This window comes from Acanthochromis polyacanthus, chromosome 5 (assembly GCF_021347895.1).
Source record: "Acanthochromis polyacanthus isolate Apoly-LR-REF ecotype Palm Island chromosome 5, KAUST_Apoly_ChrSc, whole genome shotgun sequence".
NCBI classification, from domain to species: domain Eukaryota; kingdom Metazoa; phylum Chordata; class Actinopteri; family Pomacentridae; genus Acanthochromis; species Acanthochromis polyacanthus.
The window spans coordinates 17,911,297-18,172,933 of NC_067117.1; the positions used below are offsets into that span (position 1 = coordinate 17,911,297).

At 40.5% G+C, this 261,637-nt stretch overlaps 11 protein-coding genes, 3 long non-coding RNA genes and 2 other non-coding genes across 28 annotated transcripts; 5 read left to right on the forward strand and 11 right to left on the reverse strand.

The window, feature by feature from the left end:
- Positions 1–19,016: 19,016 nt before the first annotated feature.
- Positions 19,017–49,644, reverse strand: tfeb (transcription factor EB). Of its 4 annotated transcripts, none has more exons than XM_022204723.2 (11): positions 49,366–49,644; positions 33,099–33,203; positions 31,908–32,096; positions 29,060–29,158; positions 28,679–28,867; positions 27,541–27,630; positions 23,545–23,662; positions 23,227–23,283; positions 22,617–22,692; positions 22,359–22,506; positions 19,017–22,276 (listed from the first exon to the last, which is right to left on the reverse strand). In XM_022204723.2, exons 2-11 carry the CDS (start codon positions 33,126–33,128, stop codon positions 21,701–21,703), a joined length of 1,572 nt encoding a protein of 523 aa, XP_022060415.1. In that variant the 5' UTR covers positions 33,129–33,203; positions 49,366–49,644; the 3' UTR covers positions 19,017–21,700. The 4 variants fall into 4 exon arrangements, with proteins under 4 accessions (XP_022060415.1, XP_051804405.1, XP_022060416.1 ...); XM_051948445.1 differs by lacking the exon at positions 49,366–49,644 and adding an exon at positions 42,121–42,222; XM_022204724.2 differs by lacking the exon at positions 49,366–49,644 and adding an exon at positions 40,164–40,531 and having other exon boundaries at positions 23,227–23,277.
- Positions 49,645–51,004: 1,360 nt separating this feature from the next.
- On the reverse strand, positions 51,005–55,505 carry tmem183a (transmembrane protein 183A). 2 transcript variants are annotated; one of them, XM_022204722.2, is made up of 8 exons: positions 55,293–55,505; positions 54,885–54,974; positions 54,603–54,770; positions 54,335–54,494; positions 53,606–53,777; positions 53,132–53,212; positions 52,840–52,992; positions 51,005–52,210 (listed from the first exon to the last, which is right to left on the reverse strand). In XM_022204722.2, the coding sequence occupies exons 1-8, from the start codon at positions 55,354–55,356 to the stop codon at positions 52,025–52,027; spliced, it is 1,074 nt and encodes a 357-aa protein (XP_022060414.1). In that variant the 5' UTR covers positions 55,357–55,505; the 3' UTR covers positions 51,005–52,024. The 2 variants fall into 2 exon arrangements, with proteins under 2 accessions (XP_022060414.1, XP_022060413.1); XM_022204721.2 differs by having other exon boundaries at positions 52,840–52,995.
- Positions 55,506–58,876: 3,371 nt separating this feature from the next.
- ppfia4 (PTPRF interacting protein alpha 4) lies at positions 58,877–135,077 on the forward strand. Of its 4 annotated transcripts, none has more exons than XM_022204715.2 (31): positions 58,877–59,250; positions 59,449–59,742; positions 112,788–112,889; positions 113,157–113,321; positions 113,886–113,960; positions 114,526–114,597; positions 115,812–116,033; positions 116,840–116,974; positions 117,729–117,863; positions 118,034–118,117; positions 118,858–118,989; positions 119,138–119,200; positions 121,648–121,739; positions 121,835–121,964; positions 122,443–122,639; positions 124,091–124,319; positions 124,409–124,444; positions 124,527–124,648; positions 124,814–124,926; positions 125,017–125,098; positions 125,198–125,279; positions 125,489–125,689; positions 126,322–126,384; positions 126,759–126,785; positions 127,976–128,151; positions 128,318–128,415; positions 129,120–129,295; positions 129,929–129,997; positions 130,090–130,276; positions 130,369–130,462; positions 133,500–135,077. In XM_022204715.2, the coding sequence occupies exons 2-30, from the start codon at positions 59,485–59,487 to the stop codon at positions 130,425–130,427; spliced, it is 3,582 nt and encodes a 1,193-aa protein (XP_022060407.1). In that variant the 5' UTR covers positions 58,877–59,250; positions 59,449–59,484; the 3' UTR covers positions 130,428–130,462; positions 133,500–135,077. The 4 variants fall into 4 exon arrangements, with proteins under 4 accessions (XP_022060407.1, XP_022060408.1, XP_022060409.1 ...); XM_022204716.2 differs by having other exon boundaries at positions 58,878–59,250; positions 122,464–122,639; XM_022204717.2 differs by lacking the exons at positions 58,877–59,250; positions 59,449–59,742 and adding an exon at positions 102,678–102,965.
- LOC127534012 (uncharacterized) lies at positions 70,122–71,417 on the reverse strand. Its single transcript, XR_007941926.1, has 2 exons — positions 71,165–71,417; positions 70,122–71,030 (listed from the first exon to the last, which is right to left on the reverse strand). It is a non-coding gene; the product is annotated as an uncharacterized LOC127534012 (long non-coding RNA).
- Positions 135,078–135,862: 785 nt separating the features above from the next.
- Positions 135,863–138,118, reverse strand: myog (myogenin). The gene is made up of 3 exons (XM_022204720.2): positions 136,844–138,118; positions 136,107–136,206; positions 135,863–136,012 (listed from the first exon to the last, which is right to left on the reverse strand). The coding sequence occupies exons 1-3, from the start codon at positions 137,375–137,377 to the stop codon at positions 135,894–135,896; spliced, it is 753 nt and encodes a 250-aa protein (XP_022060412.1). The 5' UTR covers positions 137,378–138,118; the 3' UTR covers positions 135,863–135,893.
- A 7,384-nt stretch (positions 138,119–145,502) lies between these two features.
- mdm4 (MDM4 regulator of p53) lies at positions 145,503–152,361 on the reverse strand. Of its 4 annotated transcripts, none has more exons than XM_051948221.1 (12): positions 152,171–152,361; positions 151,500–151,587; positions 151,339–151,413; positions 151,069–151,202; positions 150,930–150,979; positions 150,384–150,448; positions 149,030–149,126; positions 148,782–148,942; positions 148,416–148,613; positions 148,149–148,217; positions 146,917–148,061; positions 145,503–146,823 (listed from the first exon to the last, which is right to left on the reverse strand). In XM_051948221.1, exons 2-11 carry the CDS (start codon positions 151,569–151,571, stop codon positions 147,492–147,494), a joined length of 1,491 nt encoding a protein of 496 aa, XP_051804181.1. In that variant the 5' UTR covers positions 151,572–151,587; positions 152,171–152,361; the 3' UTR covers positions 145,503–146,823; positions 146,917–147,491. The 4 variants fall into 4 exon arrangements, with proteins under 4 accessions (XP_051804181.1, XP_051804183.1, XP_051804182.1 ...); XM_051948223.1 differs by having other exon boundaries at positions 148,416–148,598; positions 152,171–152,360; XM_051948222.1 differs by lacking the exon at positions 152,171–152,361 and adding an exon at positions 152,015–152,033.
- Positions 152,362–153,793: 1,432 nt separating this feature from the next.
- On the reverse strand, positions 153,794–178,666 carry LOC110958259 (sortilin-like). Its single transcript, XM_022204712.2, has 20 exons — positions 178,335–178,666; positions 171,253–171,315; positions 168,762–168,835; positions 168,552–168,654; positions 167,598–167,759; positions 167,338–167,411; positions 165,280–165,329; positions 165,067–165,194; positions 164,328–164,472; positions 162,813–162,968; positions 162,014–162,126; positions 161,744–161,846; positions 161,491–161,659; positions 161,208–161,392; positions 160,937–161,126; positions 160,292–160,408; positions 158,812–158,920; positions 157,185–157,297; positions 156,959–157,085; positions 153,794–156,875 (listed from the first exon to the last, which is right to left on the reverse strand). Exons 1-20 carry the CDS (start codon positions 178,566–178,568, stop codon positions 156,861–156,863), a joined length of 2,430 nt encoding a protein of 809 aa, XP_022060404.2. The 5' UTR covers positions 178,569–178,666; the 3' UTR covers positions 153,794–156,860.
- Positions 178,667–179,747: 1,081 nt separating this feature from the next.
- On the reverse strand, positions 179,748–184,435 carry psma5 (proteasome 20S subunit alpha 5). Its single transcript, XM_022204711.2, has 10 exons — positions 184,338–184,435; positions 183,974–184,024; positions 183,525–183,591; positions 183,280–183,406; positions 181,935–182,002; positions 181,743–181,850; positions 181,558–181,616; positions 181,359–181,461; positions 180,349–180,435; positions 179,748–180,132 (listed from the first exon to the last, which is right to left on the reverse strand). Exons 2-10 carry the CDS (start codon positions 184,000–184,002, stop codon positions 180,055–180,057), a joined length of 726 nt encoding a protein of 241 aa, XP_022060403.1. The 5' UTR covers positions 184,003–184,024; positions 184,338–184,435; the 3' UTR covers positions 179,748–180,054.
- Positions 184,436–185,390: 955 nt separating this feature from the next.
- Positions 185,391–185,462, forward strand: trnae-uuc (transfer RNA glutamic acid (anticodon UUC)). The gene has a single exon. It is a non-coding gene; the product is annotated as a tRNA-Glu (tRNA).
- An 834-nt stretch (positions 185,463–186,296) lies between these two features.
- On the forward strand, positions 186,297–198,846 carry LOC110958257 (matrix remodeling-associated protein 8-like). The gene is made up of 12 exons (XM_022204710.2): positions 186,297–186,541; positions 187,223–187,249; positions 187,343–187,648; positions 188,808–188,909; positions 189,017–189,150; positions 189,242–189,421; positions 192,205–192,346; positions 195,096–195,254; positions 195,343–195,367; positions 196,893–196,978; positions 197,057–197,128; positions 197,217–198,846. The coding sequence occupies exons 1-12, from the start codon at positions 186,490–186,492 to the stop codon at positions 197,237–197,239; spliced, it is 1,308 nt and encodes a 435-aa protein (XP_022060402.1). The 5' UTR covers positions 186,297–186,489; the 3' UTR covers positions 197,240–198,846.
- Positions 198,847–199,061: 215 nt separating this feature from the next.
- per3 (period circadian clock 3) lies at positions 199,062–221,405 on the reverse strand. 3 transcript variants are annotated; one of them, XM_051948178.1, is made up of 22 exons: positions 221,232–221,405; positions 216,407–216,826; positions 214,125–214,282; positions 211,113–211,231; positions 210,565–210,763; positions 209,922–209,973; positions 209,364–209,512; positions 209,134–209,212; positions 208,929–209,035; positions 208,599–208,755; positions 207,642–207,750; positions 205,770–205,898; positions 205,550–205,658; positions 205,343–205,454; positions 205,081–205,220; positions 204,802–204,966; positions 204,287–204,538; positions 203,316–204,184; positions 202,988–203,180; positions 202,052–202,238; positions 201,195–201,345; positions 199,062–200,517 (listed from the first exon to the last, which is right to left on the reverse strand). In XM_051948178.1, exons 2-22 carry the CDS (start codon positions 216,685–216,687, stop codon positions 200,407–200,409), a joined length of 3,828 nt encoding a protein of 1,275 aa, XP_051804138.1. In that variant the 5' UTR covers positions 216,688–216,826; positions 221,232–221,405; the 3' UTR covers positions 199,062–200,406. The 3 variants fall into 3 exon arrangements, with proteins under 3 accessions (XP_051804138.1, XP_051804136.1, XP_051804137.1); XM_051948176.1 differs by having other exon boundaries at positions 214,125–214,285; XM_051948177.1 differs by lacking the exon at positions 221,232–221,405 and adding an exon at positions 220,619–220,721 and having other exon boundaries at positions 214,125–214,285.
- A 1,433-nt stretch (positions 221,406–222,838) lies between these two features.
- Positions 222,839–232,605, reverse strand: vamp3 (vesicle-associated membrane protein 3 (cellubrevin)). The gene is made up of 5 exons (XM_022204707.2): positions 232,499–232,605; positions 227,360–227,438; positions 225,810–225,968; positions 225,456–225,507; positions 222,839–224,821 (listed from the first exon to the last, which is right to left on the reverse strand). Coding segments are annotated over exons 1-5 (309 nt in total). The 5' UTR covers positions 232,501–232,605; the 3' UTR covers positions 222,839–224,804.
- On the forward strand, positions 228,381–234,673 carry LOC110958255 (uncharacterized). The gene is made up of 2 exons (XR_002596168.2): positions 228,381–232,213; positions 234,433–234,673. It is a non-coding gene; the product is annotated as an uncharacterized LOC110958255 (long non-coding RNA).
- LOC127534118 (uncharacterized) lies at positions 233,962–236,129 on the reverse strand. Its single transcript, XR_007942084.1, has 4 exons — positions 235,974–236,129; positions 235,731–235,867; positions 234,685–234,741; positions 233,962–234,584 (listed from the first exon to the last, which is right to left on the reverse strand). It is a non-coding gene; the product is annotated as an uncharacterized LOC127534118 (long non-coding RNA).
- Positions 236,130–239,122: 2,993 nt separating this feature from the next.
- trnar-acg (transfer RNA arginine (anticodon ACG)) lies at positions 239,123–239,195 on the reverse strand. Its single transcript has one exon. It is a non-coding gene; the product is annotated as a tRNA-Arg (tRNA).
- An 864-nt stretch (positions 239,196–240,059) lies between these two features.
- ccdc3b (coiled-coil domain containing 3b) lies at positions 240,060–253,444 on the forward strand. Its single transcript, XM_022204727.2, has 3 exons — positions 240,060–240,863; positions 247,055–247,229; positions 251,617–253,444. The coding sequence occupies exons 1-3, from the start codon at positions 240,505–240,507 to the stop codon at positions 251,908–251,910; spliced, it is 828 nt and encodes a 275-aa protein (XP_022060419.1). The 5' UTR covers positions 240,060–240,504; the 3' UTR covers positions 251,911–253,444.
- Positions 253,445–261,637: the final 8,193 nt, after the last annotated feature.

Consider the following 261,637-nt stretch of genomic DNA (forward strand, 5'->3'; position numbering starts at 1 on the left):
CTATTCAAATTACTCTATTACACTTTCTTTCCAATAGATACATCTTTTTTTTATTTTCTGTTGCATAGAATATAGTTGTCTCCCTCATTGTCCTGATGGTCCTTGGTGTTTTTAATAAATGTTGGGGGGGTGAAGTCACTGAGTTACGGGAGGCTTACTGAAATGCCTCTTCTCTGTGTGCACCCGCTTTGAAAAAAAAATCTATGTTTGTAAAATATTCACAGGAATATTTGAATAGAAATCTGCACTGATTTTTTTTATATGAAAAGATTGCTTTTTTTTCTTTTAATGGTCAGCTTATAATTTACTTTTGAGATGACTTTAATTCTCAAGTGTATTTAGTTGTTTGTTCAGTAACTCTGATTCAATTTGAACATTTTTTTTTTACGTTTCTCTGGATTTGGGAACTTTTTGGGCAGATTTCTTTCCATTCGTTTAGCACATTTGTGGCAATATTTCCTACAAATGTTGCATAATTACTTAAAAGAGGCAATTTCAGTTTCTTTATTTCCAATAAATCAATGAAGCCTATATATTTAAATCACATCATAAGCTTAAATACAATGGAAATAACGCCACACTTTTACCTTTTGCAGTAAATCAAGTAAATACATCTTAAAGAAACAGAAAACCACAGTTCGCTTTTTCTCTGTCAACCGGTTGGCATTGCAAGCCACTGGGTCATAGCTCATTTATCACATATAAATCACATAAATAAATCACCCTGGAGGAAAATCTACATTCTCTGTATGGTAAGTCAGAGGAGCTCACAAAGGGCAGAGAGCTCTGCATGAAAGGATGAGGACAAGATCACACTGGAGCGGTGCTGACAACAAAAACCAATTAAGACTAAGACGCACAGACACACAGACACACACACACACACACACACACACACACACACACACACACACACACACACACACACACACACACACACACACACACACACACACACACACACACACACACACACAATCCTCCTGTTGGAGCTGAACAGCAGGGTTAAATCCAGAGTGAAAATACTCAGCTCTTGACGCTTTTCCTCTAATTACAGGGTTTTTTGAATAAAAAAAGTAAACTTTAGTGGCCACTTGTAGGTCATCGTCATCACACCTACACACACATTAGTTTGTGTATGTTATGTAATGCTTGTTTACTGGAGGGGCCAGAGGTAAGCAGCCGTGACAGCGTAAAGGCCAGACTGGCAGTTTGCTGATGGGAGGTGAGAGAAGGGGAGGGTGAGAGGAGAAGAGGCCACCGTGTTAAAGCTGACTGGGACAACAGGAGAGGCTTCTCCTGGCTTTAATTGGCTCTTTACATGGAGGAGAGGTTCACGGTGTGTCAGTCGTCCACACCCATCCTCTCCTCTCCTCACCTCCCCTCTTCCCTTCCTTATCCTCGCTCTCTATTTTTCAGAAGAAAGCGGTGATGGGTCACCGATCAGGATTAATGGCTATGTCTTTTGATTCTTCCTCTCATTCTTTTATAACATCTCCCTTCACCTCGTTCGCACCAGAGAAGGAACTGAAAGAGAACCACGTGGCTAGCTGCAAAGACTGATCATTTTAATCATTTTTATTTGAGCACGCTATATAAAAACGAAATAAACACCTCTTTTAAGTTCCCTCTTCTCCACCCCGCACCCAACCTCTCTCACTTAAAAAAAAAGGGTTTCTGAAAGCAAGCCAAGGTGTACAGTTGACAGCAGGCTCTAGTGATTAAGTCTTTTCATTGGTTAATTAGCCCCTACAGCAGTCGCACACAGGCGAGGCAAACAAGGACTGACTCACTGAACGATCAAAGACACAGGCTGTCAGGAGGCTCAAACACTCTCTGTACCTGTGGGACAGTCACACCGAGACACACTCACACGGTCGTACCGGTGGGACGGTCTCTCTTTCGCTGTCTCACGCACACACACAGACACACACACTCGCTCATCAAGTATAGTACCTGTGGGAGACTCCCCAGTGTCTCTTATTCCTGAGCTGCAGCGCCGCACATACACACAGGGACGCATTTTAAAAGAACACACACTCTGAGACACTCTGAGATATTGGCACGTATGGGTGCACACATACACACACACACACACACACACAAAATTCACTTTCTCTAAACACTTAATCAGCACTGAAAAGGGGGCATGAGGAACAGAGTAAGCATTTTGTTATCCGACAGTGTCTCCTCAAGAGAATATAGATTTTTTTAAAGATAGGTTACACTGTTGTGGGTGAGTTATCTCAAATTGGGTTATAAAGGCAGATCTACAGCTTGATATAAGAAAAAATCTGTTCTGCCTTAATCAAAAGAGGCATCCTGGATGAGGGCAGCAGCCATCCAAGAAAGAAAGAAAGAAAATCTCATGTACACGTGCATTAAAGTACAGCAAGGCAAGAGAGTAAAGCGAAAAGTTTCAAACATTTCACGTAGTAAGACAGAACACTTGCTTCTGAGTTGTTTTACTTCCGTTTAAATAACTGGGAGTAAAGGATAACGATTAAACTAAAACTGTGTACATGTAGACTGATACAGTAATATTTTATTTGGAATTTTGGTAATAAGCAAATATCTTGATATGCTGAGATTTTTTGCCTTTTTGTCCGACAGCTTGTTAGTGTGTAAAAAAATGTTTTAACATCTACAGAAATATGATCGTTCACTTGCTAAGAGTCACATGAGAAGAATGATGTATTTTTCACAGCAAACAAACACTGACCACACGAATGCACAACAGCAAAAATAGTATAGAACTTCTCACTTCCTTTTCAACTTCCAAGGGTCTCTACATACAGGTGAAGACCAAAACCAGACGGATCTGTCAGCAAAACATGTAACGTCTCTCTAAAGTGCAGAAATACATGCACTCCTTATTGTGTCAAATCCACTGCATATCAGATAAAACGGTTGTGATTGGCTCAGTAGAGGCAACGCCGGATGGAAATCTGTTTGAAATGAAGTAGAGCCAGAAACATTTTGCAGAGAAAATGAAACATGAACTCTCAGCAGTCATTTAGCTCAACACTGAAACTGAAAACACATCATTGGTTGTTTAGCAGGTGGTTGTGTGAGGGACAATGCCTTGCTTTAAAAAATTGAATGTGTTACCTGATGAGCTTTAATAGTAGTGTTTGGTCAAGTTTTTTCCTATTGGATAAAGCCAGACAAGCTACTTTAAGTACAAAGTTCAAGAGAGGACTAAACATTTTATCAGTACAAGCCTAAAGCATGATACTCTTTTTTTTGTTCCTCCTATTTGGGGTGCGACTTGTCTGAAGTTCTGCATATAAACAGTATATGTATATATACGTATGAAAGAATATAGATGAATGGATATCTTCTTCTAACGTGTTGAATGTGTTCCTTCCAACCCCATTTTAACTTCAAAGTCAAACCCCACAAAGGATCAGTGTTTTTACACTAACCTTTCCTTCCTTAAAGCAACACAATGTTAAAAAAAGAAAGAAAACATATCAAGCAACTCAAAACACCACACAATTTTCAAATACAGCAAGAAACGATCAAGTCTGTTAAATTAATCACAGTTCTTGGGAAAACAACAAAAAAGTCCTGTTCAGCTTTTCTTAACCCGCACGTTGTCCTAATTTATGGGCACCAAAAAATATTGTTTCCTTGTCTGAAAAAAATCCAAAAAATCAGCAAAAAACCTTCAGGAATAAACCCCCAATAATTCCTTAAAAGTTTCCCTTAAAAGTTTTGCTTTTTAAAAAAAAAAATCCCCCACATCCCCCAAGAAAGTTTTTGTAAATATTTTCCAAAAATGAGTAAAAATCTTCCCAAAAAAATCCTAAAAATATCTGTAGTGATTACATATATATCAGTAAAACTTCTAATATTTTCTTTAAGAACATTCACAAAAAACAGCAAATTTCACTGGATTTTGGTAGATTTTTTTGTAAATGTTCTTTAGAAACATTTTTAACACTTCTTTTCGTCCATCAAAAACATTTTCAAAAATTTCCCAAAAATGTTGAAAATGTGGACATCAGAAGTTTATAAATAGATTCCCCCCACCCCCCACATTTTCAAACTTTAAACCGGCTCAATTTTGACCCGCAGGATGACGTGAGGGTTAAATAGTTCTTTGCAGTTGTCTCTCATGATCCACTCCGGATTTCCCCAATGATCCCACAACTCAACAAGCAAGTTACCTCATTCAAATGAAAGACGATAACTCACGTTTTTCCTCGGAAATAGACGGATTCTGTGATTCCTGTGATCCTCCAGCCGGCTGCTGGCACCGATGTGGAACGAACGAGCAAGAAAAACTTTTCCGAGACACCTGTCAGGACGCCGCACAGGAGATCCTCACACTCATAGACAGATACCACAATACATGTGTCTATGCTCACGCTGCTTTGTTGACTTCCGGGCCATGCTCACCTGGAGGATTCCGACATCCGGAAGTAGAGGAGGCGATGTTGTGCAATGAAGTGATGATGCCAAGAAGTAATTGCCATCTGTTGGAGCAGATATAATTTCGTCACTGCTTTTTTCTTCTTTTTTTCTTTTGCATCCTTCATTATAACCAATCGGTTGTTTTTACCTGCTGAAATAACTTTAAAGGGCCTAGTCAGCTCATAGAATGCAGCTTTACAGCCCCAGCATTGGAACTGGAATGATTGATTTCATCCCTGAAGGTACATTTTGGAGACAAAAGTTTGTAGGATAACTGGAAAAGAAAGAATTTTTTCATTTTAGATGTAAAAGGCAGCCGGAAATCATATTATTTACAGTCTAAAAATGACATTACGCACCATAGCCTCAACATTAAAAAAGCTACCATAGCATTACCTATAATACACCTTAAATGCCAGGTTTGATTACACGATAAACTGTGAAAATACTAAAGTTTTACAAAAGACACACTTTTCCTATGACAGCAGAAATAAAATTCTGCGTATTTGAATATTATGACTGCTTAATTCAGATAAAAGCAGCTGTGTATTTACATAGAACTGCTCACAACAGCTTTAACATGAAGCACAATCAGTTTTTGGCAGATGATAAATTTTTGGCACAACCCTTATGATGTGCCAACAAGTGATCATCTGTCAGAAACTGATTTTAGTCCACAAATGCAATTTTCTGCATAATTTTACCTCCTCTGTGTTTTGCATGAATCAATTCAGTAATTTTTTTACTCGCTGAAATACCTTTAAAGGACCAGTTCAACTCATTTAATGCAGTTTTCCACTTTCAAACAGTGATTGCAGCACCTATATTGTGTCTGAAATGCTGGAAATGTATCAAATGTATTTCTTTATTTTCATTGTGGATTGGCCTGTTGATTATTTTCTGGATCAATTTATTAGTCCTTTGATTTGTAAAATGTCAGAAAATGGTGAAAGATGTCAGTCAGTGTTTCTAAAAGCTCACTATATGATATTCAAATTAAATGAGAGAATTTTCACCTTTTTCTTCAAAAATTAGTCAAGACAATTAATCAATAATCAAAAGTTGGTGATAAATATATTCTTTGCATCTTTAGTATGATCCTAAACATTAGGCCTGATTATATTTGTAAACATTTCTTTGGTCACCATTATTCAGCTACAATAAACCTTAAAGTTTCACAGAAACCAACCTTTGCTGTCATCACTAGTACAGTTATGTGTATTTCCATGTTGTGACTGTTTGAGCCAGGCGTGAACTAACAGTGACGTCACACGTTGGTTTCAACGCTGAGAAAATGAAGCCCGGATTTTGCTACTTCCTGGTCGTCATTTTGGATTTTTTGGAGCCAGTGACATAAAAAGCGTCATCAAACAGGCTGGACCGGAGAGCAACTCGGGACAGGATCAGTCTATGGGCGGGCCAGACTGAGAGCTGAAGACTCTCTTATCCCGCCCACATTTTCCCGCAGAGGCTTCTGTTGCCCTAAAGGATCTGTCAATCATTCCAGACAAGACTGTCTATCAAGTATAGCCACGCCCCCTGGCTCCGCCAACTTTAACGATTTATTTAAAATTCAGTATTGATTTATTTTAAGATCGGCCACCTGATCTCTCATTTTGACCATGAAAACTAATGGGAAAAAAATCCTGAGCTGTAGAAAATCAGTCTATCAAATTTTATTTTTTCCGGTGATGAATTGGGGTTTATGGAGCAAAAGCTTTTTGGAGCCAACCCTAGCGGACGGCGTGATATTGCAAGTTTTTGACACTTCCGGGTGGGCTTCATTTTTGGAGCCAGATGCTACGTCCATCTTTATATACAGTCTATGGTTTGAGCCACACAAGCAGGTATAGATGTATAGAAACTGAGAGGTAATCAGTTTTTGGCAGAGGATTTCTTTTTGGCACAACACCGGCCTTGCGAGCGCTGGGAAAAACTGGGCGACGTACCAGGTTGAAAATGCAGGCGTAGCGTGGAGGTAAGGAAACAAAAAACTATTTCATTTTCTTATTATTTAGTACAATCTATTTTGGCGATCACTGCATGATACACAAATAAACCAAACTAACTTTGGTGATGTCTGTCCTTAACAAAGCCTCAGCATACTTGGTCTGGATGAATGTGTGTAATGTATGTTAAATGTATACAGCATAGAAAACATTTTATTTGTACTATAAATAAAGTGTGTTTATAGCAATCTTTAAATAAACAATTATTTCACAATGCTTTTTGTCATTATATGGTGGTGAGAAGACCTGATAAGCAGCTAATCCTGAACACATAAGAGCAAAACGCCTCTGCACCCCAACTGTGTGTCCTACTGAAGCACCTCTTTCACCTCGTCTGGAGGTCTCTATGTTCTGAAGACCGTCTGTCTGTCTTCTGTACTGACAAAGGCTCATCGTAGTGCAGCCAGTGACCACAGACCAGTAGCTGTGACCTCACATGTGAAAACGTTCGGTCCCGGATTCTCTTCAGTCATTTCATTGACCCCCTCCAGTTCCCCAACCAGTCGGACATAGAAAGTGACAACATCTGTCTCCTGTACCTCTCAGAATCTGGATTCTCTGCAATTGTGCCTCATTGCAATTATTGACTGGATAGTTTCTAATTTCCCACAACTGAACACAGATTAGACCAAAGTCCTGGTTATTCATCCCAGGCATATTTCTGATAGCACCATCGCTCTTCCACCTTCGACCAAGATTCCAATTTTATCCTGCCATCTTCAAATTAGATATATAGCCATAGTCAAATTAAAGGGTACCAAAAACATGGATCAAAAAGCTTTTAAAAACTAACTTGTACAGACAGGCATTGGTGTAATTTTTTAGGTCTTTACTTGTGGTTTTTATTTTTTGCATATTTTGGACATGTTAATGTTTTTAAAAGCACTTTGTGAATAGTATTACAGAAATAAAATTTGCCTTACCAGTTTTCCGCAGTACATGAACCTTCCAAACTGGGTGTTGGGCTAAAAGTAGTGGAGCACCACAAGGTTTACCTACACACTCAGGTCTTCAGTTACAACACAGAGACCTGCCACCACACTGCAATTATTGAATGCATTGGGAGGAAGATGTGATAGAATACTAGAGGGAGCTGGACAGCTTTGTGGACTGAAACATCTGCAGCTCAACATCAGCACAATAAAGGAGCTAATGGTGAACTTGTGGAAGGGCCAGAGTTGACTGTTTTCCTGCAAAGGCTCTGGTTCTTTAATGTAGTGTGGTGCCATGCTTCTAATGTTTTACATTGTGATCTTCAGGGGCAAAAGCCTGATGGCGGACAACATCAAAAGACTGAAATAACTCAGTGATAGGGCCACTGTAGTGGCTCAGTCAAGTGGGAAGAGCTGGACAAGCTCCATAGGTGTGGAGACTACGATGTTGTCGAACCTCCTCTGTCTTATAGACAATGTCTGCCATCGTGTTCAGGTTCACCACGGGAGTTAGGACAGATGACTACATGCTGAATGTCACCAGAAGTCCTCTCTTTCCTCTACTTTCTGCCAAATTTTGTTTTATCTCTTTTGGAAATTTAATCAAATTTAATTTTTTTATTTAATTTTACAACTTCCATTATCACTAGCAATTTTTAGAAAACTGCTTCCCTGCAGGGATTAATACAGTTTTTCTGATTTCTCACCAGGCCACAATGACATTTGTTCCTTAAGTGCATTCTGTTTTTGAAATAATTTTGGGCAGTTAACCCACTTCGTGTAAGCGACTGCAGACCAGAAGCTTATAATCTCGTAGCAGGCCCACAGCTCTAAAGAACAGTAATGGTTGTAATTCCAATAAAGAGAAAATCCAAGGTCACACTGTGAACTTCCTCCCCATCAGAGGACCACAAAGACTGGCTGGGAGAGTGCATAATATCCTCACAGCTATTTTTACCCTCAAATTAAAATCTATGACATGTTGAAATGACTGCAGTGTGCAAGAGGGGTATTCAAAGCAGACACTAATGACGCTTATTAATGGCGTGAATGAAGTCTTGACAGGTCGTGTGTCATTCTGCAGGCAATGCTCCACTGGCATAATGGCTAATGTAAGTGGGGATAATTATATATATTATACCCTGTCTTATGGTATTTTGGCAGGAGTATGAGGAGCCAGGCAGTTAGAGAGGAGAGTGAAAGCGCTTGCTCTTTCTGAGACAAGAGATGTGCACGCGTGTTTGTGTGTGCACACACGCAAGTGTGTGTTCACCCCCATCTTCAGCAGTGGTGGGCCAGGGAATGAATAATAGTAAGACAACAGCACCAAACAGTGGCTGAACGAGACGCCTGCATAAAGAGGCAGGCATCAGATAAGCAACGTTCACAACAAGATCTGCGGTTAAACGTTTTGTTCCGGGCAAACAATGTGATGTTCACAGTCGCTGCACACTGTGTGTTTGAGAGTGTAGAATGAATTAAATAGAAACACACAGAGAGATAAATGGCTTTCTTTGACAGAACAAATGTACTGCACATTGAGAATGTGATTAAGTATGTACATGTGTATGATATATTGTGGTTTGCTTGCCTTGTCGAAGGCAGGGAGACCATTAAATCCATGTTTGAGGCCTCAAGCTGTGAGGAAGAGCCTCATAGATCAGAGGAGAGAATTAGGCAAGAGGAAAAAACGAGGCCATTGGTAAGAATGGCAACACTGGAGTGTAAAAGCAAATAAAACAGAGCATAAAAATAGGGATTAGTTGTTTCATTTTTATAGCTATGATTGAAACAAAAGAAAATATAACAACCTTATTAGTAAGTGAGGAATTGAGCACAATTATGGATCAGGGGAGAAAGTAGAAGAAGAAGGAAAAGGGCAAACAATTAAAATTAGCTTCAATCATTTGTAGGCTGGCTTCATGAGAGGATAAAGCTGAACATCTATATGTGAACTCGTGGGTGCACCTGCTGATTCGCAGTCAGTCGTGGTTGCTGTGGAGGGCTCGGAGCAGTGGATGTCTGTGAGTGTCAGGGACAGCTGTGAGGGGCTGGCGGGGAGCTGCTGAGAGGGGGGCTGGCTGAGTGGATCTTAGTGGATCTCTCCTCTCTGTGATGTTGGCAGGAAGAGAGTTGGCTAATTGGAGGCCTGGCGGTAAAAGCTGTTCATTAATGCCACTGCCTCTTGGTCCCCCTGCTCAAACACCTTGCCTCATTTATCTCTGTATTTACCCACTCCCCCTCCAATCCCAACACAGGACCTCAGAACACAGCGGAAGGTTCAACTCGGAACAAGGGGAAAAGGGAAGGGAGGAAGAGGGGAAAAAGAGGCGGGGAGGTGGAGAAAAAGAGGGAATGAGAGGGAGAGAAAGGGTAACTTATGCTCAGTGGGAATTAACAAAGCACTTAGTAATTAAATCTAAATTGACATTCTGGTAATTAGCCTCTTGATTAGGAGCAATAACACAATTAGCCAACCAGTCTTTGCTAATTGTTAATTAGTATAAGCAAAGTTATTGTGTGTGTGGCAGAGGGAGGCATGTAAAAGAACAAATGTTAATCTGTCTCTCTTTCAACAGCCGCGTCCCCTTTCTTTTTACTCGCTGCCTCTCTATTGAGCTAGCAGGCAGGTTCATTGCCTTTCTCTTCAGCGAGGCTACATTCAGAGGCAGCAGTCAGTAATTAGCTAAAAGTCTTATCGAGGATATCATCAGAAAACGGGCTGAGCCGGCTGTGCTGGCACATCTCCATGTCTCTCTACCTTCACTGAGACATCCCTCTTCTCCGCCGGCGCTCCGCAAGGTGTCATGCGGGGGTATTTGTTCTGAATAAAGATGTGATGTGGATTAAATACAATCATAAAAGGGGAAAAGAAGCCACGGTGCTGGAGATGAATCTTAAGAAGATGTAATTCATCTAAAAGGTTTTAGTTTATGAGGCAGAGGAATAGAACACCTCATTAAAGCCGGGGAGAGGAGAGAGGACACAGGAAAATAGATGAATGGACAATAAAGATGTTCCAGGAATTGGAATTTACATTGGCCACAGGTGAAACATGGGTTATTTTCAATTAACATGAACGTACCAGCACAATATATTTCATTCACTTTTGCACAAACCCAAAGTAAACGAGGGCTACCCCGGACATTTCTGAAAGACGGACACAAACTAAGAATTTCTTCTTTTCCGTGAGTTCCACCGCTTCACTCATCCGTTCACCTGTAAACACAGCAGTTACACTCCAGCAGTAAACACGGATGCATCGCTAATCTTCTGTAACTCGGCCAAATGGTCGATACACTGAAGATACACACTGGTATCAGCAGCTCCACACTCATTCACATACGCAAACGCTGTGTGTATGTGTGTGGGTGAACATGTGGATAGGAACATGGACCCAGCTCCAGATTAGCCGGTCTCCCAACACAAATATTTGGCAGCAGGATGAGCTGTCTCAGGACGCACCGGAACATGAAATTAACCAGGAAAGGTGGAGGTGCCAGCAGAGCTAAAAAGCACCCTACTGGGAGGAGAGGTGTACTGGGAGAAAGAGGTGGAGGGGAAGCTGCTGGTCGCAACTGGGCTGAAGGCCAAGAGAGAAATAGAACAGCGAAGGCAGAGAGATGCTCGAAAAAGTTAGCTCTGCTTGCAGTAAATTTATACATTTAAATTTCTTGTAATGAAATTTGGAGATAAAAAAAATGCAAGAAGGGAGCGTGTTAGTGGCTTCACAAGTGTGTGTGAGTGTGTGTGTAGGTGTTGCAGGGTCTGTCTTGCCAGGGTTCCTGCTGTGTCCCACCCACTGTGGCTCTAATTGGATCCTTATTACCAGGCCAGCCTCCATCCCAGGAATGATGGATTCATACCACGCAGAATTCCATTAATCATTCCTTATTCACAGTCCACTCCGAGAAGAGGGCAAATTCATTTCTTGGCGTGCCGAGCGGCCACTATAATGAATATTCATGAAAGGAAATTTGGGGTCAGGCCTAATAAGGGAGGTAATTTGTAATTTGCGCTGTTCCCACTCGGGTCTTGTTCGGCAGGTTAACCTATAGAACGTAGAGAACAGACAGCAGCAGCACCGACACACTGGAACCCACACTTAAACACGCTGTATTTTTACTCCGAACCTGCCAGAAGGAGTCGTGTAGATATTCAGTCTCAGTTTTTTAGCCTAATATTTACAATATTATGAGGAGTTTATGCTGATGACAAGCCAACAATGCATTAGCAGCGGTGTGCCTTCTGTGGCTTTGCACCGAAGCTTTATTTGTTCCTCCGAAAAAACGTCACAAACATGAGCTAAAATTGCTGACGTGTCCAAAAAAAGGTTTGGTCTGACCTGGTGAGGATGCAAGGCCATGCTAACCAAACAGAAGATTTTCAATCCAGCAATAAAAAAAATTCATAAACTATTCAGCCAAGATTACTACTAGTGCTGCTGGAGCCCTACAGCTGGAGTAAAACAAAGAGTGAAAAATGGCCTTAATTTTTGCAAAATGGCGGGTCCTCTCTGCCCAACCAAATAAGCCCCGTAGACTGTTGAACACTTTGAGAGAAAATCCCTTTTAAATAAAACAGCTGCTTTAAGAGGAAAAATAACAAGCTCCTTCGCTCTGCTTTCACATCCCAGCACTCCACCCCCAAAAGCATTTTTTACTACTCCTTCTGAAATTATGCCCACCTGGCATCACTTAAAGTCACTTAATTAATAATTTATCAATACATTTGAAGTGATTAAAATTCATGACCAGAAAGTGTTTTTAAAATAGTGCCCTTGTACCCTCAGGGTGTCCAATCAGTGCACTGCATTCGTTAGATCAGGAAGGAATAATTAATTGTACCTGAATGTTTAGTGGGGTCAGGCAGTGGGGGCAGGATGCCTACGGTCGTGTGTGTGTGTGTGTCTGTGTGTGTGTGTGTGTTTGTGCATTGAAATGGGGGGGGGGGGGGGGGGGGTGTTGGTCGCAAGCAGTCGCTGACTTTGGACCACAACACCTTTGCATGGAGATGGATTCAGTTTGCAGACATCCAGAGTCACTTTATTCCACATGCATTTGTTCTGTTTACACTACACACACACACACACACACACACACTCCTCCTTGCAGCATCCCATCATTTTCTCTGCCACCCTGTCATCACCTTCTTGTCGTCACTGCCCTTCCTCTTTGTCTCCATCATCAACCTCTGATAGAACGGTGAACAACCATTAAGTAACCATGATTTAGACTTGATGTCAAAGACCTGTCACTCATACTGACACACACACACACACACACACACACACACACACACACACACACACACACACACACACACACACACACACACACACACGCAGACAGGCCTGATGTGATTAACAGCCAGGATGCTTTCTACTGGATCAGCCCAGAGGTTAGCACATTCACAGGGAGACACATACCACTGTACAAGTGCACATGTGCATAAAAAAAAGCATATTTACACTGCACACACACACTTACACAGATCTGAACAGCAGATTTATTACTTTAAAATCTGGAGACACTGATGCTTTATTTGAGTAGTTAAATTTGTGCAGTTTTATGCACATTTTCATTTCAGAGGCAAATATTACTGTACTTTGCACTTCACCACATTTACCTTAACGACGCATTTAATTAGCAACTTTTACACGCAGAATATATCAACATCTTAAAATATAAGATGCCATTACAGTAAATCAGTCAAGCAACCCTAATTTGCATTGCTCTTTTCATAACGTTTTAGTCTACTTAAAGTGGTAATAATTGAGCAAAATGGTACAACAACGCAGCACTAAACACCGAAATAAAAATACCGATGAAAGGGTTTTGAAAAATATATACCCAGTAGTGTGTATTTCATCTTATAGCACCACCTTCTTGACCTGTAAGTTTAAAATGCTGCTTACAGGTTAATGCATCAATAATTTAGCACTCAGGAGGGCATCACTCTGCATAATGAATACGTTCACTTCTGATAGTTGAATATATTGTGCCGCTGATATTTCCAAGATCTTACCTGTCATTGTGTATTTTTACATTTGCTTTTTCTTAAGACAAGGATGTGCACAATTTCAGGACCACTAACCTGCTTTCGGAGACGTTTCAACTTAAGCCACGTTGAGCTGAACATTGGGGCGACCAGACGAGGGCAGAGGGGCGACAGAAAAGCGCCTCTGCAAAAAAAGAAAAGACAAGCGCTACTGAAGATCTAAATAAGGCGCACGGTGTGTCTTGCTGTGGAGGTGAGCAGACCGGTCTGTGTTTCTCCGTCCTCTCATGTATAATACATCTCTCTCTGTTTCACCCCAAGGTTCAGAAGCCCAGGGCCCCAGAGACCAACACAGTCTTTTAAAGATATGTGCTCACTTAATCACTGAAGAAAAGGGCCCCTAGAGCTAGCCTAATATTATAATTAATTAATTCAACCAAAAAGGGGTATTAAATTTCCTCCCTCTCAGGATATCAGCTGAATACATTGACCTTTGTGGAAATCGCCCTCTAATTCGAATCAGGTTTTCAAGCCGTTTACAGACTAAACTTGTTTCTTTTTCTTCTTTTCCCATCTTTTGCTTCTCTTTGTCTGTAGGAGTTTGCGCAAGAAGCTTCATGTGCTGGAGTGAAGCTCGTGTGAGTGTAACTTTGTCCATATTGTGCCTCCATTTTGTGTCTTCCCAGATTCGCGTTGTGCGTGTGTGTATGTGTGTGTGTGTGGCTGTGTGAGTAAAAAGAAGTGCATGTGAGTGTGAGTGATCCCTAGTTTTATCTCCCTGCTGTAACACAGAAAAGAACAGAAACTTTTCTTATTACCGGAGAGAGTGGTAGAATAGCAGGCAGCTAAGTCTCTGTCTATCTCCGTCTCTCTCTCAGCGGTGTAGCTGACTCCCCAGTGTACTCCGGGTCTTCAGTAACTCTGACTGAAGTTCAGAAGGGTTAGGTAGTATACTCAGGAGGAAGGGGGGAGACAAGAGGAGGAAGAGGAGGGGGGGTTAAGTAGGATTGGAACAGTGGCAGTTTTAAAACAGAACTTTAAATCTCCACCTACGGAAGAGAGAGGGAGGACAATGGCGTCATGTGGCGTGCCGTTATCTTCAGGTCTCTGAAAGGCAGGAGACGGGAGGATGAGAATAAAAAGAAGCTTGAAGAAGGGCATACATGTGATAAAAGCTGTAGGCTGTATAATCTGCGCTGCTTTTCAGGGAGGTATGGAAAAAAAAAAGTCAAATCTTTGCAACCTTCAGATTGTAAGTTCACGGAAACAGCCTCACAACAACGCCAAAGGGAAGAGGATTTGCGAGATGGATGGATGAATGGATGAGTGGATGGGTTGGCAGATAGAGAAACAAACACAGCAAAAAGAACAAATAGATCTTAGGAGCTTAGGATAGAATGAATCCTGCGTGTCAGACCATTAGCTACGTCGTCATGAGTGTTTTTTTGGTCGTCAAGGGCAATATTGTTGTCCATCATTTGAGATCCCGCTCAAGACAAATTAGGAGTCTGAAAAGCTGCGATGAAGATATGTTGGAGGAGTTATCACTTTCATGGTCGCTCCATCAACTGCTGGGGAAAAGGATGGAGTGGTTAACCTTCAAAATGTGTCAAATTCTGTGTCAGACACATTATTTATCTTAATAATGATAAGCTTAATTTAGCAGCTCTTCAATCAACCCACAAAACTGAAAGATGTTAAAATATTTGTGTTCCGCCTTTGATCATTCAAACAGGCGAACAACAGTTTGCCTATTATGTTCCCGAGCAGCCTTCTGCTGGAATTTAGAGATGACACCATGTCTTAATTTTACAAAGGTTGCACCAGATGTTCTTTCTGTCAGTGGATGACATTCACTGCAATTCCAAACAACATATTCATTTTCAGCGCCGAGGAGTGTCAGTCAGGCCCTGTTTGCTTTCTGCTTTGCCTGAACTGAGCTGTGGACCACTCACTCCCCCTACTGGTCATGGAAGAGAGGAAAAAAAAAACACTCTTTTATATCATCTAGGGAGAAATTACTGTAAGAACCCACGATACATGGACTTCATTTTGGTAAAAAATTGAATTTCATCAATAAAGAAGCAATGCTGAGCTGAATTCTAATTCATTTTTTATGATGTTCTGAGGAGAAAAAAGTTTTCATGGTTTCACAAAATGTCCTTTTGTTTCCAAAAGACCCAAAAGTCAGACTCACCTGCTTCTTCGTGGATTGGTTTTTATACTTTAAGCTGAACTTGCTACAACGGATTCACATGCAGTCAATGACTCTCGGCTCACATGTATGCACACACACGAACCGCCATTACCACAGCCATATACTCATACTCTGCAGGGTGCATAAAGCAAATCTTCATACTAGTTACTCTTCATCCGCTGCAGTCTGAGCAAAAAGTTTGAAAGAATGACAAAGAACCTCAGCCCACCTCCCCCCCCAACCACCCAGTCCTCACCTCTCCTGCAGCTTCACCTCCACACACATGAAAAGACTGATCCGTCCATGCCACTGTTAATAGCGGGGACATTATTCATCTCTCCAGCCAATTTGAGCTCCTTTTCTTTCAGGAATAGAGGCACGAGGGGTTGAGAGGAGTCAGCGAAGAGTATTAAATATGTAGAGGAAGATGGACAAAGGAGTGGCAGAATAAAGAAGGGCAGGAGAAGTGGGAATGAAGAAGGACGGGAGGTGCGTGGCGACAGTTAGTTAGGGAGCGAGGGTGTGTGGAGAAGAGAGGGGATGGATGGTGGCTTTGTCTGTTTGATGGTGGCTTGTAAGCTCTCAGTTTTCACCGTTCAGACGGAGGCCGCCAGGAATCCATGAAAAGACACATTTTCTGTGTGCGACCAAAAATGGAGAAATAAGTAGACATCAGAGTTTCAGAGGTGCCCCACAAAGTTTAGGACAAACTGCAGTGGGATTGAATTATGGACCTCGAATCAATGTTGTGTCATCGTGCCATCTTCATTAGAGGCGTTTTGATAGTGGGCCATCACGTCCTACAGTGGTGTCTATGCCTACAAAAGCGATAAAAAGTGTCTCCAATCTCCATCCACGTGTTAAAAGCCAGTATTTTTGGTGTGAGCTGCAGTCTGCCTGTCAGGTCGAGAATGTACGGTGAGTGGCCCGGGCAGGGGAGATCATAAAGAAGACTGTGATTGAGGGTATCTTAATGGAGGAGGACGGATCAATAAGTAATATCAGCAGGTTTTAATTCCAGGCAACACACATAAACCTTTACCAACTTCACAATGTCACTCAGTGTTCATAAAAGTTTTCTCCACACCGCCTTGGACAAAAAGACATAAATCCATCAAAAAGTCGTCTCAGTTTTATAGCCCTCCCTCCCTCCTGTCTTCCTTCCCTCCTCTCACACCCCCCGCCTCCCTCTCATCTCCATTTTGATGTCTGTCTATTAGCAGAGGGTGAGGCCTTTCCTGCTCTCCCATCCAGGGGCTAAATTAGCTCAATCAGCCCCCTTTCACCTCTCTTCCGCGGGCTTCAAGCTGAGTGACACACTGCTCCCCTGGGATGTAGGGTGGACTTGTACGCACACACCGAGCCCGGCAGCCAGAAGAAAACTATGGAGAAAGGAAGGGAAGGAGGGGAGTGAGAAGTTGGGGTGAGGAGAAGAAAAGATGAAAAGGAGGACTGAATGAAGCTTCATTTTGCCCCAGTCCAATAGACTCAAACTCTGAATGGAGCTTCTTGTTCATCGCTTGTTGAACATGTTAAAGCAAAAAAAAAAATCTCAGCGATTATTTCACTTTTCCCCCTCTTCCTCATCTCTCTGTGGGGTAGGGTGATGCTCAAGGTGCTCTGCCAAACCCACTTCAGCGAAGGCCCGTCCATCGGAAAGAAAGAGGTGATGAGTATTTCTCATTGCGTCTCGCCCCCAGCACACTATGCCAGGGCTAAACTCTGCATTCCCGTGCCAACATCTCTTAAATTGCACCTTCATGTTTGATTTGTCTCGACCCTTCGCCCCTCTCCCTCTCACTAAACAGCAAGTATCTGTGGAAGTGCAAGGCAGGCATTTCTGCTGTGGTAATAGCAGTGGGTGTATGTGTGCTGGGGGAGGAGGGGTAGATGGGCGAAAAGGTGGTGATCGGAGTGAGCCATAAGATCTACTCTTTGCAGCTCTACAGGGATTTATTAGACCGGGAAGTACATTAGCATCATAAAGACCCAGGAGAATGGGCCTGTGGATGGGCTGCAGACACCATCACCACACTTTAACATGCTCTGCGGCATCACTGAGGGTGTGTGCGCGTGTGTATGTGTGTGTATAAGGAATAAGATTACCCCGATTTAACTTAAGAAAGGCTGTTAAACGGTTTATGGATCATCCTGTAGCAGCCCCGGACAAATCCATCACGAGATGATGGAAAGAGATGCAAAAGAGGAGAAAAGAGGCCAACAAAAGGAGGAGGAAAGTGAAATATGAAGGCCGCCACCTCAGAGAGCAGATTTCATTTGTCGAAACCTTTCATATTTAGGATGTGTTCTGCTTTACCTGAATGATTTTTTTTTCTTTTTTATGCTTTAGAAGGACAAAACAATGCAATCAATATTACCAATAGTTGCTGTGCTAAAATCGTGCTGCGCAACACTAAAATCTGCTTGCCTTTTGTGAACAAGCAAAAAGTAGATCGGCTACTTAAGTAGTATCTTAAAAAGGTTAAATGCACAGCAGCTCTGGCCTGTCTGTGATGGCTATGCCAGTAATATCACAGAAGAGAGTTGAAGGAGATGCTGGGATACATTTCTGTAATGTAGATCTCTGGTGCTCCCTGGTGGACACACAGTGTCATTTAGTGAGATTCTCTGAACTGTGCTCCATCTATTGCCACAAAAATAATGAACGCTGACATTTATGCATGGAAGATATCATTCACTATATTGTTATATACAAAGAAATGCTTTAAAAAGTTTGTCACTTACTCTATAACTAAAATAGCCACATTCATTTGGCTAATCATTCCAGTTTTATTTGTACTTGGCTGAGCTACTCACCATAATGTAGCAAGCTTTTCTACCATTTAGGAGGCATGAAGTTGCAAACATTTAAAATTATGACTTGAACTAAATTTTAAATATATATGTAATGGTAAAAGACAGACACATTTTTGCAAGACATATGAATAGTGGTTTGACTAATAATTCGTGCCTTATATGGTTGTAGAAATTAATTTGAAATGATCCAAATCAATTAATAACCCAATGAGCTTTATTTTTTTTTTTAAAAACTGAAATTACACCTACTCTTTCATTAAGAATAAACAATCTGTAAATATACAATTATTAGTCAAAAGTATAACTAATAAACACAAGATGACTTTTGCTTTATAGAAGTTTTCACATCTTACTGATGTAAGTTGCAAATTGAACCGTGATTGGATGATTAAAAATCTCCGCGATGTCAGATGTCAAGTAAGCCTACAATAGACAAAACATGTTTTAAAGTAGATGGGTACTTTGATCTTGTGGAGACCAATTTTTGTCCTTAAATGGAAAATGAGAGCCCATAATGTGGTTGTATAAATGTTTTTGAAACGTACACACAATCATCTGCCACTCACAGATTTCTCAGTTCATATCAGTTTACAAAAGCAACACCAACAAAACACAAAGAAAACACTAAAAGCCAATAAATGGATTCTGGTAAAACATTTTATATCCTCAGTAAAATCAGAACCACTTTTCCCTGTGTGGTTTGCTCTGCAGAGCGCCCTCTAGTGGAAGAACAGAGGAGGCCTGAGAAGCTCTTTGGAGTGTTGGCTGGGTGACAGTAAAAACTGTGGCTGACAGAGAAAAAGGCACAACTCTTGACAACGACAAGTGCAAAGTCAGTGGTACAACACCTGGACAATCACAAATCCCTGGCTCAGAGTTTATGTGAAGTCAGTCGTCTTCCAGTCTCCATGGAAACCAAAGTCAGGGAAGAAAGGAGGCAGGCAGGGTTTAAAAAAAAAAAAAAAAAAAAAGATACTTCAGTCTGACCAGAGCCACTGGTTAAACCTTACATTCATTAAATGACAAATTTGATTTCAGTCAAATCATAGAATCGATGTTTGGCTCCAACAGAGTTACAACAGAAAGAAAAATAAAATCCCAATCATATAAAAATGACATCATAAATGTACAGAATCTTTTAATCTCTCTAAAATCAGCTGAAATCTGGAAGTTCAGAAGTGGTTTCCTGCTCCTTCTCCGGTGAAACAACAATGGCTTATAAATGCCTTCATAGTGTACTTCCTGAAAATGGCTCTGAAAAGAAAGGGTAGTTTTGGAATATAATTGAAACAGAACTAAAACAACAAATACAAACAGAAACATTTAAGTGGCTTTGTGGCATAAAACATCGGAAACAAATCTTATTCCTTAATTCTTCCATGTACAAAGTCAAAACAATAATATAGTTTCCAGTGCTTTTGGAGATAAAATAAACAACAAACCAAATAATGAAGAAAACAAACACTTCTTTTTAATCAAAAAAATCACCATCTTCTACCTTCATCAGCTCTGATCATAGGCTATATCAAATCAAAGCCAAGTCTCAGGTCTACCAGAGCGGAGATACAGCGCAGGTCCAACACAACCTGCTCCAACCGTCACTGTGACGAAAGGAGTGAAGAATTAAATTCAGGTGACGGCTGGAACACCAGACCGGAGCTTTACCTCTGCGCCTGGTAGCTTCACTCGACTTATGAGCAAAGAGGCTGAAGCTGTTAACGTGCTGATTTGAAAACAGCCTCAAGACAAACTGCACTTTATGTACATGTGTGAGGGCTACAATGTGTAATGAGTGTTCAGTGCGTGTCTGTTTATGAACGGAGTGTGAATGCATGCAAGTGTTTTCTAATGCTGTGCTCTTACCGTGAAAGCTACGGCTGCTGTTAGCCAGAGCATCGTGTGTCTTTCTTTCGTCCAGTATCAAACCCTGTCATCCTTTCTTTCCTTCACCTCTAGTACAAACCCTTTAATGTCACTTAGTGTGAGAACAAATTAACTGTCTATTTCCCGGACTAACAAAGGTATGGTTGATAGAGAAGCAAACTCTAAAGCATTTACAGGCGTAACTGAACGTAATATTGAATCTAGACCCATGACCTCCAACCTATAAAGACATGCCTTTGAAGAGGAGCAGAGCTGCAAAACTCAAAAGGCACACACAGATAGGGGCTACAGCCCTGACAGAGTTCAGGTTAACATCTGCTTCTATTTAAAAACGATCCTGCTTGTGTATTCTGTTACAGTACCTGAGTATTTTGACACCTCACAGAATTGGATGGCACGCTGATTTTTGAAGAACATCCAAGGGTTTTTTTTCCTTCCTGCCCTCTCTTCAAAGTCAACAGAATTTACAGTGAAGATTGTGACGGTGTCAGATTTTCAAAGTGTAGATAATGATGGACGACACTGTGTGTGCATGCGAATGTGCATTTAGTCCATTTCAGCTAGAAGTAAATGCAATACTATAAATGCAAAGGGCTTTTTTTTGGATTATCTGGCTCCTACAATAAATAGGCCACGCTCTGAGCTTTTAAATGTCTCCTAAGATGTGGACGTCAAAAGAATACACTTTAGCTTAGCAGACTGACACGGGTCTTTGTGAAACAGATATTGCTTTAGGAAAAAGCAAACTGTGGATAACAGGCTGAGGAAGAGAACAATGTGACTGGACTGCATCCCTTCGAGATAAATTATGCATGCAGACCCATAAAGCTATTTCCATTTTATTCACTATCATTCATTCAATCATTTATGGTTACTAAAAGAGGTTGATGTAAGGGGCAAATAACTTGTCCTCTATCGAGTGAGACAATGCGCTCGGTTGTCCTTGTATCTGATAACGTCAATCTAATTAACTGCTGGTTTTGTCCCTTGTTCAATTATGATTCCAGACCACCTTTATGGAAACAAGGCCACGTGTGCTATATAAGCCCTGACCTGGCAGTGTCGGTATACACCTTGGACTGTCTGCAGGGAAAGTTTCAAGCCGCTCAGTTTAACTCTCATGCAACTGTGTGCACAAATGTTTACAGCAAGTTCTGTGTGAGTGCTGGGGACCTTCTTCTGTTTGTGCCATTAAGGGAAGGTAATTGTACCACAAATGAGCGTCTCTTTGTGCTGTTTCTCAAAACCATGTGTATTCTGTGTATGTCGAACGCTCGGTGAGTGACGCCATGTCTGGTGGATGATTCCTCTCCATGTATGTGCTGTACATATATTGTGTCCTACCAGTGTACGGTCGCATTTTTATGCTGTTTTGCATTCAGTGTTGCATTATTACTGCAACCTCATGCATTTGAGGGAGTGTATGTGTGTGCACGTGTCTACAATATGTCTCCGTCCTCTATGCTGAAGCTGGATCTGCGACTGGAGTCAACAGAGGCTTCGGGGGACATTGCAGAGAGCAGTGGGTCTCCTCCTCCCATAGGGGACAAAGCCTCATCCATCAAGAAGCTCAGCTCGCTTCTCCTCCCCTGAACATCCAGTCCGCCCAGGTCACCCAGCCCCGACATGTTGTCTGAGAATCCGGGTATCCCATCGCACAAGTCCAGCGACTGGGTAAAGTCAAAGGGCTGGGAGCTGCCCACTGCTGGGTATTGGATGGGCTGCTGGGGCTGGAGGTGTTGTGGAGCCATTGGGAGCTGCCGGGGTTGTAGCTGGGCCTGGCCCTGAGGGTGGAGGTGGGTTGGGGGGAGATAGTGGTGGTGCTGCTGGGCCTGGGGCTGAGCCTGGTTATGGTGTAGGTGCTGGGGCTGGTGGTGGACCTGTGCCTGGGGGTGAGAAAGGTTATCTTCTGGGCTGGTCTCTTGCTTTATGTAAGAAGCCATCATGTCAGTCGGGTTCAGTCCAGAGGGAGAGGTGCTGGGCAGACCGTGCAGACGAGCCTGCATCTCCAACTCCTGTATGCAGTCGGCAGAGAATAACGACATCAGTATCATTCTTCTTGTTCTGTTTCTGCACGTGTTTGTGAGCATGTGTTACCTGAATGCGTAGCAACAACTGTTTGTTGGCCATCTCCATCCTTTTGAAGTTGGTCTCTACCTCTCTGGTCCTCTGTACATCCTTCTGCATGCGTTTTATGTAGTCTACAGACGCCCGCAATATGGTGCCTTTGTTCCAGCGCACATCACTACAAACATATTAAAGTACACACAGGTAATTCAAATACATATTAGCTAGCTAGCATAGCTAGTGTCATACATTTACATGAACAACACGGTGACAGTAAAATCAGCTCACAGGTCATTGGTTTTGGGGATCATGGTGCCCAGCTCTTTGATACGATCATTAATGTTGAACCTCCTCCTCCTTTCAACTAGTGCAGAGGAAAGAAGAGACAAAGAGAATACAGAAAAATGAAAACAATAATACTGTACAAAGGAATCAAAGACATAAAGAAAATAAAAAGAATTTGTGCAAGACACATTGTGGTTGTTGGAAATACAACAGTTATTTTTCAAAATGTATAACATTGGCACAAACAGTGAAATTCTACAGCTGATGAGTTGGCAGTCCAGTGAACAAAGCAAAAGTAAAAATCAGCACATATTGTAAGCATACAATAAAGAGGAAAAAGGGACAAACATTTAAGCACAGACACACACTCACACTCACACACTGTCACAGGCAATTACACTTTGGTGCCTGCACAGCAGAAATTACCAGGTTAACCATCCACCCACTAGTGCACCACGTCAGCTAAATGAGCACAAGGGTGTATAAAACTATTTTTGCACAGGGCAGATTATGGTGTTGGTGTGCATGTGTGTGCCCTGCGTGCAAATCTTCCTAAAGACATTTACACTATTGGAGTGAGAACATAAAAAGAGCTGGCACAAAAAGGACTTACTCAGATTGTGGTTGTCTTTCTTCTGTCTCTCTTTGGCCAGCGCACGGGCTTCTGCGTCTTTGCAATAACAAAAAGTGATTAACTAATGGCTGAGAAAGTGCCTTGTTACATGAGACACAGCTTGTCAGAAGTGTCAAGAAACGCTTTCACATAAATCACAGGGCTGCAGAATAAGCAAATATTTTACAATTACTAGGTGACAAACTCTATGTCTCTTGGTAACATCTTAAAGGTTTGACTGAGTTCAGATGTGTGATAGATAGATACATGTGCCACTTGTTCTCAAAATGTGGCCACAAATGTTCAAAACGTTCGCACCTGACAGTTCTCGCTTGATGGTCAAGTTGGCAGGACAGGAGTTGCTGGTCATAGCAATGGCTGGGCCCTTCATCCCAGGTCCTGTATAAACGTCAAGGTGACTGCTTGACAGGGGGAGCTGGGGAGGAAGCACACATAAAGTCAGATACAAACAACAAATATACACATTTAAAAAACAACAATTTACAGATTAAAGTTACTGTAATCCACTGGGGGGGGGGGGGGGGGGGAATCACCATATTACATCAGTTCAAGATAACTGTGGCTCATAGAGATGCTTTACTTATAAAAGGTAAAACTTAATCCAGTGTATAAACACAATCAGCATTAAAAGTAACGGTGAGTCAAACTCAGGTCAAACTGGTGCAGAAGTACAGCATTTTCCTCTGCTTCCAACACAATCCCTTTACAGCTTAAAACACCTTGGAAAGTGCCTTTATGAAGTCACTGTTCATGTTTAGAGGGTTGTAAAGAGCAGATAGCAGGAGATAATGCAATAATATCACACCTGAGAATGGCTTGCCAAGCACACAGCAATGATTGACTATCATCCTATCCATCTTATCTCCCTTTATGGCTCGATTCTCCAGCTTCTGAACTTATATTCATGAAGTGGTCTCCAAACTTTTGCACTTTAGACGTTGCATAATGACAGCGATTCAGTTTTGCAGGAACTCCTAAAAAGATGTGATTTCCTTTTAAATGTGTAGTGTAGTGATGGACTTTTTATGCAACCGTGTCATGCTCCCTGCAGCAAGGGCAAATATGACGCTGTTAATGAGGCCTGACAGATAAAAGACTCAAAGGAAAAGATATCTTAATCTTCTCGCTACTGTGCGAGCAGTGAGATCAAACACGTTCGCACACATTAATATATACACAGAAGTGTGCAGGTTAAATGTCTGCATGCAAGTCACATGAGCTGGCAAAATTCAAGAAATTCAAATTTCAATTCCAAAGCATAAGCACATTTTCAGTGGGGAGGAAATTATATTAGGAGTAGTGTCGTTTGGAAAAATTTCACACTAATCAGTTCTTCCAATTTGATACACAATGTTGTCAGTGATGCATGTGAACTGTGTGTTCAGTTGTTGAAGTGCGGAATTTTAAATCGGCTTGTGAAGATACAGTAAATCACACTGAACTTTACGGTTACAAGAACATTGTTTTTCAGACACTATTCACAACTCAGCTTTCATTTGTAGTTTGTTTTGTTTGTTTCTAGTATTAAAACAAGTCTGTGCATTACTGTGTAAATCCGCGGAATTAAAACTGATAGAAATGTCTCACATTGTCATTAATATGGGAACACTGATATAAAGCTCACACTTTCTAATAAGCTCAGATTCCCAGTTTGCTCCATGCTTCTGTACTGACCACATCCTGACTGTGACACCCACCTCTGTGCCCAATTCCAATAAGAATCTATTTAATTCAATTTAACAACCAAGCGTGACTGGGACTCAGTGTGGCTCAGTGTAACCGTCCATGTAAGCACACACGCAAAAACACACACATTTAAGAGTCGAACTGTTCACTTGTGCCTGGTATTCAGTGGTGTTCACGTCTCTTACTAAACTTTGGGATTCCAGGAATTCCACGGAGTTTGCTGCTTTAATCCCCATCAGGATTAGCAGATGAGTTTCACTCACTGTTCTGACATTTGGAAGTAAAGCTGGAATTTTTGCAGCACTGTCTGTCACCATATTGATGTGTGCTTTGAGTTTCTCTCCCAGTTCATTCTGAGGCTGATCAATGTGTGCCACTTAATCAATCTGTGTGATAGAAACACAAGCATGTACACATACTTGGGAGTGATTAACCAATCAACAACACAGAGCAGTATCAGATAAAGCTAGAGGGGGCTTTGTGGGGGCTTCCAACAAACACACAGCAGTGGACTAAGGTAGAAAACCACGCATTGTGTCTGAGGCTGCAGTAGCTAAGATCCACCAATATTTATACCCCACTTGCATGAAAAAGCCCGAAAAGATGATGAACTTCAACGTGCAAGACTCTGGATTCTCATCCAACAGTAACACTCATCACATGCTAACACAAAAAACAGCCCTAAAAGTGAAAATGTCCGTCCCCTGCCCCTCCACCGCTCCTGCTATGGCTCTTCCTATAATTAGGGACCCGAGGTTGAGAGTTAGAGCTGCAGCTCCATCTGTCTGAGCTGTGGATCAATTCACTAATGTAAAGTCTGAGAACGAAGAGCGACAGAGAAATCTTCCAACTCCGAACCAAAGCTCACATTAAATTCTGATAAACGACAGCACTTCATTGTCTTACCAGTTGAATTTGTTCTCCTTCAATGACTTCCACTATGGCATACGTCTTATTCATCTCCTTCATCCTCTACTCCTTCCCTGACAAGGCCGGGGTGCTTTCTTCTTCTGTCTTGGGCACAAGCAGTACATGCAGCTCACTCTGGCACTGCCGCCCCTGTCCTGGGAGAATGACCTCGGCAGCACCGCTCCTGTCTTTCTTCTACCTTCGCTCGCCACCAAACAGGAGTGAACTTTCCCCTAACTGGACTTTCAGCCTGTTTTCCCCTTGCATAAATTGCCCTCATCCCCCTTTCCCTCCTCCCTTCCTTTACTCCCCCCTCTCCTTCTCCACCTCCCTCTCTCCAAATGTCTTGTAAACAAGTTGAACTCTAACTGCTGGTAGTTTAATTGTTAATTTTCTGAGTTTGTTCCCTGAAACACAAAGCTCTGTACAGTCTTCAACTGACATGTCGTTGGCACGGCTTATAATGAAGTACATCATGGTTTGGGGGTGGAATGTGTAGTGTCTAAGTCAATTATATGTAGTTAAATGTGTGTGTGTGTGTTTGTATCAGGCTACACAAAGACATAACCATGTGTTGGAACATGCAGGAACAAAAAGCAAAGAATAGCTGCACAAACCCCATGACAATACAAAATAACAGTTGCAAAAACTGAGAACACTGAAAATAATTAAGAAGAGAGGCAGAAAGATGAAAACCGTACACAGATTATAAAGTGTGACTATAGGAACTACTAAAAAGCCAAAGTCTGAGTGCTGATGACTTGACATATCCAATCCTATGACTCATTTCTGGTAGACTGGTCCTAAAATAAGCCCTGAAGTGGATACAGGTTTCAGACAACTACAGCCAACAGATAGGTCTAGTGTGGTACTCTAAAGGCGACGTATTCAAGGTGTGCGATCATGTATGATCATAGCTTGCTGCTTTTCAATTCGAGTAGAATTTAAGAATTTATTCTGTGAAAAAAATCTATCATCATACAAACAGTACGAAGAAAAAAGTCTGTTTAAGCATGCATTTGTTGTATTACTGAGTGCTTGAAATATGATCAAAAATGAAATAAATTACACCAAAAGTAATATTTCACTCAAACAGACACAAAAATCATCTCATGCTACCTTTTTTTAGTTGTGCGGATTTTGCCTTAAAGAAAAGATAAGCTACCACAGTGCATGAATGTTTGCTCGGGCCAACTGTATTTTTATAGCCCCAAATCACCACTGAAGAATTTGCCTTGACAAGCCTAACGATCCACTGTAACGGTTTATGGTTTTGTTTTTTACAGAGTTATCATTTATCCTGTGTTTGAAGTTGTTTGGATGAAAAAAAAAATCATTTGTCTTGTCTATTTCTTTGGAGTGGAAAACAGAGATCAATAAAGTTGATAGGTTTTGATTTTGAGTGTATGACTGATTAATGACTAGTAAAGATTTTCCTGACTGTCTGGGATGGTGAACAAATAAAAGAGGACAAATTCACATTCTAAGTAGATATAGTTTTGCTACACTGTGATCCTGAGGTAAAATTAGAAAAAAATAAACTCTTTTCAACATTTTCTTGCACCACCTTTGGTAATAATCTAACCTTCAATGCAACTGAAAAAAAGTGAATTGGATGCAAACTGCATTAGTTTAAAAAAAAAAGACCTTGAAAGTGAAGGATTGCTTATTCGGTTATTGGTGGGTTGCTATGCTTACTGTGTTTGGCATCTGGATAGGGTCAATATATGCTTGAATATCATCATAATTGGACTGCATACTGATGATGTCATCAATAACCTCATCCATCTGAAAAGAAAAACAGCATTACTGAAACAAAACAGCAGTTACTTGAATAACTGTAACAAACTTAAAAACGTATTTTGTCTAACCTTAAGGCAGGGACAGCACATAAATTACATTTGAATGTTTAGCAGATACCACACTGAAAACGCTGTCACTCCTTATACATTTATGAAAGGAACAGCGTGTAAGATTTAGTTGTGAGGTTGCAGATCATGACCAACTCAATTCTTATCCATTTCCAAGCATGTAAGAGGCCCCACAGTACCTGCTACTTCAACATGAAATGCTCTATGTGGAGCCACTGTCTGGCTATTGTAGACACATGGTGGTGCACCATGATGGGCTTCAAGGAAGAGGACCCATTCCCTGATGTGACAGGTGATTTGATGTACACTACTGAAAGCATAATTATAGATACTTTATCCAGTTTCCACTAATATATCCGCCTAAGAAATACACATTCGTCCTGTAAAGCACCAGGAACCTGATGGCCTTTAGGCCTCCATGTAAAATACCCTTCATGGTTTACTCAGGAAAAGACTATAAAAAGGATTTTGTCTCATGAAGGCAAACTTGAAGGTTTACTGTCTCTTAAAGAGACAGAGAGAAGAGTTGGTCAAAGTCTTCAAGGTTCAATGGCCCTTACATTCTGCTGCTACTCTGTCATTTGTTAAGCTGTAATTACTGTTACAAGGTCATTACGAAGCATTTAAATTCCACTGATTGCCCACTTCAGTGATTGTCAGTTAGTCAACACATCCATCCACACACTAACTCGACACAACACATTAACACTAGTGGATTCACAAATGCTGCTGCAGCCTACCGAAGACTAATTAAATCATTATGATGCTTTCATAAAATGTGGAGATAATGTCACTTTGACGGTAATATTTAACCCCCATAATTTTATACAGGGTGTAATTAAGTCGTATTTTGTGGATATTTGTTCAATGTGGTTCTTTTAAGGTGTACTATATAACATGAGCAGAAATCAATGATTATGGGTTTATGTTTATGAAGTTGTCTGCCCACACTTGCTGGCACCTACCTCGTTCTCGTGGCTGGAGCCAATGTTGAGCATGGCCATGGGGCTGTTGGGGGCACTGTTGCCGGACATTAGCTGCTCAGTGCGCATGTGAGGGGAGTGGAGGGGTGGGGGTGCAGATGCTGAACCCCCTGTAGGTCCCATGTTTGTGGGAGGAGAAGGCGGCACCGGCCCTGCTACTGCATGGACCGTCTGGGGAAAGAGATGATGGCAACGAGGGTTAATGAATGATAGAGTGCTGATAGTGTAGATAAATTATTTCTAAACTATGTAGATTGTTTTGGAAACCGGATGAAAACAGAAATACAGGTCACATATACTTGCAGGTGGTCCAATATGTGACAGACAGGCGTAAACAGATAAACAGTACAATTAGAGTTATACCTGTTTGGTGGCATAAGTGGTTGACAGGTATTCTTTCACTTGTTGCCGCCGAGACTGACGGATGTGGTAATCTGTAGGATTCTCAAGGTGCGTTTGTACCTGTATTAGGGACAGAGAGAAAAAGAATGTGATCAGTTCTAACTCCATAAGTAATCTACTCCTTGGGTCAAGCTGTTTTTGATTCTATTCAGAAATTATTGGTCTTGCTGTGTAAAGGCAAAATCTGTAAACCAAATATAAATAAAGCCAGCACAAGTTGCTTTTTGTAACTAACCAACAAATCTTTAAATATATATCACATTCTAATCAGTCAATTTTGAGGCTAGATTTTGCGCTAGTAAAAGACACTCTTGAAGTAATTTAAAGAGATGCAGTTGTAAATGTAAGCAATCAAAAACAGCACATTTTTATGTGAACATATCTGTATTTAGCTGCAAATATTAGATTCTGAAAGTGTAGTCCACTCACAAGATACACACTAACAGATTTAAGTGCTTTGTTCTACATTTGCAAACTACAAGGTGCATTCTACGGAAATCTCTCATGTAGGAAAACAGTCAAAACATTTGAAGGTCTGTCATACAAAGGAATAGAACACTTTTCAAAGCTTATTAGGATCAAGGCAGAGAGAGAGCAGGACCGTTGAGCAATTCATTTGCCAGTGACTCAGTTGCTTTTTGTTTTGTTTTGTTTCTTCCTTGTTGGTGTCCATTTTATTGCATGTGGCCTCTTATCTCCTGTAAATCACTTCATCTTTTTGAACATTTGTGTAAAATTCTGTCATAGCTAGCATATGAATTCTTGAGTCTAAATGTGTCTTGTGAGGTCACGGTGAGCTCCGACAACACAAATCAAATCAGTTCATCCTTGAGTCCAAGTAAGCAGCTCCTGAGATACTGCACTCAGGAGAATGGGATGGATGGACAGACAAACACGTGGACAACCCAAAAACATAATGGCTCTGGCCATGTCTGTCTCCAACACTGAGGCATAAAAAACCCCAAGAATTTAAATGTAATGACAATTATTCCAATCACTGTCATTTAACATATAGAGCTATCGCCAGAATGAATCCATGAAAATTCATATTTTTGGTTTATCAGCTGATTAGCTCAGTAAGGTTTCATATTTAAACACAACACAATGAGTATGTACTACAGATCCCATTATCTCCATGATGGTACCAGGATATAGTAACATTAAGTCAGTAGTAATGCCGAGAGGAGTAAAGTCTCACTAAATCCTCTGGCATGGCTACATAGAGCATTGGGCTGGCCTCATTCCTTCACATCAAAGCTCAGCAGAGAGCAGGCTTGCTCCCCATTACTACAGAGAAAGACTCCACTCCTCCGCCCCTCAGACCCCCCTCTGCTTTATTACCAACAGCAGGATTATGTCAAATGAACTAGAAACTTTTCTGTAAATAGATGTTTCTACTCCTTCCTGCTACTTTGTACATGTGTATGGCTTTTACAACAACTTGATGCTCAAACACAAACTTAAAATATGTCTGATTCTCATAGGCAAGAACAGCAGCTATTCAGCCCTAACCCAAACCATCTGGCCGAGCGCTGTCAGCACAGATGAAGTCCAAAGAAACACACCGCAGGCGGTAAAGGCAGCTCAGTAGGCGTGATAGACAGCTCACCTAATCTACACTAAGAAAGACACTGACAACTCTAAACACACTTCATAAACACCATTCCTCTCACCCACACATATGTGCAAGCACACAGAGTAAACTGTCAGTGCAAGAAGCTGGCCAATACATTAAAAAGCTTAAACACATTGTGCGGATTTACAGTTCAAAATATCACAAAGCAACACACTCACACATATAATGGAGCACTGCACACAACCATACACACAGAACACACACCACCAAAGATAAGGACAAACACAAGCATCTCTGGAATCGGGCAAAATGTCACTTTAGCTTTATCTGTCCCTGTCTGACTCATACTATCTACATCACTTCTGTCTGCGCTATCGCAAAACATGTCAAACCTCTCTTATCTCCCCCCTTCTGTCTCCCTACCTGCTTGCTGCTCCACTGCATTTTTCTCTCTCTGCCTTTTTCCAGCCTGTCTCTGATTTTCCCTGTGTGGCAGTGCTGCTGTGTGAGAGGCCACAGAGCCCACTGAAGTCCTCACCACCTCCACTGCACCCTCCTGTCCTGTCTCCTTCTCAGCAACATGTGATTGGATTAATGAAACTGCTGCAGCCCCCTGTCCTTATTCTTCGTCTTTAACCAACATCTTTTTCTTTCTGCTGCAGATCTCATTAATGGTATCTGTTGCTTGGTGCATTTGCATTTAGACTGGAGGTGACTGAGATTTTAACCCAACTCATGATTTTATTTCCACAGACTGAGCAGTGGCTCAGTCAAAGCCGAGAAAAAGGGGGTTTGTGGAAGGATGCAGGGTTGGGGAATCTGTTCAGTGAATGGATCAAATCACAAATCATTTCCCTGCCAAAAGACTTCTAAAGATTTCCCTCTCAATAAGTCACTTCCAGCTTTGAGATTATGTATCAGTCATGTCAGAAAGCAGAATTACATTAACTTACTTACCTAAAGGAATAATTTAAATAAGTGCTCAGCACATTAACAAAAAAATAAATCACTTTGAAGCAATTTTTCCCAAAACATAAAAAAGCCAAACACTTTCTAGTGTGAGCTTCTCAAGATTAAGAATTAGATGCTTTTCTGTTTTTCTAAAAAATGCAAATGGAATATCTTCAAACAATGAAATAAAGACGGAAACCTAGTATTTTTCACAATTTTCTTGAGACAGCGAAAATAGCACATGGATCAACAATGAAAACCACTGGTGTCGACCTCACTGACCTTAAGAACCTCCACAGGGACCTGCATACTTTGGTAATGCTGTGGGGTGCTAATGGCTGGGGTTGGTGCAGGCGGCCCCGGCATGCGATGCTGCATGTACTGCAGCGTTGCATTCTGCCGCTGTTGTTGCTGCTGCTGTTGCTGCTGCCGCTCACGCTGCTCCTCCTGCTGCAGCTGGTCTCGCATCAGCTGGACACACACATCACAGGAATGCTCATTAACCCTGGCAACAGTTGCTCAAATTTATAGAAGGTCATAACGTGTGGCACATTCAAGAAAGATGCCACCTACTGCTGCTACGATTAGAACAAGTGTAGTGTAGGTCTGAAGGACTTGGCGACAATATCCAATTGTGATTTTTCTGACCAACAGTGGAACTTAAGCTTCAGTTCAATACTATCATATGAAATACAATCAAAAGAGTGCTCGGCATGAATTTGCAAATTCATAGACAGACATGTTGCATGGCATATATTCTAAACTGCAGTCTCTCTGATTTGCTACTTGCACTGTTTCAAAACGTGATTTCAATTTAAAACTGAAGACTTGTTGAGTCCTAGCATAGCATTTAATGTGCTTAATTCCTGTTACATCAAATGTGGTAACGTTGCAGGCTACAGTTTTACAATTACTCAGTTGCGTCATTGTCTTGTGACTTGTCATACGGCTTATATTTATAGTTTCGTTTAGGTGGAAGTAAGAATGTCAATTTTTGTAGAGTTTTTCAAATCTCTTAAGGTTTTTCCAATCACTTTTAGTTTGTCAGTTTTCACTGACTTTACTGAATCTGGGGATGCTTTTTTCTGTTGGACACTTCCAAAATTAGCCCAGGACTCTGATGGGTTACTTTAGGCTTTTCTCTGCCCTTCTGCTTGTTAGCAGAGAGCAACAGATGACTCACAAATCTATTATATCCCCCTGCATGAAAACTATGGGCAGTTAATATATCAAAATGTTGAAGGGCCAAGTAGCAAGGCCAGATTTATCACTGGAAATACTAGCTGCTGAATATAGATGCCCTTCAAATAAATGGCATACCCAAAATGCTGTGACACTGATCGGATCCCTTGCCAATTTCCATTTGATCACACAACACTACAAACATAATGTGCTACCCATAGCTGAGGAAAGTCTTGCATGTACTTTTTTATTGAGAAGAAGAGTGAAGAGTGGAAGGTAGCTGCAATGTACCTGCATGCGCATACTGATGCGGGTGGCCATTGCTGAGGGGCGAGGGGGCAGGGGAGGGCGAGCCGACGTTAATGCACCACAGTCCAGCCCGAGAGGCAGAAGAAGCTGTGGAGGAGAGAATAAGGAGTGAGCATGGCAAAAGAGAGAGATAACAAAAGAGGACGATATAGGCAAAAACGCTAAGAGTAACACTAACAGTAGAAATGCTCTGACTGCTGCGTAAGGTAATCGGCGCCATCTGGGATCAGTGGTAATTTGTGAAGAAGTAGAGTGTCTTTTGAGAATTAATAAAGTGTAAATACTTCCACCTAATCTCTCATTACCTTAATTAAACATTCAAAGTCTAATTGAATGTTTAATTGTTGATGGGCACATTTGTTTTAAGAAGAGGTATGAGAGGAGAGTGAAGTGTGCAATGTTTTGATACACGTTTTGAATATGTTTGCAGAGCTGTGGCTTCATGGTTTGGAGCTAATGTTAGAATAGATTGTGTAAGCTTCGTTTGTGTTTATTTAACATTCAAACTGATTCTCTGCAGCGGTTTGTGGACATTCACTATATATTTGAAGATAACAAGCAGAAAAGGATAAGCTCAGGTCGTGGTAATCACAGATCTTAATTACAAGACTGGACAAGCGTCCTGAAACCAGCAACACATAAACGAGCTACTGAAAGAAAATATTACAAGTAAGGATGCAAGATGATATACATGAACACTGACAGCCAGAAAATGTCTGCCTCGCAAAAAGTTTTCAGTTTTGTTCGCTAAAAATCAGTTTTAGTAGTAGGTCAGTTAACATAGTTTTCGCATTTTGCTCAGTAAATAAGTATACTTGAAAAACACTGATGATGTCATCATCACAGTAAGAGCTGGCATAATAACATGTTAATACCATGACAAGAGTGACTTGATGGTCTCTGCAGCTGGGTGGAAAAAATGTGTGTATAGAATATTATAGGTAATCAGTCAAATGAGTTTTTACAACAGTGCTGTCCCTCCATAATTACAGCATGTCCACATAGGTCAAGCTATGAAATATACACCAGTTTATTATTAGCCCACCAGTGAAGTATGGGGAGGCAAGAACAAACAAATATCTATTTCATTATTTTTGATGGGTTATGGCAGTTACTAGCAGCCCCAGCTGCAGCAAATGTCCTCCTGAATCAATGGCACTTAGTCAATTTTCACAAATTGTGAGGTTGTCTGATTACTACACTGTCTCTGTCTATCAAGGATTAAAGCAACTGTCTCTAAAATCAGGTAGCACCAGTGCATATATTTTTTGATATGTCAACAAAGTAGGCAAAGTCTTACTAATCTAGACATTTATTCATCCATTTATTATCTCTCTCTCTATTATGCTATCGAGTCAATATTAGCTGGATCTAACATTCCATCCTAAAAATCATACATCATGTGACTATTTTCATGTTTAATTTACCATTTGCAGACCTAGGCTTGTTAAAAATACAACATAAATTTCACAGCAACAGCTAACCTGCCATTTCAGTGAATTACTTTAAAATCAAGTGAGGGACAAAAAAGAACCAATGTGTAGACAAATACAGCATCTAAAGCAAAAACGAGCAAGCAAGCAATTTTACACCTTGTGTCAATCTGACGTAATCCATTAAGTTGTGTTACATCTATTTATAAGGTTGAAATAAGGCAGTAATCATCTTTTGTCCCCAATTTATGGTAAACTGAGGAGAACTTCCTCTCTAATAGTGAACAGGTCATGTGGGAGTCATGTGGTCTTGTTGTTCTTGTGTGACCATGTGAGCAGAGACAAGGGGAACACCCATCACCCCTTTACAACATCTCCTCTTCTTTTCTCTCACACATGCAAACATTCAGTGGGGAGTCCCTGCACAGACAGTTCCCCTTCTGCAATGACTTGTGTTCATGTCCTGCAATGACTAAGCTTGACTGAGCTAATTAAGGTGTGAGGAAACCACAGCCAGGTTTCTACTCTATTCAAATGTCTCTGCTCATGGCGATGTGTGGTGGGATGAGACGCAGCACAGCATCAGTCAGAGTCTGATTCCTCCACTCTCTCATCAGAAACACTGTCTGTATATGGTCATAAAGAGAGAAAGACAAAGAGAGAAAGACAGAGAGACAGAGAAAAGCTCATTGTGCATGAGGTACAATAAGAAGGGCAGCTCCTATTGAGAAGGACTGAAGCCGCCTGTTGTCCAAAGTGTACATTTCAGCGCCCGAGGGGGCACACACTGCCCGCTTTGTGCCCATTAGATGGCCCGCATGAAAAACACACACCCATGCAGAGATACACATTGAAACACATTCCAACACAAACTTGTACCAGAACTTGGACTTTGAGGAAGGCTAACTTCACACTGGCAGCTTTGATTTGTAAGCTGAATTAAATACTGCTATAATCTAATACAACTACTGACACTGGTGGAGCAACTGTTGGGAAAAAAAACAAAAACGCTGTCACTATCAAGGTGCTTTCCTACACAGCCAACCAAACAAGTGCCTGCAGACACAGTAGCGGAATGTTGCACGGTGTATTTATAGGGCAATTACATATTAGAGCTCAATCAGCAAGGTAGGAATGCCAGCCAGAGAGGGACGTGCTCTTTGATTTGAGTGTCCATTTGAGGACAGGCCCATATGTTGTAAAGACTGCAAAGCCCTTTGATTCAATGCATTTTGTCTATACAGATTAAAAAACTGTACAGGTTCAAGCAATCAATTCCGGTTGCTTTGAATGTTAAAAGCAACTTTCCTAAATTGCTGAATTATACCTTAAAATGCACACAGACACAAGTTTTAACATTTTTCTATCTTATTTGTCCATACCGCAACATCAATTGGAAAAGGAGTGATAGTCAAAAATCTGAGCATAAAAATGCTCCAGTGTCACTACATTAGCTGTTAAAGAAACACTGATATGTTGCACTTACAATGGCTCAGAAACACAGGTTTAAATCCTTGATGTGTATAAAAAGAGGGTCCAATTTTAGCAGTTTTGCTAGCAAAACAGCTTGTGGTGGCAGATGCAGAAGCTACAGTGTTTACATTTCACTGTCTAACTTTCCAACGCATGTGAACCGTGTATCATACAGTCTTAAACTGTGAGTAATACTATGAGACATAATATATATGTCCTGCAATCCATCCACACACACACACACATATACGCGCGGACAAGATATCACTTCCTGATATCGTATGGTGACACACTGCTACCAGGCAGCATGATCTCCCACACGGGCCTTCCCATTGCCTGACATCCACCGGGGGCATTTGTGACGCAGTAAGAGCACACAGCGACCATTGTGTGTCCAACGCTGTAATGTCACTGCCCCTTCACTTCAAACACTGACAGCCAGTAGGAGGATGCAGAGCGGAGGAAGCCCAGGTCAGAGGCCAACTCTGGACTGTGCCACATATTAGTCACAAACATACATGCCAACAATAAGTAGAGAATACACAGAGAAGATTAGCGCATGTGATATTAAACATGCTGTGTGATGACAGCTTTCCTTCCGTGCAAAGTGTAACATACATTTATACACACAAAGAAGTACAAACATGCGGAGGCAGTGTGGGGCCATGGCACCTGTGCTCTGAGACATGGTGTTAATTTGTGGTGTGGGTATTTTTAGAAGTGGCTGTGCAATGCCAAGGAAGGCTTTTTTGACAGCCAGCAGTTCTATGTGGGATGTGTACATACACAAACACACACACACACACTTAGGTGCCCTCTAACAAAACTGTACGGGTGCATTCACAAGTATGTGGCCACAGCTGCATAATAACATTCAAAGGCCTTTTATAGCCATTTATAAACAAGTGTGGGACTTATATGAAGCAGCTCAGCACAGGTAATGTGTTGGAGAGAAATCCCTCAAGGTCACACAAGTGCTACAACGTCACTAGTCAACACAAACAGAGTTTAGCCTCACCAACACAAACAAACACGTTGGAAATATGGTTCGGTAACTGTTCAGCCGAGCTCATGACCGGATAAAGACATGCAAATCAAAGTCATTCTTGACAGGAAAAATATAATGCAGCTTTTTCTGATGTTTTGACCTTTCTGACACTGCACACTTCATCTGCCTTTCCATCACTGCACAAGAAAATGTCACCACACACAAACACACACCCTTTCTGCATTAAGCTATCTGTCTGCCTGCTCTAATGACTAAAATAACCCTCTGCTCTCTGTTCTCCTTTTCAGGAACACTCTGTTCCCCTGAGCCATGGTGTGTTTTTTTGTTTTGTTTATGTGCATGTGTGTATGTGTCCACATGTATCTTACAGATGTAAAGATAAAAGATAAATGTGCATGTGCATTACTGATCTACAGTGTCAGTCTACTTTTGAATATACTGTCAAAACATGTAAACAGACATGCATCATCAATATTCCTAAACTACTGGCACCACACACACACTAAGTGATGGTACAGTTATGTAACCAAGTTAGCAGTAGAAGCATGGGATCTTTACCCCTTCCCCTCAGGTCTCTCTCACACCAGTCTCTTCTCCGTGGACTTACACACAGACAAACTGGCTGATCATGTTCAACGCTCAGGATTAGTATCCTCTTGGGTCTATTGCTGCTTTAAATATAAAAACCTTCTTGTTGCCATCTCACATCTATATAAAGTCCAACAGATTAGTTACAGCATACAGGGGTTGTGCACACAGACTAGAGTGGCTGAGGTCACTTCAGGATTCTCAAATTAATGACTCTCATCTCTAAGTCATTTAAGTTAAGAGTGTTTGCTGTGTTTATGCAAATTAGCCCAACGGAACAGATGGATTTCTACGGTAGTATTTTCATACACATAAATGCACGCAGACAGACAAATAAGCACATGTGCAATTACCTGTTTAAGAGGAAAAGAGTTCACAAAGAAGTGTATACTCTGCTTATGATGCTGACTACATGTCTGGATGCTGGAGAAAGTCGATGGTCGGGGAAAGTCATGGAGCAAAGAGAGGAAGATGAAGAAATGCGATGAATGAGTGTGGAAACAGAAAGACAAACAAAAACAATAAAAATAAATGAATTAGTGAAAAAAATAAATGATTGGTTTAAACATGTCAAACTGCAAATAAATGGACAGACAGAAGAAATAGGTGCAAAATAAAACACAAAAAAAATGTTGTGGAGACTGCAAAGCTCTTCGATTTTGGTAGTTGAGAAGAAGCAGCAGAGGAGGCAGTGAAGTATTCAAAAGAGGGAAGCTGCAGGTGTGCAACACACACTTAAGAATTCAAAAAAGAAGAATTTCCACAGCGGAAGCAAGGGAAGCAACAGACCATGGTTAGACCTGAGTATGAACACATGTGACAAGACTTTACTTCTGAGAACTCATTCTGCAGGTCTGTTAATGGAAAAATGTTGCATCTCTTTGACAGCTGATCCTAGGCCATCATGGTGTTTACAAGTTTACTAGACGACTTATGGCACTTTATCAACTATATCTGGTTTCTAGCTGTTTTATCACATCCATTTTTCACTTGAGTCGATGTTCAAACAAGTTTACCTAAAGGGTTTCATGAGAACTCCAAAAGGACAGTCAGTAGCTGTGGATGTTAGACATGTAGATGACTCCTTTGTATCATTTACAAGCAGAAAGTGCTTACTGTCTCTCCACTGAGCATTTCTGCTCAGTAACCAACTTTCAGAAGGTCATCTGAATGAATCACTGTAACTCATCAACAGTATGTGTGAATCACAATGCCTGTCACCTTTTAAATAGTCCATTTATAGATGATCAAGAGAGACCCTTCTCAGAGTATTTCTGCCAACTCAGACCTACTTTCCTCAGTTCACCCTGTTTCACAGATTATAGCAAAAGGAGTCACGTGATAGTAAGGAGAGGACAACAATAGATTATCAGCATTAACGCACTTTTAGCAATATGAGCTTAAAGTAAAACACAATGAGACACAGGAAAGAAAATAGACCAGCATCATCAATAAGAACCAGAATGCATCACTTCCCCTTTCCTTCCATCAGTTTTCACAACTCCCAGTGTGGTCAGTGATGAAGCAACTTCCTTAGCAGGGAACCCAGGGAACAACCAAAACCTGTTTGTCACACCACAATTGCAAGAACTGAGGAATGCTTTAGACCAAAATCTTTGGTTGTGACATTTTGATACAATTCTCATACGGTACATTACTTGAATCATTAAAAGAGAAACTACAATGTTGTCTCAGCTGAAATCAGCAAAGCTATTCTCTGTCTAAGTAAACTGTTAAGACACATGCAACACACAGATCACATACAGAATATGTAGTAATCCAACACATGTATATATGCTGTAGGTATTACCATTCAGATCAGTCTGTATTTCATCAATCTGTGGTAGTGCAGATGTAGTGCTATTTAACTTGTCAACTAGGATACCAACACTCCAAACAAAAAAGACCTCTCATCAGTGTGACCTCAGTTTATTTATTTTTTATTCTGACACAATTTGGCAAATAAGTCAACATTATAAATCTGTTGGCTTTCAGGCAGTAACTTCCTTCCCACCAGACTGTCTCACAATCACTACCATTTCACATCAGCATTCCCTTAGTTGCAAAAAAACAATCATTATGTTGCCTAATAACACAGTGATGAATTTGGACCATATTCAATTTTTTTAAGGTCATAGGAAATGTGTTAAGTCAGTAAAATTAATTTAAATAGCACCTTTCACAGACACAAAATCACAAAGTGCTTTACAACAATAAAAAAACAAGAATAAAAACAAAAACAACAATGACAAAGATAATAAACTGGTAAAACAGGGGAGCTACAGCTGAAGTACGGTGTATCAAAAATAATAAAGACTTTTGTTAAAGAGTTAATTTGAGCCAATTTGAGTGGATTCACTGTTTAAAGCAGTTTACCCAAAGTATCTTCTGTCATTGCTATAGCATCTATTCAAGATTGAAAATAACTGCCTGCTATTTAAAACACTTTCAGACTAGTTTCTGTTCGAACAGCGCTCATAAGGACAGTCAACAACCAGGCAATGAGAAATACTCATACAGTATCCATGAACTTAATTTACTTACAAGCAAGTGTCCAACTATCCCAAAGACAACATAGTGTATCCAGGTGAAAGCTGCTGCTCCATGTGTTAATACACGCACTGACTGATAGGGACTGTCAGTTGTTTGCTTGGTCTGCCAACTACTGCATACATATGCCGGTTCACTGGCCGTGACGCCACTCCTCCCTCCAAGTCCAACTTACAGTAGGCAAAGCAGCAGTCACTATTAGTCACCTTCCTCCTCTCTCGAACCACTAGCTCAGCTTCCCACTCATTCTCCTCCTCCTACTGCTGCTGCTCTCGTCCTTTTCCCCTAAATTAGGCTGAATGCTGTAGTCTGGGGCAACAACAAGGAGAGCGCTGTGTCCAGGACAACTCATCTAGCTCTTTCTCTCTCTGTAATGTGGAACTCCTCCTTCAGTCCTGCCTCTTTCTCAAAGCAGTGCACAGTATTTGCATACAGTAACGCCTACAACATGTGCGTGCAGAAACACACATAAACCTGGAAGCAAATCCCTTTTTTGACTACCAGGTCTGTGCAGAGGTGTTTTTGCTGAACTATAGGCAATGAATCAGCATATTTACTTCTTTAATTGCCCGCCCACACACTGTAACACTGGCCTATACAAAAAAGGCACACACAAGCCTGCGTGCTAAGATGGCAATAACACTTGATGGGGAAATAACACACTACACTGTCATATATAATGTGTGTCTCTTTATTGTTAGTTATCCTACACTGCTGCTGCCACAATATAATACCATGACACGTTTCATAGCAATAACTTCTCAAGGGTATTTAAATCATTGACCAAAAGTTCTGTGAACTGCGTTATTAGGTGATCATTTAATGGCCGAAGTAGAAAGAAAGAAAAAAAATGGCCGAAGGGAGTCACAGGATGCATTTTTCAGAACCAACCACAGAGCAAATAGCCAAAAGCCAATGACTGATGCAATGGGACTTAAATGAAAATCTCTAAGACATAACTGATTTGTTGTGACTTTGTACACAAGAAATCACCTGCAAAAAGCTACTTCTTTAGGCTAAAAAACTTTTGGATCAATTAAGGTGGTGAAGTGCAAAGCAGCACAGGTTTTTCTCAATGTAAATATTGAATATAATTGCATTCATGTGAGCACATAACTAAATGAAATATTAAGAATTCAGGACTGGCACCACACAAAGGCATACATCTATACACAGTCTCTGGTCTAGAATGTGTTTCTGTATGCTTTGAATGTTTATTGTCATTTGATTATTTTTCATCTTAGAAGAAACTATACAGCTGCATGTTTACTTCCCTGTGACTGACTGTTTTCTATAAGCCGGTATAGTACAAATCATCTTGATGCTCAAGTAAATACACACACAAGTCCATTCCTCCATGACAGCCACAGAGACAACAAATGAAAGAAACAGCAAAACACAAATATGAGCACTACTCGCTGAGAGGATCTTTCAAGGAGACTCCTAGAGGTGAGTCCATGCATAATAACAAAACATTAGGAAATGTCCAAAGTAAGGAAGACATTTGTGTTCTCGGTCAAATACAAAACTTCCCCCAAAAAGTAAGCAATTGGCTCTGTTTTCCTATTGTTTGTTGTATTTCATAAAGACTCAAGGACTCAAACTACCAGTTTGTATGGCCACAACTTGAATCTATCAATAAACGGCATTCAGTTTCCCCTTGTTAGACCTTAAGTCAAGTCTTTATACTATAATACAGCAGATCAATACATATTTGCCTGTGAATAAGCAACGCCACATGTAGAATGTTAAGTGTCACATAGATTCCAATTTTTCGATGGATTTTCTGTGCGTGATGTGTTTTAGCTTTACCTACAGAATTATAATTAATAACACTGTCCAAGGGTCTTTCTCTTTTCTATGACTACGTCTAGCCCAGCTATTTGTATCCGTCCATCCATACTTTCTCCTACCCAATAACCCTTAATGAAGAAATACAAAACACACAAACCACTAATGATAGTCGTCCCAGTCACAACAGACGAGAACAGTGGCCGGCATGGTTCAGCAGGACCCTCCTGACAAGAATCCCTTGTTTGTACACAAAGCATTCAGCAGTGGGCCAGCTCCAGTTCTCATACTGCCCACAGTGTATTTACTGGGTTATTTTGGTCCAGGGGCAGGACCCCTGAAGGCCTTCAGCTTATTGGCTGGGGAAGCTGCGTTACTGTCAAGTCTGGCCAATCACAGGCCATAAGTGTAGGAGGGAGCATCACTGTGCAAGACAGCCTTGTACTCTTTGACAATGGCCTATCAAGGGGGCCAGACCAAAACATGCACACGAACACACACACAGGTACACACACACACACACACACACACACACACACACACACACACACACACACACACACACACACACACACACACACACACACACACACACACACACACACACACACACACACACACACACACACACACACACACACACACACACACAAATCAAGACGCTCTCCACTTGTCAGACATGCAGGTTTCCCCATCATGTAGTCCCTCAGTTGATATAGTTGCCAAGAGGTTGCAAACAAACACTAGGTAAACACCATTACTGTAGCTCTACTGGAAGTGTTAAACCATTTTGTTGATACGTCTGACTAAAGTCTGACCCATCTATGCTAACCTAAGGTAATCTGCTGGTAAGTAGGACAAACAGGGCTGTCAATGCGCACAAGTTATGGCCGGGGCAACAGGCACTGAGTTTACTTTTTAACTATATAAATGTGGGTTTGAGCCCATCAATGATGGCTGAAATATTCAAACCAAGATAACATTTTTATGACTTCACATCAAACAGATGCATTGCAGACATACTGAGCACTACATTATTCTAATTATGCTTTTATAACAGTATTGCAAATTTAACATTTTCAATATCTCTGTGAATCCCATAAAGTTAACAGCTGAAACAATCTTAGGCAACTCAACAGCTGATTTTATTAATATAAATCCATCAGACAGGCTGGTAGAAGCTAATACATACTCAAGACTTGATGTTTACATTCACATTATTTATGCTTTCTCATGCTATATGGGTTGCGTCATATAACCTGAGGTGACCTTGAGTTGTGTGCAAGTATCAAGCTTACTCTTGTGGTTCATGATACATCACTATTATCTTTGATGAAATTCAGAAAACATGGAATATTGCACATCTATAATTTGAAAAAAATATTTTTGCATAAATACATGGCAGTGGATTTACTAACAGAGAAAATACAGGTGCCAATGTTTGGATGTTACAATAATATTGCAGTAAGTCACTAGTTGCGTATTTTTAGAGCAACCTATTTGTATTTGGAGCTTATAAATTATCCGCTATTGACACTGAGTAAACAAAAGTGGGGATCTGTGACTGTGTTTGTAAGAGATAGAGATAGACGGAGTTGTGCAGTAACCAACCAACCAGCCACACAACATTTCTTTTTGCATGAGTTACAGTCACCATGTATGGGGATGATGGAATGGAAGGAATTTGGGAGATGAGTTTGGAGATAAGATACACACACACTCACTCACACACAAAATTAATTCCACTTTAGCCGTCACACATCAAAACCTGATCCTTCACAAAACTTTCCACTCCCTTTCACTGTCATTCTCCACATTTCTCTCCCTCTCTGTTTCTTTCTCCTACTTTCAACCTTAATGGGACAATGTGCAGCCTTTGACCCTGGCAGACTTTGAGAAGAAGAGAAAATGCAAGAGAGAATTAGTGAAGAAGATAAAAGGAAAACAACAGTGTAGTTCAGAGAGGAGGACAACCAGTAAGATAACCCCATAAAAGAATTTCCTTTAGGTGTTTGTGTGTTGATTTCCTGCTGTTTGTATGATCATATTTTGGGCCTAAAAAGTAAGTTTGTAAAACTTTTTCTCTAAATCTTTCTTCTCTAAGACCAGTGTAAGATATGAGGTTAGGCAAGTAGTTGCTATGGTTACAGTAAGTCTCTATGAAGTGAATGTCAGCCAATGCAACGTCCTCTAAAGTAATGAAAACTCAACTGAGTGTGTGTATCAAATTAGCATCCATGTCTAGCCCTCTGACCAAATAAGGGGACAGTTTTTGATTAAACAGTGCAGACAAAGGAATGTTGTGTCTCTATACACAGGCACACACACATACACACTCAGCCTTATACAGTATATTAGTGGATCACAGTATATCAGATGATTCTGCCACAGACTATGACAAATCTTAACACAGGGGAGGAGGAAGGATTTATCTAATGAAAAAATGGTGCAAAAAAGTTGAGCTCTTCAAATAGGAGAACCTGAAAGAAGTTTGTAAACAGGCGATAAAAGTGTTCGACAATAGTCTAGTGTTTGTCAGCTGCTATTAAATATGCAGACGAATGACAAAATAGGGGGAAAAAAGCGTTAATACAATGCCGGGCCCCTTCATACCAAATCTCTACATCCTACTGGTGGGATGAAACATCATTCTTCCGAAAGATAAACCACTATTATGCGTTTAAGAATAAAGGTGGACAGCAGTGTCGGACATAATGGTCCAAAAATCAATGTTCAGCTGGGTTGAGATCTGGTGACTGTGAAGACCACAACATACCATTCACATCATTATTATTTGCTCCCTATGGATGGAAGATTGTCATCCTGTAGGAGACCACTCTCATCAGGATAAAAAAAGCCAGAACTCAGAACAACTTTGTAGTGACTTGCAGTGACCCTTCCCTCTAAGAGGACAAGTGGGCCCAAACCAAAATGCTCGCCTTAGCATAACAGAGCCATTAAATCCCTTCAGTGAATCCCTACAGTCAGGGGACCTGATTTTTCCTTTAATTTCTCATCCATTTCTGCTGAAATTGTGTACAATTAGAAAAATAGAATAAAAGTGATTCGGTTCATAAATGCTACTTGGTAGCAAAGACTGCTTGGGCTGCTGCAGTTAGATCCTCAAAAACATCCTATTGAGCTTAGTCATCTTCAGCAGAAACACTGAAACTGTAACACTTAGTGAGTGTCCAGAGTCTAAGCTCTACAACAATGGTTTACCTTTAGGACGGTAATAATCAGCAGCCAGACAGTGTCAGAGGTCATCAGTGGGTCATTTAGCATTCTCATAAAAACTACTTTTGTCCCACGCAAGACCTTGACAACAGGCTGAAATTGATTTTAAAAACAGTTTAGATAATCTGAGAAAGAACAGTCTTTCTGTTACTAATGTCACTGATCTCAAACTACTGTCAACAGCAAAAATACTTGAAATTACATTGTGAAAACCTGTTTGAGGAAGCTCACAGGGTAATAAATCAAGGGAGTGGTCTACAGACTATGTGAAAGTATGTTTTGAGGAAAGGCCTGTTTAGTTGCAGCAGACAAAAAATAAAAATAAAAACATTGTGTGCACAAGGTAAACATGAGCAGGCAAAACATTCAGCTTACAAACCCTATGATGTAGTTTTCTTTGCAGTGAAACATTTGTATTTCTTGTTTACATATTTTGCCTCAGGAAAAGTAGCTTTTAGGGCAATAACAACAGATTTCATGTCATTCTACGGGGACATTTGTTAGGATAATGCAAGATCTGAACATTTAATGTGGTAGTCTTACAATTTTCTGTCAAAACATTTCTCAGAAAACACAGCTATGACAACCAATAAACATCTTTATAGGGAGATAAAAAGAAGACTGAAATTTGTTGCGTGCCTCTGAAAGTGATAAGATTCCACGGAGCAACATCTGCAAACTACGACTGATCCCTGCAGTTCATACTAACAAGCAAATTGTCCAAACATAAACAACTGGACAGCTGCATAGTGGGCTTCATAGATGCAGCTGAAACGCCATTTTTCTTACAGACAAAAGAGGGACTGAGCAAGACTGTCACTACTGTCTGTCAGTCAAAAGAGGATATGAAACAGTGGAATGGAGATACGATGAGGAAGTGGAGTCACACATTTAGCACATGTCCTAAAACGTCCCACCCACACTCAAATCTGATAAATCATGGGTCATGTTGTCATATAGCACATGCCAAGCTGTCATTCCTGTGGTTTTCTTGAAAAAGTCCAAGAAATTTATACTGTAGTTTTGTTGGTCGTTATGTGTGGCTTAATAATGTTATGGGAAATCCAGTAAACCACAAGACAGTTTCTCGTACACCTTTTCCTGGTGTTGTCACAAAGCAGCAAAGTAGCTGTCCAAGTCACAGGAGATCTGTCCATATGGCAAACGGATGAAGCTGTGTTTACACACACCCAGTGCTCTTTCACACTAGAGTACATCCATTGAATCAAGCCTGTGTGCTCTCGTGTCTTAGTGTGTGTGGATGTGCGCATGTGCCTCTGTGTGTATGGCTGCCAGTCTCTGTTTACCTGAAGAAAATGAATCCCATCACCAACACTTTCAAGCGGACATGAGCCCAATGAGGCTGAAAATATGACTCACACACACTTTTCCATACACACAGGAGGCAACGCTTGTGCTCATTTGTGCCCTTTGGGGACAAAGTGCTCAGGTGTGTCAGACCATCAAATACAGACATAAAAACACAGGCAGAGCCACAGAAATGCTTGAATATAGCCAGTAGCTTGGTAAATCAGATCTTTATTAAAACAGTTACTGTGGTCACCTCTCCTATGACGTTTTCATACTCAACTCTGTTCTCATCTGCTGGCAAGTTAGAGCTGTGCTATTGGAGAGAGAGAGAGAGTGTGCAATCCGTCTATCAGGCATCACTGCTGCTCTACATACTAGCCAGTGACCTCTGACCTTGTTGACAGCAACCTCACAGCTCAGTGTGTTTACTGACCCCAGCCCCCTTATACTGTGTGCACTCCACAACCCCACTGCTTTCTCTATGAGCATCTGTCTCAGTCTCAACTTCTAACCCTGTGCACTCGGTTGTTTTGATAGCAAAGCAGGTAAATTTGCAGGTATCTTCACAAACACAATGGACTTGCATGTGTTCCTTCTTGCACAACTGGTCATTACGAACAAATTTAATCTTATCAAAGATTACCAGGACACCGTGTAATGTCAGGCTACAGATACCTTTCCACTAATCTTCTACGATCTCTATGACAAGGTTTTAGCTTGGCAGCATTCTTATGAACATTATGTAAACACACCAAGAGAGACATGATAAAATTACAGGACAATAATTCAATTAACTGGTTTATTGACACAAGGCAGCTCTGCATTAGATAGAGCTATACTGTGTGACAATGCTGCTGCGCAGCAGATCTATCTTTTTTATCTTGTTACATAACAGAAATGTTTTCATTCATGGATTCACAGTTAAGAGGGACAGACAGATGCATGCAGTGAAAAAGAGAATCGGAAACAAACCAGAGACCGTATGAGACAAGTTTCAAAAGACACAATGGCTTCAAAATACACATTATTTTATTTATTTCCTCAGAGAAACAGCTGGAGCTGGTCTTATTCATGTGCATGTTCATCTGTGAGTGTCTGTGTGTCTCAGTAACAGTAACAGTACACAAACTGTATATGGGAGTTCTCATATCTTCTAGTATCACGTTTCTGGCTGACTTTTATATTGAAACCAACAAAGATAAATTCATGTGTCACCAAGAAACCCACTGTCAAGCACAATAAAATGACCTCAGTGCAGTCCTGTGCAACTTCCTCACAATGCTCATTTTACTGGAAGTGATTCAAGACAAAGCACAATTCATCCTCAGTCTTCAGTCAAGACTTCAGTCATTAGAAACATTACTAACTGTGGATGGCATCGTGTGTCCATATTAAGGATATCTAGGTTTCCATTTCTGTTGTTCCCTGAAACCCACCCAACACCATCTGTTATACATATTCATGCATTATTTGTATTTATTGATATAGCAGGTTTGTTCTATGTGGCAAGTGACACCATAAACTGTCATCATAGTGTTGTTTAACACAGTTTGATTTAATTCTATTGGTGATGTCTAAGGGGAGACTTCTTGGAAATGAGCTGTGAATGAAAGCAGACAAGTCATGAACGTAAACAGAAAAGGGAACAGGGTCTCACGTAAAGCACGTTGCTGCTGTGACGTAAGGTGGCAGACATACTCCTAGAAGACATTTAGATCAGGCTACAGACAAACTATTTGAGACTGAAAAGCTTAACTGAAATAGGGGTTAATAAGACAGTCTACTCTGTACTGTTCTCCGAGCTTCAGAAAGCTGGAAAGCTGGAAATTAATAGTGATGGCAATAGTGCACCTAAAATAATCATTACTGGGTGAATTACTATACCATTCACACTTTTGCACAACTTTTGGTGTGACACTTTGAGCTTACTCAATAGTAACCCAAAATAAAATCCATATTTCATTCCTAAATGGCAGCTAAATCTCAGGTATATGTCTTATGCCAAAACTTGGATCATATACATTCACCTTGCATTACTGGACAGCAATAGGCACACAAATTGCACTGTTCACCCACCATGTAGATACACAAAGCCCACTGTGCAGAGAGGGGACAGAGGGGGCATATATGGGTAGGAGTGCATTCATTATTTTCGTGCTGGCACTATGTAGGACATAGTGCACATTTTACAGTCACAGCTTATACATAGCAGCATACGCCAGGGCTGAGGCGTTGTTACTGATACCGGCCTGGCTGTTGCTTATAAATGGCAAAGGGGAAGCTCTCAGTGGGCTGACAGTAAAAGGGAAATGTAGTGCATTATAATCCAACCAGTGGTACCAAGGCACTCATTAGAAAGCAAACAACAGAGCTCGTATTCTTCTTTACTCTAAAATTGTTTGAAATTTTGGTGAAAATCCACGTTTTTCTGATTGAAAAAAATATAGCTACTTAAAAATGCATCTGAAATGAGTTGGATGTGTATTTTGCTTTCTAAATGCGTGCTCATGAGCATTCTGCTCAGATTGATAATACAACCACATACTAGGAATACAAAGTGAGCAAATGTCCTCAGCAGTGCTCTAAGGTTTGTCATGCTGCTGTACGCATGCACTGCGCAAATGCTGAAGTGGGTATTTCTGCAGAAATTTAGCAAAACTCCCAAACGAGGTTGCGTCTTTCTATTCTTGAGGACAAATAAGTAGCTTACCTATTTTTAATGTGTTCATTTTGAAGTCAATAAATCAGAAAACTCTTCGTGTAAAGCGAAGAATGCGCAGTTAAAATGTACACTCGTGGGCTTCCCAGTGTGTGAGCAGTGACTAACTTTCAGTGGCGGTGCTGAAATATAACTTACCCGCTCTGAAGGTCAGACAGAACGAAGTAAAGAGGCAGGTTCAGGAAAAGTGCGGTGCCCACTTTCTCTGCGATCTGACACCAAACCAGCCGCGCACTACCAAGACGGGGGGAAGTCGCGTTTAAACGGACTTAAAGTGCTAGAGAGTTTAAAGTGTCTGTATTTCCACACACTGACACGGCGAGCGCAATCGCTGTCACCTCGGAGGCTAATTTGTTTTCGTTTTGACGGTCGAGATGTTGTCACAACTCCGAGCGTCTGCGGTCACCTGTACCACCACCAACGGCAGAGAGCACGGGGGGATTGTGGGAAATGTAGTTTTCCCATATCCTCGACAGCCCGATGGTATTTTGAGGCGATGACGTGAGGCCCTTGACTTCAAAGCGAGCTTTAGGAAGTAGTCTAACTTTAGACAAAGTACTTCCAAGAACTAGGTGAAGACGGAGCCCCCTGTCACTTTTATATTCGACTTATTTTACTTGTTTACTGCAGTGCAGGGACAGAGCACACAAGAGGCCTCCAAGTATTTCAAATGCAATGCAATTTCATGAATGTACGAGCCTCCTCATCTCCTCTGGCCACAATGTCATCATACTTCCATTCCCAAAATAACATTTCTTCATTTTTACATGTATATATGAATATATTTACAATGCATTGCAGGCATTGCTGTGCTTTTGAGTAACGTGTTTGCAGCAGAGGAGGCGTCATTTCCAGGACCTTTGTTTTTTATTACCTCTATTTTGAGGCGAGGATAACATGACAACTCCTCATGTATTCCTCATGCGAGCTAACTTTTCTAGCCTACAGACACTGGCAAATATATATGTTCACAGTGTCGGTTTCGGGTCGGTCTTGAAAAGTACTTATTGGTAAGTACTATTTCAATGGAATAAAAACTTTAAAACTATAAATGCTTGGATATAAAACAGTATTTTGGAAAGAGCAAATCTTTTAAAAAATACTGTTGAGTGGTATTTTGGGCGGAATAAACTCATAAATCCATATCTTGTTTTTTTTAAAAGTACTATTTGAGTGGAATAAAACTTTAAAACTATAAATACTTTGACGTAAAACAGTATTTTGGATGGAACAAACCTTTTTTAAAATACTGAGTGGTATTTTGGATGGAATAAACCTATAAATCCATAATTTTTTCTTAAAGTACTATAAGTGTTAAAAAAAAAACTTTAAATACTTGGACATAAAGCAGTATTTTGGATGGAACAAACTTAAAAAAATACTCTGAACCTCTAAAACCTTTCAGTCCATGAGTTATGCATTTAAGCAATCTGCCAGTTCATCAGATGGTACTGTCCAAAGTGGGGTCCTACAAGTGCACTCTTAAAATTGCTGCCTCCTCTGCTGCAGGCATAACATTGGTGCTTTCAAAAACCACCTAATGTATAGAAACATATCATGCATATTAAAAAATTGTGGAGGGCCATCCAGTGTCCCTTGCAGCAAAGAAATCCAGAAACTAACACTCGGTATGGCGCGTATTGCTCACTTGTGTGTTCCAGTGAGGTAATACTCAGTGCGACCATAAGAGGGAGACAAAAATCAAATATATATTGTCCACTTCTTTCACCTACAGTTATGATTGGCCATTAGCATTTCACAGAGAAGACCAGAGACCTTTGAATGGGCAGTTTCAATTTTTATTTCAGAACGGCAAGCTTATTTATTAATGGAACTCTCATTTGAAAAACTAGACCACCTTCTAAAATGATCAGCTGTCCTCTGCTATGGAGTACTGCCATCAAACTAGAATTTACTGACTACAAGTGCATGTTGTTAATCTAATGACTTTTTCCCTCATGTGAATATCAGTCTAGGTTAAATGACTGTGACTACGTTGAAGAGATGAAGAAATGCAGCATGTGATTGGTATAATTCTACTCACATTCAATACACACCAAGATAGACCACTTTAAACACTTGGAGCCATTCAAAGTTGAGACTGACAGAGCTCACATTATCAGTACGTAGACAATTAAGATGCTTTGTTGTTTTTTTTAGCCAGAAATCACTTCAAAAAATAAAATAAAAACAACACTGCCCAGTTGAGCAGATTGTGTCTGAGGTAAATCATCTCTTTGGCCCCTTCAGTGCAGAGCAGAGTCATCAATATTCAAATAATACGAAGCGAGTCTTCTTTAAATTAAACACACTAAAATGCTTTTAAAAGAATAATACAACCCTGTTGTTGCAACAATGTCAAAATTTAAGCTAATGCAAAATCATGGTATTACAGGGAAACGTTTCAAGTGAGCATGAAACAAACTACAAGAGGGACAAACAAAATTTACTCCCCGTTAATCCATCCCTCCTTGAACTCTCCAATAACATGGGTCGTACATGTAGTTTCAACATGCAACAATGATGTGTGTGTAAAATACTGGTGGACTGCAGTGGGTCGCACAAAATGTTCCTCTGCCATCTGTGCATGGCTGGCCATGAAATGGGATGTGCCTCTGATTTCAGGTCAGTATTGGCTTTTTTAAAATGACAATCATCATAGGTGTGTGCAAAAAATTAGTCACTCAACATCATCTAGGCATAATCCAATGTTATTAATTGTTTTGTGAGCGTTATGAGACAATGGCAGGATTCCTGATGCGACAGTCTACTGTTGCAGGAACTGAGGTGGCAGGACTTATTTGTAGGGTAAGGAGGGATACTGTGGATGCCACCAGTCCATGAGTTTCACACTGTGTACGGGATCCAACACCACCTGAGTCCCACTTTGATCCCCTTTCTTCTTTCCCCGCTGCAGTGGCGAGTCCTGAAACACCAGACGAACGCGGTGGTGGCGCATGTCTGTGCTTACATTGATTGTGAACTGTGGAAAAAAAGGCAGAAAGGCCCGTTGCAGATTAGGAGAAGAGCTAAGGAGGTACGATTTGGTACATAAGCTCATGTTCTAATTAGTCTGTCAACAAAACAGATTATTTAAATATTTGAAGCACAACACATTCACATCTCAGTCTGAATATTTACAATCACAATTCTCAGAAAAGCTGACAGAGGTCCTGCCATCAGTGGCAATTTTATCAAAGCTTGTTTTGGAGGAAGGCATTTGTGAACAACTAACAGAAAAGAGGTCTTTGAAGTGTTCTACTCTGGTTCCATGATGGTCGATTTAACCACAGCAAAAGAACACAAGGGATTTTGTAACAGTCACTTCTCTTAGGAAATTGGGCTTATGTCTACCTATGTGCTCGGTTCTATCTATTCTTTAGAATCACTCAACTGACAGAAAAGTTCAAGACTGCACAAGTAAATGACAACAAGAACCCACTGTCTGGTATGCCTCTGCAGTTACTTTCACACACTAAAACTGCTTTCATTTTTAAAAACATTAATAGACAACATTAGCTCTTATACATTTCCTTTTAGATGACAATCAGCACAGGTCAGCTATAAGCAAAACAACAGCTTAGATGCTAAAAAAAAACAAAAACTACTTGCCAGCGTCAGCGTCATGCCCATGACTACAGGAGTGAAGATGAAGTTGAGAGTGGTGACCTGAAGCATATAGCAGTCAGAGTCTGGATTCATGTGAACATCTTCATATTGTCGAGGCATACACAAGGACTTGGCACATCCATTCTTACTGTGTCCCTGCTGGCATGGAGAGGACCAGAGACACAATCAAAATCTAAACAGCAGCAGGAGCCACAAAAGCTAAGAGCAGCTTTTTATTAAACTATTAAAATGACAAAGAAATGCAGGTAGCTTATTTTTCTTTGAAGTCTGTTACCTGCTTGATAAATTTGAAGTTGAACTCCCACAATGTCTCTGGCCGAGTTCCTGACAGCTTTTTGACCCAGAAGAGTAAACACTACAACAGGAAAAAGTAAGCATATAAAATGGACACTGCTAGGAGGCCTGCTGGAAGGCATGTTTTCATGCATCCTATTGTTTCTTGCTGTTCCCTTTCTTGTTAGCAAAATTTAAAAATCAAACTGAGACATAACCAAACACAGTATGAAAGGTTTCTCCCATGAAAGAAAGATCAACTTAGTCTGGCTCTCGTACAATTTCCTCCAGTCTATGATTGCCCTGGACAACTTGTATAAAGCTGGTTATAAATAGGCTCGATTAAGCCTGAGTTTAACCAGTAGGGCTTGCACGACAGGTGGAGATTGTACACAAATGCCAGTCAAATGCAAGCAGATCGGCTCTAAATCAGCATAGCACCACACTAACTATAGTAACATATAGGCTAATTTACCTTGGAGTTGATCAAGGTAGTGGGTGTGGATTCTGGCAGTGCAGGAATTTTTGACACACGCAAGCTGAATGGCTCATACAAATGGAAGAGAGAACGAATCACACAAGCCCGAAGGTAGCGCATGGAGTCAGGCTGGAGACGAAACGGCAGATCAGCATCAATCCTGTAGTGTCTTTAATCATAGACAGAGGAAGAGAGGGTAATACACAATAATAATTACACAATCTATTAGTTTCTTCCATTGATTTATGAACTGGGGACATTCAAGACATCTTAACCTGCCACAATGTTGATGATGGATATGGCCTTCAAATGAACAAGAAATCATGAATAGCCCAGATGCTGTTATACATTACAAGACTTTTGTATTATTTACGCAATAATTAAAGTGAAATCACGGATGTGGCACAGACACAACTAGAGCCTCCGTCTCCAATGTTAGTACTTCCATTACCACTATCTCTTAATTCAGCCATTAAGTTATCCCTATATTCCCGCAAACACTGCAATAAGACTAGATCAATCAAATAAACTCCAGTAAAAATACGTCATTATCATTTCCTGTATTCTCTTATTTCACATTGCACTTAGCAGTGAGGATAGCCACCATCAAAAACATCTGTTGAACACCTTGGTACTTTCAAGAAGTACTTCTTCAAAACCATACTTACTTTCATCTATTGTTGCAAACAAATAACCAAAAAAATAAAACAAACAAAAACATCTCACCTTCTGTAGAGTCTGGTCCAGAAAGCTGCTGTGCAAGTGACTGTCCAGGCATTCCTACAGATTAGAGCGAATCTGCACACATCTTCAGGACGAATGTAAGAGGAAAGAACTAACCAAATGTCCACTGGATAATCCTCACCATCACTGCTTTCACTGCTCTCTGTGAAGATCAAACATCATGACAAATACAAAGTGAAGATTATCGAACCCCAAAACATTAATTCCCCCTTGCTACACTGATTTTCAAGAGAAAACTTCAAAATTATACCCTTTCTCCTTTTGTTTTTCTTTTTACGGGCCACCTTTGGTTCATTTTCTTCTTCTTCAGGGTCAAGCTCATCACTGCTGCCCAAAGCGTCTGCTTTAACACTTTTTGCAGACGACAGGACCTCTTCTACAGCACCCTGAGATGCTTCCAGGCCACAGAGTAATTTTACTGAAATAGACAGTTTTTAATTTAAGCACTTGGAACTCGTTCACACAAAAAAGAAGGCGCATTGATCTAAGTTAGTTTGCATGTGGAAGTGAGGGCATACTATCACAGGTGTACCTTCTTTTTCAACTGCATTTACAAGAGCCTTTTTCACCCTTCCCGATTTCACAACGGCTGGGTCGGCATCGGCATAATCAGCAACAGTGACTAGGAGAAAAAAGACAGGCAGATTTCCTAGTAATTAGAAATGCTGACCTTATAAGGCGTCTCATCATTACACTGCATTTTTACATATCATTGAACTCTACTGTCACGTGACTTCAAATTTATTTGCCCTTTTACACTTCATAATCCCAGATTTCGAACATGTAGCCATAGCCAGTGCAGACAGTTAAATACTCGCAGCATTATTTTTAATGAACAGCTAAATTTGCGCAGGAAACTTGGAAAAACACGATATTAACTTCAGTAGCCTGTGCAATGACAGTGGTGGGTGGGCTAGCTTGTTGGCTAAACGTAGCTTACCTGATTCCGAACAAACGTCCCCGGCCTTAAATTTCAGCCGTTTTCGGTTCCCTTTCTTGGGCATGTCGACACCAATGATCTGTGGACGCTTAACGGGGCTGTGAGTCCTGCCATGTCGCTATGGCAAGCTGGGATAAAGAGAAAGAAAGAAAAATGACAGAGAAATTGAAAAATGTTCCGCCAGGATCTTCAGCCATCATGGAATGACGTAACAGCTGCAAGTAACGCGAGATTATCGTTGTCAGTTTTTCTCCCACTAAAGTATCGTCTACATTGCTGCCATCTGCAGGCGACTGAGGATTTTGATGATTTCTGGGGGATAAGGTGATTATTTTATTAAAAATATAATTAAACGTCTGCCAGTTAAGACTTTAACTAAATATTTTTTTTAATTCAACATTTTGGGAGAACAATAGCACAAGAAACAACTACTACTTTCCTATAAGTTCTGTTTAAGTAAAGATCAGATTTATTTCTTTTCTCCTAGTTTGACAATTTATTTCCGAAATTATGTTCACCAAATACCTGCTGTATTAACTGACAATGTGGGATTGATGATGCTGCACAGTTACAGAAAGTATATATTTTGTCAGAAAAACACAGATCGATGAATCAAGTATTCACCTCACAAAAAGACATTGGCTCTACAAAGCAGAGAATATTGCCTCTACAGAGTATTTCTCCAGACCATGCTGGCAGATTAACTTCACCGGTATGCTATGAGATTATTTCTGCATCATTTGTTCCATTAACTCATCTGCTGCTCATGTCAGAATCATGCCTGGAAAGGACAGGTAGGGTGCTTTGTCACTCTGTCACTCATAAGTTTCCAAATGCCTTGCATCAAAACTGTCCAGACATCAGTGAGCCTTATAGAATTGGATAACAACAATCAGTAAGAGAAGGAAGAGATGCCCAAAGAGTCTGTAACTATGAAGATCCATGTCACTGTGTTCAGTGAAGTATGTGCATTACTCTCCAACAGTACTGGAACAGTGAGGCCAACTCCTTTATTTTTGCTGTAGACCCAAAACATTTTGGTTTGATGTTAAACAATGAATATGAGACAAGAGATCAACATTTCAGCTTTTATTTCCAGGTAGCCTATTTATATCTGGATCTGATATACACAACTTAGAAGATAGCATTATTTGTAACAGATCACCAAATTTTTCGGTGAGCAAAAGTATTTGAAACAGATAGGCTTAAAATAGATTAAAGTGAATAAGACTTAATATTTAGTTGCAAGTCCTTTGCTAGCAATAACTGCATCAAGCCTGTGACCCACTGACATCACCAAACATTTGCATTCTTCTTTTGTGATGCTTTTCCAGGCTTTCACCTCATTCTGAATCTTAATTATATATCAAAAATGAAACATGTATTTTTTGCAACATTACAATAAAGGCTTTTTCGCAAAATAGTAGCCATCTCCACTGTTGCTGAATAAAATACTACAGAAGGAACAAGCAGAAAAGGATTACTCTATGAGGAAAAACGTATTTTTTTCTGCACAATAAATGTAATAACAGACGTATTGTATGTAATTCCATTGGACTAAAAAAAATCTCTGTCTTTGCTTTTTGTTCAAACATTGCTGTCAGAGAGTAATAAATACAGAGCTCAAGTTTTATTTGGGTACACCAAGAGTGCTTGTAGCAAAAACAATACATCAAGTAAAGGTCAGAGTTGTAAATATTGAAGTTGATTTGGAACAGTTTTAGAGAATGTATTAATCTATTCTACCACTAGGGGGCGAAAAATATCCATCAATGCTTTTAGTCAACTGTAGCCCTCAAGCACTGAAGCATTCTTGACATTAAGTGTAAAATATGAGTAAGTGAAGGTTTCAAGGTTTCTCATATATATATAAATATATATATATATATATATATATATATATGGAGAGAGAGAGAGAGAGAGAGAGAGAGAGAGAGAGAGAGAGAGAGAGAGAACCCTCTGGGTTCATTTCATCTGCCCCAAGTAAATAGTTTCCTTCATCTTTCTGTAAAAATTCATAAATTCTCATATCCGTTATCTCCGTGACATCCAATTTCACTCTTAAATCAGCCCAGACCCTCAATCTGTACATTTGAATACAAATCTGATCATGGCATAATCAGTCATAAGTGTGTTCTCTGTGGTCATCACTTTTACATGTGGGCTGTTCATCACTTTCTCTACACACTGAAATGAGGCCATGTTTCAGTGCTGACTTCATTATACAGCTAAAGCAGATTAAAGCTGACTTTCAATATATAAATGGTGACCCAGGAGAAAATGTAATGATTTGGGAGAGCTATGGAGTGTTGTGGCGAAACAAGGAATACTGTGTCTTTAACGGTATGATTTTTTTATCTTAAAGCAAGAATTAAGAAATTACAAAGCCCTACACTGTGCTTATGAATAAAATAGTATACTTAGGCCTCATGGTTATGTGTTAAATCTTGGTAATTGTTAAATCTTTTCTTTAAACTTAAAACAGGTATATTGATCAAACTTTCAGTGTTATGAATCAAATCAGCACTGCCACTTGCGTGTGATTGAAAGATTAGTTTTTCATGTGAGAAAGGCACCTGTTTATGTGTTTAGACAGACATCTTTTCATATTCTAATGGGTAATGTGTCAAAGCACGGTGACTCATAAGAAGTCACCAGAAATAAACATAAAAAGCCCTTAAAATATAAAAGGTCATGCAAATGGGAGAGCTCCCCAGACTCCTCCATCTAACAGAGTGCAATCCCCCTTCATTACCGTGCCAAGCAGCTCCAGAAATGGCTTTCTCCTGTCATCCACAGTTAGCAGAAATGTAGTGCGGAAACACAAATTTCCATAAATGAAGGAAGGAACAGGACAGTAGATTTTTTTTTGGTGGAAGTCACCATAGCTTAGGGTAATGAGTGCTCACTGGAGTCTGCACTGTGTCCTGCTGTTGCTTTGATAGAGCAAGAGGGCTGCACCTAACTGTGAGAGGTTAATGCTGTCACATTATTTCACAATCAGAGGAAGACAAGGCATTGGACATGCAACAAATAATATGACCAACAGTGTTGGTTTGGTACACTTCAGGTACATGGTGCTGTGGAATGTGCAGTTCAGTGTGTGGGTGAGGCTCGAATGGAGTGCCACCACACGAGGTGACGCCTGTTTCACATCCCCTTCTTTCCAAATGATCCTCAGGTTCATTTCAGCTCCTGCAGGGTGCGCTGTTCACTGTGATTGCACCGAGCGTCCTTCTTCGGCTTGGTTAAACTGATGGCACCGGACCGGGCATCATGTCCCAGGAGCGGTCAGGTCAGGGACGCGCTCAAGTGGTGCTGATGTGAAGAGTTAACTACATATGAGCAAATTAAGGCTCAAGCCTGTGCTGGATGCTTGAAACCTAACTGCAGAATCATGATTATTGTCATGAATGACTGTCAGGCTGAATCCACTCCTCTTGTTTTGCATGCGCATATGGTGCAGACGCTTATAGGCTGATCGTGGGGAGTTGGTCCCTTATTTCCAGCCTGGTAGTGACAACTGCAGATTCCCTCGCGTGTGTGTGTGTGTGTGTATGTGTGTGGTGTTGTGAGTGAGCGTGTGTGTGTGTGTGTGTGGGAGGAGGAGGAGTGAGCTCAGTGGCGGTGTGGAGAGATGGAAGCGGAGAAGGCGGATGCAGATAAGACTCGCTCTCACTATCCACAGGAGTAAAAAAAAAAAAAAGGGACGCGGATCTCCATTTTTTCTCCTTTTTAAAATTTATTTTCCTGCCAATGTGCTATGATCTCCGTCGTGCTCGCGGGCAACACCCCTCCAAACGTCTATCTCTGAGCTGTCAATCATATCACGCCGGGATTTCTACATGTGAGTGCATGGCGCGCCGGGCAGGGCGGATCTGCTCACGGGGTGAAGAAACGCCGGTTAATATGGATGAAAGGTCAACCATCATCTCATCATTTCGGGCACTCTGATTAGGTATGGCGATGTAAAAGCTGAGGAATTCACGTTTGATGCATGGGGACATGTAATGTAGCGGGGAACGGGGTGCGCATCCACGGTTGCTTTGGCAGCGCGTTGCTACGGGGCGTTAATAGGCCCTCTTAACAGTTATTCTAAGTCTCTTTTATCAGCCGTGTAACCCGCACATCTCCACATCTTCCCCAATCCCGACAGCGACACTGTCCTACAGCAGACCACAGAGCAGGGAAGATGATGTGCGAGGTGATGCCGACCATCAGCGAAGGAGATTCAGCCGGTCCTCCCAGAGGCACCGGCGGCGTCCCGAACGGCTCGGACCAGGAGGCCAACTTCGAGCAGCTCATGGTCAACATGCTGGACGAGAGGGACAAGCTGCTGGAGTCCCTCAGGGAGACTCAGGAGACCCTCATTCAGTCTCAGACTAAGCTGCAGGGGGCGCTGCACGAGAGGGACGTGCTCCAGCGGCAGATCAACGCTGCGCTGCCTCAGGTGAGGAGCAGCCAGCCGGCCTTGGAAAGAGGAAGGAGGAGGGTCTGGATGTGGGGTGGAGGGGGTTGATAGGTGGATATGGTTTCGTCCCAGGGAGATGCATCCTCTGTGCTCACAGCTTGTCATTTGCTATCTGCTGTATGGTATTGAATTGGACATCTGTCTGCACTGCGGGGTATGTGAGGAGGCTATAGGTCAGCAGTGGTCTTGCATTCAAGGAGCAGAGTGAACTCCATGGCCCCAAAATCTCCACAGTACATCAAGTGAGTTGTGTTTATTAGAAGGGTTTCAGCACAGAAGCACAAACTCATCGCACGGGTAGCTCTATTGTAAGGATTCATTCTGAAATGGTCACTGTGTTGAAAATCTAAATTTATACTTGTAGCCTAAGGTTGTTTGCGTCATATACCTCTGCCGGGGAACCCCTCCAACACTCCTTCATGTCCCGGGACATCACCATGAGAATAACTGTGAAGATGATGGGAATTTAGGCTACAGGCACTTCAAAAGCTCATAAGTGGCAGCATGCCAGAAAGGAGGATCTAAATGTCTTGTGGGCAGAAAGGTAATGTAGTAGGTTGAAAGGTGGGTAGGAAGTAGACGGATGGTTTTTATTCACTGGAATATCAGTCTGTACGGGGTTGATGTTGGAGTAGTGTCCTGCTGGTAGGGGTACCTATAATTATCCAAGCGGAAACAACCTCACCTCTGTGTGTGGCGACCTGCCTGTCACTGGTAATGGGAGTGAGAGGAGTTGATTCCTAAATTGGGTTGTCTTTGACATTTAAAGATGCAAGTGTGTGTTTGAGAGAAAGAGGGGCCGCTGCAGTCACCGAGCATGGCGACAATGAAGCATCAGCACATAAAGCTGTGTTAGCCTCTGACCCTCTGGTCTAAATGCGTGGCATGATGTCACTGCACGGTGTGCGAGAGAGCGGAGAGAGCAAGGGAGGGAACCATGCTGACGATGACAGGCTCGCTGCAGCCTCTTGTGAAAGAAACATGGCTGCTTGCTAGTGTACATGGCCCTGGGCTGCTTGCTTCCACACATGCATGCATGTCTGTGTGTGAATGTGTGTGTCAGTGAGGCAGAGATGAGGGAGTGGGAAGAGGCTGTCATGCTTGTTTCCTAATCCTGCTTGGTTCAGCGTAATGTTTTATTCCAGCAATAAAACAAGTATTAGTTATACAGTCATTGACCTCAGGGATATTATGCAGACATTATGACTGGCGTGCACATGCATAAGCTGTCTCTCGCTCCCTCTTGCAAAAAAACACAACCCACTCTCGCACACGCACACATGGCAAAAACGCGCCAGTGGTCCTTTTCCACACCAGCTACAGAGTGGAGAGCTGATGCAATGGACAGTGGGTGAAGCAATACGGAGAAATGAGAAAATCTCAGTTGCAATTGATTTCTGCTCAGTTTTGCTCTGCTCAGCTGAGGAATGTGGACTGTCTGGCCCCAGTGCACTATTGGAAATTGCAGTGTGTGTTTAGTAATAATGAGGGGGAAGTGTGGAAAAAATAACATACTGAATCTGATGTCTCAAGTTTGGGGTGTGATGAATATATCAGAGCAATGTTGTAGCAGTTGGCAATGCTCCTGACCCCACTATCCTATATGTGTCAGGGATAATTAGGTTGAGTCGTGGCTGCGCTCAACGTGACCATAAGTGGAGTGTTTATGCCCTCGATATAAAACACAATGTAACAGTTTTGTGTTTCCGCTTGCCGCCTCTGCTGTACAGCCCTCCAGTCATCAGTGTCTACCTGTATGTTGTATGTGAATTTTTTTTGTTTTTTTCAGTCCTCTCTGCTCTGAAGGTGCTAACTGATATGAGCGTTGGCGTGGCACTGCAGCCTTCGTTTCCCCAAATTTAAGCCCTCCTCTCTCTTTTTGCTTTACAGACATTTGTCATCTTCACCTATGAGGCGTGTGCATGTGTGTATGTGTTTTGTGATCCCTTCTGTAGGTTCCCTGACTCCATGGGGCTGGTCTGACCCAGAACTGTCAGATCTATGTCTCTCCTCCAAAGACGTGCACTCAAACATACACACATGGAGCAAACAAAGTGTGCAAGCAATTCAAAACTCAATGATCTTCCATGTTGTCATGTTAAAAATACATAAATCCCAATCACCTTGGCATCAATGTTCAAATTTGTGTTTGCCTCAGCAGCATCACACAAATGGGACAACATTGCCATTTTACCACACACACACACACACACACACAGTCACACACACCATCACACACACAGACTAGGATGGATATGTTCATTAGCTACAGAGAATAGAGTTTCAGATTAACATGTCAGCCCATTACAGGGCATAATGCTTCTAATACAGCCCTCAGAGATGGGCTTGCCCATAGACAAATTAGGTTTTAAACACACACACACACACACACACACACACACACACACACACACACACACACACACACACACGCACTTGGATGTTTATATTACACTCATACTCACACACACACACACACACACACACACACACACACACTCACACACACATTGTTCCTTTTCTGTGTGAAGAAAACAGTTCTGACGCTGTCAAAGGAAATGTGTTATAAGGCAGGGGTGTGTGCATATGTGTGTGTAATGCAGAGAGAGCAGATGAACACCATGTGCCCAAATAAAGCAGGTCACTGTTCATCACCCATAAAGTATCATTCTATGATTTTACCGTTAGGGATGATGTCGCATTTTCCTTCTCTTGACACACAAGATGCAGCTTTTAAAGTAATGGTCAAAATTAAGTTATTTGGCATTTTGATAAATAATGAAATTCTTCATTTTTCTGCAATTGTCCCTTTCTTGAGTAGAGCAGCACTGCATATATGTATGGTTAAGGGCTACATATAGTACAGTTCTACAGTTTCATGTATCAGATGCTTTTATCCAAAGCGACGCACATCTGAGAGTAGATACAACACAACCACGGATCTAGTCAGGAGAAAACAACCTGGGTAAGTGCCATAAAACAAGTTCAAGTGTGATAATAGGGCTGTGGTGTGAATACAGTCATGGAAAAATTGTTATACCACCCTTGTTTTCTTCAATTTCTTGTTCATTTCAATGCCTGGTACCACTAAAGGTACCAGGCATTGAAGAATTACCTGAAGAATACAATGAACACAACAAAAAATGCTGTTGATTACATAATACTTGATGTCCTATTTGACATGCTTAAGCTTAATTGGATTCCCAGGGTGTATAAGAGGCCATTTCATGTCATAAGCAGCACTGCACATGTAAAGGCCAGGAGTGGTTTCCTGCTTACATTCAAGCCATAGCACAACTCAGAAGTTGTCTGCTCTCACATAATGTATAAAACAAAAGAATTATCTGAAGCCACAAAGGCAGCCATCTTGGCACTGCTGGAAATTGGCATGAGTGAGACAGGTAGTGAAAAAAATGAAGATCTCCAAGACACCCTTTCATTACACAAAGAAAAAACAATCCAAACATGATACTACCAAATTGTTAGCTGGTCATGGCAGGAAACGTCTTTCTACCCCACGAGATGACCGTCACTCATCCGTTCCTGTGTCAGGAATCGTCATCAGACCTCCAAGGACCTTAAAAATGAGTGGGCACTGTGGAGAAATGTGATTTGTTTGGCAAGGACAGTTTGAAACTGACTTCTTGAAGCTGGTCTGAAGTCACACAGGGCACAGAAGAAGCCCTTCATCAATGAAAGGCAGAGGAAATCCTGGTTACTCTTTGCTGGGGGTCACAAGGATTGGACTTGATGATTGGGCTACAGTTCTCTTCAGTGGTGAATCCAATTTTCAGTTGATGCCCATTCCAGCCAACTTACCGGTTAGGAGGAAGCCTGGAGAAACCTGCAAACCAGACTGTCTTGCCCCTGCAGTAAAACATGGGGGTGGATCAGTAACGATCTGGGGTTGTTGCAGTATGGGTGTAACAGGGCAAATACAATTGTGTGAAGGGTGAATGAACCAGGTCATGTACAGGACTTTTGAAAACAGTCTTCTTCCGTCAGCTAGAAAACTCTTTCCTGCCTTGAATGAATGGATTTTCCAACAAGACAATGCCTCTTGTCACATGACAAGGTCAGTTAAAGCCTGGATGGAGAAGCAGAACATTGGAACCATGCCTTGGTCTGCTCAATCACCAGATCTAAATCCAGTTGATAACCTGTGGAAAATCAAACACAAAATGGAGAACCACAAACCCAAAAACAAAGCAAATTTTTTTTAATTTGTGCAGCAGGAATGGGCTGCTGTTACAGCAGAACGATGTCAGAAGCTGGTGGAGAGCATGCCGAGACGCATGGCGGCAGTCATCAAAAACAATGGTTATGAATCAACACTAACTCCTGTGTGTATCATGGGACTAAACCTGACATAAAGAAAACATGGCAGTACAATGCCATAGCTATTGATGGAAGAACTTAAATGATTTTGGTGATTATCTAGAAAACCGTGGAAAATGTCTAGATATCAGCTCTAAAATTAATGAATTATTTTTGTTGTTATCATTATAGTTGTCCAAACAAATGTACTTTTAGTTGTACCAGGCATTAAAATGAACAAGAAATTGAAGAAAACAAGGGTGGGCTGATATTTTTTTCCACGACTGTATGTATGGTTAAGGATTACATATAGCAGGGGTCACCAACTATATTTGCCAGAGGGCCAGAATTTTACCGGACAGTCACTTTGGGGGCCGGACCCTCAAACAAAAATTAAATAAAAATCGAATTTTGGCATAACATTATTATTTGATGTTTATTTTTTATATTTTTTCCATTTCATTACAAAACTGAAGGCATTTTTAGCCTTTATGAGTCAGTGCTCCTATCACCTGTACCACAGTCAACCACTAGGAGTGATAGAGATATTTTGCCTCATCTCAAGTCAACTTTATTCACAGAGCACTTGAAAAAGAAACACCGCAGAAGTGACAGGAAAAGGCCTCTTAACATGGGTAAAATGGCACTCTCTAAGGCCACGAAACGAAAAGTTGATGTGGAAAACAGATCCTTTAATAATGACTGGACTGACTGCTTTAATAGTGTGGACCACATGATATTTTCTCTTTGATCCTCACAATTTTGGAATCCAGTCGCGGGGCCGGATTGGACGGTTCGGTGGGCCGAATTCGGCCCGCGGGCCGCCAGTTGATGATCACTGACATATAGTATAATTTTACAATTTAAGTTAGCAGATGCTTTTATCCAAAGCGACGCACATCTGAGAGTAGATGCAACACAAGCCAGGATCTAGCCAGGAGAAAACAACCTAGATAAGTGCCATAAAACAAGTTGAAGTCTGATAACAGGACGAAGATAATAGGAAGACAATAGGAAGCAGAGTTACATAAAAAAAAAGTGTGTTCCTTTATGGTGGGATGTGAGTTTGATGATATGTGTGTGTGTGTGTGTGTGTGTGTGTGTGTGTGTGTGTGTGTGTGTGTGTGTGTGTGTGTGTTGTGATGTTTGGACACCTGTTCCAGTCAGACACAACACTGGCTATTTTTGCCAGTATACAAATACACAGAGATAAAGGCGCACACACACCTCGCTGCCCTTCCAAAACAACTGTCTCCGTTTCAGAATTCTACCCTTTGTCCCCCTACACAGCATACAGCGACGAACGTCGTGTTGTTTATTCGACCTCACACATAGCACTGACCCGGCCTTTGACTTCTTGTAGCTGTGATTGCTGCGTATCCTTGTGCAGACACATAAACACACATAGCTTTGTGCCTCCATGAAAAAGCATGTGCCTCTGAGTTTATGTGCATGTCTTCATCCTTGTCCTGTCTCAAGGTTTGTGCATTTTCTCTGAAATCTATGTGACAATAGCTCTCCTCACTGCTTTTTTTTTTTATCTGTATCATTACAGCTTTAATTCTCTTTTACCCCTCACTTCTCTCTGCTTTCAGTTGCTTTTCTTATCTCTAAAGTCTTTCTGTCTACTGCTGTTTGTCTCTTTCACACTATCTGAGTGTATCTAACTCATCAGTAATCCAGTAGTCCATTAACTGGTCCCACAGACAGTTCTTGTCCCCTCTTACTCCTGCAGCTGGCCTTTGTCTGCAGCACAACACAGTCTTGTGTGTGATGGAAGATGACACAGCCTTCACTGTTTAAAGATTTTCAAAGCACCCTGTGTTTGTATGACAGCAGTCGCTTCAGAAAGTATCCAGACTCTGTCAAGTTTTTTATACTTCATGGAGTTGTAAATGTAGTTTTACATGACAAAACAACATTTTCTCCCATTAATTTACCCTCATTAACTCATAAAAGTCAAACTATGTTTTTAGCTTTTTTTTTTTTTTTTTAAATCTTATTTATCATTAGACCCCTGAATGAAACAGTTTGTAGAAATGCCTTAGGTAGCAACTACAGCTTTAAGTCTCATTAGTCCACACACCTTAATTTGGGGAATTTATACCATGTTTTCCCCATCAGATTTCATGGAAAATGTCTTTGAACTGCCATCCACAGGTCTCTTCATAGTGTCCAATGGGGCTGGGGTCACTTCTGCATTGTTTTGGTTGTTGTGTTGATAGGTGAACCACCATCCTAGTCACTCTGGACCATGTTTTATTCACAGTCTTCACTGTATTTGGTTGCTTGCATTCTGTCATTTGTTCTTCAGGTGGGAGCAATCTCCCTGTTCCTGAAATGTACCCAAATCATAATGCTGCCACCACCATGCTTCATTGTAGGTTTTTTGTTGGACAGGTGATAAGCAGTGCATGGTGTTTGCCAGATACAGTAGTTTAAGTTCTGCTTCATGAGTTAAAGTTTTGTCTCATCAGTTTAGAGAATGTCTTTCCCTCTGTTCCGAGAGTCCTTTAAATTTGGCAAACTTAGGTTGTTATGTGCCTTCTACTCATGAGGGGCTTCTGTCTCCTCACTCTATCATAAATGCCTGATTGATGGAATGCTGCTCAGATGGCTATCCTTCTGGCAGGTTCTTCCATCTCTGCAGACAACCTCTGAAGTTGTGTGAGAGATGCCAGTGAGTTCTTGGTCATCTTCCTACTTACTCAGTTTGGCTGGATAGGCAACTCTATGATGACTCCTGGTGTTTCTAAACTTTTTCCATTTCAGTTATTGAGGCCACTGTGCTCCTGGAAACACAAAGCTTTACATACAGGTTTACACTGGGTTTTAGACTCTTGATCTATGTTCACCACAATTTGGTCACATTAGCCTACAGAGAGTACCTTGCTTTGTCTTTGTCCAACATGCAGAGGGAACTGTGGGACCTTTACATACACAGTTGTCTTCCTGCCTACACCATGTCCAACCAAATCAACGTACCATAAGTGGACTTAAGTCAAGCTCTAGATACATCTAAGAAGAGGATAAATCTCACCATGTTTTTTAACCATTTACTATTAAACACAATACAGTGTGCTAAAGCAAAAAGGTTCTTATGCTTTATGAAGTGACTGTACATGTTGGATTATTTCCTCATTTGGTCAAAGCAGAGGTTTTGTTTAATTTGCTTTATAACATGATATCACTGTGTGAGATATTACAATGAAAATGTGGTATTATCACAGAATAAGACACTAGGGTTGACAGTGAAGTTCCACTGTACTGAGGAGAAATAATGACAAATGCAATGTCAAGTAACCTGTATTTTGAACATGTTAAGTCAAATAATCACCAATGTGAGTCAAATATAGTTCCAGAGAGTCTGGTTCTGATGCAAATTTCCTATATATATATATACTCATAACTAGGGCAGAGAGTAACCCAATACTCAGCACCAATTAAAACTTTAGTAACAGAAGCTGGCTTTGGACACTTGCTCAAATTCATATTTTTCTTTAATTAATCTTTGATCAGAAAGATTTAGACTGCATTACGATCTATATTTTATATATGATAGGTCTTGTAGGAATGCTTTCTTTTTGAAAGTTTGACATCTGGTGGTATCTTGGCACTTCTCACTTTTCTGTAGTGGTGTACAGTCTACAAAAGGATGTTTCCGTACATATCTGGCAACACCAAACGTGATGCTGGGTGTGGACAGGTTTTCAATGTTAGGGTTAGAGCTAGCCTGGTGTTCATGTACTACCTTATTTGAGAAGTTGGGCTTCTTTGGTTGAAGGTTTTGTACTGTATAAAGATATTGTAAAAGATACCCACCCCTTCTGCTCTCCTTATGATTTCATTTTAAAATGACCTACTGTGAGGAGGATAGTTTATTTACTTCATGAAGACTGCAGTCAGCCTTAAAAGGGAATGCTGCCAAGGTGTAAATGTGTCATTGCAGGTCTTATAAAGGACAAAGGAGTTGTTCGCAGACCTTAATCAATTCCTGTATTGCAGTAAATAAATACATAGACTTGATATCACCATTCCTCTGGTAACGATTGGTTGGCTAATACAGAGTAGAGGATTTTACACTGCTTGAACCAAAGCCAGCACAAATGAGCTTTGCAGGCTTGGTACTGAGCCTAATAGTTGCTGTACTAGAGGTGTGTTTTGCTTACAGGTACAGTGTGAGAGGGAATGAGTGTCACAGCTAATATGCGCTAGACTGCAGAGAAAAGAAAAAGAGTTGTGCGGTATTTGAAGGTCGCCTGGCTGTTAGCACGTCCACACTTTAGCAAGCACAGACCCTCCTACTCATATTTACACAGCAATTAATTGATGAGTCAATCAAAAGGAAAGGAATCAAGTGTTTTGATAATTAATTGCTTTAAAGGTAATTTTTCATGAAGAAATGGCAAAACTTTTGAGAGATAACTGCACGTCTTTGTCTCATATAATAATAAATTGAATATTTTAAAATTTTGGACTGCCAAATAAAGGTATTTAAATATGTATCCTTGGGAACAGTGAATGGCCTTTTACAAATGTTTTACAAACCAATCGATTCATTGAGAAAATGATCAGCAGATGAATTTGTATTGAAAATAGTGATTAGTTGCAGCATCATACATTTGCACCCACCCAGAAACAATCACACACACATCCTGCACGTATTTTCTTAAATGTCAGCATGCACTGTCTGCATGTCGTCTTGAGTGTCTGTGTTTGTAAGTGTGTGAGAAAGTATGCCTGCGGCTAGTGTTGCTTATGCATGGACGACTGAGGCAGCTTTGTGTGCCACGATAGGCGAACATTGAGAAGGGTGGGCAAAGTCAGATGAAAAATTACCACATCTCAGTGGTCTGCTACTGAAGCCCAAATCTTGTGCTATGTGTTACGCAAGCACCAAATATTAGAATTTGGGCTGATGCGGAGGAAAGTGGAGCATGAAGTGAGCAGCTGAATGCCACCAAGAAACCCTGAGAGAGAGCAGACAGAGGGAGGGTAAAAGACTGAAGGAAATAGAGGGCAACGTTTTTTCAGACTTAGCCAGGGGTGGTGTTCCATCCACATTTCTTCTCAACACAAATTTTTCCTTTCCCTAAATATTGATAGTCTTTCTTTTAAGTATTTTTGGGGTATTTTAAGCCCTCACAAGAGTGAAGCAATGATGGACCCCTGATAAGATTTGCACCTGAGGCACTTTGATTCATGTTCAGTATCTAAACCCTAAAGCCAAGAGGTCAACTTGGATACTTGACAAAATCAGAACAATTTTCTGCAAAAAAATTCTATCTCAAGGTCATTAAGGTTCAGCGGCCCGAATACGGGCCGCTTTGAGATGCGCTAAAGTATTTCGCTTAATTGACCGACGCTGCAAACTCGATGATAGAAACATTATACACCGATGGAAAGCTTAGATTCTCATGAATCCGCCGGTATAAACCACTTTCAGATGTGATTACCACAGCGGGTAATATAAACACATTTGTCCGACAAACAACGAATATCCATCCATCCGTTCTCTATACACGGCTTTAACGTACACTGCGCGACTCACATTTGCGGGTTCATTATTACACACAGATGAAAATATTCCACAAAAAACGGCCATAATCCAACCTTGGACATCCAGACGAAACAAGCCAGTAAAATATTTTGTCCAAAACATGTCTTGAAGTCGGTCTATAATCCACGAATCGGTCGTTTTCAAGGAAATGCACCTTGTGATGCGCGTCCAATATTCCCTGTATTTCTCGTCATATTTTTATTTACAAATAAAATATTAGTGATTTTTGTACTGAAAATGGCTGGAATTGACTGTACCTTATAGGGCTACTACCCCATCATTGTCATTTTTAAACATCTTGGTGTTTCATTACTCAGGTCTTAATTCATAGCTTTACCCCTTATTTCATTTTATTTTAATAACACTGCACTCAACTAGTTAGTTAATGAGATTCAAGAATGCAGCATTGATTAAAACAAGTCAGAGGGGGAGAAGTATGAGCAGTCTGGTTAGCAAAACAGGTTGGAAACAAGCTCAATGCTTTTCCACAATATTCAAACCACTTTATTAGTACTGTAAGTAAAACTACAACTTGATATCTGTACATGCAAGATAGGCAGATGAGTGACATGGTATACAAACTGTGATAGCTCTACAACATACAGCTTCAGTATTCATCCTTTGCTTTTGTTTTCCTTTTCAGTGTAGCTAATCTAGGGGCTTGTTTAAAACCTTTATGAACACCAGATTGCTAGTCTTGCCTTGTTAGACTTTTTTTTGCATTTTTGATGCATTCCCAGATCTCACTAATAAACTTGGCAAGTACACAGTTGTATTACTGATTAAAAACATGGGCTGAAATACAAATATGAGGTCCAACTTTAAAAAAAGGTTTAATTGCATGCTTTTGCTCGACTGTTTTGGGAGAATCATCAGAGTTTCTGCTCATTACTCTGATCAGATCCATAATTTTGGAAGAGAGAAAGAGAAACGAATCAGAAGTGAGAGGTCCAACAACATATCTACCTCCCAGCAGCTGCCTGACATCACACCTCTCTATCGCTGTCTCTTTCTTGTCTTCTCCTGCTCTCCTGCTGCGTCTTGACATAATCTGTCAGTCTCTTCCCCCCAACTCCTCAGCAGTTCACTGCATAATCCTCCCTCCTGCATGTTGTCCAGTCTTGATTCAAGCCCCTCTTCACCAAAGCTCTGAGCGGGTCAGACTGGCCCCTGGCAAGGCCCTTTGCACAGCTTTCAGGCCCCTGAGCACTAATAGATTATTAGTGTGCAAAGCTAGCTCCCCCACGCTGTTGTGCCGTGCCACGGCTTAAACACTCCATCTCTCAGTTGCATCCATCCTTCGCTCCCTCCATCCCTCTGCCAGTACCATCTGGCTCTCAGCACCAGGCACATTTAGCTCAGCCGGGCGCCAATTTGTCCCCCTGGCTGCCTGGGAGAGAGCGGGAAAGTGAGGGAAGGAACAGGAAAGGTGAGAAAGAGAGACAGATACACAAAGACAGAGTAAGATTTCGCAGAGAGAGACAGAAATAAAGTAAGTCGGGGAAAAAGCTGAATCAAGCATACCCGACGGTCCCCAGCAGCGAGGGACATGCTCTGGTAATGGGAAGAACGAAAAGCCTCTGTGTATGTGTGCGTGAGGGCGAGTTCCTTCTCCCTGGTAATAAGAACAGAGTGATTGGAGTTGCAGGACCACCAGAGGGGAAGGGAAGAGTAATGAAGGAGGGGAGGCAGGAAAGGACAGAATGAGAAAATGGGGGAGGAGGAGGGGGATGTGAGATGAAGTTTTCCAGCCAGCAGTTAGGCCCACAGCAGCCCTGCCATGTCGTACAACTACACTATTGGAACTCTGTCAGTTCACTTTCTCTCCTGCAACTGCCTCAGAATAGGAGATAAGGCATCGGAAGGGTGTGAACATTGGACTGGGGTCGGGGTGAGAGGAGGGGGAGTGTGCGAGTCTCGAAACTCAAGGTTTTGAACGCCAAGGTTATACGCTCTAAAATTGCATTTGCAAAAATACATGCGACAATACGTGCATATAGCAATTCTCCCAAAGACACTCAATAATAAATGTGCACATACATGCGCAGTGGGTGGGTGGCATCTTTTAAACCCCAGTTTTTCCCCAGCAAGATTTAAGCAGCAGCAGCAGAGGCGGTGGCGTCAGAAGCTAAGTCCCCGGCTGGACCCTTAAAAGGATTTAAAGAACTTCAAAATGCTTCTTCTGCTCCATGAAATAGAGCTTGTCAGTGTCTCACAACATAGCACACACCCCCCGCTGCTGACTGTCAATAACACATACACCCCCCGACACACACACACACAGATCTGAGAGAGCATGGCGGTGCAAGTGAAATGCAGGATTTGGAAGAAGGACACAGTGGCAGGACAAATATTGATGTATATAGCTAGTGGCTCCTGTGAAATATTTTTCTATGTATGTTATTATCGAGGTCATAGTGGGCTGTGGTGGTGGTATACTGAACTGCAAGCCAGTAGATAAGAATAGGGCTGGTAAAGCGTGGGCATGTGAGACAGTGTTGTAAACAGCATTAAATTTGAAAGTGTTTGTCATATTTTGTCCATCCTGCTAATATGCCAGAACGCGGCAATGTTAGGTTTATATCGTACCTTAACATGCGTATTTGCTTCATGTTTTTTGATGTATCTGGATTATAGCTAAGCATCCGTGAGTGACATTTACCCATGCTAGTAAATTATTAATAATATTGATATTTTTAATAGTAATAGACTCTATGAGCTGTTGTAATTAAGCAGCAACCAAACTGCGATTGATGTGGAAACTATTTGCCAGGAGAAAAGAAGCAAACTATATGACAAGTTAATAATTCCAATGAAATTCCAACAACTACTTCATACAATGAAACCAAAATAAAGGCTATATGAGAACAAATCAGAGACAAGAGACTTGTTTACAAATTTGTCTATAATTTGAATTCTGGCCATTATTTCCATTTGATACAAAAGCGGATAAGTTGTAGACACCAGGGCCAGGGACATGTGAAGACATTTCTAGCACAGCCAAATGAGAAGTTCTGTATAAACAATGCAATGAAGCTAAATAAATATTCTGCAGAATTAACAGCCCAAACAGTAGAGTTACAGACAATCAAACCAAAACAACCAGCTAAAAAAAATGCTAAAGTGTTATGTAGGATTCAAAGGGCCTGCAGAATTGCATCAAAAAAACTCTACATCAGAAGTGAGTTCACCCCTGTGCAGTGTCTAATGGTTCAAAATTGTGTGAAATGTCAAAGATCACAACATTTCTTAGATTACAAGTGAAGCATTTTCCTTATGAACAATCAAAAACAAAAACTTTATAAAGACTGTATTGAAAACATGGACCCCTAAGTCGAAACTCGACACAACAGAAATTAATACATGTGATCATTGAAACAAAATTCAGTGCATGTGACAATTTTGATTAGTTTAAGTGCATGGACATGGCTATAAATAACCTGTGAACACCATAATTTTCTCAGTTTTGTACTTTTGAGTTGTGTCCATCTGTGTGCCTGCATCATGACTCCACATGGAAAAGAATTGTTAGAGAAACTTAAAATCTAATTCTGTGACTTCAGACAGATGGAAAAGGATACAGGAAAATCAGTGAACAAACTAAAAATCTATCAAAACGCAGCTGCAGCAGTAATGAGAAGATATAGAATAACCCATACCACCACTAATCAGAGCCACAGAGGCCGTCCTCCTAAAAAGATGCTGCAGTCAGTGCACTTCTTGTGTAATCTATGTCTGAAAAACAGACTATTAAGTGCTTCAGATTTGGCACAGCTGTGCTCTATGGAAATCAGAGCTTCTGCAACAGGTAACACAGTAGTAATGGACTTTGCATGACTTATCCACTGTGGATGGTGTCTAGGACAAAAAGTTGTTTATTTCTATTTGTTTAAAAAAATCCCAAAGATTTCACTGTGCTAAAGAACATGAAATGAGGCCTGATACATATAGTGAGCAAATTTTTCTGTCAGATGACAGCAAGAAAAAATAGTTTGGCTCAGATGAGGTCCAGCGTGTTTGGGTTGAACCTGGATAGGACCATCACAGTGAAAATATAGTCCTGACAGTGAAGCACTGATGTAGCAGTGTAAAAAATGGTGTTCATTCATGTAATGGCATTTACAGATGACTGTGGATGCCTGTGGATATATCAAAAATAATGTCTGATAAGATGACTTCCAGTCTGTACAATCTTGGCAGAAGAGAAACATTCCAAAACACTACCATAACCATACAAGGGTCTCTTAAGAAGTCAAAAGTCAAACTTATGGCCTGGCCAAGGACACTGCCTGATATGCATCCAATATAACACCTTTGGGGTATTTTAAAGAGAAAGACAGAGCAACAAAACCCTTCCAGCACAGAGCAGCTGGGAAAAAAAATCTCTGTCAAACAGATACACCTCCATGCTGAGGAGGATTTATTCTGTCATCAATAATAAAGGTGAACATACAAAGTCATGAAAAAATTAAAGACTTCAATCTGAGTAATGAAAGGTAAGCAAATACCTTCCTCTGACCCCACAAATAATACAATAACTGTATGGTGAACTAATCTCAAATCATTTGACATTTAAGTGATATTAAACAGTTGTGTACTCACATATACTGTATATCTATGGTTCCCAGACTTCATTACACATGGCTTATTTGACAGAATGTTAGTATGGACAATATGTAAAATACATAAATATATAAATATACACTGACAATCATTAAAAACTTTGAGACCATATTTTTTATGGCGTCATAATTGGGTCAAAAGTCGCGCGCGCGTAACACTCTCGCGCGCGCGAAACACGTACCCCGTGCGAGCGGAAAAAAGTCTGCACGGGCGCAAAAACACTCTGAGCGCGCGTGATTCCGGTCAGTCCACCTGGGTAACTGCCGTTAGCAATGGAGCTAACTAACGTCTAATCGCTGTACTAAAGGCTGACAGCCCCGCAATGGAGCACTGGGACCTCCCGTTTAGAGCCAGAAATACGTGGAGACACTCACCCACCGGCAGTTGGAGATCCAGGCTCGGTTCTGTGTGTGTTCGGCGGAGCTGCAGTCCATGGGCACAGCAGAACAGCGGCAGCAGCATAGACATATATACGCTGTCGAGAGACGTGCTTACAGCGCCGCCATCTTGGAACGGGGCTAGCGGAGGCAGCGGTGCATAGACATCTACGGAGGCAAGAGGTACTGCTGAATCTCAAAGTGGAATTATGCGCTGAATTTTGAACCGATTGCCAAACTGTTTGATTCTTAGAAACGTCACACATGTAGCTACTATACAAGATGCTCGGATTTTTTTTTACAATGCTGTTTTTGCCACTCAACACTGAAGCTACACACTATCTCCCTCTGACTCCAGCATAGTTATTTAAAGACGCCGGACTTCTGTTCAGCCTATGGATGCTCTAATCAGGGATGGGAATTTTCCGCGGATCCGCGGATTTCCGCGGATTTCATTTCAAGGATCCGCGGATTTCCGCGGATGCTTCCACGTATTTGTAAGGAATAATATATTGTTAGCACACATGTTTAAGCTTTCCCAAAGAACGTGATTTAGACACGTGATATAATAGTAATAACAGTAATAATAATAACAATAAAAATAATAGTAATAATAGCAGTAATAATAGTAATAATAATAATAATTTATATAATATTAATAGTAGTGATAATAATAATAATAATAATAATGATAATTATTCACAGTAGAAATAATAGCAGTATCTATCTATCTATCTATCTATCTATCTATCTATCTATCTATCTATCTATCTATCTAGCATATCTGGCATTTGTTACAAGCAAACCCCGTCAAAATTGCTTGAGAATTGAGCGATTTATGACAACTTTAATTGTATAAGCACATCATTCCTCTATGGAAGTAATGCATTGCAGGAGCGAGTGATCCCGTTCCAAGATGGCTGCGCTGCAAGCACATCGCTCGAGTGGGCAGCTGCAGTCAATGAGGCGTCTACGTATATATGTCTATGGGCAGCAGCATCAAAGGGGCTCCAGTGGACTGTGTCATTTCCTCTCTTGTATACAGTGGAATCCCACGTGGGGGATGAGTTCTTGCTGTCGCAGACAGCCAATCATTGGGACGTTGTGGCGAGCACTGGTATCTGCCCACAAAGGGTCAAAAGTCTTCTCCCGGCGTGCGTAGATCAGAGCTCCACGGATAATTATGGCACCATACACAGACGCATAGCAATGTCTCCATGCGCGTAGGAGGCTCCTCGTGCGTGGAGACATTGCCAAGCGCAGTGTTTTTTGCGCCCGTGGAGACTTTTTTCCGCTCGCGCGGGGAGCATGTTTCGCGCGCGAGAGAGTGCACGCGACTTTTGACCCAATTATGATGGCATAATTTTTCAACATAATTTTTATTTTGAAGCCCGAAACTGGATTTTCTTCATATGAATCATTTGTGTAGCATATTGGCATACAGAAACAAAAATCTTAAGTTTCAAGAATGATTTCAAAATAAAGAATTTCAAAAAAGAAAAGGGCACCTGCCAAACACAAAGTCACAACAGTCAATACCGAGTATGGCCTCCATTTGCTTCGATGCAGGCAGCAGTCCATCGGTGTATGCTTTGGACCAGGCTTCTGATTGTGGGTTGGGAACAACCCATACGCCTGGCTACATCACTGTAGCTCAAACCGGCCTCCACCATACCCAGTGCCCGGAGACGTTGTTCATGTGATAGACGCGGCATGATGCTGTTCACTGGACTAACAATGGCCTTTTTTGGGCCTTTATATAGGCCTTTAAAACCCATTCTCAAATTGTGCAGATACTGAGTATTGCTTGGTGTGTATTTGGTTCACTTTTGCAAAGTGACCAACCCATGTGCAATGAATCATGACAAAATGACAACTCATCATTATCTCAACTACCAGGGCACTAGATCATCAGTAAATCCACAATGAATAATTACAACCCCCCTACAAGTAGAATTCTGCGTACATTTCTACCTCAAAGTTTCTATTGACTGTCAGTATATATACATTATAGCCTCTCTCTCTCTCCATATATATGTATATATATATATATATATATGTGTGTGTGTGTGTGTGTGTGTGTGTGTGTGTGTGTGTCATGCCATTCATGCATATATATATATAGGCTGCAAAGCATAGAATTCGTTCATTGCCTTGCACAGAACTCAGTAAACGGATGCTATAGGTTTGAAATCCATAAGAAAATGGTTCCAGTGATGAATTGCCTACACCGAGTCAGCATTTCCCAGTATTGTAAGTGTCCAACTGGGCTGATCCATCACACTCATGTACAGCCACACATGCATGAGTGCATAAACACACACAGTACACCCAGACTCGGATGTGTCTCACAGAAAGATGTATGTGTTGATGTAAAGGAGATGTTATCCAGCTCAGAGCATTATCACGTGTGGCCACACACCAAGCTACACATGATGACAACATACACTGACGTTAGCTGTACAGAACAGACACCATCCAAGGCTGATTTTAAACAGCAAGAGTTCACAAAGTACATACTGGAGGAACTAATGAGATATTTTTGGTGCATGTAGAGCCGTGGAAAGCTCTTAGATCTTCTTGTCACTGTATTAAATCAAGACCCATTTATTCAGCACCACCTACAACATGCCTCAGTTCTCAGCTGCAGTCTGTTATTCATTTACTTCCAGCTCCATTCACAGACACGTGGGTTGGTGCAGACACTCAAAGGCTTGTGCAGAGTTTCATCTACACACAGATGCGAGCTCCATTCCTGCTTCTTTGTTGTGAACTTGTTCTGCCGTGCCTCCAATCAACTTTGGTTTAATTGTTTCGGTGTCTCCTTATTTTCCAGAAAGCACCAGAACCTCCATCATGTCTGTTTATATCAGCTATCTACAAACACACTTGAGTTTACTCAGTGAAGATTCAATATCCATATTAACATTACCAAAAGACTGAGCTATTCTCTCTTCAAAGGATCACTCCTCTTCTTTTTTTATTGTTCACAGTCTCATTGTCTCTCCGTCTCTCGTGCTCCCTCACTCTCTGTCTTATCAGCAGTGATGGCTTTAAGCGCGTGTGCTGAGAGGTCTATTAGTTAGCCATCGTTCTGTCAGATAATGCTTCATATCTCTCAGCTACCTCACTGTACTTACAGCTTTGCTCTGACTGCACGAGATGGAAGAACTGCTGCTCGGTTGTTGTACTGGGGTGCAAACCTCCACAGTCCTCACACAGCATTTCTGGATATAGCGTGTGATTTTATCATCTGATGGAGCATCGCTGGATGAATTTCAACTTATTGTTTTACAGTGGGGGTTTAATAACACACCATATCAAGTGGAAGTGTATGTGTGCTTATGTCCATTAGCAATGGCATGTGTGCACTGAATTGACCTAAATCTGCTCATTAAACTAGGAAGTCAGACGAGACTGCACATCTTTATAGTGGCCTGAAAACATTACATTGTATTTATCTGAGTGTGTGCTGACATGTGCATGTACGCTTGCTCAGCTACATGCATTAGTACTGCACCAAATGGCATTATTTGTTTGCTAAATGCATTGTAAAGTCTGTGTCGTGCATTTAATTACAATGCTAATAGCCTGACCTGCCCTCCCATATTGTAATTGTCTGATTAACTGATACACACACACACACACGTGTGTGTGTGTGTGTGTGTGTGCCCATGTTTTTGCTATATTGTGGGGACCAAATGTCCCCACAATTGTAGGAAAACCGAAAACTATGTCACTTGTGGGAACCTCATTTCGGTCCCCACAAGTTTAAACAGTGTTTTCTTGACCATGTTGTTGTTACTGAAAAAAGTAAAAGTGCAAAAACATTTCTTTAGGGTTAGGCATTGTTTTGGTTAGGGTTAGGTTTTGGTTAGAGTTAGGGTAAGGATTAGGGGTTAGATATGAATGGGAGTCAATGGTATGTCCCCACAATGATAGCAAGACACACACACACAGACAGACACACACACACACACACACACACACACTATCATTTCTCCAGCCAGCCCTGCCTGTCGATGATGAAGGTCAGTAAGCATTGTGGTGACCCATTAGAATAATGGGGGCTGTGACGTGGTCTGCCCCGGTGCAAGAAGAACATCATTCACACTTAGCTGCTTTCCTCTCTCTCCACCGCCGTATGCCCCGCAACGTCTCTTCTTGCCCTCAATTCCACACTTCAATAGCCCTTTCATTTACTCATGCCGACTCTCACTCAGTCTGTCTCTCTCTCTCTCTCACACACACACACACACAACCAGACTAAATCAAATATAAACTCGCAGTGACAGTGTCCTCAGAAGTCGCTGAAACTCAGGCAACTTAAATTTTACACAGTAAACATGTCACAAGTATGGAAAGAATTTGAGTGCACTGAAAAATGCCTGTGACTGTGAATTTAATTGGAAAAAGACCTAAATCTGTTTGTTGTTAGATACCTGTCTAACTACTCAGTGCCTTCTTCTCTGTGCCTCACATGGGCACTGCTGAATTTCATTTTTTTCACCATCATCTCAAGTTTTTATATTACCTCATAAGGTGTAAATTTGCTTTGCCTAACAATTTCATCTTTACCTTATGGATAAGTTTTCTGTATACAAGCAGCCCATCCTTCTACAATTAATTAAAAATTTCTGCCCACCTGTACACCATCTCAATTTTAAAACAAATGTGTATCGATAATAGGATGTCAGATAATGGTTGTAACCCTAGACTTCTTCTGGGCTACTACAATTATTAGTTTTCTTAGCAATGGAAATACTTTATAGTTTTGTTCATTAACTAATAGACTTCACTTTCAACCGCAAAAGCTCCAATATGTGAGTGCAACCATATTACTACTTTATTCTCCATAAATCATTTGTCAAAAAGTGGGAAACATCTTCAGTGGAGGCAAAATAGACTGATCCAAAGACCAGTCTCATAAAATACACTAGTCTATCACTTAGATAATCTGATTAGTAATTAAATTAATAATGACAACCAAATTACCATATCAATAGCTAGGTTGTGAGATTTTGGAGTTCTACATAGTCGAGGTTGGCAGCTTTCACACATATTCAACATGAATTAGGCCAACAGATATACACAAAATATTTATTAAAGAAAACAAAGGCAAAACACAGATTCTTTACAGAATATTCTAACTGCATGTCCTTCTTAGAGGAATAAAAGTGTGTGGGTACATGTGTGGATATGGAGAAAAACAATGTGTGGATCTTTTAGTTCTGACTTCACCATGTGCTCAGGTGAACCCACGTGTTAAACCAGAACAGACTGAATTTCCTCTCCACACATGTTTGTGTCAAGATCTCAGATCTCAGATCATGTCTGTGATTCTCCAGCTGGAAAAGAGGATGCTAAGTGTGAAAACATAAACATCAACTTTGCTATGTGAAGCCAAAAAAAATCTGATGACTTATTTTTACAGCAGATTAAAACATGCAGCTTGTATATGCACATTAACACTGAGATAAGCTTAGCTGCGGTTGATGTTAAGCTAGCTAGCTGTGTGTGTGGGTGCCCAGTTACCACAGCCCATAGACATAATAAAGAGTAGACGCCGCTCGGGGTGCTGCGCAGCTAGAAATACGGCTGCCATCTTGGTCCGGTCACCCGCTCCACTCTGCGCTGTTTGACAGAGCATTTAATCCATCTTAACTCTGAATATTAAACTGATTTTCACGCGTTTTTTATTTTTATTTTTTGCTGCAAACGTCATACATGTAGCTATGATACAGGACAAATGGTTCGGCGTATTTTAATATTCATAGCGGGAATAATAGATGATAATAATAATAATAGGTAATAGAATATTCTGATATTAAGCTCGACTGTAGACAGGTATTTTGCAAACACTGTAAACACACACACACTAATATATGTTAGAGAAGCAGATAATGGCAGTAAAGTCAATTATTTTAATAATTTGAAGAGACAATATATTACACTATATATACATATATAAACAAAATACTGACTAATGAACACATTAGTCAGTTTTCTGATATATTGATTACATTGATACTCCATACATGATTTATATATGTAGTATGATTTTCTCTGATATATAACTTTTTATCTATTATAGCCTATATATATATGTATATATATATATATATATATATATATATATATATATATATATATATGTGAATGATGTTGATACTCTATCTATGATTTATATATATATTCATTTTCTCTGATATATAACTTCTATCTATTGTTTTATATAGAAATATGTGTTCATTAGTCAGTATTTTGTTTATATATGTACATATAGTGTAATCATATATTGTCTCTTCAAATTATTAAAATAATTGACTTTACTGCCATTATCTGCTTCTCTAACATATATTAGTGTGTGTGTTTACAGTGTTTGCAAAATACCTGTCTACAGTCGAGCTTAATATCAGAATATTATATTACCTATTATTATTATTATCTATTATTCCCGCTATGAATATTAAAATACGCCGAACCATTTGCCCTGTATCATAGCTACATTTATGACGTTTGCAGCAAAAAAATAAAAATAAAAAACGCGTGAAAATCAGTTTAATATTCAGAGTTAAGATGCATTAAATGCGCTGTCAAACAGCGCAGAGTGGAGCGGGTGACAGGACCAAGATGGCGGCCCCACCGCTTGTCAGCCCCAATAGGCAGTAGCGGTCGATGCGGCGTCTACTTTATTATGTCTATGCCACAGCCTATTAAAGGAAAAGCTTTAGTCTGTGTCCTTATTAGCCAGTGGTTGGTTCTGATGTGCAGGTTCGGAGGAGTTGAAGGAGGAAACCGTTTGTTTCCTTGCTCTCAGCAGTAAGCTTGTCGGCACTAACATGTAAAACCATTGCTCCTCTTGCTACTGCACTTAGTGGACAGACAAGCCTCATAACTATGGAGTAAGATTACTGTCAAAAGTATTCATCCACGATTCTAACCATTCGTATTCGTAATGCTAAACATTTGTATGTTAATAAAAAATGTGTACACAAAATTCTGCTGTCATATGCATGAGTTTGATAAATTAAGGGTTAGGATTGTTTTTACGAGTATGAACCTAAAAGTTGTGAGTGCAACTCTAATTTCTACGACTACGAAGTCTTCCCTGTGAGGACGAATTCAAGTTTATGGGTACGAGTAGAAAAATACTGGAATGACGTCACATAGGTCACAGGGGAAGGTAATCGAACACCGATTGCTTCAAACGCGCATGCGCCATTTATAAAGAGTAGATGCCGGGTGGACCCGGTGGACCTACCGGGGCAGGTGACGCCTCACAGGTCAAGTAAATAACACATCCAACTTCTTGTAATTTATTTATTTCATGAAACTGTACTGTTTTAATTGATATACAGTTTATGGACGAAAGACGGTACTGCTTAGCTTGCACGCTAACGAGCTGGGCCGGTGACACATTAGCCTTCTAATGCAAGGAGGCTAAGGAGGAGGCTAAGGAGGCTTAATAACAAAACAAACATAATTTGAGATTATGAATCGTGGCAATTGGCGTATGAATCAGCCCATTGTACAGCCTAAATTGCTGTAAATTAAGTCCAGTTTTAGTTCTTTGCAAACTCAGACACGTGCATTAGTTTAGTTTACAATGAATCTGGCGGAGTTCGGTAAAGTTGGAAAGATATTCACAGACTTCCGGCATCAATAACTCATGAGATATATGTTGTCAAAACATGAACGATGCCTCTTTCAAATCGTTGTAAGGTAGACAATGTGCTACAAGGCCAATTTTATCAAAAGTCGCTGCATTTCAAGCTACAGAAATAACATTGGCGTCTATGAGCAGCCGGCGGTGCAACGAGTGAACAGGGACCGTCTGCAAATAGCAAAACCGCTGCAACAGCGAAAAGAGACACTACACATATATTCAATAACTTCACTGTAGAGCCACCAAAATCACTGGAGCCATGAATGGGCTCTTGCTGGTCAAACTACAACTCTTGCTTTGGCGCTAAATTAAAAATCTGAATTTTAAGGAATTTTTATGTTTTGTATGATTGTTTTATGAGTATTAAAATGGCACTTTTCTTCATGTATGTGGTATATTTTATATAACACACAGGAAAAATGGCATAAGGGCATAGTGTACTTGCTGTGACCTGTGCTGGTGAGACCGTCAGGTTTATTACCTCCAAGTATTGTCTGTACAGTCCTTAACTAGAAAAATATTACTCTCAATTTAACATTATGGTATAAATGAATCAATTGACACTGAAACTTTGCAATAAAGTGTCTTATCGTCTTTCTTCTCAATCATCAGTACTTGAGGTGACAGTCTAAACAGTTTGTTTGGTATATTGGTGTTATCTGATACTCTCTTTGGTAAGGATTGTAAATTCCATTACTATACAGAATTATGTGTTTGGACAAACAAGTACATTATGCCCTTATGCCATTTTTCCTGTGTGTTATATAAAATATACCACATACACACGTGGACAAAATTGTTGGTACCCCTCAGTTAAAGAAGGAAAAACCCACAATTCTCACTGAAATCACTTGAAACTCACAAAAGTAACAATAAATAAAAATTTATTGAAAATTAAATAATCAAAAACAGCCATTACTTTTGAATTGTTGATTAACATAATTATTTAAAAAAACAAACTAATGAAATAGGGCTGGACAAAAATGATGGTACCCATAACTTAATATTTTGTTGCACAACCTTTTGAGGCAATCACTGCAATTAAACGATTTCTGTATTTGTCAATGAGCGTTCTGCAGCTGTCAACAGGTATTTTGGCCCACTCCTCATGAGCAAACAGCTCCAGTTGTCTCAGGTTTGATGGGTGTCTTCTCCAAATGGCATGTTTCAGCTCCTTCCACATATGTTCAATGGGATTCAGATCTGGGCTCATAGAAGGCCACTTTAGAATAGTCCAACGCTTTTCTCTCAGCCATTCTTGGCTGTTTTTGGCTGTGTGTTTTGGATCGTTGTCCTGTTGGAAGACCCATGACCTGCGACTGAGACCAAGCTTTCTGACACTAGGCAGCACATTTCTCTCCAGAATGCCTTGATAGTCTTCAGATTTCATCGTACCTTGCACACTTTCAAGACACCCTGTGCCAGATGCAGCAAAGCAGCCCCAAAACATTACTGAGCCTCCTCCATGTTTCACCGTAGGGACAGTGTTCTTTTCTTCGTACGCTTGGTTTTTGAGTCTATGAACATAGAGTTGATGTGCCTTACCAAAAAGCTCCAGTTTGGTCTCATCTGTCCAAAGGACATTCTCCCAGAAGCTTTGTGGCTTGTCAACATGCATTTTGGCAAATTCCAGTCTCGCTTTTTTATGAGTTTTTTTCAGCAGTGGTGTCCTCCTTGGTCGTCTCCCATGAAGTCCACTTTGGCTCAAACGACGACGAATGGTGCGATCTGACACTGATGTACCTTGGCCTTGGAGTTCACCTTTAATTTCTTTGGAGGTTGCTCTGGGCTCTTTGGATACAATTCCAACGATCCGTCTCTTCAATTTGTCATCAATTTTCCTCTTGCGGCCACGTCCAGGGAGGTTGGCTACTGTCCCGTGGGTCTTGAACTTCTGAATAATATGAGCCACTGTTGTCACAGGAACTTCAAGCTGTTTAGAGATGGTCTTATAGCCTTTACCTTTAAGATGTTTGTCTATCATTTTTTTTCGGATGTCCTGGGACAATTCTCTCCTTCGCTTTCTGTTGTCCATGTTCAGTGTGGTACACACCTTTTCACCAAACAGCAGGGTGACTACTTGTCTCCCTTTAAATAGGCAGACTGACTGATTATGAGTTTGGAAACACCTGTGATGTCAATTAAATGACACACCTGAGTTAATCATGTCACTCTGGTCAAATAGTTTTCAATCTTTTATAGAGGTACCATCATTTTTGTCCAGGCCTGTTTCATTAGTTTGTTTTTTTAAATAATTATGTTAATCAACAATTCAAAAGTAATGGCTGTTTTTGATTATTTAATTTTCAATAAATTTTTATTTATTGTTACTTTTGTGAGTTTCAAGTGATTTCAGTGAGAATTGTGGGTTTTTCCTTCTTTAACTGAGGGGTACCAACAATTTTGTCCACGTGTGTACATGAAGAAAAGTGCCATTTTAATACTCATAAAATAATCATACAAAACATAAAAATTCCTTAAAATTCAGATTTTTCATTTAGCGCCAAAGCAAGAGTTGTAGTATGACCAGCAGGAGACAATTGGTGGCTCCAGTGATTTTGGTGACTGTACAGTGTGTAAGAGTGAAGTTACTGAATTTTAATACTCATAAAATAATCATAAAAAATCCTTAAAATTCAATTTTTCACTTAGCACCAAACAAAGAGTTGTAGTATGACCAGCCGCAGCCGATTCATGGCTCCAGTGATTTTAGTGGCTCTACAGGGTACAAGAGTAAAGTTACTGAATAAATGTGCACTGTCTCTTTTCGCTGTTGCAGCGGTTTTGCTATTTGCAGACGGTCCCTGTTCACTCGTTGCACCGCCGGCTGCTCATAGACGCCAATGTTATTTCTGTAGCTTGAAATACAGCGACTTTTGATAAAATTGGCCTTGTAGCACATTGTCTACCTTACAATGATTTGAAAGAGGCATCGTTCATGTTTTGACAACATATATCTCATGAGTTATTGATGCCGGAAGTCTGTGAATATCTTTCCAACTTTACCGAACTCCGCCAGATTCATTGTAAACTAAACTAATGCACGTGTCTGAGTTTGCAAAGAACTAAAACTGGACTTAATTTACAGCAATTTAGGCTGTACAATGGGCTGATTCATACGCCAATTGCCACGATTCATAATCTCAAATTATGTTTGTTTTGTTATTAAGCCTCCTTAGCCTCCTCCTTAGCCTCCTTGCATTAGAAGGCTAATGTGTCACCGGCCCGGCTCGTTAGCGTGCAAGCTAAGCAGTACCGTCTTTCGTCCATAAACTGTATATCAATTAAAACAGAACAGTTTCATGAAATAAATTACAAGAAGTTGGATGTGTTATTTACTTGACCTGTGAGGCGTCACCTGCCCCGGTAGGTCCACCGGGTCCACCCGGCATCTACTCTTTATAAATGGCGCATGCGCGTTTGAAGCAATCGGTGTTCGATTACCTTCCCCTGTGACCTATGTGACGTCATTCCAGTATTTTTCTACTCGTACCCATAAACTTGAATTCGTCCTCACAGGGAAGACTTCGTAGTCGTAGAAATTAGAGTTGCACTCACAATTTTTAGGTTCATACTCGTAAAAACAATCCTAACCCTTAATTTATCAAACTCATGCATATGACAGCAGAATTTTGTGTACACATTTTTTATTAACATACAAATGTTTAGCATTACGAATACGAATGGTTAGAATCGTGGATGAATACTTTTGACAGTAATCTTATTCCATACATAACTGCTAACGGCTAACTACATCAGTTACATTCAGTTAGTGGTTTAACGAAAAGAAAAGAAAAACGGGCGAGAAAGAGCCGGTGTACCATGAGCAAACACAGCAGGTGCGATTTTGTTTCCAATGTGTTGGTGGTCCAGGTCTCAGGTTACCCATGGTGACGGAAGTAGCTGTGTGACTATTTACTTTTCAAAGTAAAAGCTCCGTTTAAAGAAAGTCACTTGTGACGCACCTGTGATACCTAGAAATAGAAAGCAACTTCACTTCTGTTTTTGTTCTTGAATATGTTTCACCTCTCATCAGAGAAGTCCACTAGCCCACTGCTGATTTAGGATTACTTCGATCTGGATGAATGAAAGTCTGCAGCATGTATTTTGATGCACATTGACACATAAGATAAGATAAGATAAACTTTATTAATCCCTCACTGGGGAAATTTACATGTGACAGCAGCTGGGTACAGATAAGGCATGAAAAAAGCGGGACAAGAACAATAAGGAAAAAAAATAGAAATATGATTAAAAAAAGGTCTCATAGAGACAATATACCAGGCATGATGAATTTACATATGGATATATAAATATATATGACACAGTGAATTTACATATGTATATGTCCAGATATGACATGATGAGTAAACATACGGATATGAGCATATATAATATGATGAATTTACATATTTACAGGTATGGCATGGAGGATGCCTGTATCCACATTTCTACTATTGCAGTCAAAAATGTTATAGGGGAAAAGACCAGTTTTAAATTGAGAACTGTGTTATATTTTGTTGATTGATCTGGAAGACCTGTAAAGAGAGAACACAGTTTTACATTTTGTTATTTTGTTGTATGGGGGCAAACCTTTAATTGTTTCCAAAGAGCTATAGAGAGAAAAACTGTATTAAGGGATGATGTGGCATGTTAGAGCTACGACTGACCAGTTTCTATATTGTCCAATTCAAAACGTACTACGATGAAAATGAACATGGCACCATTTTCTCAAAAGTAAATATAGGTACAAGGCTTACAGGAAGCTTTCACATCATAATGATTGGTCTTGGTGCTTTGTTAAATTGAGGTGCACATAAAATGGTAAGCAACCAAATGTAAGCATATAAAATATTATGCTCATATCAATTTCAAGACAAATGTACATAGTGTGTTTTCAACTTCATGTGCCTTTTGTCTAATTTCCAATGGTGGTATGAGGTGGGTGGAGTTTAAAGTTTTCTCTTATTGTTCTCATCAATCAATGCTCATCAAGGCAGAATAAGAGTCCCTGAATAATTCAGGAACACAATCAGAAATTAGGTGTGGATGTATATTTTGTTTGTTTCTATAAGATCTAGTCTGTTTTTAGTCAATTATTGCTTTTGGATGGCTCTGAATGCTATAATACCCCTAAGCCTCAGTTGCTGTTTTTCAAGGATAAGAAGCCAGTTAAAGCTTTATCAAATTCAGAATGCTTTGTTTTTTTTATAGTATGGGGAAAAGAAAAACATTTCATCATAGTTCCCAAAATTATGCAAAATTGAACCAGAATTTGCAAGTAAACAGTTTTACTGTCCAAGGTTTTCAGGTCTCTACAAAGGGAGATCTTCAGCTTCCGCTCATCATAATTTGCAATTCTGTGATTCTTACCAAATCATCCATGGGAATCATAGTTAACATCTGTGTGTAGTTTTCACCTCCTGTGAAAACTATATACAATGTCTCAATTCACAAATCTGTTGATAGCTCTGACAACATAACAGTAAAACAATTCCATTTCTTTGTTTATTGTTACTGTTTTTATCACTTTACAGTGTTCACTTTATCTAACAGTGGACAGGATGTGTCAGGGACAACTGTGTCTTATTAATGATTATTATTAATTATTTAAAATAAAACTAAATCAGTGGTAAATAGTAGTAAATATTGCAAACAGTATTACATTTTCTCTGTAGGGCTCCTCTGATTATTTCCATGATAAATATGAGACCAGAGTGGCATATTATTCTTGAATTAGGTGGGCAAGTAACTCATTACCAAACAGCAGTGAATGCATAACCTTGACAAAATAATTAATTATTGAACTTGCTATTTCCAGGCGTAACAGCTGTGCGCTAATACCCTTTTAAATATTACTGGAGCAACGTAAAAAATTACATTTCAAATCGTAATAGCAAGCACTACGTACAGTGATGTGTTGGTGAGTGGAGGAATGGACTTGCTAACTCAGCTTCAGTTTAGTGAAAATCCTCACATGGAGACCTGCAAATTTAGCTTCAGTTAAGCTTGTAAATAAGAGAAAGTCAGAGAGAGAAAAGGTGCGACTGAGAGATGGAGAAAGACTGAGACAGAAAGGAAATGCCTGTAGTTGAGTTGCATGAAGGTCATGTAAAGCTCTGCAGCTTGCATCAGACAACGCTGCCCCCCTTCCACCTCTGCTGCCATCCTCATGTTTTCCTCTCCAACCTCTACCTCTCCAGTTTCAGTCACATCCTTTTGTCATTGTGATCTATGCATTTTTGCCTTCTCCTATCTGATCCTCCGTTTCCTCTCCTAACGTCTCAGCCAGCATCTTGTGTCAGCAACTGAATGGCACCAAGTCTTCTCTTCTCTTCTCTTCTCTTCTCTTCTCTTCTCTTCTCTTCTCTTCTCTTCTCTTCTCTTCTCTTCTCTTCTCTTCTCTTCTCTTCTCTTCTCTTCTCGATGCCATCTTGCGTGATTTGAATTATGGGGGGGGCACCCTGGAGGAAGCGCACACTCAACCACACACACTCTCTGACACCCACAGATCTGTGCTTTAATTGGTCCAGATTGGTCATAGACTTTCTGCCAGAGCGGCGGTGGGTGCATTGTAGCATGTGCTGCACATACTCATACATACAAAGTGCTCTTCTTTACGCTGAATAGCTGCTTTTCAATATTTCTTTCCTATTGTCTATTATGTAAATACATATAGAAGTCTGTCTTACTTTACTGTTTCTATTGGATGCCAAAAAATAATAGCAGACCCCCTCACTCATATACGACTTATTGAAGAGTCGGGTAATGCAAATACAGTACATATAACAGCAGTTTTATGAAGCTGCAATATAAATACAATCACATGACTTTGTTTACTGTATTTCATGGAGATGCTGTACTGCTTAGTTTAATATTCCTGCTGTTTTAACAAGCCATCCATCTTTACAGTCAATTCCAGATTAGCCATTAATGAAACACAACTGTGCCTGCTCTTGAGTGGCAAATGTCCACACACAGCTGCTTAAGTCCTTCCGGTCTGTCTGATTTAGAGCCGATGAACTGACACACCCTGGGGAATTCCTTCAAAGCTCCGCAAGCAAGAGTTTCTACTTTATTTTCATTCATTAAAATAACTAAGCATATTTATCCAGCGATTTGCGAATAATAAAGATGGACAAAAAAAATAATTCAAGACCTGATTGCTTCCCGTGTGACATAATGGACATTTATTATCACAGCGAGATCGTCTAAATGCGTGTGAGCGTGTGAGCGCCAGGTCAGCACATCTAATTCATCTCTGTCAGGTTATTTTTATGACTGTCTTTTAGCAAAAATCACTTCTCCTTCCCTCCTCGATACAAATGGCATTTCATCCCTGCGGTACATTATTGTTATCACACACACATATCACACATTCACACGTCCACACACTCACACGTACATATATATAGATTCCACACAACTGCCCAGCGGGAATACACCACAGATCGAGTTGGCTCTTGTTTAATGCTGACCCAACGGAATATACGTCCATCCCTCCAGTGTTCCCCTCACTCTGACGGCACGGCGCCAGTCTGTCCCACAGTCACCCACATACAGCATCCTGCAGTCCTGCTATGTGTCCTTGTACCCTCCAAACATGTCTGATTGTCAGTCTGTCAGTTAATGGGACTCCATCTATGCTTTGTGTGTGTGTGTGTGTGCTTGTACGTGTTTTCACGTGCAGACTCAGGGTTTTCTCTCTCCTCCTCACCTCTCAATGCCTGCAAATTCAGTATCCATGGCAACAGGGGGAGGGTTAGTGAGGGCATGATGTTTACTTCCTGACACCTTCTGTCCCATACGACACCAGCTACCAGCGGCTCAGTGTGTGTGCATGTGCTCTTTGATCTGCCCTGTAAGAGCTTAAAAATCCTGAAAGGTATTGTTTCTGCTTTTTAACGTGTGCACGGTTGTGTGTTTCCGTGTGCGTGCGTGTGTCTCTCTCTGTGTTTGGTTTTTGGGTGAGTATTCTTTGGCAAGTGTAGCCTCAACCTTGATTGCTGCAGATGATCGACTGCCAAAGCTGAGCGGCTCAGTGTGTTAGTGGGTCTGGCTGAAGCACTGTGTGGGGGAATCCCCTGTTCATTGGGACAGGCGAGTGGAAGCAGCGATGGATCAGAAGAGAACAAACAGGGAGAAGCTTGTTTGGATACTGTATTACATGCACTACATGTTTCCCCTTTTATCTACTTTTGCTTATCATCTTCTACCAACAGTTACATTACGAATCTCTCCCTGACCTATTTTTAAGCCATGTTTGTATGGCAGGTGAGCAAATTCTTTCAGACCGACTGTAATTTGCAGAGCACTTCTGTGTTGCACCCAAAAGTACATCAACAGATCACTTCTAACTCAAAGTACAAACAACAATTTACTGTAAGTCAGTGATTCGTGGCATCCTTTGTGTGTGAGATCATTCCAAAAGAAGTACAGAAAACTGGCTAGACAACAAGTAGCTGAGTAATCATTGGTAAATTGGCAATATTTTTATCAGCAAATCATTAAAGTCATCTCATCGGGCAACTGTGCCAGAAAAATCCACAGTTCTGCCACTACAGATGATATTTAATGGTTTTCTTTAACAGTAAACTGCTTGTCTTCGGTTTTTGACCTTGTTAGGATGAAACAGGCCATTTAAATGGTGGCATGATATATTGTGATGGGCATTTTTCACAGTTTCTGACACCTCTTTGACAAAACATTTAATAAGGTGCAACTAACCACTATTTGCATCATTCATCGGCTCGATAATTAGATAATATAAGATAATAACGTCATGGCAGGAGTCCGCTACAGAAGACAGGACCCAAGGTGCCCCTGAGACATGCCAGCACATAGTGGAACGTATAAGATGCAAGCTTGGACAGTGTACACTGAGAGGCATGACCACGTAGATAGGACAGTATACTGGTACATCTGTGCTGAGTAGGGGTTGGAAGTCCCAGATTCCCAATGGGACACAGCAGTCAAAGTGGTGGAAAGCTAAGATCCTGTGGGACTTGAAGTTTGAGACTGACAGGCAGCTGCTGGCTAACCAACCAGGCATAGTGGTGGTCATCAAGGAGCAGAAGAAGACAGCTGTGTTTGATGTGGCAGCTGACAGTCACATCAGGAGGTAGGAGCACGAGAACATCGAGAAGAACCACCAGGAGCTGAAGGAACAACTGCACCAGATATGGAAGGTGAAGTCCACTGTTGTCTCAGTGCAGCATTCAGGGCTGTGACCCCTTATGCTCCAGCAGATTCCAGATACAACATCTTAGGTTTCTGTGCAGAAGAGTGCTGTAATCGGAACAGCCAAGACACTGCACAGAACCCTCAAACTCCCAGGCCTCTGGAAGAAGACACACACCAACAGACAGAGTCGCTGTCACTCTAAATGACTATCACAATAGAAAGGAATTACCTCCTGTAATGTAATGGTCCTTACTGCTGCAGAGCTGAAGGAGCCTCCTTCAGAGCACTCTTGGTTGTCTGCCTGCTACATTTTGTATGGGGTGTGCAGTGTCGTGTTGCTGTTATGTTCCTGATTAATTGTTTAGTTTACAAAATGTCATGAAATTGTGAAAAAAATGGCTGTCCTAGTTCCACATGGTCCAAGGTGACATTTCAGATGTCTCTAATATGAAACAACCCCATTATTGATGTAAATAAATTCTATTTACAGCAAACATTCATATTCAGAAGTTGAGATAGTGAATTACTCAATTATCATGTTTAATTTTTGACTGGGTAATTGACCAACAGTTTCACTTCTGTCGGTAATCAGGATGTGGACAAAGCAAATTAAATTTAACAGACATTAAATAGAAACCAATTTCAACCCCACAAAACAAGGAGGTGAGCAGTACAGCAGAGAAAGAGGAAACAGAAGTTTCAAATTTTAGCTGTTGCATTGATTAAACAGTCATGGATTCTGCACCTCTACGTGCCACACCCCAACGTTACCATGGATAGTAGGCCTTGGCAGCTGTGTGTGTGTTGGCTAGAGGTGTGCCAGGATGACATCATACAGTAGCTTGCTCAGAAGGTCTACTGCAGGCACATGGCATCTACAATATTTATAGACCCCCAGAACAGATGAGCTCACTCAGTCACTCAGTGCGACTGACTTCACTTCACACACACACAAAGAAAAGAGGTAGCCGAGAAGTTACTCACGCAATCCATGCCACACCCACTCATATGAACATCACCTCCTCTCTCCTCCATGTTTTCACCTGCTGGCCTTCAAATATATTACATACAACAAGACATCGCACACATAATCAAATACGTGTTCAACTAAACTTAGAGCAGTCTTGACGCAGTTCAGGATTATTCTTAGTTTGATAATAAGTGAACACACGTACACTGTGTGACTATAAAGCGTCCATATTCTCTGTGAAAATAAGCAGTCACTGTGTGAATCATAGGGAAAAGGGAATGGTACTTTGTGAGGGATTAAACCAGTGGGGAAATAAGGAACTGCTATAGCAGCTACACACATAAACACAATATAGGCACAAATGCAGGCCCACACACACTAAAGGACGCTGTTCTCCTACAAATATGTGAACAACACAAACACGCACACACACACCTACACACACACACACACACACAGGATTTAAATCCTCATATCCCAAAATAAACAAAATAATTTCTTGGTAGAGCAAATACTGTACATCAGTGTAACAGTAAAGTATGATTGAGAGTGACCAGTATGTGTGTGTGTGTCTGTGTGTGTGTGGGTGTGTTTGTGTGTGTCTGTGTGCGTGCGTGTGCATACGTGTGCGTATGTGAGCAAGTAACTGAGTGAATGAGCGTGTGAGCTTGAGTTACAAGGCTGAAGAGCTCCAGAAAGAAAAATCACATTTCATAAATAAATCATCCACAGCTCTGTGATGGATGTGCATGCACACACACACACAGACACACACAGACACACACACACACACACACAGACACACACACACACACAGCGCTGTAATGCTTCAAACCATGGCCATCATAGTACAGACCAGATTAAAGGCGAATCATTTTAAAGAGCCATGTGCTGTTGCTGCTTCTTCTGTGTGTGTGTGTGTGTGTGTGTGTGTGTGTGTGTGTGTGTGTGTGTGTGTGTGTGTGTGTGCATGTGTATATGTGTGTGTGTGCATGCATGTGTGTGTGCCTGTGCATGTGTGTGTGTTCAGGCTCCTAATCTGATGGCAGAGCCTTATATGCCCTGCTATCCAGAGCTCGTAGAACCGGTTCAAACATCCACTGAGTAATTCAGTCTTGAACACACAATTTGGCTTTGGCACAGCATTTTTACACCCGTACCAGTCTCACAAACCAGTTTATCCCTCACATTCTTTGTGAACATCATTGTATTGTGGAGCAAATTGATCACAATATTGTGTACTGCATGCAAACAGTTACCACGAACAAACTTATGACGAATGAAATTACCAAATGTGATATATTTCAGTCATGTCTCTGTGTCCTTACTTGCTAGTAGTCAACCCCACTACCCTCTAACAGTCCAGTCCCAACAAATGTCTATCTTCCATTTTCAGCTCTTACTACTCCTACTACTATTCATTTGGGTTTACATTAAGATTATACAATTGCAAAAAAAACAAACAACAAAAACAGAACAGGGATGGACAGATAGTTTCATCAGGGCTAATAGTCACCAATTTTTAGCAATCAAGATCACAGATAACCAGTATTTGCAACTGATATACATTTGCAGTTAAAGGAAAAATCTTGAAATAGAATAATGCAAATAACAACTTCAAACTAAGTTGAAATACGTGAAAAATATGTTTAATTGAAAGAGAAGTTTTCATTTAACTTTCAGTGTTGAAAAGCTTTTATTTGTAACGTGTGATCAGTCAGATGGTGCCGTTGGAGGGATGTTGAAGAAAGATCAAGACGATGTTTCATTAAATTAGGAATTGGGGGAAACATATAATTGGAATGCTGAATACACGATGCAGTCAATCTGTCGTACAACAGAGAATATACTCACATAAGAATTTACATGCTCTAATCTTCACATTTTTTAAAAATTTACATACACAAATTTTTGATCATAGACTATCTTTAGTCATATCATGTAGAAGAATATTTGTTCATTTGTCCAATCCTATGTTGTCTACAAAGAACAGGGGACAAAGGGTGCTATGTATGTGGCTAAAAAAAAACACATTTTATAAATTAATTGCTTATGTCATCAATGGTGATTCTATGAAAAATCAATTTTTATACCGGTTGTTATTGTGTATTTGACACGGTAAAGCTTTTAACCCGTAAGTGCTGCACAGACAGAATGTAATGCTGTTCTGGATTCACTTGGAAAACTGTACAATTAAACACAAAATGATATGAAAATATTGTGACCTTACAGTGACACATTGCCCCGCTCAGTGCTGATGGAGTCCAACAATGCTATGCTTCCATCCATGTGTCAGTAGGAAGGACAGAGGCTGTGGCACAAGGACAGGACAGCAGTGTGGTCCTTCACTTTCAGGCACCATGAGAGGAGCTTGTTGTGTGTCTGTCATTACAGTTACAGTTATCGTAAACTTGCTGTAGATGCACGCGCGCGCACACACACGCATTCTCTGCGGTGTACAGTTACATCCTGCCACTGCAGTTTGCGCCCTGTGAAGGGCAAGAGCAGCGTTCCTGACCTCCACAAACATGCACAAACACCTAGGCTGCTCATTACTCACAGCCATTTTTAGCTACATGAAGGATCGGGGAAGAGAGGGGGATTATTGAAAATTATGCTGGACGTACCCTTGGAGCAGTTTATTTACTCTGAGTGTGAAGATTAATATTAATACTACTGTGTTTGATGCATCTCCTGCTTTCCTCTGGAACCGCGCTACACTTTCATATGCAAAAACAGAGCAGCTGGGACGGCCCGCGTGTGTGTTTGTGCGGTCTCTGGAGTATATGCGTGTTAAGATTGTGTATTTTTTTTTCACAAAATGAGTCAATGTGTATATGTGTAGTAAAAATAATCACTTAGACTTTGTTTATCACTGATTGGTTAGGAATTTCCTTCAGTATGCCTCACCTTTGGTTTTAAACAAACAGAAAATGGCTTGTTTTTGTATACAAAAATGTGAGATTAAATGCGTTTACATGGGCTGAAAGAGGAGGATATTTTCCTATTTCTGGGACAGATTAGTTGGAGATGCATGTAGAGTTCAGATGTGACAGTAGATACAAACTGTGTCTGTTGTTTGCAGTGATTGTGTACATTGTGGTGGTAATAGGCTTCCCTCTGGGTTGGCCAGGAGCTCGAGAGGTGCAGGCGAGTTAGAGCGAGCTAAGCCGTACACTCTGACTGAATGATGAGGACAGCAGGGGAGAGAGGCAGAGCTGACACAGGTGCTTTAGACTGAGGCAGAAGGGAGGAGGTGACAGAAGAGACAGGAAAAAAAAAAAACAAATGAGGGGAGCAGGAGGAGGAAGAGATGGAGGTGATGAGGAAGGCAGTGATGAAGAATGGCGGTCACAGCTTCACCGTGTAATGATTGTGTCTGACAGCTGTATAACGCAGGAAAACAGCAATAAATACGAGGTCTTAATTTCCGCTCGAGATGGGATAGATATATTCCCATGACTTTCGCACTTGTCCTGGGTTTTACCTCTGAGGCCACACACTGCCCTCCCAATCCAACCTGGGAAATTATGTTCATCTAGCACTCAGTTGTTTTCCCACTCTGGAGCCAATATGAGGGGAATAGTGGCTGAATGAAGGCTGTTCACATCCGGGCTTCTCTCTGTGGTTGGGTTTAGGCAACAAGGGGACTTTGGTTTGGTAAAGTTTCAAGTCACTGGCCTTGTCCCTTACCAAACCAGATCACTGCATCCACAGTTCCATAATGTGCTTTTAATATGTATTATATATGCATTTACAAAAATGAAAGGTTTCCTCAGTTTAACAAAAAAATGTTTTTACATTTCCTTGAGGTAGTTTCTGACATTTTCAAAAAAGAAAAGTTAATGTGCATGAAGACAGTTTCAAAACCCATCTCGAAATAAGCTCAGATGTAGGAAACATTTGCCTCACATGACCGGTCATTGGTTTCGCCTCCAGATAAAATGAAACAAGCTTAATCCAAGCTGACATGAAAAAAAGAATTACAATCTGAAAATTTCTGTCCAAGATGGCCAAAGATTGTTTTTTTTGTTGTTGTTTTTTGGGTTGTTTCTTTTTCTTCAGGCTTATATAGCAATGAGCAAATAGCTTGTTTTGTTTCTGACTTCCTCTAGTTGATAATTATATTAGAAATCTAATTATAGTAATCTTTCCTTATCCAAGTTCTGTCAGTGCTTGAATATGTCCACAAACAGGGTAATAATACTGAAGCTATCTTGAAGTAATCGATCTCAAGTGTCCTGGAGATATTTCAATGGGAAACAGACACTTTCTGGGTGTTTTTTCACATATCCAGTGCAAGATTAGCCTAGCCGCGCTAGACCCAGCTCTTAAGACACAAGGGTCTAGGAACGCTCGACAGGGAGGCAGGCGGGCTAAAAGGTTGTCTTTCAAATCACTCTGCAGCAATTGGGTAGGTATACAACCAATCAGCGCAACGAATAGGCTGACGTAGTTCATAGAGCGCCAGATTGTGGCTAAGTCCCATTAGCTTCCCAACCAGCGGAGCCAACTGGTATATTAAGGATTTGCCATATCCCGTCGGCATAAGTCCAAATACGTCTTTCTTCTCAATGAAACACTTCAGTGCCGTTCTTTGTTTATCTTTCAAGTTGAATTTTAGCTTCAAATCTTTAAGGGTTGTGGCCAAAGCCGAGTCGAAAGATAACTGTTTATTGTGCGCCGGTTGTTTCTGTCAGAATCGTCACGCCTCTGTCGTCACTTAGTTACGCCCGCCTTCTGACTCTACACTTCATGGTGATTGGTCCGGCCAGTTTTAGGAGAATCCAACCTCGACCCTTATGGAGGGTACCTACACACGTGGACAAAATTGTTGGTACCCCTCAGTTAAAGAAGGAAAAACCCACAATTCTCACTGAAATCACTTGAAACTCACAAAAGTAACAATAAATAAAAATTTATTGAAAATTAAATAATCAAAATCAGCCATCACTTTTGAATTGTTGATTAACATCATTATTTAAAAAAACAAACTAATGAAATAGGGCTGGACAAAAATGATGGTACCCATAACTTAATATTTTGTTGCACAACCTTTTGAGGCAATCACTGCAATTAAACGATTTCTGTATTTGTCAATGAGCGTTCTGCAGCTGTCAACAGGTATTTTGGCCCACTCCTCATGAGCAAACAGCTCCAGTTGTCTCAGGTTTGATGGATGTCTTCTCCAAATGGCATGTTTCAGCTCCTTCCACATATGTTCAATGGGATTCAGATCTGGGCTCATAGAAGGCCACTTTAGAATAGTCCAACGCTTTTCTCTCAGCCATTCTTGGGTGTTTTTGGCTGTGTGTTTTGGATCGTTGTCCTGTTGGAAGACCCATGACCTGCGACTGAGACCAAGCTTTCTGACACTAGGCAGCACATTTCTCTCCAGAATGCCTTGATAGTCTTCAGATTTCATCGTACCTTGCACACTTTCAAGACACCCTGTGCCAGATGCAGCAAAGCAGCCCCAAAACATTACTGAGCCTCCTCCATGTTTCACCGTAGGGACAGTGTTCTTTTCTTCGTATGCTTGGTTTTGAGTCTACGAACATAGAGTTGATGTGCCTTACCAAAAAGCTCCAGTTTGGTCTCATCTGTCCAAAGGACATTCTCCCAGAAGCTTTGTGGCTTGTCAACATGCATTTTTGCAAATTCCAGTCTCGCTTTTTTATGAGTTTTTTTCAGCAGTGGTGTCCTCCTTGGTCGTCTCCCATGAAGTCCACTTTGGCTCAAACAACGACGAATGGTGCGATCTGACACTGATGTACCTTGGCCTTGGAGTTCACCTTTAATTTCTTTGGAGGTTGCTCTGGGCTCTTTGGATACAATTCCAACGATCCGTCTCTTCAATTTGTCATCAATTTTCCTCTTGCGGCCACGTCCAGGGAGGTTGGCTACTGTCCCGTGGGTCTTGAACTTCTGAATAATATGAGCCACTGTTGTCACAGGAACTTCAAGCTGTTTAGAGATGGTCTTATAGCCTTTACCTTTAAGATGTTTGTCTATCATTTTTTTTCGGATGTCCTGGGACAATTCTCTCCTTCGCTTTCTGTTGTCCATGTTCAGTGTGGTACACACCTTTTCACCAAACAGCAGGGTGACTACTTGTCTCCCTTTAAATAGGCAGACTGACTGATTATGAGTTTGGAAACACCTGTGATGTCAATTAAATGACACACCTGAGTTAATCATGTCACTCTGGTCAAATAGTTTTCAATCTTTTATAGAGGTACCATCATTTTTGTCCAGGCCTGTTTCATTAGTTTGTTTTTTTAAATAATTATGTTAATCAACAATTCAAAAGTAATGGCTGTTTTTGATTATTTAATTTTCAATATATTTTTATTTATTGTTACTTTTGTGAGTTTCAAGTGATTTCAGTGAGAATTGTGGGTTTTTCCTTCTTTAACTGAGGGGTACCAACAATTTTGTCCACGTGTGTAGACCCACCCTGGCAGAGAATTAAATTCGTTGCCGTGGGTTGTCTAGCGTGGCTAGGCTAGTGCAAGATGAGATTGTTGTGTCTTTGTTGCGCCTTGAAGCCAGCAGTGGAGGTAGTCAGTAAATTGACAAATACATGAAGAGAGAGCCACACTAGACATCAACGCCATTGTGTTACGCCTCAGATTTTAGAACATGCTACATGAAAACACTACTGTGCTGGCATTATACCATTTTGTTTGGTCGAGTATGAACAAGAAATACAAGCCAGTATTCATATATGCATAATGAGGGGCTCATCCTAGTGGAATTATAGCACATTGTTTGTCTAAAGGGGTAAAAAGTTATGTTCATTGTCAAAATTTTGTGCCAAACTCTGCATACATTTTCTCATTATGTTAACAGAAAGCGTAATCTAGTCCAAATTCTGCTTCCTTAAATGTCTTTGCTTTTTCAAATTAATTGTAAATAAAAATAATTTCTTGGAGATAAGGTTGATTGTCTGATTGCAGGAGCTTGGACACTGCATTTCTTTATTACATTATACATGACAGTATTCAATTTTTAGTGGAGAGTTACCAAATGCTGAGTGGCCAGATTTGCTTATAAAGACTTTGATATAAGTTTATCTCAGTCTCATTTCCCTACCAGTGCCATTAAAAATATTTTTAAATGGGATTGCAATATTGTGGCTACTGCTAACTTTCCAATTCTTTTGTTAGACATATGGAAAAAAACTGACAATTTTCATGATATGTTTGTTTAGCTTCAGATTCAGTGGGAAGGCATTTATCTCTCCTACAACCAAACTTTTTGTATTTATATCTGTGTCCGAGTGGTTGTATCTGTGTCGGTGCATTGTGTGCGTTTAAAGATGTGGTGAGATGTGAGTTTGCCCTCTGCTCCATGTTACAGTATTCTACGGTGTAAAATGGCTGCTCTTTGTCAAGGGAAGGTTCAGCTGAGATTAGCTGTGCTTGAAAAAAAAACAGGGAAGGGAGGAAGGAGGAGAGACACAGAAGAAGAGCAAAAGAAGAAAAAAGGTTGAGAGAGCAAGCATGGAGGAGCTGGAGTGGATAGAGTGTGAAAGAAGCAATCAAGTGCAGTTAGGCAGCAGCAGCAAGAGGAGGCTGAGGTAGAAGAAGAGAAAAGAGAAAACTGGGAGAGGCTGTCAGATAAAAAAAAAAAAGAAAGTCTCCTACTTGTGTGAATTCTGCTGCAGAAAATACTCTTTCAAATATGTCAAGTTTCTTGTGTTTTTTGCAGGAGTGCTGATGTGCATGTGAGCCCTGTTGTGTGTTTGTGTTTGTGAGCGGAGTTTTCTATATTTCTGTCTCCAACAATAAATCCCAGGTTCTGCCAAGTCTGTCTGCCACTGATGTCAAGAAGTTATCACCAGATATGAATTATTACCAGCTTTTGTTGACACTCTTGTTTTCCTGCTTCACCTTTAAAGTTATAAAGCTAAAGAACTGCATGTACAATTATTCACTTTCTTTGCCTGTTTGGCCTGTTTCTCCAAAACTTCTGACATTACTTGGTTTGCTACTAGTTTGTGTGAGTACCTTGAGCTTCCAGTAGGGGTCTCTGTGTCTCTACTCACTCAGGCATCAGTGACCAGTGTGTTTGGCCAATCAAAAATGCTGAGGCCTGGGCCTGCAGTGGACTGCTGTCAGTTAGTGGTGGAAGTCGCCACGATCATTAAAGGATGTTTTGATGTGTGGAGACCTGTCTCTCTCTCTGACTCATCCTCTGCTCTCCCTTCCTCCTGTGAACCTCTGTTTCCTTGACAACCAGGTGAGAGCATGTAGACATGTAGACAGGAACCATTTTCTAGTGTTGTTCTACATTTATGGAACCCATACTCCCGGTGCTTATGATGTTAAACGAGCATTTTCATTTATTTTTTACTGACTGAACATGTAGTCTAGAGTCAGTGAGTAGGTGAGTGATGTGGGTGATGAAGCACAAGATAATAGTGGGATAGGAGAAGTTGTGACTAATTAGTCACTGTATATGTCTTAATCGTACAGCCTCTCTGCTAGTGCTGGACTACTTTAAAATGAATGTATATTTGTAGAATTGGAATTAGAATCAGCATTATTTTTGTCCAGCTCTTTCGACCAAATATGTAACTGCACAGATTTTGAATCCAGTTCTCAAAAGCGTTCAACATGTACATATACAATATAAATTTATATGGTAAAATAGATGCCGATGTACAAATAAAGATATCAACAATTTGTCTGTGTGTGTCTAAACTCAATTTACAGAGGTGGGTTAGTGTGCATAATGTTTAAACACAGTATATATGCAGTGTACTAGATAGCATCTGTGTAGTTTGCTCCAGTTATAGGACTGCTCTGTTTTGTTCAAGATGTAGTAAAAATCAGTAACATGCAAAGTTGTTGCACATGTGGTAACTGATATGTATTCTTCGAATTTTTGGGACATTTTTTTTTGCATCTGCTTTCAACTTTGTGACAAAAATCTGAACTGTGGTTGGAGTTTTATTGGAAATACATATCAGAAGCCCATAAAAACTTTCTACCTGCATCAGTATCATGGTGAATGAGGGTATGTAAGAAAAAATGTCAGTATCATAAAAAATACCCCCCCCCCCCAACAACAGTGAATTTAGGGCACCTAAAAAGTGAAAGATGTGAAGATTTCCAGATTTAATTTTTTTTGTTCTTAGTGTGGATCAAGTACTACAAAAATCTTAAAATATTTTCCACAACTCAAATTTATTGCACCCTTAAACTTAGCAATGCAAATTTGTAAGATTTTGTCCTACAATTTTCTAGTTTTCAAACTCTCAGTCCCAAATCATTCACTGATCTCTTTTCATAGACACAACAATGTCAATGCAAAGTCACAGAAAACATTAATCAGTTTTTCATGTATGCCCAGAGAAAGTTAGACAATTTTACTACCTTGTCGTTAAATCAGTGGCACGCCTCTAAAAATTGTCCAGTGTGACATAGATGGCAAAAACGCTGTTGCAATACGAATATATTATGATAGAATGGTCACTGAAATATGAATCACTGGTGTGGATTCAAAAAACATTTCAGTCATGAAGTGATCAATGATAAAAAATCACAATCATGAATCAAATGGCATCCATAGTTTGCAGAAAAAACAAACCAACACTGCAAGGATAAAGAATACTTAAGATTTTTTTTTACTGTATAAAAGCACCAGAAGGGGTTTCAGAGTCTAGTCAAGTGCATGCACTGTGAAATCTACCGAGATGGGTAGGGACGAAGCAGGCTACCATTTATAAATAGAAAGAATCAGCACGCACAATGTCATGCTGGAGGAAAATGGGTCTCTTGAATTTGTGTTGAGTAAGCAGTGGCTGGAGTTTTTATTAGGGGGAAATAGAGCGTTTAATTTCATGCTAATTCTTGGCATTAGAACCAAATGTGACTTAAAAACTCTCTGTGAACTGCAACTTTTGTGTGTCTGTGTGTCTGTGTAAGCGGTAAAGAGCAGGTGGCCAGAACCCCCGAGTCCTGGTCCAAACCCAGTCCTCCATCAGCTGATCACTACAAGCTGCTCCTCCCTCCGTCCTCATCCTCTCCGTCTCTTTCGGTCTTTCTCGCTGATCAAAATCACACGTTTACCTCAACTGCCCCCCCCCCCCCCCTTCCCTGCATGTCCCTGTTTATCTGTCTCCTTACCCCTCTCTTTCATCTCTCTCTCTCTCCCTCACCCTTCCTCCCTTGCCATCCCCCGTTCTGTAGTTGGAGCAGGCTGACTAGCGGAGTGCTGTTGTCCCGGCGAAGGGCAGAGGGAGCAGTACAGGAGTCTCATCAAGCCCTGCTGCACTCACTATCGACTGGGACTCTGAGGAATTAGCCCCTCTTTTCCACCATCCTCACCCGCTTCACCCACCACTCCTCACCCTCTGCCTACCTGTCTGTCTCCCCTCTTTTTTTATGGGGTGTCCATTTGAAGGATCTGATATGTTTAGCGTTCACCATGAACCCTACAGTCAAGATCCACCTTCAGAATGGGACCCACTTTAACACCTACATGTACCAGGTAGGGACTCAGCACCTGTACAGTGTGTGGATGTTACCAGTAAAGGATTGCCTCCAGCTCAGATAGCTCTCTCTGCCGTCTCCACGTGTCCTTGCCTGAGTATTGATTTCAGCACTGATGACTCTTTTCTAGGACTGAGATATGGCCTCCTCTCCACCTCTTCCTCCCTCCTTCCCTTTCACCACCGTGCCTCAATCAAGCTGCAACGAATGATTAATACCTTGCTGTGATGCTAATTGCATATCGGTTTAGAAATGTGCGTACACCCCATCCAGTAACACTCTCCACTGGTCGACGTGGCTAGCTGCATGTTTTTGACTTCCATTGTTCGAGAACATAATGGAGACAAATATCTGTCATGCACTGATTGGGAATTCTCTCTTTTCTTGTGACTGCTGTGCATGCTTGACTTACCATATGCTTATTACAGCACGCGTGTGAGAGACAGACTCTACTGATGCGCAACAAAAACTCTTTGTGCTTCTCCTTTCATGCGAACAGAAGGAGTATTCCCCTCTCATCCTTCCTCTCTTTCTCTATCCCTTTTTTTTCTGGAGCAGGTTTTGTTTTGCTTTGATGAAGACAACTAGGATACATGAATGGGTGCTATTCTGGGTTCAGGCCTTCAATGGGCTCAGACGAGGAGAGAAAGTTGGAAAACTTGCGGGGATTTGACACCTACTTGCATGCTGAACCATAAGAAAAGGAGATTCTGAAAAAACAGAGGGAGCCAGCTAGATCTGATGTGTCAGCTTTGCGCTCATATTCCTGCAAGATACTTCTACCGTGTCATATTTGTGTCCAATAATCAGGCTATTAAATGACTTTTTACAGCAGTGGGTAGTGGGTTACTGCCAGGTTTCATTTTTAAAGCCCTTCAAAAGTGGTTTGAACTCTTCAAATACACTCATGCTTTGGATTTAACTATGAAATCCCCCTTCTTTTCAATCTGTACAAAGTGGGATTTACGGAGTTGTATTTACACTGAGTGTATTTGCTGTTGTGTTATCAGAAGAGTCCATGGATGGCATAGCTCCTCGGCATTACCCATGACATGCTTCACTTCAGATGATTTGCCAATGCCTCAATATACTACATCTATCCCAGCCATCAAGAATCATCAAAAAAAAAACGAACATGTTGTCTTTTGTTATTTGCTTTCTACGTTGTGAATTCTGTACGGAAGTCTTTTGGAAAAGTTTTCAGTATTAGTCGTTCCTCCAGATCATCAGTCAGAGTGGAGATCTGTCAAGTGCTGCAGTCAGCTGCTTCTCTCCACCGTCTCGAGGGCTGTCACGCAGAAGGGAAATCTCTCAGCGGCTTTGCACACGCGTGTGTTTTAATGTACAAATGTGCGAGTGCATCTGCGTTCGCCTGATGAAACGTTAATGCAAAGTTTGTCTGCTGCTCAAACACTTTGCTAATGAGCTGTTGCCATGGCGTCTGCAGCAGTGCGAGGGGTGGCGTCATGGCAACAGATTAGTCACTGCCTACTTAGGGCCAACACCCAGGCAAAGGTGTGATGGCGGTTGCGTGTCACAGCCCTTACACGCATGTAAGTGTGTGTCGATCGAGATTTCTTGGACGAAGGTCAAGTCCACCTCTCTGCTGTTTGCAACATGCGCTGCTCTCTGCAGTGGTGAAGAGTTACAGAGCTGTGATATCTGAATCTCTCCAGGGACTCACTCATTCTCCAGTCCCTGACCCTGCATTCATCATTGCGTGGCAGTCCTTGGTGAATTACAAAGATTTACATCAGAGTTAACTTTGTCTGCTTTGGTCTGCACAACCAAAAGGATTTCAGTCATTACACACAATCTCTGATGTTTGTATTGCTTGTTCTTCTCTGATTCTTTGTGAAAAATGCCTGTGGTTTTATACAAAAAAAATATTACACTTGACAAAATATGAGATCATCATCTTTCATTCGTACTGTATAAAATGTGCCACATTTGTACAGAATGAATGCTTTCCACCTTGGCTTCTAGGTGTATTTACAACAGAGTTTATTCAGTTGGACCTTGTTGAGAGATGTGAGTGAACTCGATATTAAACGGAACTGACTTCTGCATCATCGTTCCTGCACGACAGATGGAAAAAGGAAAACTGATTAAGTGAGTCTAGTGACTCTAAGTGTGGGAGTGCAAAATTCCTCCACTCACTTTTTACAGGGAGAGTTTCTTATGTTCAATATGATATATTCAACCACAAGAAAAGGCCTCATTGAGCTATGGATGCTGTCCGAATAGACAGACCCCTCTAACATGCTGCATTTAATGTCTTTAGGATGTGTTTATGTTTTAAGAGCTGCAGAACACAATCCAACTGCCGCTGTGCACTCGGGCAGTAAGCGTCCTCTGATTAGCATAAATAATATCACATAACATAACCCTATCTGGTGAATCATATGATGCATGAATGAGTTAATAGCCATGTTTACACTTTCAGCCTCCCTCCTTTCTTGCTTAGTCACACATTTTCCTCCTTTCTTTTCCCTCCCACTAGCTGACGCTCACAGAGGCACAGCTTGACCTCACCGATCTCAGGCTCTGGCAGACATTGATTTATATTTGTTTTGGCCTCAGTCTCCTGTCTTGTTAATCTAGTCACACATATCAGCAGTACTGTGGCTCAGTTCATAAATTGTTTCAAAGATTCAGGACTGATTTGGCAATGAAGTGTGGTAATGTACTAGTATTCCCTCCCTTCTACTTTTGTTAGTGAGTTCCAGTATCTCCAACAAGCTGCAAAGACGTGATGTGAACGTGCTGAGAGTTATACTGTTTGTGTGGGCACAGCGAACAGTTGTCAAAGTAACTGTCTGGCAGGAGGGAGGGTTTTTTTTTTTTTAAAGGAGAGGAATAAATATTCGAAATGCAGCAGATTGTCTGTGGCATTGCAGTACAGTCAACAACATTTACAGAAAAATGTGCTGCAAAACAACTGAATGAGCTCAAAAATATAAGATGCAGGGCGAATAGTTCTTTTTCTTAACAGTATCTAAATGTTACTGTCTAGTTCTTTACATGGTAAAGCACATCATCAGCATCCTGGTTCCTTTATCTGTGAGACTTTAGTGCCTTTGTGCTATTATGCAACACTTCACTTGCAATTGTAGCACTAATGTGGTCAGAAGATAATTAAAGTTATCATATATAATAAGTACACTTGTTACAGCACTTAGGTAGATATGCCTTTTTGTACATTACACACACACACACACACACACACACACACACACACACACACACACACACACACATATATATATATATATATATATATATATATATATATATATATATATATATATATAGCGTCCTGGATGAAGGATTGATGTCCACTATAAAAGGCAAAGTTGAAATTATTGGGCAATAACACTGTCATAGCACAACTAGCAGCATATTCTAGTCATTCTATTTTTCTTTATAGGTCCACCTCTGAGAGGCCTTTCTTATAAAACAGACTGTGATCACTATTTTTAACAGCCTTTAAATTTTATTGACGTATTCATTTATAAATAATCACAGTCAGTGGAGGTGCAGCACTGGGCCTTTTACAGTGATCACATCAATAAATCTGAAAAGTCATTAAAAGACTCATTATTTGGGCTGTCTTCAAGAAAAGTAATTAATGCATTTCAATAAATGTAATAGTTTTACTTGAGCAGCTATTAGTCATAACCAATTACAACACTTTAAATGAGACTTGAATGCAGGGGAAGAAATAAAAACAGAGATGGAAGAGACAAAAATACTAAATTACAACATAGGATTCATCAAGTGGGATGGATGGATGGATGGATGGATGGATGGATGGATGGATGGATGGATGGATGGATGGATGGATGGATGGATGTCTTTCCACTCCTACATGTGACTCTGGAGTAAAAAGCAGTGTGCTCTGCTGTTGGTGACGTGCTAAGAAGTGAAGGGCAGAAATCTGTCATGATCACGTCCTCAGAACTCACAGTGACTTTTCTCAACCACAGTCTCACTGCTGAATAACAAACAGGAATTAACCGGCAAACTGAAAAATAATCACGTCACTTCTGATGACTGCTCTGGCACCTGCCTCCCATGTACTCTCACATCAACACCACACACACAGAAGCTCTCACACATATTTTCAGTGTAGGAACAAAGCTACACTCTTGTATTTAAGCGTTCGTAGTCTGAGTGGAAGATCCACACAATACTGTATGTTTATTAGAAATTCCCACAAGAGAAAGAAAAATGTTCACTATTAAAATACACTAAGAACTTTTAAGAGAAAATCCCACAATGCAGTGCTTTGCCTTTCCTCCTGAGATGATAGATATCCAGAAGCTCAATTTGCGGCTTACTATGGCACTGACTTTATCGTTCATATGTTTTATCATGCGGGGAATAGTGAATGAGTAAAAGAGGGGGCGATTTCAGATGCAGTTCAAGTGTGTTGTGTAAGTTAACTCTCCATCGTACTGACCTCTGTGCACACTGCAAACACACAGGCAAACACACACACAGTACAGAGGGATAACCACAGTCACTATTTATCTTTTGGATTGTGTCTGTGTGTGTTAGAGACCGAATGTACATTTTTTCAGTTCTTTTTTTTTTTTTTTTTTATCTGACTGCGCTCCAATCTCTCTCCTCTCTCTCTGCACATAGACAGCATTTTTTTTTCATCCTTTAATCCCAAACTGCTTAAGGAAGGGAAGGGGAGAAATCCCTTTACAATGTCTGGGCTCAGCACTGTTTGGTAACCACTTGCTATCTCACACTGTGGTTGGAGGCAGCGGTGTTCCTGCAGACTTCCAGAACCTTCGATATGATACACTCTCTGACAGACGCTGAGGTTGTTGTCAGTGAGCTGCGTCTGGATCTGACTGTTGTGTGAAGTTGAAGAAAACATCCTGGGATTTTTTCAAAGCTAACATGATTTTGGGGGTTAGGATTGCTTAGGGTGCATTGTGATGGTGGGTGTGTGTTGAAAAGAGAACAAAAGCAAACCCAGTAGAAGCTGTCAGAGGGAAGGGGTTGGACAGGCCTTCATGAGAAATTTAATAGAGGTTTTTTTTTTTTTTTGTCTAGACAGTGATGAGTTATATTTTATAAATAACACTTGTCTATTCCATTACATATTAATCCGAATTGCATATTCATAGCTTTATCTATTCTTATTTATTTGTCAGTGCATGCTTCTCCCGTTTGCCTTTTTGTTTGCTGTTTTTAATGAAGCTGGGGAGATGCAGAGGGCTCTTAAAAGGCACAGGAATGAAAGGATGAAGGGATGAACTGGAGAACGTGAGAGGTGGCCTGTTGAGCCTCTTTGCCTTGATTGAAAGAGACAGTGAGCTCTAACATCTGTTGGTGGATTTGGGCTGAGCTCCTGTCTATTGGTGCACCCCTGTGGAATAAGGGAAGCTAAAATGAACAAGCTGACCCATTTTCCCCCCTTTCCTTCAGTCACTCCTTCCCTCTCTCGTCCCTATTCGGTTCCTCCTTCAGCTCCACACCCTTGTTTTATTGCTTGCAGTGATAGACAGGGTCAATAGAAATGCCGAAATCGACCAATTTGTGTGTGTTTTGTTTCTGTATACGGTTGATTTGCTCAAATATAAATGCTATCATTTTGGCAATCATTTTCAGCAACTCAGCTTAGGTGATGTATGCCAGTGTATGCCCATCCTGCTTGATGTCATGTAGAAAAACAGAACAGTTTCACCAGGAAGAGCCCCAAGCAAATTTAGAGATGCGCATTTTTCTGATGACATTCAGTTTGCTGATCGGATTGCAGGCGGGCTCACTTGTCTGGTTGATAAATATCACGAAAGTCTAGCACAGTGCATCTGCAGACAGAAAGAGTAGAGACAGTACATGCAAAGATCAAGACAAGACTGTAAAGGTTGGGCCAATAAAATGTAATGAAAGCTGTGCAGGTCAACCCCCAAATAGGAAGCTACTGATGACCCTCTTCAAAGATTACAGTGACACAACTTCAAAATATTAACATCTAATATCAGCCTGCGATGTTATTATCTTCCAGGCACGTTATTGTGCAGGAAAGCTGCAGGAAATGTGTTAGCAACATAATATTTCAAAATATTAATATAAAAATGTTGATATTCTTCTATTCTAACTATATTTCTTGTGCAATCCTGACAATGCAACTCAAGCAGTTTCTGGGCTTTTCTCGCCCCTGTCACATTTTTCCTCACTGTGGGCTCATTTTTTGTTACAATGTAAAGTACTGCACCTCTATGGAAACAGCACATCCATGGGTATCCAAGGTATAGAAAACAAAAAAAAAATGTGTTCTTTTCGGTGTGACGCAGTTATACAGCCATAAATCATAACAAAGACTAAGTTAAATTTCTTTGTTTGTTTATTTTACAGAATCAATATGTACAAGTGTGACCAGGTCAGTTACATAGCATATGTTGATTACTACTTAAACTTTCATTTTTTTACCCTGTGGTTTATGAGAAATGTCCTCTAATCTTTGGTTTGTGTCTGTTGGTAGCAGTCATGGTTTCCCTGTTGTGCAGACGAGCGCAGAATTTTTATTTTGAGTGAATGAAATATCAGGATTTTAAGATCTGTTTTTTTTTTTTTTTTTTTTTTGATGGACCAGCATGTTGCGGATGAGCAGTTCAGTGATTTTTCAGGAAGTTGTAAATTTGACGATTTTTCTTGTTTTTACAGATTCTGGCACTGACAAATGGTCTAATTTTTGTGATTTTTAAAAAGGAAACTATGGTTTTCAAGTCCACCAATGGTTCAGAGGTTAATCAAACTTTGTCTTATTGTTTTGTTTTATTCATGTGGCAACTTGAGTGTATACTATAACTAATACAATCATCTTTAGCATTATATGTAATCAATAATACATAATAAATTTAAGAACTTTAGCAGACTTAAAAGTTTGGTTTGTCATATCACATATAAACACATATTCAGAGGCAGCAGACCCTGAGTATTGAGAAAAATCAGTGTGATATTACAGAGACTGTCAGTCTGTGCGTCCTCACCAGTATTCATCATCCACACACATCAAGATAACCACAGCGCAAATGGGACATAATAATGTTGAGACCACAACATTATCTGTCTCACCGCCACCCTGAAGCTGGAGTCCAGAGAGCATCTTACTTAAGGCAGAAGTACATTTTACTCTGACTTTCTCCAAACCTGCTTTGTCCAGTACCACCTGTCAGGTGGAGTGGGGTATAGTTATCTCAGCCTCTCACATAATTCTCCAGTGTTTGGGTCATTAGTGACAATGTGAGACCACGACTGCAGTGTCATAGTCACAGGGAGCTCCAGGACTTTAAAATGTGTGTGTGTGTGTGTGTGTGTGTGTGTGTGTGTGTGTGTGTGTGTGTGTGTGTGTGTGTGTGTGTGTGTGTAGGGAGAGCATAAGCCCTCTGGGTATTGGTTTGGACTAAAGCCAAGCTTACAGAAATGCCAACAAAGCACCAAGAGATGTTCAAACAACATGCACACACAATCAGATCTACTCTCTCAAACAGTACAACACACAAACACACACATGTGTGCACACAGATGCACAAACCGCAAACCCAATCTTTGCTCCAATGTGACCAAACGGGGGAAAAATATTAGAAATAAACACTCAGCAGAAGCTGTGTACGTCACTCGGTGGCTCTCTGTTGAATAGTAAGCTTCACATCTTGTGAAAATCTAATCGAAGGAAGACAGAATAGCAGAAAATCATACAGGGAAATGGATTAGATATGTGGCTGGTGACCAGGGAACACTCTCTGACAAGTGGCTGCTTAGATGGCATCAAACAGTAATAATAGAGGGACAAAATAAGGAATATTTTGCCTTTTCTTCCAATGATCTGAAGAGATTTGTGTGAAGACCAGATTACATTTCTATGATTTATCTGAAAAGGACAGTTTGTGTAGACCTTGTATTCCCAGATCAGAGCAAGTGAAAAGGTCCCACATAATCAGGATTTGCAAATGTTTTAAATATTGTCTTGAGGACTATGTCATAATCTCTGCAAGGCCTTTTTACTGCTGTCATTTAAAGTGTAAAATTGGCAGGTGAAACATCATAAAAGTTTATTTACTGTAAAAGTGAAACACACAGCAGAAAAACAGTGCACCTCCATTACAAGCCCTCTCCCAAACTATTAAAGTTAACGGAGCCTTCTATTAACAGCTCAAAAGGAGAATAAAATCATGTCCATCAGATTTCAAATTCATGGTTGTTTATAGAGGTTTAAAAAAAGAGGGTACTGCTGTCTTAAGTAAAATACTACACACACTGCTGTCGGAAAAGGAGAAGTACTTTAGTGGAATGACAAGAAATTTGTCACACATGTAAAGCACTGCAACAGTCAGACAATATGACATGAATGTATTTTGTTTGGCTTAAAAGAGTAGTATGACATTTAGGAAAATATACAAATTTACTTCCTTGCCAAGATTTAGATGAGAAGATTGACACCACTTTCATGTCAGTACATTAAACATGAAGCTACAGCCAGAAGCTAATTAGCTTAGCTTAGAATAAAACTTCAAAATAGTGGAAAACTATTTATTTATTTTTATTTTTCTACTTCTAGTCATGGTTGTACTGTTTCCATAGAGGTTCAGGACAATATTACAGTGAAAATGAGCCCAAAAATGTGACGGGAGCAAAAAGCACCCAGAAATTTCTTCAAGTTCAGAGGGTTAAGTTGTGTTTCAACTGACAAGAGAAACAGAACAGAGAAATCTCAAAGTCTATTTCATGTATTCATAGTTCGTACACAACCTAATTTTATTATTTTGCCACATCAAAACTAACAAGTCCAAGTCTAAGATTACCAAAGTTGGTATTTTTCCACAAATGCATCTGTGTGCTGTGCCATATGGTGCATGAATAAATTTACAGAGGGGCTGATTGCAAAAATTCTGACAGAGTGGATCCCAACCAAGCAGAAACCATTGTGGGCCAACTTCCAGCAACTCATCGGTCAAGTTTTCCAAATGTCTTGAAAAGACATCTGGAGTGCTGTATGAGCGTTAAAGCTTCAGTGGAGTGCATCTGTCAAAATTGAGGAGTGTGAAGAATAAACATCATGAAACTAATCAGTGCACAAAGCGACACTTTTCAAAAAGACAAGAATTATTTTTGACTAATTTGTTGTTACGGTAATAATTAAAAGTCCTTGTGTCATCACAGATGCCTGCATGTAGTGAGCGTGTTTGTCAAACTGAATTAGATGGCACGTATTGTTCTCACTTCTGGATTTGTGTACTTTTTTTTCACAATATAAAGAAACTTTGATCATGATGTTTTCTGTAGCAGCACTGATTTGACCTCAATAAATATGGAGAGATATTTTAGAGTCAAAATATTCCCCCTACGGAGGCACTGAGGTAGGCGCAGTGGCACGGCTCAGATAGTGTTTATGCAGATCAGATACCATTTGGTAGCTAGTTTGTCATGGAATTTCTCCCCTCTCAGGCCACCTCTTATCGCAGGTGCACAGGAAACATTTGCCAGACAGCATCTCTCACACAAGGAGCAGTTTTTTGTTTGGAGGAGCCAGCCCAGACTGCCCATTATTTAAGTCTGCCCTAACTTCACCTGCTGATAAAGTATTCTTCACACAGGTACAGAACATCCCGTACCGCTCTGACCCAGGAGTGTGTTTGAGCCTCCGGCCACCAAATTGGTTGGTCCCACCCACATGAGCTGCCACCACAACACTGCAGCTGTATTCATGCTCAGCCTCAACAAAAGTGTTGTCCATTATGTTGATCAGAGATACAGTATTAAGTTGTGTGTGGGTGTTTTGTGTGTGTTTGCTGTGTAGGAGTTTGCCACCCTGACAAAGGAGCTGAACATATGCAGGGAGCAGCTGCTGGAGAAAGAAGAGGAAATATCTGAGCTGAAAGCTGAAAGGAACAACACCAGGGTATGTACGTGTGTGTGTGTGTGTGTGTGTGTGTGTGTGTGTGTGTGTGTGTGTGTGTGTGTGTGTGTGTGTGTGTGTGTGCATAATAAGTAGAAGGGTGTGGTGATGCTGATGAAAACAAACAATGTTTCTGAGCTTGAAATTAGTATTCTCTTTGTTCGTGCATGCACTCGTGTGTGTGTGTGTGTGTGTGTGTGTGTGTGTGTGTGTGTGTGTGTGTGTGTGTGTGTGTGTGTGTGTGTGTGTGTGTGTGTGTTTGTGCTGTAGCTGCTGTTGGAGCACCTGGAGTGTCTGGTGTCTCGTCACGAACGCAGTCTGAGGATGACGGTGGTAAAGAGACAGGCACCCCCACCATCTGGAGTCTCCAGCGAGGTGGAGGTCCTCAAAGCTCTGAAGTCCCTGTTTGAACACCACAAGGCCCTGGATGAAAAGGTGGACTCACACAGACAGACACACACACACACACACACACACACACACACACACACACACACACACACACACACACACACACACACACACACACACACACACACACACACACACACACACACACACACACGAACACAAAGGATTGTGGTCAGTTCTTACCAATAAAGGGGAAACATCTGGCTCATTTGGTAACTTCAGTGTTGCTGCATTGTGTTGAATTGCTGTCTTTCCTCGCTAATTACTTCTGATCTATTCAGTTTTGTTATTTGTTTTCTCATTTTTAATGAGCTTCAGCGCTCCCTCAGTTTCAATTTTACTATATAGTAAAATTTGTACATGCAGATTGTTGTTGAACAGTCATGAGATGCACTAACAGAAGCAGAAGCACATTTAGACAACAATAATCTATTATAGCGCTTTATTTGTTGTAGAAATAAAAATCTATATAAAACAAAAATTTGAGCCATTTTTTGAGAATGCTTAGGGCAAAACATTGTATTTTATAATGTCAAGGATTAAAAAGGCGTAATTAGATTAAACGTGTGGGTTCTTGGTGTGTTTTAGGTGCGTGAGAGGCTTCGGGTGGCTCTGGAGAGGGTGGCCACCTTAGAGGGACAGCTAGCGTCCACCACACAAGAGGTGAGGTGTGCGAATGTGTGCGCACATGTGAAAATATGTGTGTGTGTGTTCCTATAAGTTAAACATATGCTCAATCCCTCGCAGACATCTGTTAAAGCCTCCAGTCTGATCTGATGCACACTTCAAGTGTCACGCTGAGTGAGAGGCTCCCTCCTCTCAGCCCACTGCTCATACCCATTACACATTCACACTTAAAAAAGGCATCAAAGAAAGAAATCTAAAGATATATTTGCGTTAAATATTCACAGCAGGCTCGGTTAAAGTAGGATCCCAGCAGGCAGGTAATGTAAGATGTGCAGTCAAAGCTTGTTAAGTTTCACAGATCACAGGGTTTTATACGAGGAGCGAGGAGACCCTCACTGAAGCGAACCCTCCATGCCTCCTGTTTTCTGAGTAGATTTGCAGATTTGTAAAATACGATAAGACTTGTTGTCTTAAGCACTTTGAGAGCTGCGTTTCCCTTTTGGATGCCGAGTTTTGTTCTCGAATCGACTAAGGAAAAAGAAAAGGAAGCAAATGTGTGAGTTTGTTCAGTGTTTTTTTTTCTTTTTAATCTACTTTGCAGTTGAACATGGTGAGACAGAGGAAGGACGGTGACTCAGTGGAGCGAGGAGATGGATCCAAACCTACATGGAAGGTCTTCCTGGCTGTGTGATTGTTTTTCTGATATGCGTTTTATTTTAAGCCCCATAGTAGTTTGTGAACTGGTCACTTTAGCATCTTCTTTCTGTCTTCCTCTGATACATTAAAATATCTGCTCACACACATACATATGTCACTGGAACTAGATCTGTCTGGAGCAACAAACATCCCTGTGATTGAAAAGCAGAATCTGCTTGTAACTGGATGGAAACTGCCTTCCTTTCTGAACCGGCTGTACAGCAGACAAGAAACATTTTATGATCCTCTTATTGTTGCCCTTATTTCTGTGGCTTTAGTGATAGAGAGAGACCAGAAATATCTTTAGTATGTGAAAAATAATTAAATTTCAAAAATCAATAACTTACCATTAAGAAAGGATGAAAGCAATGAGGACGTTGTATTAAACGATGACCACAGAGAGTGAGGGAGAAAAGATGAAGAGAGAATTAGCTTGAGTGTGGCCATTAGGAAAAGGATTGTAGTTTAGATGTCACAGCATGTGAGGGGTGCAAACACACTCTGTTAGGACATTTTTTCATGACACCCACTGCCCTGCTGACAGTATGATGTTGCACCCTTTAGAGGATACTGCTGTACAAAACACAGAGTGCAGAAACCCTCACAAAGACTGTTCTAGAGCCTTGTCCGAGCCAATGATTGCTACACAACATCAGTTAGTGCACAGTGTTCTTCCCACAGTCACAGAGAGTAAATCTAAAGAGTTTGTGTGGCTGAACTGAAATCACGCACAACTGCACAGCTCACCAGGTGTGTTTTATCACAGTCTCATACCATTTAACCCTATTCTGCGTAGTATATGTGCCTATATTTCTGTAAGGTGCAGGTGAAGTAGGAACATGAGGGAGCAGAGGGGGTCCTTCTAACTATAACTGCCCACCATGTTGCCTGTGTGAATATGTGTCCCTGAAGGTTTGTGTAATTAAGGCCCTGGAATTAACGGCACTTTGAGTTGCAAAGAAGAAGAGAAACAACATCAAAACAACAACATGGCAGCCTAACCTCACATAACCCATCTCCGTATGCATAAAACTCACCACTTTTTAATCTAGGTCACCCAGCAAACTTTATCAGTTCTACAGCTCTCAATTTCCCCTCTGCTCATCACATGTACATTTGCATCTATGCAACTCAGCACTGAGATGCGTTTCATGTGTGAATATGTGTTAATTTTGTGTGTCCACCTTGCAGAGACTACCCAACGGCTCCATAGACGCCCACGATGACGGCAGCCGAGTGTCTGAGCTTCAGGAGCTGCTAGATCGGACCAATAAGGAGCTGGCTCAGAGCCGCGAGCACTCTGCCACTCTTAACGCCCGGGTTGCCGAGCTGGAGGCCGAGCTGGCGAATGCACGCCGAGAACTGAGCCGCAGCGAGGAGCTGTCAATCAAACAACAAAGGGAACAGAGAGAGGTGACAGTAAAAGATGGAGTCAGAATTGTGCGTTGGCTCTGGAAGCCAGAAAGAGAGAGCCGGGGAAGCAAAAATGTAACGCTTTGAAAAGTGAAAAGATCAAATTTCATTTTCCACTAATTTCTTGAATAGGTCATGGACCTTGGTTAAGAAATGCAATCTGATTGTCTACATAACACAGATTTTCTCTCATGCCATGGAAAGTGAAATGATGCATGACAGCAGATAGCTATGGTGAGCTGAACATCCACATAATATTGTATTTGTAGCGGAAAAAATCAAAACAGCACACTTTTGAAAAATGAATTCAGTTTTAAGAACATATACTTATTTTATCATATTTGGCGTTTATGGCACAGTGTTTGAAAACAAAGCAAAACTACTGAACTATCTCGTTCAATTCTATTCTTTAAGTGCTATTCAACACATTTGTAATACTCGAGGCCTCGTTATCAGCTTGCTCTATCTTTTGTCGCTATAGTAACATTTTATCATCATACATTTAAAATTTACAAGTTACTTAAGTATATTTTTGGTGACAACTTGATGAAGGTGGACAATATCATCATATAAAAGCTTTGCAAAAAAAGTTCTCCTCTCCATATATTAATGTTAATCATATATTTTATTCTCTGTCAGCAAAAACAAAGAACAAATAATTTTGGGGCATATTTCCTCAACAACAATAACAAGATATTATGAAGATTTAAATATATAAAGGCACAGTAAGGTGTTTGAGATTTTAATAAATCTGTCAACAATGTATGGCTCCTGATTTCTTTAATGTTGTGTTTCTGTGCCTACAGAGAGAAGATATGGAGGAGAGGATAACAACATTAGAGAAGCGCTACCTGGCTGCTCAGCGGGAGACCACACACATCCACGACCTCAACGATAAACTAGAGAATGAACTGGCCACCAAGGACTCCCTGCATCGACAGGTAACACACAGCACACATCTACACCAGCTATACACAGTGAAAAGAGGATAGTTTGCATAATGAACCTTGTTACTGGCTGAGAGCACAATTATCATTCAAAAATAATAAAGCCACAGTCATCGAAAAACAGTCATTTCTAAGTAATTGCTAAAAAGAAAAGCTAAGTGGAAAGAGATGATGGCTGTCCCAATGCAGAATTTGGGCACAGAATCCGAAACAAAACAACTAAACGGACAACATAATGAACATCTCTGTCACAAACCAGGCTCTAAATAGATATTTATGAATGTGTTGTTTCACTACTCTGCTATGTTCAAGCTGCCTTGAATGCACTATAATGCTAATGTGTTGTTAAGTGACACCAAAAATGGCGCATTTGTCTTGATGCACGGTGATGAATGAGTTGAAGATTCAGGCTAATGCGAGCTATCTCATTCTTTTTCTCGTCTGCAATGATTTAATATTTCATGCCTCAACCATTTGCAGCAATGTATGTAAGGTATCGAAGAGCATCACAGCCGGTGAGTGAGCAATAGCAACATCCAGCTCAACAGTTCATGTGTAGTTCAGGGTGAATCTGAGTTCAGGTTCCACCAGGGAAACACCAAACAGCATCCTCCGAGCGGACCCGTGTGTCGTGTCCTTGCTACTCACTGGCTGCACTACACTGATTACACCTCTCTTGTGATTGCAATAATGTCCCTCCTCTATATTTGAATATGTGCGTGTCTCTGTGTGCATGTGTGTGTGTCAGAGCGAGGAGAAGGTGCGCCAGCTGCAGGAGATGCTGGAGATGGCAGAGCAGAGGCTGGCTCAGACCATGAGGAAGGCTGAGACACTGCCAGAGGTGGAGGCTGAACTGGCACAGAGAGTGGCGGCGCTCTCCAAGGTAACACACACAACACAGAACAACACTCAGACGTAGAAGCAAAAGCAAAAAAAAAAAAAAAAAAGCAAACAAAGTAGAGTCGCTGAGTTACAGATAGAAAACACAGAACCAGGTAAGCCCACAGCATGGCTCTTCTTGAGGCACTTATATGTACGTGTCTCCCCCTGCAGGCCGAGGAGCGCCATGGCAACGTGGAGGAGCGCCTCAGACAGCTGGAGTCACAACTGGAGGAGAAGAACCAAGAGCTAGGAAGGGTGTGTGTGTGTGTGTGTGTGTGTGTGTGTGTGTGTGCGTGTAGCCCTGCAGGCTCCCTCTGACCTCTCTCTATGATGTGTGTATGTGTGGGCTGATGCTTCACATTAGTTGGACGCCTTCACTCTTGGCTCTGTGCTCCTTCATGCATACAAGTGGATACGCAGACGCACAGGAAACACACATTCAAGAGGAGTTTTTTTTTTTCCATTTTCCCGGTGCATTGTTGCATGAATTCAAACCAAATTCACATATCTCGGTGCAACACACACACACACAACCCCCTCCCCCCTATAAGACTGATTGGCTGCTATCTTTAGACTCTGAATAATTCACGCAAGGCTAATTTCTCTCTCTCCCTCTGCGATCGCATGACTATATTTAGTAGGAAGAGCTCTCTGAGGATGCGAATCTGTGTTTGTGTGTGTTAATTTGCTTTAACAAAATTACTGCAGAACACATATTAAGCACAGCGATTCCCATTTAGGAGAAGCCGTTTAACCCTTTTTCATCATCACCTAAATGACTGTAATTAAATCATTCTCACTGAGAGATCCATTGTTGGCCAAGAAGACCTGTATCTGGCAGCTGGTGATCTAGGGCTAAATACACACTTCATCCTTTAATCCATGTAGAGATGCTTGATTAGCTGCGTAAATACACCCACACGTGGAGCGTGTATCAAAGAGAAAAACTTGATGATGTCATACCAAGCGTCTCGTTCCTCCTCTCTGCTCATCAGGCCCGTCAAAGGGAGAAAATGAATGAGGAGCACAACAAGCGTTTATCTGACACTGTGGATCGTCTGCTCACCGAGTCCAATGAAAGACTGCAGCTCCATCTGAAGGAACGCATGGCTGCCCTGGAGGACAAGGCAAGGCCCGGACACACACATTCATCTGAGCAGCTCATGTTGCTGTTGTTTTTGGCTCACAGACCAAATAAATACACACTACTACTCATAATCTTCCTGGAATGCAAAGTTGTTGTGACGCAGGTTCTTGATTTTTTTTTTTGTCTAGAACTCCCTCATTCAGGACCTCGAGAACTGCCAGAAACAGCTTGAAGAATTCCACCACACCAGGGTCCGTAAGAGATCAGTGGATCAGCGGAGCACTGAAATCCACTGCTGTCTCCTCACTTACACTTCACATGCTCCATGATCAACAGTGAAATGTGGCTAAGTACATTTACACAAATGCTGTACAGTACTTTGGGTTTTTCCACTTTATGCTGTTCTATGATACTCTACATTTCAGAGGACAGTATTCATTTATAAGGTCCTGTAAGCTCTTCAAGCTTCACAAAAGCATAGACGGAGATCACTTGAAATTAGTTCAACTTGAATGGTTAAACCAGCTACACACCTTCAAGGCAGAGTTTTAGAAAAAATGCTTCTTGCTGAATGTTAGATGAGAAGATTGATACCTGTCCCATAGATAGAAATTTATTAGGATTTATTTAGCTTATCTTAAAGTACCAAGATGGTAAATATCCATTTTCATTGTGATTGGTGGTTATTTAAACTTGGAGACCTAAAATAAATGTTGTTTATGTCTGCCTTCCTCAAGTCCCCACATGACTAAATAGCCTTCCAACTCTAAAGACCAATGAGAGATTTACTCAGTTGCTACATTTCACATTAGGAAACAATAGTTGTCTAAGTCACACTTTGCTTAATCCTGCCCATTTACTAGCTGTTGCTTCCAGGTGAACACTTCAGAAAGCTGCCTCATGGTCCACCAGTTTTATTTATTTTCTAGAGCTACTTCCTCTAACTCTAGAATGTCTTAGTCATGAGCAAAACTCACCAAATGTTCTGCTGTTGGTTGCAAGAGTGACCAGAAGAGTCTTCATGCACCACCTCCAGCATCTGAGGAGCTGAAAACCCAGAGGATTACTTTCACTATTGATGTTAATGTCTGTAGGAACGTCTTCAGTATATGGTGTTGTGCAGCTAATATGGCTAACATTATCTCATTTACATATTTTTAGGTGTCTGTTGTCAGACAATGGCACAAATGCAATGGAAATAATGAAACGCTGCTCTTTAATACTACATGTTGACCCTCACTCAATTGCAGTTTCTTAAGTTGCTGCTGCGCACCATTAAACTACTGATTTTACTATCAGAGTGTTGTCCTTCATACTCACCAAGCACGAGTTAAAAACAACAGCTGCGCACTCAGTAATTTAAATGTAAAATGATCACTCAAAAAGAAAACTAGAAAAAATGGGAAGTCTTTTTACATCTCTGTCAGCTGCCATGCTCAGCTAAAGAGTCTTCCTGAAGTGGGCTGGACAGCAGCAGCTCACCTGCATTTAAAGCTACAGGCAGTAAAACAGTTCAAAACTGTGTGTGAAAATCAGAGATTATGCATTCGTGGTAAAATGAACCGTCTTTGTAGTATTTTTGAATTGAAAAACTAGAAGACACATTCTGGGAGAATGTTGGATTTTCATTATTTGCTCACACAATATGGTAGCCTAGCCGGGCTAGACAACCCACGGCAACAAATTTAATTCTCTGCCAGGGTCGGTCTAGTTACCCTCGGTAAGCCTCGAGGTTGGATGCTCCTAAAACTGGCCGACGAATCACCATGAAGTGTAGAGTGAGAAGGCGGGCGTAACTAAGTGACGACAGAGGCGTGACGATTCTGACAGAAACAACTGGAAACAACCATAGAAACAAGGATAGACAAGAAGATGGCTGCGCACAATAAACAGTTATCTTTTGACTCGGCTTTGGCCACAGCCCTTAAAGGTTTCTGTTAACATGTCTGTAATATACTTGAGCTTCACCCATTGACTGTATAAATAAGGCTTCACCGAAATCCCGCATCCTCTGACTTCCGGCGCTCTAGGAACTACGTCAGCCTATCCGTTGCGTTGATTGGTTGTATACCTACCCAATTGCTGCAGAGTGATTTGAAAGACAACCTTTTAGCCTGCCTCCCTCCCTGTACCTAGACCCTTGCGTCGTCAGACCTGGGTCTAGCGCGGCTAGGCTAACAATATGGCACTTTTACCATAAGTGAATGGCAATGAGACACAACATATCAAAGACTCACTTTTTAACACATTATATTTCAGTATATCTTATGTGGCAATCTGTACAAACCTAAGTGTAATGATAAGTTGCAGTTTTACATGGGGTTTTGTGCCAGACTAATTCTTGGCCTGACACAGTGAGTAAGAACATTTTGTTACCTTTGGACAGAATTAGCTCTTTTCTGTCCTTCTCATCTCACAACAGATTTAAAAGTGGCATCAATCCTCTTATGTAACTCTTAGCAAGAAGTCAAGAAAATGTATTCCTTAAAATGTTTGATTAATTCTGTAATGTATCTGCGCTAATAAACTGATATGATATTGACAATACACTTTACTGATTACACTTTGCACATGCATTTGAATATCAGACTTTTACTTACTTTTTTCTTGTAGTGTTGTACTTGCTTGTATTTTTTACTTGAGTAGAGCATCTGAATATTACTTCCAGAACTGCTCTGATTGTGCCTCTCTCCCTCAGGAGCGGCTGATTGGAGAGATTGATAAGCTGAGAAATGAAATCGACCATTTGAAGCGCCGCAGTGGGGCTTTTGGAGATGGAACTCACCCTCGGTACACACAGACATTCCTCTTTCATACTGACGTTTATACTTGCACTGCAACATATACATTATTGATGGTATTCTGTGCTATGTATATTATCACAGGTCTCACTTGGGTAGCTCCAGCGACCTTCGCTTCTCCATGGTAGAGGGCCAGGATGGCCACTACAGCACAACTGTGATCAGGCGAGCACAGAAGGGTAGACTGTCAGCGCTACGAGATGATCCAAACAAGGTGCTAATGATGTTCTTCATAGGGACAAATAAACTGCACAATTCCTCACATACACACACACAAACAAAGCAGGAAGGCAAACTAACAGATCCATGTTCAGGATCACATTTCCAGCTACTCTTCTAACCACATGTGGCTCCTTATAGTCCAGGTTCATGTCTGCTTTGCTAGTAAGTGTCAGTGCTTCATGCCTAACTTCCCATTCTTTACTAACCTCTCTGTCTTTCTGTCTCTCTCACCTGCTGCCATGGACATGCTGTGTGATGTAAGTTTACTGTTCATCCATTTCTCTCATGACTGTCTAAATACTTCCATTTAATTCCATATGATAGTTCATATTATGTTTTTGTTTGTGTTTTTAATCAGGATTCATCTATGTTGTACATTTTTTAGATGTGTAATTTTTTAAAAAAAGGATGAAATGCATGTTGTATTAAACATGTGACTGTTTGAGCTCATGTGCATTTGTTGTGTTCAGGTGTGTGCGGTGTTCGAACAGGACTATCCATCTCTGCGTGGGAGCGTCAGCCACCTTCTCGGCAGCGACATCGAGGCCGAGTCAGACCTGGATGATGACGTTAGCTCAGCCCTGCTTTCCCCCAGCGGCCAATCAGATGCTCAGACTCTTGCGCTCATGCTGCAAGAGCAACTTGATGCTATCAATGAGGAGATAAGGTGGCGTATTACAGGCACATTGCTTTACAGAACATGACAGTTTCATGATTCCCCCCGTGGGGAATGTGGGTCAGTGCAGCAACAAGGAACAGGAAGCAGAGAGAAGGAGAGCACAATATTAAACATAATGCGATTACGAGAAAAGTACCATTTTGAAGATGCTACAACCAATAAAGGTGCCAATGCTTCATTTTCTTAAAGAAATGGCCAAAGGTCTTTGGGTATATAGATGCATCAGGACTGATACAGATATTAGATAGTGAGATGATGCTGTGGTCCTTGATTAAAAAAGCTGTAAAAAAAAATTCCTTTGTGGCACTAAATGACACAATTTCCAATATGATAAATTTACACAAAATGTTATGTAACACTGAGAAATTTTGCCTCAGTGCCTTTTTGGAATTCAATTAAGTTTTAGTGTTTTACCTGCTGAACAAAAAGAAAATTTAACAGAGGCACAGAGGAAGGTTTTGACATATTGGAACACGTTTTGTTTCATGTAAATTTCCTCAGTGAGGCATCACTGAAGTTTATCTTATATTATTGTATTGAAAAAAATTCCTTAATAAAGACATGTAACAGTAAAGGTTTATGTTAATGTACCTATCTCTGAAATATTTAAACTTTAAAGAGGTTCTACATGAGTGTTATCCCATCATCTATGTATTTATTTACCTTGAGAATCAAACCTTTGGCTTAGAAATTAAGACAGACTGAGGAAGTGAATGATGTAAGTCTAGAAAAAGAAAAAAAATATGAGCTCTGTGTTTTTATTTTGATCACTGTTTCAACTAATCAAAAAATCTATTGAATTTTAAAGTTTAAGAATGAGAAAACTTACGGTAATAAATGCAACTTATTATAGGCTCTTATAGCATAAGAGAGGACTTGACCTGACACAGATTTGGATCTCATGGTTAATCTATCCTGGCTAGTAAAATATTATACTGGAAACCCCATAGTGGATAGCATAAAATACATACAGACACATATCTAAAAAAATAACGACTAAAACAGATACAGAGATGATAATATGTTGATAAGGCCCTTTGCTCTTCAGTTTTATTTCCTGCTGGAAGAACATGCTGTTTATCGCAGTTTACAGTAAACAAGGTCCCTCTTTTGGCACCTCGCAATATGCTTCAGCAAAAATAAAATGCAAAATAGCTGCTGATTATGCTGCAGAGGGGAAAGCTCTCTCATAGCAATATAATCTTTGTTACTTAAATGAAATTTTTATGTCAAATCTCTTAAAGATTGTTACTTTTTCTTCAAGTTGTAACCTGTTTGTTTTGTTATCATTAATAAATACTTCCCAGAAATATGAAATCAAAGTAACTATAAGGACATTTTTTATGGCTAAGGAAATATTTTGACAGTTACCCCAAATATACAGAGTGTATATGATAACTAAGGGGTTGGCTGATTGTATGATTTGTTTGTGTGTACAGGATGATCCAAGTTGAAAGAGAATCAGCAGACCTGCGCTCTGACGAGATCGAGTCTCGTGTGAACAGCGGCAGCATGGATGGACTCAACGTGACACTTCGACCCCGAGCCTTGCCCACCTCCGCCACTGCCCAGTCCCTGGCCTCGTCCTCTTCACCGCCCACCAGCGGCCACTCCACGCCTAAACATCACGGACGCAACACCAGCCACCACCTCGGCATCATGACTCTGGTCAGACAGCACACACACAGACACACACACACAGCAATATATTATGTGTGTGACTACTTTATCACAGTGTACTGTTTTGTTCCTGATAGCCAAGCGACTTGAGGAAGCACCGGAGGAAAGTAGCAGTAAGTTTGCGAACACAGTCACACTGGTTGTTTTGTCTCACTGTGGCATCCACAAGCTGAGCTGAGCTTGTGACTCTTTCAGTCTCCAGTGGAAGTGGACAAAGCTACCATCAAGTGTGAGACGTCACCGCCCTCGTCCCCTCGCAGTTTACGGCTGGAAACCAACTTTGCGCAATTCACTGGTAGTCTGGAGGATGGACGAGGGTGAATAAACACACACACACATACACACACATGCGGGTAGTGCAGCATGACGAACAGTTTCACAGTGGACAGAATGAACTAATCTTTCTCTGTGTTCCATATACACTCCTTTTCACTGTGTTTATGCAGATTTTAACACCATTTGTCTGTTTTAATTATTTGCAGAAAGCAGAAGAAAGGAATCAAGTCATCTATTGGCCGATTGTTTGGGAAGAAGGAAAAGGGTCGGATGGACCAGACTGTTGGCAGGGATGGACAGCCTCTGCCGGCCTTATCAGGTGCACTGCAGACATACGACATCCACAACATTGTTCCACATCATGTATGAGATTTACTGAGACTTTGACACACGTGTGTTTATATTTTAGACTTTGAGATGGGCATCGGGGACACTATGACTCTGGGAAAACTGGGCACACAGGCTGAGAGGGACCGAAGAATGAAGAAAAAGTAAAAGAACGCATTGATTGATTGCTTTTCCAGTTATTTATAATCTTTTCATTGATTTCATGACTTTTCTCCTGGCTGTGTTTTTAACTCCCTCTTCAGACACGAACTTCTGGAAGATGCAAGAAAAAGAGGTCTGCCTTTTGCTCAGTGGGATGGGCCTACTGTTGTCTCATGGCTAGAGGTATTCCGCTAATCTACCAAACAGAATTTCCTTAAAAACAACTCCTGTCTGGCTGTTTTTATGTCAGGCTGCCACTACTACAAAAGGGAATGCAGTAATATCAAATACCAGACTGACCATACAGTCTGATCTGCCCGCCCTTCTCCTTCTATCTGGCCTTTTATGGTGACAATGGTGCTGACGTTGAATGTCTTGATGACTCTCACCAGCTGTGGGTGGGTATGCCAGCCTGGTATGTGGCAGCCTGTCGTGCCAATGTGAAGAGTGGAGCCATCATGTCAGCTCTCTCAGACACTGAGATCCAGAGGGAGATCGGCATCAGCAACCCTCTGCACCGACTCAAACTCCGGCTGGCCATCCAGGAGATGGTCTCCCTCACCAGCCCATCGGCACCACTCACATCCAGAACGGTAAACAAATACAAACCAATACACCTTCATGAACACAAGGTTGTTGGGGTTTTTTTTTTGTTGTTTTTTTTTTTTTTACAGGCACATATTAATTCAAATTCTAAATAAATGAATAAATGAGCACATGAACCTGAAACAAGAATTAAACCAGGAATATGACACACTGAAAACCTGTTCCACTGTTAGTCTTAACCTTCACTCTGCACCCTCAGGTGATGCCTCCTCACACCTTTTTTTTTTTTAAATTCTTGCTGTTCAGACTACACCAGAGGCTTGGTTCATGCCTTTAACAGGGCTGACTTGTCTTTTTCAGCTGCCATAAATTGCATGGGTTACTGTGGGGGGAAAAACACACACACACACACACACACACACACACACACACACACACAAATAGTGCCAGATATAGCTACAAGCTACCTGCCTGAAATACACTCCCTCCCTTGGCATCACTCAACACAATGTTTGTCTGTGTGTGTGTGCGTGTGTCTGCGTGTGTGTGTGTGTGTGTGTGCATGGGGGTTGGCATGTGTGAAAATATACACATGAGTGCATTCTTGGGGTGTGTTGTGTGCCTGTGGATGCACGCTTTTGTATGTGTGTGTTTGGGTGTGTTCTCGTCCTCTGAGCAGTCCTCCGGAAATGTGTGGGTGACTCATGAAGAGATGGAGAACCTGGCTTCCTCCACCAAAGCGGTCAGTACCATCTGGGTGCTCTCCCTCCCCACCCCCCACCCGACACTCTCTCACGCTCACACCGTCCCCACCGCGACACACATATGTCCTCTGCCCCCGGAAGACCCCCTTTAAATCAATTTTTTTTGTGCTTCTGCTGGTATTTGTACGTGGTTGTATGATGATGTAGCCTGTGGTCGTGTCGTCTGCGTCTCCATGCGAAGTTCACTTAGTAATAAGAGTGCTGATGTGCAGTTACAGTTAACTGGAGGGTCACTGCAGAGCAAAGACCGAGAAGAGCTTTTGTGCGTTTCTGAATGTGCAGTGTGTGTGTGTTTGATTAGCCCCTGTGTCTCTAACATCAATTATATTGTCTCTATTATGCTGCCGTTCAGGAGAATGAGGAGGGCAGCTGGGCACAGGTGAGCTGCTGACCTACGAACTTCTGTCTGCGCATATAAAGTGTACCAAGGCTTCTTACTAACACACAAACATACATTCATGAACAAAAGTTTACATGCGCCAGTCTCGAGTTTCCAATGACTCCTATAGCTCTTAATTTCCTATAATGGAATCTTTGAAACCTATGCCTCTTTGTCACAATAAAAGAATCATAAATTTTGATTCTTCATAGATTCATTATAGCTCTTCTGGAAGAATGACAAAATCTGCTGTGTCAAAAATATACATACAACGATGCTAATATGTGGACCTGTTTAAATTGGCTCAGAGGAGTCGGCAGCTGTAGTCGATCATAATCACTCACAAGAAGTGAAGAGGTCGTGCCACTAAGGAAATTTGATTGGCACAGCTTTCTACATCACCAAAACTGAGAAAGTTAATGTATGAACATTTTTGACCCAGCAAATTTTAAGATCAATAATACATCAATGAATTAATCAACACATGTTTCATAGAAAATTCAGTGCCAGAGGAGGCAGTGGAACCTGAACTGCTTGTGAATGAGGGATGCGACTTCACCTTCAGCTTTATGAAATAATAATAACTGATGATTATTTTCTGTCCATTAGTCAGTCACACTGACATTGTCCTACATCGTATAGCTGTCGTTGCCCTTCACTCTCCTTTTAGATTTCTCGCATCTGCTGAGTATAACAATCAACACCTTTATTGTTTTGACTGGTTCATGGAGTTTGGTGATCCTTTTGTAATTACCCAGAGGATTACTAAGATTTGAAAACACCTTCATAGCTACAAAATATGGAATGTACAGATTTTATTGTTTGGAAAGCCCCAGGACAGCATACACAACAGTATATATAGTAGCTTATCTATTTGATTTGTCCTAGACATTTCCAGTACAGACAGCTCTGTCCCATTTCACTGTCCCAGTGTCCCGAAAAGATATGAAAGTGAGTCAGCGTACCTCTGGGCTTTCAATGTGTAATATCTATATGGAATCATTGTTGTTCTTCATACCTGTGACCTTCTAACTTGAACCTATGTTAGTTTTTATTTATTAATTCTTGCAAAATGATGACTGAAATCATTCATTTTACCACTTTACCAATGGGTTCTGAGACAGAGTTGTTTTTGTCTTTTGTCTTTATATTGCACACGTCAGTAACGTTGTGTACTGCTCTTCACATAGACCTTGGCGTATGGAGACATGAATCACGAGTGGATAGGGAACGAATGGCTGCCCAGCCTTGGGCTGCCTCAGTACCGCTCCTACTTCATGGAGTGTCTAGTGGATGCTCGCATGTTGGACCATCTGACCAAGAAGGACCTGAGGAGCCACCTGAAGATGGTGGACAGCTTCCACAGGTCTGCTGCTGTGGCGATTAGCTTAGCCGATGTTTGATCTGCCTCCCCTTTCATCTGTTAACTGGGTGCATTAGCAATGGAGATGAGAAGACTAATGATGCATATGTGCTCGTGCTTTTCTGTCCGTGTGTGTGTGTGTGTGTGTGTGTGTGTGTGTGTGTACCAGGGCTAGTCTGCAGTACGGCATTATGTGCTTGAAGAGACTCAATTACGACAGAAAAGACCTGGAGCGTCGGAGAGAGGACAGCCAACACGACATGAAAGGTGAGGTACACCCCAACACACACCCTGATCCACACAGAGTGACAAAAAGGCACACAAACATGGTGGAACACTGGTCCACAGGCATGCACACATCGTCAGCCTCATCAGGCCAGAGTACCACCTAGTGGTTCTATCTGGCATTGTCGATTTGAACTGAGCATCGAAACAGCTGCTCTTTCGACTGTCAAACAGCCAATCTTATGATCTAAAGCTCCACTTGCCAAGAGTGGTCTACACATACAGACACACACACACACTTAGATGTAGCCAGCCCTCTCGCCCTTTTGACCTTGAGTTCAGCGCATGAACTTGACTCAGCTGTCGTGTCAAATCAGAATCCAGCCCCGTTTACACACACATAAAGACACACTCTCACACACACACACACACACACACACACACACACACACACACACACACACACACACACACACACACACACACACACACACACACACACACACACACACACACCGCCTGTTCCAACTTGGAAAGCTGGCTGACAGCTGTGCTTTAAATGAACAAAGGGAGTGTGCCAGTGAGTTGACACTATGTGGACATGCACATTATCTCTTTATCTCACTCTTTTTCTGCATCTCCTTCTCTGGATGATGTTGCTCCTATCTTTTGATTAAGAGATTTGCCAGCAGTCAGGGTAATACTGTACTACAGTGCAATGAATCTAAATCACTCTTTTATTTTAGATGTTCTGGTGTGGACCAATGAGCAGGTGATTCACTGGATCCAGTCCATTGGTCTGAGGGAATATAGCGGCAACCTGTTAGAGAGTGGCGTTCATGGAGCGCTCGTCGCTCTGGACGAAACCTTCGACTACAGCAGCTTAGCGCTCATCCTGCAGATCCCTATGCAGAACACACAGGTGGGTATGGAGAAAAATACAGCTGTTTACACTCAACATGCAATGACTGAACCAAGTTCTTGTGCGATCCAATTCTTCAATGCAGTTATATCCATTTTGTAGAATTCTAAAATTAAGTATCTGTCTAGAATATTGACAAAACCCCAACTAAAACCAACATAATTTGTTTTGTTATGAATTCCCACACATCTGACACATTCTTTGGCAGAGCTGTGAGCTCACAGCAGCTCTTCTGGCATCTCTGTGTCCACTCCATCTTCCAACAGTCCATTGTTTTTATGAGATTGCTTGATTTACTTTTTGGTGACACAGTGTTTTGTGTGCAGTCAGCATTTCTTTCTGCTGCCTGCCAACATTTGCTTCTGCTTCAGTTCCTGTATCAGTTGTGCTCAGATCAAAAACGCTGTGCTGTTCTCATCCAGATCTCCCTTTTAAGTATTTCCTGGTCACAGTACAGTGCAGATTATTTGCCCACAGTTATGAATTTAGAACTGGTTGTTTCCGGAAGCTCAGTAAAAAACATGAAGGTTTCAACTATTTATCAGAGGAGATATCTTTTAGAAATTGTACAAGTATTTCAGGAACTTTCATTGACCTGTCGCCATTGGCTCTTGTTCACGGTTTCTTTTTCAGGCCCGGCAGGTTCTGGAGAGGGAGTTTAACAACGTGTTAGCTTTGGGAACTGACCGCCGACTAGAGGAGGTGAGCTGTCAAGCTGCCATTTTGCTCAAACACAATATTGCTGACAAGAAAAGCAAAATCATGTGATGTTGTTTTGTTTTGTGTCCATGTAGACTGGAGATGACAAGTCTTTTCGACGCTCTCCATCATGGCGCAAGCGGTTTCGTTCCCGTGAGGGAGTGGCGGGTTTGGGGATGATGGCGGGCTCCATGGAAACGCTGCCTGCTGGCTTCCGCATGCCCTCCATGTCCATGCCGCCCTCCATGAATCTGGCACCTAAGAAACACCTCCAGCCTGAAGGTGTTACAATACTAACTGTACTGTATCTGTTCTCTTACTGCTTTGACTGACTAACTGCATGCTGTGTCTCTTTGTATTGCTGTGATCTAAAGCTCCTCCCCCGGCGCCTCCGAGACTCGACCCCTCAGCCGTGCGGACCTATTCATGCTAACTTCTTCTTACTAACAGGAGCGCTAATGCTAACAGGTAAGCTCACAAAACACTACCTGAAACCGCTCAACTTTCACATTAGTGCACTTTTAACCGGCATTGCCCAGAATATCTGACTTTTGCCTGAATCCAAAAGTGGCATCCAAAAAATTTGCTATTTTGCCCTTGATTCCGCTATCAGGCATTTCAAGTTCAAATGTTCATGATAATTTTCCAGAGCAACAAAAGTCGACTAATGCAGCTTTAAAGGCTGTGTCTGTTGGTACTGTATATATATTTTCGGTATTGTGGACAAATCCCAATAAAAGACCAAAACTAACAATGAACTGATCCTAACAGGAACTGTTTGACCAATGTCCACTATACTTTTGCTTTCTCTGTGCTGTAGGTCTTTAATTTTATTAAGAAGAATGTTAATAACAATAATTCTTTACAATAAAAACATGCAGTAACACGAATAGGAACCAGAACAACATTTGTTTGGACAATCCAATCGATAAAAGTACATTTTAAAAAGAGAATTGCTTAAAAAAAATTATACAGATTTTGTGTAGTTAAACAGCTGAGTGTCCTGGGGACAAAGACTTGGTCTCATTTATTGTCAAGATGAGAATTAGGAAGCATAAATATAACCCTGCTGGAGGACCTTAAGCAGAGATCAGATTCATTAGGAGTTTTGCAGATCGCAAATGCAGTCAGAAGTGTGACCATTCAAGGTTTTAAAAACAAGCAAGAAAATGTTACAATCAATTTATTTATTTATTGTTTATTTAATAGGGACCAGTGTATACAATAAACATGTATAACACTATGACATTTATAGCCAGAGCTAATTTGCAAAGTCCGTCCCTAGAAGGGCTTTTACAGAAGAGAGAAAGAAGAAAAAAACAAAAAACAAAACAACAACAACAACATTAATACAAAAACAAATACATTCTGGTCAATCTAAAAATTCTAAAACTCACAGGTAGCCTATGAACAGCAAGGACTGCAGTGATATGGTTACGTCGTACGTGTTAAATGCCTGGCAGCAGCATTTTGCATCGACTGCAACCTTTGGATGTTTGCCTGCTGGTACCAGAGTAAGATGAATTACAACACCTGAGTATGGGAAAGATGAAAGCATGGATGACATTTTCTCAATCTGTAGAACAAAGAAATACTCTAGAAATAATTGGTACCATTATTTGACGGGGTGGAGTCCCCCATGAATGCAATATATACTCCCTGTTTCAGTAACAATGGCTAAAAACGTCAGTACTCAGGTATTTGCTTAGCTTTGCTTTTGTAATGTTTAAGCCTTTACATCATCAGGCAAATGGAACTGGGTTTGATTTGAGTCCTAGCCTAGCCATGCTACACCCATGTTTCTGACGGCACAAGGGTCTTGGGAAGCTCGACAGGGAGGGAGGCGGGCTAAAAGGTTGTCTATCAAATCCCTCTGCAGCAATTGGGTAGGTATACAACCGATCAACGCAACGAATAGGCTGACGTAGTTCCGAGAGCACCGGCGGATTGTGGCTAAATCCCATTAGCTTCCCAACCGGCGGAGCCAACTGGTATATTAAGGATTTGCCATATCCCGTCGGCATAAGTCCAAATACGTCTTTCTTCTCAATGAAACACTTCAGTGCCGTCCTTTGTCTTTCAAGTTGAATTTTAGCTTCAAATCTTTAAGGGCTGTGGCCAAAGCCGAGTCGAAGGATAACTGTTTATTGTGCGCCGGTTGTTTCTGTCAGAATCGTCACGCCTCTGTCGTCACTTAGTTACGCCCGCCTTCTGACTCTACACTTCATGGTGATTGGTCCGCCCAGTTTTAGGAGAATCCAGCCTCGAGTCTTATGGAGGGTAATTAGAACCACCCTGGCAGAGAATTAAATTCGTTGCCGTGGGTTGTCTAGCGCGGCTAGGCTATTTGAGTCCCACAGACAGAGCAGAAAATTGGTTGGTGTCGGACAACTACTTGTGGTTTAAGTCTCTTTGGTGGGATTTGTTTAAGAAAAAAATAGCTTAACTCCAACTCGCTTGGACTCATTAGTTTAGATAACTCAGAATGTTGCTTTGCACTATGTACCATTAAGATCCCAAAGCTGAAGGTCAGTTTTTGGTTCAGTAATTCCTCTAATACTTCTGATGAGCAGTTTGATCTTTAATGTAACATTGCTTTATTGAGATAGACTATATTGCCAAAAGTATTCGCTCACCTGCCTTGACTCGCATATGAACGTAAGTGACATCCCATTCCTAATCCATAGGGTTCAATATGACGGTGGTCCACCCTTTGCAGCTATAACAGCTTCAACTCTTCTGGGAAGGCTGTCCACAAGGTTTAGGAGTGTGTTAATGGGAATTTTTGACCATTCTTCCAGAAGCACATTTGTGAGGTCACACACTGATGTTGGACCAGAAGGCCTGGCTCTCAGTCTCCACTCTAATTCATCCCAAAGGTGTTCTGTCGGGTTGAGGTCAGGACTCTGTGCAGGCCAGTCAAGTTCATCCACACCAGACTCTGTCATCCATGTCTTTATGGACCCTGCTTTGTGCACTGGTGCACAGTCATGTTGGAAGAGGAAGGGGCCAGCTCCAAATTGTTCCCACAAAGTTGGGAGCATGGATTTGTCCAAAATGTCTTGGTATGCTGAAGCATTCAGAATTCCTTTCAGTGGAACTAAGGGGCCAAGCCCAGCTCCTGAAAAACAAGCCCACACCATAATCCCCACTCTACCAAACTTTACACTTGGCACAGTGTAGTCTGACAAGTATGGTTCTGGCAACCGCCAAACCCAGACTCGTCCATCAGATTGCACACATTTTACAAATGTTTGTCAAAGCAGTCTGCATGCCTAGGTGCTTGATTTGATACACCTGTGGCCATGAAAGTGATTGGAACACCTGATTCTGATTATTTGGATGGGTGAGTGAATACTTTTGGCAATATAGTGTATATACAAGACTCAACATCCACTAAGAAAAAGCCAGATGATGCAAGTAAATTTTAAGCAGGAGCTCCTCAGACCTGATCTTTCTCTTTCTTCCTGTCTCATTTTGTTCTTTTTTTTTCTCTCACTTCCAGTGCATTCTCATTACCTATACGGACATATGCTTGCGGCCTTTTGAGAGTGATATGCCAAATCTGGAGAGGGAGACCTGGGTGCCTCTGGGGGAGGCTTCCCCTCCTTTGCTGCCCAGCCTCACCTCCTACCTTTCACCTCTCACCTCTCCTTCGGACACGTGCAATACAGAGGCCAACTCTGACCTTTGAACTCTTGAGAGTGCTCATTGGCTGCGCTCGCTGCTGTAAAGGAGGCTCGTCCCGGTCTCTCCCAGTTTACCCCAGTGCTCCTAGTAGCCTTGTTGTTGTGGTGTTGTGCTCCTGCTCCCCTGGTCTCAGCTGTGGGTTCTTGTCCTGGTTCTAATAGTCTCAACATGGCCAAGTCCAAACCAATCGTCCTGAGTCGCCACATCCTTCACAATGACTAGTGAGACGGTAGATTTAAGGAGCTGGAGACCAGCCATTGGTTTGGACTTAGGAATGATGAATACTTGTATAAATGGCAGATCCCACTGCACATTACCCTTCTACCGGTTATGCAAGGTATTACTCATTAATCGTCTCTGTACATAAAATGGATGACTTATGTTTTTATAGAAATATTATATATAAATATATATATATTGGAAATATATATGGAAAACAATATAACATCATTGCTGTATGAAACCCAATGCCCTGTATTCGATAGTGACTGTTCTCTCTCTCTCTCTCTTTCTCTTTCTTTCTCTTTCTCTCTGTGTCGGACCTTTGTGTGTCTTTTGCTGTATGCTGTAAGTGTGTGACTCGTTGGTGGGAGGGACTCACTAAAAGGGAAGCGTGCGTTTCTACAAGGACTCTTCACAGGTTCATGGGTCCAATTTCAGACTTCTCTCTTTGCCTCTTCTCCTGTTCTTTCCTTTTTTTTCCCCCTGCTCCTCTTTTGACACGATGTAGCTGTTACCTCTCCTCTCTCCGCCTCTCTCGCCTTCTGTATGACACTATGTAGCCTAGAATAGAGAGAATCCTTTAATATGAAGAGTGAGTGCGTGTGGATGAGTGAGTGAGCGAATGAGTCTCTCTGCTGGAGACTTGTAGAGAGGTTATACGCGTGAAAGGCCGACCCCAGCCATGTGACCATGACTTTTCTCTGTGGATGGTAGTGTGAACACTGTAGCTCCTCTCTGTTTGTTCCTTACTTTTCTCTCAAATCAAACTTTAAACTGCTGCTCGACATCAGCCAATGATACCCACATAAAACTGCTCTAAGTGACGGACTAATCTCGTTCCGTCACCTCCCATTTAGTTGCCATGGGGACGTGCTAGTGAGCAGTCAGTACTCTTGGCTGACCAACTCCTCATCCAATGAGAACACAGCATATGAACAAACCAGTGAAGTGCTGGATGGGTGTACAATCTTTTTTTTAAAATGATTATTTTACAGTTTTTCCAAGGTGTCTAAAAGGTGTAACGTGCTATGTGGCAGCTATGAGTACTGTGTCTTTATTCCAGGTGTGAAACAATGCTGACAAATCAAGATTTTATTATTTGGCTATTTAAAAAAAAAGTGTACTGTATTTATGACACTATATAGACATAAGTAAAGCTGTTTTTTAAAGATTTTGGATGCTGTGTTCCTTCTGATGTTCTCTCTGCTCTGTTAATCCAAGACAACATCAAGACGGTGTATTGAAAATGGTCTTTATTGCAAGAATTCAACAGAAAATATCACTTTTCAGAACATCTACAAATACACAACAATCTTAGTTATAAAAGTCCAAAATAAGTTAGCAAAAATAAAAAATAAAATGGCAAAACCACTCTGTAGAAAAAGGGAACGTATTTACATCACTAGCATTCGTAACGAGTTTAAATTAAGCAGATCTTGGTCAAAACTGCCATGGTACATATTGGCCCCACAAAAGAACTCATGTTTTTTTAAGCATTAAAAACTCACACGAAAAGAATGAAAGATCAGGGAAAGGTTTTGAAAAGAGGAAAATTTAAATTAAGTAAGGAGAAAAACCAGGCTTTGTCATTCCTCTGTGGCTCTGTCAGTCTGGAAGCAAAGCTAACAGAGATCCACTCTAGTAACTAGGTGTTGGGTTCATGCAGCAAAGTCTTCCAATCTCTAGTTAGTCTGAGCTCCTGTGGCTCTGACAGACAGGTCTGGACCGCAGGATAAGGCAGGAAATAATGGGAATAAGGCCTCACTGTGAACAGGAGGAATTCAGTTTGACTAGTGGACCCATTGATCAGCAGAGTTACAATACTGATCAATCACAAATTTTACAATTTAGCATAAGACACAACAGATCAGTAGACGCACAAAATAAACAAAAATCATCATTTGGGATTGGTTCCTCTGTTGCCAATTGTCACTTTGCTTTGTGTTTGTGGCTCTCTGTGCACCCATGGGTCCGCTAGGTGGAGGGTCTATTTGGGAATGTCCACAGAAAAGGCCACAGGTCCGTCAGTTGCAGAGATGCCGTCCACGATGGAGGTCAAAGCCCGCATGTTCCCCTGCTCTGGAGAGTCAGCAGCACTCAGGAGATCTGCGAGGAGACATAATCACAGACTCTCAGTATCTGTGAAGACGCTCTGATCTGTTTGTGGCGTGTAATGAGACTGAGTGTGATCTGTGCTCACCCTCGCTGCTGTAGCTCTGCGTGCACTGCTCTGGAGTGCTGCTCCACTCTGGGCTGCTGCAGCAGGTGCTGCCAGAACTGGGCTCGCTTGACGACGACACCTGTTACCATGGAGATGCACACACAGAAGTCGCCGTCAGTCACTCTGTGATGAGACGGCACACCACCCCATGCCACACAGTAACACAGAAACACACTACAGTGCAGTGTAGTACCACACACACAGACACACACGCCGGCTACCAATGCGTCTCGTGACTCAACCAGAAAAAAATACAACAATGAGCAAGACTAGACATGGAAAGCTGATTTTATCCTTTCATTAGGTCTGTGTATTGGTTTTGGTTTTAATTTGGCTCCTGTCACATTAGTTTAAAATTTTGTTTTCAGATAGGTTAAAGAAAATCTGTACTCCTGAAACATTAATAAAGTGAAAAATGTGTCAAAACTTTAAAAACAACAAAAAAATTACATAACTGTAGCTTTTTTCCAAAATTAAAACCTCTCAAGTTGTGCACAGCAACCAGTTCCAAAACAGGTTTTACACTGGATCAGTTCATCAAAGTCATACATTAACAGCTTTTTTTGTTTCACTATTTCTAAAATTTTTTGCTCATATAATGTAACTTTTTCTACTCTATCTTTGATTTTTGTTTTTTTTTTAGCATCTTACGCCTCTTTCCAGCCACCGATTCAACTTTCCTCAGTGCTGGTCCTCATCCAGTCTGTCCTACTTACTCTGGGCTGGGTCTGGCTCGGTCGGTAGTGCAATCCCTGCTGTCCCGTCTCAGTGTCCTGCTGGTTGAGGGAGGACACCAGGGCCTGAAGCCTCTCGATGTACTGGATGGCGCTCCGCAAGATCTCCACCTTGGGCAGCCTTTGGTTGGGGTTCATCAGGGTGCTCCTCTTCAGAGCATCGAAGGCCTCGTTCACCTTCTTCAGGCGCCTCTTCTCCCTCAGTGTGGCTGCCCTCCGCCGGTCCATGGTCACCGTCTTCCTTTTACACAGCTTGCAGGCCCAGGGCAGGCACTGGCCGGGACAGTGGGGCTCAGAATGAGGCGACAGGCTGGACGGAGAGGGTTTGTCTTCTGTAGCCGTCACCCCGACTCCAACACCCCCAGACAGATTCCCGCACAAGCCCATCATGGAGTTCCTGTCCTGGTAGCCGGTTTGGTCAAACGCCCCCGGCAAGCGAGAGGGGAAGTAGCTGTCCCCTCCTTCATAGAAACGCTGGTCAGGGAAGAAGTAAGGGTTGGTCTCGAAAAGCTCCATACTGGACTGGTCTGGATGTAAAGGGGGCAAAGATCCCTGCTTCCGCGTGGAACTGCTCTTTACTACGTGGTCTCGGGTCCTGCGTCTGTGTTGGAGTGTTACGTGTGTGTGGCTGGCTGTCTTCTTCCTGGCCCAAGTTTGTGATGAGTGGAAGACGTGTGGAGAACAACTGGTCTGGAGCAACTGTAGGCTGGCATTTAAACCCCTCTGCCTGCTGCAGGATCACAGGGTTAAATTTAGCACGAGCCCCCAGAAACCTGACACGACGTTTAGCTGTTGCTGCACATCTACACTTCACATCTCTGTTGGGCCCTGCTCTCCAGGGCTTTGGGGGCCCGTTTGTGTGTGCGTGTGCGTGTCCTTCTGCGGCTTTGTGCACTCATGTGTGTCTTAAGAGGCCAGGATGCGATCGGGTTGCCGTGGAAATGGGAGAGATAACCTCGGATCAAAGATGTCCGTCTTAATGAGCTAATCCCAAACTCGCGTCCCCCCTCTATGACACCGTACATGAAGTGTGCTGCTATGAGGGAGGAGGGGGGACAGTAGGGACAGTCTGGAGACAGCTGTCACTTCTACTAGGAGCCACGGATATGCAGTGACAAGAAGTTGTTTCTGATGGGAATTAAATGAGGCCAGAGTTTGTTGTTTACTCAAAACTAGGTCATATATAAAAACTTGTACGGTGTTGTGACTGAAGCGACATCAGGTTCATAATGATCAACAAGGCCAGCAGCAATTGTGTAGGTGATTTGAAAACTCGTGCCACTGTTGCCAGATTTTTGTAACCACATTCATATCGACTGACTTTCTTTGTGAGATGAGTGATGCAAGTGACCTTCTGAGCTGCTCTCAGAACCAGACAGGCCTGTGCAGGAACCAGTAAGTCAGGCACCAAGTTCACACTGGCTGACTTTACTCCCAGAAATCAAGAAGGTTTCTGAATCGGGATTAATCAGACGGCCATTCGGGGAAACGGCCTTCGTTGTCCTGACCCCCTCCAGCCACTGGGTTACAGCGTTAGCCTAGCCACCAGGTGTTAATCCTTCCAGGACATGTCTCACCTCATAGCTCACCGGCTAATTCGAACTGGCTTCCGCATAGTGTGGACGAACAGCCAAAATATACACTTCTGTCAGCAGAGAAGTGGCCTGGAGTGATGCGCAGAGTGACATGTGTTACATCCCCTAGTATCTTGTATCACTACCACAGGTTTATGACAGTATTACACATATCTGGCAGGAAATGTTTGCTGGAAATAGGAGAATTGCTGCGTACTGTGGCTACAGTATATAAACTGTACACATGAAGTCAGGCCTGGGACAATTTTCATGTTTTCTTTTTGTATTTCACTGAAATTCTTTATTTTCAGTTTTCTAAGAGGCATAATAAAATCCTAAGAATCCATCTTTTTAGAGAGCTTCATGTTCACATTATAGTTTTTTTCTCACAATGAGACAGAAAATTTAAAAATTACTATTTTTTTCTGACATCACCCACCCATGGAACTGCAAAATCAACACAAAATAATAAAACATTATTGCAACAGTCTAAAATGTAAGTGAATAACATTGTAATGAATACTCTTAGTACTATACAAAATTTAAAACTATACTATTTTTCTAGCAGGAATAATAAACAACCGAGTGCATTTATTCTGGCACTGCAATTAACTGCAATTTTCAGGTATCTGTGCTTTCCTTGAGTATTTCCACTTCACAATGCTTTAAGGAAAACATCGCAATTTTCACTCTGTGATTTAACAGCTTTAGCTACTTTTAAGTTGAAGGTTTTACAACAAATAGTACAACATATTGTTGAAGATTTAAACCTTTCCAATATAGTTGTGTCTGATGTCATACAAGGCAATGCGTCGTCAGTTTCAGATTTCAGATGTCTGTGGTTTGGTAACAGCTCCACAAGATTTTTCCCTCTGAAGTTCACACATGGTTTCATTTCAGTAAATGTTTCAATGATTCAGTATGTCACCCTGAATTACAAATTAGAGAAAATGTAAAGAAAACAGATTTGTGTATCAGAGCATTGTTTTTCTTTTTTCCTCTCCTATAAATTGCGTGATGCTTCAGTATTAGTAATCTAATCATGTCATATACAATAAAAGTAGGTGTCTTTATTCACAGTTTATCGTTGAAATTGAATTTTTACTATTGTATCAGTACTTTTTCTCAGGTAATGATTTAATACTTCTTCAACCACTGTTTTCAAGTTAATTAAAACCAGTGATTTCCAGCATTTTAGTCTTATTCCTGGTGACAATGAGGAGAGCACACGGTGAAAGCTGAACAAAGTGAGGATCGGCCTTTTAAGCCGGATGAAGCAACACCACTGCAGAACCATCGGTGAACTCTTCTTACAAATGAAACACTCTGGTTGGCAAGCTCAGTGTAACAAAGTATATCATTAAAGCCGTGTTATTTTAAAATTAAGGGTGAAGTCACCTGAAATTTGCAAAATCCTTTAAGTTCAGGAGAGGCATCTCTTGACTAAGGTGCCTGTAGCAGCTTGTTAACCAGAATTATTTCTTGTTTCTGAGTTCAGCTTCTCAGCTCAGCACAGAGCACTTTTTTTTGGTAAAACAAGCCTTTTTTTAATCTCAGATTGATACAGCAGTAAATTTAAAATGCGTTGTAATATGCTCATATTATGGCATTTCAACTTATCGTATTAGAAAAAGGCCGGGTGTAATTTGGAATGGTACAAACAGCAAGATGTCACGGACCAACTTAAATCAAACAGAGCTGAGCATTTCACATTTTTTATCTAATTCCCTAGCTGTGGAACCATTAACTATAAAGCTACAAATACTCTGTTATTTAAAACTAAGCTTATTAAAAGTGAGAGAATTGATCAAACTCATTGTAAAGTTAAACTCTAGATGACTTTCTCTTCTGGGATCAGCTGGCTGGCGGTGGTTTGTTAGCTTTGTCCGGTGGCTCGTGGTCTGGTCCTGAGGTTTGGGCGCTGGGTTTGGGGTGGAGGCAGAGTGTGCAGCTTGGCACAGGGCTGCAGCGGGCTGTCAGGTTAGTCTGTGATGGATAGTCACTGATGGCGGAGCGAGTACAAAGACGGCTGTGTTGGACTCTGGGGTGCAGCAGGGAGGGGGTCTGCAGTGTGTCAGAGTCACTCATAACCCTCTGTCATCTTAACCCATTGTCAGCAGAACTAGAGAACTTGTGTGTGTCCTGTAGCAGCGTCAGGCCCACACTTGTTTGAGGAATAAGTCCCCTCTCAGCATTTTGAAGCGAACATTTGAGATGCAGGACGCCAGAGAATACCCAGTGTATACACGGTTTTCGTCCATCCTAAATTCAGTGAGAATAAAATAAGTGAAAGATGTCAACCAGAGCAATTAAATACAGATCAAATGAACTTTCTGCTCAAGAGGCAACTGGAATTACAACAAGATTAGTAGTTTATGGTTTACCTGCTTTTATCTGGTCAATCACATGTTAAAAAAGTAAATGAAAACACATTTAATACCTGTAATCACATCTGATTTTAATCTGCAGAGCACATTTTTTTAGATGAGCCAACGGCATCTTAGAGAAACCAAAACAAACAGCAAAAAACCTTTCAGTTTGCCTCAGAACAGTTTAAATCAGAAATAACCGTGATTTTTTTTACAACTTTAAAATCCAATTCGTTTACAGTGAAAAAAATATTCATACTCAGAAGCACCGGTCTCAATGTGTGCATGTTTTGTGTGCGTGTGTGTATGTGCAGCAGGGATTGCCCTGTCACTGGCAACACTGCTCCACTTCTCCTCAGTGACAAGCAGCAGCACATTGTGGGACAGCTGAGCTTGGGGGAGGATGGAGGAGGCAGGGAGGGATCAGCCCTCCTCACCCCAGGTTAGCCTCCAGATCACCGCTGACCTGACCGCAGTCGAGAAATCTCAGATATGTAAGAGGAGAGTAACAAAACAACAGTTAAGGAGTGTCAAATAAAGGTGGACAAACCAGGAGCTGCAACCTGTGAGATACAACATGAGACACAAGGACAGATGGTTTAAACAAATATCAGGGGAATGCATGTTTTGGTGATCCTTTATTCTCTGCATCTCAATTTCTCAGTCATTTCCTATGAGACAAATAATAGATAAATGTGATGTTATTTATATAGAGAGACAGGTATCTGAACTGAATTTGTTGTATTAACTTTGAAAGCGGTTTCTGACTTCAAAACAATACTTAATTTAAAAGAAATTCAGTTTTGCAGCCATCAGTTTTAGCTACTGGATTTTATGCTTGCTGTACATAGCTGTGGTAGGAGTGGGGGCAGAAATGGAAATTTTAGGTTACGACAAAAATCTGAATGTTATTTAATATCAAAAATACCAAACCTAATTTCTGCTCCTAAAGTGCATTGAGTGCTTTTTTTTTTCTTTCTTTCTTTCTTTTTGCTAGTCCTGGAAAGCAATATTCTGTTTAAACTCGGGAGTCACGCAACAATATTATTTACAAGTGCCTTTGGGAGAGAACATGGTCACCATAGTGACAGCAGCAGATGCCCAATTCCGTCGTCTCAGAGACCGTTTCTACGCTGTCGCCGTGATAACTGCACGTCCGTTACTGAGCCCTTTGATATCAGATCTTCTCTTCCAGATTACAGTGATTTTAGACCGACAACACAACATTAAGGGTGAAATATGACAAAGCAGTCGACTCCTCCTCGATAATCATCAGGGCGTTCAACGCAATGAAAGGAAATCAATCAAATAATCTTAAGGAAACTGAATGGAGGCCGTCAGATCTGATTACTACACAGCTGTGCCTCACTGTTTCTGTTGAGTAATGAACCTTACATAAGCTGCAGCGCTGCAGCGTTTGACTGATGCCTAAAGGTGATGTGACACTACTACGGCCCGGCTGACCATCGGGAGAATACTCCCATTCATTCCTGCTCAGAATGAAGTGCCCCACCTGTGTTTTCACAGAGCTCTGGAGGCCTGGAGAAAGCTTTCTAAGTCAGTGGGGGGAAACAGTAGTTGTGTAGCCCAGCCATGCTGCTGCTCACTGGGGCTTTTATCGCAGAGTAATCCCCTACAACAAACAGAATGGCCGGCATGTGCATATGCAGCTGTCGCAGTCTTAGTGCAAGTGGTGTCATGTTAAATCACAGGAATGGACTGAGCCCCTGAGCCATCCGCTGCCCTTCCCTTCACTGGCATCCCACTCACTGCAGCAAACAGACACAAACACACATACATGCTCATACCTACATACATAACCCACTTCCCACTAACATACTTTGCAGCACATGGTACCCCCAAAGTTATTCACTGCAAATAAGCTGCTGTGCTCCACTGCTACAAACAACCAGATTATTTACATGGCATAGTGTATATTCCATTAATGCCACTGACTGTGTAAGGCTCAAAGCAGGAAAACAAAGAGCACTCATCTCTTTGAGAGTGCCACTGTTTCTTCAGTTATCTGACAGAGTAAACCTTTGGCCCTCATAAAGTCGATCCAGTTTAATTTGAAGGCAATTTACACCCTGACATCACCCAAGTGTAAACTACAATCAGCATAGCTCCTCCGTCTGAAGCCAGTACAGTGTATCCGGAAACCGTGTCCCCATCCAGCTTTTCAGTATCATCTTCCATATCAGGCTTCCTGCAGCGGAAACAAGGAAAGACAAGCTCTGTTGCGTTTCTCCTCTTAATCTGTCACATCTCCATCATCCCTCCCTTCTACCTCCACATCTGTATTTACTTTTACATTCTCCACCTTCACACCTTTTTCCATATTCCTGCCTTTGTTTTTCTCTGGCTCCAATGACCTTCTCCCATGTCAGCGCTGGGACAAATTTAGCGGCCTGGTTTCTGGAGCGACCAAATAGTCGGACACAACAGAGGGACAGTGTGTGTGTGTGTGTGTGTGTGTGTGTGTGTGTGTAGGTGAAAAAGGAAAGGTCCTGGCAACACAGATACAGTTACAGACATGCAGACATACAACCAGAAGGAAGAAGAGGAGGGGAAACAGGCCGAGGCCCGCCGTCCTGAAGGTATGCAGACGAAGGACACAGGAAGAGTGACAGAAATAGACACATCTGAAAACGAGCTTTGCATTTACAGGAACATATAAAAAAACTGATCAGAGGCTGCCACAGCAATAAAACAATACAAATAGTCAACAGAGTGGGAGCAATAACTATTTCCCCCTCTAGGAAGTATTGCATACGCCATAGAGGATAAACAGAGAATGTGTTAAGTTATTCTAGGATGTTGGGATGGAGGTGCTGTCGCCATGGAAACATGTAGATCCCCTACCACTCCCTGGGCCGTGCCATTCTGGAGCTGCCAAGATCCGGGTGCCATGTCACCGGGGTGTTATGCCATTCTTCGTCTCTACGCTCTGTGACGCACCGCATGCCTCGGACAAAGCAGTATGCCATTCTTGAATTAGACACAGAGGGAGGGGAAGCATTTTAGTACGGCTGCTGTGAACATTTAACGCTGGAGTGGGATGAACATCATTCCTCTTGATAATCATCAAGTATCTTAATTTGTGCCTTGTTTAAGTAAATATGCTCTACTGGAAAATTACTGGTTTATGTCATACTTCAGTTCCTGAGTTTGAGAATAGATAAGATAGAACTTCATAAACCCCAAATGGAATTCTTTTGCCAACTATTGCTCAGAAAAAACAAATATTACATGCGGTGCCTAGTGGAAAAACAAAAGATATAAGAATGACAAATTACTGGAACTAAAAACAAGGAAGCTAAACGAGCTAAAAGACTAAAATGGGACAAGTAATAAGTAATGTTGCATGATTCAGAGACAGTAATGATAACTGTACAACTACAATGACTCAACAGTTTGAGGTTTATAAATTAGCATTTTACATCAGGACACATTAAGAGCTGGAAAAATGTTTTCTGCAGATGAAAACCTATTAAGCTAAAGTTGAAAGGATAAAAAAATGAATAGTAAGGAGACATAATTTTAATACAACTATTGTGATAATTGCTTAAATTATCTACCATTCGTATTATGCTTTCAGTTTCTCACATAAATAAAAAAGGTTATCCTCAAATTACAGCAAGCTGAATGAGGTGTGGTCTATTGGTTGGTCAAAACCAATCAATGAGTAATGAAGCTGTCAGTTAGGCTTCTTGTTCATGTAATACACTAAAAAAAAGTTATATTTTCTAACACTTTACAAAGCATTAACCCATAATGGAAATCATCTACATTATTTTTTTTGCCACACTTCAATGAATTACATTAAAAGCATGTTTACACATTAACGCATAATTTAATAAAGCTCTTTAAAGGATTTTAACATAACCAAGTAACTTTACTGCTGAGCCATTCTGCGCCATCACTGCCATATGTAGGTCTTTTATGTCTTACTAAAGCCTTATGTGATTTCAGGAAGAGGACAGCATAACGGGGGACTTTCCAGGGAACGGACCCTAATGAGTATCTAAATAACACCCTGGGGTAAAATAGCTGCAGTATTTATGCGTTGGTTAGATACCACACAGTGCTACGGCATCATACACTGTAGAGGGCAGAGTGTCTGCCCCACTTCTCAAGAACAGGACAAAAATAAGGCGGACGCAAGCAGGCAGTAGCAGAACAGTGAGTAAGCAGAGGAGTCGCAGGTGCTGGAGCTCGTTCAAGAAGGAGAAGACACATGACAGCTGACCTGTCATACAATGACTTATTCTTCAAAACACACACGTTTGTACTTCTATCTTAGTGAGGACATCCATAGGCGTAATGCATTTCCTAGAGCCTTACCCTAACCTTAACTATCATAACCGATTGCCTAAACTTAATCCTTACCCTAACCAAACCTCAATTCATACCTGTTCTCTAAAAACAAGTCTTCACCCTCAAACATGGCTGTTTCAAAGTGAGGACCGGCCAAAATGTCCTCACTTTGATAGTTAAATGCAGAAAATGCTTCTCACAATGTAGCAAAAACACACACACACACACACACACACACACACACACACACACACACACACACACACACACACACACACACACACACACACACACACACACACACACTTTACCAGTGGTTACTGTATATCAACTGTCTTTTTGGTGAGCAAGTGAACAAAAAAAAATAAAACCAAACAATCAACTCTCAACTCTTTATTGCTTAACAATGTATATTTATTCCATGACAAGTAGAAAAAAAAAATAACTTCGTCAGCTGTACCATGTTTGAGCACATTATAGTCTTAAAATCAGTCCTTGCCACAATTAAGTCTGTCGGTCGCAACCAGCATCACTGGTACAATACATATTATGCCATTTACATGAGGTCTGTATCTAGGAGTTTGTCTTGATGCACAACGATGCTGATAAATACAACAGGCTACATTAATCTTTTATAGCTTTTACATGGCTAATATAGCTCTCAAACCAGCTCAGTGCTGGCTCTAGTCACAACAAGAGGCATGCTCTATATATGTATTACATGGCAGTACTGGTACTGTACAGTTTCTGTGGGCAACAGCTACAAGACTGAAACTTCTCTCCACCTGCTGGCAGAACGATTAAGCGCAAGTGAACAGCCGATCAAAGAACTATGTTATACCCTCTACACTAAGCAGAGCCAAGAGTTAAATGCCTACTGTCACTGGACATCATACTTGTGAGAATTATATAGTGCATACTGTAGTTATTTCTAGACAGCTCACACACTCATTCAAAATAATCAATGTGGCCCAGCAATACAATCATCAGACGATGCAAAACCATCAAAATAAAATCCATAATAGACTAATTTAAGCTGAAAATCATTACATGGCAGTGTAACGCTTGAATCAAACCCCTAACTCCCTGGAAGTACTGCGCAGTGCTGAGGGTACGTGTGGTAACTCAGCCTGTTTCCTCTCCATCCTTTAGGAAATTACAAATTAGAACTATGTAACAAGTGCAGCCTTTTTCTGCTTCATAGGAGGTCACAATTAAAACAGAATCATAAATAAGTTAAATACAAAATATACATAAACTGTTTATTAAGGATAAATTTAGGAAGAGATGTAAAGCATCCTTGCTGAATGATGACATTTAAACATGAACCGGCACTTCTGCGACATAACTTACTGCAGGCATAACTGCTATCAGAGGTTTGGCAATTGTAAATATTGAATATATATATTAACATCAAATTACCACCAAGAGGAAAAAATTGTTAATACTTCAGCTGTGCATTCTTGAGCTGGTTAAATTCTACATTTTAAAATATTAAGAGAGAAACAGGACTCAAGCCACCACCTTTGTATTTTATAATACATTCACTCACGCTGAGGAAACACGCTTTTAAAAAAAAAAAAGCATAGAACATTTTCATAAATCTGTAGCTGCTGAAAAAGTTTTAGTTTTTAAGACTTGCTTGCCTTTTTCTTCCTTCAATCTTGTCTTCATAACTCAAACCTCTGAGTCACAATACCTAAGGAGATGCAGAGAGGGTAAAAAAAAAAACTAACAAAAAGAGCAAAATAACCTCAAGGATGTTTAAAGAAAATCTGTTGGAGTAACATACCTGCAGTGATTTATCCATTTTTGCCCAGATGATGGATGAAATGATTCTAAAGAGAAAGAAAATCAAACAAAAAGAACACAACAATGGGAGAAACACTCCATTTTAAATGCAATGTATGAACCCACAAACAAAATTCACACAGCCTGAAAAAAACAAGCCTTCATGAGACCATAATATAGAAGCTCACGCCAACTGTGCACTCCTATGTGATCCTTTAATAAATAAATAAATACTTCTGCCTTTGTCTATGTCCCTCATATAAATGTGGCACCAACACAAACATTTGGTTTGACGGACTCTTGTGTCCATGTTTCATATATCAGCAATACTTCAGAGGCAGTGAGACGCAAAATAAACCATGCAACCAAGAGCAAGCTTCACCAAGTGCTATGTTTTATATTTTGAGTACATCTCTGTAGATTTTAAGTGCGGGTAAGGTGCACTGTGTGTCTGTGTGTGTGTGTGTAAGAGCAGAGACTTTATCTATGAGCATGCAACTGTATGGTTGAATGTGTCTGAAAGTGTGTTCTTGATGTTTAGGTCCCCACAGGCTGACAAATGGGGTTGTGTGCTTTTTAGAGGATAAACATCTTAATAACTTTTTGAATGATCTTTCCACATCCTGGACAAGGAGCCTGGAACTTGTGTAACCTCCTTGCACAGGGGAAACAAGTAAGCAGGTGAGCCGTACGTCCGTGGATTATGTTTCCATTACGTGGTCGCACTCTACAGAGCTTGCAAGGTTCTAACAGTGCTTCAGGCCTAACGTCTTCAACCTCCATGCCCAGATTTTCCTGACTCTCCCCTCCTGAGAGCTGCTCATCCTTGTGGAAGCTGGAGGCCCGAGGCCCCTTGCCTTTCCCCATAACCATCGTCGGCAAGGGTCTGTCAGCGGTGGAGTGGGAAGGCAGGATGACAGGATCAGACACCGTCCTGCTGCAGTCTGGGACATCGATGCCTGTGTCGCTGTCATCTTCCTCATCGTGAGTAAGGAGAGAGCTGCATGCTGGGATGTCAGGAACCGAAAGGGAATGGGCAAGTCGAGGGACATCTTTGTACCAGTTCTTACGTAGAGCCCAGCAGCGAACACAGTACCTCTGGAGAGGTATGTTATATTTACGGCACTCTGTGCACTGCCACGCATCCTGAAAGACAAGGCAGATACAAAGTCACATGTCTGATTTGGAATTTTAATCAACAACAGCAGACACCTAAACCTCAAAGATACAGACCTGTGTGGAGATCTCTGTATCAGTATCATCACTCAGACACTGAGAGTCTTCATCTGGCTCCTCCTGCATCTAAATAAGACAAAAAAATCACATTATTATTACACTTGATGGTGAAAAACATCTCCTGCAAAGAAGCAAAATTTCAAATGGCTCCTTTAGAATAAAAGACGCAGTCGAAACAAATACAAAAATATATAAAGCTAAAATCCATTTTTGGGAGGTATGAGCATGAGTGAAATCAATAAAGACAAAGAAGTAAAATCCTACCTCCCGATCGGCCTTCTCTTCCTTCCCTCCTCCATCATCATCATCCAGAGGAGCCTCTCCTTCTCCTCCACTTCCTTCTTCCAGTGCAGCCTCTTTCATCTCCACGCTCACCTGTTCACTCTCTCCCTCGGTCAGAAACCAGAGGTCATCGGTGGTATCTGACACGATGGCCGTGTCCTCTTCCTGTGCAGGAGACAGCTGACACATCAGTCAGACCACCACCGTTATCTTCCAATTTATGTAAATTGTCAACAAGTGATTATTGCCGTCTTTAAGCTTCAACTCTCCCAAATGAACCTTGGCTTAGCTTTCATTCAATCAGAATATTACTGAAAAGACTTCCAAAAACCACATGTGGTTTCTTACTTGGTTTGTGTGGATGTCAGTGGAACCGTTGCTCCTACGGTTGTAGTTATTACGGAGATTACCCAGAAACCACCAGGGCAAGCCAGAGAGGTCCCACTCGTCCAGAGTAACATCCAACTTGGGTCGCTTGCAGGCTGAGCGCGGCAGACCTTCAAGAGAATCTGGGGAGGAACAGGTAAATTCAGTCTTCTTTTGGCACAGATCTGGCTTGAGCATACTGTGAAGTATAAACCGGGCAGTTAGTTTACCATCGTCTGGCTCCCGAGGTCGTCGCTGAGAGGGGGTCTGCAGGAGAGGCCCATCGCTGCCAGCCTCTATCCCTGCCTTGACCACACCCCCACACATCTACAGAGGAAGAAGATATGAAGGACAAAAATTAGAACACAGAGCCTTGACTGGGTACTTGGAGGTCTCGCAGTTCCTGTTCAAGATGGCTTCAGAGTGTGAGGTGGAGGTGAAGGGAACAAGGGGCTGGGCAATTAGGGTATGGGCCAAGGGGGAGGAAGGTCAAAATAATTTAAAATATAACTGGGCACTGAAACAGTAAGTGTGTGTGTGTGTGTGTGTGTGTGTGTAAAACAAGAGAGACAAGAAAGGGCAGGAAGGAAATCTAGTGTACTAGATAGCATGTGAATAAAAGTGTATGATCTCAGAATCCAGTAGAACTCTGAGTTTGATTGTAGATATTTTATGGTAACCTCCATCTCCTAAACACTAAAACGCAAGAAAAAAATAAACAGTATCTATGACGTAAGAACATATATTGTCTCCGACTAAAAGTGTTCACATTCTTTGAGGGAAAGAACCAGAGACAGAGGAGTTTATAAGAGTTATTAAGTGTCCATTTTATAACTGCCAGTGAAAACTATTAATTCATCACAGCTTTAAAAAGAGGAAATTTGAGAAAAACATAACAAGTGTAATGAAATCTGGAAATTGACAACACCCTGAAGAGGATTTAGCACATGCAGCAACTGAAATTACAGCGATTCATTTCATTCAAAGAAAGGCAAAAAAATAAATAAATCTAACGGCAACTCAAAACTGCCGAGAGAGGCTAATATATACAGGGCATAGAGTCAGCTCTGAAAAGTCGATGTTGGAGGGAATCGGAAAGAAGGGTGTAGGTACACGGGGATAGGTGAGAGGTATAGGGTTATCATTCAGCCTGGAGCTGATCAGGAGCTGCGATCCTCCAGTTCGAAGCAGAGAAGAGAACTCTGAGACAGACAGAGACAGTGACTCTGCCCCCCATCCACTGGGTGGAGCTGGTGGGTTACGACAAAGTGCTGAAAAGACCACCAGACCAAACCAAGGATGGGGCTGTACAGAGACGGTGCCACTCTGTACAAATGCACACCAACGAAGACAGCAGCCTTGACCTCCTCCTCCCCAGTACACACAAGCTAACAGGATCTCACTTTCTAAACACTCCTTGTGAATTCAGATTTTAGTAAATGTTTCCTTTGCTTAAAAAAAAAAGCATTATTATTTGAGCAGCCGTCCTTTTCGCCTGATTGTCCTGCTCCTAAGGGTTGTGTGTATTGGGGTGAGACAGGCTGAGGGTCTCTGTTTCTTCTGAGCACCATGCTTCGGCTTTACCTGACCACGATCCTCCACTCCGCCCTCTACACATTCACGGCCCACAGAAAGATTCTCTGCAGCGTCTGCATTTCAGATAAGACACAGTAACAGAAAAAGGACACCCCCCCCTTTAATTAAGCATCACACACTCTCTCACGGAGGCCTTTCTTCTGTGGATTTGAAGAGCAAACTGGAAAACGGTCCTCCTCTGGGGCTATGCAGAATCCCCACAGCCCCAAGAGATGCACAGTCACAAGCATTCACAAGGTACGTAAGAAGAAAGATTATTTTAGAATATATGTAAGAAATCGGAGTGTAAGCCAGTGATGGGATTCACACAAAGCTTCACTTAAAAACATGCTGAGATACAAATGAAACATCTAAAACAAAGGGCAGAGGAAGAGACATGATTGAATTTCGAAACAACACAAATGTACAATGCCCTGTCGACAGAAAATAAATTCCCAAATTGGATGGTCTTTGCCAATTCCACCTGATGAAAACATAATTTAAAACAAAAATGTACAAAAATTATTTATACAATTTCCTGAAGGAATCACTTACCAGCACAACCGATAACGACCAAGTACTTCTTGAGCATTTCATACACTGGGCTGCAAAATGAAAATATAAAATTTTAGATCAAACTGCCTTAGCCGAGATGAGGATGAGCATCAACAGAGGGTTAACTTTTTCTCTCTACCTCGGGTTTTTGACAGAGAAGCTCTCTACTTCCAGCAGCTCTCCCAAAGGATCATCCTGGCAGTGGACTATGTGCTGCCTCTGTTTGTCATACAGTTGCTTCCCCATGATATACTGACCCAAGTAGTGCATCACCTATACAAGTAAATGGACATTAGAAGTTACAAGGCACATTTTTACCAACAGAACCAAGCATAAAGAATTGTAACGCTCTGTCCTTGCACCAATATGTAAAGACAAACTAGACAGACAATCTAGACGGTTGACTCACTTCTTTGAGTGTGAAGACATCTTCTTGGGCTCCAGCAACTCGCAAAATCTGGAGGAGAGGAGCCTTTGGTTGCACCTGGATGGAGAAAAGAACCATTCATTAGCTTCAAATATGAACTTTAATGTATTACATATGTGACTACTTTTTGCTGTAGATTATACCTGGTTGCCTTCTCCAGGTAGCGCCCTGCATGACGAGCCTGAAGCCGGAGGCTGGGCTGATAGGGAGCTCATACTAAACAAACGGAGTCTGAAATCCAAAATTACGACATGCAATTTAAGTCAGTTTTCTAACTCCCGATGAATAACACCACCTAGCTAACTAGACGTGTACTTACAACATTACACGTATTACCAACGCCCACGACGCCAACGCAGCTTAATAATGCCAAATTACTGTTAGCTCAGAATATTTAACAACCTAAAATGTAATAGTACAACAACGCGGCTGAGTAAATTGCGCAATGTGAACAGTCTTTGGCTTAATTTGCTGGAAGCTGCGCAAAACCAGGCTACCAGACAGCTGCACGGAGAGTCGTTACACCACCCACCATTACTTTTGCTTTTACTTATTGTCTTCAAACAGCAAGGCCACATTAGCTGAGGAAATGCTAGATTAACAGTTGTGTCACGTTAAAACAAGAAATGCACAATTTCGGGTATCACCATCCACACACATGTGAACTGGGGCACCTCTACATAACTTTGGCAGGTGGCGAATCTGTTAGCGTCGCTTGCAAACGTGTTAGCTAACGTAACCGCAGAGCTAATGTTAGCTCGCTTCGGTGGCTAGCTAACTACTAATGTGTATTCTCGTTAAAAAATAATCTCACCGTGAGGAGTTGACATTACTTCGCAGCTGCTACATTTTTTTTTCACATGCACTGTTGCCTTAACAAGTGGCCCACATCTTATGAATGTACGACTGAGTAAATGTAGGCTTTTAAACAAAGCTAACAGACAACAAGCAGTTAGCCAAACTACAGATTCAAAACGATGATAGAATTGCGCATGTGCAGTCTGGAGCGTCTCGGGAAGTTTTGCGGAAGTTGATGATGAATTTCCGCCACCTGCTGGACAGAAGAGGACGTTCATACTGAAGGTCTAGTTAATCTGTACATTGAGATATCACATCAGTTCGTGGATTTAATTGAAACAAAAATGTGCTTGTGATTACAAATGTTATGCCGCTGATAAAGCTGACCCATAAAAGTATGTTTTCCTACCTCCTACCTCTCTGGTCGAGCAAGGTAGGTTCAAATTAGAGATTAAATTAATATTTGTATTCTTGTAAATAAGTAAAAATTTAGAGTCACTTTTTAATGATATTGATATTAAAACAATTATATTGATTTCTATTTAAGCCCTCAGGTTTGAACATACAGCAGTGTATTAAAAAAGGAATTCCACTGATTTTACCTGAATTTAATATTTACATTAGTCAGGTCAATGTTTGTAATAAATAATATTGCCGGTTCTGAATATCATATTGAAATTGAAATTATTTAGGCAGATTTGTGTCATAAATAGTATTGTAGCGTCTTACTTAAGTATATCCAAATTTGTCAAGTGTATTTGTATTTCATAGAATATTTTGTTACTTAATCATAAAATTTAAATTAGTAAGGAATATTTACATGATTAATATATTTTAAGGTCTTAAGATTTTTAAGTAGTAAAAGAAATTTGTGTAATTAATAATACTGTAGGGTCTTACCCATAATATTAATTATGTAAGTTTAAATAATAAATAGTGTGTAGTGTCATAAACGTTAGTCAGCTAAACTTATGTTTACAAGGCCGTAAGGTCTTATCAGTAATATTAAAATCACTCAGGTATATTTACATAATTAATACTTTTATATATAGCTGGATCTTAACCTTAATATCTAATTTAATCAGGTAAATTAGAATTTTATATAATATTGTAGGGTCTTAACTGTAATATTTATATCACTCGTGTAAACGTAATTAATACAAAACACTGCATGGTCTTAATCTTAATCTTTAAAGTTCTTAAGTAAAATCATGATGCTTTTCTAATTTTCCACTGGCAAGCACTCTGGCTCAAAGGCTGCTGTTTTAAATGTGCTGTGTAAATAACAGTGGCTTGACAATGACATCAAACAATATTTTTGGGTCCAAGGTGAAAATCTCGGACTAGTGTTCATTTCTGTTTAGTAATAACACAGTTTTACATTTTGTAATGCACTTTTAAAAACTTTCCACAAAGGTTATTATTTTTAACCTGTTGTTAATGTTATCAAGATTAATAACCCAATAATACAAAAACATCAAAACACACTTTTACAATGGCTATTTCTATCTTTTCTATTCTAGTACGCTGTATTTTGCAACAAACATACATTCCATGCTTTTTATTTCGTTACTTTAAACTGGTTTCATTCCCTTTGCAGACATTGTGCATTAACAAAACCCACACTAGTCAGCAGACATAAAAGAGATAGTGTTATTTCATTCCATAAATGCAAACATTGATGTAAAACATCTGTGCTTCAGAACAGTTTAATTCAGAGACACTCATCTCCGATATCCTAGCAAACAGTCAAGAAAACAAGATGGAGAGACTGTCACAACTCATGGCCCCAATACTTTACAAAACGTAGATGCACAAGGAGTACAACAAATGCAACGTTTTCACAGATCTGTAGATACAGTGCAAAAATAAATCATTGAATCCAGTCAAATGCTGTGTTTGCCCTTACTGACGAGTAAATTAAGAAGCATTAAGCACGTGAATTTGCTGTCAGATATGACAAAGTCCAACCAATAATCCTTGAGAATGCATGCCTCGATTCTAGGCCAGCTTATTACAATAGCTTATTTGCTGGGATATTATTGCTTCTGCTGGAGAATACAAGCATCAGCCATAAGCCCTGCATGTGTGTCAAACGTTACAGCTCTTACAGAAATGGAAACGGTAGCCAGCCAACTAAACAATTCATCTAACACAGATTGGTGTCAACTGGGAAAAAGATGTAATTCAGTTAATTCTATAAAGCATGAGCTCTTTATGGGCAGCAGACACATTAATCTGAATATTTTGTAACATCAGTGAGATTATGTATTTGGGTTGCACCAATATTATTATCAGCATGATCGTAGAAATGTTGGTACTGCTCTTTAAAAACACTGTTATTCATTATTTTGATGACTTAAAAACTGCACCTGCATTAAGATCATTAGACGAATGCATACGGGTATTGAGAGAAATCAGCTAAATACAAAAAAAAACTACATGAAACACAACAACAACAGCAACATACTGGTGCATCCTGTTAAGCAAAAAAAAAAAAAAGGATAAAGTTCAAGTAAAGGGTTTGAGTTAGCATTACCTTCATACAATGCTGGGCCAAGGTTCGGTTTCATCTTTACAACCTCATCTCTAAAATTAGAAGACAGTCAAAGTGCTTTGGCAATAATTCAAGTCTTTCATTGTCACCACACATACAGGAGAGTAGAAGATACTGGCTGCATTAAGCTGCACTGTATTTAAAAAAATCTGACATATAACTTCACAATAGTGACAGGCCCTTTTAACATTTATCTCAAAAGTTTCACCAGGCACTTAAACTGAAAGGCTGGCATCTTTTATTGCTGTTCTTGGAGGCTGAGATTCTGATCACACTGTTAAAATGAAACCGTTGTTGTTGTTTACATGCTGCTGTGTTTTTATTTGTCCATAAGTATAAATGAATGGTCTATGAGAAATAAAATTTTGTAATTTAATGAAAACACAGTTCACTTGGCTTTGATATTAATCTGTTTGCTGAAAATCAAGATTTTTCCTGAATAGAGTTATTTTAGATGCCCCCTGACAGGCTTGAAACTTAAAAAAAAAAAGTTTAAATCAGCTTCGTTAAGCAAAAATCAACATTTGCAATTAAAAAATGTTTAGATATCACAGGAAAATGCATAGATTTCAATGAAACAAGGTAACACAGACTCATCGCCTTTGTCTGTAGCCAGGCAGATTGTGCTTATTTTTCTGTGTAGTCACACCACAAAAGGCCTATTCTGGGAAGGAAAACACCTTCTAATAGGTACAAGTTAGTTCTTCTATGATTAGCATTGCCCATTTTTAATTTGCATCTATCTACAAAATATTTGTACTTATTTTACTGTTCCGGTCATTTTTTATCAGTTTAATTTAGTAAAAGAGAGGTAAAATGATAAAAGCTAGCATACAGACATAAATATTTTTTCCTGATAACTGAAATAAGAGCTGGGGCTGCACAGTGACTCGGTGGTTAGCACCGTCACCTCACAGCTAGAAGATCCCTGTTTCTTGTCCAGGCCTGGCCCTGGGATCTTTCTGCATGGAGTTTGCATGTTCTCTCTGTGCATCCGTGGGATTTCTCTAAGTTCTCCGGCTTCTTTCCACAGTCCAAAAAACATGCTGAGGTTAAGTGGTAACTCTAAATTGTCCGCAGGTGTGAGTGTGCTTGTTTGTCTATGTGTAGCCCTGTGATAAACTGGAGACCTGCCCAGGGTGTCTCCTACCTTTGCCCTCATTCAGCTGGGACAGACTCCTGACCTCCCCTAATGAGGATTAAGCGGTGCATAGATGATGGATGGATGGATGGATGGATGGATATATGGATGGATGGATGAAATATGTGCTCTAATTATGTCAAGGAAATTGTCAGACTGATGCACAATGAGAAATAATTGTCTTCAGAAACAGTTTTTAGAGTTTTGCTTAAAGTCAGAAAAGTGTAACATCTAAAGTGCATCACCTGTTTGGATTTTGTTAATATTCTGGTCAGTTTTTACCTTTCATGATCCACAAAAGCAACTCTAGTGAAAAACAGTGACCAGAAACAAAAAAAAAAAAAGGCGTACTGCCGATCATAGTAGTTGCTCTGAAACTTGTTGCTAGTGCCTAATTTTAGTGACTGGTGAAACTAAAAAGAATAAATGTTTAAAAGGTCCACCGTGCACAACAGGACTGTATCTTGCAAGTTTTACATTTACAAAAACTAGTTAACTGACAGCAGGTAAAAACTCTGAGCAAAAATACTGATAATTTTCTGTATTCTGTTGCTTGGCTGTTCCCTAATGCTTAAAAACACATTCTGTATATCCAGATTGCAGCGTCTGTGTCGTGCCTCTGCAGTGCATGGCCGTCTCTTCTCGGGTCAGCATGAAAGCAGTCATACAGAGCACAACAGAGCACATATTCACACTCAACGGTCTTTACAGAACTTTCTGTGACAGCGAAAACAAAAGCTCTCCAGGGACTCCAGAAGCTTTCTTCTGTTCTGCACTGGGTTTGTTCCCCCTCCCTCCCTAAACCTCCTCCTGTCTGTGGGAGCCTCAACTGATACAAGGAAGCAACATAATAAGTGGCCCCGCTGCTGCTGAATCTTCCAGCCACCAGGGGATAGCGAGAAGTGAGAAGCAGATGTTAATCAGCATGTGGGAGCAACAGGAATGCCCAGGCATCATGAAAGACTGCAATAGATCTAGTCTTGAAGAGCCTTTGATGGGGGAGAAATCTTATTCTAAGAGGTCCTGTGAGGAGACACAAACAACAAAATGAATAGACAATAAAGTATCGTAACAAAAAACAGAGCCTTTTAAACAGCATCACATACCTGGTCTGAATCTTCATTATACTGTGCTTTTCCTGTCTCCATGTAGTGAGTGTCAACATCATCTACTCCCTCTATTTTGTTAGCTTCAACATGTTCCCTCATAACAGAGTATCGGTGCACAAGGAACCTGATGAAAACATACCGGTGGGCGTTAGACACAAACATGGGTGAAGTGTGCGCAGTGGTTCTGGATGTAGGTGGTGAGATGAAAAACAGGTTAACTGACCGTCCTCCGCAGACGTATTTCTTAACCAGCCAAACACCTGCGACAGCACTCATCAGGAGGATCGCTATGACAACCATCACGATGACAGCAGTGTTTGCTGAACTGTTTTCACTCTGTTATTCCCAGAGACAGAGAGAGACTTCTCTGATTTTATGTATATGCACTCACACATTGGATAATTAGGATGAGGTACCGTGACTCCAAGATATGCTGAGATTATAATACTGAAACCGAAAACACTGTATCACTATGCATACAATAACAACACTGGCATTGCTCAGACCACCCGAGCTTGAATAGTTTGTTTTAAACCATGTAAATTTGAAATTTGTATTTTATAAAAATGTGAGTGGAAAAGCTGGAAATTTAAGAAAAAGAAAGGAAAAAACATTTCAAAAACACTTTTACGCAAAGCTGGCATGGAAAAGTTGGTGTATTCCTAAAAACAAAACGTGACAAATGGCAGTGAAGCAGATGTATAACGTTTATGAATCATTTAGACCTCATAAACTACAACATCCATGAAGTATAGGGTTTAATAGTCTCAAAAAGGAAGAACTGTGTCAACGTCACCATCAGATCTATGATAAGGAGCCTGCAATGCTTCTTAACTCTGTGAACCCCAAACAGTTTCAGGGTGTTTTCTGCTCCTTTTATTGTTTCACTGCAATGTAAAGTCCATGATTGGAAGTAGAGAGACATCAAAAATATATTTTCTGCTGTATGACAAAATTACAATGCCATAAATCATTTAAAAGAATTAAACTTGAATGCCTTTAATAATTCCCCTTACAAAAAATGAAAAAAAAAAAAATGGATGTACAACATTTTTCCCATACATCCACAGGCATTACTAATACTGGAAAATTATAGTGGCTCCATACAGCATAAATACTTAACTACTAACATCTGTGAAACCTCTATACACGAGGTGTTTCCCACACTATGTTTCACCCCAACTGTTGAGAGATATTTCACCATGCCAAATGTATCCTTCAACAACTTGCTGACAGCTTGCTGCTCTGTGTGACATTTCTGAGCCATGCTGCATTTATTTTATTAATCAAGTGTGTTTTATTTTGCCATCAATCATTCTAGTTTATTTCCATACTTGCAGCTTGCAGTTAAGTTGAATAATCACAAAAACTTTGTGCTGTAACTGTTGGTTGCAGTGGAGTCACTCGCAGCATCTCGATTTCAGTTTTTCACAACATGCGTTTGATGCAAATACTTAAATTTAGACAAATTTGTAAATGCAATATGTACAGTGAAATGATTTTGATGGAATATCATTGTTAAGCTTAGATTTTCCTGACACATCCCTACGTCACACGATTACCTGACATCTGAAAATCCGACTATTCCTAGTTTTTAACATTTCTGGCTACGATTAATGGGGACATTTTGGTGGTTCATGTAAAGACATGTGCCTTTTCAATCTGCTGGTAGCTTTTGGGATTCAGAGGGTTAAACGAACACATCAAACAAACAGAAATGTCTTTTTTTCTTTTCTCCTCATCATCTTGGTGTGCTATTATTTGCAACTTAAGCTGTCCCAAAATACAGACAGATTATATTCTACCGTGTGTCTCGCCTAACTCGTCTCTTTTTCATAATAAGAACTGACCAGAGAATAGGGATGGAGGGCGTTGCTAGTGCACATCCTCCTCAGGTCGGTCTCCTTTCTGTCTGGCTGGAAGCCTCCTTCACACTGGTCTCCTGGAATCTTCCGGTAGCTTAAATATGAGCAGAGGAAGAAAGACATGAAAGGTAGGACAAAATTCTTCAAAAAGAACACAACATAATACAGGTGGAACGCTAAAGATAACGTTCATCCTATTAAGGAAGTGAGATTTAAAGGCCTAAGAGTTGCACAAATGAAAACATTCAGTACACGTCCATCACCTTTTAATTATTATGAAGAAACCTGATCATGTCAGCTTCATGTCTAAAAGCTGCCTGGTAACTTTTTTATTAAGTGTCATAAAGGCAGTCTTATTAGGTTGGACCGAATGGTAACATTTTCAACACAGCACAAGTCTGAACTGCCTGCTGTCACATGAAGTTGGGAGCTGTGTGAAGAGCTCTAGGACAGGCTTTTTCCACATCTCACTAATATTAGTCAAAAAAAATCATAGAGTGTAAAAGACAAAACACCTTTCTTGTTCACACTGCCCTGCACATTCACATCTATTACAAAATGAAATATCCACAAAAATAAACCTGTAACAGGTCAGATCAATGAGATTCACCAATAATGAATGTAATCTGGGTTTTGACCAAATGATAACAGGAGCTGAAGTTTAGTTTGTTGCTTCCAGCTGTTTGTAGGGGTCTATTCTCCGAGTTAATTACAAACCTACAGTATCTGACTGCAGCAGGATCCAATTTGTGCATATTTACGTGCATGGAACAACAGTAGCAACCTAATTAATTACTTAAAATTATAAATGATCCAGACGTGGAGACAGGGACAGTAAGTCACACTATACTTTTTTCACTTCAGTGAAATAGTTTACACAGCTTGAAAGAGTGAGTTTATATGGAATCTTTTGTTTATTAGTGTATTATTTTATATTAACTGTCAAATATTGCATGTGTAAGAAATGTCACACTCATATTGTGGCTCTCTGTCACTGTGGTATTTAAATGTGAAGGAAGATGTGAGGAACAATAACTGAAAAGGGAGCTTTGAGTGAATGACTGAATACTGTTAATTTAACATGCCAATGAAGCCAGCAGTAGAATGCATCTCCATTCTCTATCCACCGCTTTATCCCCACTAGGGTCACGGGGGGTGCTGGAGCCTATCCCAGCTGACACGGGCGAAGGCAGGGGACACCCAGGACAGGTCACCAGTCTGTCAGTATGCATCTTATGTCTGAAAATAGTTTATGTAAGGGATAGGAAGTCTACATGTCATGTCTAAGACGACTCTCAAGTCTTCTATTTTGTGTCTGATGTCTGGTATGTGTGAGAGCATCTATGTCTCATTTTAGCCTGACACCATTATATAAGATGTTAATACGTATATGCTTCGCCATTTTCCACGGTATTAGAATTGTGATTACTAAGAGTTTCTTGGTAAAAATGCCGAACATCCTCACCCACTGGTCTGCAGCTGCTCAGTGGTCCCATTTAAACAGAACTCCAAAGGACGGCCCTTCATCTCCTCTTGCTCCACACACTCTGAGCTGTTCTCTGGTCGGTAATACCCAAAATCACTGCAAGACAAAGCTCAGTCATCCCTGCAAAAATGTCCTGCTGAATACAGACGTTTGGGCAACAAGTAAATACAATACTGCAGTGAACAGACATTATGGTAAAAATCATTCAAATATTACAGGACTGTTGCTTTTTACTTCATGAACTTAACATCTGTAAGAACAGTGACAAGTAAAGAGATGTTTTTTTTATGTCCGTTTGCTGCAGGGGCTGTATTTGCTTCTTTTTAAGAAACAAACAAATATGCAGTTTGCCCAGTGGGCCCCAAGCTTTTGCATCCAACTGTATGTTTGCATTTTATGAGGCAAATAAAACTTGTGTATTTATGTAAAAATCAAAACCCAGTCTCTCATTAGGAAAACGCATTGTGCCGCTCTTGTTAAAAAGTCTGCAAAAAATCTATTACATAAACCAAAAAATGCATACAAGTGCAGTCTCATGACTACATGCAAGATGAAGAAAGGACTTTATCTATTATGATATTTCACATTTTTACATGAAAGAAAATGGAGGGAACTAGGACATACCAGTGATAATCATCCACTGTGCATGGACAGGGAGACAGCTTCTTAGTGACTGCATAGTCCCTCCCGTTCCAGCAGACAGAGTCTTTCCTCAGGCGTAAAAAGGTCTCTTTATAGCCCAGCACACAGCCATCATTAGATCCGCTTGGGTCTGCAGAATGAGCCAGCCACTGCACGTAGTCTCCTTCATTACCTGCATAAGAACACATCCTAACGCTAAGTAAAAACACACTTGCCATAACAGCCATCAAATACCCTTTCCCACATAACTCACAGTCTCTGGTGAGGAGCTTCCTGAAGTCTACTGTGATCACCACCCATTTACTGAAGTCGTTCCTGTAGCCCCACAGGCTGACGTTCATGGAGCGAGAGCCGGGCTCGCTGTCCATGCCGCTGAAGTGAAGTGGGTCATTGGTGAAGTTGTACGTATGCCAGCACTGCCCTTCATCCGTTGAAAACCTGAAGAGTGCAGGAAAAGTGGAATGGGGAAGATCCAATAAGTACAATACAATTAACTCTACCCTTAAATGAGTTTAATGTACAAGAGTAATCCTGACTTTATTTGGTTGACAGGTGAGTTGGAGTGCTCCATGGCGACCAGCAGGCCTCCAGAGTCCAGGATGGCATAGTGATGTGGTCCTCTGAGGGCCAACAGCCACGTGTAGCCCCCATCATCAGACACGTACACATCAGGTAAGAGAGCTGACTCTGCATCTCCAACGCTGCCTGGAGGAAGGGAGGAAGCTGTGTAAATAACATTCAGTAAAATGGTTGTGTTGAGGGAAGCTTGTGTGTGTTTGTGTGTTTTACCGTGGGCCAGGATGAGGCCCACTGCGTTGGGCTGTGAGAGAGGGAGCATGGGGACGTTCATCCTCATGGTGGTGCTGTAGGAGGCGTGGATGTGAAGTCTGCACTGTGAAGACACCAAAACAAGGCTAATGTTGGTGCATGCTCTGATAAATGTTACAGCTTATGCACCCTACGCTTACATGGGATATGTAACATGAGTGCATTTGGAACAACAGTTTATTTGAGACAATATAAAACCTCATATTAAAACGTAGTATGAGTGTCTCTCACTCTGTTTGGTCTGTTGGTGGCGGTGGCGGTGCTACAGTGGCTGTTCTGTGGTCTGTGCAGCGTCTCCCACTTTGCTCCTTGGTCATATGTGATCACTGTCTCCACTGCACCGTCTGCAAAAACAACACAATGGAAAGTCTGTAACTGTCACTACTATCAAGGCCCCTGTAGACATTTTGCATGTGCAGCCCATAAAGTGCACAGAATAAAATATCAGCTTTACCATTCTCCTACCAATAATCCAAAGCAATTCATACGTTTATAAATAAATATCCTGCCTTCCCAGCAGCAAATAATCTCAGTTTATTTTACAATGGTAGGAAAATCAAACTGAATCCTTCTAAATTTTGCTTGAGATAAGTAATTGATTTTCAGTTTATATTAACTGCTGTATTCATTTTTAGAGATAGAGAGATTATAAACAAATCTTCCAGTGTTTCTTGATGGAGTATTCAATTTGAGCAAAAAAGATGCTGAATTCACAAGAAACAAAAATCAAATATCATAAAGGGCTGACTCATTCTCTCATGCTGGAGTTTCCCGTTGCACAAAAAATGGAAAGTCCCTGCATTTGCAACTACATTACTATAAAAAAAGACGACTTTTAACCTATACCTGACTAAAACCGATACAATTAAATGTGGTATTCTCTTGAAAACTAGTGAACGGTAGAGCAAGCTGTTCTGACACCTGCGAACTTTGTTGAGTGACTTTGTTGAGCAACATACATGCAGTGCTTCCTAATATAATTTGTGAGGAGTAAATATGGAGGAACATATTAAACCGTGTGTTCGCCAACCTTCTGTGAGTACGCTGGTCATGTAGACGCCCCTGAGTGAAGTAATGGCTGTGAAGTCAGTGTCACTTCCCGTGGTTGTGTAGAGATGGCGCTCCAGAGACTTGGAGAACACAGTTCCTCTGTCATCTGACACATAAATGGTTCCAACTCCAGAGTCTGCTCCTCACAATGCACACACAGAAACAGCAGATGGTTTTGGATTATACACTATGATACATGTACTGATCTCCAAGGAGAAATCTATTGCGGCTTCAAGGTTTTCTTTGCTTTTAAAGGATACTTAAAGGTGGAGTCAGTGATTTTAATTCAATACACCTACTGTCAAATCTAGTAAAGATCTCCTCACTGACTAAAAAAAAACACTACTCTAGCCAATCAGTAACCAGACAGTCTCTGAATCTGCAGTATCTGCACAGATTGTAGATCAACAGTGCTCAGGCTGCTAGAACCAGCACTCTAACCTCTGCCTTTTCCTTATCTACATCCTCACTCACAACAAATGGAGTTACACCAGGACAGTGATAAAACAAACAACTTCAGAGATATTATCTTGGTGACTTGTGTAAATGACAAATCTCATATGATTTTGACCATTTCAGATTTACAATTACAGACATCAATAATGCTTTTGTGACAAGCTGTAATTACTTGTCCACTTTTTAGTTCAGGACAACATGTAATATCATTGTAATTAATCAAAGCAACAGCTAGAGGTAGGCTATCTGTAATTCTGAGTTTGTCATTAAGGCGTTTACAGAAAAGGAGAGCTTCGTTCATTAGAAACTTGTGGTCAGAATTTACTATAAGTTTGTTGTCAGGCTGTACTGACATGCATGTTTAAAATAAGAACCAACAACAGCCTCCCACTCGCTGTAGATTCTGATGTCATTACAGAAATCGCCAACATCATTTTACCAAGTTAATACTTGGATACTCAGAATATCTGTAATTAGATTTTGACTAGTCAGAGCTTCGATTTTATTACATGAAACGTTATTCTGAAGCTACTGTTACTGCCAAAGCTTGTAGCAATGATGTTAGCGATACATATGCTAAGCTAGCTTAACATTTCAATATGTTAAGCTATGTACCTAGACTTCGGCTTAGAAAAGCATCGGCTTCAACACTAACCTAAATATTGACAGACTTATTGTCACACTTGCTACTGTAAAATAACATTTGCTACATATTTTCTTAATGATATAATGACCTCCACTTACAGATGCTATTTTACGACATACTTCTCTACTGGCCAGCTCGCCAGTTGTTAGTAGTGTTCCTTGACAGTGCATGTCCATGAATTTGGGAGTCAGTGCTTCTGAAGGCAGGCTGGCTGTTTGTTTGGATGCTGAGTTCAAATATTAACAATCTTTTCCCAGAACTGCTGAGCCCACCTTTAAGCAGGATGTTTGTTTGATGGTTGTATTTTGCGTTATCAACATTATTGTCAATCATCTGCAGTATCAGTAATTAGCAACATCATCAGCATCCACATCAATCATCACTAGTTCTAACCTCCAGGGTCGTCCACATGCATGAAGATCATGTCCTGATTGGCTGCCAGGATGGAGTAAAACTGCTCGTGGTTGACTGTGGGAAGCTGAGCCATGTTCCACAGCTCACCTCCGTCCACTGACACATGTATCATCCGCTCTGTACCCTAAGGAACACACAAAAACATAACTTGTGAAGTGCTGGAAAATATATTAAAGCATTATTAGTGATGGAGCTTCAAGTCAAAGATAATATATGTGTACAGGGGGTGCAGTTATACTATGTTAATGGAAAAAAACTAGATGTTCTACTCACATCTACTTAATTTATCTGTTTCCTTGCATGTTAAACCAGAGGAAAATCAGGTGATGTTTCAAGCTGCTGGGCAGATCTTTTTCCTATGAACTTTGTCACTCTGTACAGATTGTACATACAGCTGGCTGACATCAGATCACAGTGTGAGCCAGACCAACTCCAGATGTGGTCACACTGATCCAATTGCATTCTCATCACAGTGCCAGCATTTACACCTTGCATTAGCATGTGTTTTCAGTTGTCCAAATAGGATATCCAGACACAGGCTTAATGCCAGATGTCATAAAACATTTAAATGGCTAGACAACACATGATTTTTTGCACTCTTTGAGACCCTATACAATTTTTACTTCTTAAAATACACAGAGGAATGTAATGAGCGTACACATGCACATATATTGTTACTATTCATGCTGACAGACACATTACACACACATACACATACCATGCCAGTCATGATGGAAGCAAAAACAAATCTTCCTCCCAGTACAAAGGAGTAAACTCTCGTTGCGATGGTCTGGAAACTTTTACCATAGTCGACTGTCTTCCTCAACTTTAACATTCCTTTGTCATCTAAACAGGAAGAAAGTGAGGTTACTGAATGTATTATTGAATTTTTAATATGTTAATAAATAGGGATGATGTCATCTTTACTTACTGCAAGACCCATTGTTATTAGTTGTAAAGTAAATGCTGTTCTTTGGGCCCCTGTGTGTGAGAAAAAGAAACTGTGAAGGCTGGAATCAGTGGGAGAAGACCTAATTGTGCTCACAACTTTCAGATGTAAATCCACTTTCGGAATTTGTAGAAATCACAGATTATGGTTATGGTTTCTTCAAAGTGCTGCACACAGCAGGCACACATAAACCCTCCCCCTCAGGCTGCACTCCAAGCTCTCTCTGGTTTTGTTTGCTGCCAAAGGGAATGAAGGTTTTCACACTGAACAGATTCTGCTGGTTCAAGGACTGCGGGCTGAATAAGAATGCCACTGCTGACTCATGATTCACTCTGACAGCAACCTCAGCTCCCTCGCTCTGCCGTTAATTTAGGTTGAGGCCTAAATGACAGCTGTGGTCACGCAGAGCTATCGCTATGTTCCCACAATGCAGTGCTAACAACCGCAGGCTGACACCACAACCTCATGTGAACTCTGGTGCTCAAATGAAACCAAAGTCAGGAGAATGATCTGAAGTGTGGTGAGGAAGACAGCTGGAAAAACAACATTGGACAAAGAACACACACACGTTGCTTTTATGAGAACTAAAGATGCACAATTAGACCGTGTGGCAACAAACATGGACAAAGCGGCTTCGCTTCTTGTCAGTGATGGTCAGTTTACAGTGGTTGATGCAGACAATTGACAAAAGGTACTATTTTAGTCTATGCTGAACCAATATCCAGTCCTTTTTCAATGCTGAACTGTTGTCTTCACTATATTCCAGCTAAAATAAAGCTAATAGTGCCATAATGTGTTAACCTGCACTACGATGCACAACTCAACCTGTGCTTGAAGCCCTTCCGCAGTCACAGAGCTGCTCATTCAGTGACACTGGTAATTATTATTTATTTAGGAGCTCTTGCTTCAAAAATAGACACCAGGGATCCTGGGTAAGACAGTTTATTTAGGCTTGCCAAAATATCAGATTTTCTTGACATAACTACTGAGGCCAGGTGTTTACAATAATAATATTGTTGCAATATTAATGGAAGAGTAGAAAAATAAATTGGCATCAGTCATATCTTATCTGTTTTGGCCAATTAATTACACTGAAAACAGTGTAATAATAATAACAGAGTGTAGGGATGTTGAGAGGATCTGCAATTATGCCTATACTGTATGCTCCTATGTTGCTGTGTCAACCAGGTAGTTACTGGTGCTCAGACATTCACAATATGATCATATGTGTAATCTGAACATGACAGCAATACTGTATTTTTTAAATATTGTGTTAATCATCAATACTGGCATATCAGTCAACTGTAATTTCCTTCAGAGTCAAAACACAAAGGTCCAAAAATGAGGTTCAACCCCTTTAAATAATTTTCTTAAAGTTGCTAATGTTCAACCCGGTCTCACGGGGATTCGTGAAACTGTCACGTAAGTTTTAGTTTCGGTTTCGTGCGCACCAACACGATTTCGTCATGTTTTTCGTGCCGCTCACCACGAAATGTTTTTCGCTGTGGTAATCACATCTGAAAGTGGTTTATACCGGCGGATTCATGACGATCTAAGCTGTCCATTGGCGTATACTGCTTGTGTGATCGCGTTTGCGGCCGCCGGCCGCCGGACATTCTTGAAATTCCTATGCAAATTGGTAAGTGTACCACCGGCTTATGGTTAGGTTATGGTTAGGTTATGGTTATGGTTATGGTTATGGTTAGGGTTATGTTTAGGAACGATGTCATGCAAAATATAGCGTTGGATTCGCCACGGTTTTACATTAAAAATATAATATACACATTCTTTTGAAATACGTTCTGAGTGGCACGAAAAGTCCGCCGTTTAAAATACATTGGTGCGCATTTCGTGGTGAGCGGCACGAAAAACATGACGAAATCGTGTTGGTGCGTGACAGTTTCACGAATCCTCGTGAGATCGGGCTGTAATGTTTGGTCTATGTCATTTTTTACACGTTTAGTACCAACATTAACGCATTCAAGTGTGTGTTTGGACTTTAATAACAGTGTGACTCAGGATGTAAAAGTCAGTTCTCACCATCTGACCAAACACACACTGTCATGGATCTTCCTCCAGGTGGCGGCAAAGTCCTCAGACAGCCACAGCTCTGACTTTAAGGGAAAAAAGCTTAGTCAGTAAAAGAGTTTCATGTACTTTTGAACATTCATTGATGCCTTATTGAGAATTCAGCAGCCTGAAATTCAAGTCCAGCATCCATTTAAGATGGACAAGTAAGCAGGTTGACTTTAGTAAACTGGGCTACGACTGTAAATTCCTGCCAGACTGATCCCTGCTACCGTGATACTGAGCGTCAGAAGTGTGTTGCAGTCTCCAGGGTTGTACAGCATCTGAATGAGGGGCTCAAACGGCAGGTCGTTTGAAACAAAGGTCAGGCCGAAGTCTCGCGAGCGAAACAGTCGAAACCCTCCGATCTCTGACACATCACCAGTCAGGATCACCTGAAACCAAACAGAGAAACTAAACCATCAGTCAAGCAATTAAATTGCCAGAAAATAATTCTGCACCTGAAGAAAACAATCTTTAAATCACCATGGACACAAAAACACCAAAGATTCTTCCGGTACAGCTTCACAAATGGGAGGATTTGCAGCTTTTTGCATTATATGTCACTAAAAGTTGTTTACATTATATACTATGTAACCTCACACACATTCTCATTCTACATTTTTGCATACTGGAAGTATTTATGTTCATTTTTGCAACCTATAGTCCTTTGATGACACTTGCCTCTTTCTATTGCAATACTGATTGTCCACTGACTTGCAACACTTTTTAAAAATCTATATGCTATTGTTCACTGTTATGCACTACAACACCAAGGTAAGCTCCTCATATGTAAAAACCTACTTGGCAATAAAACTGTTTGTGCCTCCTAATTTCTAAACCTGTCATATCTTAAGGTTCTGGGCAGTTGGTCAGACAAAATAAACATTTTGGAGATGTCACCTTGAAATCTGGGACATAAACCCACCATTTCCTCAGCTTTCCCACATTTTAAAGGCACACGGTACAGAAATAGAAAAAAATTTGAAGCAGATTTTACTGAAAATGAAAGTAATCAATCATTGCAGCTCTACTCAGAGAGCAGTGAGAAATATTCTTCTTCAACCCACAGTAGAAAAAAGTTTTGAAGATGTTTCACTGCATAAGAAAACTAAAGTATGTGCTGCATCTTTACCATTTACATATTAATAAACATAAACCAGGTCTGACTCCCCAGCACGGCTCACCTTCCCTGACTGATCTGGACTGATGGCGATGCCAAACTCTGTCTGGATGAAGGTGTGGTTGATCAGATGAGTCACGTCTTTGAACGTCTTCCCATAGTCTTCACTGACACATAGACAAGGTTGCAGTTAGAGCCTCAGAACGCTACAAGGGCCAAACATTTAGTAATCCATTTTCAGTTGGTGTGCCATCAGAAATGAGGCGCTTCTCACCTCCTGTAGAGGTTGGACTGGCCAAAACGCATCATGAACAAAGGAACCTGAAACGTTGTCAACACCAGCAGCACCTGAGAGGAGACAGTTAAACAGCCATCTGTACATCATCTAGGAGTCTTTTCAAAAATATCACACTTAAAGCTGAATAATGTGCCAAAGATTTAAATTGCAATTATCTGATCAATACTGCATTTGCCTTTATTGAATTTGTTCTCCACTGGAAAACAGTCTGTACAAAACAAACATGTTCACTTATGGAGAAGATGATTTGTAGGCCAGGTCATCTCTGAAGACCAAAATGCTTCATTTGTCAAGGTATTTGGTTGCACATTTCACTTTTATTAAAAAAACTGGAGCTCCTGTGAGTTGGATATTGCATGTGGACACATAGCACTATTCATAATATACAGCGTCCTCCATAATTATTGGCACCCCTGGTTTAGATGTGTTCTTTAGCTTCTAAGTTCAGTTTTTTCTAAATAAAATAGGACCACAATGAAAAAAAGAGGAAAATCCAGCCTTTAATTCAAGTGCATTTATTCAGTGGGGAAAAAAAAAAATCACACATCAAGAAATAATTTTTACATCAAATCATGTGTGCCACAATTATCAGCACCACTGATTTTAATACTTTGTACAAGCCCCTTTCACCAACAAAACAGCACCCAATCTTTTCCGATAATACATTATTCTACAATTTTCAGTGTGAGAGTATGCTTCTGCAATAAAAATAGAATTTATTTTAAGGCTTTCAACACATCTTAACTTAACCAGGGGTGCCAATAATTATGGCGGGCACAGTATATACAGTGCCTTGTGAAAGTATTCGGCCCCCTTGAACTTTTCAACCTTTCGCCACATTTCCGGCTTCAAACACAAAGATATAAAATCTTTAATTTTTTGTCAAGAATCAACAACAAGTGGGACACAATCCTGAAGTGGAACAAAATTTATTGGATATTTTAAACTTTTTTAACAAATAAAAACCTGAAAAGTGAGGCGTGCAATATTATTCGCCCCCCTTGCATTAATACTTTGTAGCGCCACCTTTTGCTGCAATTACAGCTGCAAGTCGCTTGGGGTATGTCTCTATCAGTTTTGCACATCGAGAGACTGAAATTCTTGCCCATTCTTCCTTGCAAAACAGCTCGAGCTCAGTGAGGTTGGATGGAGAGCGTTTGTGAACAGCAGTCTTCAGCTCTGTCCACAGATTCTCGATTGGATTCAGGTCTGGACTTTGACTTGGCCATTCTAACACCTGGATACGTTTATTTGTGAACCATTCCATTGCAGATTTGGCTTTATGTTTTGGATCATTGTCCTGTTGGAAGATAAATCTCCGTCCCAGTCTCAGGTCTTTTGCAGACTCCAACAGGTTTTCTTCCAGAATGGTCCTGTATTTGGCTCCATTCATCTTCCCATCAATTTTAACCATCTTCCCTGTCCCTGCTGAAGAAAAGCAGGCCCAAACCATGAGGCTGCCACCACCATGTTTGACAGTGGGGATGGTGTGTTCAGGGTGATGAGCTGTGTTGCTTTTACGCCAAACATATCGTTTTGCATTGTGGCCAAAAAGTTCAATTTTGGTTTCATCTGACCAGAGGACCTTCTTCCACATGTTTGGTGTGTCTCCCAGGTGGCTTGTGGCAAACTTTAAACGAGACTTTTTATGGATATCGTTGAGAAATGTCTTTCTTCTTGCCACTCTTCCATAAAGGCCAGATTTGTCCAGTGTACGACTGATTGTTGTCCTATGGACAGACTCTCCCACCTCAGCTGTAGATCTCTGCAGTTCATCCAGAGTGATCATGGGCCTCTTGGCTGCATCTCTGATCAGTCTTCTCCTTGTTCGAGGTGAAAGTTTAGAGGGACGGCCGGGTCTTGGTAGATTTGCAGTGGTCTGATACTTCTTCCATTTCAATATGATTGCTTGCACAGTGCTCCTTGAGATGTTTAAAGCTTGGGAAATCTTTTTGTATCCAAATCCAGCTTTAAACTTCTCCACAACAGTATCTCAGACCTGCCTGGTGTGTTCCTTGGTCTTCATGATGCTCTCTGCACTTTAAACAGAACCCTGAGACTATCACAGAGCAGGTGCATTTATACGGAGACTTGATTACACACAGGTGGATTCTATTTATCATCATCAGTCATTTAGGACAACATTGGATCATTCAGAGATCCTCACTGAACTTCTGGAGTGAGTTTGCTGCACTGAAAGTAAAGGGGCCGAATAATATTGCACACCCCACTTTTCAGGTTTTTATTTGTTAAAAAAGTTTAAAATATCCAATCAATTTCATTCCACTTCAGGATTGTGTCCCAATTGTTGTTGATTCTTGACAAAAAATTAAAATTTTATATCTTTATGTTTGAAGCCTGAAATGTGGTGAAAGGTTGAAAAGTTCAAGGGGGCCGAATACTTTCACAAGGCACTGTATATCCCTCATTCCAAGCCTTATAGTTTTAGGCATATAGACAAACTCACCCCTGATCCATCTCCCACCCAGGCCAGTGACAGTGACCCCATGGTCCGTACTTTAAATGTGAACTGAAACGGCAGATAAAAAGCAAACAGAAGTTACAATTTTCACAAATCTGGGAAAAACAATCAGTGAGGAATTCCATAAAAATGTCTCTTGACTAGCAGCCACATTGGCCAACACAGGACTATTTGAAATATTTGGGAGTCTGGTGGGATGTTGCTTGCTTAACAAGAGTGAAGAATATTTTTCGAAACACACAAAGCACACACGAGAGAGTCTGTGCGTGTTTTTGTCATTCTCTACACACTAAACCAAGAGGACAGAATGAATTGTCCATACTGTCCAAAGCACCTCGGCCATTTGGATGCACTCTGCGTGTGTGACCTACATTCCTGTCTAAATGACAAAGCTGAGGCCGGAGAACAAGACAGTCGCTGATGTCCTGAACACTGCAAACACAACACACATGAGGAATAAATGTATTATGTTTTTAAATATTTACCTCACTCTTCGCTTATTACTATAGTTCTCGTGTTATAAAGGCTTTAAAGTTCAAAATATAATAAACAACTTGGAGTGACATAATATTAGAGGCACAGAGAGGAAAAGGTTTGGACCTGAACTATTCTTTCACAACAAGTGCTCTGACTGCAAACAACATTCCCGTCCTTTCATCCAGTGACGTTCAAGTGTCTGGCTTTTTGAGCGACGTCTTTAGCCGCAGCCCACATTGTTTGGAATCTGAGGGAGGTTTTTCCTCCTCCTCTCTTTAGCTGGTGGGTGCAGAGATGTTTACAAGGTGAGCGCAGCCCTGGAGAGTCTGTGTACAGCTCTATAAAGCCACAGAAGATGGCCAGGTCTGCCGTCTGCCTGCTGGAAACTCCTTGTAAACAAGTCCAGTGGAAACTGGCCTGCCCGGCTGTCCAAGTCCGTGAACACGACTTTCCGTCTGTCCTGCATTAATCATTTCATCACGCTCTCGCTGTGTCCATCTGTTCTTCCTTTTTCTGATTATTTTGACAACTTCTCCCTCTGTTTTATGCAGTAATGTTCTCAATCTATTGATCAGATTTTTTAAAAAGCCTCATGTGTGCCGTTCTCCCAAAACCCTCACGCTAATAAATAAACCTCACTGCTTCTGGTTCTAATCTGTCCAAGGAAATGCTGTTGTTTGTTTTCTCTCCCTTAAATGTAAAAATAAGCCTGATTTGGCTCGTGCACTTGAGGTTTAAGCTGTTTTTATCATCACCGAGTAAAAGATTCATCCATTTTTTTCCCTCATATTGCTAACTGATGTCTGACCCCAAAATTATCACTGGTCAGAGTCATTGTGGTGTAGCAGGAACTAAATCAGTGGGTAGACGGAGTATTTATCTGCTTTCCATCCAAACATCTACTGATTTATAATGTACTTTACACACTAAATAAAAGAAGCTGTTGACGCTTGCACTGCAGTTTTAATTATGCCTGTGAGAAAAATGGGCCGAAAAACATTCATATTATTATAAGAAACCATGTGAAGTAAGAAACAAAAACGATAAAATATTGAACAAGACTATAGCTAATTTAGTAGCTCTTTCAGGCTGTACTTCAGCAAAGTAAAGCATGTTAAAATGCTGTAATGTTTACCTTGTTCCTCACTGTAGTTTAGAATGCAAACTATCAAACAAGTAGAACTGAGGCAGATGGGAGTGTGCTTGGTTTTGCTCATAAACCACAATATTGTGCGAACTGAAACGTTGAACTGTGACTGGTGTTAGAGGAAATTAAAGGATCACCAAGTTATTATAATTCATCCAGAGGAGACATGAATGTCTGCACCAACTACCACGGCAAACCATCCTGAATTCCTGAATCCTCCATTTGCCTCAAAGGATATTTGAAATAGCATTGCCGTTGCATAGTTTGTTCCCATGAGAGAATATATATATGTGTGTGTTTTTCAGGTGCAAAATGTCCCACTCAAGTACAAAACGTATCGTCGTCATGGGATCCTGATCAAAATGTTTGCTTAAGCCTCAAAAATACATTCAGGCTCTACCTTATTGTATAAACAGAGAAAAATCCCTTCAGCTGTATGCAAACGCTGCAACTGCACAAAGGCAGAATGAGAAAGTTGTAAAAGTTAATAAATCATGTATTATAAAAGAACAACCACACAGACGCATAGAAGCCGCTTTTTGAATGACCTTCTAAGATTCAATCTGAAAATCAATTGGTAATGCTCAGGTCACAGCGACACTGCAGGTCAACAGGTTCCATGCTGTGTCCTTTCTAAAGATCAGGTCTTTGCAAATGTTTCTACCAACTGCTTGCACACCTGTGTTGAATTTACCCAGTGGGGTGTTTTCCACATCTGTTCCCCTGAAACCCTTAGTCGACAAATGCTGACTTGACCAGTTACAGTTCACTGGGACTGAAACTCAAACAATCAACATTACTCAGCAAGTCAGCTAGAAGCTGCGTTTGAGTGAAAACTCGAGTTTTATCTCAAATCAGGAGTGCAAAGTAAGATTTCATAGACTGATGCTTGAGAAAGGTAGCTTATGCAAAGCAAAGGCTTACTTTGTCCTAATATGTAGTGCAAATAACTAAGGGGTGGATAAAGAGCAAAAAAAAGATATACATTAGTCAGCAAGCAAAATCTTGAGATAAGTGCCTGACCCAGTTGGATGTGGCCTCACAAACCAGACATGACCTCATGCTGCATCACGAGTTGAATTCAAGGGTCCAGACCTGCTCTGAAAAGGCTCCTCTAATCTCTCCATATGCAGCTCAGCTCAGGACACTATGGCATTCAAGGTGTGCCAGTACTTTCAATAGTGCACAACAATGCAGTATGAGAGAGGATTGCACATGCAGCTGCACAGACACATGTACATCCACGCTGACTCAGTAACGCACACAGTCAGTGGGTGGGAGCTCAGCGAAGTCCTCTCTCAGAGGTCAGATGCCAACACAATGAGCTCCTTATTCCCTCTGCTCTGGGCTTTAACTTTCTGTTTCAGCCATGTTTACACACATAAAACTTCAGAAGAGGAGGTCAAACACTCAGATCTAACACATGAAGCTGTGTGGATTGAGCCTGTGCTGCTGGGCTCAGCTTTTAGGAAGAGCAGGCTTGTATTAACGTCCACTGGATTCCTATTGGTGAAGAAAAACAGAAAAGAAGAAAAGCAGACACCTGCAACCAACCACGTTACTTATATTTTTGATTAATTAATTCATAAGAGTTATAAAATGGCAAGATTACATGCCCAGTTTGCTTATCTTCTTGAAGGATTTGCTCAACAGAAAAGTGGACCACAACTATTTAGATTTTGTATTTTAGCGATGACGATCAGCTGATGATTCCTATTGACTTTAATGATCCCTTGACTCTTCCTCTGGCACCATCATGACATTTTTAGCTTGTAGTAAAATGCTTTGACATCCATAAATTATGTACAGACAAACTGACTTTTTCAGGGCAAGTAGTGATAATTAATAATCAAGGAATTTGAAATGCTTTTGTTTGCTGTCGTTCAGGTAGGCAGCATTTTTGGCATCATTGGGCAAAAAATTCAATACTGGCCTTTTAGCATTTTGTAATTCAAGTGGTCTGAGAAGAAATACCACTTCTGCATGTCCTCTTACAGACCTTGACAGGACACTTTGGCCTATCACCAGCCTTTTCAGACCAGATCAGGTGAGACACTATGCACATCTGCAATGGAGTTTAATCAAGGCTTTTTAATACTTTCTAGTTTGCTGGAAAGTTGGCATTCACCTATTTTCCATAGTGTATACTACTGTACTTGTAACGCAGTTGACTGTAGGCACATTGACTCTTACAGACTAGGACAAATGACAAAATATATCCCAGTGAACCATTCACATATTGGCAGATGTATAAAGTACAACACCGATTTTAGACAAAACAGCCAGAGCAGAATCCCAAAAAGTGGAATTCTGGCTTTCTCCTCCTCCATTTCCTTATTTTTATTAAATTAAAAGAGACGCTTCCCCAGTTATCCTTTAATGTTTACAGGCCATTAATCCTGACATGCATCCAATCAGACAGTTCTGTGTGGTATTGCTCAAGCCCACAGACTGACTACAAAGAGAGAAAGGCGGCTGCACTTCAGCCACAATTTATGTATTTAATCAGAAATCGTTTTTAAAGAATGTCAACGGTTGGAAAAATGCTGAATATTGGATCCAATAATCAGCAAGGCAGATAATCAGTCGACCTCTAGTCCAGACATTAATTTCCACCTTTGAGTGAACTGCTGTAGATGCCATGTTGGGGATTCACCAACTTCTCATGAACCACCACAAATTTGGTTTACAGCCTGCAAAATAAATAGCATTCCTGTTAGCCACTAGCTGCACTTTGTGTTGCAAATTATTTAGCACATGATAGCATGCTACCAAACTAAGACAGCAAAGTAAATGTGACACTTGGAAACATCAGCATGTCAGTCTCAGTATCTCAGTGCAGCCTTAAGACATGGCTGTGGATAGATTTACAGAACTGATCACTATTTTTGTATATTTTATACATGAAACAATGATTTGATTAATCCACAAAATAACTGGATGATAATTTTCACTCAAATTCAATCTACTAAGGTGAATTCAGCAATGTTCTGACATGTTTTCTAATAAAAACTTGTTGATTTATTTGAACTGTGGATGCATTTGGATCCAACCACAGACCTTAAACACACTTCCTCATTTCTACATCCTCTGTGGCTGAAGAAATATTCCAAGTACACGTCCACCTCTGATTCTACATGTGCCTCCTTTACTTTTACTACTTTGTTGTTCTCACTGGATGTCTCTTCCTGTGCATCAACAAACCTATACTTTCCTTAGCTCTCTCTCACAGCATGTGGAACATCAACTCTGCTGCTGCGTGGTGTTCCAACAGCAGGCTGCGACCCAGTTACGCTTCACCCCCAAAACAGAACATGTTTCTTCTCTACGTTTTTTTTTTTTTTTTTTTTGGCCAGAGGGGAAAGAGGAAGGGACAGAGTCTGAAGGGAAAAAAAAGAAAAGAAACAGCAAGCTAGTTTGTAAACTTGACAGGGTCAGCTGAATGAATCCCACAAAAACATGCAAAACTGGAAAATCAGGCAAAACCTGGACTGGCTGACAAAAGACATCCTGTGTAGTCTGTCAGGACTAAAACAGCACATAAAGAAGCCCAGACAGGAGTAGGTTAGACTTGTCTGATCTTCTCATTTACACAGCCATTTGGAAAATAAGGAGCGTAATAACACTGCTGATCTAATCGCTCGCTCCACCCTGCAGGGCTGATAACAAGAGAACTCAGGCATCAGGCATCAGTCCACAGCAGAGATCAGATCAAGTTCTGCATAAAAAAACTTGAGGAATGTCTGTGAGGGAGAAAGGCCCAGAGCAGATGGGAGGAGTCTGTTTCTGAGAGCACACCGAATCGTTTTCATGCTCAGAGGCTGGCCCAGGTGTTTGAGCCACAGCAATGATGCAACGTCCGCTTCCTCCGTCAAACACACACACAAGAGGGCGACGATCCTGTGGAGCTCTGTGGCTTTGGAAAAAGTTGTTATTTCTGAACATTCCCCAGGACATCAGAGCTGTTCTTGGTGCACTTCCTATTACAGCATGTTCAGCACTGAGGCAACACAATTTCTTGTTTGGTCTATTAAAGGATATGTTTTAAGAGTGAAAGAGGTGAAGGAGATAGGAACAAAGGGGCAAAAATAAAGAAGAACACAGACATGAAAGACTTTAAAACCATGCATGTCATCATCATGCAACCCCACGTATAAAATGCAAGAAAAAACCTGAAACTCATATGTGACCACCTGCTCCTCCAAAATCCTTGTGTTAGCAGACTGGAAGAAGACTACTGTGAATGTCTGAGGTTACATTCAGCATTCAGCCGGCATCATTAGTCCATCAGAGCATGAGAACTCAGAGTCAGCAGGCATAATGGATGTGATGGAGACTGATGACCTACATCAATCCAGATCAATTTTTTTTTTTTTAAAAAGAGTGCAACAGACAGCTGAAGAGACTGTCAGAAATCCTTAGTCATGATAAGTCTGTCATGTTTTGCTGTTTTTCTCTAAGTATTGTTACCTGTACGTTGGTTTAAAGCTGCAAAGACTAGTTGATCACTAAGTCAAATTCACGTTAATCTGCCACTATGGTGATAACTAATGTAATATGTCAGATTTTTTTTGTAAGAAAAAAACTAAACATTTTCTGGCCTCACCATCTGCCACAATGTGAAATTGCAGCAATTCTTTGTCCTATGTAACAGTCAGTGGCGGATCTTGAGGCAAATCTATTTCAAAGATAAAACAATTCAGTGAACAATGAAAAAACTGCCAGATTAACTGGCAGTTGATGTAAAGTTGTGGACTGTCAGTTTGACACAACAGGCAATCTGTAGAAGTCACTTGGGCGACTTTTGTCCCCCCAACATTTTGAAACAAAAGCGTTGAATATGAAGTAAGCAGCATGAAAGTTTAGCTAATACTGTCTTCAATTTTGATTAATCTGCAGACTGACTTTTGGACTAAATGATGGATTTAAAAACTGTGAAAATACCTCCGAGACATTGTGTGTAAATGGCGTTTTCAAATTGTGTTTTTGTCTGAAAATTCAATTCAGGCTGAAACTAAGAGGCTGGACTTCTATTTACAAAAAAATAAAAATTAAAAATACTGAAACTAGTTCAATAGTTTCCAGTTCTAAATTCAAGACACCAAAAATCTGAAAATACTTCAGTTCGATTTAATCATGAGATGTTGGCAATTTTAAGTTACTGGATCATCTTAATAGTTGACCATTACCTTTCTGTAGATCAAATAATCGGTAATAGCTAGTTTTAACTTTTAAGATTCACGTATACTTATTTAAATTCCACTTATTTGCAGAAGTGATGATAAAGTGTTTTTCAGTGGAGTTAATGTGCAGCTCCATGTGAAAAGTGACCACAGACTGGCTTGGGCATGAGTCCCCTCCAGCAGCTGCAGCTAACTCTGAGTTAACAAGTGACTTCTTCTGCAGAGTTTAGTCACATTATTCCTGCCGTAAAGTCACTTACAGTGTTGGTGTTGTTGAGCAGGGCTGCCTCCACTCCAGACAGAGCTGTACATGTCTGTTCATTCAGTGCTGCGCTGCGCTTCGACAGCTCCGTCCTCTCTATAACATGTCGCTCCTCATCATCTCCAGACTGCAGCCTCCTCGCCTCCGACGGCTTCCCGCCGCCTCGCTGCTCTCCGCCGGCCGGAGCCGAGCAACACAGGCCGAGTAGCAACAGCCAAGAAGCGGAGACCATGATTTCACCAGGACGGAACAACTTCTGGAACTCTGCGAGAAACTCCACTGTCCCACCACTTTGCTCCACATGCCCCCCTCATCACCAAAAGCATCTTCAATAACGGCCCATCCACCGCGGCACATGATTGGTCGAGACCAGAATAATCTGCAATCTGATTGGACGATGGGAATCTCCCTCAACCGTGTGTCTGAACTTCTCTGGAGTTAAACTACCCCCTGCTGGACAAACTGTGCATAGAGCAGAGCAGACTTCATTACTGGTGAGATTATTTTCTCGATTTGTTTGGGATTCTGAGAAACAGTAGAAAACCAAAATAACCCCAAAAATGGCAAATTTTACAACTATTTTTATACTTTCCTCTAAAACCTAAAATTTTACTTTTTAATTTTCACATGTGTCTAACAAATCAATACTTTTCTAAACTGTTCAAAGTAATTTAAATGAATTCTTTTGCTTCAGAAATTTATAAATTAAATCTTCAGTTGTGACTGTGCTGCAATTTTGAAACCTGGACTCTAATTTGTTGTTTCTACCCTGAAACATGGATCCCTGAAACTGGCAACAACAATAAAGAATACTTAACAGTCGAAGTAAATATTAAACCTTGATTTATTTTACTTCGATTTCTAATTTAATACAACTATGGTAAGAATGTGAAATGTGCACCCATATATAGGATACAAAAATAACATAGGCTATTCAAAGAATGTATTCCATATCTGATTATTTGGAAGAGATAAAGTTTCTTTCATTTAACTTTGAATATATAGATATTGTATTAAAATAAATTTTCTTTTTGGCTTCTATTGCCAGTTTTGTCCCATATGTTTGATATATACTTTAGGTGTCCAAATTAGTTCACCATGTATGTTTGACCGATGCTTATATTTACAGTGAAGAAAACATCTGTTAATGCCCCACACTAAGCAGTTAGCCAACAGCTTACATGCAATCTGTAGTAAAGCCAAACTGTGACTATATAAAACATGCATTTTTTTTTACTAATATAAGCAATAAGAATAAAGTTTTTCAAAATGTTTTTTCTTATCTGTGTAGCCTCCTGCACATTGCTTTGCTATTATGTGCATGAAACTCCAGCGAAACAATAAGAACTAATATTAAACTACCAAACTTCAAACACAAGAAAAACACAAAAAAACACAAGGAGTCAGTCACTTTCCGAATACAACAGTTTAATCGTAGTACTGATTCGTAACAAAAAATACCCCCCCCCAACCCGACTTTATTTTCTTGCCCCTCAGTCCAGTGCTGGTCTGACTCATGTACAGAGACGTACAGATACTGAAAGACAAGAATTAGCACATTGCAAATAGAAACCTCTATCCAAAAGATTCTGAATGCAGCCAGAATGAGAATGTGCTGTTGGAAAGTTGAAGTTGTGTTGTGACATTCAGCCCAGGTACGCTTCCACGTCCTCGCCCCTGCTGTCCAGAACCCAAACCAGGACCAAGTCTTTTCTGCTCTAGATGTCCTTGATTACATCCTCCAGTTCCTCTTTGGAATACATGTGGAAGGTCTTACCGGGCTCTACTGTCGCCAGCTGCAGAAGACACACAGTTTAAGAATGTTTGCACGTAAAACCAGGGATTGTAACTCTGGCAGTCGTGTGCTTGTTTTTTCTGAGCCAAACAGAAGTCAAAATATCTGAAGTTATGTCCTGTCATTTGAAATGGGCATTTTCACTAATAAATCCAACCTTTAAAGTGTCTACAAGCACTGTGTAGTCATACATTCAAGAGACCGATGTGGAACAAACCTCGATGTTGGTGGCGTTGAGCTTCTCCTCCATCACCTGCTTCAGAATGGTGAGAGACGACTTGATGGCATCTTTTAATGTCATGGACTGTTAGAGAGGGGCACAGAAAGACACAATTCTTTAATCCCAGTGATTTGCATGACTTAACTCTTCACAACTTTCACCTATATATGATGGCAACATCTGATAAATTTTCAACTCATCATAAATTTTCCCTTGAACCCTCAAACGGCCATTTTTCTGACACAAATATGTACCTACAGCCACTAGCAACCAGCACTTGCATGAGGTAGAGGAAGCCATACATTAACACCTAATTGCTTATAACCTTTTCATTGTGTTGAATACAACACACATAAAATGATCTTAATCTTCATAGATCTCGAATGTGTTGTTAAAATGTATAAATATTTCTGTTTAGAGTTTCTACTGTCTTATCTGGCACACAACTGGCTGTAACTTGTCAGAGTGACACCTACCAAACCTAAATTAGTCAGCACAGTAATCGCTAATCACAGCCACATGTTTGTGGTTACTGTAGTGTGATTACTGCGTAAAGTGCGCACTGCTCCCCCCACTGTTTTGTGGTCGAGCGCAGATGGACAGACGTGGTATCTTCGGCATTTTTGTGGGAGTTTTTCAGATAAAATTGCTCTGAATCTGGACAGACTAAAGGCTTTAAGAGAATCCATAAGCTTTTTCAGCTTCTTTTCTTTTGCTGCACCCACGAGCCAAAGCAGCTGAATGCTGACATTTTCCAAGAGTGCATGTTTGTGAGAGCTTTTGGTTTCACAAGTTGTACATTTGGCCTGGAAAACCATTTGTGTGTTTATAGCAGCAGAGTCCAGGCAGTTCAAGTAATTAAATGAGATTCCATCATCAGTCCTAACTTCTCTGGGAACGGCGAAGTGGATGAATTCTAACTGCTGAGTCAGGATGTGCAGTCTTGGGTCTCTAACAACCCGGGGCATGCATGCAAGGGTTACATATGAATATGCAGAAGTCACTACCTTGTGGTAGACCTCTTGGAGAGAGCTCTGTGCTCCCTCAGATGCAGAGCCGATGGCCCGAGCATCACACTGTACAAAGGTTCCTGATGGGTCCATGTGGTAGCTGCATTAAACAAAAAATGTTAAGTCTCTATGTCTTCAAAATTAAAAAGAAAACATCCTTTAAATTTGAGAACATTGCACAATTATCTCTACATACAGCTGGGGTCCTTTTTCATCAACTCCACCAAACAGAAGCGCTACGCCGAAGGGTCGACTCTGGATAAAATATAACACCGGGAAACAAAACAGACAGACAAGTACAGTTTATGTTAGTTTACTTGAACATCATCATGCAGTCTACACTTGAAAAACACAATATGGAGATTTAAAAAAGCTACTGACCATAGCACCAGGGTCAGCGTCCTCCTCTCCAAACTGCAGCGCCAGGTTGGACACAGCCTGAGTCACACTCTCCACTGTCATTGTCTCATTGTAAGTGAACCAGTGGTTCTGAAAAGGAACATTTTATTTAACTACAGAAAAAAGCACATCCTCAGCAGACTCCTTGAATTACACTGTACTCAGAATTTATACCTGTGTTTCCACTCTTGCTTTGTCAATAAGAGTCTTGGCATCAGCTATCAAGCCACTCATGGCACAACCTTTGAGGTGGAAAGAAAGAAGGTTAAAGATCTTTGTCCCTAAAAGCCTTGACCGAAAGTAACAATCAGCACTGTCAGCAGGGAGAAAGGTCATTCCATGCTATTGGAGGGAACATTATTATTTGAGAATGCACATGTCACCACTGCCCTGATCAAACTTGGCAGTAATTTACGGGAAATCTGAAACATGTGCATGCATTTGAAATGATTGTATACAACTCTAAGGAAGTGTTCTTTAAATTTAGGGAGACAGTGTATTTCTAGATGTATCTTTAAGATACACTACTCAGTGGCAAAACAGTCTTCCTGATCTGTTGGCTCCAAATACAAAAACAATCACAAGGCAAATTTCTTTAAGATTTTTGTCACAATAATGTAAATTCTCATGTGGTAAAGCCTACAGAAGTGCTGCTTTTGAAAGAATGAAAATGTTCACCTTACAAATCACAACACTGGAAGTGTTTAAACAGCAAATGTATTTGTTTTGGTTTTTTAGCTGTACTTTCATTTAAGCAAGTTATACCATTATTAGTACTATTTTTTTGCTTACTAACATCACTTTATTTCTGTACATTTCATGTCATTCCACAATATCAGACATCATGATTTGCACTATGCACAAATATTTAGACATTAAAAATAAATACATGACGCTATCAAAATAATATTATGAGTATTTTTTAAAAAAAACAGGTGATTACTTACAAAGTGTAGTAAACAAAAAAACCTAAATCCTATTTATATTTGCTGTGAGCATCTTGTCTCTTCAAGAAGTCCCACACTAAATCATTTTGAGACACCGCCTGCAGGAATCTGTTCTTTTGGTCACTGAAATCTTCTAAATTTCTTGCTCTATCCTTTGCTATATTTACAAATTGGTGATTTCCACTAGCATCTAAAGTAACAGTCTATGGCTATAATCAATGATTGGCTGTAGAATCAGATGGCTGTTTGGTAAATGTGAATTATTATTCACACTGTTTGCCTTTGTGACTTATGTTGTATTTAAAAACTCCATGTTCTCTCTTTTTGGCTTTAAGTTTCAATTTTGGCTTTGGTGTCAACACCAAAATACCAATGCAATGCAAATATAATTTAGCTACCAATGCAACACTCAACTGAGTTAGTTGACTGACTGATTACATTATCTTTGATGATATAAACCAACAAATAACATTAAAATCACATATGTATTCTTTAGTCCGTGTCCAGATTTGTCATATAACAAATCAGCATGTGTCCCTGGTAGCTGACACTCAGTTTGTATTTTCACTTACCAATGTGACTGTCAATCTCCACGATCTTCTCAATGCTGTTGGGCTCCATCAGGGGAGAGGTGATCCTCTTCTCCACAGCCAGACACACCCCCTCTGATGTCTGGATACCAATGGCAGTGGAGCCCAACTGGGAGAGCAAGGCCGGAGCAAAGAAAACTAATGAGCCTGTATTCAGGACACCTGCTTTCAACTTTATTGTACAATAACATAAAGAAGTGGTTACTGCTTCAGTATGCAATACTCACTTTAATTGCCTCTATGGCATATTCAACCTGGAACAATCTTCCCTCAGGGGAGAATGTGTTCACACCTCTAGAAAATAAATGTGAAAATGGACAATAGTTACCGTTAATTTTTTTTTTAAATATTTTTTTAGTCAGCAAAAATTGTAGAATTACAGGTTCAAACATTTTAAATCGGGTTAAAAATTTCACTAAAAAGAGAAAAGATGGTGACAACGAAAGTGAAAGCAAACTAACTTTTTCAGCTAACAGTTGTTTGCTAGCTGGTTGCTATCTACCAAAACAACAAAGTTACAATAAGGGTTATCTAAAACAGCACTTTCGGAGTGTTCTTATGCATCAGATTACATCATTGGCTGTGGAAACACTTAACACTATTGTGCTCTGGTTAGTTTGTTCATTCCCACTGAGAAGCGCTCAATAAATGACAAAGCAGTTTGTGTTGTACCAACCTGTCATATTCCGATCGGGTCAAAAACATCTTTTACCGTTTAAAACAGGACCTACAAAGAGAAAGGGATTGATTATATAAGACTCCTGAACTGCAAAAACGAGCTAAAGCAAATATTATAAGCAAAGTCGAGTCTTTGATTTGGAGTTTGCCGTGACACCGGGTAATTAGCTAGCCAGAGTTAGCTGCGGTGCCGAGCAGGCATGCTAGCTTACAGGAACAGACAGCTACAGGAACAAGTGGACGTAAAACGCTCTTATACGTCCAACATCAACATTCCGTCAATATAAAAAAAGCTTCAAACATTATATATGTGCAAATTCACAACACTGTTAAAAACAATTGCACTTATAAGACTCATTTACCTTCAGCCACAAACCCTTGAATGAGTTCGCTAGTTTCAGGGGAAGCGTCTGGGGTGTAACATCCAAACGCGCCGGATGTCAACAAATCGGAAACTATGGTTCCGCCTCTAAGGGGACGGTAGATAAACAACAAAATTACCAACCAGGAGAAATTGTGCTGTCATCAAATAACTTGGAACTTATTTATTATTTTATTTTATACAAGACACATTTACTGTCATCTCAGCATTGGTTAGTGTTGTACAAGATTAACTGTGGAATGAAACTGCATTTCTTTCCAGGAACTATGACAGGACAAAGTACACACATCATTTAAACAGAGCACATATAAAAGAACAAGACCTCACTGCATGCAACAAATGAGTAAGCAAAGTGCTTCTGTAGTATATAAAAATGTAATAATAATGATAATAAGCTGTTGTTGCTTTCGGCAATGTAAAAGAAAAAATAGTAAATAAGCTATATGCTATAAAATGTAATATTTACAACTCAACATTACTGCTTGTTAAAGAGTGGTAGAAACAAAAAAGAAAAAAAATCTACTGTATTAAAAGGATATAAAAAAAAATCATATTAGTATCCGAGTAACAGTAGCTGGTGGTATAAATATTTAGCTTTATGTCTTTTTTCTCTTACTTTTTAATTGAACTTCATTAAACCTAATTATTATTATTTGTCTTGTGAGCTACTTTTTTCCACACGGAAGACTGAAAATCAGAATCAAGATGGGTCCAATAGAGTTTCACAGACAAGGAATATGACCTGCTGTTTCAAAACATAAGAGTAAACACTGACAAGTTGAACATTTAAAGAAGAATAAACGATTTAGAAAACATAAACAAAAAATGTTTAAAACTAAATAAAATTAACAAGTGTAATAAATCAAAGCTATTATAAGGTAGTGAAATGAAAACAAGATGTGCAATGTTATTTATGTGGGCCAAGGGAGGCAAGACTACGATTTATCAAACAGGAGATTACAATGTGAAGAATTTCATCATATGTAATCATCCATATAATTCATGTTTGTGGACAAACTATTTGCATATACAGTCCCATATGGTCTAGCGGTTAGGATTCCTGGTTTTCACCCAGGCGGCCCGGGTTCGACTCCCGGTATGGGAAGTGGATTTTGAAACCTAACACAACTCAGATTATATATCTGATCAATAATCGTTGTTGAGAGAGACGATGGTACAGTCTTTCAGTCAGTAATAACTCCTGCATGTCATAACATTGATTCAACCACTGAGGGGCGTCGTGGAGCTGAATTCTAACAGTCCTCATCACAAGCAGTGAAAATCTGAGAAAGTATCTGGGATCCTAAATTTAAGAAATACTATTGGAATACACACTAAGTGCAGGTTATTGTGCATAAACGTGTATTATATGGATAATCTTTCTATGATTAGGTCACCACAACTTCCAAAAAATGGTACAAATCCATATTTACCAAACATTATTAAAATTATCAAAATTAAACATAATTTTGAGGCAGTAAAAGTAATCGATGCGCAATTGAAACAGTGCAATTTGAGTAAATGTACTAGTCTACATAACAGATCATTTTTGCGTTGTTGATTATGGTGTGTTTCAGGTGGCTGGAGCCAGTTTAATTAACTTTTTACTGTTGTAGTGATAAAAGAAAATGATCATACATTGTAGAATTTGCTTTAAGTTGCTTTTTTCTTTTGAAATGCATCTGTCATGCAAATTAAGTAAAGTGCAATAGTCTCCACACTGTAATTTAATCAATCGGTTGGATTTTGTTTAGTTAAAACAAAAATGTTTTGTTTTTTTTTTTACTTTTGAATGGATAATCCATATGACACATAAGAAAATGGATAATTTTCGCAGTTAGCTGCAGAAATGTCTCTCCTGAGATGCTGTATTGTAACAAGTTAAACAGAGAGGAGGGTACCAGGAGGAGTCAGGTTTCATTTCCCGGCTGGGATCACTTTAGTCCTGTTTTGGTTCTGTGCTGGTGCTCTAACGTGGCGCTGCATGATGGATCTCTGTAAACTCTGAAATCTCACTACACTAAGACCCGCTGCTGCTTCAGATACACAAACAGGACGAGTTTTCTTCTGCTCAGCACTGCATTCAGGGTGAAGTGACAAGAACTGACAAGGGTCCGCTGAAAACTGCAAACATGAGGAGCGAGAGGGTGGATGTTATTTTTCAGGCTCTCCTCTGGATCCACAGTAAGTAGGCTGGAGTTAGACACAGTTTTACTGATGTTACAAATGTGTAGAGTATGCATACATGACTTAATATATAGGTTGTAAAAGAAGACCACTCATTTTGTCCATGTAAATAAATACAAATCAGTTGTATTTTTTTCAGATTTTAGTTTTTTTTTTCTTGCACCGGATGATTCTATCTCAAGTTTAGGAAAGATCTGATTAATTTTCTGACAATTTGCGAAGGCAGAAATGATGCATTTGAGAATCTTCAGGTTGATATTGAAACCAGATTCAGTGTTTTCCTCCTATGCATTCTTGACAGATGAGTATCACTGAGTCAATGTCTAACTCATCATTCCAGTGCAAGAAAGCTCTGCAACTAATCACACAACACCAATATTAGTCAGAGTATGAATTTTATATCATTTCCAATTACATATCCATTTGTGGTGTATTTTTACAGCAGCATTAAGTCATTTCTATTGTATCTTGACCTTCTTTAAAATTCACTCTGACCCTAAATATTTTGTATTTATTATTTAAGGTTCTTCGGTTGTACTTCAATCTGAGTTTAAAGGGTTAAAGAGCCATTCCTCCAACAGGACACATACATTTTAACACAACACACAGCATGCAGTAGCTGTCTGACTGTGTCTGTTTTTACAATTCACTTTTCCCCCCCTCTTGTTTCTATTTCAGTCCCAGTGGCCTTCTTCTTCACTGCAGGTAAGCTCCTATTTCCATGTGCACACTCATGGTTCGCATCAGTGTGTTATTCTTCCGTCAGTATTAAACAGTCTGTCCTCCTCTGTCCCTCAGTGTCCTGTCAGTCTGACAGCAGCAGCAGTGTGGTGGTGGCAGGTTACAATATGAGCGCCCCCGTCGGCTCCAGGATGGTGCTGCAGTGCATGAGCGGCCGCATGGTGTGGACCAGAGACAGGGTGAGGGACAGGCAGAGGGTGGTTCACTGGGACATGTACCGCAGTGATCCAGACTACGCCATGGAGAGGGTGGTGGACATGTTCTCAGCGGGCGAACAGAGGATCTACAACTCCTACAACCTGGCCAGGGTTAGCCTCAGCAAGACGGCCTTCAAGGATGGGAACTTCTCTCTGGTCATCAAAGGTCAAACACACCCTGACTTTAACTTTAATATGTGTGGTGCTGGTTAATTATTTTGAATAACATTTCGTATTTATTTGATCTCCATTAGCTGCAACAAGTAGCTACTCTTCCTGGAGTCACAACATAGAACATGCTCGTTACAGAACATTTTACACCCATTTTACAACAACCAAGTGACACTAAAATTAAAAATTAAGTGAGCTGATATTACATTGCTCGTGTGTCTCCATGTGGCTTTGCTCTTATTTGACATTTAATGGAACCAAACTGCTAACATTACAGTCTTCCAGTGTCCCCTTTTTTAGGTCTTCATTAAGATTTTGGGTGCATCTTTTTTACAGTCCATCAGCTTCAAAGACATAAAGGGTAGAAAGACATTTACCTGAGATCAGCCAGTGGGCATAACGTTGCATTAGTGGAGCTAAACAGTTCAGTAAACTGTTTAACAAAGGTGGAAAGTTCAGTTGATATGCTTCAGAATCAGATATTATTTGCTTGTAGCTTATAGTCCAACAGCGAAATTTAACAACTGAGCTGAGAGTTCATAAATACCTAACTTTTTTTTTCATTTACCTTTATTTCAATTTCAGTCAGGAAATAAAATTAGTAGGCACACAAACAAGTAATTTGGATAACCACAAAATAATAAAAGGCAAAATTAGGAAAATATTTAGGAAACATTAGTATTTTTTGCATTTTAGATATAAAATCAAATTAATCAACTAAAACAATGGCAGCTGGAGGTAAAATAATTACACTAAAACACCTGAATTGCATAAAGGATAAAAATGAGCCGAATTTTAGACTGTTATTTCATGTTGCAGGTGCCCAGTGACTGAAACTGCATTCCTAGCACCTGCAACAGAATCCACTCATTTATGCACGTATGATACAAAAAAAGAAACAATAATGGCCCTCACAAGTAAATAAAACCTGGTGTCTATCATCTTGACAGAGAGGGATGGCCACCCACCCTTAGTACATAGACTCACAGTGTGTAGACAACACTAACTCACTTATACTTGTCTTATCAACCTAAAGAGCTTATAAATGTAAGGCATGCGTGAAAAATAATGAATATTCTGCACTGGTACAATTTCCTAACAGACCATGAGTTTATCCATCACATTCATCCTGATGACGTTTCTCGTGCTGACAGATGTGACAATGAACGACAGAGGCCTGTACTCCTGTAACCTCCATCATCTCTACTGCCACCTGTACGAGACGGTCAGAGTGCAGCTCAACGTCACCAAATCACGTCTGTATCACACCTTCATAGCACCTGTCAGCATGAGAGATGAAGTACACATTAATATTAACATAATCTGTTGATTCGGTCCGTGTTTTGTTTTGTTTTCCATAAAGGCCGTAAAGAGCAGCGGTTCTGGGATGGACACAAGGCCGTGTACGTGGTGCTGCTGGGGAGCACCGTGGTGTTGCCCTGCATCAACAGACGGACGGTGTGGACGGACTGGAGCGAAGAGGAGGAGGACCAGCAGGTGGGCGTGCGTCCTCAGACATATCAGTCTGAGATGAGAGTTACTTTTAGTTGTGACATTATCATGACTGAAATTTGCTTTTGCCCTCCAGGTGGTCCACTGGGACCGACAGTCTCCTGGAGTTCACCATGATCGAGCTGACCGGCTGGTGGACCTGTACGCCTCTGGAGAGCAGCGCAGCTACGGACCCTTGTTCCTCCAGAGGAAGATGAACATCAGTAATCAGGCCTTCTCAGAGGGAGACTTCTCCCTTACCATATCAGACCTGCAGGTATGTGGGACCTAACAACTGATGCAAATGCCACACACTGTAAATATACACTGCTGTGATAAACAGTACGCTTCTCGTTATGCTTTCAAATGTGTCTACCCATGCAATTTGGATACAGCTCTTAACAAAAGTGGGTTTCTGTGTGTGTGTTCATGTAAACAGTGTTTCCAAACCACATGGAAGTTTCATTAGCAATGTAGCTCTTGTCAAGTCAGGCTTTATTCCTCCACTGGGGAAATGAGGCTGGCAACCACAACAAGTTGAGCAATCATTTGAAGAAAACTAAATTAAAAAAAAAAAAAGCAACAACTGTTGTTGTCCTTGGGGCTTGTTACAGTTACAAGCAGAGATTTAATGTCTTTGGTCACATTTTAGACAACAATAAGGGTCCCAGTGTTTTTCAGTCGAGCTCAGAAATCTGAAAATAGGTCAGATTCATGCTCAGGAGGTTTTGGGGCTCATCAAACACACCGTGGCATGAGGCCAGTTTTCTGATCAGCTGCAGAGAACAATCAGCTGACTGTCAGCTTTGGGCCTGTTTTTAGTTTAATAGCAGAATTTTTTTAACGTTTTCATGTAACACAAAAGCAGTTTGTGTATCATGAGTGATAGACAGAAAACTTGCACATAACTCCTCAGTTTTCAGAGTGTTTCAGAGTGATTTCACTTGAACCAATGAATACCGGCACTACACAGCTGTTGCATTAAGTCTTTTTTTTTAAAAAATACTTATTTCTTAACTCATTTATGAAGCCAAGCACATGCTGAACAATATGGGGTTTTTTTTTGTTTCTAGTAGCGCAGTCAGGCTGCTAGCAGTATATTGAAGTTGTATAAACATGAGCATGCAATATTTTTCAGCACTTTACACGTTTGTGGTGATTTTTAGAGAGTGACATGTAGCAACAACTGATGTTACTGACTGGATTTTAATGCATTTTTGTGGAGATACTTGTGAAGAAGATAAATCCTGCTGATTTAGGTGATTGTCTGAATTTTTATCTTGTCCCAGGCTTTTTATTTGGTTCTAGAGTGGAGTTTTGCAGATGCTAGCAGACTTAGCTAAGGTGGTTAACCTGGTACAGAAAGCTGGAAAACATCTAGATTTTAACATTTTCACTGCAGAAAATTTAGCATTCTTTTAACAGCATTTAACTAATGTGCATAACCCTCTGAATCCAAAGCAGTTACTGTCACGTTTTTACTTACCATGGGCCCATTTTTAACTGCGATATGAAATCCTGCACCTCTATGAAGCAATTCAACTTAGACTAGAAGTAGAGAGAAGTTAAAAATATCTGCTGTCTCACATGACACATAAATGCCATAAGTCATCAAAAAGTAAAAAATTATACTGAATTTTTCTTTTTAAAAAATATTTGAAAAAACAAACAAATGGATCAATCAACAGATTTGCCCACAGGTGTTACCAATACTAAAAAAAAATTAGATGGTGACACACCGTGGATATTTTACTACTCACATTTTAATTGGTTCCACAGTTGTTTTCACTCTGCTCTGTCTAAACAGTCTGGAATTTCTGACTAGTTCAGTTGAAAAGTCCCTGAATTTTTGTCAATGAATCACTCATGGCTTTTCAGTTGTCCTGAGGAGCTCAGAATTTTAGTTTTTTTACTGAATGTGGTTCGAGCAAATTGAAATTTTAAATGAGATGTAAAATGTAAAAAGTGATTTTAGACTTAGATTTGGATCATTGTCCCGACACATCCATGTGTCATTAATTAGCTCAGTGAGTGCTGAAAGCTGGAAATCCAGTGATGGTTTAAATTTTTACAGTTTCTGTCAATTTTGTCAATTTGGTGAGCTCTAGGAGACAAAAAGCCTTTCAAATCCACTGTGGGTTTGGGTTCAGAGGATTAGGTTCAGTTTAACAGAGCTGTCAGAGTATCCTGTTGTAAAATATTTCATGCATTACAGAGCAGAGTTTACAGCTAAAACTTTAAAAATGCCTTTCTTTAGTGCAACAATATAATTCATCTGTAAACCCATCTGAAGTCAGGCTGACCACAACCAAAGGCACGTTTTTATTCCATCTCAGAGGGCATTATTTCCTTTATCGCTTTCATGTGTGGTCAATTGAAGTAGTTTGGGAGGTCTGGTCCAGATGCGAACTGTCAGCTCACCCTCTAGACAGAATTCACAGCGTTTTTAAGCATCTCTGAAGATGGCATTATGTTCTCTGACTGTTTAGTATATACAGCCATTATTCATCATTCTTCAAATGTAGCATGAATGTTTGCTTGGACTTGATGATGAGCTGATCAGAGGTCACTGTTTCCTCAAAGAACATGTTCTGGCCAACAAAACAAAAACTTATTCAGCTAATTCAGATTTTTTTTTTAAAAGCACATAATTGTCTCATAGGATTAAAATATTATACTGAATTGGTAAAACTAATTATAGGTGTACACCTTGAAACTGTGATGACTGTAGATTTTCTTGGCTGTTGGGTTGAATATGTGTGTGAAGCATCCACATTTTAGAATGTGCAGCTTCTTTGCAACAACATCCGTATTTGAATTACTGTCTAGTAACATGGCTTTGTGTTCTGTCAGAATCAGCTCGGCTGGCTGAAAATGTGAGCATGTGCAAGGAATTTTTTTGTTTCTTCCAAAGAATTTTCTTCACTTTAGGGTCTTTATAATATGTGTTAAATGAGTCTGGATGGATGTGCACTGATACTTAACTGAACTGTGGGATGCACAAAACTGTGAGGCAGTGTTTGTAGCTGTATTTGATGGTGTACATGTGTGTTTTAACAGCCCACAGACGAAGGGATGTATTCCTGCCACCTCCACCATCACTACTGTGGTCTACACGAGAGGAGAGAGTTTCAGGTCCGAGTCGAGCCTCCACTGATTCAGACCACTGTTCCGGCCAAAGCACTGCCCAGCGAAGACAAAGGTAACACAAACACACAAATACATCAACACAATCTCTCTTCCTGCTCTTGTTGAGGGCCAGTGTGACTAAGTGCCTTAGCAGAGCGGATGTTTTATGACTTGAGATTTGAACTATCTTGTGTACAATTAGAGGAAAAAAAGCACACACAAACACACATCTGTTTTTTCCACCACTCTCCCCCTCTGTGCTGTCTTGTTTGGTCCTCATTCATCCTCGCTGAATCGCCTCTTGGGCCCACCGAACAGCAGAGCAGCAGCAGCACAAGAAATTTAAAGCGTGGGTGAAGGAATTCACTTTTATCTGAAGTTTTTCTGTTTCATGGGAGACTTTTTTCTTGCACTGTCAGCTTGTCCGACGCCAGACCCCTGAAACCTCACACACTCTGACACACTGAAAAGCCCCTAAGCCTCCTCCTCATCTGCTTACACCTTCATCTTAACACCCCATACTTGACTTTTTCATTTTCATGGTACTACACAACACTCTTGTGCTTTGTTTTGCTCCTTTCTTTTGTATGTCAGCTTTTATCTTCGTCCATTTTCCGCTCTGCTTGTTCCTATCTCTCATTTGTTGAGTGTCTCAGTGCACTGGCCTGCTTGAAAATTCCTTTCACTGTGCGCACATTAGTAGCAGAGAAAAGAAATAAAGAGAGGAGGGGTGTCGCGGGGTAAAGAGGACTGGACTGGCATGTTGGCGTGCCAGCCGCCTACCTCAGATTCTTTGAAAATGAGAGAGTTTCTGGTGCATGTGTCTGCAAAGCCGATAATGGCAGACGTATCAATGTGGGAAAATCGTTGAGAGAGGTTTGGAAATAGGAATGCCTGCGGCCGAGTCCATCTGTGTGTGTGTGTGTGTGTGTGTGTGTGTGTGTGTGTGTGTGTGTGTGTGTGTGTGTGTGTGTGTGTGTGTGTGTGTGTGTGTGTGTGTGTGTGTGTGTGTGTGTGTGTGTGAGTGTAAAAGAGCATGCCAAAAGGACCGATCTCATTTCAGTGGAATCTCTCGGATACAGTGTTTGGACTCAAGTCCTGCTCTGCCCACACATTTAATCCTTCACTCTCTGAGCTGTAATAATACAGTAGGATTGCACCATGTGAACTGTGCTGGTTAGAATTGCCCCGATTTATCCCCAGCACAGGAGTGAGTTTGTACAGTTTCCTCCTCAGTGCTCTCAGACACTGTCGCGGCCCACTGCAGTATTAAGTCTTCTTATCTGCCTTGTCTTGCCCTCTCTGACTGTCTGCTGCCCTGTTGACTTTGGCGCCGCTCTGACATTCTGCAGAAGTTTCCCTCCATCTTCACCCCACCTCTGCCTTTCCTCTGTCCTGTTCTTTCCTTTTTTTCCCTCCTTTGATGATCCTACATTCTCAGGTTTGTGTATTTTTGCCACGTTCCTTTAGCTCTCAGTTTTCCATCACTTGCCTCTCTTTTCTCTGTATGAGAAAAAAGGAGCCTTTTCTATCGTTTGTTGACAAGAACGCGAATTGTGCTTCACCTGCACATCAGCTGTCCACCCAAAACGATCCAAAAAAGAAACTCAGGATGCAGGTTTTTGAGATAAAGTGAGATGGAAAAAGAAAAAAGAAAAAGAAGTGAGGGATCGAGGAGTTTGTTGATGAAAAGGGGGAGAGGAGATGTAGGTCAACCCTCCCCTCCCCTCCCATCAGAGTTATTTCTCTGTGCACATTGGGAAGGGAGTTTAAACACAAACACACATGTTCTCACGTCAGGAGAAAATAGTTTGATATTTGTTTTTATGTATGCAGCCATATATGTGCTGAAAGTGCCGTGTTTGTCTGGGCAAGGTCTTTTCGAGCTTATTTGGCGAGGCAGGCCTCTGGAGAACCATCCCAGAGTCCCCTTCCTCTCCCCTGGCTCTCCTCCTCCATTCCACCCGGCTCTGTCCTTCCTTCACTCCTCTTGCTCTCGTCGCTTTTTCTGTGTTTTGCTGCCAGGAAAAGTAAATCACAGCATGACACTCAGCCTGGATCTCATTTTGGCTCCGATATGTTAAGTCTGAGGTCCACAGCTGCTTCTTGCCTTGCACTTTTTTTTCTTCTTATGAAGCTAAATGAAACCAGGCTTCCCTTCGTCCTCTGCTCCTCAACTCTCAACAGAACTTCACATATCACCTAATGCCCACCGACTAATTGTTTCTCACCCCACTAACGTGTTCAGCGTTGTGTGCAGCCAGGAAAAGTGAAAGGAAAAAGCAACGTCTACAGTTTGTGAGGGGTTAAATGGCCACACACATTCATACACACACAAAAAAAACATATATCCATGTGCCATGCTCACAATAATTTCCTTGGAGAGCATACTGGCCTCTTAGTGTACCATTTAGAAATTCAGTTTTATTTGTTGTTGTTTTTCCTCCCTTCCACTGTACTTGTATAGACTTAGGTTCAGTTAAGATTATGCAAAAATGCTATAATTTAAGCTATTTATGTGTTTTATATGCAAAGATCTTGATTTATAAAGTATCTAAAGCTGCCAGACACACGCAATGAAAAATGGAATGTTTTCTCCTTGAGATTTAATGGAATAGAAGAAAGTGTCAAGAAAATACTCAAGTAAAGTACAAATACCTCAACTTTCAACACGTCCTTAGCTGCTAGGGGTGAGTGAGGTCTGCTCGGGTTTTATTTCTTACATCTGTGAACCTCCTGATGATGCACTGGTCTGTTTTTGAGACAAAATATGAAGAATAGTGGAAATTAAACGCTGACTGTTGCTGCTTTTCATCACTCAGACGCTACTAAGGCTGAATCATCGCGAGTCATCACTGTCGTCCTGCCAGACCAGAGACATCACTTTCTCCTGCCGCTGGGCTACGTCCTCACCTCCTTCCTGCTCCTGGCCTTCATCATCCTCATCATCATCCTCATCACACGACGGCATAGAAGCAAAGGTCTGAACTGCAGTTTCTTAGTCTGACTACAGGTGGTGCACTCAGAGTTTACTTGTCTTAATCTTCTAAATTGCTCTTGTGTTTTCAGAATTTTATCCTCAAGTATCCATGAGGTGAGTATTGAAAACGCACACATATACAGTCATGGAAAAAATTATTAGACCCCGCTTGTTTTCTTCAATTTCTTGTTCATTTTAATGCCTGGTACAACTAATGGCACATTTGTTTGGACAAATATAATGATAACAAAAATAGCTCACTTCAGTTCTTTCATCAATAGTTACAGCATTGTACTGCCATAAACAGCTTTTAGGATTCCATGTCTTCTTTATGTCTGGTTTAGTCCCATGATACACACAGGAGTTAGTGTTGATTCATAACCATTGTTTTTGATGACTGCCGCCATGCGTCTCGGCATGCTCTCCACCAGCTTCTGACATCGTTCTGCTGTAACAGCAGCCCATTCCTGCTGCACAAATTAAAACAAATTTGCTTTGTTTTTGGGTTTGTGGTTCTCCGTTTTGTGTATGATGATTTTCCACAGGTTATCAACTGGATTTAGATCTGGTGATTGAGCAGACCAAGGTATGGTTCCAATGTTCTGGTTCTCCATCCAGGCTGTAACTGACCTTGTCATGTGACAAGAGGCATTGTCTCGTTGGAAAATCCATTCATTCACGGCAAGAAAGAGTTTCCCAGCTGATGGAAGAAGACTGTTTTTAAGAGTAGCCCTGTGCATGACCTGGTTCATTCACCCTTCACACAGTTGTATTTGCCCTGTTACACCCATACTGCAACAACCCCAGATCGTTACTGATCCACCCCCATGTTTTACTGTAGAGGCAAGACAGTCTGGTTTGTAGGCTTCTCCAGGTTTCCTCCTAACCAGTAAGCTGGCTGGAATGGGCATCAACTGAAAATTGGATTCACCACTGAAGAGAACTGTAGCCCAATCATCAACAATCCAATCCCAGTAAAGAGTAACCAGGATTTCCTCTGCCTTTCATTGATGAAGGGCTTCTTCCATGCCCTGTGTGACTTCAGACCAGCTTCAAGAAGTCAGTTTTCAACAGATGAGTGACGGTCATCTCGTGGGGTAGAAAGACATTTCCTACGGCAACCAGCTAACAGTTTGGTAGCACCATGGTCGGCTTGTTTTCTCTTTGTGTAATGAACGGGTGTCTTGGAGAGCTTCAGTTTTTTCACTACCTGTCTCTCACTCATGCCAATTTCCAGCAGTGCCAAGATGGCTGCCTGTGTGGCTTCAAATCATTCTTTTGTTTTATACATTATGTGAGAGCAGACAACTTCTGAGTTGTGCTATGGCTTGAATGTAAGCAGGAAACCACTGTTGGCCTTTACATGTGCAGTGCTGCTTATGACATGAAATGGCCTCTTATACACCCTGGGAATCCAATTAAGCTTAAGCATGTCAAATAGGACATCAAGTATTATGTAATCAACTGCATTTTTGGTCGTGTTCATTGTATTCTTCAGGTCAGATACCTTTAGTGGTACCAGGCATTGAAATGAACAAGTAAATGAAGAAAACAAGGGTGGTCTAATAATTTTTTCCTTGATTGTAATTATCATCTTATCCTGAAACACACACCCGCATGTGTCCTCTCACTATATTAGGTCCAGCAGAAGTCAGAGCAGCTCAGATGAGTTTGAGATGGATGTTACTGAGGTGAATGTGTCCAGTCGGGAGGAGAGAAGATTTGGTAAGTAAGAGACAAGTGTAAATCCACTGTGGTTTGTCTTTTAAATGGATGAAAAGCTTGATTCTCTCCTGTGTTTAGATTACAAGAACAACCTGCTGAAAGAAAAAGTCCATGTGAACACACAACCTAAAGTCATTGATCTTGACAAAGGTATACATACACATGCAACATCTTGCATCTTGAATTATCTCCACTTTTCTTCCTCAACCTCAGGCTTGATTTTTCTTTCTTCTCACAGAGATGCAGAAGTTTTCTAAGTGAGAAAAATGAGAAGGGAGTGAAATGGGAGTCACTGGCTGGTCCAGAGGCTGCGTTCCAAACTAAACACCTCCAAACTGCCTTCTGTGCTGGCAGGAGAGATGCTACAGAGAAAAAATAATCAGTGTCGCAAAAAGCTTTGTTGTGAAATGCAGAAAAACAGTAGAAACGGTTCACGCTGAGATCTTGTGTTGTCAAATTGTTAGAATCACACAGAGAGGATTTTGTTTTCTATTACTGTACTCGATCAAACTAAAAAGTCTGGACAGAGATCACTTTGCACAGCATCACTGCACCACCCAGAGGGGACTCCTAACCAAACCTGGACTGTAAATGAAGGAAAAATGTGTACAGCTTGACTCGGTTCTGACTCAGAGAACATGAATTATCTGTTGTTACAGCTTGTATCTTTATTCCTCTTGTTAAAAGGATGGTTTTTTTGTTGCTTTTTTTTTTTTTAAATTTTGCCTTTGCTCCACTTTTCTGCTTCAGCGACTTGACTGAAACACCACTGAAGAGTCACTATCAGTGTGTACTGCTCCCTGCAGGCTTTAAATAACTGTATGCAAAATGAACATTTTAGCTGTGCGTGTAAAAAAGTTTTATTTTGATGCTCAGACTGTAAATTTGTGGAATGTACCAGTTTTCTTTTCACGTTTTAAAATTCTGCACTAATGCTGATTTTTCGAAGGAGAGATCTGTTCTCTCTTTATTCAGATTATTTTTTTGACTATCACAGTAAATGCAAATATTTGTGAACGCAGACAGGAGAAATGTTTGAATTTCATACTCATCCTGCTGTCAGACAGGTTGATGAAGAACAGGTCTGTTCAATTCAGATGTGTCACAGAATCACAGCAGTGTGACCCTGAGCGAGCATGCACAATTACAGAACGCTGACAACGAAGCAAAAGTCTGCCATCTTGTAATACTAAGTGCTCTAACAGAAGGCAACAGGACGTTTTTTCATTTTTGAAGAGGTTTCATTTGTTATTTAAGATGCTTCTTTAGTTCTGATTCATAGGGAGCTCCAGACATTTATTATCACCCCGAACTCACATGACTTAAAGCTTAATGACCCGAGGAACTGAGGAATAGAATAAAATCACTTTATTCATCCCTGAAGGGAAATTCAATAATAATAAACCCTCTTAAATGGAGAGAACCTTCAAGAAGAAGAACTTTAGTTACTTTTGACTGGAACCCTTATGAGTAGCATGATTAAGAACTTACCACTCAAATTTCTCGACTTGTAATTTAGATTTTGGTTCCTCAGTAAATCTGTATTATTCCATTTATCTATCAGTCTGTTCTTGTTTTTTTTCTGTCCACATTTTTGCCCTGGTCAAGTGCACCCCTTAGCTTGGGATCCACTGAATGAGCTGATATGTTAAACTATTAATACTAATGTCCATTATAGTCAAAGGGATACTTTCCTTGCAGTACAAGGTCTGAAACACACAACAATGAAGAAGTTTTGTGGCTTTTGCTTTCTTCAGTTACTTCACTTGCCTTTTACTTTCATTTGGCATGCTCATCTGTGCTTAGTACCAATTTAACTACCCGTTGCTGTGCTGTACTGCTAACTCAGTAAAGTTGTAATAAGCAAATCTGGAGAATTTGTGTGTGTTGTGGTCGGTTTCACAAGTTTGTGGTTTTGTCTTTGACATCCAAATGATACTGAGACATTAATTCAACTCATCAGGTTCCTGCCAGTTAAAAAACATTGAGTGTGCGCCTACTGGTGGCAGTGATCGGTATGTAAACTGTGCAACTTTGGCTGGTTTTACGGGTTGTGTTTGACAGATAATCATGCTTTAGCACATTAGATCATAGCTCATTTATTCATTCCTTTGTGTCACAAACAAACAGTCCCTGAATTCAAGACAAATGGCTTTTTATACTCTTTGTGAAGTTTGTTTTGTGTACATTTTCTATAAAATACATGGTACTGTAATATACTTTAAATCTAAAAACGGTAGAAAACCCTGGTCTGTCTTGCACTGATGGACAACTGTATTGAAGGAAGCAGCTCACAGTCAGTCAACACGCACACACTAACACACATTCACGAGCCCATTTGCGATCTGAATCCAGTACAAGAAGAAGAGTGACGACATTCACAGAACTACAATGGGTTACACAGTTCCTCACTGTCTGTCTCTCTCTCAGTCACACAAACAAACACACAGTCAGTCAGCTGCAGAGTCTAAGAGGAAATTCATTCAGTAAGTAAACGCGGTATCAGCAGAAATTTGGGGCCACGCTGTGTCCGTTTACAAATAGAGAGAGGTAAGCTACAGGTATTATATGGTGATGACCAGGCAGGATTCTGGGTGGAGAAATGACTTGCTACAGGAAGGTTTGAGCAGCGGACTAGACTTGTGTTGTAGCGCTAATTTCAATGTGAAATCATCAACATGTTTGCTGTTGTTCGTGACTCAGAATATCATAAAAACTGATGCTCTGGACAGGAGGAAACCAACCTACGGAATAAGAAAGTACACTCCAATAACAATTTACAACATTTGCAACTGAACATTATAAACAGAGAGCAGCAAATGTGTCTTTGTCTTGGTGTCCATCAGAAAACAAATCTACCATGCGTCAATCATGGTAAGTCACTGTAAGTGAAAGAGCTGATGTGGGACACACACTGTACAGCCTGTACTGTCACCGAAGAAGAGTCTGACGTGTTCCGATACTCAAACTGGACCAGTGCTGTCTTCATCTTCTCCCCCAGTCAAACTAGTTCATCAGACCAGGTTCGTGTTCAGGGACAGCAACAAAAGGACGCTCTGTGTATACTGAGCACATGGTGGCTCTTGGCGCCCAAGCAGTTTGGACAATCTTAAATTCAACCTAAACCCCTCCAGGGGCTCTATGAACACAAGAATAAGAGAGGTATAATATTCACGGCCCAACAGTCACATTAGGCTGACTGAGAGAAAACGCCAGGAAAATGCCCGTCTCTCGTCTCCTCTGTTCCTCAGGGCCTGGTCCAGCCTCTGTTACCTTTACAAAACATGTTACACTTTAGATTCAAGAACAGGGATCCACTCCTCCAGATAGGTCAGAAGAGATGCATGGTGGGAATTGTTGAGGTTTCTGACAGGGCTGGCTCACACTGTAAGCTCGTTGGTGGTTGTTTCGGGTCTGTTAAGTGTCAATCACGGTCCTATGGGGTCCTGCTGAGGGTTCTCCAGAGCTGATGAGCTATCAGGTGCAGGTGGGTGAGGGGAGTGGGCCAAGCCTGCACCAGCGCTGCAGCTCACACAACCCTGGGGGACACAGAAATATACTGTAAGTTGGACATGTGTTCATGGTGTCAGCTCAAAGCCAAAGTTATTGAGAAAGCGCATTTAAAAGCAACAGTAGTTGAACTACAGTGCTGTGCAGTTACAGTAAAAGAAAACACAATGACTAGAACACAAAACTAAGTAGACTTAATATAAAAAGAAAAATTGAAAAACAACAGAGTTATTGATGAATTTAGTGTGTCAGGCTCTACTTGAAATTACACTTTAACAAAAAGGGGTAGTTTTGAAGCAGCGTTTTAAGTTTCAAAGTTTAAAAATGAACAGGTAAACTGATCCACACATTCAGAGCAGCTCCACCTATTTTTCAATCTGGATCTCTGAACATCCGGGGGCGGCTGCTTGGTTGACCTCAGCTCTGGAACTAAAAGCTGCTAAGTAAGGTGGCACCAACACATTTAAAACCTTAAAAACAATTAATAAATCTTAAAATAAATCCTTAAGCAGACAGGGGGCCAGTGAAGAGAGGCCCCCTGTCATGCGATCACATTTTTTTCCCTGTTAACAGATGGTCGGCTGCATTGTAAACCAGGGACGACAGCTCTACACCCACATAGAGAGAATAAAAGCATGAACAACTTCTTCAAAGGCAAGGAGGAAGTGCTTCAACGTTAGTGTGCGTTTTAGGATCCCTGTGATACCTGTGTGTCTATTTCCTGTGGGATGGTGTGCTGTGTAATCCAGGGATGGACGTCAGCCAGCTCCTCTCTCTGCTCCTGACTGAACCAGGGCTGAAGAGGCTGAAGCACTCGAAGTTTCTCCCTGTCTTCTGCCAACACCTCGCCCTGGTCCCTAAGGAAAAGTAAGACAAGATACAGATACAGTATTTCAAATGTGAGTCAGCCCTTTATTACATTCAAATCAGCAGATGCGGTTTGTAAAACAAGAGTACGCTTTTCCCTTGAGTAAGATACTACCACTCAGACTCAACACATTGCCTCACTAAACCAGGTTACAGAAGTAGCTCAGATGGCGATGTTAAAAACGGTCAAGTATTCACACAGTGTCACTGTTAAAAAAGTCAGTACTGGAAATGCAGTCCTTTAAATGCTAATCCTCTTGATATTCAGAGTTTGATAAGAACTTGACAAGAGAGGGGACAAAAGGAATATCGGAGTGTTTTAAACGATAATCTTATTTTTATTCACCTGAAAGCTTCAGAAATCACCAAACTACTGAATTCACAAGTATATGCACAAAATAGAAACTCTTTAGCGAGATATTTTAATCCACAGGGAGGTCTCCACACCAGGGTGAAGGTTGTGTTGGTGCCGTTTCCATTGCAAATCACCATGTAAATAAACCTTCATGTCCTCTCAGTTTAGTTCTCAGTTTAAATTGGAAAGCAAAGGTAAAACAGTTTACATGGGTGGACATTACACAGCATGCTGGCTTTCTGGACAAATTTAGGTCCATAATGACAACGCATCTGTCAGAGGTAATGATGAGACAGATTCTCCCTTTGAGTGGAACAGAAATGAGAAGTGTGTGTGTTTACCTGGTGTGGATTTGGTAGGTCATCATGACACGCTCAGGTGTGTGCTGGATCATGGTCCACAGGGAGTTCTCCACACGAGTGTCAAAGTTGTGTTGGTGTTCTGCGGGTGCCTCCTGGCTCTTACGAGCTTTGCGTGAGGTGTCCGATGAATCATTGCTGGCAAAGTATTTGCTGCTGTTGCTGCTGCCTGTAAGCCAGAGAGAGTTCTGCATCAAGGTTCAAGGAATCTTTATTGTCCCTGTGGGGCAAATCACTATACAGCCAGCAGAGCAAGTCAACAACAATCGCAGAGTACCAAGCACAGACAATAACAATAGATAACACGCACAGGTTAGTCAGTCACTTGTTTAGCAGGACAATTGCAGCAGGGACAAAGGAACACTTAAGTTTGTTTGTCCTGCATCTTGGCAGGATGTACCTGCGGCCTGGACGGGAGCAGCACAAACTCACCAACCAAGGGGTGGCTCTGGTCAGTGAGGAGTGTGCGGGCCTTATTTAAGGTTCTGAGCTTATATACATCAGAGAGATTGTTGAGGTTAATACCTGCAATTTTGCTGCATACTCTCACTATACTCTGTAATTTGTTTTTGTTTTTAAGTGAAAGTAAGCTGTACTAGCAGATAAAAGAAGAGGTTCAAACAGACTCAATAAAACAAGAATAAAACATTTTCATAAAAGTACTATCAACCTTAAAACTCTGCTCAGTCACTTCATTTCATCTTGCTGTGAACTGTCGTCTCCAACTGTATTGTCTAATTGTTAAGTAAGATTTAGAGACACTGTGTACTTAAGAAATTTGTAGTATTATGTCTCAGAAGTAGGGACAGAATGTATGACAAGATCGTATTACACAGAATATCAGGTATGCATGCGTTCACAAATGCTGTCAAGAAAGAAGGCTGTTTGTGTGCAAACTATTTGTGCTTCCTTTCTTACCAGTATGTGAGGTGGAGGTTCCATTGGAGCCAGAGCCAGATCCTGATCCCAGTGAGCCTCCAGACTCCCCCGATCCAGACCCTGAGGCATTGGAGCCCGTCCCTGACCTGGCATCCTCCTGCAGCAGCATGTCAAGCAGCTCACTGGATGTTGACTGAGCATCATGGTTGCCAGAGTCACTGGGGGCATCACCCTTGAAAAGACAAAGCCTTACAAGTCGGAACTAAACCAACCATTTATACTAAGAACAATAACAGGAGATCTATATCCACAAAAACTGGTGATGCATGAGACAAAGATGAAGGTTGACAAATAACATCAGGCTCACTTCATTGGTATGTTGTTCATGGAGGCTCTCAGCGTGATTGTGCCCGGTGCTACTCTGTCCTTCATTTGGCTTGGGCAGTTCTTCCTGTAGCAGGTTGAGCTGCAGTGGAGAACTTGAGCGAGAGCTGGAGAACAAAGCCCGAGGCCCAGCTGCTTCCTCCTCCTCTCCAACAGAAGAGCTAGCTCTTGGTGAGCAAAGCAGAAGACCTAGGGATGTCTGAGTGTTGAGGCCAGGCTGGTCTTGGAACTGAGGCTGAGGCTGGAACTGAGGCTGAAACTGAGGAAAGGAGGCACTGGCAGGTGCAAAGCCTGCCATGGTGATGGGTGCCTGGGACACCATAGAGGGAGCAGGCGGTGGGAAAATGGACGGGTAACCTGGAGTAAAAGTTGGATAGTTGGGCAGGATAACAGCCATGACTGGAGTCATGTAAGGGTTGAAGCTCTGGGCTAAAGTCATTGGCTGCAAGGTAGGAAAGTTCTGGATATTCTGCAGATTCTGAATAGGTTCCTTCTGCATTGGTTGCATGCCTGGCAGGTTCTGGGCAGGCTGCATGATGTTGAAGTTGTAGCTGAGCGTGTCAGTAGGCTGCAGCATCATAGGAGTTGGTCCAGGCACCTGCTGCTCCTGACCAGTCTTCCCCATGACAGGGAAGAATGGTACCTGGAGAGGGGATGTTTGGCTGAAGGGTGCCCCCATCTGAGGCTGGGAGGACTCTGAGGAGGGCCAAGAGGAGTCGGGGACACGGCGAGGTGGGCCAGGCGGGGAGGCATAGCTGTCTGAGGACCCCTGAGGTTTGGGTCGCTTGGGTCTGGGCTTTCCTCTTCGAGAGCGATTACAACCTGCAGCTCTCATGGGACGTTGGTAATCTCCTGTGGTGAGATCGAACAGATTAATTAAAGATACTGAACTGTCCCTTCAAGAACTGTACTCCGCATTCAACAGAACTGTTAACTAAACAGATATGCTCATACCTGGGTGGTGAGAGTGAGCCATAGAGCTGTTGTCCAGCTGTAAATACGAGCTGTAGGGGCTCTGAAGGATTCGATGACGGAATCGATCCACATACTCCTGCTCCTCTTTCTGGGTGTGAGCCGAGAGCACTTCCTTAGTGAGACCCACAAATCTCCGTTCCTCTGTGGCGGGGCTTGGGGCTGGACGGACTGGGGTCGGAGCTGCATCAGTCGGTTCACTCCCCATCGGAGCATCCTCCAGTGCTGTGGCCTCTGTGGGAAAACAGAGGCAAAACAAGTTCAGAAGAGAGCTAACTATTAATCTTCCCCGCATGCACAAAATTCCAAAGAGAAAGCAATTCAAAGACTGTCTACATGTAGAAAAGTGTTGCTACTTTTCAGATTCTTGCTTCTACATAATATACAAGTTTAGCTCCTTTAGTCAGTTCATTAAAGTATGAGATCAACATAACAGAAGAGAGTATGTGAGCAACTCCCATGATCTGATACACCAGTGGAACGGTATGAGGACGTACCTGACTCTGGCTGTGGCACATGGACGATGGTGCTGCTGTACGAGCACTGGCTGGTGACCGAGACAACGCTCATGGCCTTTGTTGACATGGTGAGATCTGTAAGCTGTGGTCCGACTACAGCTGCTGCTGTAGGGCCCACTGACACCTCACTGTTCAGCACCACCACTGGAAAATGAGAGGAAACAAAAGTCAAGAGCAGCTGAAGTTGCTTTTACGACAAACATTACAGATTTTTACCCAAATGATTAGAGTACTAAGTCACGTTCTGTGTGTTTATACCATCTGAACTGGCCTGAGCCGCATCAGCTGTTCCCGCAGGCTTGTCATCTTCTGAGGTAGATGATGAAGAAGAAGAGGTGGCCAGGGAATGACAATCACTCTTACGCTTAAGGGCTGGACCTGTACAACTCTCCAAATACCTGAAAAACACAATGGCCCCAAGCAGAAACGAGAACACAGAGACATACGATTAATGTTGCTGCAGAGCTTGAAAAGCATGAAAAACTGTGTGCAATGTTGAGGTGATGCTCTCACTACACACCTAATGATGTTGTCCACACAGTTGATTTGCTGATAGGAGGGAATGTGTGTTTGCTTCCTGCTTTCTTCAGGCTCTCTGACCTCAGGGTTGGAGGCTGTAGGGGGTAGAGGTGCTGGAGGAAACAAACAGCCATTTAGGCTAATATTAAACTATCTGTCAACTTAAAGACATTATTTTGTTTTGTGGTAATGTCTGGGACTATATTACCTGCTGCAGGTTTGCCAAGAAGAGTAATTTTGTGGCTGGAACCCAGATAGGCCTGCTGGCCCCAACTCTTCACTCTGTTCACATCAGCACAGATCTGCTGCAAAGTCATCTTCAAAAACACACACACACACACACACACACAAACAATGCATTAGCATGATTAGAGAACAGCACAAAAACTGACTTTCTACAGGCTTCTGATTTGACTGTGATGTCTCACCGGTTCCCGGTGTGAGTCCTCCCACAGGTTACCATTGCTGTCGCTTGAAGAAGCTACGCTGATGTAGTGCTCATGAGACCCATTGCTTCCCAAACTACCGTAACCACTGGAACCATTGTTGTGGACCGGCTGTGGACAAGAGACACAAAGACGTGAAGATGCTGGAGAACTGTGATATACACACAGAAAGAAAAACTACACAACAAAGATCACTGTATTAGGGTGTGTCTGAAATACATTTGCATAGAGATATTTAACTCCAGTGATTTGTAAAGAGTACATGTCAGTGCTCTTATCAAAGTGTGTAAGTTAACAGAGATTGTCGTCTTTTCTGGATGTACTTGGACAAGCAAACGTTTGTTTTTCTATGGACCAGTGCCTATTAATAAAGATGATATACTCAAATGACATTGTGTAGTCTTCTAATAATTAAAACCAGTAAAAGTAAGTCCATCCCTACATCTGTCACTCTTTACAAACCCATCATCACAGAATGAGGGATTCCACATTAGGTGCTAATGTTCAGAACATCCTTAGAAAGTGACAGGTTCCTCTTCTTTCTTACTCAGGAGGTTCTAGTGTTTTCACGGCTACTACCATCAGGAAGGCGTTTTAGAGCTATTAGATATCAAACAAACCGTTATAAATTCTCTTTTATCCCAACATCTGTTGGTTTGCTGAACAAAGGAGCAACATCAAATTAACAGGCTTTAGGATCGCTATTTATTATACTTGACTGTGTTTATTAAGACAATTACGTTTTACAATATTTAGTATATTTGAATTTTATTTATTAGAATGTTTTTTTATCATTATGTATTTATGCTTTTCTATGGTGTTTAAAGTGTGCTCTGTGGGTTCGTATCTTGAGTACGGTTGACAGTGGTGATGAGACTGTAGGGTTGGATTGAAAATGTATTGATGGGTTATATAGAAGTAAGAATTGATTGCGTGGCTGTTGAAATTGCAGTGATCTGATGTGGCACTTCGTCCAAAACAAATTTCCTTATAGGACAATAAAGTTAATCTGAATCTGAATCTGAACTGAAGTGTGTGGTGTCTTAACACAATAATCTCAAGAGCTTTCTAAGACCTTCAAAAAAGGATCATCGCCATACACTCTGGCAAATTATTTACAAAGATTTCTGAATTATCAACTGAAGAGAAAATTATTTACTACTGTCATGGTTTTCAAACAACTTCAAATTGGTCCAGGATTGGCTGTCCCAGCAAATTCAGCCCAAGAGCTGACAATGTGATGCAATAAAAAAATCTCTAAGACTCCCAAAATTCCATTATATGATCAACATATAACTCTTGTAACTTGCAATGTGTCTACAACCAGAAAAGAGATTTGCATGTGTGTATGTGCATCATGCCAGGGAAAAGGAAAAGCTGTCGAAAATGTATATTTGAGCAAAACTGCATTTTGCCAGTTAGCATGTAGGTAAATATGAGGCCTTTTACAATAATGTACTCTGGACAGACAAATCAAAGACAGAGTTGTTTGGCTATAGTAACAGTCGGTACATTTGGCACAGACCAAACAGCTTCTCAGGAGAAAACTCTCTCACCAACTCTGAAGCAAGGTGGTAGAAATGTTAGGGTTTGGGGTTCTTTGCTGCTCAGGGACTGGGGAGCTTGCTGATTCAATTAGGAGTTTTGCATCACATTAAAAAGTGCTTGAATATAATTTGGGGTCACTGGTCTGAAAGTTGAAGTGAACCCAGAATAGCACTACTGCTGGAGGATTGCTAAAGAAGTGTGGCTGCTCAAACTGTCAGTACAATGTATGAATAAAGAAAACAAGTCAAGTGCTGTCCCACTTTCATTTCAGATTGTTGTCAATTTTGTGAGCAATTTAATAATTACCTGGAGAAAAAGTTTATATATCTTCCCTTGGAGATCTTTTATTTCCTCATAAGTGATTGGAACATCATCCTTTGACCGAGCAGCAAACACGTCCTCATTCAAAGGACTCCTACAGAAAAAAAAAACAGCAGCACAGTAATGTTAACTTTATAATCAGGTCATTTCAATAAAGAAGTGTGATGGAAATAACAGCATAGATAAGTTTCAAGTGCAAGGACTTATTTTTTAAATAAATATGCGACTGGCTTAATATTGATTTACATATTGCTCTAATGTGTTAAACAAAACAGTTGTACTGATCTGTGAATAAATAAGAGAGACTCAAGCATTTATCCCAGGCTCTGAAGGTTAGAATAAATGAAGACTGAACCAGAACAGATAGAAAGAAATGCAGCTGCTGACACATACACACACTGAGGAGTCACAAGGACACCATGTGAGAACAAAGTTGTTGTGTTCAAAACTGATCGATGATCATGACAGGAAAATAGTACGTCAACAAGAAACAGTGATAATACCTCATGACAGGAGCTAAAGTCAGCAAGTAACTGCCGTAAGGGAATACTGCAGATAGAGACGTGAATCAGAGAGGGAGGGTCTCTCTCTCGAGACACGTTGCCGACTGATTGGAGGAATCATGTGTCAAGAGGCTGAGGACAAGCCTGTGTGCCAGCGAAGGGAGAGCTAAATCTAAACCACAGCTTCTCTCCAACAGTTTTAGCCAAAAAGATTGTAGCACATTCCACAAAAACACTCTGTATACTGTAAACTTTATCCATTCCTCGGAAGACACCAACAGATGAACACTTAGTTGACTGTGGTCCTCTGAACTTTAATGGTCCTCGAATTCAAGCTCATTTTTACATTGCAAAATAAACAACAAACATGTTCAACAAAAGACAACATGTAAATGACAAGACAGACACTTCATCACGTGAGAATGCATTTGCAACCTACGTCCTGACTTTGTGCCTCCCGATGATAAAGGCCACCTTGCGACTCCAAGGGTTGATGAAGCTGGACCAGCTGGTGTCCAAGGTGATGTAGTCTCCATTCTGGCAGCGCAGACGCACTGGAGAGTGCTCAAATGGAGGCTGACCTGCATACTTCAACACTATGAAAAGCGTGAAGAGATTGAAATTTTAAAAAATACTGGTCTATTACTGTTTTGGTTTTATGAATCTATTGATTATTTTATTCATTCTCTTTAGTAATTGAAATGCCAAAAATAATGACAACTTTCTATTTCAATCTACCACTTGAGTCAACAAACACTTTATCGCTCACCTTTCCGATGCATCGACAGCATGAGTGGACGGTCTTCTGGGTGAACACAAGTCAGCAACGATGTGCCAATCAGATCCTGAGGAAGGTATCCCAGCAAAGGCACAGCCCTGTGGGTAGTCACCAGCAAATTAGCTTCATCAACACACTGCTATGTTTTTTTTCAAAGCACAATAAAACATGTGCACATGTCTGGGTCTGTATCGACCTGTCATCAACTTCCAGGAACACACAGCCAGGAGAGTGTGTTGTGGTGAAGATGCGCTTGTCCATGGGGATCCGAGGAGCTGCACAGACAAATCAAAGAAACACGAGGATTGTGTAACAGGAATGTTTCTACACACAGTTCATAAAAAGTAACGGATATCTTCCTTACTTGCAATTTGCTGTTTATTATTTACCACTGTTGTGTGCGGTTTGTGGTGATAACAGTCTTACCCTCATATCCAGAAGTGATGCGTTCAGCCAGCGCCAGGCAGCACGGCTCCTCCTCCTCCCCACTACTCCCAGTTCCCTGCACCCTCAGCAGGTACGGTGTTACCCGAAATGGGTTGTAACGCATCTCACCCTCACGATCCTTCCCGCCCCTAAAGCATATTGTAAGTTTTCAATTTGTGCTGTGGTCGCAGGTGAAAATAGACAATGTTATTAAAGTCATATCAATCTATTCATTGAACTTTTTTGTCCAACAGAAAGTTTCTCTATTACAGTATTTAAATACACACACACACACATATATATATCTTTTTGATGTTATTATTGTTACCATCTTTTTTGAAACTTAAAGGCTGACATAAAGAGGAAAAACCCATTGAAATCAGTCTGCACACTATTTCTGCAAGGATGCTTTACTGACATCTGGTGGTAGAAATCATAGCCTGCAGGTGATTTTTGCAATTAAAAAGTTGTATGATTCAAAAAAAAAAAATCAGACGTTAATGACAGGCCCATAATAGGAAGGTTTTTGATAAGAGTTAATCATAAAAAAATACCAACCTGATTCTGCAGAAGAAAGACTTGACCTGGGCACAATCAAATAAAACCCCCGCTGTAGACACAAAGAACAGAGTGAATTTTGTTAAACTCTGTGCTTTGGTTCTTTCATTTAAATGATGAGCAAAATACACGGTGAGACACAATAATGTACACATCAACTCAAATTAGGACAACAAAAATGTTTTACAAGCACTTATTAGGTCAAATACACAGTGAACTGTCAACAAATATGACCTGTGAAAATCTAAACCACAAATAACATGTATTGCTTACTGCAAAACAGACAAAATATGATATATTTTGTGTTGTTTGTATTAACTTACATTCAATATAAAAATAAAAAATCTGAGTAATGTTACTGTGATGTAAAGATCTCAGAAAAAAAGAGATTGAGATTATAAACTGCATGGCTTGAACTCTGACAGCTGCCAAGTGTCCTGTTGTATGTTTATGACAAATAACACATTTCAGCACTGTCCCTGAAAATAAACCACCTTGCCTAGCCAAAGTCTTTGCACGATAACAAAGAAGCTTTGTATGTATACGGAAAACCAAAACAAAAAGCTAAAGCTCCTGAACGTGTGCTGAACTTAAAATCAAAAGAAACAGAAAACTGCAACAGGAAAGTCTACTACAAACACACCTGTGTGTGAGTTGCTCCACGGCGGTAAATGCGGCTGCGCTGTGTGCGAGTAGAAGACGTTAACATCTTGGTGGAAGAGCAGCTCCACAAACTTGGCAGACTCCAGGAACTTCCTCTTGCAGCAAAGGATGCTGGGAGTCTGCTCCGATGCGTACATCACGCGGCCGCTCGACAGGGAGAAAACCACCACGAAGGAATCCTACACACAGACACAGAGAGACGTACACACACACATGCAGAAACACACGCACACAAACGAGCCAAGTCACAGACACACACAAAGGCAGTAAACACACATACACTCACACACCCGCTCAGGAGTGAGGCAAAAATAATTGCACATGTGCACATTTGTATGTAAGTGTGTTTGCTTCTTTAACATTGCAATAGAGGACTGAACCGGGACCAGAACATTTTACAAGAAATCCTCACAGGTCAACATTTTGTCATGCGTCTTCTGTGGTAAGTGTGTGCATGACAGAGAAAGTTACAATAGCAGCAGTTCTTGTGAGTTGTCTAAGCGTGTGTGTGTATGTTTGTGTGCATACCATATTTTTGAGGGTGTGCTCAGAGATGACTCTCTCCAGCTCTTCCAGGGTGCAAATAGTGGCATCGCCCCTCTCCTCCTGCCCATTTCGCATCAGCAGTTTGTAGTATTCACTATTTGCTGCAGACAACAACATAAACACACACTTTGAAACAATACCGGATTGTATCAGGCGTGAAAAGACAAAAGCAACAGTGTTTTTAAAGTTTCTACATTTACAGTTTAGCCCGCTTACAGTGTGTAAGCTTCGTCAAAATCTCTGGTGGCCCGTACAGGAAAATACGGGCCACCAACTCCCGCCAAATCTAAATTTCGGGTAGCCCGTACAAAAAACTAGTGGCCTGTACTTCGCATTGTTTACATAAAATAAAAAAATATATATATATAATTTCTCAGGAAGTCAATTTCTGTTAATGAGCTCTTCTCTTACAACCTGCTTACCATTAGAATCGAAATAATCAGTCTCTCACTACAAAAAAAAAAATTCAGTCTCTATTCATCTTTACAATCACAACTTAGTTGAACTAGATGTCCATCGACATCAACATCTTCAAATTGTGCCAGTCTCTTGAGCCCAGCAACTGCTAAACCTCCACACGGACCCCGCTGAATCTCAAACCTGCGCACAGTGTTGCCAAGGAAAGTCGCTAAATGACATCATCACCTAATTTGCATATTTCCCAGTTTGCATGTAATTGTAATTAACCTTGTAGGAGATAGGAATAACGTAGTGGAAGAGACCAAAAAGTGAGTATAAAACACCCAAAATATGCTTCTGTACTAGAGGCTAAATGCTGTGGTTTATTTTAGTATGACAGAGAAGAAACATTTTCATTTATATCCCGCTCCGTAAGTCTGGATGGGATCTGTAGTGACTTCGCGCATGCGCGATTCATCTGCCGTCTGGCCGCTGAGCGATGTGTCCTCTAATCCAGGGCTCCAGACTAACTTTTTTCCTAGGAGCACAGTGGCCCCCAACTTAAAATTTTAGGAGCGCAACCAGAAAATTTAGGGGCGCACACCAAAATCGACTTGCAAAGTAAATATTCACATTTCCTCTCATTTTCACTGTATTACTGATAAATACTTGCATAATAAATGCGGAAACTATGTTTTCAATTCACATTTCACTGTGCAGCACTTGACAAAACATAACAAGAAAAGCACTCAGAGTGCAGTACTCCGCCAAGGCCACTCAGTTGATGTATAATTTCCAACGGATGAAATCTCTAATAAAAATACCTTGTGCTGAGTACAGGCATGTGCTATGCATGTGCACGTTATGTATTGATACCAAATCGCGTGTAAATTATTCTTATAAATGTCTGTTGATCAGTTCAACAATTTTGGCAAAACTTTGTTTTGCTAATGCTAAAATAACCGTTCCTTTCAGGCTTTTATTTTGAAGGCATATTTTTAATGCTACAGGCTTTTATTTTGTGACCATTCCAGCAGCACAGGAAGTGTTTCTCTAAGGAGAGGTTTCTTGACATGACGAAGACGCTGCTGGAAAGTCCGAAAATTCAGGTAAAGACGAAAGAAAATGGTTCCACGCTGTTGCTGTCTGGCAAAGAATGTGTCTAAACTTAGAAATGGAATGAGGACAAGAAAGGAGCGTTCAGGCTTATTTTGTGTTCAAAATAAGGCTGAACGTAAATGAAGGCATTGTGAAACAGCTAGCTTAGCCACGCTAGACAACCCACGGCAACGAATTTAATTCTCTGCCAGGGTGGGTCTAGTTACCCTCCATAAGGCTCGAGGCTGGATTCTCCTAAAACTGGCCGGACCAATCACCATGAAATGTAGAGTCAGAAGGCGGGCGTAACTAAGTGACGACAGAGGCGCGACGATTCTGACAGAAACAACCGGCGCACAATAAACAGTTATCTTTCGACTCGGCTTTGGCCACAACCCTTAAAGATTTGAAGCTAAAATTCAACTTGAAAGATAAACAAAGGATGGCACTGAAGTGTTTCATTGAGAAGAAAGACGTATTTGGACTTATGCCGACGGGATATGGCAAATCCTTAATATACCAGTTGGCTCCGCTGGTTGGGAAGCTAATGGGACTTAGCCACAATCCGGCGCTCTAGGAACTACGTCAGCCTATTCGTTGCGCTGACTGGTTGTATACCTACCCAACTGCTGGAGAGTGATTTGAAAGACAACCTTTTAGCCCGCCTCCCTCCCTGTCGAGCGTTCCTAGACCCTTGTGTCTTAAGAGCTTGGTCTAGCGCGGCTAGGCTATGAAACAGCAGGAACTTCCCTGTTATTCGCCACCCGCTCTCACTGTCGCTCGCCTTCTTCTTCTTCTTTGGTATTCGTCTCCTTTCTTCTTCTTTTGGAGTTAATGTCAGTTGGTAAACCAGCTCATTTGCGCATTACTGTCTACTGGGCTGAAGTGTGGAGCAGAAGTTTGTCAGCAACAAAAAATACTCAATAGTAATTTTTTTTTTTTTTTTTTTTTAAAATCGGCAAATTTACTGGTCGCACCTGCACGAGTAGATGAAAAATTCACTCGCTCAAATTTTGGTCGCAAATTGCGACCATTTAGTCGCAGTCTGGAGCCCTGCTCTAATCAGACACTGGGACTTCTGCGGGGTTACTGGACTGACTGACAGCCTGTGCTTTGGGAGGGGGAGAAGCTCACAGCAGCACCTGCTGCTTGTTGAAAACAGTAACTGCAGAATGATCCAAGTTTTCCTGTCAGAGTCTCCAAAACGGCAGAAAAAGTCACTAGATTTGTCGCTAGTCGCTTTTGACAAAAAAAGTGCCTAGGACGCTTTGGAAAGTCGCTAGATTTAGCGAGAAAGTCACTAGATTGGCAACACTGCCTGCGCAGAACAAAGCGAAAGGTTAGAAATCTTTCAATTTATTTATTTATTTATTCATAAAATGCTTGTCGCCCGGCTGGGCGATGAGAAATGTATAAATTGTATCTGTTTATCGCCCGGGCATCGTTCTGGTCGCTTCGGGCAACTTGGCGACCGCGAACCTTACACGTTGCGCTTACCTTGCACTTGCTTGACACAGTTGAGTGCGTAATGTAAGGCCTCCACAGTGCTGGCTTTGCTGCGGCTGCGTTTCTCTGATGGAAGCCTCTTCTTCATCTCAGCCACGGTGATCATCACTTCTCTGTGGGCCTGCCCTCTGCCACCGTCTGCATGGTTACTGCTACACACACAACCATAAAAATACAGATATTTGGGTCACACAGACAAAGGAGAATGCAGCAGATTTGGTATTCAGTTTTCAAAGGATAACATATGTTTGCAGAGCAGAAACTCCCTGGTCTCAGTGCACAACACTAAGACACTATAGTCTTAAAATCACTTTATGGGGGATTTGGTACACACTCGAGATAGATTTTGTCAGTGGCAGTTATATACTGCTTTGTTATTGTTTCCACTCCTCTTCAATGGCTGTGTGAAGTTGCTGGATATTGGCAGGAACTGGTACACGCTGTCGTATACGCCGATCCAGAGCATCCCAAACATGCTCAATGGGTGACATGTCCGGTGAGTATGCTGGCCATGCAAGAACTGGGACGTTTTCAGCTTCCAAGAATTGTGTACAGATCCTTGCAACATGGGGCCGTGCATTATCCTGCTGCAACATGAGGTGATGTTCTTGGATGTATGGCACAACAATGGGCCTCAGGATCTCGTCACGGTATCTCTGTGCATTGAAAATGCCATCAATAAAATGCACCTGTGTTCTTCGTCCATAACAGACGCCTGCCCATACCATAACCCCACCGCCACCATGGGCCACTCCATCCACAACATTGACATCAGAAAACTGCTCACCCACACGATGCCACACACGCTGTCTGCCATCTGCCCTGAACAGTGTAAACCGGGATTCATCCGTGAAGAGAACACCTCTCCAACGTGCCAGACGCCATCGAATGTGAGCATTTGCCCACTCGAGTTGGTTACGACGATGGACTGGAGTCAGGTCGAGACCCCGATGAGGACGACAAGTATGCAGATGAGCTTCCCTGAGACGGTTTCTGACAGTTTGTGCAGAAATTCTTTGGTTATGTAAACCAATTGTTTCAGCAGCTGTCAGAGTGGCTGGTCTCAGACGATCTTGGAGGTGAACATGCTGGATGTGGAGGTCCTGGGCTGGTGTGGTTACACGTGGTCTGCGGTTGTGAGGCTGGTTGGAGGTACTGCCAAATTCTCTGAAACGCCTTTGGAGACGGCTTATGGTAGAGAAATGAACATTCAATACACGAGCAACAGCTCTGTTGACATTCCTGCTGTCAGCATGCCAATTGCACGCTCCCTCAAATCTTGCCACATCTGTGGCATTTTGCTGTGTGATTAGTTTATTTTAGCTTAATTTATTTAAAAGGACAATGTGCAGTAACATTAAAAAGATGCCTGCACCAGATTTAGCACAGAGCTAATTTCCATCTGCAGTCCTTTGCACAATAAAAATACATAACACTGACAGATAATAAAATATTGCAGTCATAAAACTGCACCTTTCAGAGTGGCCTTTTATTGTGGGCAGTCTAAGGCACACCTGTGCACTAATCATGGTGTCTAATCAGCATCTTGATATGGCACACCTGTGAGGTGGGCTGGATTATCTCAGCAAAGGAGAAGTGCTCACTATCACAGATTTAGACAGATTTGTGAACAATATTTGAGAGAAATGGTGATATTGTGTATGTGGAAAAAGTTTTAGATCTTTGAGTTCATCTCATAAAAAATGGGAGCAAAAACAAAAGTGCTGCATTTACATTTTTGTTGAATGTAGAAGAGAAAACAAAAATGAATGACAAAGTTACAACCCAAACTGTCTGATAAATATCTAAATATTCCTAAATTAACACATCAACTGTCGATTTGAGCTTTCACCTATTCAAGTTCACGTAGCTTACTTGCAAAAACACTGCTGCAGTAACATTACAGGCAAACAGACTTTTGTTATTACTGCCAAAATAAACAGTAATCTAGCTTAATTGCTTACAACCTGCATGAACATCTGACTGCTATAGTGTCTTGCTCTGTTGGATCCATTTGTACAAAAGCTGTCTTTCTGAGATCTGAGGTATGACTATGAGTGCAATGTTAATTTGATAATGCAGAGGCCACAGTTCCAAAATTAGACCAATGTGCAGTGAACAGTTCTTGTTTCTTTCTTTAACCTGAAAGTTTATGGTCGCATGCAAAGCAACTGTTTTGTACATGTTTGGTGAAGTTAAAAAACAACTTGGGTCACTTTGGCGTGGTGTCAACATACACTGAAAAGTCAAGGCCGATGCAATTAAGTAAATACCTCTTGGTTGAGACTGAGGTGGATCCTGTGGCGCTTCCAGGGCTGTGATTGGCCGATGAGGAAAGGTCATGCGAAGCGCTAGTCATCTCTTCGTCTTCCTGCCCCACCTCTCCACCTGAAGCTCCGCTCTCCTCTCCCCTGAGGCCTTCGGACTGTCCATCCTGCTGCCCTGACGACACCCTCGTCTCCCGTCCCACTCCTTCTGTGCCCGAAGGCAATGCAGGCTCCACCCCATCTGGACCACTGTCACCTCCTGGCATCACCACACTTTGGTCACACATCAATGGTATTTCATCCAGTTACAGCAGTACGGAAGGGTCTTCATGGGTTCAACAGAGGGAACGGGTTCCATGTGGTAGCAATAAATGAACGCTCATGTAGTCAGTGCTGAATGTTAGATGTAATGGTCTGTCTTGAGCACTGCAAGATAGAAAGAGATAAAAACAGATAAGAAATAGTGTTGGAAAAAAGTTTGCAGGACTGAATGTACAGCACGGAAGAACTGGAGGCTGGTCAAAACAAAAAGCTGAAAATTGTTTTATCTGAGGCTAGTAGGCCTCCTTCAAAAGATCACTGAAATCTTTTTAAAGTAAAATGACAATTTCTTTTTGACACAGATAAAAAAGGAGGAGTCCATCTGAACACCAGAGAAACTGAAATTATCTCATATATAAGAGATGCAGTGTTATAACAGAGGTTGCACGTTAATAATACTGTCTTCCTTACATTAACAAGAGAAGTCGTTAGGTTAGATGAGATCTTTACAGCCAAAATAGCAGCAATCAAAATGAGTTTGCCAGAAACCAGGTACCTTAACACCTGGTTAGGTAATCATTGAAGAAGGCCTATCTGATAAGCCACCTGTAAATACCACTGCAGACACACCAAGCCTGTTTTGTGGCACTTTGAGCCAGTAAGATTTTAGTTACCGTGACTTTAAAGACAATGCTAAATATGCTGTACAAGTGATTGGTACAATCATAGTCATGTTAATTCTTATCAGTGAGTTTAATAGCTCTAACCTAAACTGGCTCAGCTAACAGGTGTTTCCATGTCTGATGCTATGATAGATACAGCACCATACTACAGACAACAGCATAAACTAACTTTTATGACATATTGTTTTGCAGCTAATATTAATAATATAGAAGAATCACCATTAATTTCACAAGTAATTAGCTATTAAGGTACAGACTATCCTAAATACTCTCAAAATCATAAGAGTAATAAATCCCTCGGGTTAGATTTGTCTTAAAAAGAGTTTATATACTTAATGCACGACTGATGCAGAATTATCAAGTTGTAACAGGAAAAGTACAGTTTTATCTAACAACAGTAATTGCTGCTGCATTCCAGTGTTAGGTAAAGGCATGGCTGTTCTGGGGCTTTGACATAAACAGAGCAAGGATTCATGTAATTACTGACACTTATGCTTTTTCTGCTGTGACTTGGCAAAATCTGTGCCATGAACATGTCCACTGAGGCATGGAAAACTTGAATTTAATTTAGGTTTTGGCATGTCTAATGTATCCAAAACTTCAAAAAGCGAAAATAAAACTCGCACCAACTTGTTGTCACTTCTTATTTTGAAACCATCATTGTTATTGCCAAATGTAAACAAAATGTTCTGTGTAAGGGGACATTTTTTTTAATTGTGCAAATGTAAGCAAACAAAATCTGTCTTGTTATCTAATACTACTGGACTGTCTGACTATGAAAGTGATTCACTGCATTCTGATTCATTCCCATCATACACAATTAACACATATAACCACATTTCATCCACCATTACTGCCAAGACCAGGCACACCTTTGCCAGCCATTACACACCACAGATCACAATAATACTGTGATACTTTGTTATGTAATAGCTCAAAGATATAGACTTAGATGTGACTCGTGTACTCAGATTTACGTAATCCCCATTCTTCTTCAGATGCATTTTCTCTGAAACCAAGCTCAACATCATGGTGAGAGGGGAAACTGAGGTAACACGTTTGTTTTCCACCTGCCTTTTTCCAGTCTGTTTAAAGAGGTCTTATTATGAGTTACAGTCAAACACAGTCTGCAGCTGTTACCACGTACACACGATAGTGAGACAAAAATACTGACGAGAAAGACACAGAGACAGAGACTGAGAGGCAAAAACAGGAGCCAGAGAAAATTTCCTGCATCGTTCATCAGGTCGTCACTGCAGGATTACATAACTGGCTTGCTCAAATCAGACAGTAGAAAGCATCATGCTGTTACTTGAGACATTATACCTGCCCTGACGCGTATAATGCACAAACGCATCATTACCGTGTTGTGTTTACGATGCTGAATGATGCTCTGGCCTTGCCTGAAGCACACAGATAGGCTTGATCCTGGTTATCAGATGTCTCACTCACGTCTCAGAGGGAAAAAGCGTGACTTATTGTGATCCAAGCGCAAACAAGAGGTTAGGTGTAAAACTGAAATCATTAACTGGAGCATACACTCAGGTGACAGTTTATTAGATACACCTCTGTAAAACTAATGCAATAATACAGCTGTGCACTGAATCAAACACTCACTGAGATTGTAATGTTGCACTTCTACTGAAACTGTGTTAAAATGAACTGTATTGCATTAAACAGAGGGGCTTTTTTTTTTAATTTAGCCTACTGTAATTTATATAACTAGATAACAAGATAACAGAAACACCTGTTAGTATAATGTAACACAGTTTGACAGCATCACAGACTACATGGATTCAGCACCTCTTTAGAAAAGCTTCCACAAAAAAGTGAACATTATAACCTTTTTAAAGGCAGGATTCAGTGCAGGACCACTGTGTTAGACTGCATTAGTTGTAGCTTGGTGTACCTGGTGAACTATCCAGTGGGTGTACCATCAATCTCAGTGTGTTTGACAGGTTGTTTACTACATGGTTAAACATTACAAAAAAAGGAATGTAACATATGTCAAGAAGATGTTGTGTATAGATTAGCATTGTTCACGGACATGACAGTAAGCTTTTATTGTGCAAGCTATACTATTTATATAGTCAAAACAATGAAAATAATTAAGAAGAGAAAGGACAGTGCTTTATCATGGACCAATAATGGAGAGACGAACTTTTCTGACACAACAAAATGTTACCACTTAGGCTTTACGTGGCTTTTGGGCAAAATGGCCAAAATAATGTATATGAAAATATTTTCCAGTATCTGTTTATATCACAACAGAGCGCATGCATGCAACTCACAACAAAACTACCTACTAAACTTGTCAGAACTAGTTCCAATCACAAATGTGTAGTGAACACCAAAGTGTAAAGGTGACACATGTGTAAGTGAGCAGAAAACTTGTTTTTTGGTGGCTGAGTTTCACATAGGCTGAGCAGGTCAACAGCGCATGAAGTCACAGAAGAGCAACACATTTCTCAAATTACCTAAATTTCTCTGAATGTTTTCTGTCTCCAAAATACATTACCTCTACAATACTGCCAGGATAAAATACAGACTAATAAAACAACTTAAAAGAGAAGAGATTAAGGAAGTTCTAACCAGACACACTCTAATATAACTGTTTTAACCATGTATGGTGATAGTCTTGTGACACACACTCGGAGAGACACCAATTGACATAAAATTCAAGCAGATTCAGCAGTAGTGTAAAACCCTGGGAACCATGCTATACATCCCCAGATTCACAACATTTGGTTATGAAATCACAATATTATATAATACACACTCATGGATTGCCAACATTTAAATGCATCCTGCACTTATTGGTAATTTTAGGAAGAGAAACACTTAAACTAGTTTGCTTACATGAATAGAATTAAATATTTAAATTCAAATGGGCTGACTGACTTCTGACAACAAGCCAAACACGTAAGGTGTTAAAATACATGCAGACAGATGTAGCATAGTGAGGTTGCTGTTGCATGATCCATATGTAGGTCACCTCAGATGCCAAGGTTACTGCTACAATAGAGTAAATATATGCAAAAAAAAAACGATATAACCACGAGGTTAAAGTCAAAACCTGTTAAGCATCCCTTCATCTATGGGGGGAGCTTTTCACATTCCAGCAGCAGAATACAACCATCCAACCTCGTTCCATTCAAAGCAAACGTGACACTGATTTCTCGGTTCACCCCCCTCCCCACATGAACCCAGTAACCCTCCACAACCTCAGTAACCACCGCACAGCTTAAGACCGGTAAGAGACAGCTATACTTACACCGCAAGGCAAAGCCAACCTCCATTCGCGTAATTTTGTGCAAACTGATACACAATTGCTTAGCCTCAGATCATCCTGTGTGCCATATCATGACATAAATATACACTGCAGCTATAAGTGAATTGTGACACTAGCATAAAAAATGAGGCCATACGTCGTTTTATGACGTGACGTTACGTATATTACCGTTTAACCTTAAACGGCAGCTTTCTGGCAAATGTGTTAGCGACTGTGATAGCTGTACTTGCTGGAAATGCACTGTAAGATTTCAGAGTAATATTAGCAACAATCTATTACAGATTCGATAAATAACCTACAGTCCCCTGACTTGTGGCAGACATGTTATGGAGCTAACATGTTAGCAATACTCACTACTGGCCGCTGCGTATATCACAGTCACACTTCACTGTTTACATAAACAAAATATCCCACTAAAGCTGCACAATATGCATTTTCAATATCATATTAAGGCTAAACAACACAAGACAACGGTTATATTTAATTTGTTTACATCCACCATTGCCGCTGGTCGGTGTCGTGTTGAGCTAGCTTATCTAGTTAGCCAACTCGCTAACGACAACTCACATCTACAATTTTCAGATGGAATATTTACCTTTTTGTCTGCAGGCCTGTCTTAGCTTTTATATACGAAAGTTAAGAATCTTGCTAATCGATCACCAGACGGTATCAGAAGTCTTTTTGTCAGTTAGCTGTCAGGTCACGTCGCCAAACCATCACCCATTCCGGGGCGCTTGACACATTTGTGCAACGTGAGCCCGGTGCGGCTCAACTCCGCCTCCTCCGCGATGATTGGACAGAGGTAATTTGCATGTGTGGTGTGATTGGACAGAGCAACAAGTGGGGCGTGGCGATGAAAGCGGCTGTCAGGAGTTTCATGGCGGTTCACGTGGATCTCCATGTTACACAACAGAGAGACAACAATCCGGAGCAAGCTACGCAAGCAGAGACTCACTACAAGCCCGCTGCATCTACGCATCTCCTGCTATATATGAATGAACAGAAACGCTGCACGGTCCAGCAGATGCGGTGCACGCACCTTGTCTTCTCAACACGGAATTCTGACTCAGATTTTTTCCCTTGAATTGACATTATGTTGTTTTTGAATCAGATTGCATAAATCATAAAAAGATTGGCTTAAAGAGCAATCTTATTAACGACTAATCAATTTAAGACAAGATATAAAGTAAAAAGCAGTAAGATAGAAGTACTATACATTACCGGAATTATTAAAATAAGGCTATAATACAATGTAATATTAAATATCATAGATACAATTATATATTTGGTAATAAAAATAAAATAAAACATTATATTGCACCTGAAAAAGAAAATTTTATATTGTATTTACTATCACAATTGTGATTTGCTAGATTTTATTTTACTCGCTTTGTTTACAGAAATACAAAAAACAAATCTCAATTCTTCCAGGATGTGAGGTATAAATATTTTCTGGTTGGTTTCAATTTCAGATTTCAGGATTAATACCTAACCTGTTGCTAATTCTGGAGAAATAATGAGACAAAACAAAAATGATTAAGAAAAAACACCACTAGTCATTTCTGACAAAGATTGGCGCTTCATCAGTTTTCAACTTTTAAGGAAATAAACAATAAATTTTTAGCACTTGATGGGAAAAACAAACTTCAATTTGAACTTCAGTAAAGATGTTTTTGGTCTCATTGCTTCATTTCCTTTGCAGGCAACACTGGACTAGTAATCGGGGCAGAGCAGCCAGCTGCACTCAGGCCCTCAGGTACACATTGTTCATGTGGTGTATTAATAATTATGTTTTATTAATCACATTAGTGGGTTGTTTGCCGAATGTTCCTCTAAAAGGTCAATCCAGTCCTGAGTGAAAGAAGTGTACAAATGCTTTCTCTGTAATAATGTAATCATAATGGCGACAAAAGAAGAGTAAAGGAAACTAAGCCAAGCTGGATTACATGACAGGAGTCCCCTCTGCTGTGGAAAGTTTAATAGGATTGGGTCTCATGGGGCGAAGACAGCTTTCAACATGACAAAAACATTGGATAATTATTCTTGCTATCAATCTTGCTGCCGTCAGTGAGTCAGCCAACGGCCAGTGACCGGTTCGGCAGTGCATCTGTTTCTCAGGCACATTTGAAAAGACGAACAGCTAACATAACATTCATGTTGCAGATGAGGGAAAAAAAGAAAAAAAAACACAAGAGGATTCAATTTAATTTAAATCAATTTTATTCAAGCAAAAGGCATTTAGGGCCAAAGAGCAGAATTGCACTTATTTCCACATACATTCCCAGTAGGTAGGCATAAGCAAGGCTTGGAAGGTATTGGGTCTCAAATTTTCTGTATATACAGAAGAGGACGATGACAATTTCATACATCTGTGATAAAAGATGGTGTGTAAAGCATTTCAGTGGCCTACAAATTTTCTTCATGGCTACAGCCTGGTTGTTTCTACATACGAAAAATGTCTACAGAAATAATACTTGTGTTAGCGTTATTTTCTTATCAATATCATGCAAGCTCTATGAAGACCAAATAACAAATGGTTACTAAATGTAATAAAAAAAACTACTGAAAAATGGAACAACAGTTCTGCTGGCAGGAATAAAGCACTAGACAGAGTGAAATGAATATACAAAATAATCCCAAATCCAGTGTTGGTATAGCATATATCACAACATCATTGCCAAACAAAGTTTTTGTCCACACTCAATCACCCATAATGCTCTGCAACAGTGAGCTAAGAACCACAACAAAATACTATAGTCTCAAAATGATTAGTTTTACAGTTTGCAAAAAAAAAAGCGATTGTGTAATAAAACAGAAATATCAAATGTGAGAAGCACTTTGAAATAACTAGATGAGATGAATGCCAGTGTGACTAAACAGAAGATTTTTTATTAAAGACTATGTTCAGCTGATTGATGCAAGCAGCACAGTATGTTGGGACAGTCGGACCATTCAGAAGGCACTACTCAATGGCTGGCACATGTGATCTGTAAGGTATGTCCGTTCTCCATTGGAGAAACCTAACAACACATCTGTCTAAAACTCCATTTTCTTACACTGTTGTGCTTGAACATTTTACAAAGGCATTTCTTAATGGCACACCCTTGAGAGCAATAACTGAGACAATATATACCAATGGTAGCACTTTTGTTATGTCTGATTTTGTGGCACCTTCTTTAGAATTTGTCAGACTGTGAGGCTGTTGGTCTTTTTTAGAGGCACTTAACTAAATTCAAGGGCATACTAGCTTTCACTGAAGAAAAAATACAACCTGAAAGAAAGATGAACCAGCACAGGTATGATGAAGTCTTTCAACAGTTAGCTTTGTGTTGCGAAGTGACCAAATGAATAGTTTTTTAATTCAATCCTTACTTTGATGTCTTATTCACTCAATTAGCACTTAACTATGTGCATAAATTTAAAAGAAAGGTATTGAATTGCACTATTCACTAGTCTACTTTAACCATTCACAAAGAAAACCAAATCTAAAACTAAAGAAAAAAATGGAAAGAAAAATTTAAATACCGGTGTGACACTGAGAAGTGGAAATGCCTTTGTGCTGAAAAGGGGTATCTCTTTGATGATATGCAGAAATCACAATCTAAACAAACACAGAACAGCATATCCTCAAAAGGCACTTTTTTTTTAGCCTGGCACACAAAATCAGTTGCTATTAATAAAACATAAAATGTAAATATAAGTGGAGGAGAGTTTACATTAATATTCTTCATTTCTAGCCTTGAGACTGGAATGTGTGTATGTGTGCGGGTGCTTGTTACAAAATTCAGGATGACTGATTTCTACCTTTTAATGGGCTTTGCTTGTGTTTTACTTCTAGTTGTTGACACATTTCTCTGTCTGTGTTTCAGTTGTCTTTGGTATGTGGGTTTGCAGTCTAATGCAAGTTTACTGATGTCTGGGATAGTGTATCAAGACAGGGTAAAACTGCAGAATTTCGATGATACTTTTCTAGGACAAATGCACACAGACACACACATACAGGGCAATCCAGGACAAGGAATGAAGACCCCTGCAGAGGGGGAAAATGTGGAGCTCAGTAGCCAGTAATCATGTGAATTCTTCCTCTGAGACATGAATCATGCTCATTGCTCCACTTCTCTTCTTCATCGTTGCCACTCCTTCTCCCCCTCCTCCTCCTGCTGATGTTTTACGAGTAGTTCCAAACTGTGGATAAAGTAAGAACTTATTTAGACTAAATGGTTTTACTAGAGGAAGTCTGTAAATGTAATAACTAAAGAAAGCTATATATAAATAGTTTATGCAGTATATAGCACTGTGCAAATGTTTCAGGCACTGAAAAAAGGTAAGGATGGTTTCAAAAACAGTGCTGCAAACATTTTTTGTTTATCAGCAGACTTCGTATGAAGACAAAAACAGCTCAATCTAATCCATATTTTGTCCTTGACAAGGGCAATAAATCACTTGCATACACTTGTGTACTGATTTCAAAAGTTCTTTTTTTTTTTTTTTTTTTGCTGTGGATTGCAAATAATTTAGTTGTGGCTTCAGGTTAGAGCTCATAGTCATGTTGCAGAGTATCTTAGGGAAATATTCTGATGACATTAAGTGACGACTACAATGTAAAAATCTGAAATGGCCAAAACTTTTGCACAGTAATATTTATCAAATCAAGGTAAAATCTCTTTGAAGTAGTTACATGTCGATGATTAAACTTCATATTAAAGGCTACGAGATGTAACTTGCAAAAAAATCCCTAGGATCTTTTAAATCATGTGAAGTAACACAGACTGCAACAAAATAGTTAATAAACTTCTTCAACCACACGTGTGATACTTACTAACAATGATGATGATGATGATCACTATGACCGCTATCAGGATGGCCCACATCTGAAATGGGTAAATGCAGAGAATAGTCAGCACCACACAATTAAACTCAACCTATTATATATTTATGAAAAGAAATGTACTTTAAAGATGTATTCTTTCAAGGTATTTTTTGTTTCACTTGACTATAATAACTCATAAGTACACAAAGGATATTGTGCAGTGTAACTATCTCTCTTTAATGCTTCTAAAATTAACAACTAACTAATACTTAAGAATTTTGTCAAGACCAGGAAAATTTAAGAAGAGTTAGAGTTATATAATGTATGCGTTTGTGATTGTTGGACCACACTGTGTTTAAGCACCTTGCAGTTCTTCCACCAGTACTTCCTTTTCAGCTTAGCGGCACTGGTCTCGAACTGGGAGGCTCCAGCCTGCAATGCATCTGCTCTGTCATCCAGTTCAGACAGCTTCTGGTCACGTTCCAGCACTTTGTCCACATTAACGCGCATAATATCCACCACCTTCACACACACAAAAAAACAAGCACAGGTTCTTGGTTTGAACCTAAATGTTTGCTAATCCTTATATGACCTCACTGAACATCGGCCTGCCTTTACAGCATATAATTACAATAGAGAAGACAGAAAAAACTTGGGACTGTGCCATTATACTGTACAAAAAATGTGATGACATCATTGCTTCAAGTGTTAGGCAGCCCAATGTTATATAACAACCCATCAACAGAGACCACATATTGCAAAGTAAAAAAACAAAACAAAAGAATTCAGACTAACAGATTTCACCTGGGATCAGACAGGCATGTTTGTGTGTATACACAGTATCACAGAACACACATAACCCATATGTTCCACTGATCCACAAACCTCACTACTGCCCCGCCTCTCAGACAGACGGCAGGGTGGAGAGAAGTGTGTAGGCCCATGCAGGCATTACATAACCATGAAGACAGTGATTATATAAAGTTCTGGCTGCCAATAGGATACTATGTGTGACACACTAAGGTTAAAGTTCCCTGTAGGACGGCCTACCCTCAAAGGGGCCATAACTGAAAAAGAGTGAGAGAGAATGGTGAAGGCAGTTAAGAGTGAGACTTGGCAGCCTTTTTTTCCTGGTGGCCTCATTGACATGGTTCTGAATATAATTTTTATAAACTGGAGAAGAAATGGCTTTCACTGAAAGTCCTTTGGCGTGTGAATTGACATGTGGAGGTAGAGTATTTGAGAGCAACTGATTCCACATTGTGGTGAATCATGACACTGCTGCCAAGGGTTATGCAAGTTTCTGCTAGAGAGAGAGAGAGAGAGAGAGAGAGAGAGAGAGAGAGAGAGAGAGAGAGAGAGAAAGAGAGAGAGAGAAAGAGAGAGAGAGAGAGAGAGAGAGAAAGAAAGAGAGAGAGAGAGAGAGAGAAAGAGAGAGAGAGAGAGAGAGAGAGAGAGAGAGAGAGAGAGAGAGAGAGAGAGAGAGAGAGAGAGAGAGAGAGAGAGAGAGAGAGAGAGAGATAGGGAACAGAGGGAGCCACACAGTGCAGTTGAAGGCAAAGATGGGAAACAGAGCAGAGATCTAGGGTATAACTGCGATAGATCAGAGAAATTAAGTACCTCGATAAAGGTGCATCATTTTAAAATCCTTCTGAGTATGAACAGAGTTCCTTAAATAAACATGCCTTGCCTGGATTGCATAATGAGAGCCAGGAGAGTTTAAAAATAAACTAAAGTCGTGCTAAAAATTCTAAGCACAAATCAAGTAATTGGTGTATTCCTAAAAGTAAGCATACATTAACTTAGATTACAGTGAATATGTTTTTGAAATCATTATTACAATCAGCCCGTATGAAAACAAAAGTTTAGAACTTTAATTAGATGCTGAAAGCCAGTAATCACTTATGTCATACCTCATCCACCTGGGCCTGAGTCTGCTGCAAGCGCCTGTTGCTTGACGCTGCGCCAGAGCCCTCCGGACCGATGTTTGACCTGATGAAATCGTAAAAAAATAAGAATTAACCAATGAGAGTTCTCAAGCAATGGTTGTACATATCACATAAGTCAATCACTGGCTGAAATGTTAACGGCATTTGTCCCTTCATTGGCTACAGAACCGGTGTCACTGCAACTTGTTTTGCATATAAAATGAAAACAAATGCATGGTATGTAATGTCTGCCACACAACATACAGCAGATGGCATATTAATCCCTCCTTGCTAAACATACTGCATATCTAATGTCACTACAGACAGCAACACATGTACAACTGAACTGTTGCCAAATATCAGTAACCTTTCTTTCCATTACATTGATTGGCATCAAATGAACTGCTGATTTTGTGAAACCAGGTTTAAAGGTACATCATGAGGTATTTGAGATAAGGTCAGTTCTTTGTCTGTGATGCACAACAAAACCTCAAATTTGAGAGGTTTCTTAAGATCAACAGGAGTAACACTGCAATTACAGAGAGTTAAAGCCAAATAAATCAGTGAGTCAAAATTTAGCTAAACAATGACTAACCACGCACACAAAAATGCACATATAAAACCATTTTTAATTCTTTGCAGAAAGGAATCCCTTAAAACTGAAACATTCCTGAAGACAACAGTCATTATAAATACAAATGATGCAATTGTTGCGTTGGGCTCATGGTCTGTTTTGTCACTTTGTCACCAACTTCACTCAGGAAATACACTGGTGTGCTTTGATATTCCTTAAAATGTTGTGTCAGTTTCTCTAGTGTCTGAAATTTGATTTTGAAAATAACATACTACGTGAAATCCTTCCCTAAATAATTTCACACAAGTCAGAGTGCCATTGCTTGTGACTGCCTATTGAAATTTGACGGCTCAGTTTAGACTTGTGCAGCCCACATGTTGAAAGGAATACAGAAATGTTAGTAGGTCCAGCCTAGTAAGACTGCTAGGACTTGTGTGTCTTTGCTGTGTATCACCTTAAAACAGGCAACTAGAGTGAAATGTAATTAAGTGAATATAACATTGTTTTAGTTTACAACAACTCATTACAGGCATGTATTGTAGTTTCTATATGGGATTATAGTTGTCGCTAGATGGTTTTTTTTCAGTTGGCTGCTGTAAACACAACCTTTCTGTTAAACTGAATGCAAAGGGAGGGGCGAGGTGTGGTGAGCACACCAATTTGTTTTAGTCTGAGACACTGGTGGTCTTATACAGCATCCAGTAGTTCTGAATGTCGTAGACAGCACCTTTCAGAGAATTATTTTTCCTCCAGGACTACAGCTTCATATGAATTCTTCTTAACAGTAAAATAATTGACAATAGCGCTGGAAGAAATATAGAAAAATAAATAAATAAATAATGAGTAACTGTGAAATGTACATATAATGTCATACTCTCAACCCAGGCTAATATGCACACATCTCAGTTCTTATTTTCTGGTGTTTATTCTTTCTTAACAACTTGGGAAAACTGGTCTACAGGAACACAAATATAAACCATGGACACCAAAGCATATTATACATGGTTCACTTTACTTAGATTAATTAGTTATGTTGTTAGGATCTCTAAATTTGATGTGCAGTTGTTGTCCCAATAGACTTTTTACAGTGGTTATGTGCTGCCACCCCCTGACCTGAGACAGCATTGCTCTGCAATGACATCACTTGGCAAATACAGAAGATCACTGAAATTGAGAGGATAGTTTGGATCCTGTACGACTGGTACAGAGACTATTATGAATAATCATGACACAACTTGACAATTTACAGCATATGCTCAGACTCAGCCCACATTATGACCTTACTTGGCATGCAAAACAATTATAGCACACAGAAGCAGGCACACCCATGCATGCTTAAATGCACACAGAACACTCACCATACTCAAAACATCCTTTAAAACATCCTCCTACAGAGCATATCCAAGACTGAAAATGCTTCAAGCTAACATGTAAGGCCAATTTATTATTCCTTTTTCTTAAACATGTGCTTAATGTCAAATTGAAGTATTAGATTCAAAATCAATCAAATAATAATGAGAACTAGATGTCCAAAGACAAAAACACCAAGCAGTACAAAAAGGATGTCTTAACATTCAACAAACTGTACCTACACTGATGTACTAATCAATTCAGCACTGACAGACCCAACCTTCACAATCTCTTTTTCTCCTCGTCCCATATACGTAGGAAGGGGAGTTATTTGCTTCCGCATCATTGTAATGAATTTAAAATATGTTTATTTTAGACACAGTATATTTGTTTTTGACTAATGAATGAGATGGTAGAGCTGCATTTGCCTACATTCTAGCCAGCTTTCACTAGAATTCTGACTTCAGCATGTAACATATCCAGCAGCAAGGAAATAGAGAAATGAACAGCAGAGGGACAATACTATCAGCTGGCTAATCATGAAATCTGGTAGTTACCTGCATACAGCATAAGCTTAGAAGTGACAGTCAACAGTTCACTCATATTCCAGCTGTCAATGCTTAAACAGTGAAAACAGCTCAATAGAAATGATACTAATGTCTACTAGGAAGCCTAAGGTAGGTCATTTCCTGTAGAAAAACAATCCATGATGTCAATCCTTCCAAAAGGAAGACAAACAGCAACCCCAGTGGGAAATAGTCATTAGTATTGTAGTATTTACACCAGCCAACCAGGTCAGAATGAGGGAGAAAACATGATTTCTCAGAAACAAAGCTGAGATAATCAAAATTGGTGGCTACAATATAATGCTTCAAGGTTGTAACATTAACCGTAAGAATACTGTGTGTCTGTGTTCAGTAGCATTAGAGATACAGTTCAGAAAGGGGAAAAACACTTCGGAGACCACTGGTCCCTCTCACTTCACCGATGTCCTAAAATGTCATTATTTGTCAAACAAACAGACGAATACCCAAAGGTAACAGGGTAACTAACATTAATCATGATTCCAGTTGTAAAAAGCACTGTGAATAGTGCGTGAATAGAGTTTAAGAATAACAGCCCAAAGTCTTACAGTCGTTATTTTAATTTTAATGTTTGAATATTTATGGAAATGTGTAACAAATGGGGGATTTACTATATATTCAAAATAAACTAAACATACTCAAACATAGTTGTTCATGTTACAGTCTTTCAGTGTCTGAAATGGTGTGCTGTTTTGGCCAGGTCTCCCTCGGGAAAGAGGTTTTTAATCTCAAGGGACTTTCTGGTAAAATAAAGGTTAAAAAAAGCAAGAAGTCTGCATACAGATTTCTATTCCCTTTTGTGAGCCTTTAGGGAAGTCTTTCTTCCCAGGCAACATAAGTACACTGGCAAAACACCAAGTCTGAGAAAACGGAGTGTAAATTTGAGGGGGAAAAATCCTTTCCCTGGTTTTTCCATAACCCATAACTCACACAAATATGACATAACAGATATCGGGTTGTGTGTTTGTACATAGTACAGAAACCTATTCAGATTCATCGTTCGTTACACAGTGAAGGAGTTGGTGTGCAATTTAATCACTGTTATTCGGAATTCAATTCTTTGAAAACTGTTATACTGTGTTATGTTATTGCACTGCATTATTTAACTGCTACAACGTTACCTGGTACCCTTACTGCAGTGTTTCTAATTTTATATAAAGTTCAATAGCATGGCCACACGACATAAGAAAAAAATTACTTTGGGATATTTTGTTTTTATGCAAAAATAAATGTGCAAAAATTTTCACCAGATGATTTTATTATTTGTCATGTTGTCTGGTGAGGTAGAAACAACTGCAAGGACACTGAAAATGCCATTGTTATTTTCAGTTAACATCTTTTCTGTAGCCAAAATATTTCAATACATCTGGCAGTGCATCTTAATTTTCTATTTTTCTCTCCTATTCCTTATTAATTTTGCTGTGTGCATTTGGAGGCTGCATGTCAACAAACTGTCTTGTGAATACAATAAATAAATAAATAAATGTTTCCAAGATCCCTTAAATTGGAGTAAATTTTGTTACATAAGACAGATTTTTCTTGTGGATTAGCCATGGGAAATGAGAACCATGTGCACTTCACATAACATTCATTTCAACTTTACACAAAACTCATGTAAGCCTTGTTAAGACTGGACACTGAAGACCATCAGGGTGTTAGGCTGACACCAGAGTTTACCCAGCAACCAAGACAGCAATACACCACTGGCATTGGTTATGATCACTTAAACAAGTACAATTATAGACACATTTGATCATCAGGACATTAAAATAACTGCAGAATAAGGAAATACTTGATTTGTACTGTACAGCCTGAATGTAAAGTGGCAGACACTGTTATAAATGGACGAATGGAGGGGAAAGGATATTAAAACTAGGAAACATTTACAGTGAAAGTATGATTAGCCTTGTTCCGTATTTCTATCACAACAGACCAAAGTTCGCTGAAGTTATTTACAAGCATAAATCATCCCTCAATACTACTTATATCACTTTCAACGACCCATTTTGCTGTACAGTTCTTGTCTACTAACAACATCCAGCTCAGCCATGACTTCATTTCCTGTAATAAAAGTACGCTTCGTTAAAACCTTTTGTTTTGATTTCCAATTACACTTGCAATGTTTACAAGTAACGCAAACATACGAAATATTTCTCAGATGGCCTTAAGCGAATATTCGGACACGTAGCCAACCTATATATAGGCCAACCAAACACAAACCTCGGACTCGCAGGAAATGGTAGCTTCTAACCAAACAGTGCAAAGCTAGCATACATCGCCTTCACTAGCATTAATATTTTCGCAGCCATGAACGATACACAAACCCGTCAGGTATGTTTTGCTATAACTGTCAGCTAAACTAGCAGAGTAACGTTAACATAATTAATGGTAGGCGAAGTTAGAACGCTCAAAAGTAACTCTGCTTCAGCCTGCTGAGCTAAGCTTAATGCTAGCGTTCATCTGGACAACTAGCTACAGTACTAGCACTTGTTGCGGGCAAAGTTTTGGGCGTTGTTTTAAGTGACTCAACAAACCACCCGGAAGACAGATATATTACACAATTATGTGAGTATCTGCGTAAAAAAACAACTTTTTGTAGCAACATAACAGACTTACATTGTGAAATAAAAGTTCTTCGAACGACACTGCCGCTGTTTCTTGTCAGTTAGCAAAGCGTTAAGCCGTAACAGTTAGTGCCAATGGTTGTTGTGATGCCTTCCAGACTATCGGAAATGTTATATAAATATAAATATAATAGACTTCGTGCAATTATTTATGCCATTTAATGAATCCATAAAAGTTGATATCTCCTTTCTAGTCAATATACCAAGCTACTATGACAATTGATAGTATTTTTGTAGTACTTAGAAGAAACATTTAGCATAATTTGTGTATAAAAACTACATTCTAAAGCCTATTTTTTGTTTTGTACACTTATATTAGTTGTATAATAGCACACAATGCGTCTCCGTTTTACAAAAGAAACATCATCCTAAAACGGGTTCAAATTAGCTCATATATTTAATTATTAGACGAGAAATTTCGCATTTACAACTTGTAGTGCAAAAGTATGAGCTTACGGTGTGCATTTGAAGGCACCAATAAAGAGGCAGCGGCTCTATGTCTGTGCATACCTACGATTATTAACGCATAACATAAGATTACGGCATTAAAGGCAGCAAACACTCCAAAATATCGCAAGATATGACGTTAGCCAATAAAACAGACGAGGAGCAATTAATTTATATTCCATATGTACAGTAGACTTGTGAGGGGAAAGCAACTAATAAGAGCCCGTGATCAGCATATGACATATGGGAACAAAAACTAAACGCCTTTTTCAAAGTTCCTCCCACAGATAGGTAAATCAAAACCATAACTGGAAAGAAATGTGACATTATTTGAGGATGTTAACATGGGCGAAACTTAATGCTGTAGATAAAATTAGTTTGAGCAAAACAAATTAAAATGGTAGGTCATAGGCAGCATCTTAACAAGGTGATTTATATTCAGAAAATTCACAGTCGACAATGATACCCTTTGTGTTTAGAGAACATCTAGAGTTCATAATCACAACTTAAATTATTTATCAATGGGTTAAGTAAGCCATATACTGATCAATTTGTTTTTAAAAGTAGGTTAATGAATTGTTATATTAAAACAACACAACATTCAAAACAAACAGGTCCAAAATTAGAGAAAAAAAAAGAGTTAATCTCCCAAAAGCTAAATGATAAATTTCATACACATGAACACAGCATCATCAACAAATTGATTAAAATGGGTTATGAACACTTAAATTTAACAGGGAAGAGACAGTGTCCTGCAACCCTCTGCACATAACTAAACTATCTGAACTTGTCTGACATTCACCTTTACTCAGCTATGGAAATTTACCTGTCTGATGTTAATTTATGGATCACTGTGGGAGTAAAGGTGTATGATTTAAGATCCAATCACATGCAAAATGAAAAGCAACCTTGTTTAAATGAGTTGAGAAAACTAACATATAGGAGTTGACATGAGGGTTTGATGAGTATGCAGTCACATATCTGTATTACAAAATCAGACAACATGAGCAAAAATGATTATACATTTATTAAAATGTTTATGTATAACTTGTCAGCATTTGTTAGTTTGCACTTAACATGTTTTTATTGTGAACTCAAAAATACTAAAAACAAACTCAGTATTATTACTTTTTAAGCATCTTAGGGTATTGGTTTATCCCTGTATTTAGTTAAGTAAAACTAATATAACAGATTAACTGGATTCCCGCTTATACATTAGCCGAGACACCTATTTTCATCAATTTCCAGCTTAATAACCTGGCCACTTAAAACAACAATAATTCGAGGTAACAAGTGAAAAATGCTCTTTATGTAATCAAACTCTTAATATTTGCACTTAAAGGGACATCTTTCATGCAAATGTATTCTTACAAAACTCTCCCTCTTAATTCCATAAATGTTCAAAGTTTGCAGTACAGATCATATTTAGCCTATAATAACATAATTGTACACTTGTAATCTTGTTGTTTTTCTCTTCAGATCTTATCAAACAGAGTTGACCGTCCGTGGCACCAGGATGCTTTTAGGAAACCCAAAGCTTCCTTTTACTGGATAACATCATCATCTTGTGCTTTCCTTCTTGGCTACATCCCAGATCCTTCATCCACCATCGCTTCTCTTCCAGGGTTCAGCTATAAGACAAAAGCATATGTCTCAGCTCTTTTCACAAACTGCTTGTGAACATTTATTTATTCAATAAAAGAAGGAAATTAGAAAACTATTCCAGCTTACGTAGTTTCTTTCTTTCTGGGCAGCATCTCCATTGTACAGCCGGCTGGAAATCTCCTCCTGTAAATAAGTTATTATATACGCAAACATAACCACATTTTGGCTATAAAATACAATATTATGCTTTTTCAGTGTAGGACTGTGTAAAAACAACAGAACATCTCCAACATTACAGAAACCCTACTTGAGCACATTCCACCTCTGCAGGCTTCATGCAGGCCATCTGATACATGCAGCAGATGCACTAAGTAACAAAGTCAGTGTTAATGGGCTTTAATACACGTCTGCCATCACTATGTCCTGGGTATGTAGAACACACTAATGCTAAATGTCTCTGTGACTAGCTTGACTAAGTTACACCTTATCTCGGTTAAACAGAGGAGTGCTTCTCAGCTCTTAAATCCAGTTTCTGGATCAGGTCTTTGTTCCTGATGTTTCGTGTGGATAGAATTTCCGTTTGCTGCCCAAACAGGGACGTGGCCCACTTTTAACTGAAGCCTTCCTGTTGACACTGTCTATAGTCACTGACATTTACACTTGTTTTTCAGAACAGCAGAGCAGAATTTGCTGTGAAGATGCATTAGTTTAAATACTTGAGAAATTTCTTGTGAAACGGAACATGTGCATTTTCAGTCTTAGAACTATGTCATGAATTATATTGAAGGGTAATATCAGCAGATAATAACAAAGGATATTTATTAGTTAATTACAGAATTAGGACAGAATGTGTCAACATGATTGTATCTCTCCATCACCTAAAAAAATAGCGAAGCCCGAATATGTTATCAGAGTAAAAAGCACTGTTTAACATTAATATTTATGCAGCTATGGATGTGATGCAAATCTGTGATGTTGGCTTATGTTTTACTTTAATTTTCAACAACAAACACTGACAGTTTGTAGTATAGTTTTAAAGTTTTTACGTCACTATCATCTTATGCTATGTGGTTCAAATAGTCTGTATTATCTCTTAGTCTACTGCGTCAAAGGTTAGGCATATAAAACTGTAACTGTAAATATTTTTTCATGTGCATTTTGTGCATACTTACATATGTTACATTCATTTCTATCAGTTCTTCAGTCTCGCTGACCTCGGAGCTGCAGCCTCCAGGAAAACACTCCGCCGCACGCTTCTTGCTTATTTTTTGCAAGAAGTCAGATGCTGTCGGTTTTCTCAGCAGTGCTGCTACATAAACAGGCAACACAGATGCATCAATTTAGCCCAGGAAATAGCTGAAAGATTGCGCTCCCTCTTGAAATCCCATTAATGTGGGATCATAAAAGCATTTTACCTCCTTCACACATGTAGGTAATCAGGAGTATCCCAGCCAACAGCTTTGTAGCCATGTCCTCTTGCAGACTCTTCATCCGTCACACACTTGAATATCGTGCCCACAATTCAGCCTCTGGCACTTTGTGTTTGTCACCTGAGAAATGCCAGCAGGAACAGCAAGCATCAGGTGGGTTAGTACTGAGCACCTTGAAAGAAGCACCTGTGGGAGGAAACACATCAGAACTCTGAGTACCATGATGTCCTCAAAACAGGTTTTCATGACAAATTTTAAAAATAGAAATAACAGGTGAAAACATTTATAACGTTTTTTGCAGTGGAATTTTCTAATTAAGCGATAGTGTTCATACAGTGGAACAAATCTCTAACTGCCTCTGTTTCAATTCATTGCAATGGGAAATTCTTAAGTCTTGGGCGCTGAGAACTACAAGTCCAACATGTTCATGGTACAATCTGTCAATGAAGACACTGAGACAAGCAGCTGTTTTAAAACCAAACTTTACACCTGCAATCATTTCATGGGGATTTATTTATCTATTCATTTTTATATGGTAAAATGGAAAAAAAATAAGATGTCAAACATACTGAAGAAAAGACCTTTTATATTCTTGGATACATTGGCAGCCTCTCCTGTATGAAAAAAAAATCATTTTATTCAACACTTGACCAAAGTTTTAAAAAAAAACAGATTTTTCTATATCTTACAGCTTCATTCCTGTTCTGCTTCCATTTTAGCATTTAACAAATGAATTGGTTTGTCTTGCAATGCAATTTCACAGTGATTATAGCTTTAAAAACAATGATTTTGTTAGAAAAAAGCAGAAAACGTGAGGATAGATGATCTGAGGGTAGGGCCCACTTAGTGACTCTGCTTGTGTTAAATATTCTGAAAAACAGGCTCTTTTTGAGATAGTTCAGTTCAGTGAATAGCACCTTAAATGATTTAAAATTAAAAGAATGCATTTTAAGTAACTGGCTGGTGCAGCTATGCATCTCAGTAACGGTGACCTCCTGATGCATTAAGGCTGTGAGACATGCTGATGCTGCCACCTACATGTGTGTTGAGTTATTTCTGCTGCACTGTGACCAGAGACCTTTAGAAAGGAGGCTGTGACCATCATGAGAGATATATTCTTGTAAAGTCATCTGAGAGTCTTTAGGCTGTTGTATTTACTGCAGTATTTAAATGTACATGAAGTGAGTGAAATTGTTTGACTAGATTAAGTGATAAGCTGTATTATTATGGATTTAATTCAGGTACACTTTGGATGCTATTATTTTATGTCCTAATAAATGTGAGTAAATTTGGAATAACCTCATACTGATGTCATCAGGACTGGACTCTGATCACACATGTAAAGTTTCATGCAGATTGGAGCATGTTTAGGGCAGTTACACAGCATTTTCCTGTTCCATGGGTCACCATTTCCACGCCCTCAGACTTTTGCAAAGCATTCTTATAACTTTTCATCACCCGTGCCTGCTGTACATCCTGGCCAAGTTTCAGCTCTCTCAGTGTTACCCTGTTTGAGTACATAGCATTTGAAAATGGTCAAAAATTACCCAAAATTGTCAAAAATATGACCCCTAATTCAAAATGGCTGACTTCCTGTTGGGTTCTGGGCATGGGTGTCAATTAAATTTTAGTTCCTCTTGAAGAGTTACAAATGTCTACCAAATTTCATAACTGTAGGTGACAGGTACTGGCTGTAGTAAATGTTTGAAATTTTCCAGGTGGCGCTATGGAGCTATTTTTCCACACACATCTGCAGTTCATCTAAAATATCAAATCTTCAGCAGTCCTGATGTGTGTGGTAATTTTGGCGAGCATTCGAGGGTTCCAAACCTGTCAAAATGTACTTTGTTTGTCATGGCAACAATCTGTTGCCACGGCAACAACATTTTATGAATCGTCAAAATCTTCACACTGTGGCATCATCGAGGTGTGAACACTGAGCTGTCAAATTTCTAGAATGATATGACAAAGTATCTGGCAATGGGACATGTAAATGTAATGACAAGAACTCCCTGTTGCCAATAGGTGGCGCTATGAGTATTTCTAAATTCACGAGTGTGGATGTGTTCTGACCTGGACTGATGTCCATCATATGAAGTTTGGTCCAGATTGGACCACGTGCAGCTGAGATATAAATAATTCAATTTTCATGGCAAAACATCGAAACTCGCTGCGCCGCCACAGACACACCCTTTGATGACGAGTCACTATTTGCTATGGGAATCATCATCAACGTGTTTAGGCTTATGTCACCAAATTTAAGGTGAATCTAATCAACCTGCTGACAATAGTACATCAAAGTATATAAAAAAAATGTGTATTTCCTGATACCACAAGGTGGTGCTATGACTGTGAATTTGAATAACTACATGGATGTCATCAGGCGGAGACTCTGATCATACATGTTACATTTCAGGCAGATTGGAGCATGTCCAGGCAAGTTAGACAACACTTACTGTTTGATGGCGAAGAATCAATATTTTTGGGAGTCGCCATGGCCACGCCCTAAGTCTTTTGCAGAGCATTTTGATAACTTTTCATCAGGAAGGTCTGTTGCATATACTGACCAAATTTGAGGTCTCTCAGACTTGCCACCAATGAGTTGTTAATCAGAAAAAATTTACAGCTTATTCAAGATGTCCGACTTCCTGTTGGGTTTAGGGCGTGGTCGTGATTGACTTTGTCGTGTGTCCTGATGTGCTGCGCCCCACAAATATTGTGGCTGTAGATGAAGTGGCACTTGGCCTAATGACCACTTTTTCAATTTTACAGGGGGCGCTATGGAGCCATTTTGCCACACGTGTGCAACTCCCATAAAATATCAAATTTTTCGCCAGTTTTAATGTGCATGCTAAGTTTGACGCGTTTTGGGGTATGTTTAGGCCGCCAAAGTGGAGTTTGAAAAGACAGGAAAAGAATGAAGAAAAAGAAAAAGAAAGCCTAGGTTTTCAATATGGTCCTTCGGCACCGTCAGTGCCTTGGGACCTTCGGTGCTTGGACCCTAAATATATAAAACAATAATATAATTGCTAAATTGTGTTTAACCAGTGTGCTGCGTAACTATATTTTTGCTACACCAAGATACTATGTAATTCTATGCAGTTTCAAGTCATTTAAAGGATGCTTTTAAAAGTCGAGCCAGCCAGGAGTCGAACCTAGAATCTTCTGATCCGTAGTCAGACGCGTTATCCATTGCGCCACTGGCCCTTCAGAGAGCGCCCGGGGTAGGTTTTTCCCTCGGTGTTACCCAGCAGGATCCTAACGTAGTGCAACGAAGATTCCTGAACTGTCTCTTAGCCCGAACACAAACTGTATTTGCTGTTGTTCTGTGAGTTCAGTGATACTTGATTTTTGTGGGACACTATTTCAACCGATTTTGATTAGTATTTGGTGGTTGAATACCTTCAAGGTTGACTTTCAGGGACTTTTGTGAAGCCATTTGTGTCCAAAAGCATAAAAAATGAAACCATGCTTGCACAAGCATACACTAAATGCTATTCTTTACATGGGATAAAATACTGAAGTTATGTTTTATAACCTCGCAAACTTTCCTGCCAATTATAAAAAATGATATATTTGATAATAGTGGATTAGTAAGAACTATATCCAACTATTGTAGGTGTGAATAAAGTTTATTATATCAGTGTTGTGCACGGAAAAAAAGTTAAGCGTTAAAACTGACAGGAGTCGAACTCACAACCATCTGATATGTAATCGAAAATATTATCCATTCCAGGCCACTACATTTGTTAATTTAAGCCCTAAGTGATGACTCTCAGGAGCTTTCTAATCAAAGGTTCACTGTGGATTTAATTTGTTATTGTCGTTGATTCTTTTCTATTGAGTCTATGATTCTTTTCTATTGAAACATCCTACCACAGCTGTGCTCAGAAGACAAAAGCACTTTCAAATGTTTTTTAACAGATTTTTACACTACTTTTACTGTAAAATGACCTGGAATAAGGTCTGAGGTGAAGTAAAACCACTACTTCAGCTGTTCCACATCGTCATTAGAGGGCGCCCCTGATCTTTGCTAAAGTTTGAGTCTAACCTTTTATTGGTGTTCTCTGACGGCGTTGTTGCATTAAATTCTACCTAATATTATCAACTTGGAGCTGAGGGACTTTAGGTGTAATTTTGCAGGATTTGTGCAACTGTATGTGCAGCTCTGGGATTCTTTTTCTTTACTCCTCCTGTTCTCATCTTAAAGGTGAGAGGCACTGTTGTTGCAGGAGATGCTGGTGGGAATGGGCTGATCCAATTGCAAAAAGTGGAACTGCAGGAGATAGAAGGACCGCAAGGAAGGAACTACTTGGGGCAACTGTAAAACTTTACTCTGAGTTGACTTTTTGTATGCTTTAGTCAGTAGTAGTAGAAGAAAGCACATGTGGTAAAAGCCCTGCAGTTTTTCTTTTCTTTTTCTGAGTGACTTCATTCATCACCAGCACTGTGAGCCCTGGTGCGCCTCACCGATCCACAGACGTCTCCTCTCCTCTCCTCTCCTCTTCGCGGCATCATGTGGATTATTCTGGCGTTTATTCTGGCTGCTGCGGGTCCTGATGGGAGCTTTGGCTGTCAGCTGCCCCACGACTGGAGACCGCAGACTGAAGCGTGCCGGGCCGAGCTGGCGGAGATCATCGTCTTTGCCAAGGTGCTGGCGCTGCACAAGGAGTCGTACAGCGTCTATAACTACCTGCCGTGGCAGCACGACTCTGACCTTCTCTACTCGGCCGAGATCGAGCTGCTGTGCGACCAGGCGTGGGGCAGCATGCTGGAGGTCCCCGCCGGCTCCAGGTTCAATGTGAGCGGCCTGGGCTACTTCCCCTGCTTCTCCTACAGCGTCACCAAAGACAACAACTACTACTTCTTCCTCAGGTGAACCACCTCTGCCTGCTATCCTCCACTCAGTCAGTCAGTTGTTCTTGTCGCACAGATGCACACATTTTCTATCATCATAATAACAAACAACTGGGTCAGTGTTCACTTTTTGTAGTACTTCTCCATCATAAACTGACTTTTACCCACTTACTAAAGTTTCAAACATTTGTCTGAGTGTCTATCCAGATGACATGACACCAATGACCCACTTCTACCCTCATACCCAGTCCCACCTCAAAACACTGTGCTTAATGCAGCTCATCTTATCCTCCCAGTCTGAAAATGCAATGAAGATTCAAGTTTCTGAACATTGCAGGAGTGCTGACTGTTAAATATGTGGCTGGAGGACTGATGACTGTGAATTCTTTTAAACAGGAACACTACTAATTTTAAGATAACACACTTAAATGTACAATTTATTAGATTAGAGGCTGTGCAGCTTGTTTCTCTAAAACGCTGGACTTCCATAATGCCAGAACCTCTGTGACACATGAGACAGACAAATATTTAAACCATCAGATAAACGTGCAGCTCCTTATTTCTATGCAGTGAACATAACCTAAAATTAGAAGGATGGGAATCATCACTTGCAGCTAATTTTGTAGTTTCCAAAGGCAATATTTTGGACAAAATCCTAATTTCGAGTCGGTGCTTTATGTTTTCTGTGTATGATATAAAATCCATGCATTGAACTTCTCCTCTTTCCTGCTCCTGCTTACTTCTTTCTGATAAAAGCCTTCATCTTTTCAGGTCTGCACTGTCAGGAAAATGGACCTAATGACTCCCATAGGACTCAATCAGGCAGATGACTGGCATCTATCCTCACAAATCCTCTTTCAGTCACTATCTGTCACCACAATACCATCCTGAATTTCAGGCTAATAATGTATTTACCTGCCAGCCAAAGTTTCCACTCAAATTTCCAAAAAGTATGTGGCAGGTTTATTCTTAAACGTCTGTGTTGGACAGAAACAACACTGTTACTCAGGAAACGTCTATTGCATTCCAGCCAGTGTAATTACAGAGCCAGACATTTCCCAACAGCTTGAAGGTAAACCTACAAAGAATTTTCACTCAGGAGAGTTATCAGCACACCAGCAGACGGTAGGACCACCTTTTGTCCTGCTGAAATACGCCAGTATGCCTTTTTATGAAGGGAACGTGTGCTGACAGGCCAAACTGATTTTTCTCTCACATTCTGCCCTCAAACAGATGAAGTGTTCGATATTCAGAGAGGGGACACTGAGAGGCATTCCTCAAGTTTAACATTTGGCTGTCGCACATGAGGGTCTGCAGCACAGCCAACAACAACAGCGTTTTTATAGCACATGTTACACATCATATATGCAGAATCATATGGTGAACTGCTGTGTGGGATTATGGCTCCTAAAAGACTTCAGTATAATTTTACCAGTGTGAGTTAATCATACCTGCAGGGTTGACTTTGTTGTCCCCTGTTGTGATGCTGAAATCTTCCGGATGTTATCCTTGTAATCAGACAGACGGCTGCTATCGGAAACTTCTTGAAGTTATTCACAAAAGAGCAGAGACTAAGTGCAGACCTGAAGATAATTAAGAAGCAGCGATTACTCCAGTAAATGACTCCAGTGGTCTTTCTTGGTGTTTACCAAGGATATAATGCAAGGGAACCCCCTACAAATGCTGAACCACATTTTCCTTCACAGAAGGCTTTAGCCCCCAAAAGATACAGACTTCATGGAAACAAAGCATTGTTCAGAGAGGGATAAATAAGGCATTAATTATTAAAACTGCTAGTGTCCACTTTTGCCAACTTAAACCTACAATTTGCAACATTATCACACAGTATACTCCTGTGACTGGTTTGTAACAACAACAGAGATCAAATGCATAACTTGTAGTATGAATTATTGCTTGAATAAGCAGCTCCCCCCTCATTTTACAAATCATTGTGAGTTCCAGCTTGAACAGGAAGCTCCAATGTTAGACTAGTGTTCAAGTTTATGCATCCATAAGTCTACTTTGAGGATATGTACAGTACATGTGCAGTACTGTACATACAACATATGTGCACCAGCATTGTGGCATGTAGGAGGGTATGTAAATGTCCACACTGGTCCTTGCATGCACTATCTGTTGACAAAATTTATGCCACTTGGACCCTAAAAGACCCTTGTGGATGCAGAAAGTAAACACTAGCTTAACTCAGTACTTACAGTAAAAAGCAACTGGACTTGTCGTTTTTGTTCTTGAAGATGTTTCACCCTTCATTCAAGAGTCTTCCTTAGTTCTAATAGATGGGTAGGGAGACCCAGGTATTTGTTATCACACCCAAATCCCCCAACTGCCTGTTGACAGATGACCTATGGTGTTAATGGTGGTTATATTATCTAAGAAAGGATCTCAGGACTGTGTTCTAAGTACCCGTTGGTACACTAATTGGTGTTGTAAACCCCTTTGTTTGTTTAGATAGCTGTTCCAGTTTAACAGAGATGGCTCCTTTCACTCCTCTCTCAAACCATTTGTCTTTTCTGCTATCAAAAGAGACCCCCTTATGTGTTAGCTTCAGGTGGACTGCTGAGTCTTGTGTAGAGCACCTTGCTTTCCTGTGTTGTGCCACTTGTAAAACAACAGGTTAGTCTCTCTAATATGTTGGTCTGCATACTCTTTGTTGCATTGGAGTGTATATACAACATTGTTCTGTTGTGTTTGGGTGTTTATCCTTAGGTTACCATTTTTTTTCTCAGAGTGTTGCTGGGTCTGAAGTGTACTGGGATGTTATGTTTGAAGAAAATCCTTCTATGTTTCTCCTCGAGATGACAATGTTTTTCTCTCTGTTCTTTTCTTCTCTGTTTGATCTTGTACTGTTCTTTACTGATCTTTTTGCTGACTTAGTAAAGGCCTCGTTGCCACAAGTTTTGAATGTGTACCTAATATGTGTGTGCTCCTTTTCTGTTCCCTTGGTCTTGGTAGGGATATTCCCAGCTCAGTGTTGTAAGGATAACCACTAGTGCATGTTTCAGTAGGTGGTGAGAGTCCAGCAGTAGGCCTATACGGATCCGTCTGTATTTCCTTTAAAGTCAAGTGTCACAAAAAAGGCAGTTTATTTTCCCTGACATTCTTCCTTGTGAACTTGATGCTTCTGGTATGTTCTGTGAAAGCTTCTACTTCGTGGCCTTTGATCTTGACCCAGGTGTCGTCCACATATCTGAACCAGTGGCTGGATGCTGTTAACCTCGGGTCATTAACGGGCCAAGAGTCATGTGGTTTGGGAGTGAGAATAAAGCAGTTAGTTAGAACTGAAGATGCCTTTTAGATGTGAAGGAACTAAATAGAGAAACCGAGTTAACTTCTATTGAAGCACTTAGGGTTACCGTAACCTAGTTGACTGATAATCTACACAGACACTACCCTCAGCCTTTAAGTCCACTGTTTTGTCAACCCATCCTACCACCCCAACCTCCTCTCTATGTGGACCTTGTGGCTCCATGAAGAATTCCACCTCACTTTCTCTTTCAGTCTTAATCGCTGCAACCAGTAGGTGTGCTCATAGTGAAATGTAACTATGGATCATAACAGGTTGTTTGCACTAACAATCTATAGATCAGTTTCGTTTGGTTTTTTAATGGGAGAACAGTCACCCAGATAGCAAACTATGGGTGAATCAATGTTGAATCTATGTTGAGACCTAACGTCGAAATTATACAGAAAGCGCAAGGTTGATAAAATGTTGAGTCAACGTTTGCTTACATAGATTACATGTTTGCAAACATAGATTCAACATTAATTAAACACTGACCTGTCAAACATTTTAATTAAACCAAAATGCAATGTAGATTCAATGGCATCTTTTAAACACAAACTTCAATGTTGACAAAATGTTGTTGAATCAACGTTGATCCAACCATCAGTCTTCAACCGTAACCACAATTCAACCTTCTTAACCCTAATTCAACATTGATTTAACATCTTTTGCTATCTGGGTAAAGTGTGATTTATGGTTGAAAAGCAAACGTTGACTCAACATTTTATCAATCTTGCGCTTTCTGTATAATTTCGACGTTAGGTCTCAACATAGATTCAACATTGATTCACCCATAGTTTGCTATCTGGGTCTTGAAAACACTGTCAACGCTAGTGGCAGTGTTTGTTCACACTTATTTCTATTTCTGGTTCCAAGGCACCAAAAGGGGTGGCCAACAGAAAGTTACGATACACGTTTAAATTCTTCTTTGTCAATAGTAGACAATAACAGCAGTCTTTGTCTCTTAAGTGTAGACTACAGTGAGCAGCTGGTTAGCTTAGCCTAGCTTAAAAAAATGGAAGATGTATCCTGGCACTGTGGAAAGATAACTGAATCTGCCTACTATCTTTCTTCTAAAGCCAAAAATAATGAGTATGTTTGTTTAGTCAATTAAAAAAATAAAAGGTCTAAACGGTCTAAAATGGTTGACTTGCAGCTCAGTGTGACGTTTTGTGCAAGACTTATGGGCTGAACAAGATGCAAAGTGTTAAGTAGTGCATTTTAGAGCTGCTCATACACAGATTTTACCACCTTCAGACAGAGCCAGGTTAGCATGCTTTCAGTCTTCATTCTAAGCTAACCTACTGCTGGTGGTAGCTCCATATTTGCAGGGCAGACAGCTACTGATTTTCTCATGTTTTGGCAAGAAGCAGATGAGTGGATTTTACAGCTATGTCTTCAATTGATCATTGCGCTACTGGGTTTGATATAAAACATGCACCCTCATTAGAGATGTGTCACAATTATTTCTATGGATTTTTGTTGCTTCTAAGTGCTTTTACTGTTGTTGCTGTTGTTCTAAGTGCTGTTTGCTTTTGCCTAATGTGGTATTTGGCACCTTGACACCTAAAGATTTTTAGTGCATTTCATCAGTTGCTTTAAAGAAATGATAGACGGCTTAAAATGGGGGTTTGCATGTTGTTCTCTTTGCCAATTGTACTAACATGGAACTCCTCATCATTCACCTAAAACTGGTCAGTTTAGAGTTTCAAAGGACTGTTGTTGTGGCCAGTGTGCAACACCAAGTCCCAAATGCTCTATTAGAAAAATGGAAAATTTTTCATCACAGTCTCCAGTGGATGCTCATTTCCTGCTATAAAAGCCTCCAAAACACTGTCTCAGACTAAAGTAGTCTTTCCAATCAATCACGAGTATAAGCTCTCTGGACAGGACGAATCAAAGCCTCATATGGAGAAAAATGCATTTGAGGATCTCCCTCGGGACCTTTAAATGAGACAGATTGAGTGTTCTTCTTCTGACGTATGCTCACTGTAAAAACTTTTGCCTACTTTTCACTCCTTAGAGAATTTCGACTTCTCTGTCGAAGGGAAACAACTCAATACAAAAGGAGAAGAGATTTTGTGCATGGGCTGCTTGTGCGCTGTGTAACATGTACTACAGTTGGCACTGTGCAATAAAGAGGTTTGAGTTTCAATTATTGAGTTCAGTTTAGCTTAAAATTGGGTTCTTTTTAGTTCTTTCTTCTGCAGTTGTCAAGCCCAGACGTGTTTCTCTGGCTCCATGTTTCCTCTGACCTACTGGTCACAGTGATTACATTTAACCTTTGACGTCTTCTGTTGAAGCAAAACATCGGCTTTCTTCTTGCCTTCTCAACATGCACATATACCCACGTATCCAACAGCCATATATAGTCTCGGATAGGGACAGCCAAACTTTTGATGTCCCTGGAGGGATATGAGATTGAATCCAGATGTATGGAAACACGCTGCTTCAAGACTTCCTGAAGATATGAAACATGCCCCCTTAAATCTCTTTGGCTTGTAATTCACTGGTTTGAGTCATTCACATAATGCTTGAATTTACATAAAAATAGACCGAGGTCTGCTAACAATTCTGCATTGATACTTTCCCTCCCTAAAAATGTTCTTTTACTAATGGCATATGTTTGTCAGTTTTATAAACAATATAGGTATAAACTGTTTAAACTAAACCACTAAATGCTCAGTTAAAGAGAGTTTGGGTTAAATAGCTACAAGTAAGTCCATCTGCTTCCATTTGAATGGACTCCTGATTACAATTAAGTATTACATAATACATTACTTTGTGTGTGTCTGAATCTACATTTGTGTTTGTTTTCCTATGTGCCTAAATTTTCCTTGAAAGTCCAGATTTTGTCTCTGTTAACCAATGTGCCAATACAATGCTTTCTCTGTGTTCCATGCAGGATGGATGAGAACTACAATATCATCCCCCATGGAGTGAACTTTCAGGACCCCATCTTTCCAGACACAACTGACAACCACCGCATGTTTGCAAGCCTCTTCCAGTTTTCCAACTGCACACCAGGAACCCAAGTCCATAGCTTTACCCCAGAGTGGGAGGCTCAGGAGGACAGCCGGGTAAGTAGTTACTCAGAACCACCACCATAGACTTGTTTTAGTGTCAATAAAATGTTTCATTATTTTGATCTTGTCTGTATCAGATAGTTAGTAAAAGGGACATCTGTTTGTTTCATGGTGGCTGCACAGATATTTCAGGGAAAAGAGTCCAAAAAACAACCCAAAGAAACTGTGGTGCACACAAAGAAGATTCAGTAATATATCTTGTTGTTTTCAAATGAATACTGCGAAGAAGCTGGCAAGTTAATCTGTTCTTAATGCACGGGAAACCAGAAGCACATTTTCTGAGGTTTGGCCAGACAATGAACTCACTATATTTAAAGAAAAAAAAGCGCATTTAAAATTACTAACAAAATCAATCACGGAAGGCAAACGAGAGTATTTGAAGGTTGCTCCTCCCGAGATGCTCACAATAATGCACATGTCCACTTCACACCCCTGCTGTCACTGTGTCATTGATCAACACTCATTTCTACTTAAGCATCACTGGAAAACTGGCTTCTTGTCTTTGTTAAATCTCCTCCAGTTTGTCTCAGAGTCCACATGTCAGCACATAAATGGTTTCCAGCAACTCACCACAGCTTTATCTCCTTTAATGAATTTAAACCTCTGGCATGATCCCCCTGATTTAGGTCAGTCCTCTTCTGTCTGTTTCTAATCACTTGCTGAGTAGTCATAAAAGCAAAGATCTGCCACGGGTAAAGAGAATGAAAACATGGTTTTGTGTTTCCATTAACAGCAAACTTTTGGGTCAGGCCTGTGATTGTAATTACAGAGCGACATCTCAATATCAGTGCTGCTTTCTTACATCATTCTCATTATTAGATTTCCTCTTAACAAAATAAAAACAGACTTTGTTTTTCCTGGTACTGAGCAACCATTGTTTGGACAACTCACCTAAATTCACATCAGATCACATCATGCAATCCACAGCACACTGTTTAATCCAGTGTGAATCAAAGTAAATTAAATGCCATGAAGTCATCTTAATATTTAACACCAAACTGTGACTGTAATAAAAAACATTATTTTAGCAATCAGGGTTTTCCCACAGTTTTATGTCTGTAACGCTAATGCAGTGATATTAGATGATTAGATCTTAATTTCACATGAAAGTGAACACATAGCTAAATTTTGCTTCCATGCAGGGCACAGTTATACATGTTTGTTTGTCGAATTAAGTTCAGTTCAATTTTATTTATATAATGCCAATTCACAACATGAGTCATCTCAAGGCACTTCACATTGTAAGATGAAGAGCATACAGTATTATATCATCGAGTGAAACCCAACAAATCCAGACTATTTTATTTGAGAAGATCTTGGCCATAGTGGGAAGAAACAACTTCACTTTAGCAAAGAATCCTTTAGCAGAACCAGGCTCAGGGAGGGTGGATATCTGCCTCGACTGGTTAAGGGGAGGGTAAAGGGGAGAGAGAACACAAAGGAGAACAGCAAACAATGGGGAGGTTGGTGAGACCAGTATCCACAGATCGGAAACATGTAGCTCCGCAGCCATAGATACCTGCAGAGAGAGCAAAACACAAACTACAAGAGACAGAAGACACAAAATTAGTAACATGCAATGGTTGTCTGTAAATGTATGGAGAGATATACAGAGGAGAGGAGCTCAGTGCATCATGGAAAGTCCCTCAGCAGCCTGTGCTTTCTTCTTAGGTTTTAACTGTGCCTTGTCTGAAATGGGAGATGACACCTTACTGCAAGCTTCGTTACTGAAATAAGATATTTGGAAGATATACAGTCAGACACAGTAGAAGGCCTGCTGGACCGATCAGACATTTAGAAATTACAGTTCTCCATTTACACACAGCTTTCAGTAGCATTAGATTAATAGTTAAATAGAGGATAATGATAACTTTCAAACCTCCATTTAAATCCTCCCTGCCACATCTTTGTGAAGAAGCAAAGCAAGCTTACCTCTGAGCTGCAGATTTTCCTCACGTAGATGTGCAAATAGCAACGATAGTTGACAGTTTAATGCTTTGTTTCATATGCGACATACAGCGTGACCTGCCATGGGTGGACTTCTGCATCCTAAATTAATTACTTGCTGCACCAAGAGTAGACTGACTTTTCAATACAATTACAATGCAACTCTTAGTATTGAGTTTAATATATCATCCTACGCGTTTGGTTCATCTGATGCATAAAACTGTTTTTGATAATTACTAACATTTGAGAGCTATATGCTGTGCCCTGTGTTACTCCAGGATACATCATCAGCCTTCTGACCCTCCCCTGCTTAACCAGACCTGCTGCTCCATGTTGCCATTAAAAACATACATTTAGAAGCGTCACTCTCACATGCTTTTGTGTTTTTTGTGTTTTTTTTAATATAAATTTGTCCCTCCTGCTCTTTTCTTCTCTTTTCTCTCTTTATATTGGATACTGCAGCATATTCCCGATTGTTCCTTATGCCTTTATTCATATTAGGGTTGACAGATATTACATTTTTCAGCGCCAATCCTTAGTAATCAAGGAGGCTAAAAATTGATATATGGAGACTTGTAAAAATGAAAATGTTGTCAAAATTTTGTATAACACCAAAATTTCAATGCTAAGGTTTGCTGAAATGCCTTTGTTTATTTATGCCCATAATTGTTCATTTTAGTGTTAATATGCTATTACTTGTGACTTCTAACCAGTCAGACAGTGCTGGGGTTGGGATATTACTCAGGATCACAAAAGAAGGCAGCTGCATTGGAACCGAAGTAATGCATTTATGACTTCATTTATGTTGTCGTGAAGTTGTATTTATATAAATAAACAATACCAATAATCTGAAAAATCCTAATTATTTGGCGGGCCAGTGATTGTTGACCCCTAATTTACATATGTCCAAACTGCATGGAGTATTTGCTTTTAGATGTGACTTTGCCTGACTGTATGTTGTAGCTGTTTTTGTGCAACAGACTTAATAACAATCAGCAAAATGTAGGAGAAGTATGCTGACAAGTCAGTCTTGGCTGGTATTCGATCAGTCTCTAACTGAATGTGTTTATGTGAAAATGATGCCATATGTGCACACAACAGATATTTTACAGCTTCTGCTTGTTCGACTTCTAAATGTCTTTTTCTTTTTTTTACTTTAAGTTTTATACTTCCACAGCAATCCCTCTGGGGTATAACTAAGCACATGGGGGGAAAATCCACAGCTAACATTACAGCAAGTAAATGTACTAACCAGTGATGTGGGCCGGCAGCCGGCAGCACATTTTTAACATTTCCTCAAAACCCTTCGCGGTTGTTATCTGATGGTGGAGAACTCACATCAGAGTTTTACACCGGCCCATGTGGAAGCATTAGGATCTGCTGAGGAAATCCACACTCAGGCAGACAGGCAGGCAGTCGAAGGCATCTGGAGCTCATTTTTATTTACACCTAGGAAAGGTCCAGCCCTTTGGATTGTCTGCCACAGCTTCACAGACATGTTGAGTTTCATCTCACAGTGGTGTCTCGCTGGAATAGCGGGAGTATCATGTACAACTGAGTTCCTCACCACAGATTGATCTTAGTCGCTACACTGTTGTGTTGTCTTTGGCTTCTATAAATTAACTGTTACCTAAAGAGCATGACATTATGTCACTGGAACAGCCAACGGACTGTTCCACAGCAAGGAAAACATAATCTTCGAAATACTGCATGATTAATTTCTTGATTTTTCTTCGATCCTTCTCTTTTTTTTAAATTCTTGTTTGTTTCGGGCTCTTTTATACACAAACAGTGGAATACGCTGAAAGACTTAGGGGCTATTGGCACCATGTGTCAGTCCGAGGAGCATGCCAGACGTGTTCTCAAGGAACACCAGTATCAAAAACAACACATCTGTCAGGTGCTGCGTCATAAATGTAGCAGAAACATATTGAGTCTGACATCAGTATTTAGTATGTGACAAAAATCCAAATATGACTTCACCCTAATGGCAGTCAAAGATGAAATTCTGTGGGAAACTTTGCAGAAAATAAGCTGATACTGGCCTTAAAAGAAGTCTAAATTGACCTGATGTCAGTTAAGTTCAGTGTTATTTACATAGTTCACAACAAAAGTCATCTAGGGACACTTCACATTCACATTGTAAGGTCAAAATCGTAAAATAATATATTACTGAAGGAAACCCAACTGTCTCTTTGAGCCAGCACAGTGGAAAGAAAACCTTTCATGTCACAAAACGACACCTCCGGCAGAACCAGGCTCAGGTAGGGCTGCCGTCTGCCTTGACTGGTTGGGGTGAGGGAGATGAATGTTGTATTGAGTCACAGTTAGAAACATGTTCAAGTGAAGTGCACTTACTGAAATTCTCCTTGTGTTTTTGTTGTATTGTAATAGATGGAAATATCAAACACATCTTTTTCTTTTCTCGTCTCAGCTGTTGTGTTCCACGGTGCAGAAAGCTCTGTTTGAGGAGGAAGAGAGGGTGAGGACTCTCTCCCAGAAAGTTCGTACCTTGGAGAAAGCCAATGGCCATCTGAGGGAAAAGGTGAAGACCATGAAACGTCTGCTACGTCAGGCCCAACGAGAAACAACAAAGGAGCAACAGACCCTCAACCTCAAGCAGCTCTACGAGTCAAAGACGCCCCAAAGTCACCCTGATCAGGACACAACCCAGGACCGGAAGACCCAGCCACTTAAAAAGGTCCTCTCTAAAAAGCTTAAAAAATAGAGTTCTCACACTACTTTGCTCTGTGTAAAGCGAATTTCGCTCCTTATGAAGCATCAGTGGCAGATCAGACTGAAAAGATAGTGAGCGAAAAGTTGGGTGAGGTAACAGCAACAGCAGAAATACTTAACAGTTCAGATCAAATAAAGCTGCAGCAGGCAGGAAAAGAACTACAAGCTCAGAATGTAACTTCATGCTGAAGCAACTGCAATGTTTTCTCCATCATGGAAATGCTTTGCTGATACTGACAAGCGTTTTACTGTGTTCACTGTCAGAGTCATGAATCCTTTGTCCATTTTTTAGGACGGCATTACTTGTCGGTGCCAATGCTGGTTTTGTAAGTTTTCTTGCAGGATTTTGTCTAAAAGAACAAGCATTTGCATTTGTAAACCAATCAGTAGGAACGACACCCCCAAATCTCCCGTCACAGGTTGGATTTTCTAAAGTCTGAAAATGGAGCCAAGTAGAGGTGCAGAAGTTTAGTTTCCCCTTAGACAACTTTAGTTATAATTTTCTCGGTTTTTACTCAGTGATGCCAAAACAGTACTGCCCATCCCAGCTTTAAGTTGTTTTCATTTGTGTCATTGATACCATAAAGTGCCTTTTCTTTAAATGATAATTCTCTCTGAATAGCTGTTGCTGCTGTCTGTCCTCCAACTTTTACCGTTGTTTTTGTTGGTCTAAGTGGCAGCACAAACATTCTCCAGATATTCAAAAGCTCATCGTTTATAGCTGATGGATGCACTGTTGAAACACATAGATTATGTCAAAACATTGGAAATTGAATATCTCTTGTGACGTAACTGTTTTTTCTGTGCTGGACACATCATGCATCGTGTTAATACTAGCAGTACGTAGTTTTGAAATACTTTCAAAATGCTTAAAATCAGACTTTGTCTTTTGCGACTCCACATTTATACAGTATGTCAAAAATCTATTCTAATTATTTCTCATTTCCAAAAGGAGTGGGGTATACAAACATTTTGTGAATTGAATGCTGTCAAATAAAAAAGTTTTTTTTAACTCTTAAAAATGTTTGGCATTAGGTTGATTTTGGATGCTTAAAAATATTTGATGTGCAAGGCTGTGAGCTAAAATAAGTGTGTGTGGTGTAAGTGGAAATACATATTAATCTGATTGTGTATGTAAGTTTAACTACAAAGGAACAGAGGATGTACCAAGATCACGTTACACCATTTTTCTTCACCTGTGCAGTGATTCATTGAATTCAGTGAATTTTTCCCAAGAGTGCATTTTGTCTACATTCCACTTTGTTCAAATGATTTTTCTGAATCAAAGTTCATTTTGTATTTGAATGTAGGGTGCTGAGCACCTATAAAGTCCGGCCTGTGAGCCCGACACGGTACAGGATTGGCATTTTCTGTGTCAGAAACGAAAGTTTTCTTATATCATAAATTCTGTATTTGCTCTTATTATTTTGCTTTCTCTAAACTATACACATCTGGCTTGCTTTGCTAATAGTATTATCAGTTTTATAATAGTTACTGTTCCATTTTTTAAAAATAAATTAACTTTTACTAAATGTTTCTGCTTATTTGTCACAGTTGATTTTGTTTTCTCTTGAAGTGCTAATGTTTGATGAAATCTGAAAAAAAATTGAATTTCAACAAGAAAAATAATACAACCACAGATTATGGCCTTGTTGGGACTTACAGAACAGTTCCAGATGTAGTCATTGTTACATGTAAAACTTTTAAAATAGCAGCATGTAAATCAAACAAGATAATCAATACTTCCTCTGCAGGACCTCATTGACTACAGTCAGATTTTGTAAGTCACAGTTCCATGGAAATGTTGGTTTTCTGAGTCTTCTGTTTTTAGTATTACACCCCTTTGTCTCGCAGAGTTTTCCAGACACGTCCCAACAGTAACAGAGGATGGTTTCATCTAACATTTTTAATCAGCTGTGGTTCTTTGACTGACACTGATGCACTCCTCAGTTTGCATTATGTAATGTTCTAAAAATCTTTTTATCTGCACCTTTGATGTTTTGATATAAACGTGTCTAGAAATGTATCGAGCCAAACAGCAGAACAAGGCGACTACTGAGAGAGCTGATGCAGACGGATAATGAATGCAAGTGCAACTTTCAGACTTCAGCTGTCATGTTTCCTGTTTTCCATGTATTCAAGTCAGAAATGATAAATGCTTTCTGGCGTGCACAATATGTTTAGTGCAACTCACTCCTAATAAATCAAAAGTTCTAAAAGAACTGGTACAAATTCAAAAGCAACATGAGCCCTATAAATAAATTGGCCCCACGTTGACCTTTTCCTCTCAAGCTTTTGTCCGGTTTCAATCTGGTGCACATTCAGAATGAACACAGGACCAGTTCAGACACAAAATCATCCAGGCAGCTGAAACTTTCAACACGATTTCCAGGAGAGTGAACCAAATTTCTTCCGTATGGTGCTGTCCCATAAAGCAGGGAATGAGGGGCAAGGTCTGCATGGCAAGAAGAGGAGCAAAAAAAGAGACACCTTTCAAACATGCTTAATGTCAGTGAGTCTCTTGCAGGGTTGTTCTGCAGTAAAGAAGGATATAAAGGAGACATTTACTGACTTTTCTTCTCGCGCATCATTTGACCTCTTGAGCAAAGAGAGAAAATGTTGCAGAGGACAGCTTCACACTCCTCATCTTTTTTTATTGGCTGCTTCGTCTCCCTGTGAAACCTTTGCATCAGACATCCTTGCCTGCAGCCAACTGTCAAAATCCCATGGACCCAGGCCAAAGATGATATACACACACTGCTTTCTCAACATAAACCACTGTCCACAGCCAAGCTGCAAAACAGATGTCAGGCAAAGTGACTGCACAGTGGTGGTCCCTTCCAGAGAACCTGGCTATCTGTGGACATGGTTTGTTTATCTGGCCTTGTTTTATGGCTTGATGCTGTTGCTTTCTTTGGCTGCTCTACTTTCTTTTTTGTGTTGATAATCCCAGGACATCTGATTGGTTAATACATTATATACTTTCCATTTTTCTTCATTTCACTTCATATTTTCTCAAGCAGTTACACTTAGTCTTTCACCCGGTCTGTCATTGCTCCGCACAGCGAAATCCACCAGAGGGGTTTCAAACTCTGAGCTTTGTAACCTGACATTGGCTTTATTGTTTCTGTAGATAATTACTTGGGTCTGCACTTGGAAAATCAATTTTCCTACAAAATAAGAAGCCCAGTTCCTTGTGTTTTGAATTAGTCACCCCAATTATAATAAAAACAAGACTAAGCTTGGCTAGCGACTTTTTTAGGGGGCAAATGTGTATCTTGAGCTGCCGTGCAAACATAGTGGAGCTAATGTTTCCACTTGCCATTACCTTGGATTATCACTGTTAAATTATTCACTCCTGTATTTAAGTATTGTGTGATGTACTTTTTTATTTTTGTGTGCATTAATTGTAATATATTCATTTTCCAACTGGAATGATGCATTGGGCTTTCTGCGCCCCTAACTCTGCATTTCAAAAAGTAATTAAAGGACCCTATTCCCACCACTTAGTAATATGCATGGTTTCCATTTTAGAAATACAAAAATACTGATTTAGATAAAGTAACAAACATTATTTTAATGATTTAAGGTGATAAAATAATGTTGGTAATCCCACCAAATTAATATGGTGTGCAACTTAAACTCAGATTTGTGAATTAGTTGACTTTAAACAATCACCTTGAGATAACTTAAAGGAATTGGCTTAGTAACTTAATTTTTGTTCACTTTGACTTCAGGATGTCAAATCTACTCTTCTATGTTAACATGCTTGGGCAAGATTGACAGTTAAGACTAGCTGACGGTAGACATAAAGCTATTTCTCATAATTTTTTTCGTAGCTTTCTTATTTTAAGAAGACTGATGCAGACTGTTATTTCTTGTACTGATTCCAAACACTATATTGAGTGTAGCTGTAGCCATTCCCCATGATGTTGCAAGCTTAATTAGAACATTTTGGTGTTAAACATTATGTGGTTAAGACTGTATTGTATTGATGGATAAATGACAGCTGGAGGGGGGCTCACAGTGACGTGTTGGTTAGGACTGTTAGAACTGGGTTTGCTTCACAGCCTCTAGTCTTTCTGTATGAAGTTTGCATGTTCTCTGTGTTCTCACTGTGTTTTCCTGCTGAGGTTAATTGGTGATTTTAAATTGTCCGTAGGTGTGAATGTGAGTATGGCTGTTTGTCTGTCTCTCTATTACTCCTTTTTGGCCAAAAAGAATCAGATGCTAGTTCAGTGCTGATGCTTAGTTGGTTAAAATCTCATGCCTCCTATAAACCGGTTTGCTTTTCGATTGGCAAAGAGTTAAGTTAGAGCCACGTCATTGCGTCAAATGTCAGTACGTCACTGCATGTGTAGACGTTCAACAACGTTTGCATATCGTAAATTGCTGCTCCTGACTTTGCAGCCTACAGTGCAATCCAGAAACAAATAATCAAACTGTTAGTAGATAGTAATTAGCAACCAGCGCGTGATGTACTCAGTTCTTAACGCTGGCCCAGCAAAGAGTTGGTGCATGTAAGGCACCACCTTTTGGAGCCTGGGGCCAATGCTTAGATGTTGGAAATACAAAGAACTTATGCCAAGTCAGGCATCGGCTCCGAACTAGACCTGGAACCAGCTTGGTTGAAAAGGGGCCACACAGTAATAGACTGGCTACCCATCCAAGTATACCCTACCTACACCCGAGGTCAGCTTGGATAGACTCCAGCGGCGTCTAGATAATGGATAGACAAATGGGTAGACATTTGTACTGTGTGTTTACGATGACGGTGCTGACAAGCTGATCCAGTGTTTACTGTTTGTTGAACATGTTGGCATGTTAGCATTTAATAATTGGCACCAAACACACAGTATAGTTGAGGTTGATGGGATTTGTTTTGCATTCTCCATACCAAAATGAAACTGAATTTTTTTACTTGATTGTGCATCTAATGAGTCAAAAGCAGTCAGCATTCATCTGTGCAAAATGAATGTCTTTGTAACCTTAAGAAAAATCAATCTCATAGCTGAGATATTTCAGTTTGCAAAGAGGTGGACCAATGAGCAGCCATAGTGCTAGAATGTCTAAATATGGAGATATGAATTGTAATAAAACTTAAAATTCAGGTCAGTTTTTGTATTTTTTTCAAAAAATATATCTTTTGTTGCAGCCAGTTGCTAGCCACTGTCAGTTTGCTGCTTTCATACAACTCTGCCTTTCAGTCTTCACAAAGAGAACATTACCCAGCACCTCCATGAACATGCCTTTCATTTGAGTGGAAACATTTCCTGGCCGTCTCTTTACACTTGACCAGCTGTACTCTGGCGAAGAGGAGGTGATTTTTCATTGTTGCCTGTCCACGTCTGTTTCAATAAGAATGACTGATGTGTGTGTGTTTCCCTCAGAGACCACTGCTGTTCCAGTCTGACTAAAATCACAGTACCATGCTTTTAGCCTCTCCTCCATACTGTAAACTCAGTCTTGTTACCCCAGAGAGGAAAGGAAATGCAGCACAAGTATATCAGTAAGCCAAAAAGAGTGAGCTCAGTATTTTACTCAAAGTCTACAGTAATGACCCGAACACCAGATTAAATTCCTCGGCCCAGACGTGGCACACATAAAGACCATGGGTCACACTTGAGAATTTCAGTCTCATTTTTGCTTTTTCATTCTGTGAAACAATTTGTCATGTTTGCACTCGATGGCTAAAGAGCATAAATAACTAACTTTATTTCTGACTGGACATTGTTTCAAGAGCTCAAACACATTGTTTTTCTTTTAGTTGAGGTGTCGTCTCTTCTTTCCATCTTTCTATTTTCCATGTAGTTGAAGGTAAATTGATGTTTTAACCTTCACTAACAACTAATTTCTTTCTTGTCCCTTTTCTTTTCCTTCACCCCTGACTCATACTTACAGTGCCTTGTGAAAGTATTCGGCCCCCTTGAACTTTTCAACCTTTCGCCACATTTCAGGCTTCAAACATAAAGATATAAAATTTTGATTTTTTGTCAAGAATCAACAAGTGGGACACAATCGTGAAGTGGAACAAAATTTATTGGATATTTTAAACTTTTTTAACAAATAAAAACCTGAAAAGTGAGGCGTGCAATATTATTTGTCCCCCTTGCATTAATACTTTGTAGCGCCACCTTTTGCTGCAATTACAGCTGCAAGTCGCTTGGGGTATGTCTCTATCAGTTTTGCACATCGAGAGACTGAAACTCTTGCCCATTCTTCCTTGCAAAACAGCTCGAGCTCAGTGAGGTTGGATGGAGAGCGTTTGTGAACAGCAGTCTTCAGCTCTGCCCACAGATTCTTGATTGGATTCAGGTCTGGACTTTGACTTGGCCATTCTAACACCTGGATACGTTTATTTGTGAACCATTCCATTGTAGATTTGGCTTTATGTTTTGGATCATTGTCCTGTTGGAAGATAAATCTCCGTCCCAGTCTCAGGTCTTGGGCAGACTCCAACAGGTTTTCTTCCAGAATGGTCCTGTATTTGGCTCCATTCATCTTCCCATCAATTTTAATCATCTTCCCTGTCCCTGCTGAAGAAAAGCAGGCCCAAACCATGAGGCTGCCACCACCATGTTTGACAGTGGGGATGGTGTGTTCAGGGTGATGAACTGTGTTGCTTTTACGCCAAACATATCGTTTTGCATTGTGGCCAAAAAGTTCCATTTTGGTTTCATCTGACCAGAGCACCTTCTTCCACATGTTTGGTGTGTCTCCCAGGTGGCTTGTGGCAAACTTCAAACGAGACTTTTTATGGATATCGTTGAGAAATGGCTTTCTTCTTGCCACTCTTCCATAAAGGCCAGATTTGTGCAGTGTACGACTGATTGTTGTCCTATGGACAGACTCTCCCACCTCAGCTGTAGATCTCTGCAGTTCATCCAGAGTGATCATGGGCCTCTTGGCTGCATCTCTGATCAGTCTTCTCCTTGTTCCAGGTGAAAGTTTAGAGGGACGGCCGGGTCTTGGTAGATTTGCAGTGGTCTGATACTCCTTCCATTTCAATATGATTGCTTGCACAGTGCTCCTTGAGATGTTTAAAGCTTGGGAAATCTTTTTGTATCCAAATCCGGCTTTAAACTTCTCCACAACAGTATCTCAGACCTGCCTGGTGTGTTCCTTGGTCTTCATGATGCTCTCTGCACTTTAAACAGAACCGTGAGACTATCACAGAGCAGGTGCATTTATACGGAGACTTGATTACACACAGGTGGATTCTATGTATCATCATCAGTCATTTAGGACAACATTGGATCATTCAGAGATCCTCACTGAACTTCTGGAGTGAGTTTGGTGCACTGAAAGAAAAGGGGCCGAATAATATTGCACACCCCACTTTTCAGTTTTTTATTTGTTAAAAAAGTATAAAATATCCAATAAATTTCATTCCACTTCACGATTGTGTCCCAATTGTTGTTGATTCTTGACAAAAAATTAAATTTTATATCTTTATGTTTGAAGCCTGAAATGTGGCGAAAGGTTGAAAAGTTCAAGGGGGCCGAATACTTTCACAAGGCACTGTATTCCTTTCTTTGTCTGGGTTGCTGATGAGGTCCATTAGTAGAGCAGGACGAATTCACATGTTTGCTGTTAAAGCTGCATATCTGTTTTTACATCTAACGGTTAGACTTGGGAAAGTTAGGTTCATACCGCCATATTTTCCTCTTCGGATGTTTACAGCGTTTTTGAGTGGTTGTTCAGGAGTTGAGGCTTGTTCTGGGTTTTGAGTCTGTTCACCATTTGAGGTTTATGCATAGTTTTGAGAGGAGTATGCTGTGGGTTTGCTGTTCTTTGTAAACTGGTGATGGATGATATTATTTTGATTGTTGTGTACATCTCAGATTTGGGTATTTGTGGGCTGGATGTTGCTGCTTTCTTTAGAGATCGGTGGTTCAGATGTTATGCAGAGCTTAAACCTCCTGTTTGGGATTTCTGGCAGTGAGAGTAATTGCACTAACACTGTCAGTGCTTGCTTATGACGTATGTCTCGCCAGTGAGCGCTTTCTGTTTGAAACTTTAATCCTTCCTCTGAATGCTGAGATTATTTTGTATCTGGTGTATAGGAAACTTTTCTCAGATGCTTCTAAAGTTTTTTTTTCCACCATAGTCCCAGATGCTGTAGTCTGATCTGTCTCCACTTCAGTTGCTTCCCTCTTTAGCTCTGGTAAACCAGTTATTGCTGGTTAAAGTAAAACCAGCACAGGACTGTCATCACATACACCATATTTAAAATTCCAGCATACTGTACAATACAGAGATTTACCTGTTGCTGAGAGGCACAATCAGCACAGTGTGATTTGGTTTGGCAAGAGTTCCAATGAAATTCATATGTAAAAGCCGAATTTAGGTGTAATTGTCTGAGTGATGATCATAGACTATATTTGAAAGACAGACTTAGATCCCATGCCTGAAAAATGAAACTAACACAGCAGTATCTTAAGCCTGGATTCTTTCCAAATCCCAGCAGGGGGTGACTCCTCTGGCTGCAAAAAGAGGTTTGATGGTACAGAAGTCTAGGAGAAATGAATTACTTATGAGTTATCTCAGTAAACATTTTACTCAGTCTCCAGTTTCAATACTTTTAAATACATCACATATAGTGAACTATGGTCTCATATAGAGTAGAACAGACTATTGAACTGGGTACTAGGGCAGCTCCATAATGTAGTGCTCAGTAGGTGTGGTGCGGACATTCTGACATTTTTACTTTTAGAAGATTGTAGTTTCCATAATCTGGTTGAAATTCATCTACATTTTTTATGCATAAGAGGATCCAATCACCCCCACAGGGTTTGTCATGCACAAGAGATAATAAAAAGTAATGGTCAAAGCTGTCAAATTGACATTTAAGATGTGTTTCCAGCATGAACTCAAGTCCTGAGCATCATGCAGAAAAACATTCCACCTTAAATGAGCAGCACAGTCAACTACACTTCTTTCCTCTAATCTTTACATGAACTAGTAAAGATGAAAAGTCACAAAAATATCCTTCAAGTTTTTGGAGCACTAATTATTGACTGGCAGTCTGATAAAACTGACTTGTAGATAGTGAGTAAAAATGGACATAATCTTTTATAGACGTACTTTAAGCTGTTTGTTTGTGGAGCTACAACAAGTGGAAACATGATGATTTCATGAACTAGTCATAAAGTCAGTCTAGCATTTGATCGTGTGGTCAATTACTGTTGACTAATCTATGTAAAGTTGCCACACCCCTGTGGTGCTCTCAAGATCTCCGGTAGATTGAGTACCGGACCGGAGTTGTTACATCTGACCGAGATGTTCACAGCCAATTTCCAAAAATCAAGGCTCCATATTTATACTCCAAAAACAAATGGGTGAAGTCTATCTTTCATTTACAGTCCACAGTAGTGAAGCTGGATGGGTCCAGCAGTGTTGTGACAGAAGATCATGGTGAAATGGGTTGCAGAAGGCCTGGCAAAAATAAAGTAGCCTGTTTTTGATTAGTTTTCCTGCTTACTGTCTTTCTGTTTCAAATGGCCTCTGTAAAACCCTCAGGGCACATCTCTGCAAACTGCACCAGGGCTCACACAGCTTTCTCATGACTCTCTCCTTCCATTACAACCACAGCTATGTAGAACTCTGAGGTATGATACCAGATTAAATTGGTGCACAGATAAGCTGAACACACCAGCAGGCTATGGTTCTTTTATCATAACAAATCTCTCAAGAGCATGTTGAAATTAAATATAAAT

Coding starts and splice junctions, on each gene's coding strand:
- psma5 (XM_022204711.2), bottom strand. CDS start 184,002: ATGTTTTTGACCCGATCGGAATATGACAG. Junction 182,003..183,279: donor GGAGATTGACAGTCACATTG/GTAAGTGAAAAT, acceptor TCCACCTCAAAG/GTTGTGCCATGAGTGGCTTG. Junction 180,436..181,358: donor TCCAAGAGGTCTACCACAAG/GTAGTGACTTCT, acceptor CCTCTCTAACAG/TCCATGACATTAAAAGATGC.
- ccdc3b (XM_022204727.2), top strand. CDS start 240,505: ATGTGGATTATTCTGGCGTTTATTCTGGCTGCTGCGGGTCCTGATGGG. Junction 240,864..247,054: donor AACTACTACTTCTTCCTCAG/GTGAACCACCTC, acceptor TGTTCCATGCAG/GATGGATGAGAACTACAATA. Junction 247,230..251,616: donor AGGCTCAGGAGGACAGCCGG/GTAAGTAGTTAC, acceptor TTCTCGTCTCAG/CTGTTGTGTTCCACGGTGCA.
- LOC110958257 (XM_022204710.2), top strand. CDS start 186,490: ATGAGGAGCGAGAGGGTGGATGTTATTTTTCAGGCTCTCCTCTGGATC. Junction 192,347..195,095: donor ACTGCCCAGCGAAGACAAAG/GTAACACAAACA, acceptor TTCATCACTCAG/ACGCTACTAAGGCTGAATCA. Junction 197,129..197,216: donor AGTCATTGATCTTGACAAAG/GTATACATACAC, acceptor TTCTTCTCACAG/AGATGCAGAAGTTTTCTAAG.
- ppfia4 (XM_022204715.2), top strand. CDS start 59,485: ATGATGTGCGAGGTGATGCCGACCATCAGCGAAGGAGATTCAGCCGGT. Junction 118,118..118,857: donor AGAACCAAGAGCTAGGAAGG/GTGTGTGTGTGT, acceptor TCTGCTCATCAG/GCCCGTCAAAGGGAGAAAAT. Junction 125,690..126,321: donor CACCACTCACATCCAGAACG/GTAAACAAATAC, acceptor TCCTCTGAGCAG/TCCTCCGGAAATGTGTGGGT.
- tfeb (XM_022204723.2), bottom strand. CDS start 33,128: ATGGCCACCCGCATCAGTATGCGCATGCAG. Junction 28,868..29,059: donor CCACTTATGCCACCAAACAG/GTATAACTCTAA, acceptor CTCTTTCCCCAG/ACGGTCCATGCAGTAGCAGG. Junction 23,284..23,544: donor CATCAAGCGAGAACTGTCAG/GTGCGAACGTTT, acceptor GTTATTGCAAAG/ACGCAGAAGCCCGTGCGCTG.
- tmem183a (XM_022204721.2), bottom strand. CDS start 55,356: ATGCCCAAGAAAGGGAACCGAAAACGGCTGAAATTTAAGGCCGGGGAC. Junction 54,771..54,884: donor AAATGCAGTTGAAAAAGAAG/GTACACCTGTGA, acceptor TGTCTATTTCAG/TAAAATTACTCTGTGGCCTG. Junction 53,778..54,334: donor TGGACCAGACTCTACAGAAG/GTGAGATGTTTT, acceptor CTATGATTAAAG/ACACTACAGGATTGATGCTG.
- per3 (XM_051948176.1), bottom strand. CDS start 216,687: ATGTGTGACCAAAGTGTGGTGATGCCAGGAGGTGACAGTGGTCCAGAT. Junction 209,974..210,564: donor GTGGAGCAACTCACACACAG/GTGTGTTTGTAG, acceptor TTGTGTCTACAG/CGGGGGTTTTATTTGATTGT. Junction 204,185..204,286: donor GGCTCACTCTCACCACCCAG/GTATGAGCATAT, acceptor ATCTCACCACAG/GAGATTACCAACGTCCCATG.
- myog (XM_022204720.2), bottom strand. CDS start 137,377: ATGGAGCTTTTCGAGACCAACCCTTACTTCTTCCCTGACCAGCGTTTC. Junction 136,207..136,843: donor CGAGCCAGACCCAGCCCAGA/GTAAGTAGGACA, acceptor CCATGGTAACAG/GTGTCGTCGTCAAGCGAGCC. Junction 136,013..136,106: donor GCAGAGCTACAGCAGCGAGG/GTGAGCACAGAT, acceptor GTCTCCTCGCAG/ATCTCCTGAGTGCTGCTGAC.
- LOC110958259 (XM_022204712.2), bottom strand. CDS start 178,568: ATGGTCTCCGCTTCTTGGCTGTTGCTACTCGGCCTGTGTTGCTCGGCT. Junction 167,760..168,551: donor GTCCAGATCAGTCAGGGAAG/GTGAGCCGTGCT, acceptor GTTTGGTTTCAG/GTGATCCTGACTGGTGATGT. Junction 161,393..161,490: donor TCACCTGTCAACCAAATAAA/GTCAGGATTACT, acceptor TGCACTCTTCAG/GTTTTCAACGGATGAAGGGC.
- mdm4 (XM_051948221.1), bottom strand. CDS start 151,571: ATGAGCTCCCTATCAGCCCAGCCTCCGGCTTCAGGCTCGTCATGCAGG. Junction 151,414..151,499: donor TACCTGGAGAAGGCAACCAG/GTATAATCTACA, acceptor TTCTCCATCCAG/GTGCAACCAAAGGCTCCTCT. Junction 148,943..149,029: donor ACCTCGGGAGCCAGACGATG/GTAAACTAACTG, acceptor GTTCCTCCCCAG/ATTCTCTTGAAGGTCTGCCG.
- vamp3 (XM_022204707.2), bottom strand. Junction 225,969..227,359: donor CTCAGGCCCAGGTGGATGAG/GTATGACATAAG, acceptor GTGTGTGTGAAG/GTGGTGGATATTATGCGCGT. Junction 225,508..225,809: donor ACTGGTGGAAGAACTGCAAG/GTGCTTAAACAC, acceptor TACCCATTTCAG/ATGTGGGCCATCCTGATAGC.